The 288,358-nt window shown below is 37.9% G+C and overlaps 1 pseudogene; it reads left to right on the plus strand.

Annotated features, from left to right (window-relative positions):
- The first annotated feature begins 255,767 nt into the window (after positions 1 to 255,767).
- LOC133750630 (RNA-binding protein FXR1-like) lies at positions 255,768 to 256,654 on the plus strand (annotated as a pseudogene).
- Positions 256,655 to 288,358: the final 31,704 nt, after the last annotated feature.

A 288,358-nucleotide genomic window follows, 5' to 3' on the forward strand; every position in this document is an offset into this window, starting at 1 on the left:
GTGATATTGAATATTTTTTCAAATATATGTTGGCTATTTGCATATATTCGTTTTAGAGATTTCTATTCATATTATCCCATTTTTAAATCGGACTATTTGACTTTGTTTTGCTTTTATTTTGCTGTTGAATTGAGTTCCTTACATTTTTGATTTTCAATCCTTTGTTGTTTCAAATATATTTCCCATTATCTAGGTTGTCTCTTTGTTCTATTGCCTATTTCCTTCAATGTGCAGATATTATTTAGTTTTATTTAATACCATTTGTCTATTTTTAACTTTGTTGCTTTTGCCTTTGGGCCACTTCCAAAATATTTTTACCCAGATCAATATCCTGAACCATTTCTCTATTTCTCTTGTTTCTGGTTTTCTTCTAGTAGTTTCATAGTTTTGATTCTTACATTTAAATATTTAATCCGTGTGTGTGTGTGTGTGTGTATTTAGAGAGAGAGAAAAAAAAAGAGAGAGAGAGAAAGAAGCACCCAGGTTTATCCATCATAAGGACATAAGGACATCCAGTTTTCCAAGCAACATTTGTTGAAGAAATTCTGCTTTCCCCAAAAAATGTTCTGTATTCCTTGGTTAACAATAAGTTATCCCCAAATATATGCATTTATTTCTGGGTCCTCTACTCTGTTCCACTGAGCAATGAATTATTTATGTTAATACAATACTCTTTTGGTTAATACAGTTTTGTAGTATATTTTGAAGTCGGAAGTATGATGCCTCCAGCATTGTTACTTTGCTCAGGAATTCATTGGATATTCAGTGTCTATTATGATATCATGCCAACTTTAGCATTGCTTTTTCTATTTTTCGATTAATATCATGAGTATTTTGACAGTGATTGCATCAATTTGTAATTCACTTTGGTAATATAATTTCTCTTTTGTCCATGTCATACTCAGGATAAATCTATCTCTGTAAAAGTCCATTACTACATAACCTAATATTGGATATAGATTCATAATTTATATTTCTAATAATTCCATTAGCAAAACATGAACAATTCTTTTTTGCAAAGCTCTACAAATACAGTTTAGTTTTCCTTACTCCAGTGGTTTTAGAACAACTTCAGCACTATGATAAAATATTTTTCACCGAATCACTAAAGTAAAAGAACCTTATACCTCTATTCCAGGACACTGGAATTTCTAGATCTCACAGCCAGGAAAGTTAACTCCTCAAGGAAAAATTCCTAAAAATTCCAAATCAGAAGGCTTAAAATATAGCTCCACTGGAATCTGCCACATGTCAACTAGATAGGCCTGAATGCTTCATTTTCATGACTTTAACATAAAAACACTGAGCATGTGATTCTTGAGGTTTCTTCAAACACTCAAATATAACAACTCAATATAACTCAAATAAATTTCTATTTATTTCCATCATGACTTTCCTTACTTATGTATCTCTCCATAAACTCCCCACCTAATTTCTTGGCAGCATTCGCAGAGTAACCTCTTAATTAAAAATAAGCTCTTTTATGTTCTAAAACTTAAGACTTCTGTTCTCCTGCTTTGAACTACATGTTCAGAAATACTTCTAATTTCGACTTCATACAGATCATAAGTCAATGTTACCCTTTTCTCTTAGGTTATACTTCTGGACCATTTTTATATGCATCCCCTTTTCTGTCCATAGCCATGGTTAGCACTCTGAACACTACATTACAATTAATCTGTGAAGTCTAAATAGGAAACAAGAAGCATTATTTTCCCAGATGCATTACCAGGGAGCTGGATTGGAAGTGGAGCAGCCAAGACTGAAAGTAGCACATATATGGGATGCCAGCATTGCAGGCAGTGGCTTTATCCTCTACACAACAAACACCGACCCCCAAAACACAACTTTCATAAATGAACAGGTCAGCTTAACAAAAAATCAACAGAGAAACAACAGAGCTATTCTAAACTACTGACTAAATGGATCTAGTTGGTATCTATATAATATTTCAAACCACAGCTACAGAATATACTTTATTTACATCAGTGCCTGGAATCTTCAATAGGATAGAATATATCCTAGGCCATAAAACAAGTCTCAATAAATTCAAAAAACTTTAAAATTATACCATTATCTTTTATGGCCACAATGGATTGAAGATGGAAATTAATAACTTAAGAACCTCTAGAAAAGATACAAATACAGAGACTGTACAACATGCTCCAAAGGAACAGTGTGTCATAAAAGAAATCAAAAGGTAAATTTAAAAGTTCCTAGAAAGAAATGAAGATGTCAACACATCAAAACTTAATTAATCAAAAAGATAGGAGTGTCAAAGGGATTACATAAATAAGACCAGTGTCTGCAAATAATTTATAGAATTAGAAAGGAAGTTATGGGAGGGGGGAAGCCATTGTAACCCATAAGCTATACTTTGGAAATTTATATTCATTAAATAAAAGTTTAATAAAAAAATAAATAAATCTTTAAAAAAAAGATACAATGCAAAAAAAAAAAAAAGAAAGGAGAGAATGATCCTACATGGGAAGCAAGATACACAGCAGACTCATAGAATGGCAAAAGCCCTAAATAGCACTCCATCCTCAGAATCAGCCTTTAAGGCATTCAGATCTGGCTAAAAAGCCCATGAGAGTTTCTCAGGCATGGAAATCCAAGACACTGTGGCAAAAAAAAAAAAAGACCTAAATGAAAGATCTCTGTGAGTGAGATCCCAGCAGAAAGAACGGGCCATCAAAGACGACAGTACCTTTCTCTGAAGGGAGGAGAGAACTTCCACTTTGACTATGGCCTTGTCTAAATAAGATCAGAGTTGGTGAACTCAAAAGGCTTCCATGGCCTTGGCAGCTCATGACAAGAGCCTCAGGCGATTACTGACATCATCATAAATAAGAGTGTCAATTGTTAAATCAACAACAGGAGTCACTGTGCACCTGTTCCCCATGCAGGACTTCTGTCCTTAATGTGTTGTACTATGAGAATTACTGGTAAAACTAGTACTCAAACAGTACTCTATACTTTGTGTGTCTATGAGGGTGCAGTCTGTTGAAATCTTTATGTAGTATATACTAAGTTGATCTTCTGTATTTAAAGATAATTGAAAATGAATCATGATAAAGAATGGGATGGGAGAGGGAGTGGGAGATGGGAAGGTTGTGGGTGGGAGGGAGGTTATGGGGGGAAAAGCCGCTATAATCCAAAAGTTATACTTTGGAAATTTATATTTATTAAATAAAAGTTGAAAAGAAAAAAAGAACTTACAGGATGCAGCAAAAGCAATAGCAAGAAGGACATCTATATCAGTTAGTGACTACATTAAGAAATTGGAAAGCCATCAAATAAAACACCTAACAGTACATCTCAGGAACTAACAAAATGAAGAACAAACCAAAACCAAAATTAATAAGAGGAAAGGAAAAATAAAAATTAGACAAGAAACAAAATTGAAATTAAAAAATATACCTAAGATAAGTGAAATAAAGAGTTTTTTTGAAAAAAAATTAAAATTAATAAGCCATTGGCTCAAATTACAAGAACAGGGATAAATTCCAAACTAATGAAATCAGAACTAAGCAAAGAAATGTTATAACAGATATCACAGAAATAATAACAATCATCAGGAATTACCACAAACAGTTTTATGTCAAAAACTGGAAAATCTGGAAGAAATGGAGAGATTTCTGAACACATACAATTTACCAAAATTGAAGCATGAAGACATAGAAAACTTAAATAGATCAATAATCAAGAAAGAGACTGAAATAAGTAATAAAGATCCTCCCATCAAAGAAAAGTCCAGGACTAGATGGCTTCTTTGCTAAAGTCTACCATACCTTTAAAGAACTAATCCCAATTCTTCATAAATTATTCAAAAGAACTTAAATGAGGCAAGGTTCCCAGACTCCTTCTCAGAGTCCAGCATCACCCCCCCAAAAAAAAGATATAACAAAGAAAGACAACCATAGGCCAATATCTCTGATGAACATAGATGCAAAAATCCTCAGAAAAATACTAGCTAATTGAGTCCCACAATATATCAAAAAGTTCATTCACCTAGACCAAGAAGAATTTATACCTGTGATGCAGGCATTGTTCAACATACACAAGTCAATAAACATGACACATCACATTAACAAACGAATAATAAAACTGTATGATTATCTCAATAGATGTAGAGAAAATACTTGATAAAATACAACATTCTCCCATAATAATAAAAAAAAGAACCTTAAGCAAACTGTATGGAAGGAACATAGCTCAACACAATCAAGGCAATGTGAATGGGAAAAAGCTGGAAGCATCTCCAATGAGATATGAAATCAGACAGGGATACACACTCTTACCATTACTATTCGATACAGCTTTAGAAATTTTAGCCAGAATCCTTACACAAGAAAAATATATGAAATATATGAAAGGGATACAAATGGGAAAAGAGGAAGTCAAATTATCCCTGTGTACAGTTGATAAGATTCCATGCATAAGGGAGTCAAAAAGACTCCACTAAGAGATTATTACAACTCATAATAGAGTTTGGCAAAGTCACAGGATATATAATGAACACACCAAAGTCAATAGCATTGGTATACGCAGTGCCATGACAAAGAAAGAAATTCTAAGATTAGTACCATCCATAATAGATATAAAAAGTTTTAAAAGCCTTGGGGAAAAATTTAACCAATGATGTGAAAAATCTCTATAATCAGTAATATAATGCATTAAAGAAAGAAATATATGACAAAAAATGGAAAAATCTTCCATATACATGGATTGGAAGAATTAATATTAAAATGTCTACACTACCCAAAGCAATTCAAAGATTCATAGAAACCACAATCCAAATACCAATACATTCTTCATAGATCTAGGAAAAAAGAACCTAAAATTTACTGGAAATATAAGATACCATGAATAGCTAAAGCAATCTTAAACAATAAAAAGAAAGCCAGAGGTACCACAATACCACAATCCAAGACATACTGCAGGGTAGTTATAATCAAAACAATCTGGTACTGGCACACAAAAAAATAGACATATAGACCAATGGAACAGATTTGAAACCCCAGAAATTAATCCACACATCTACAACCAACTAATTAATCTTACATAAATGACCTAAAATCACTTTCTGGAGAAAGAACAGTTGCTTCAACCAATAGTTTTGGGGAAACTGGATCCCATAAGAAGTATCAAACAAGACCTTACACCCTATACAAAATCAAATCACAATGGATCAGAGATCTAAAACTACTGCCTGAAACAAACAAATAACTACAAGAAAAACACAGTGGTAATACTGCAATACTTTGGATTAGGTAAAGACTTCTTAGATGATTCCACAGAACCCAGACATACAAGCAAAAATAGACAAATGGGATTACATCAAGCTAAGAAGTTTTTTCACAGCAAAGGAAACACTCAACAAAGTGAACTGGCATCTGGCATAATGGGAGATAACATTTGCAAAGTATACATCTGATGAAGGATTAACACCCAGAATATACACGGAGATCAAGAAACTCAATGACAAAAAAAATAAACAATCCAGTTAAGAAATAGGCTAAGGATATGATCAGGCATTTTTCAAAGGATGAAATACAAATGGCCAATAGACATGTGAAAAGATGTTATGGATTTCTAGCCACCAGGAAAATGAAAATAAAAACTGCAATGAGGTTTTACCTCATCCCAGTTGGAATGGTTATCATCCAAGAATCAAAAAACAACAAACTCTGGTGAGGATGTGGAGAAAAAAATATCCTAGTGTACTGCTGGTGGGAATATAAACCAGTACAGCCATTAAGGAAGACAGTATGGAGATTGCTGAGAAACCTGCAAATGGGTCTACCATATGACCCAGTCATTCCACACCTGGGAATCTAACTAAAGGAAATGAAATCAGCATATGAATGAGTTATTGTACCCCCATATTTATAGCAGTTCAATTCACAAAAGCTAAGTTATAGAATCAACCCAGATATCCATCAACTGATGATCTGGTAAAGAAAATGTGCCATATTCTGTCTTTTGAAACTAAATTACTGAAATAATCCAGTCTCAAAAAGACAAATATCATATGATTTCCCTGATTTGTGGTGATTAATATATAGAACACAAAAAAGTGATGTGTATGAGTGAAATTGCCATCTTAAGATGTGATTACTGCTTATAGCCCTTATAATGTATACTCCTGAGGTACAGTGGTCTTCCTATTTACTAATTATTTAATTCTTTATTTAGTGGAAAATTAGCTTGTGATTATAAAGTAAATTGAAAGTATGTCATTGCAAAAATTGAAAGAAAAATAAGAAAGGAAGGAGGGAAAGTAGGAAAGAAGAAGGAAGGGTAGGATAAATTCTGTTCTTAAAACTATATATATATATATATGTATATATATAAAATACATAAATCTGTTCCCTTTAAATAAATAAATAAATTTAGTAAAGCTGAAAAGCGTTAAGATAAAATATGTAAGAATTTCAAACCCTGTGTTTTAGCTAAAAACATTTAAATGCACATTAATTCACCAGTATAATTCCTTGTGTCATTGACAGTAGGTCACCTCTGAAGTTCTCCCTGTTGTCTTTCATATGTAATCTATAATAACAGACACAACATAAATTTAAGATTTCAATTTTTAAAAAATAGAATGAAAACATAAAGACTCTGCATAAAGCCAAGTATAGAACAAAAGATAGAATTTTTTAAAGATTTATTTATTTGAGAGGCAGAATTACAGAGGCAGAGAGCGGTCTTCTGTCCTCTGGTTCACTCCCCAAATGGCCACAATGGCCATAACTAGCTCAATCTGAAGCCAGCATCCAGGAGCTTTTTCTGGGTTTCTAATGGGAGTGCAGGGGCCCAAGCCATTGAGCCATCTTCCACTGCTTTACCAGGCCATTAGAGGGGAGACAGATCAAAAGTGGAGCAGCTGAAAATAGAACCAGCGTTCATATGGGATGTGAGCTCTACTGGCAGCCTCAAGAATTAGAATTTTTCTTTTCTTTTTTTTTTTAAGGATTCTTGGTTAGAGATAATTTAAGAGACATTTTAAAATAACTTGCCTTATTGAGTTTTCCAAATTTAATTATTTTATAATAACTTCCTCTCCTTTAAAGCTCAAATCATTTTTACAATATGATTAATTAAATACATAATCATAAAAACTCATTTTTACTGCTTTTCTTCCCCTCTTAAAATATAGGTACCTCGAGGCACAAAATTCTTCAGTCTTATTCTTTAGTCTATTCTCAGAGGCGAGGGGAGTAGTTTTATATGAATGAACATGAACATTTACTGGCATAAATAGAACCGGAAACAAGCTTGGCTGACAATATATCGTATGTGTTTAGCTAATGACCAAGCAGACAGGAAGAGCCTTTGATTTGTGAGTTTTCAGTGTGCATCAGGCATCAGTCAATATGTAGCATGGAATGGAATTCTCACTTCATCTGGCAGGTAGTAAGAAATTCCTTAAATCAAAACATTTCCTAATATTTATCCCATCATAGTGTAGTACTCTGGAAAATTACACTGGTTAGCATGTTAGGACAAATGAGGCAACACAACAGTCCTAGGGACTCCAGATGTCAAATTCTCTTCCTGGCCATCCAAAAAGCTGAGGGAATCAATAAATCATCAGTAAACACTTGTTACTGGCTAGGAATCTCTGACTCAAACCTACTGCTTTTATGACAGTTAATAGAACAACCCGGATACCAACACCTGATGTATACCAGCTATGTCAATAGTGAAGCACTACTGTAGCTGATGAGATTTACATTACTTTCTTGCAACTGGTGCATTGCTTGTTAACTACTTCAAGAAAGGAGCAGCAGCATCACTACTTGCTGAAACTCTGGCCATCTAAGAATGTACAGACTACCTTCTCTGACTTTCCTCAGTTTTCCACTATTGGCATCCTTGATCATTCATGTAGGCCACCGTAATTCTCTAACATGCAGAAGATAAATGTCAGTGCGCGCACTCAGGGCTGTCCCTAAGAACAACCACATGAGCCCTCCGTGCTTTGGCTCTTTATTGTGAGACGTCTTCCCATGTACACACACTCTTCTCTCCAAGAAACACCCACTTCAGCCAGGTGATGGTATCTGGATGGTACAGTGCTCAGGGTCAGTGCTTTCCTCCAATGGCATGACACAGAGCCTGGGTTTAGTCTACCACGCCTTTCTCCAACTTCCCTTCACTAAAATTCTAGCCTTGGTTAGGGATATCTGAGTCAATCAGATGCATTTCTCTAGTTTTCAATCACAACAACAACTTAAAAGGAAACCAATATTCAATTATTCTGGTAATAACATGGTGTTGAACAGAACTACAATGGTGGTTACACAAATAGAAGTGGATGGGCAGGTCACAGAGATAGGTGGAAGACAGATTCAGTAAGACTTGTTGATTGGGTAGTTGTAGAGATGTGGGAGTCAGTATTTGGTTAGGACAACTCTGAGGTGCACATACCACTAAATGAGATAAAGGGAAGGAAAAATAGAAAGATAAATAGATTTAAAGGACATATAAATTTTCCTTAAATTGGGAATATCTGCATAAAGGTGTCATGTGAATCAAATCTCAGGAGAAAATTTTGCTTAATCTAAGGCACTGAGGTAGAGTTGGTAGCTGAAGCCATGAGAATATTACACCACTCAAGAAAGCTTAGTAAACTTGTAAAAAAGAAAAAAGGGTTTTGTACTTTACATCTAAATAATATCAAAAATTGTAGAATCATTAAAAAAGATATATTTTAAATACTCTGAAAAGAAAGGCAGGAAAAGTAAGAGGAACAATAAGCATTTCAACAGAAAAAAGCATTTTGAAGTCAGGAATGTTAGATACAAGTGAGTGTATCCACTGTAACCAATCATTTAGCAGATCAACAATCAGTGTTTTCAGATTCATGAGGTATAAGAATTGAAATAGCCTGAATTTCAGACACCACTGGGGGAAGCACCTTTAAATTAGGGACAATAAAAAAGAATTCAATTAAGAAACAGACTCATCCTTACCAGGACAGAGTATAATAAAGAGTGGCACAGTTTGGGAAGATGGGAGATTAAATCATAGGAGAATAAGGCAAAAAGGAGAACAGCACTGAGGGAGAATATTAATCCAGGGTTAAAATTTTCTGCAACGAAAGAATAACAGGAAAGATTGGCATGTTAGGTTGTCTACAAGTGAATAATCCATTTTTGGTTTCTATAACAAAATATCAATGAAAGCTAACATTATAAACAAAATAATCATGTTTGGGGGCAGGTGCTGTGTAGTGGTAAGGTGTAGCAGGTAAGGCTGCCACCTGCAGTGCTGGCATCCCATATGGGCACCGATTTGAGTCCTCTCTGCTCCACTTCGGATCCAGCTCTCTGCTGCGGTCTGGGAAAGCAGAGGAAGATGGTTCAAGTCCTTGGGGCCCTGCACCCACATGGGAGACCCGGAGGAGGCTCTTGGCTCCTGTCTTTGGACCTGCTCAGCTCCAGCCATTGTGGCCAACTGGGGAGTGAACCAGCGGATGGAAGACTTCTCTTCTCTCTCTCTCTCTCTGCCCCTCCTCCTCTTGTAACTCAGACTTTCAAATAGATAAATAAATCTTTTTTAAAAAAACCCTGTTTGACTCATAGTTTTTGAGATTGAAACTCTAAGATTGGGTGATCCTTTTGGTTCAGCCTCTATTGAGGGCCTAGGAGCATCAAGGCAGGAATATGTGTGGAAAGAAGACATCATGTCTCAAACCTGGAATGCAGAGAGTGACTGAGATTCCCTCAGTCCCTTTCAAGAGCTCCCATAACACTTAATATCTTCTTTATAGGCTCCTCCTCCCAAAAGTTCCATATTGCCCCCCACCCCAGAATTACCAACCTGTGGACCAAGTTCCCAACATATGAACTTTGGGTGGATAATATACCTCCAAATCATAACAACCAATTTTCCAAACAAATAATTAATTGGTGAATTTATATGGATGGGGGCATGGAAACAGGAAAATAAGGCATAGGAATTCTCTGGAGTTACAGAATGTCATAGTCCAGCTGTAAGTTCTGCTAAGAAGCTGGTCCTGGTAAACAAACTACTAGTAAAATTACTGTGTGCATGATTCTCAGTTATTTTGGAAAAATCAGCAGCCTTTTGGGGTACAGTTGATGCTGTATTGTGGAAGCACTCAGACAGGATCCTAATTATTTCCCCAAGATCTTGGGAAGAGGCTACAGTTGCCAGCTTTGACACAAAAACTCCTGAGTAACAGCAGGTGGTCTTTCCTGGTATCTTACAGTTGTTTCCTCAACTCTCTAGGTCATCCTTGTCTCATCCTCCACAACCCTTCCATTAGTCTTTCTAAAATGCATATAAGACTGTATCCATTATCCACTGCTGTGTCACAAACTACTCTAAAACCTAGTGCCTAGAACCTAACATGTATTTAACTCATGAAAACACAGGAAGCAATTGGAGCTGGGTTAAATCTGACAGCTCTTTTGCTGGTCTCAGCTGGGCTTACTCAGTTGGTTGCAGTTTGTCGGATATCGAGGGCCTCATTCATATGGCTGGCTAATGCCTGAGGCTGGCTGCTACTTGCTGGCCTGGCCTAGGATGAGTGACTTAACTGGAGTTTCTCTTCTTCCAGGTCTACTTATTGAACTCCTGTTGTACTCAGAAAATCAAGGTCAGAAATCACTCCATTATGAAGCTTTAACTGGCTCTGCTTAATAGTTATTCATGCCAGCACTCAGAGCTTCCACAAACTATTACATATACCTTTTTTTTCTTTTTTCTTTTTTTTTTTGACAAAGTTAGACAATGAGAGAGAGAGAGAGAGAGAGAGACACAGAGAGAAAGGTTTTCCTTTTCCGTTGGTTCACCCTTGCAAATGGTAACTACAGCCTGTGCGCTGCGTCAATCTAAAGCCGGGGGCCAGGTGCTTCCTCCTGGTCTCCCATGCGGGTGCAGGGCCCAAGCACTTGGGCCATCCTCCACTGCACTCCTGGGACACAGCAGAGAGCTGGACTGGTAGAAGAGCAACCGGGACTAGAACCTGGCGCCCCAACCGGGTCTAGAACCCGGGATGCCAGCGCCGTAAGCGGAGGATTAGCCAAGTGAGCCGTGGCACCGGCTACATATATCTTTTAACAGCAATTATTTAAATACATTATCGCTACTATTATAGCTCACACATCCTCAGCAATGTGTTGAGGACAGACTTCATCTTCACATTGTCTTTACAATGTGAAGTACAGTGTGTGCTCACATCATAATGACGCTTAATAAACATGGTCTAAGTAAAGCAACATATGACTACATACTTGTCTTTCATATTCTCCAGGATACAAAAGAACTGACAGGTGAGACCTGGGATAAGTGAATTTCTCCCCCAGAGTGGGACATCAAATTCACCTACAGAGTTGAAAACTTTTAGTGTTGAATAGACTACTTTGCTTGTTTATCACCACTTTGCAAAATAGCAATAGGATATTCAAAATTTATTGAGGATAATGGTAAATTTTCTTTATAAACATGAATATAAATCAACCAAATTACTTGAAGTCAATTTAAGTTGTAGTGTCAATAAGCAATCGATGGGGAAATAACTGGCCAGTGCACTAAAAGTGTATAAAGGGATTTCCAAAAGTTCACGCTAGATGTATATTATAAAAAAGCTGCACATAGATTTCCAAAATTTGGTGACCAAAATTAATATTTCTTATTCCATTTCTCATGATTTTTTGAAGTAATGATGCTCTCACCCCAAGAGAAAGAACATCCCATACCTGGGGTAGCCCCTGGGATAATCACCACCCCGGCAACTTAAAAAATCATGTGAGAAAGGTGACTGTAAGCTGACTACAGCTGTGACTTTTGTCATTGAGCTCGTAGCTTTGTTTTGTAGATCACTGGGGAACACCTATGCTGCTTTGGCCACATGTCAATTATGTTTGTTGTTTACTGCTTGCATTTTAACAGATGTATTCTGGCCAGGCAGTGCACATTGCTGACAGACTGGCCACCATTAGTCACTCCTGTTAGTACCATAAACTCTTGTCTCTCCCAATCTAACCTCTGGGTATTTCTTTGGAATAGGCAAACATTTTGCACAAGCCCCTCCTAGATCCTGGGATCTTGCAGTAAGATAGCCCTCATATTATGAAGAATCACATACTTATGAAAATAAAGGTGTAAAAAAATGTTATGCATGTATTATGATTAGTGTCTGATCTGCGCTATATGTCTGAAGGAAATAAAAAACAAGCTGCAAATTTGTAAAGATCAAGAAAACTCATGCAATAATTGGACTGACACCAGGTTACATAAAATAATAGGAAAGTTAGCTCTTTGCTAAGGAAAATCTATGCCATTAAGTAGTAGTGGAGCCCCACCCCACCACTGACATAATCTAGTTTCATCATTGGGATTGAACAAATAGAGGAAAATGGTAACTCCTGAGTAGATGCATAACTTCTTGATAAAGGTATAAATTAGTTGAAACATTAAATTGAAATATGAGGCCAGCTCCATGGCTCGCTTGGCTAATCCTCCACCTGAGGCGCCAGCACCCCGGGTTCTAGTCCTGGTTGGGGCGCCGGATTCTGTCCTGGTTGCTCTTCTTCCAGTCCAGCTCTCTGCTATGGCCCGGGAGGGCAGTGGAGGACGGCCCAAGTGCTTAGGTGCCTGCACCCACGTGGAGACCAGGAAGAAGCACCTGGCCCCTGGCTTCAGATTGGCGCATTGCACCGGCCGTAGTGGCCATTTGGGTAGTGAACCAATGGAAGGAAGACCTTTCTCTCGGTCTCTCTCTCTTTCACTGTCTAACTCTGCCTGTCCAAAAAAAAAAAAAAAGAATCCATCTTGTTAAAAAAATAAATAAATAAATAAATTGAAATATGATGGGCGGCACTGGGGTGTAGTGGGTAGGGCTGCCACCTGCAATGTTAGCATCCCTTTTGCACACTGGTTCCAGTCCTGGCTGCTGCACTTGGATTCAGCTCTCTGCTGTGGCCTAGGAAAGCAGTAAAAGATGATGACCTAAGCCCTTGGGCTCCTGCACTCATGTGGGAGACCCTGGAGAAGCTCTTACTCCTGGCTGTGGATATGCCCAACTCCACCTGTTCCAGCCATTTGGGGAATGAACCAGCAGGTGGAAGACACCCCCACCCCCGCCTCTGCCTTTCAAATAAATAAATCTTAAATACACACACACACACACACACACACATATATATATATATATATATATAAATCTGTTTCAGACCGCCTGCCTCCTTCTTCAGGTGATTTGGCTAGTATGAAAAGGACTACTGTCTTCAGTGTGATGGTCTCTTTTGACAAATAGGAATAACTTATCAGCAACTATAAAGGATTTCCAGGAATTCTTTGTGCCCTTTCACACCAATTCACTAAACTGGTGAATTTCTCATACATATAGGGTATGAGTGACAACTCAATACTTGCAGTTATTGCAATTCTAACATATTAAATTTCAATATCTTCTTAAATTGTCATTGTTATTTTTTAATTCTGAGGGAGAATTAGAAGTTTCTTGGGTGTTTCAGCAGAACCTATGGAGCAGGACAGGAGAATTATATTTGCAGAGTAACTGAGCAGACTTCTGTGGAAGAATCAATCCTAAAAGAAAAAAGGAAGGAAGGAAGGAAGGATAAGGGCAAGGGAAGATCAGGCAGTCAGGAAAAATGACTTTACCCTCAATAAGAAAAAAAAAATGAAAGCAAAAATCCTTCCCTGTTGGAAGAGAAACAGAATCTTGAGCACAATAAAACTTTGTTACTTGGAACTGTCTCATGTTCTGATGTGCTGTAGCTAATGATTTGTACTACAATGTGGGGAATTTTAAATTTTTCCAAATATTTTTGAGCAAACAACAATGCTTCCCCACCCCTACTCTGAAACATGTCATAAAAGGACAACCTATTTTTAGGAGTTGGCTGCTATGGCTCAGAGGGCTGAGTCATTCTCTCTCCATATGGCTTCCTCGAACCATGGCTGCCGGATGCCAAAAAGGTATATTCCAAGAGTCAAAAGAATAAATTACAGATCTTCTAAGGCCCAGCCTCACATGCTGTCCATCACCAATACCACTTCGGCTGCATCCCATTGTCACAAACACGTCACGGGGCCTACTCAGAATCAAGGGGAAGAAATGGTGAATCGCCACTGAGTGGAAAGTGTGGCAAAGAATTCATAGCCTTCTTCACTTCACAATGGGAATAATCCCAAGAGAAGGCTGGAAATACTTGAGAAGCACATGGTGAGGCCAGGACCTTGCATTAGAGAGCGGAAACACAGGGCAATGGAACTGATTACTGCTGTCCTTGTAAACCTATCTCTAGCTAGTGAAGCCTGGGAAAATTCAAATAATACTAAAGCCAATTCTAGTAGAGTTTTACAATCACTTGCTTTACCTATACTGTTCACAAAAAGTATAGCATCTCATGGTCTCATCTGCCTGTATCTCCGTGCCTATCCTCAGCACCATATTCCCAGTCCAGTACCTGTCAGCAAAGCACTTCATGATATTTGCTTTCCTTGCTGACTTTGCAGCTTTACCTACAGTCCTTACCTCCATATTTTCAGCACACTCTATGAGAAAGCACTAATTGCTGTCTTCCTTACCACTTGGGGAAACTATCTTGAGATATTGAATATCTTCTGTTCCTCTAGGTTTTTTAAAAAGACTTATCTGAATAGAGGTACAGAAAGAGAAGGAGAGAGAGAGAGACAGAGAGATATATAGAGAGATATCTTCCATTAGCTGTTTCATTTCTCAAATGGCTGCAACAGCTTGGGCTTGACCAAGCCAAAGCTGGGAGGCAGGAGCTTCACCAAGGTCTTCCATGTGGGTTGCAGGAGCCCTAGCACTTGTACCATCTTCCAATGCTTTCCCAGGTGCATTAGCAGAGGGCTGGATTGGACATGAACAGCCGGGGTTCAAATCAGTACTCTGATATGGGATGCCAATGTCACAGGCATCAGCTTCATCTCCTGCATCACAATGATGTCCCCTCACCTAGCCTTTTAATGCTGGGATATTGAGTCCCTTTCATCCACTCTCTTATGGGTTACCTAGAAAAGGGATGTTTATTTCACCTCCCTGCCTTCCTGCACTTCACCCCTTCTCTACCAGAATCTTTGTTGCTTGCAAAAGACATAAACTCTTGCTGACTTAAACAAAATAAATAAATAATAATTTATTTAAAACATACATCACATCCCTGAATATCTAGAATCATTTTCTGATTTCTAGAATGGTAAGGGCAAAGCAAGTTATGTAAAAATGACAACAATGAAATAAATGAAACAATAAGCAGGACCATAGCTTAAATCTTGCCAAAAATTAAGTCCCTTAAAATATTATATACACTTTAGAGATTTGATGTTGTTGCTACTGCTTTGGCAGTTCATTGCTACCACAATAAAATCTATATTCCTTATGATTACTTTAGCTATTAATGAAATATCATGGTAAACTATAGTCTAAGCCCACATCATATATTTCCATTCTAACTGGAGTAAAGGCTTTGCTATAAGTAGCTGATTTCTAGATTCTGCAGAGGAAATGATGCTCTGCATTCTACCACCACTCTTGAGATAGATAGTTCCCCAACATAAAATGGGGGTTGAGAGGACTTACAGAGGGAAAAATAATATATTATTTATCTACATGATATCCCAATGCTATCTGCTTCAAATTCTTAAGGTGTAAAAAAAGTGGCACATAATTATTATAAAACCTTTCACCTGTATGCTGAAAATACCCTCAGCTACCAAATTTATTCATCAAATTTTAATCATTCAAATTTTAATCATCTGCTATAATTCTTGGATCACTTATAGCTATAAGACTGCCATAATTCTATCTCACTCTGCAATATGTGAACTAAATGTATCACCAAAGTGCCTGATATATAATAGAGAAAGAAATGGGATAAAGGAGGAAACACATACACACACACAAATGCACACACATATAATTATATGGTAAAGATGAACATCTGAGGAAAAACTAAAGTATAATTTCTATAACTACTCATAAAGTTGCTTTTGGTTTTGTGACTCCTTTTCATTTATTACCTTTTTTCCATTAGCAGCTGGCTAGGGTGTTCCTAGGAGAGTGGCCAAATTTTAATTTATTAAGAATTCTGCCTGTAGAGGATTAACTTAGAGCACTTGACAAAGCAGTAATGGAGGCAGTAGAAGTATCACCAGGGTTCTACTCATATACTTCACATCCTATAATGTATTGCACTTGTCAAATCACCCTATTGTCAAGATCAGTCCTTACAATCAGCACAAAAACCCTCATTTTTGGCTGATAAATCAGTGGTTTGTGGAGTCCAAAATGGTTTGGTGTAAATCTCATCTTTTAATTCAATATAGAGCTTTACTGTAAAGAAAGATGGAATTATTTCTCTCTAGTAGAGCATAGCATTTTAGAGAATGAAAAGGAAATGTTCTGAAAGCCCACAGCTAGTACATCATAGAGCATAGGGCAAAATCAATTCATCTGATATGCAACTGCCAAGTAAAGTGAATTTCTGGATAAGAGTAAGGTTGTGTACAAACCCATGATAACATAAAAGGAAATCAGTAAATTCATTGATTGGCAAATTCATGCAGGAAAAAGGCAAGCAAACCTCAGTGTGAAATACTGTCTGCTGTCTACTGTACAGTATACTGCATATTGTTTAAAGTAATCAACCTGTGGTCATCTATATTTGAGAGTTATGTTTTCCACTTGCATGTAGAAAGTTTCCTCTAGAAGGGGCTTATTTTGATGAACTTTCATGTGGGAATCAAATAGTCTAATATCCAAACACACATTGTTTATGCCTTTTTATTTCCTTTTTCATTCTTCATTTGTTTCCTTATCTTTACCACCAATCTCTCAACCATGACCTGGGAAGCAATCCAGTCCCCGAGCTCAGGCTATTTCTCTGTCCGGGTCTCATAGACAACGAGGTCTGTTTTTCAAGGATTTCCCCAGTGGGAAGATTCTTTCTTCCTTCATAGCAAATCTTAACCTAAGCTAAAATGCTTTTAATGTTCCCAGTCGTATAAAGCCTGCTCATCCTAAGAAACTCTTCAAAAGGCTAAAGATGTAAGTTGAGGGGAGGATAGCATTGTGTAAAAATAGATACCACCTAAGCCCCTGATACAATTCATGCCTTTGATCTGTCCTGGCCTAAGATTTTTTTTTTATTATTTTTATTTTTTGACAGGCAGAGTGGACAGAGAGAGAGAGACAGAGAGAAAGGTCTTCCTTTGCCGTTGGTTCACCCTCCAATGGCCGCCACGGTAGGCGCGCTGCGGCCGGCGCACCGCGCTGATCCGATGGCAGGAGCCAGGTGCTTCTCCTGGTCTCCCATGGGGTGCAGGGCCCAAGGACTTGGGCCATCCTCCTCTGCACTCCCTGGCCACAGCAGAGAGCTGGCCTGGAAGAGGGGCAACTGGGACAGGATCGGTGCCCCGACCGGGACTAGAACCCAGTGTGCCGGCGCCGCAAGGCGGAGGATTAGCCTAGTGAGCCGCGGCGCCGGCTGGCCTAAGATTTTTAACATTAGATTGATTGGTTCTGTAATTTTATGAGATTTACCTTTACTGTCTATCATGCATGTTTCTCAAGTTGAAAACAGAATGCATTTTATGACCTCTGCTCATAAAAGAGAAAAAAAAAAAAAAAGGTTTAGCCACACTGCTTTCTGAATACTAGAAGCTTGGTGCTCTATTTGCTCCTATAAAGAGATCATATCTGGAAACTGTAGGCCTCATAGAAGCAATCATTTAATAAAGTGTCCAGCAATTTACTACTATCCTCAAAATTCGTATCCAAGCTCTGTAAACAATAGACCAACTGTGAGATTAAAAGGAAATGTGAATAGCTCATTTTCTGTTTCATTCAAGATGAAAATGGTATTCATATGTGTATTTCTCATAGATACACTAATCTGTAAGAATAGAGACATTAAATGAGTGAAGACAAGTTGAATCATATGTGAGTTAATTGTGAGGGTGTGTAATATATTCATATTAGTAATACATTTCTGAAACAGTCAGTTCCAACATAAATTGATTAAAGGTGATACCTATTTGGGTAGGGAGCATACTCAGACAAGTACCTAGAAATCCATGTTTTCATCCTGTACTGTTTAAATGGTGCTGGTTGCTTATTGACAATAAAAATATTATGTACTTGAAAAAAAATAGGGAGCTCCAGAGGCTTCCACTTTGTTTTTCTTCTAATATTAGCCCTGAATTACCAGGGCAGAAAATAAGAGTGGATTTGCCAAGAACATATATCCTTTCCTTCTGTACACTTAAGTGCAGGGATAACGACCATAAGTAGTAGTCAGGGTCACACAAGATTTGGAATATAGCAGATGAACTAAGACGCCTTTTGTGGTTGGACTTTCGGTAGTGTTCTGGGTCCCCATTAATTAGAATTAGCAGATCTAACAGCAACAAAAACCTTTGAAAGACCTTTGTATTTCCCATTTCCCTGGATATAGCCTACCTGGTAACTTACCAAGGATGCTCAAATATGACTAGACACCGCATACTAGGTTAGTATTTATTCTGTCGTCACAGCTTCCATCCTCACAGGTACTGTTTATTTTTCATTCAAGGGCTTTGAGTGTATGAACTGACTTAGGTCTGTAAATTGTATATATATCCATGACTGTAAAAGATAAATCCATTTGCCAGATTTGGGAATATTCCAGTCATACAAAGCAAATGAGAACTTTGTAGGCTTCTCAACAATTTCAGTCCTAGAAATCCATGATTAATTTTCCAAAGATCCTGGGGCCAGCATTGTGGCGCAGCAGGTTAAGCCACAGGCTGCCATGCTGACATCCATATGAGAGCCAGTTTAAATCCCAGCTGCATTTCCCATCCATCTCCCTGTAAGTGAGCCCTGGAAAGCAGCCAAAGATGGCCCGAATACGTGGGACCCTGCACCTACATGGGAGACCCAGAAGATGCTCCTGGGTCCTGGCTTTGGAATAGCCCAGCTCTGGTCACTGTGGCAATTTGGGGAGTGAACCAGCAGATGAAAGATCTCTCTCTCTCTCTCTCTCTCTCTCTCTCTCTCTCTCTCTCTCAATTTGGTCTTTCAAATAAATTAGTAAAATCTTCTTAATAAGCTTTTAAATACAAAGAATTTTACAAAGATCTTGTCAACTGGACTAATCATTGTGGTCATTGGATAGGCCCTGAAGGCTCTCCAATAATAATTATAACTGTGCCTTTTTTTTCTCCTAGAAGTTAGATATGGCTTGTTGGCAACTGCTACCTGGAATCCTGTTATCTCCTTTGGCATCAAAGAATCCATCTCAATGGCAATATTTCCAAACTCTAAATTAGAATGAATAGCCATGGAAGTGATATACAAGATCTTGAAAAAAGGAGTTAATTCCTAGAGAACATAATTTGGGGACAGGTGGGCAGGTAACACATAATTAGCTCACTTCAACATTTTATTAGCTTCTACATTAATTCTCACATTAGAATAATGTAACAATACATTTAATGTATCAGTATCTGATTTTCTACCTTGAACATATAATATGATTGATCTGTGTTGACTTGATATAATGGCATTTTCCCATTCTAATGTGAAACCAGAATTCAGAAACACTACTACCACTTCCCTGTGGTTGGTAGCCTGTGGAAATTCTTGACAGTAATTTCCAAACAATCAGAATTCTTAATTGCAAACAACAAAATCCAACTTTGACTGAATTAAGCAGACAAAGATATCTGGTGAAACTATTTTTGGTAAGCCACAAAACTGCAGGAAATACTAAAAACCTGGCTGGGAAAAAGGCACAAATAATAAGGTAGACATCAACCAGGATCTGATATGGACTTCACAGCTTCACTGTTCCTGACTTCTGGAGGTTGCCACTGGCCTGCTCCCCCTGTTGCTTTTGCTTGCTGGTATGCAGCTGTGACCACTAGTCTCTAGACTGCACTTCCCAAGGCCCTGATTCTTCATATCACTAGACTGTTATTTCTCATATGGAATAGCCATGACTAAGTCTATCTCATGAGACTATCCTAATTCCCAAGAAGAGCAGAAATATCTGCTTCCTATTGAAGATATTCTCTGAGTCTCACCCAGATTCAAAGTAACTCCACGAACATTAGAAGTGGGTTCAGCTCCTCGGCAGACAAAAGAAATGACAGAAACAGTCGGCCCTTCATATCCTAGGTTTTTCATGGATTCAAGCCAAACATGAAGTAGGAGGGTGAGAAATATTTAGGAAAAAGTTGTATCTGCAACGAATAAGTAGAGACTCTTTTTCCTTGTCATTATTCCCTAAATGATATACTATAACAGCTATTTACATAGCATTTAGATTATACTAATAAGAAATACATTTTAAGTAATCTAGAGTTGATATTAAGTAAATGGGAGAACATGCCTAGCAAATTTTATGATGCCATTTCATATAAGGGACTTGAACATCTATGAATATTGATACTCATGGGGGTCCGAGAACCAGTGATCTCATCAAGAGATGATTGTATTTCCCAAATGATGCCGTTACATTCTACTCAAACTCGACAATTATCTGGCACTACAGAAGAAAGAAACTCCATAAGTAGGAAATCTTGAAATATACTACTTTACATGAGATACACATTTAATGGTAACCTGTGTGGTTAGAGCTCTTTCTAAAATAGATTGCCCAATCTATTAGAGAAGATACAAAAACTAATTTAAATGTATGCTCCCAGAATGACTAGCAACAGTAATCAGTAAGTTGGGGAATAAATAGTAGCTACAGAGATACTGATAGCTTTCTACTACCACAGCTTAGGATGATAGCATTCTTTTTTTGTTTTTTCTACTATTCTTGGGTCAACCAGCCTTTTTCCCCCAAATAAACATTTTATTTATGGAATGCACACTTCATGCATTTCATAAATACAACCTTAGGAACACAGAGATTCTTTCCACCTTAACCACCCTCTGACCAACACATCTACCCCTCTTCCTCTTCCTTCTCCCGTTCCCAGTATTATTTTTAACTAAGATCTATTTTGAATTAACTTTATACACAGAAGATTAACTTTGCACTAAACAAAGAGTTCAACAAATTATATGAAAAAAAAAAAAAAACCTGTTCCTCAACAGTTGAGACAAGGGCTGTTCAAAGTCATTGCATCTTGAAATTAATTTCACTTCTTTTTTTCTAAGCATTCTCTCCTTTTTTGAGAAATTTAGTCAACTTTAAAGAAGAACCCAAGAATGATACATCTTTTGAGACCATTTAGACATAAATATAACTTATAAGACATAAGAATATCCTCCATTTAATACACTAAAACAAAGTAAATCTTTGAGAACAAGTTTTAGTATTAACTCTCATATACAACTTTTTGAGAACGGAGGTCCTGCATGGGAAGTTAGTACCCAGTGAATCCTGTTGTTAATTTAACAGTTAATACTCTCATGTATGACATCAGTGATTACCCAAAGCCCTTGACATGAACTGCCTAGGCTATGGAAGCATCTTGAATCCATACACTCCTTCAGTATTCAGACAAGGCCATATGCTAAGTGGAAGTTTTCTCCTCTCTTCAGAGAAAAGTACATCCTTCTTTGAGAACTACTTATTTCCAATAGGGTCTCACCCATGTAGGACACTTTTTGCCATAGTGTCTTGGCTTTCCATACCTGAAATATTCTCATGGGCTTTTCAGCCATACCAGAATGCCTTAAGGGCTGATTCTGAGGTCAGAGTACCTCATAAAGTGATTGTCATTCTATGAGTCAGGTGTATGGACTGCTTCCTATGTTGGAACATTCTCTCCTTTTTAATTCTATCTATTACTATTACCAAACACTTAATCCTATCCACATGATCACTTTAACACTTAAAAATGCTATTTTTACCACCCAGTTTAAGGGGATTTTGGGTCCCATTACAGTTTTTAAAGTGTACCCTTAGAAGTAAGTCCATAGGAATGTATGCTGAAGTATATAGCTTTACAAAGTTTACACACTTCATAAGTACAACTTTATGAACATAGTGATTCTTTTCACTGTACTCACCCTCCCACCCACACTTCCACCCCCTTCCTCCTCCCTCTCTTATTCTTACTTTTATTTCTTACTAAGATCTATTTTCAATTGACTTTATACACATATTATTAACTGTATGTTAAGTAAAGTGTTCAACAAATAATATGAGAAAAAAAAAAAACTGTTCCTCCACAGTCACAACAAAGGCTGTTCAAAGACATTGCTTTTCAAAGTGTCAATTTCACTCCTACAGATTGCCTTTAGATGCTCTATTAGTTACCACAGGTCAGGGAGAACATATGGTATTTGTCCCTTTGAGACTGGCTTATTTCAGTAAGTATGATGTTTCACAGTTTCATCCATTTTGTTGAAAATGACCAGATTTCATTTTTAACTAGTGTCATGAATATTACACCAATTCCCATAGCTTCTAGGTTTCTCACAGATGTCTCTTTATAGCAGTTTAGTTCTTGCTGGCCATACAATATATACAGTATATAGTATACTAAAACTCTTATGTGGTCCAGGCCTCAGGTATTTGCTGTGATTGAAGTGCATAAATTCCTTTAACCACTATTTTGAATGCTCAATGAGTGAGCAATTGTGCTTATCTGCTGTCATTGTACTATCCTGGTGTCACTGGGAAATACCATCTCCAGATGCTTGATAAAAAAGAGAGACATTTGTTTTGTCTTACTTTTGTAAGGATGTAATAAAGTCACTTTACAGACATTATATCATTGGACCTTCACAATAACTCTGTGGCAGTAATTTTGCAGAAAAGGAAAACAGTCTGGGAGGCATTGTGATAGATTAAGAAGTAGCATCTAATTCTGTTCATCTGGAAGCTTGGCTGGACTTTATGTCTCCCTTGATGAAAAGAATGTGATTGAAGGGATGTTCTGGAATTTCTAAGTCTCAGTCTCACAAAATTTTACAACTAAAACCAGGGTTCCTTGGGATGCTCACTCTGGGAAAAGCCAAAGTTCTATTCTTCTTGACTGTCATGCCAGAGACATTCTATTCCGCAGCCCAGCCTCCTCCTGCCCTTTTCACTCTGGTGCCAGGCATGCTAGTGAAGTCAGCCTGGCTACTTACAAAGTAGCCCATCCACCACCAGAATTCCACTGAGAAACAATGCCACAGGGAACTGAGGAATCACCAGATACACCCAGACGAATTCCCAACCCACAATAGAATGAGAGTTAATAAAATGTTGCTTATAGGAAATACATTAATTGCTTTCTTTAACTAACCCACATTGAATTCAAGAGTCAAACTCAGATTGTTTTAATGTCACATTTGACAGTACCTCCAGTGATAGACTAGCATATTTATACTTTAAAATATTTGTAAACAGATAAAGTGTTAAAACCTAATTATTTTAACATCTAACTTTTATATAAGCACTTATAATTTTAAAATGTCATAATTTCTCATTATTTCATCACTCTTATAACCATCCACTGAATTATATCTTATTGTTTCTATTTTAGTAGAAAAAAGCCTATAAACAATGAAACTGTTTCTTATATTTAGATTCACTGACTCTAAGTTGGATATTCATTAAATTAAAATGCTTTTCATCTATTCCATAGCTAGTCCTTTATAATGAAATTTTTAAAGACAAAATAATCTGTCTGTTGTTTGGATTCCAGTGAAGGGCTTAGTGTTATTGCTATTTTTATGCCAAAATAAAACTTCAGGATGAGAAAGCAGAAATGTATGCCAAGGAAATTGATACTGTTAGCTTCACTTCTAATTTTTACTTTAACTTTTATAGTATCCCATTTTTTTCTAAAGTTCTTGCTCCCTATATATTAAAGATTATTAGCTTGTGACTCAGCAGAGAAATTTGGAAAATATTTCTATCAGCAAAATCAAAATTTTCTTTTTATTTTGGGCCTTCTAATGTTCATTTTATGACTGATCCTACTTGCCTAAAAATTATGAAATCAATAAATGAGTTAGGCAATTATAAAGAATAGCAGATAGTTCTCTAGAGTTCATGTTATATATCATGCATTCTTTTAGTGAATTTTTTATTGTTTTTTAAGATGTATTTATTGGAAAGGTAGTATGTGTGTGTGTGTGCGTGTGTGTGTGTGAGAGAGAGACAGAGACAGAGACAGAGACAGAGAAAGTGAAGGAGAGGGAGAGAGAGAGATCTTCCATCTGCCAGTTCACTCACCAAATGATTTCAAGAGCTACAGCTGGGTCAGTCCAAAAAAATGAGCAGTGAGCCAGTTTCTTTGGCCATGACTGCCATGTGGGAGACAGGAGCCTAAGTACTTCCACTGCCTTCCCAGTTGTATTAGGAGAGAGAAGGATCAGAAGCAGAGCTTAACCCACTGTGCCACTACACTGCCCTAGTGAATTCTTTAAGCAGCCCATTTTAAGATATTATTAATCATTTTAAAGCTTTTTCAAAAATAAAGTGAAAGAGCAAATTTTGAATTAACAATAATAAAAGTAGACTTTAAATTTTGTATAGAGATGATGGAATAGATGCTGCTGACTACTCTTCCAAGTCCTGCCTTGTGATACCAATGTAGCTAACACACATGCTCAGTCTACTAATATAATTAAAATTCACCCAAAACTTATTAATATTCAGTGTGCAGTGTACTATGGCAACTCACTGAGAAGAGTAGATCTAGAAAATATTCAGGTAGAGACATAAGTCAGAATCTTGAGACAGTCAAAGGAGTTGTTGAACATCCCCTGGGTGGCTGACAGAGATAGTAGCCCAGAGGTTGTAAGAAATAATCTTCCTAGAATGGTAAATCTAGTTTGAAATGAAGTTCTACCCCAAGAGTACAGATACACAAAATGTAAGTTACAAAGCAGCTATACATTTCATATGCTACTGAGCTTATAATGAAACATTTCTTTGTCCTGGAAAGAGCAGCTTAATTGTACAACACTAATCAGTATTAATTCTTGAATCTGAGTAATCAACACTCATCTTTAATTGGAAATTTTCCTTGTTTTTATCTTTATTAAATTTTTGACCATTTCAATTCAATATATACTTTTCAAAATCAGTTTGGACCATGACCAGGCACACCTACATTTCATTTTAGAAACTATATATGGATTTCTTTCATTTTTCAGAGGGTGGCACATAATAATTTCATTAATGCTCTTTACCCTGGATAGAAAACTTTCCTAGGCACTTACAAGTACAGACAACAGCAGAAAAAAATAAACTGTGAAACTGTGGTAAATGAAAAGAGACTATGATATTGAAAATGTAGGTACTGGCTCTGGCTTTACTTATTTTTTTTTATTTTCAGTATTGGCATATTTTTAATTGCTTTATGATGGCATGCTTCAAAAATGTAAGTCAGAGATACTTTTAGATGATACAAAAAATATTCAAGTTTAGGTCTTGGAGTATCAAAGGGAAATCCCTGCACAGTTCTGAAATTTTTGGAAAACTGACTAAAGATTTAAGCATTTAGCTAGTGTGTAAGATCCCCATATCCCACAGTTAGGTTGCCCACATTCTACATTGGAGAACCTGGGTTCAACTCCCAGCTCTAACTCCTGCTTCTTGCTAAGGCAGGAATGGGAAACAGCAGTGAAGGGTCAAGTAGTTGGGTTCCTGTCATCCATGGGGAGACCTGGATTTAGTTCCCAACACCCAGTTCCAGTTCAGGTTCAGTCTACGACCACACCTCCCATCCCCACTCAGGCTGTTATGGATATTTGTTGATTGAACCAGCAGATGGGATCTCTTTCTGTCTTTCTCTATCCTTCCCTCTCTCTCCACTGCCTCTCACATAAAATTTTTAATAGCTTTTAAATTTAAAACTGACTAAAGGCTAGGGATAAGAAAATAGAAAAATGAATGGAGGAACACTATAGAGATCATAATTAAGAAAAACAAAAACAAAACTAGAATGAAGATTGTAGGGTTTTAAAAATACACCCAAAATGCACATCCATTTTTGTTCTGATATCTCAAATTACTGAATAGACTAAGTTTTTCAAACATTCATGGACTTATTTGAAGTTATTTAATTAGAGTGAAAATCTTAAGCCTACTATACCTGCATAAGATGAAGTTCTCTAGATAAAAGGATGTTATAAAATATGAGGGGTTTTCATAAAGAAAATCTTACTTTTAAAATTGCACATGGAGGGGCCGGCGCCGTGGTTTACTTGGCTAATCCTCCACCTGCGGCACTGGAATCCCATATGTGTGCCGGGTTCTAGTCCCGGTTGCTCCTCTTCCAGTCCAGCTCTCTGCTGTGGCCCAGGAGGGCAGTGGAGGATGGCCCAAGTGCTTGGGCCCTTGAACCTGCATGGGAGACCGGGAAGAAGCACCTGACTCCTGGCTTCAGATCGGCAGATGTCCTAAACAGCACTCTGTCCTTAGCATCAGCCCTTAAGGCATTTGGATCTGGCTGAGGAGCCCATGAGAGTATTTCAGGCATGGAAAGCCAACACACTCTGGCAAAACAAAAAATGACCTAAATGAAAGATCTCTGTGCATGAGATCCCAGTGGAAAGAAAGTGCCATCAAAGAAGGAGGTACCTTTCTCTGAAGGGAGGAGAGAACTTCCACTTTGACTATGGCCTTGTCTAAATAAGATCGGAGTTCTCAAACTCAAAAGGCTTCTATAGCCTTGGCAACTCATGGCAAGAGCCTCGGGTGATTATTGATGTCATAAGTAAGAGTGTCAATTGTTAAGTCAACAACAGGAGTCACTGTGCACTTACTCCACATGTAAGATCTCTGTCCTTAATGTGCTGTACTATGTGAATTAACGGTATAACTAGTACTCAAACAATACTTTATACTTTATGTTTCTGTGTGGGTGCAAACTGTTGAAATCTTTACTTGGTATATACTAAATTGATCTTGTGTATGTAAAGACAATTGAAAATGAATCTTGATGAAGAATGGGATGGGAGAGGGAGTGGGAGATGGGATGGTTGCAGGTGGGAGGGAAGTTATGAGGGGAAAAACTGCTATAATCCAAAAGTTGTACTTTGGAAATTTACATTTATTAAATAAAAGTTAAAAAAAAGAAACATAACAGCTAATTACTCTTTTCTGGCCTAATGTTCTATTAAGAATATACAAAAATAATTTATAGTTCTCAATTTCAGAACTAAGAAATAAAGAATGCTGTGAGTGGAATTTATGATTCCAAATTTAAATGAACTTATAAAATATCATTATAAATATGACAAAAATAATGCATCTCACAGTGTATTATAGACTTAAAGATTTTGCCTACAAAGTTAATTATTTTAAATTAATCTATCCAAGATAGAATATAGATAATTCGTTGTTGTATTTTTGTTAAGTTTCCATTCCTTCTCATGATAAAAAAAGAAAGCAAACCAACAAAAATTACTGTAATGAAACTTCTCCTTCAACTCTCTAAAAATATTTTAAATTTTTTTAAATTAACTCTTAAAATCTGACTTCTAAATGGCTTCATTATTTGAAATATTTTTCCTCAATTCTGAAAACATCCATTTTACTACTGACATATAAACTTTTTGCAGAATAAAACAATGTTTAAAAACAAACAACAAAAAAGGCATTATATAGGAGCCAGTGCTGTGGCTCAGTGGGTTAAGCCACTGTCTGCATTGACGGCATCCCATATAGGTTTCTATTCGAGTCCCAGCTGCTCCACTTAAAGTCCTGTTCTCTGCCAATGTGCCTAGGAAAGCAGTGGAAGATGGCCCAAGAGCTTGGGCCAAGGCACCCTATGTGGAAAACCAGGATGAAGTTCCTGGCTCCTGGCTTCAGCCTGGTCCTGCCCTGGTTGTTGTGGCCATTTGGGGAATGAACCAGCAGATGGAAGATCTCTCTGTCTTTCCCTCTCTCTCTGTTTGACTCTGACTTCCAAATAAATAAATAAATAAATGGTTTTTTTTAAATAAAACATTAGATAATTTATACCTCATTGCTATTCATTCGTTTTATTCTAGTTCTTCAAATATTCCTGAATCTCTAAATAATAAATCATAAGCCAGGAGCCAGGAGCATCATCTGCATGTCTCACATGGGTTGCAGGGGCCCAAGCACTTGGGCCATCTTTTCCCAGGCCATTATTGGGAACTGAATTGGAAGTGGACCAGCAGGGAGCAGAACTGGCACACATATGGGATGCAGGCTTTGCATTTGATTTTGATATTTTATTGGGTGAGTTTCTCTTTATTCTTCTTTTTGAAATTCCACAATGACATGACAGTTCTTTTTATTTTTCATTGTATCTGGAATTAACAAGGTCTTAAAAATAGAATTTATATTTATTTTAGTTATAAGAATTCTAATATAGACTATCTAATATGCTGTAACTTATATTATTTTTCCTGTAAATCATAATAGTAAGTATTGTAGACTCCTGCATTGACACTCTACATGTTTTATCTTCCTTCTGATGTGTTTTAACATATTTCCTCCCTCCATTTTATTTTAGAAAATCTTATGAATCTATTTGCACACTATTCTTATTTTAGAGATGTAAATCTTTCAATTGTTCTGAGGTTCTTAACTATAATTTTTTAAAAATTATTTTCTACTACCTGAAACATCTCTATTTCCCCCCAGGGGTGGTACTTTGGTTTGGGCACCTCAGGTTTTCTTTTTACAGTTCAGGCTTTTATCAATGCCTGAATGTTTTTAGTATCCTTGTGGGGTTTGTTGACTGGAAGGCTCTTTGCTACACTATAAATGGGCACCCTCAACACAAATCAATGTCTCCCAGGTGTACTAAAGCCATGTTATCTGCTCTAGTTGTCTCTCCCCTATTCCATTCTCCTCTTCTCTCCCTATTCCATTCATGTAGAAAAGTCTCTATTGGCTTGGGATTTTATTTTGTTTTGCTACTGTTTTTGTTTCATTGGTGTGAGGCTAGGGTAAAACACTAATCATTGTAGATGAAGTAAATTGTTACATTTATAGTCATAAAGGAGTTATAATTAGTCAGTATACATGGCTAGAATAATTGTTTGACATTTGATTGACCATCCTGACTCATTAACAGCTTCACTGTAATGTATTTTCATCATAAACACAGAAGAAATCTAGGACTCTGTCACTATCGCAATTCACTTATTTGGTAATCTCAACCTGAAACATACTTCCACCATAAAAATTTTCATGAATGTTTGCACTGAAATCTTACTTTACTTTGCATTAAGATAAATTCAGCCATCTGATTTTGCAAGAAATCCAGTGAAACATCTTTTCCATAATAGCTTTCCTCCTATTCTCTTCTGTGTTGTAAGTTTAAAAGTCTCTTATTCCTTTGTCATTTTAATGACATCTCAGAAGATAGGCATATGTACCACATGAGCTCAATCTGTAGTCTTGAAGCAGAAACTAAAAATTTGTCCATATATTCAACTAAATTGTTGTTTGGCAGAAAAGATATAAAGAACGCTATAAAATAAAATATGTACATCTGTTCATTTATAAGGTAAAACACACTATAGAAATCTATCTGATGTTTTCATATTTCAGATGCTGTGGCAAATAAAACTGGTTACAGAAAAGTTCACAATACTAATTATTCCCCAAGCATAATCTAAAGCAACATTGAATGTGACAAAAATACTCACTCACTTTCAAAAATATGAACAGAAGAGGAACTAAAATTTTGAAAAACTTTCAATGTTTATAAACAGCACAAGAAAATTATGAAGCTAAAGAAAATAAAGTTACCTGTATATTTTTAAATGACAGAAAGAAATGGAAAACTACAGAAATGAGAGAATAAGAGGGAAAAAAATTGCTGACAGTCAAAACAGGATTAACAAAAGAATCATAAAGAAAGCATGAACTCACCCACTAGCTGGAACCTGGACTACAGGGGGTTCTCGTGAGTAACAAGGTTGGGAAACCAAATTAGAACCCCTTGGGAAAGCCTGTGCTTCTCATGCTGGAGTGTGTGCAAAGCTACAGGAATAGGCAACAACTGGCTAGGAATACTGTCTGGAAAATTAAAATATCAAAGTATGAATTTAATGGAAAGCATTTAAAATAATATTATAATATAACTACATTATTTTTAAATTTTACTGAAGATATACAAATATCATGAATTTCCCAAATACAGATTTAGGAACACAGTAATACTTCCTATCCTACCCTCCCTCCCACGCACAATCCCATCCTCATTTCTCCTCCTCTCCTATTCCCACTATTAATTTTTACAAAGATCTGTTTTCAGATTACTTTATTATCATAAGATTAACCCTACACTAAGTAAAGATTTCAACAAATAGTATGAAGGAAAAAACACTCTTCCTCAATAGTAGAGTCAAGGGCTGTAAACAATCATCGAATCTCAAAATGACAATTTCATTCCAATGCATTTCATTTTAGATACTCTATTAGTAACCACAAATCAGGGAAAATATATGGTATCTATCTTTTTGAGACTAGCTTATTTCTGTAAGTATAATGGTTTCCAGGTGCATCCATTTTATTACAAATGATAGGATTTCATTTTTTTTTTACCACTGAGTAGTATTTCATAGTGTATGTATACCATAATTTCTTTATTCAGTCATCAGTTAATGGACATCTGGGTTGATCCCATATCTTCGCTATTGTGAATTGAGCTACAATGAACATGGAGGTATAGATCACTAGTTCATCTGCTGATTTCATTTTGCTTGGGTAAATTTCCATGAGTGGGATTGCAGAGTCATATGCTATATTTATTTTCAGATTTCTGAGGTATATCCATACTGTCTTTCACAATGGCAGCACCAGATTACATTCCCACCAACAGTCATTTTAATATGGGAGACCCAGAAGAATCCCCTGGCTACTGGCTTCAGATCTGGCATTATAGCCATTTGGGAAGTGAACCAGTGGATGGAACCTCTCTCTCTCTCTCTCTCTCTCTCTCTCTCTCTCTCTCTCTCTCTCTCTCTCTCTCTTCCCGCCCCCTCTGCCTCTCTGCCTCTGCCTCTCTGTAACTTTGCCTTTCAAATAAATAAATAAATATTTTGAAAGTACTAGGCATGGATGGATTTTGAACATTTTTGTACTAAAATAAACATCTTTGAGTTCTATTGTGGGCTGGGCGGGGGAGCAGTCTCTGGCTGAGCTCATTGCATGTTCTTCCGTCTATGTCTACGTGTGGAAGAATTCAAAAGCAGAGGCATAAAAATACACAGGAGACCAAAGTGCAAGCTCAAGAAACAAGTCATTGCATGAATAAATAGCCAAAAAAGGCAAAAAGTCCCCAGAGAAAAAAACCTCTCTACGAGGAAAAACATAAAACACTGAAAAAGTCATCCACTAAGGAAAAAGTCTCCAACAAAGGAAAAGGCCCCTGCAACAGGTTAGACCTTCCAGGAATGGGGAAAATTACATACACATACACATATACATACACACACATACACATATACACACACATACACTCACACACAGCCAAGGGGCATTTGGATATTTATAGCATCATTCCCTGGCCATACAAAATCATCAGCTTAGAAATTTTAGCCTGCTACAGATTATGGAATTTTGAATTTTTAGTCCTGCCTGCAGTTGTCTTGACAGGGTCAGACCACATGATTTCAATGAGCTTCATACAGTTCACAGGCCAGATGTTTCCCACCTCTGATATAGAAGCTATAACTAGCCTAAGTTAGAAATGATGAGAGCTCAATAGGAATAGTACAGTGTGAATGGAAACACAAATGCAAAAACAAATTCAGTATACATTATGACTCCACCAGCTTGCACAGGACTACATTTGAGGACTAAGGAAAAAGTCTGGATGATCCATGAGATGCTGTGGTGCCACTGACACGATGTCAAGAAAAAATTTGAAAAGTGAAATTTTGGTCTGGGCCTCAAATTGCATAGGAATTTAATTTTCTATCTCCTCGCATTTGTAAGATTTATAACATTAAAGGGAACAAACAAAAGTTGTATCCTTAGGAAAATGCTTTGTGTTTGCAGAAAGGAGTGGATCTTTTGTGCAAGATGATCCATCAGTTTTGCCAATCAACCTCAGAATGGGAAAACTGGAAATTGGGAGCAAAAGTAAATGGACACCTAAGCAAGTACAGTAGAGTCCAACAACAAATGAATTCAGAGTAAAGGTGATATTGAGGGCACAGTGAGGACCAGGAGCCTCTCCATGGACTTGTAGCAAGGAGCCGAGGAAGCACATCAAAGCTCTCAGGGAAACTGAGCTATGAGGAATAATAACACATGAAATTAGGTTATTGTTATATAATGAGATTATGCCTTTTTATAGAGATGCAGATATCTAATTTTTATATGAATGCATTTATTTAAATGCAGATATTTAAATCTCTCCCAAGAATTTGTTGTCTTTCTATATCTTATTTTATCTTGGCACTACACATATTAAGGATAGATTTACATTCATTCAATACCTGAAAGGTTTGAAATAAGAATCAGCAGATCTGGCTTTAATTCTAAACTTCTATAATTTAGCCATTATTTTTGACAAAGTTTAGTAAATAGTAAATTCATTTTGTAAATATTAACTGAACACCTACCTTGTTCTGAGCACTGTTCTAAGACTTTGTCATACATCAATAAAACAGTAAATATTCTTGTCCTTATGGAGCTTCTATGCTAACAGGATGATACAGTAATAAAACATGAACACAATAAGCAAGTAAATTTAGTCCATTCAATATGAAAAGTGCTATGTAAAAGCATAAAAGTGGGGCCGGTGCCATGGCTCAACAGGCTAATCCTCCGCCTTGCAGCGCCGGCACACCGGGTTCTAGTCCCGGTCGGAGCACCAGATTCTGTCCCGGTTGCCCCTCTTCCAGGCCAGCTCTATGCTATGGCCTGGGAGTGCAGTGGAGGATGGCCCAAGTGCTTGGGCCCTGCACCCCATGGGAGACCAGGATAAGCACCTGGCTATTGCCTTCGGATCAGTGTGGCAAAGGAAGACCTTTCTCTCTGTCTCTCTCTCTCACTGTTTACTGTGCCTGTCAAAAAAAAAAAGTGTGTGTTGGGGGGACATTTGGCTTAGCAGTTAAGATGCACTATGTTCTAAACTGGAGTGCCTGGATCCAGTTCCTGGCTCTGGTTCCTGACTCCAGCTTCCTAGTGATGCAAACCCCATCAGGCATTGGAGTCCTCAGCATCTAAGTAGAAGACATGGATTGCGTTTCCAGCTTCAGGCTTCCACTTTCTGCCTAGCCCAGTCCCAGCCATCGAAAGCCTCTGGGGTGTGAACTAGTGATAGGAACTCTGCATCTATCTATTTGTTTATCATCTAGTATCATTTACCTATTGTCTTTCTTTGTCCATATCTAAATAATTACAGCAATTTTTAAAATATTAAAAATGGAGGAAAGTAAAGGAGTGTTGAGTGTGAGTGCTGAAGTTGAAAATAGAGAAGTCACTGTTTAACGGAGTGATCAGTAAATGTCTCACTGCAAAAACACGAATGGCCTTTGACCAAAAACTTGAATGTTAACTTTGAGAATAGGGGAGATAGGGGAAAAGGAATTACCCACAGGACCTAGTGTGGTTTCACAGATATACTCAAGTTCTAATACATGATTGTTTAGTATATCTAAATGCAAATTATTTAAATAAGTTATGACTGTGCCTTTTGCCTATAAAATAAAGAAAGATACAGTTATCTAGGTAAAGGAAGCAAGGGTTTAGTGGTGGTAGTATTATAAGAGAATATGGGGGCCAGCATTTTGGCACAGTGGGTTAAGCTGTCTCTTGAAATAGCGACATCTCATATTTGAATGCTAAGACCCAGCTACTCTGCTTCCAATTCAGCTTCCTGCTAATATACCTGTGAAGGCAGCAGATGATGGCCCAAGTACTTTGGTCCTTGTCATTCATGACCAGGATGAATTTCCTGGCTCCTGTTTTCAGCCTAGGCCAGACATGTTTACTGCAGCCATTTGAGTAGTGAATTAGCTGATGGAATATCTATCTGTCCTTGTCTTTCCCTCTCTGTGTGTCTCTTTCAAGTAAATAAATAAATAGTCTAACAATAATAAAAGAGAATATGTATAACAGTGATACAGGAAGTACTTCAGCATTTAATCATAATACAAAGGAAAGTCTAGTTTTAACTTTACAAAGAACTTAGAATTATTTTGTAAAATAAGATCTCAGAGGAAATGAGGGCTTCGACTGGTATTTTACAACTCTAGTTAATTCTGAAATTAAATTATTAGATCAGGGCCTCCAAATTCTTTTTTTTTTTTTTTTTTTTTTTGACAGGCAGAGTGGATAGTGAGAGAGAGAGAAAGAGAGAAAGGTCTTCCTTTGCCGTTGGTTCACCCTCCAATGGCCGCTGCGGCCGGCGCACCACGCTGATCCGAAGCCAGGAGCCAGGTGCTTTTCCTGGTCTCCCATGGGGTGCAGGGCCCAAGGACTTAGGCCATTTTCCACTGCCTTCCCGGGCCATAGCAGAGAGCTGGCCTGGAAGAGGGGCAACCGGGATAGAATCCAGCACCCCAACCGGGACTAGAACCCAGTGTGCCGGCGCTGCAAGGCAGAGGATTAACCTGTTAAGCTACAGCGCCGGCCCAAATTCTTTTTTAAAAAGTATTGAGTATATTAGATAAAAAGATAAAATAATAGAAACTATAAAACTTAATGTTTCCTTTAGAATCTGTTTCACATATGTGTTTGTTTATGTGCATAAGTGGTTACCATATAAAAATTTATTTTGAGGATGCAATCAAAAAAGTTTGAAAGAGATCATGCAAGGCCCTAAAAATGATAATGTTAAAATTCTAGAAGGCATAACATGAAAGAAACGTTTAGGCCTCACTAAGTCACCTAGAGAATTCAGATCTTGCAGCTGTGCAGGAAAGAGCTTCCCCATAATTCTATCAGTTCTACCACATTAGAAGTTACATGGACTTCTGCCATAGATGCTGTACAAAGTCCCAGAAGCTACCTTTGTGCCATGTACCTTCATTTGCAAACTTTTCACCAGGGAATAATTCGAAGATTCATGGTAATATTTGTTACCCTCGGGAAACTTGCAATTAAATGTTTTCTTGAATCACAAATGGAAAATAATAAAAAACAAACAGCAGATTTCAGAAAAAGTTATACAGGTGGCAGAAATTCAAAGGTAAATGGGAGGGCTGGTGCCATGGTGCAGAGAGTTAAAGCCCTTGGCCTGCAGCACCAGCATTCTATATGGGCACTGGTTCAAGTCGCAGCTGCTCCACTTCCAATCCAGCTCCTTGCTAATGAACTTGGGAAAGCAACAGAGAATGGCCCAAGTGCTTGGACCCCTGCACCTACACTCCTGGCTCTTGGCTTAAGATCAGCTCAGCTCTGGCCTTTGTGGCTATTTGGGAAGTGAACCAGCAGATGGAAGACCTCTCTCTCTAACTCTCTCTGTAACTCTGTTTTTCAAATAAATAAAATATTTTAAAAAAAAAAAAGGTAAATGAGATAGCCATAGTCAGACTGCACCGAGCCAATCTTTGTAAGACAAAGGAGTTTTAGCTGAATATTAGGGGTTAAGTGTTCAAGTATAATTGGAAAAGAGAGTACCCATCAGGAGGAGGCAAATGCAAATCAGATGGGAAAAGCAGGTGCAACCCTATTTGGTGGTTGCAGATAAAGCATGTGGCAAACTCTACCAAGAACAGGATCTCACTGATGACTGGCAGATGATAAATTAGAAAGTAAAGCTGGGATAGATTTTGTTGAAACTTATCTTAAAATATTGGTCTGTTCTGAAAAGACAAACACCATATGTTTTCCTTGATCTGTGGTAACTAATAGACTACCTAAAAGGTAATCTGGAGGAATGAAATCGATGTTTTGAGACTCTATGATTGTTTACAGCCCTTGTGTTGATTGCTGAGGAACAGTGTTTGTTCTTCATACTATTTGTTGAACTCCTTACTTAATGTAGTGTTAATATTACCAGTATAAGCCAGTGCCGTGGCTCAACAGGCTAATACTCCGCCTTGCGGCGCCAGCACACCGGGTTCTAGTCCCGGTCGGGGCACCGATCCTGTCCCAGTTGCCCCTCTTCCAGGCCAGCTCTCTGCTGTGGCCAGGGAGTGCAGTGGAGGATGGCCCAAGTGCTTGGGTCCTGCACCCCATGGGAGACCAGGATAAGCACCTGGCTCCTGCCATCGGAATCAGCGCGGTGCGCCGGCCGCAGCGCGCCTACCGCGGCGGCCATTGGAGGGTGAACCAACGGCAAAAAGGAAGACCTTTCTCTTTGTCTCCCTCTACTGTCCACTCTGCCTGTCAAAAATTAAAAAAAATATATTACCAGTATAAAGTAGACTGAAAATAGATCTTTGTAAAAATTAAGAATTGGAATAGGATAGGGAGGAGGAAGAAGGGTGGGATGATCAGCAGGAGGAAGGGTAGGGTGGGAATGATCACTAGGTTCCTGAATCTGTATATAAGAAATACATGAAATTTATATACCTTAAATATAATTTAAAAAATACATTGGCCTGATTAACAAATTCACCCAGGGGAAAATTATTTGGACAGATATGCCCATTGGAGAGATTGTTAAAGAGAATATTACAAGGTTTCTCATTAATGCACATAGAAAATATGTTCATTAAGGTTTTGTCAGGAAAACAGAAAACTTTCCAGATATCTCCATGAAGAAGGAATCTGATACAATGAATTAGCTATTCATAAAGCTCCTGTTACAGCTAGAGGACAGAAAAAGAAAAAGAAAAAGATAGATTAAGGTCTCCTGTTAACTACCAGCTTTCAGAAGATCCAACACTTCAGAAATCAGAGGTTTTTGCTGATAGCAGCAAGAAGCATGGCTCACAAGGCGACATCCAAAGACCACTGTAAAATTCTCATCTGCCAAACCCCACACATGGGCCCACTTAGACAAGGGTAATCATATGATTTCTTTTTCATTTCTGCCTTAGAGATCATATATTAGTGACTCTCAGTAGTGAAATTGAAAGCTGAGCCTTGCTTGTAAGAGATGCTAAAAAAGATAGTCCCCAGACTTCTGTGAACCATGATACAGAGAAGAAAGTAGATACAAATTATTGTTAAAGATACAGATGTACACATATGTACACACACACACACATACACGTATGTATTCATATGTGTGTATAACTTTATAGGTAGCTATGCTTACACATGCACATGTTCATAATCACATAATATAAAATAAAGAGATTATAAATTTCCCAATTTCTACTGCAAAACAATTCACCAGAAATTGGAGTAAAATTTATTTAGGAAGTTAATGTAATTAATGCTTATTTTTAGTTGTGCAACCACTCATTTAACTCATTGGCAATGAAGAGTCATTTTGACTAGTTGTTGTTGCTCAGTAGCAAGTAGAAGCCATGCAGCTGAGCGATCTTGAGCACAAGCTCTGACTTAGGCTGCATGGGTGCAAATCCTAGGTCTGATCCATGTTACTTGACCTTAGGCAAGTTATTTAACATTTCTGAGCTTCCATTTCTTCTTTAGTTGTGAAAACTAATCACAAGACTAAATGAGAGTTAAATAACATCTAGAAAATTCCTAACATAGAGGGACATAAATTACAGCATAACAGCATTAAGCAAGTAATATGTAGTGAAGAAGAGGGGGAAAAGTATAGTGATTTGATGTTTTTGTTACGTGAATAAGGTGTTCTTTGAGAAATGCATAGTCCAATAGAAAATATGGATTAAAAATAAAAACCAAAATAATCTATCACAACAGAAATATTATGAATAATTCAAAAGTCCTCAAGTTTTTTCAATAACTGATAATATCTACTAAGTATAAATTATTTAATAAACAATATTCTAACCACTACACATGCATTAATTAATAAGGATTCTATAAAGAAGTATTATTTATCACCTCATCATTTTATAAATAAGGAATGCTATGTACAGAGAGGCCTTGCTGTTTGTAGGTAAATGGCAGAGGTCAGATTATAAGCCTGAATTGTCTGACTCCAGAATCCATGCTTATAATTGCATAACACAATGTAATTAGTCTTAAATATCTGCTCTTTTTTCCAAGCCATCCATTTTACATAGCATTTGGCAGAGGTCATCCCTGTAGGGGTGGCGGGAGAAAGATGACTGGAGATGATGGTTATGAAGGCTCTTTTAGTCCATTCAGGATGCTATAATATGTCACAGCCTGGGTAACTTATAAACAATAGAAATATATTTCTCATCATTCTGCAGGTTGGGAAATCTAAGACCAAGGCTCTCAATGTTTCTATAGGGCCTGTTTCTTGGACAGTCATTTTTTTGTCTATGTCCTCACATGGCAAAAGGGACAAAGCTGCTCTATTCATTTTTTATAAGAATATATAATCCCTTCCCAAAGACTTTGCTGCCTAATGCCATCACCTCAGAAGTTAGGATTTGAGCTTTTAAATTTTGCAGAGACACAAACATTTAGACCATAGCATTCTGCTCTTGGTGCCCAAAAAATCCTGCCCTTGCTATCTGCAGAATATATTCATTTTATCCTAATAGCTCCAAAAGTCAACTTCCTCCAACAAAAATCTAAAGTCAAAAGTCACATATAAATATCATACAAATCAGATATGAGTGATACTCAGATTCTCCTGAAGCAAAGTACACTACAGCTATAAATCTATGAAATCCAAGAAATTCCATGCTTCGAAAATACAATGGTGATACAGGCCCAGGAGAGACATTCCCATTTCCAAAGAGACAAATAGGAAAGGAGAAAGGAGTGACAGATTCCGAGCAAGTCCAAAAGCTCAGGGTTTGAGAATAATCTTCTTTGGCTAAATGCTCTACCCTCTGGGGCTGCTGAGGGAGGTGCCTCAACTTCTGAACACACCAGTTTTATCACTTGCAGATTTTCAGGGCCTCCATGTCTCCAGGCAGCCCTGTCCAGATAACCCTGGGTGGCTCTTCCCCATGGTAGCTCCGTGCCCAGGCCCAATACCCATATCCGTTCTCTGTAGTAGCCCTATGTCTGCAGCATTTCTGTGCCTCGGTCTAGAGTCTTCCACACCCCAGGGCTGGAATCTCATTTTGGTGGCACTATTAGTCTCGTGTCAGAGGGATGGCCCCACCCTCATGGCTCCACTAGGCATTGCCCTAGTGAGGACTCTAAATAGCAGCCCCACCCTCATTGGTATCTTGTGCTTTGGGGCCTATGATGGGATGAGGCTCCCTATTAATTTTTTTAAGATTTATTTATTTATTTGAAAGTCAGAGTTACACAGAGAGAGAAGGAGAGTCAAAGATAAAGGTCTTCCATCTGCTGGTTCACTCCTCAATTGGCCTCAATGGCCGGAGCTGTGCTGATCTGAAGCCAGAAGCCAGGAGCCAGGAGCTTCTTCTGGGTCTCCTACATGGGTGCAGGGGCCCAAAGACTTGGGCCATCTTCTACTGCTTTCCCAAGTCATAGCAGAGAGCTGGATCAGAAGTGGAGTAGCCAAGTCTCGAACCAGTGCCCATATGGCACTTCAGGCCAGGGTGTTAACCCGCTACGCCACAGCACCAGCCCCCATATTAACTTCTTAATTGACTTTGAAGGCATTTATCCATAGTTTTAGCAGGCCCTGACTTCTCTGTAGATAGTTGACTAATCCCCTAGTTAAACTATCATTTGGCCACACCTTTCATGTTGTCTCCCAGATTCTCTCATTCTTTTCAGCATATACAGTCTGAGAATGTTCCAACTCTTTTAAGTTCGGATTCCCTTATATTTTTGTCATTTCTCCCAAACATCTTAATTTAAGCAGTCAAAAGAAGCCAACTATGTTTTAACACTTTGTTTGGATGTTCTATCAGTGAGATATTTAATCTCATCATTCAAATTTCTACCAGTACACAACACTAGGACATGATCTTAACTAAGTTTATTGCAATTATATGATGAGATATCCTTTCTACCATTGCTCAATAATATCTTACTAATTTCCATCTGAGATCTAATCAGAAGGGACACTGCCACATTCTTACCAACATAACATTCAGGTGCATTCTAAGAGATCTGAGGTTCTCTCGATAGCTTTTACCTCTGCTCTGACGCTCCATCAGAATTACCTTTAAAAGTACATTCACGGCAATGTAGACTTAATTTAGCATTCACTTAGAAACTCTTCTGGCCTCTACCCATTACACAGTTTCAAATCCACTTCCAATTTCTGAAGAATTTGTTGTGACAGCATCTCCACTTTTCAGTATCAATTTCTTGACTTATTCTGTTCAAGCTGATATAGCAAAATACCAAAGATAAAGTGGCTTACAAATGGCAGTAATTTGTTTCTTATAGTTCTGGAATCTGGGAAATCCATGATCAAGGTGCTTACAGAACTGGTGTCTGGGGAGGGCCCACTCACTGGTTCAAGAACAGCCATCTTTTTACTATTTCCTTATGTGGTAGAGGGAGGAGAGATCTCTTGGAACCTCTTTTATAAGGACACTAATCATATACTTAAGGGTTCTGCTCCATGAACATAGCCTTGGAGATTATTGTTTCAGCATATGAATTTGGGGTGGGAGAACAAAAATTCCGTCCATCGCAAAGTCAGACATAGAGACCGTGAGCAGACAGTCACAAAATAGAAAGGGCCTGCCGGTAGGCAGAGGATAGAGATTACCAATGTGGGATACTTTATCAGCATCTTTATAATAGCAGCCACTGATTAAAAACCATGACCTTGTTTCCCATTTATTCTTACCACAAACTACAAAATACAAATAATAATCCATTTAAGAGAGAGAGAGAGAGAGAGTCTTCCATGCATTGGTTCACTCCTCAAATGGCTGCCACTATTGGAGCTGAGCTGATCTAAAGCCAGGAGCCAGGAGCTTCATCTGAGTCTTCCCATGTGGGCACAAGGACCCAAGGACTTGGGCCATCTTCCACTGCTTTCCCAGGCCATGGAAGAGAGCTACGCTGGAAAAGGAGCAGCCGGGACTCGAACCAGTGCTCAAATGGGATGCCGGCACTGCAGGTGGTGGCTTTACCAACCAAGCCACAGCACCAGCCCCCTAATTTTCTTTCCAGAAATACAGTACTGAAATATTTTTTGCCTAAAACTACAGATATGAGTACTGTGAGTCTTCAGACCTTTTCAAGGTATGATTCTCTGTAACTCATACTGAATCTTCTCAAAATTGCCATCAATCAAGAAAAACAGTGTATGGAAATAAGAGCATTATTGCATTCTATTACAGGGAACTGCTTGGTTAGAACTGGGGACTGAATTTCCTTCTTTCTCTTTGCAGGTGGTAGAAGTCATCATTTTCAGTTGGAAGTGAGTGAATATCAGCTCACAGATTCAGGTATGCAAGAAAGATATCTTAAGTTTTCAAACACAATACATTTATTGCCCTTTTCCTTTGTAGGTGGATCCTGCACAGACACCCCCCTTCACATTTGGTCTTTGGTCATTGGGTCAACTCTCCATTCTGTTGCTACAAGGCTCCTCAAGTCTCCCTCTTCTTAGTCACCACAATCAACGAGTTTTGTTGGACCGCTCAGTTGCAGAGATGCCCACTTGCTTGGGAGGACGCCCAAAGATCCAGACTCCAGATGAGTTGATGCAAAAAGCACAAGATTTTTATTGAACGTTTGCGCAAACGGGCCCCCACCTCAGGCAGTGAGGAGCCCTGAGCAGCAGTTTCACACAGGTTATATAGGCAACGAATTAGCATATTCCTAATGCGCATGCGTAGGATTGGTCAGTTCAGAGGGACCATTAGCATATGGGAGAATGCTGGCGAAGAATGCTGGTGGAGAGTGCTGGTGGAGAATGCAGAGGTGGCACGGGATTGGCTAGTTCGGAGGGACAATTAGCATACCGGAGAATGCTGAGGGAGAGTGCTGAGGGAGAGTGCTGAGGTGTTACAGGATTGGCCGGTCGCAGTGACATCATAAGTGCGTGCCTAGAAACTCTCCGAAGGGGAGGGGCAGCTCTGCTCTGGGCACGCCCAGAGGTTTCCCGGAGGGGAGGGGCAGTTCTGCTCTGGGCGTGCCTAGAGGTTCTCTGAAGGGGATTGACTTTTCCTTCCCAGAGAATGTCCTGCCCGCTAGACTCTGGGGAACATCTAACCTCTTAAGAAGCCCCTGATACTTGCCCAGGCCTAGTTTCTTGTCCCTCCCCCCATAAGAGTCCTTCAGTTTTAGTCAAAATTTTGAAAAGTTTATCATGCGGATTACCACATTCTTGTCCTCACCAGAAGTGGATTAATCTTTCTCTGCAATTTTTTGTTTCCTAGGCAGTTAACATAGAAAACAGTAAGAATACAACCAGGAAGCAAAAAAGTGAAACAGAAAATTTTGTGCGAAATTGTGGATATTTCAAAATGGGCATTTCACCACAAGTCAGGCATTTTCAGTTTTTCTTCCTCAAGAAACGGAATCTATTCGTTAAACATTTTTAAGCACAGGGAAAAATATAGTACACTCATTCATCTCTGTCTCATTCTTTATAGAAGCATCTCAAAATGCACGCTCTTATCTCACATACCTACTCTTTTGTTTTATAAAGAAACTTACATAAAGACTACATGAAAGTCCATACCAAACAGTAGCAAGTAATAATAGTCTGGCCTAGAAATTCTTAGTCTAAAGAGTGTTCCTATGCCAAAAAGATTACTGACTGTGTTATTAAATTTTGTATGGGTGGCAAGTGACTTGAATCTAAGTCAGAAGTTGTTTAGCAATTACTTCTTATTGTTTTAATAAACATGAACACAGCCTGTTAAATTTCTTTCCAGAGATGATTTCGTAAAGGCTGACTGGCAAAATGTGAGTTTTTCCCATCATTCAATCATTAGGAAAAGAGTAGCTGTTTTCTATAAAATCAATTCTGTCAGCCATTATGATGGTCAATAGCTCAGCAATTTGTTCAGAAGTAGTCAGATTCATTTGTCTCAGTCATTGAAATAATCAAATTATGCTTTCAACATTTCAGTTTGTACATCAACTTAATTCCATTTCTAAGCGATGTAAAATCAAAATTATAAGAAAACAAAATGAGCAAAATTTCATAAATTTCAACTCATTATCCTTTAAAAACTAAATTTAATAAATTAAGACTAAACTATATCTAATCTGAAAATAATGTGTAATATGTTACATCTATGGTTTTGTTAATCAAATAAAAATAACTAATCAATAATAAGCACTTTATATATTCAGGAGAGACTGGATTTGGGGGGAAACTAAGTAAAATATAACATTGGGTAAATCCGCATTTTTTTCATCGTTAGTCATTTTTTCTACTTAAAAGAAGGACTTAGGAAAAGAAAGAATTGAAATCTCCACATGAATATTGTATTCAGCTAAAAACATCAGTTGAAAAAATATTAGAACTCATGTAGTAAAACAGTAAAGCAAGTGAGAAAAAATAATTTTTCTGACTTAAGGTGAATAATTGAAAAAATTCATAGAATCATACTGAAAGTTTAAACCAATTTAGTGTAATGATTATATTTACAAAAAAAAGCTTCAGGCCTTGCCACACATAGCAAATGCAACAGATAGATGATACGATGGAAGATGACCCCAGTCCTTGTGCCCGTGTACAAATGTAGGAGACCTGGAAGAAGCTCCCAGCTCTGATCTTGCCCAGCATTACAGCCACTTGGGAGAGTGAGCCAGCATATAGAAGATGTCTGTCTCTCTGTCTTTCCCACTCTTTCTCTGTAACTCTGCCTTACAAATATGTAAAATAAATCTTCTTTAAAAAGTTTTTAAAAAATAGGCATTCAGAAAGGCTGTATTTGATGCATTTATCAAAGTATAATTTGAAACCAAACCAAAATATCATCAATTTCACTTGCTTTTCAGATTTTTCACTTTAATTTTACTTCAAAAACACTTAGGTTAGTCTGAACCCTATATTTCAGTTCAAAATAACTTGCATCTATTTCAAAATGTTTTCCATTGTAGCATATTAATAATAGATTTTTCATTATCAACACAGACCAAAGTCACTATAAATGAAATAAATGTCACAAGGATGCACTGAGATGGTTTGTAATAGTTCCTGTCCCCAAAGTATTGCTTATCTAAATGTTACTGCTGTGGAAGAGGTTATGCACTGATAACGATTTTTTCAAAGCTTAGTCATTCCATATCAAAGTACAGATTTTAATAATAAATGAGACACCAGAATACATGGATATGTTAACATTTTTCAAATGCTAATATAATAAACTCCAATATAACACAGTCCAAGATTTTGAAAAACAACACTTGTATATAGGTGTATTTGGTGTAAGAGGTTCTTCCTCAAGAGGTAGCAGCCCATGTCTCTGACATGCAGCAATTGGCAGTCCATCTGTCAAGGTTATGTTCACGTAACAATGTCACATCTGAATTGACAATAAAGATCATTTTATCTCATGCATGAATTTTCATTCTTTCCTGATTGTTTTTACCTTAAAAATATCTTTCTCTCTTAAGAAAATACATGCAGAATTATTACTATTCATATACAAAATTGGGACATTAATTCACAGCTTAATTTTGCTCTCATTGAAATAATTTACCACTACTAAAATTGCATGTTATGGAAATCCCTGCATTCCAAATAACTTTAAACATTCCTTCAACTCATTTTTGCTATAGAATTTCATAATACCCACCTCTAATCTGAAACCCTTGAACATGGTAATTTCAAATCTTAAAATATGAGAGGTAGGGTGACAGAGAACATCATCTGTGTAAAGCGGTGTGTTCTGAAAAATCTTTCTCACTATAATTTCAAATGAAAATTCTGAGTGGGTCTTCTATTGCTTATCACTAGTTGCACTGTTTCAAAAATTACATTTAATCCATAAGGAGACAGTCTAGTGCTCATATGAGATGCTGGTCTTGTAAATCATGGCTTAACCTACACCACAACATTAGAAATGTTAAAGTCTGTAAGTGGAGGAGGCATAGTGGGTTAAGCTGCCTCTAAAATGCTCACATCCCCTATTAGAGCACAGATATAATTCCCAGCTGCTCTGCTTACAATCCAGCTCCCTGCTAACACACCTGGGAAAGCAGCAGAAGATGTCCCAAGTTCTTGGGTCCCTGTCACCTTCTTGGGATACCCAGATGTAGTCACAGGCTCCTGGCCTCAGTCTGACTCAGCCCTGACTGTCATGGCCATTTGGGGAATGGACCAGTGCAAAATCTCCTTGTCTCTTCCTCTCACTCTGTTATCATGCCTTTCAAATAAATAAAATAGATCTTTTTTAGCCAGATCCAAATGCCTTAAGGGCTGATTCTGAGGCCAGAGTGCTATTTAGGACATCTGCCATTCTATGAGTCTGCTGTGTATCCTGCTTCCCATGTTGGATCGTTTTTTTCCCTTAATGATTCTATCAGTTAGTATTAGCAGACACTAGTCTTGTTTGTGTGATCCCTTTGACTCTTAGACCTATCAGTGTGATCAATTGTGAATGGAAATTGATACATTGGTACATGCCACCTTGATGGGATTGTATTGGAATCCCCTGGCACGTTTCTAACTCCACCATTTGGGGCAAGAGCCCAAGAGCCCATGAGAGCATTGTAGGCATGGAAAGCCAAGACACTCTGTCCAAAAAAAAAAAAAAAAAAAAAAAAAAAAGACCTAAATGAAAGATCTCTGCGAGTGAGATCCCAGTGGAAAGAACGGGGCCATCAAAGAAGGAGGTACCTTTCTCTGAAGGGAGGAGAGAACTTCCACTTTGACTATGACCCTATCGGAATAAGATCAAAGTCGGCGAACCCTAAAGGCTTCCATAGCCTTGGCAACTCATGACTAGAGCCTAGGGAGATTACTGACGCCATAAACAAGAGTGTCAAATTGTTAAGTCAACAACAGGAGTCACTGTGTACTTACTTCTCATATGGGATCTGTCCTTAATGTGTTGTCCAGTGTGAAGTGATGCTATAACTAGTACTGAAACAGTATTTTTACACTTTGTGTTTCTGTGTGGGTGCAAACTGATGAAATCTTTACTTAGTATATACTGAATCGATCTTCTGTATATAAAGATAATTGAAAATGAAAAAAAAAGAAAACCTGGTGTTAAATTGGAAATTGCATACAAAAGTAATCAATTTTTAAAAAATATCATGTAGCATCTCTGTCTTTAATGTGCTGTACACTGTTATTTAATGCTATAACTAGTACTCCAACAGTATTTTTTCACTTTGTGTTGCTATGTGGGGGCAAACTGTTGAAATCTTTACTTAATATATACTAAACTGATCTTCTGTATATAAAGCGAATTGAAAATGAATCTTGATGTGAATGGAAGGGGAGAGGGAGCGGGAAAGGGGAGGGTAGCAGGTGGGAGGGAAGTTATGGGGGGGGGGAGCCATTGTAATCCATAAGCTGTACTTTGGAAATTTATATTTATTAAATAAAAGTTTTTAAAAAATAAATAAATAAACCTTTTTTTAAAAAATTTTTTAAAAGTCTGTTAAGGCTGAATATTCAGCAATATAGTTTTGTAATTTAAGCTATTTTTGAAATACATTTAAACGTATTACTACATCATTCTGTGAAAACATGAAAAAACATTATTTTAAAAACTCATGGGGCTGGCACTGTGGCATAGTGGGTAATGCTGCTGTCTGCAATGCCGACATCCCATATTGATGGCCTGGGAAAGCAGTAGAAGATGGCCCAAGTTCTTGGGCCACTGCACCAGCATGGGAGATCCAGAAGAAGCTCCTGGCTCCTGGCTTCAGATCAGCACAGCTCTGGCAGTTGTAGCCAATTGTGGAGTGAACCAGGAGATAGAAGAACTATCTCTCTCTGCTTCTCCTTCTCTCTGTGTGTAACACTGACTTTCAAATAAATAAATAAATAAATCTTAAAAAAAAATGACAAGGGCCAGTATGGTGGTATAACAGATTAAGCCACCACTGTGGCACCAGCATCCCTTATGGGCTCTGATTTGAGTCCCAGTTGCTCCAGTTCCAATCCAGCACCCTGTTAATGTGCCTGGGAATCAGCTGAACATGGTTCAAGCACATGGGCCCCTGTACCCACTTGGGAGATCCGGAAGAAGCTCCTGCCTCTTGGCTTCTGATTGGCTCAGCTCCATTGTGTCCATTGGGGAATGAACCAGCAAAAAGAAGATTCTCTCTCTTTCTCTCTGTCTCTGTCTCTGTCTCTCTCTCTTTCTCTTTCTCTCTTTCCCCCCTCCCTCCCTCCTTCCATCTCCAAACCCCTCTGTAACTCTGCCTTTCAAATAAATTTTGCAGGGGCCAGGACCATGGCTTAATGGGTAAAGCCGACACCTGCAGTGCTGGCAATCCATGTGGGCACTGGTTCAAGTCCCAGCTGCTCCACTTCTGATGCAGCTCTCTGCTATAGCCTGGGCAAGCCACAGAAGATAGCCCAACAAATTGGACCCCTGCACCAGTGTGGGAGACCTGGATGAAGCTCCTGGCTCCTGGCTTCAGTTCAGCACAGCTCTGGCCATTGCAGCAATTGGGAAGTGAACCAGCAGACGGAAGCCTGCCTCTCTCTCTTTCTCTCTCTCTCTCTCTCTCTGCCTCTCTCTCTCTCTCTCTCTCTTTCTGTAACCCTGCCTTTCAAGTAAATAAATAAATTTTTAAAAATAAATAAATAAATCTTACAAAAAATGGCACAATTTTCACCATATGAAATCCATTAGAGTAGAAAGATAGAGACTAAAGTTACCCTGATATTAGAAGGTTGTGACATCTGCAATATGTAATAGTAAAGGTAAATTTTAACTTGGTGTTAAATTTTATATAAAATACAGACATGTAAGATTCATTACTAAATTAATTAGAAATGCATATTCAAAAGATAAGGTCTCTGTCAAATTTATACTAGGCTAGGGCATCCTACACATCTCAGAATTCACAGGAGAGAAGACAGTGTTAATGAAAGAGTGGGCTCTGAATTGTTTCAAGTCTTAAATACATGAGAAGTTTTTTTAGAAGAATTATTCAGGCAACCATGCAAAGGCTAGAACAGTAGGGATGACCATAGAAGCAGACACCAAAAGAGCAGCCATAGTTACAGTCTAGAGTAGGATGAGTATGAACAAAGAGATGGCAAGAGAAGATAGATTTGGAGGAAAGAGAAGAAAGAAATCATGATCATCCAACAACACCCATAAAGTTTTAATGCCATTTCAGAGAAGAATCCGCAAAGTTACTATTCTGGAATAACAAATATATATTGATACATTTACCAAACTGAGAAATTCAGGAAAGGAATATAACTGAACATAGCGAACAAAGCATGTGATTTTTCGACAAATCAACAAGTTTCCATGATTAGAGATGGGAGAGAAAGAGAGAGAGAGAGGGAGAGAGATGGAGGCATTGGGCTATAAACAATAGTTAAAGTCATCTAGTAGGAGCATGTAGAGGCATGGGAAAGCTCAATGACACACTTCTTTAGCTGGACGTCAGTTCTCTATGGATGGCACTGTGTTCCTATTCTTCAATACAACTCTAATTTGCTGGCATTTCCTGGGCCTTTTTGTGTTTCACCATTGAAAAAGGAGTTCAGAAAATGATGCAAATGTTGATCCTGTGGCCACTACTATTAGACATAAAAATTTTGTCTCTGAAAAATCTGGGAGTCATAAGAAACCATGGCAGATGAACTTGCAAATGAAGTAAAATCTCAGACACTTCACAATTCTCAACACTTGGAAAATCTCGATGTTTATGGTTAAAATAGAAGAAATTTCTTTATGATATCAGAAATGATTAGCCAACTAGGCAGAATATAATGTTTCAGACATAACCAAGAGGAAGGAGAATTTTCGAGGAAGAAATTTCCAACATTACATAGATTCAAATAAGATGAGGCTTTCAAAAGGTTAATTCAATTTGGTAAAATCAACAAGGACACTTTCAAGGTAAGAATAGGGTGTGAAAATTGAAAGCAGTTAGATTAAGAGGTAAAGCTTAGGAAAGTACATGATGAAAGTAATTTGAAACATCTATCTGAAGATGTTTAGTCTGAAAAAGAAGCAAATACTTAGGGCTATAGTTTTAAGGCAGGGTGAGATAAATGAAAAATGTTCACATTATTTTTAAAAACAAGAGTGAAAAAATCAAAAGAAGTAGAATACCCAGTATTCTGATGAAAATATAAAGATTAAAGACCAGGAGAAGGGATAAATAAAATAGAGAAAAAATAAAATTAAGTGAATGCTAAACTGTGCAATTTGTTTTAAACCTGCCCAGCAAGTCTTTCAGTGTAGAGAAATAATAACTGGGAGATCTATCATGAATTACTTCTCTGGAGAGAATGTTGGCTGACAATATGGCAGTTATATCCAAAGACAAGAGGAAAACTACTTGGAACAGCAATGGGAAATAATGTCCAAAGAACTTTACAGATAGAGATAACACACTGTTGCCAGTTGTGATTGAGACATCCTCATTTTCCAAGTGTGGATGAAAAAGAAGCCAAAGCAAATGTGCAGTTTTCCAGAGCTACTGTAACTATGGCTTAACCAATAGAAATTTATTGTCTCCGGTCCGGAGGCTGGAAGTCCATAGTCAAGGTATCATCAGGGTTGTTTCCTTCCAGTGACTGTGAGAGAGAAGTTGGCACATGTCTCTTTTCTGGTGGTTTGAAGGCGATCTTTGGTTTCCTTGACATGTCTAACATTACCCTAATCTCTGCCTTCATCTTCACAAGAATTCTTCCTATGTACATGTCTGTGTTTGAATTTCTACTTTATATAAGAACACCAGTTATTGATTAGGGCCCAGGCTAATGACCTCATCTTAACTACATGCACAAAGAATCTTTCTCCCCCATCTCTCCTTCTCCCTCTTTCCTCCCTCCACCTTTATCCTCCCTTTATCTGCCTCTCTCCTTCCCTCCTTTCCTTCCTCTCTGTCACTCTGTCTTTCAAATAAATAAGTAAAAAGAAATTGGGAGTCTGGAGGAAGAGACAATTCAGGCTATAACAGCCACATACATTATTCCTTCAAGAAAATGTGGTAGCAAAATGCCTAGCATATATTTAAATGAGTAATAGGAATGATTTAATTCTTCTGTATATATTATTTTCTCCATTCTTGTTCCAAAGTTTGTTCCAAACAGATGAAAACACTTACTCATTGAAAGAGTTTGCTCTCTCACCAGTCTCTAGTCATTTACAACTGCAGCATCATATAAGAAGAAACAACACTGAAAGAAAATATTCAAATGCGAATTAAACAACTATAAGACATTCCAATATTGTAGTTTGAAAATAAAACATCACCTGGTTTCCCACAAATATACAGTTTTTATGAAGCAGTCAAGAATAAACAAACTTCTAAAAATTAGATATAAAACCACACATGTGATTAATAAAAGAAAAATTACTGAAGAGTCTCCCTTAGACTCGGCACAACTTCTGGCTTGAAAAATCTCAGTTTATAGGAAAAGAAGTATTGCATATTTATGAAATAAGATTGGAAATCAAGTACATAATTTCTCAGCTTTTTAATAGCATGAAGTAAAGTGCATAACCTAATATTTCACTGAAACTGTAATTCAGTAGCATAAATAATAATGTAGGGGCAAGGAAAAAGAAATCCCAAGTTTCCAAGTAAATTTATCTCTAACTCAATCACAGAGTCAGCAATCAGTACCAAAATCCTATGACCTCTCTAGCATAATTTGCCAGTGAGGTATACATTGGCTGGGCATTGAGAGTTAACAAATACAAGTATTTGCCTTTCTAATTTTCTGATGAACTAGCTAAATTGGATTAAATTGCTTAAACTAAATAACAAAGAATCACTATCAGCTATGGGCTCCCTCCTTCTCAAATGTGCCATCACAGCATTTTGCTCGAAGTTGTAAAAACAAAACAAAGCAAAATAACAACATTTCTTAATAGTCTCAAACAATTAACCTAAACTTTATTCAAAATGTTCCAGCCAAGGAAGCCAAAAATTTCACAGCCTCTCATTTCTCTCTAGTACTGCATTTAATGTGTGCCCATGAATGATAAATGATCACTTGCTTTGCTAAAACACTAATGTTCTCTTCCTAAGCTTCTTAAAACTTTTATCTGTCTAGTTCTTTTCTCAGGCTTCATTAGCAACTTGATTGCAATCTCCAGGTGTGTAGTGTTTTGGTTAAAATCTTTCACTTCTTATTAAATACACTCTATTCTTGATGTTATTAGCAAAGAAATGACACCACTGGCAAAAATTTTAAGTACCCAAACACACATAGCATTCTGAATTCTCAAATTTCCTTTAGTGAACTATATGCATTGTATAGTAACCAGGAAGAAGCATATCTTGAATGCATCTCTTTCTTAACAGAATTCACTTTTTATCATATTTATATTGTATTGGCTCAATAACTCTATTAGAGTTTGGAGATAAAAGGTAAAAGAGATGGTCTGTCCATAGAAGAATTACAGTACCTGTATCTTGCCTATTCCAATGCAGGATTTTTATTTCTGGCTTGAATCAAAGAGTAGGTACAATTGATTACAAAAGGAGAATCTCTGTATGTCTGAGTACATATATGCATGTATGTGCCCTGTGTATTCAGAGAGCAAGTGCTGGTGAGAAAACCATGATGTCATTAGTGGGCCCTTTCCATGAAGTCTACCCATGAGAGCCATTTTTCAGTTGGTAGTGAGGAATTATCATTTTCAGAAGCATGAGGTATAACTGATTCACAAATGGCCTTTACTTGGACAACACGCAAAGATTGGATAATTGCTAATACCACTGACATAAATCATTTGGAGCCATGATTCCATTTATAGTAATAGCAATATTTTTGTTTACTCTATTTTTGCTTAATTGAATTATTATATTATTCAAGGCTCCCTGGAGAAACAGAAGCAAAAAATTGTATATATTTATTTATATGTATACAAAAAAAGATTTATTAAAAGGAATTGGCTCAGGCACCTCTGGAGACTAACTCCCAAGACCTGCAGTTGTCAAGCTAGAGATGCAGGAGGGCTAATAAGAGTATAGCTCCAGTTCAAGTTCAAAGGACTGAGTACCAGGAGAGCTGATGGTGCAAGTTCCAGTCTGAAAGTTGGCAGGCTCAAAAACCAACAAGAACCAATATTTGGCTCAAGTCTAAAGGCATAAAAGACCTATACCCCAGCCCAGAGCAGTCAGGCAGCATGAATAATTCCAACCTTTTAACAACAGAACTATAAACAATTACTGAGATATTAATGAGGCAGACAACCATTGAACATGCTTAACTTGGATTCATTTTTATCAATTTTGACAAAAAAAAATCTGATATTTAATTCTGAGTCTTCTGTTAGTCATTGAAAGCAAATTGCTAAGTAAAAACCAATCAAGTCTCTGCCTTCTTGGGGCTCTCATGGGGGAGATGGGGATTATTTACCTAGAACATAAATCAAAACAAATTATAATTTTGGATAGTGTGAAAGAAAATCATTTATAAGAAGCCCTGATCAAAAATAGGAGCCCAATGAAGTATTATTAGAAAAAAATGAAGATTGAACTACAATATCATAGAAGTATGAAGTGGAAGTGAGCTTGGGTATGAAGAGGGACTTCTTGTAGGAAAAGGAATAACCTTTATTGACAAGGGGTTTAATCACACTAAGAAACAGAGCTTAAAGAACAGAAAGTAGGATGAGAGATTGGGGCTGGGGAAGGGGATATAGAGGAGACTGTGGATATCAGGCTATGCATGGCTTTGAACGTCATGTTTAAAATGTTGGTCTCTATTCTAAGACAAGTGGAAATTTCTTAAGAATTTTTAAAATTATACTCTTTTCATAATACTTTGATTATGCATAAGAAATTTTTAGAAGGCCTACAAATTCCAAATCTCCAAGATATATTTTAACTCACTCTTCTTTAATCAAAAATTAAAATCTTCATAAAATTTTATTTAACCAACTAAAATAGAAAATTTTCCTTAATTTATTTGATAATTATTTGTTATTTTTCTTTTTGTTGCAAATAGCAAAGCACTCTGTGGGTTTCTTGCAAACAAACCTATTATTTATTCCAAGAACACATGATTGATTCCCTCCTAGATCATTTTTTTTTTCAGAGAAAAGACTGCATACAAATAGGGACAGTACACTTTAAATTAATTAATGTCATGCTGCTCCTCTACAATAGATCTTCAATAATAATGAAAGACAGTCACTAATGTCAGTATGTGACAGTATGCTTACTGAATCTTAATTATACAATTCATTCTCACATGGACACATCTGTCCAGTATTTCCAAATATTTTCTCTGCATTCTTCCCTGTGAACTTAGAGTCAACCAGCAGTTCTTTTGCTCTATTCCTTTGCTCTCCAGGTATTCAAAATGATAAACAAAGCTGGATTGTCAGCAAAGGTTTAATCTAGAAAAAAATCTATCTTTTTGTTTACAAATTCTCTTGGATATGTGCTAATAATCATCTTCAGTTATTTGAAATATTTTAATTCAGTCACGATTTATTTTAATATTCATCAAAACAGTCATTTTCTCCTGCTTCCTTACTTTCTTTGAATTTTCCTGAAGTTATAATTGTAATTTCCTTTGCCAAAGGATAGTTTTTTTTTTTTATTTATTTGACAGGTAGAGTTATAGACAATGAGAGAGAGAGATAGAGAGAAAGGTCTTCCTTCTATTGGTTCACTCCCCAAAAGGCCGCTATGGCTGGCGCTGCGTCGATCTGAAGCTAGGAGCCAGGTGCTTCTTCCTGGTCTCCCATGCGGGTGCAGGGGCCCAAGCACTTGGACCATCCTCCACTGCCCACCTGGGCCACAGCAGAGAGCTGGACTGGAAGAGGAGCAACTGGGACTAGAACCCGGCACCCATGTGGGATGCCGGTGCTGCAGGCGGAGGATTAACCAAGTGAGCCATAGCACCGGCTCCAGGATAGTATTTTTTTAAACCAGAAAAAGATATAACAGACAAAGAGAACTGTAGACCAATATCCCGGATGAACATGGATGCAAAAATCCTCAACAAAATGCTAGCTAATTAAATCCACCAACAAACCAGAAGGATCATTCAGCCAGACCAAGTGGGATTTATCCTTGCTATGCAGGAATGGTTCAACATTCGCAAATCTATAAATGTGATATATCATGTTAATAAACTGAAGCAAAAAATCATATGATTATCTCAACAGATGCAGAAAAAAACATTTAATAAAATTCAACATCCATTCTTGGAGAAAATATTAAGCAAATTCGGTATAGAAGGAAAATTCTTCAACACAATCAAAGCAATTTATGACAAACCATGGCCAGAATCTTATTGAATGGGAAAAAATTGGAAGCATTCCCACTATTATCCAAAATCAGACAAGAATGCCCACTCTCACCAATGCTATTAAATATAGTTCTGGAGGTTTTAGCCAGATATATTAAGAAAGAAAAAGAAATCAAAGGGTTACAAATTGGGAAGGAGGAAGTCAAACTATCCCTATTTGCAGATGACACGATACCATATATGGGGTATCTATAAGACTCCACTGGGAGATGATTTGAACTCATAAAGGAGTTTGGTAAAATGGGAGGATATAAAGTTAACACACAAAAATCAAGAGCCTTTGTATACACAGAAAATGTCATGGCTGGGAAAGAACTTCTAAGATCAATCCCATTCACGATAGCTGCAAAAAAAAAATTAAGTAACTTGGAATAAATTTAAGCAAGGAAATCAAAGATCTTCATGGTTAAAATCACAAATAAATTAAATAAACAGAAGAAGACATAAAAATGGAAAAATTTTCCAGGTTCATGGGTTGGGAGAATCAATAGCATCAAAATATCCATATGACAGATTCAATGTGATCCCAATCAAAATACAAATGGCATTCTTCTCAGATCTAGAAAAAATGATACTAAAACTCACATGGAAACACAAGAGACCTTGAATACCTAGAGCAATTTTAAACAATGAAAACAAAGCTGAGGCATTACAATATCAGATGTCAAGACATACTATGGGGCAATTATAAGCAAAACAGGCTGGTGTTGGCACAAAGACATGTGGACCAATGGAACAGAATAGTAATCCCAGAAATCAATCCAAGCATCTACAAAAAATTTATTCTTGGCAAAGGAGTTAAAATCATTACCTGGAACAAGGATAATCTCTTCAATAAATGGTATTAGGAAAATTGGATCTACACATGCAGAAGTTTGAAACAAGACCCCCGTCTTACACTTACACAAAAATGCACTCAAAATGGATCAGACCTAAATCTATAACCCTATACCATCAAATTACTAGAAAACATTGGAGAAACTGTGTAAGACATTGGCATAGAAAGGACTTCTTAGTAAAGACTCCAGAAGCACAAGTAATCAAAGAAAAATTGACAAATGGGATTACATCAAGCTGAGAAGCCTCTGCACTGCAAAATAAACACTTGAAAGGGAAGAGGCAATGGACAGAATGGGAGAAAATATTTGCAAACTATGTAATTGATAAAGGGTTAATATTCAGAATCTAAAGAGCTTAAGAAATTCAATAACAACAAAGCAAACAATTCATTTAAGAAATGGGTAAAAGATTTGAACAGAGATTTTGTAAAGAAGGAAATTAAAATGATCAACAAGACATTTGAAAAAATGCTCAGGATCACTAGCCACCAGGGAAATGCAAATCAAAATCACAATGAGGTTTCCTCTCACCCAAATCAGAATGGCTTTCATACTGAAATCAACAAACAACAAATGCTAGCAAGGATGTGGAGAAAGGATATCCTATCCTAATCCACAGTTGGTGGGAACGTAAACTGGTACAGCCACTGTGGAAGACAATCTGGAGGAGTCGGCACTGTGGTGTAGAAGGCAAAACTGCCACCTGTAGTGCCGGCACCCCATAGACATATAGACTAATGGAACAGGTTAGAAAGTCCAGAAAGTAACCCACGCAACTACAACCAATGAATATCTGACAAATGATCTTAGATCTCTTCCTGGAGAAAGGACCATCTCTTCAAAAAATGGTGCTGGGAAAATTGGATCACCATAAGCAAAAGTACAAATCAAGATCTGTATATTATAGCCTATACGAAACTCAACTAACAATAGATCAAGGATTTATTTTTTATAGAAAACATTTATTTAATAAATATAAACTTTGAATATACAACTTTTGGTCCACAGAAATTCTTCTGCCTATAACCATCCTCCCACCCACAAACCATCCCATCTCCCACTCCCTCTCCCATCTCAATCTTCAACAAGATTCATTTTTAATTATCTTTATATACAGAAGATCAACTCTACACCAAGTAAAGACTTCAACAGTTTGTACCCACACATACAAAGTACTGTTTGAAGAATAGTTTTACCATCAAGTCTCATAGTACAACACATTAAGGACAGAGGTCCTACATGGGGAGCAAGTGCACAGTGACTCATGTTGATTTAACAATTGACACTCTTATTTATGACATCAGTAATCACCCAAGGTTCTTGTCATGACCTGCCAAGGCTATGGAAGCCTCTTGAGTTCACCAACTCCGATCTTATATAGACAAGGCCATAGTCAAAGTGGAAGTTCTCTCTTCCCTTCAGAGGAAGGTAGCTCCTTCTTTGAAGGTGCATTCTTTCCGCTGGGATCTCGCTCACAGAGATCTTTCATTTATGTCATTCTTTAGATCAAGGATCTAACCCTAAGGCCTGAAATCTTCAAATTACCAGAGGAAAACAAAATATAGGGGAAACACTAAAAGATAGTAGTCTAGGTAAAGACTTCTTGGATAAGACCCCAGAAGCACAGGCAATTAAGGCAAAAAGTAAAAATGGGATTACATCAAGCTCAGAAGCTTCTGCATAGCAAAGGAAATAACTAAAAATTGAAGAGTCAACCGAAAGAATGGAAAGAATGGTATCACCTCACCCCGGTGAAAATGGCTCACATTCAGAAATCCACCACCAACAGATGCTGGCGAGGATGTGGGGAAAAAGGAAAACTAACCCACTGTTGGTGGGAATGCAAACTGGTTAAGCCACTATGGAAGTCAGTCTCGAGATTCCTCAGAAACCTGAATATAACGTACCATTCAACCCAGCCATCCCACTCCTTGAAATTTACCCAAAGGAAATTAAATCGGCAAACAAAAAAGCGGTCTGCACCTTAATGTTTATTGCAGCTCAATTCATAATAGCTAAGACCTGGAACCAACCAAAATGCCCATCAACAGTAGACTGCATAAAGAAATTATGGGATATGTACACTATAGAATACTATACAGCAGTAAAAAAACAATGAAATCCGGTCATTTGCAGAATATATAAGGTGCTCAAGAGACTCAACAACAGCAAAATAAACAATCTAATTAAGAAATGGGCAAAGGACTTAAACATTTTTCAAAGGAAGAAATTAAAATGGCCAACAGACACATGAAAAAATGCTCAAGATCACTAGCCATCAGGGAAATGCAAATCAAAACCACATGAGGTTTCAACTCACACCAGTTAGAATAGTTATCATCTAAAAGTCAACAAATAATAAATGCTGATGAAGATATGCGGAAAAAGGTACACTAAACCACTGTTGGTAATAATGTAAACTAGTACAATCACTATGAAAGCCAGTATGCAGATTCCTCAGAAATCTAAAAATAGATCTTCCATATGATTCAGTTATCCCACTCCTGGGAATTTCCCTAAAGGAAATCTACATATGAGAGAACTATCCACCCACTATATTTACAGCAGCTCAACTCACAATAGCTTAGATATGGAATCAACCCTGGATAAAGAAAATGTGGTTTAGGGGTGCAGCCAAGATGGCGGATAGTGAGGGCATGCACCAATAGTCTGGGAAAAGATAGTTTAATAAAAGTGGAGTTACTGTAGCCTCAGGAAAAGACTCAAGAAAAAAAAAGCAGAGGAAATGCTTCCCGAACCAGTGGATGTGACATAGAGGACCTACGGGGAGCCCACCACGTGGAAGCCCAGCCACAGAAGCCGAGCCACAGAATCTTGCCAGCACGGGAAGGGGAGGTAAGACAAAAACCTCAGAAACCCAAGACATTGGCAGGGGAAGGCAGAACGAGGCCTGAGGCCCCACAGGGGAAAGTTCACCAGGCTGACTGGAGCAGAGAAAAAAAAAATGAATAAATAAGGGGAACTGGCATGGACACTAGCCTCTCTCTCACCACTCACCTTACAAAGCCGAGCAAGACAAAGAGCAGGCGCCATTTTATGTATTTAAAGCAGCAACTATGAGTAGCCAAGAAGAAAAAACTTGACTTTGGTCGGGAGAAATAACAGGAGGTTAGAATCTAGTGAAAGTAGGTGGAGCTAACAATCAGACTGTGAAAATCCGAGGGGGGGGGGGCAAGAGAACTCACTGAGTACACAAACTCGGTAACCTTGGGACTGTGGAGAAATTTGAGAACATATTGAGGGCTGCATAAACTCTTTGTGTGGTCCCAGGGGTAGATCAAACGAATACACACAGAGGCCAGATTTCAACTACCCTCGATTCCACTCAGCTGTGCGGAATTACTTCCCAACTGAGTAAAAAAAAAAAAAAGTAAAAGAAAAAAAGAGAGAGCAAGCAAGGGAGAGAACAATCTAAGTGAGTCACTTTTGGCACACCCTTAAACCTGAAGAATCAAACAGAGCTATCTGGCCACACCAATCACAGCCCCTAAGGATCCAACAAAGCAGACAGCCCACTTAATCTACAGGCATAGTATAACGAGAAAAAACACCACAGCGAAGGAAACAAAGAACACCTCCAAGATGCTAAACAAACGTAGAAACCAAGTTAATAAGAGCAAGGAAGACACTATGATGCCCCCAAATGAACAAGACACCCCAATTCAAGATTATGAAGAGGATGAGATAGAAGAAATGCAAGAAGTGGATCTCAAAAAACTGATAAGAACATTAAGAAGTTCTCAAAAACAAATTCTTGAACTACAGAAATCCTTAATGGACAAGACAGAAAATCTCGCGCGCGAAAATTAAATATTAAGGAGGAATGAAAATGAAATGAAACAACTAGTAGAACATGAAACTGTGATAGTGACAAGAAAACATAATGAAATTAAGAATTCCATAGATCAAATGACAAACATATTAGAGATCCTTAAAAACAGAATGGGTGAAGCAGAAGAGAGAATATCAGATTTAGAAAACAGGGAATAGGAAAGGAAACAGTCAAACCAAAGAAAAGAAGAAGAAAACAGAAATCTAAAAAATATTGTCGGGAATCTACAGGATACTATTAAAAAGCCCAACATTCAGGTTCTAGGAGTTCCTGAAGGCATGGAGAGGGAGAAAGGATTAGAAGGCCTTTTTAGTGAGATACTAGCAGAAAATTTCCCAGGTTTGGAGAAGGACAGAGACATCCTAGTACAGGAAGCTCATAGAACCCCTAATAAACATGACCAAAAGAGATCCTCACCATGACACGTCGAAATCAAACTCACCACAGTGAAACATCAAGAAAAGATCCTAAAATGTGCAAGAGAGAAACACCAGATTACTCCAGTTAGACTCACAGTTGACTTCTCACCAGAAACCCAATAAGCTAGGAGGGAATGGCGAGATATAGCCCAGGTACTAAGAGAGAAAAACTGCCAGCCCAGAATATTATATCCTGCAAAGCTCTCATTTGTGAATGAAGGTGAAAGAAAGACCTTTCACAGCAAACAGAAATTGAAAGAATTTGTCGCCACTCGTCCAGCCCTGCAAAAGAAGCTTAAAGATATGTTACACACAGAAACACAGAAACACGGTCACCAATATGAAAGAAGGTAAAGGAAGGAAACCTCACAGCAAAAGATCACAGTAATCTCAAACCAGATATTAGAAAATATCTTTGGCAAATGTCAGGGCAAAGTTACTCCTTCTCAATAGTCACATTGAATGTTAATGGCCTGAACTGTCCAGTTAAATACACCGATTGGCTGATTGGGTTAAGGAACAAAACCCATCTTTTTTCTGCTTACAAGAAACACATCTTCCAACAATGATGCATACAGACTGAAAGTGAAAGCCTGAAAAAAGATATACCATGCCAACAGAAATGAAAAAAGAGCAGGCATAGCCATCTTAATATCGGACAACATAAACTTTACCACAAAAACTGTTAGGAGAGACAAAGAGGGGCACTATATAATGATTAAGGGATCCATTCAACAGGAAGATATAATGATTATCAATGTATATGCACCTAATTACAGGGCACCAGCTTATTTAAAAGACTTGTTAAGGGACTTCAAGGGAGACTTAGACCCCATACAATAGTACTGGAGGACATTAATACTCCACTCTCAGAGATAGACAGATCAACAGGACAGAAGATCAACAAGGAGACAGAAGATTTAAACGACACTATAGCCCAAATGGATCTAACAGATATCTACAGAACTTTTTATCCTACACAGAAAGACTTTACATTCTTCTCAGCAGTACATGGAACCTTCTCTAGGATTGACCACATACTAGGCCATAAAGCAAGTCTCAGCAAATTCAAAAGAATTAGAATCATACCATGCAGCTTCTCAGACCACAAATGAATGAAATTGGAAACTGGCAACTCAGGAATGCCTAGAGCACGTGCAAACACATGGAGATTGAACAACATGCTCCTGAATGAACAATGGGTCATAGAAGAAATTAAAAGAGAAATCAAAAATTTTTTGGAAGTAAATGAGGATAACAGCACAACATACCAAAACCTATGGGATACAACAAAAGCAGTGTTAAGAGGAAAGTTTATATCAATAGGTGCCTACATCAAGAAATTGGAAAGGCATCAAATAGATGAGCTTTCAAGTCATCTCAAGGATCTAGAAAATCTGCAGCAAACCAAACCCAAACACAGTAGGAGAAGAGAAATAATTAAAATCAGAGAAGAAATCAACAGAATTGAATCCAAAAAAAAAAATTACAAAAAATCAGCCAAACGAGGAGCTGGTTTTGAAAAAATAAACAAAATTGACATCCCATTGGACCAACTAACTAAAAATGAAGAGAAAAGACGAAATCAATAAAATCAGAGATGAAAAAGGAAATGTAATAACAGACACCACAGAAATTAAAAAAAATCAGAAATTACTACAAGGACTTGTATGCCAGCAAACAGGGAAATCTATCAGAAATGGACAGATTCCTGGACACATACAACCTACCAGAATTGAGCCAGGAAGATATAAAAAACCTAAACAGACCCATAACTGACACAGAAATTGAAATAGTAATAAAGGCCCTCCCAACAAAGAAAAGCCCAGGACCAAATGGATTCACTGCTGAGTTCTACCAGACATTTAGAGAAGAACTAACTCCAATTCTTCTCAAACTATTCAAAACAATCGAAAAAAGAGGGAATCCTCCCAAATTCTTTCTATGAAGCCACCATCACCTTAATTCCTAACCTGGAAAAAGATGCAGCATTGAAAGAGAATTACAAACCAATATCCTTGATGAACATAGATGCAAAAATCCTCAATAAAATTCTGGCCAATAGAATGCAACAACACATCAGAAAGATCATCCTCCCAGACCAATTGGGATTTATCCCTATGCAGGGATAGTTCAAGGTTCGCAAAACAATCAACGTGATACACCACATTAACAGACTGCAGAACAAAAACCATATGATTCTCTCAATAGATTCAGAGAAAGCATTTGATAAAATACAACACCCTTTCATGATGAAAACTCTAAGAAAACTGGGTATGGAAGGAACATTCCTCAACACAATCAAAGCCATTTATGAAAAACCCACGGCCAACATCCCATTGAATGCGGAAAAGTTGGAAGCATTTCTGCTGAGATCTGGTACCAGACAGGGATGCCCACTCTCACCACTGCTATTCAATATAGTTCTGGAAGTTGTAGCCAGAGCTATTAGGCAAGAAAAAGAAATTAAAGGGATACAAATTGGGAAGGAAGAACTCAAACTATCCCTCTTTGCAGATGATATGATTCTTTATTTAGGGGACCCAAAGAACTCTACTAAGAGACTACTGGAACTCATCGAAGAGTTTGGCAAAGTAACAGGATATAAAATCAATGCACAAAAATCAGCAACCTTTGTATACACAGGCAATGCCACAGGTGAGGAAGAACTTCTAGATCAATCCCATTCGCAATAGCTACAAAAACAATCAAATACCTTGGAAGAAACTTAACCAAGGAGGTTAAAGTTCTCTACGATGAAAACTACAAAACCTTAAAGAAAGAAATAGAAGAGGATACCAAAAAATGGAGAAATCTTCCATGCTCATGGACTGGAAGAATCAATATCATCAAAATGTCTATTCTCCCAAAAGCAATTTATACATTCAATGCAATACCAACCAAGATACCAAAGACATTCTTCTCAGGTCTGGAAAAAATGATGCTGAAATTCATATGGAGATACAGAAGACCTTGAATAGCCAAAGCAATCTTGTACAATAAAAACAAAGCCGGAGGCATCACAATACCAGATTTCAGGACATACTACAGGGCAGTTGTTATCAAAACAGCATGGTATTGGTACAGAAACAGATGGATAGACCAATGGAGCAGAATAGAAACACCAGAAATCAATCCAAACATCTACAGCCAACTTATATTTGATCAAAGATCCAAAACTAATCTCTGGAATAAGGATAGTCTCTTCAATAAATGGTGCTGGGAAAATTGGATTTCCACGTGCAGAAGCATGAAGCAAGACCCCTACCTTTCACCTTACACAAAAATTCTCTCAACATGGATTAAAGAATTAAATATACGAGCAGAAACCATTAAAATATTAGAGAGCATTGGAGAAACCCTGCAAGATATAGGTACAGGCAAAGACTTCTTGGAAAAGACCCCAGGAGCACAGGCAGTCAAATCCAAAATTAACATTTGGGATTGCATCAAATTGAGAAGTTTCTGTACTTGAAAAGAAACAGCCGGGAAAGTGAAGAGGCAACCGACAGATTGGGAAAAAATATTTGCAAACTATGCAACAGATAAAGGGTTGATAACCAGAATCTACAAAGAAATCAAGAAACTCCACAACATCAAAACAAACAACCCACTAAGAGATGGACCAAGGACCTCAATAGACATTTTTTCAAAGAGGAAATCCAAATGGCCAACAGACACATGAAAAAATGTTCAAGATTACTAGCAATCAGGGAAATGCAAATCAAAACCACAATGAGGTTTCACCTCACCCTTGTGAGAATGGCTCACATTCAGAAATCTACAAACAATAGATGCTGGCGAAGATGTGGGGAAAAAGGGACACTAACCCACTGTTGGTGGGAATGCAAACTGGTACAGCCACTATAGAAGTCAGTCTGGAGATTCCTCAGAAACCTGAACAGAACCCTACCATGCAACCCAACCACCCCACTCCTTGGAATTTACCCAAAGGAAATTAAATTCGAAAATAAAAAAGCCATCTGCACATTAATGTTTATTGCAGCTCAATTCACAATAGCTAAGACCTGGAAACAACCCAAATGCCCATCTACAGTAGACTGGATAAAGAAATTACAGGATATGTACTCTATAGAATACTATACGGCTGTAAAAAAAAAAGAAAAAAGACAAGTAAAAAAACAATGAAACCCAGTCATTTGCAACAAGATGGAGGAATCTGGAAAACATCATGCTGAGTGAATTAAGCCAGTCCCAAAGAGACAAATATCATTTGTTTTCCCTGATCGGTGACAACTAACTTAGCACTAAAGGGGAAACCTGTTGAAGTGAAATGGACACTATAAGAAACAATGACCTGATCAGCACTTGTCCTGACAGTTGATGTAGAATGTAATACTTTATCATTTTTAGTTTTTTGTTGTTGTTGTTGTTGTTGTTCTAGTACTAGTGGTTGTACTCTGTAATTAACACTCAATTATTCTTAGGGGTTTAAATTTTAACTGAAAAGTGATCCCTATTAAGAGTGGGAAAAAGAGAGGGAGGAGATGTACAATTTGGGACATGCTCAATCGGACTTGCCCCAAATGGTGGAGTTAGAAATGTGCCAGGGGATTCTAACACAATCCCATCAAGGTAGCACGTACCAATGCCATCTCACTAGTCCAAGTGATCAATTTCAGTTCACAATTGATCACACTGATAGGCCTAGGAGTCAAAGGGATCACACAAACAAGACTAGCGTCTGCTAATACTAACTGATAGAATCAAAAAGGGAAAAAATGATTCAACATGGGAAGCGGGATACACAGCAGACTCATAGAATGGCAGATGTCCTAAATAGCACTCTGGCCTCAAAATCAGCCCTTAAGGCATTCAGTTCTGGCTGAAGAGCCCATGAGAGTATCTTAGGCATGGAAAGCCAAGGCACTCTGTAAAAAAAAAAAAAAAACTAACTGAAAGATCTCTGCAAGTGAGATCCCAGTGGAAAGAACGGGGCCATCAAAGATGGAGGTACCTTTCTCTGAAGGGAGGAGAGAACTTCCACTTTGACTATGACCCTATCAGAATAAGATCAAAGTCTGCGAACCCTAAAGGCTTCCATAGCCTTGGGAACTCATGATTAGAGCCTAGAGTGATTACTATCGCCATAAACAAGAGTGTCAAATTGTTAAATCAACAACAGGAGTCACTGTGTACTTACTTCTCATGTGGGATCTGTCCTTAATGTGTTGTCCAATGTGAAGTGATGCTATAACTAGTACTGAAACAGTATTTTTACACTTTGTGTTTCTGTGTGGGTGCAAACTGATGAAATCTTTACTTAGTATATACTGAATCGATCTTCTGTATATAAAGATAATTGAAAATGAAAAAAAAAAAAACCTGGTGTTAAATTGGAAATTGCATAGAAAATTAATCAATTTTAAAAAAAGTATCATGTAGGATCTCTGTCCTTAATACACTGTTATTTAATGCTATGACTAGTACTCCAACAGTATTTTTTCACTTTGTGTTGCTATGTGAGGGAAAACTGTTGAAATCTTTACTTAATATATACTGAACTGCTCTTCTGTATATAAAGAGAATTGAAAATGAATCTTGATGTGAATGGAAGGGGAGAGAGAGGGGGAAAGGGGAGGATTGCGGGTGGGAGGGAAGTTATGGGGGGGAGCCATTGTAATCCATAAGCTGTACTTTGGAAATTTATATTCATTAAATAAAAGTTAAAAAAAAGAAAATGTGGTTTAAATACATAATGGAATATTATTCAACCCTAAAAAATAATAAAATCCTGTCTTTCACAACAAAATAAATGCTATTGGAGACCATTATACTTGTTGAAATAAGTCAGTCCCCAAAATAACAAATAATATGATTTGTGGTAAACAATATAGAGTTCAAAAACATGTGATGTATATGTGTGAAATTTACATCTTGAGATTTGATTTTATTTAGAGTCATTGTCTATATTCCTGAAGAACAGTGGTTTTGCTACTTACTACTTGCTGAAATTTTATTTAGTGGATGATTAAACTTGTGATTATAAAGTGATTTGTATATATCATCACAAAATTTAGAAGAAAAGTAAGAAAGGAAAAAGGAAGAGTGGGAAGTATCATTATTATCTTAAAACAAAATTAGAAATTACTTTTTTTAATCTATTTAAAGTTTGGCCTGAAGAATGCCATCTCTGACTCTATGGCCTTGTGTTGCAAAGCAGATCAGTGGCTGGGGTGCCTGCTGTGGGTGTGAGTGTGTGCAAGATTGATTTAAGCCAAATCTGTTGTCATGTTCATAAATGATTTGAAAATTGAATGTAATACTTGAGTAGATTTTTTACTTTGAAAATTTAGTTTGTCTTTTTGACCTTACTAATATTTCTTTCAACAAGTTGTTAAGCTCTGATTGTACTTGGAGATGTGACTACCAATCAGTTTGATACTCAAGGAAAGAGTGGGGATTATTTTAAAATTGAAAATTTCATCTTCGATCTGAGTGGATGTGTCAGGTGGACTGAAGACATTTGAACTGTTCTGTGGTTTCTCTTTTCCTCTTAAAATGAGAAACAAAAAAATTGCTAGTCTGTATTCTTTGCCTACCCCCAAAAACAAAATAACCAACCACTTACTGGATTGTATGTTTCTATCTACTTTGACCAGTCTAGTCAAATCAAATAACTGTTATACATTTCAGAATTCCATGTTGAAGTATTTTACTCTTCTGTTCACATATTTAGAATTTTAGGTTCTAGAGTGATAAGGGCAGATTGACCCTACAGTAATTTATTTGTGTTAGTGTTAAAGATGAAAGAAGCATTATAACTGACTTTTCAAAGTGTTAAATAGTGTAGTAGAAGAGAATTTTTTTAAAAGGCTTAATTTGCGGAAAACTTTTTTTCTATTTACACTCTATTTGCTACCTTCTTTCCCTCCCCCTAAAAAAAAAAAAAAAAAAAAAAAAAAAAAACACAGTTTGGAATTCACTCGGACAGAACATGCAAGTCATGAAATTTTTGAGTTAAGAAAGGTGGTTGAGCAAAATTAATGCATAATTCTCAGACAATAAAGTTGTAGCTCTCAGATAGGCAAGTTTACATGCTGGTATTTAGAAAATAGATAAAATATTAAAAACCATGTTGCATTAATCTGTTTTAAGTCACACCATGTTCAGAGTTCTATGTAAGATGGAATTTTCTTTTTCATTTTAGGGGATAGTTTGGAATAGTAGTAACTATCTCTTAGTGAGTTACATATGTACAAATGGAAACTGTAAATTGTGAACACTGGAAAGCACCATTGTGACATAGCGTAAACATCTTAGTAATATATTATGAATGTAAATTGAGGTTAAAATTACGTTACTGTGAAACTCATCTTCCAGCTCTTCGCTTTGGAGATGTGTATTAATGGGTAACTAACTGTTAAGAGCTTTGAAAACACTGCACATTTCTTTACAGGCTAGAATTTTTATTTCATTGTAACTTATTCAGCTTGGCAATTGCTTTTGATTTGGTGGGTTGATAACATGGTATAATATATTTACAAAGTTTGAAACTATTCATTTCTATACACTATTTGTTTTTAATCATCTACTAAATAAAACATACAATACTACCTGTGCTTAAATTTGGGGAAAGTTTAGGTCCTTTACAAATAAAAGCTATTATTAATCATTGACTACACCTATGAAAAAAGTGCTTATTTTGGTTTACTTAGATAATGCTGCGACTGGTGGAAATGATAAACATTAGAAGTGTTAACACCCTGTGAATGCATTGGACTTAAGAGAATAAACTTTTTTTAAACTTAAAAAAAAAACTATATACATAAAATACATGAAATCTCCAAATAAGACCAGTGTAAGCAAATAATGAAGGATAGAATTAAACGGGAGAGAATGATCCTGCGGGGGAAGCAGGACACACAGCAGACTCATAGAATGGCAAACACCCAAAACAGCACTCCTGCCTCAGAATCAACCCTTGGGACATTCGGATCTGGCTAAAAGGTCCATGAGAGTCTCACTGCATGGAAAGTCATGACACAGTGGCAAAAAACAATCTAAATGAAAGACCCTGGTGAACAAGACCCCAGCCGAAGGAACAGGCCATCAAGGAGAGAGGCGCCTTTCTCTGAAGGGAGGAAGGAACCTCCACTGTGATACCGCCTTGACTAAACAAGTTCAGAGTCGGTGAACTCAAGGGACTTCCATAGCCTAGACAGCTCATAGCAAGAGTCTCGGGTGATTGCTGACGTCACAAATAAGAGTGCCAATTGTTAAATCAACAACGGGAGTCACTGGGTACATGCTCCCCACGTAGGATCTCTGTCCTTAATGTGTTTTACTATGAAACTTAAAAACACTACTAGTCGAACAATACCCTATACCTTGTGCGGTTGTGTGAATGCAGCCTGTTGAAATCCTTGCTTAGTATATACTAAGTTGATCTTCAGTATATGAAGGTAATTGAAAATGAAACTCGATAAAGGGTGGGATGGGAGAGGGAGAGGGAAGGGCCATGGGAGGGAGGGAGGTTGGTGGGGGAAGCCACAACAATAGAAAAGTTGCACTTTGTAAATTCACATTTATGAAATAAAAAATAAAAATAAATACATGAAATCTCTTCCTCTTATATAAATAAATACATTTTAAGGATATATTTATTTATTTGAAAAATTTACAGAGAGAGACAGGGAGAGACAGAGAGAGCGATCTTCCATCTGCTGGTTCAATCTCCACATGGCCTCAATGGCAAGGGCTGGGCCAGGCAGCATCCAGGAGCCAGGAGCATCCTGCAGGCCTCCCACACTGGTGCAAGGACCCAAGCACGTGGGCCTTCTTCTGCTACTTTCCCAGGTGCATTATCAGAGAACTGGGTCAGAACTGGAGCAGCCAGGACTTGCACTGATACCCATATGGTATGCTGGTATGACAAGCAGCAGCTTTACCCAATATGACACAATGCTGGCCCTTATTTATTTATTTTAAAGAAGAGTAACCTCAATGTCAACTATAGATGTTAGGTGATAATGATGTGTCCATGTAGGTTCATTGACTATAGCAAAAACCACTTTAGTACAAGATGTGAGGTCAGGAAATACAAGGGAACTGTATACTTTTTACAGTATCTTCCTCTGAATGAAAAATTGATATAAAGAATATTTTTTTAAAAAGATGGAAAATAGCCACTTGAAAGTATAAACATGGAAATAGAGTATGGTATTTTGTGGAAAATTAAATATTTGTATGAATATTAAATGCTAAAGGCAGAAAACCTTAGCAGTCATTCCCTACCCTACTCCCAGAATTCCAGAGAACTTACTCTTACTCTCAAAGATGGGTTTAGAAGATAGTTTTCTAGAGATTGTACTTAGCTCAAGAAGAAAAGCACAAAGATCCTGACACAGGAGCTCCTAAATGTCTACCTCTTTCCAGTATTCCCACAGGAAAGCTCAACGTCAATGCCTTCCATATATATTTAGAACTTTCAATCTGTTTTTCTATTCTTTTCTTCTCATGAGCAAAAACACTGGACATCTGGGGAAAGCATTTAATATAAAAGGGAGAAAACAAAAGCAACCAAAAGTTGGGGGGCTGAGAACTTAGAGCAAAAAATGATTGAGAGAAAATGAAACTATACAGTAACTATCATTAATATTCCCAGAGAAATGAAAGAGATATTTCACTTTTGTAGCATGGTTTAAATTACAATAATAGAAAGGAAAACACAATAATAGAGAAAAGAGATGAAGTTTACAAATGTTCCCAATAAGGACAAGTAGCTAACAAGATGAAAACAAGGGAAAAAAATTAAAGGACAATCCAGGGTATTAACATGTGGAAAGAAAATTAAAGATGGGGCCGGATTTGTGGCATAGCGGGTAAAGACGCCTACGGTGCTAGAATCCCAGATGTTCACCAGTTCATGTCCCAATGTAGCTCCCAATTGCTCCACTCCCAATACAGCTCTCTGCTGATGCAGCTGGGGAAGCAATGGAAGATGACCCAAGAATATGGCCTTCTGCCATTCCCATAGGAGACCTGGATGAAGCTTCTGGCTCCTAGCTTAGGCCTGGCCCAGCCCTTGCTATTGCAGTCATCTGAGGACTGAACCAGCAGATGGAAGATATCTCTCCCTCTTTGTTTAATAAAATTTAAAAAGCTAAAAAAAATCTGAAAATATATAGTCCAATAAAAAAATCCAGAATTAAACAAGATGAATTTTTGGATTATAAGGTCTCATGGAGTAAAGCCCCAATCCCGACTAAAAATACAGATGAACATAGGCCTTTATCAAAATACATCATTGTAAAACTTCAGAACTCTAAAAACAAAGATTCTACAAATTTTATCTTTTTTAAAAAAAATGTCAGCAATCCACCAATTAATCAAGAAACCTACATAAACAATATTTGAAATGACAATAACAGCAACCACAGTGGGGAGTAGTGTTTGGCACAGCAAGTAAATCACTGCTTGGGATGCCCAAACATAGATCAGAGGGCCTGGGTTCAACCCCCCAATTCTACTTCTGATTCAAGAATTTTGTTAATGCACACCTGAGAGACAACAGATGATGGCTATATCGGTTGTTTTCTTACCACCCTAGTGGGAGACCTAGATTGAGTTCCAGGCTTGCAGATTTGGCCTGGCAAAATTCCAGCCATTGTGATATTTGGCAAGTGAACTTGTGGATAGAATATATCTCTGAGTCTCCTCTCTCTCTATGTCTGTCTGTCTCTGTGCATTACAAATAAACAAATGTATTTTTAAAAGTAGTAACACTAGAAGCAACAGACACTGAAGAGATTTGCCTTTAGAATTTCAGAGATTAATGATCTGGCAAACAGAGTTTTGTATCCCACCAAATGCTCAGTGAAGAATTATGAGTGAATAAAAATATTCAAGTATGAGAGTTCTCAAAAATTTTCTCTCATGCATCATTCATCAAGAAACAACCAAAAAATATCTAAGAGGAAAGAATGGAAATAAGGGCTTTAAAACATCTATGAAAGATGGAAGGAAGATTGTTGATAGACATCAGCTTCACATCCAGTAGAAGTTCATCATTCCATTTGGAGGAGTATGAAAAAGGAGACTGAAAGAGGGATGTCACTACATCACCATCATACTCTTTTTTTTTTAACCTAAAGAGAGAATGATCAGTTAACTCTGACCCAAGGTCTTTTCTGTACTTGGATGTCATGACCATGTTTTGTAACACTTCTACTCTTCCCCCATGTTTTGCTACTGTGGAACAGGTCAACACATTCATTTTATCTATCATTAGTAAGAAAGAGTTTTCAAAAAGCTCATGGAAATGCATATTATAAAAATAATGCGGGTGGGAGCCACAGCTCAATAGGCTAATCCTCCGCCTGAGGCGCCGGCACACCAGGTTCTAGTCCCGGTCGGGGCGTCGGATTCTGTCCCGGTTGCTCCTTTTCCAGGCCAGCTCTCTGCTATGGCCCGGGAAGGCAGTGGAGGATGGCCCAAGTGCTTGGGCCCCACACCCCATGGGAGACCAGAATAAGCACCTGGCTCCTGGCTTCAGATCAGCACAGTGCACCGGCCGCAGCGCGCCGGCCACGGCGGCCATTGGAGGGTGAACCAACAGCAAAAGGAAAACCTTTCTCTCTGTCTCTCTCTCTCACTGTCCACTCTGCCTGTCAAAAAATAATAATGCATTTTTTTTAAATGCAACAATATAAACATATTTTAACTTCATTTTTCCATGGACATGTTGAAATCCCCTCATATTAGACTTAACACTGAGGGTTGTAGATGGGCTGTTACAAGTTCAAAAGCAGAAAACACAGAGTAGCCTACTTCATGTGGCCACATTTGTTCCATAAATACAAAGCCCTGGTCCATATGAGAGCCCTGGCATCCAGCCTGGCTGTGTCTAAATACCCTATGTTTCTCATATTTTACTCATACCCTTGCCCACTAACTTCCCAATAAGAAGTTATCCTAATTCTCAAAGGAGTTGAAAAAATGAGACGCAGAACCAAAGACCCTTTTCAACACATCTTCTTATGGGAGGTGTCTTCTGATAGTAAAAAGTTGATCCATCCATATATAGGTTGATACTTGCTATTCATTTGTCATAACAGGTAAGGAAGTAACTATACAAAAAAAAATCACTCATTTCAGAATCATGGCAGAATGACAATGCAACTGAGGAAACAATCCAGTTAAGAAAGGGGCTAAGGATGTGAACTGACATTTTTCAAAGGGTGAAATAAAAATGGCCAACAGACACATGAAAAAAAAAAATGCTCAGGATCACTAGCTATCAGAGAAATGCAAATTAAAAAAAAAAAACACAATCACCTCACCCCAGTTAGAACATCTACCATACAAAACTCAAAAAATGTCAAATGTTGGCAATGATGTAGAGAAAAAGATACCCTTATACATTGTTGATGGGATTGTAAACCGGTACAACCATTCTGGAAGACAGTATACAGATTCCTCAAAAATCTAAAAACATAACACTTGACTCAGTTATCACACTCCTGGGAATATATCCGAAGTAGGTGAAATTAGCATATGAAACTGTAACCTGCATTCCCATGTTTACAGCAGTTGAATTATCTGTAGCTAAGCCAGGGAATCAATTTATATGTCCATCAACTGATGACTAGATAAAGAAAATGTTGTTTATATACACAAGGAATATTGCTCAGCCGTAAAAGAATTTCATTCTGACACTTGCGAAAATAAAATGGATGCAACTTCAGATAATTGTGCTAGGTTAAATAAGCAGACCCACGAAGATAAAACTGTATGGTTGTCAGATCATTTGGTATATAAACATATAGTTTCACTAACTCATATCATTTAAATGATAGTATACTGTTATTTCATACATTTAAAAAAATACAGGAATGTGCAGTTCTTGGGGTACTAGTAATGCTTTGTTCTTAATTTGGGTGTTGGTTATGAGTATGATTGGATGACAAAAAACTCACTGATCTGTATACTTCTGTGGATTTCTTGGTATGTAGAATGTATTTTAATAAATAAAGCCTTTCTTTGTCCAAAAGACTGGTGACACATTGAATTTCTGCACACTGAGCAGCTAAGCTACCATGTTTGGTAACAAGATGATATATGTGTTATTTTATATGTGATTTATCTATCTATCATAAAAGAATTTTATGTTGTATGTCATAGGTGATATACAACAATGTAGATAGATATGATGGTACTTTTAAAAACTGTGGAAAAGGTATAGTTGAAAGATAAGTTTAGGGCAGTTATTGTGGCATGGTGGGTTAAGCTGTGGCATGGGATGTCATCATCCCACCTCAGAGCACCTGATCTGAGTCCTGGGTATGCCATGTTTATGTTTCCAATCCAGCTTTCTATTAATGTGCCTGGGAAGCAGCATATTTGGGCCCAACTACTTGGGTTCCTGGCACCACATTGGAGATCTACTGGAGTTTTTGGCTCTCCTGGCTTCCATCTGGCCTAGCCCTGACTGTTGCAGGCATTTAGGAAGAGAACCAGTAAATGGAAGATTCTCTCTCTCTCTCTCTTTCTCTCTCTTACTCTCTCACTCTCTCCCATCCTTTCCCCTCCCTCTCCCTGCTTTTCAAGTAATATAAAACCTTAAAAGAACTATAAAACATGCTTATTTGATGGAAATACTTTTTAAATACATGCGTAGCTTTTTCATAATATGCATTTCCATAAACTTTTGAAGAATTTCTCACATGCATGAATTTCATTTATTTTACTAAATTAAACCGTTTCATTATGCTTTCCCACAAACTTCATAAAGTGTTCTCATACATACAGATAATTAATGATGAAAATGTGTAAATCAATATAGTTTACTGGTATGGGCTGATACGGACCTACTTACTCCTTTGTGTTTTGCAATCCTCAGAATTGCCAAATTTATGAAAAATCAATCCAGAGACTCCTGAATGTACAACCCCTTACTGGCTCTTTTTGCGTGTCACTGACGCCATTTCTTTCAAATGCAGGAGGTATTTAGTGGTTAAGATGCTCCTGTCCCACTTTTGACCACCTAGTTCACTTCCTGGCTCCACCTGATTCCAGCTTCTTGCCAATGCACACACCCTGAAGGGCAGTGGTGATGGCAAAATAATTGTGTTTCTTCCAGCCATATGGAGACCTGAATTGCATTCTGGGCTCCCAGCTTCAGCCCCAATTATTGTGAGCATTTGGGGAGTGAACCAAGAATTAGGAGCTCTCCTTGTCTCTCTGTTAAATAGATAGATACATAGATTTTTTTTTTTAAATGAAGCAGAAGAAAATTTTCCGAAAGTAAATGTTAGGAAATAGATAAAAATGGATGTCCTGGTTTTCTTCTAAAATATATCTCTGTTGATTTGCCTTTGCAAGAGTACATGAGAGCTTGAAATAGTCAACAGTCAAATGGAAGTCCCGTACTAAAATATTAATATCATTTGCAATGAAGTCACTGTAAAATTTTGATCCTTTCCAAACTGTTCGTCTCCCTTTCAGCCACAACAAATTAATCAGTGTCAGTCTAAGTCAATATTTTCATGGGAACCAAAAACTCTTGGCTACAACTGGCATTGGCAATTCTATAGGCTACAAAATGTCTTCTGAGGTTGTTGCAGAATGCTAGATAAGCATTTGAATAAATAGCACTTTAGGTTGGCAATACCAACAATGATGTCAAGATCCTATGGTTCTTTGGCAAGAAAACATATTTTTCCTATCCTACTTGCCAAATTTTACTTCATATTATTACATCTTTTCTCTTCAATATTTATTAGCCATCCATAATCATCTTTACTCCCTTTCCTAAACTTTTGAACAAATTGCTCTGATGTAGCTACCATATTTAACTGTTTCAGAATAGGTATCTTCCTATATTTACACATTTTACAGAGCATCTCTTAATATATTGACCAGCAATGTTTTCCTAATTACAGACTATGATGGCCAAAAGATGTCATATGAGAGACAAAAATGGCTGTGCTACACAGAAAGGACAAAGCTGTATTGGTCCAATATGATGTGTTGAGTGAAAGGACATGGAGACTCCATCCCTCATAAGCCTCAGGACATTTTGATAAAAACACCTCACAAAAACTAAGAGAGCTCTTATCCAGATAACACTTCTAACAAAGTACAAAGTTGGTAGTTTTCATAGAGGAACTGTCCAGGCTTTATTTTTATTTACCAAAAGAAGTGACTAGACTGTAAATCACAGCCTTGCAGAACTGAAAGTCACTAGCCTAGAAAACAGAATTCCTAGGCTCTTGTTCTGGAACTTCCAGTAATATTTTGATCTTGTTTCCTTGTCTGTAAAATCTTTAAAACTTAGAACAAATTTATAACTAAATTTTTTAATATCACCATACACAATTACTCATTATTTTTAGAAAACCAATACAAGGGCAGGTATTTGTTGCAGCAGTTAAAATGCAACTCAGGATAATGCATCTCGTATCAGAATATCTGTTTTGAGTCCAAGCTACTCTGCTTCCAATGCAGCTTCCTGCTATTGTGCATCCTGGGAGAGGGCAGGTGATGGCTCAAATCATTGAATATCTATAACATACATGGGAGACCTGGATTGAGTTATGGGCTCCTGGATTTTGCCTGGCCCAGCCCTGGCTGCTGTGGGCACTGGGGATTGAATTAAAGGGTAAAAGTCCTGTGTGTGGGGCTGGCACTGTGGCATAGCAGGTAAAGCTGCCCCCTGCAGTGCCGGCATCTCATGTGGGTGCCAGTTTGAGTCCCAGCTGCTTCACTTCTGATCAAGCTCTCTGCTATGGCCTGGGAAGGCAGTAGAAGATGGCCTAAGTCCTTGGGCACCCGCACCCATGGGGGAGACCCGGAATCTCCTGGCTCCTATCTTCGGATCTGTGCAGCTCTGGCCATTGCTGTTATCTGGTGAGTGAACCAGTGGATGGAAGACCTCTCTTTCTCTCTGCCTCTTCTCTCTCTGTGTAACTCTGACTTTCAAATAAATAAATAAATCTTAAAAAACGTCTTGTGTATGTTTGTCTTCCTTTCAAATAAAATAAAAAGTAAATGTAAAATCATTTTAACTATTAAATCTATATAGACTGATCTGTAAAATATTTTGAAACTCATATTCACAATCTTATACATATTAGACTAAATTCCTCTCCTTCTCACTCTTTCATGACAAACTATTTTTAAAAATAATTTTAAAACATTTAAAACTAAGAAAAAAGCCTTTTTAACTTAAAAATATAACAATTTTAAGGCTTCAATAGTGTGGGGTAAGTCAAACAATTTATTTTCTTCATCAACAGCAAGCTTTATGATCCTATCATTCTGCCTACAGCATTAAATATTTAAGAAACTGTTAACAGAGAGTCTTTACTAAATCACTAAACTCCCTAAATCATTAAAGCCCAAGGAGCCAAACATTTCTGAAAATTTCTGCCAGATTTACAATTTGCAAGCTTACATGCAAAGTATTTCGCATGGCACTTCCATTTAAGTTAAAAAATACTCTTCATTTTCACTTGTCTTTCAATTTCAAATAACTTCACATTGTTCTCCTAATACATATTTAATAATATGGTCAAATTAGTTAGAAACACAAATATGAAGCCCTTTAACCAAGTCTAGAATGCATTATTTATATAAATGTCCAACATCTACTATATGGGGGAAAAAAGAGAAAGTTATACCTAATCCTTCCATCAAAACTTCATTTAAAAACAAGACATTTAAGCATACAGTTTTAATTATATGCCTCTAGTGATTATTAGTAAAAGAATATATTTTTGTTTAAACTACACACACGGGTTTTTTGTGTGTTTTTTGTTGTGTTGTTGGCTTCCTAACATGTATATACTTGAATATCTTAGTCCAATTTGTGCTGTTTTAACAGAATACCCAAGACTGAATAATTTGTATAGAACAGAAATATACTGGCTCAAATTTCTGGAGGCTAGGAAGTCTAAGATCAAAGGAGCAGCATCTGGAAAGAGCCTTCTTATTGTGTTATCCCATGGTCAAAGGTGACAAGAAGAGAGAGAGAGGAAAAAAAAGGGACTGAACTCACCCTTTTATAAAAAACCCAGTTCCAAAATAATAACATTAAAACATTCATGAGGACAGGAATCTCATGGCCTAATCTCTCATTAGGCCCATCTTACAACAGAGTTGCATTGAGAATTAAGTTTCCATCACATGATTTTTGGAGATGAATTCAAACCATAGTACCGAACAGCATTATAAGTCTTTTAGGATAACCTAAAAAGCACCTAAAAGTCAAAGTGATCAAACCTAAACTTTCAGATCTCATTATTTGCTCTCAAAACTGTTCTCTATGTCAACTCTTTCCTCCCATTTCTTTCTTTTTTTTTTTTATTTTTGACAGGCAGAGTGGACAGTGAGAGAGAGACAGAGAAAGGTCTTCCTTTGCTGTTGGTTCATCCTCCAATGGCCGCCGTAGTTGGCGCGCTGCGGCCGGTGCACAGCACTGATCCAAAGGCAGGAGCCAGGTGCTTCTCCTGGTCTCCCATACGGGTGCAGGGCCCAAGCACTTGGGCCATCCTCCACTGAACTTCTGGGCCATAGCAGAGAGCTGGCCTGGAAGAGGGGCAACCAGGACAGAATCTGGCACCCTGACCGGGACTAGAACCCGGTGTGCCGGCGCCACTAGCTGGAGGATTAGCCTGTTGAGCCATGGCACCGGCCACCCATTTCTTTTAAAGTTTTTATTTAAGGTATACAAATTTCATATATTTCATATATATGGATTTAGTAACATAGTGCTACATCCCAGCTTACCTTCCCTCCCACCCGCACTCCAATGCTTCTTCCTCTTCCCTCTCCCATTCCTACTCTTAATTTTTACAAAGATCTGTTTTCAGTATACTTTATACTCATAAGGTTAACCCTACACTAAGTAAGGAGTTCAACAAATGCTATGAAAAAAAAAAAAAACACTGTTTCTCAACAGTAGAGACAAGGGCTATAAACAGTCATCAAAAGTCAAAATGTCCACTTCACTAAAATACATTACATCTTAGGTACTCTATTGATTACCCCAGATAAGGGAAAATATATATCTGTCTTTTGGGGACTGGCTTCTTTTACTAAGGTTAATAGTTTCTAATTTTGTCCATTTTGTTGTAAAAGAAAGAATTTAATTTTTTTACAGCTAAGTAGTACTTCATAGTGTATATATACCATATTTTTTTCTTATAGTCAACAGTTGATGGACCTCTGGATTGATTCCATACCTTAGCTATTGTGAACTGAGCTGCAATGAATATGGGAGTACAGATAACTCTTTCATATGCTGACTTCTTTTGGTTTGGGTAAATTCCCAGGAGTGGGATGGCTGGGTCATATGGTAGGTCTATATTTAGATTTCTGAGTTGTCTCTATATTGTCTTCCACAGTGGCTGTGCCAGTTTACATGCCCACCAATGGTGGATTAGGGAATTCTTTCTCCCACATCCTTGCCAGCATTTGTTGTTTGTTGGTTTCTGTATGAGAACCTGTCTAACTTGGGTAAGATGGAAACCTCATCATGGTTTTGATATCCGTTTCCCTGATGGCTAGTGACCCTGAACATTTTTCCAAGTGTCTGTTGGCCATTTGATTTTCCTTTCTTGAAAAATGCCTGTTCAAGTGCTTTGCCCATTTTTTAACTGGATTGTTTGTATTGTTGTTGTTGAATTTCTTGAGCTCTTTATAGATTCTGGATATTAATCCTTTATAAGTTACATAGTTTGAAAATATTTTCTCTTATTCTGTTGGTTTCCTCTTCATTTTGCCAAGTGTTTCCTTTGCAGGGTTGTCCTCCACACCAAAGGACAACAACATGAACTCAGATGTTCAAACCCAAGAGTTACCTTTGTTCTACGAAGCATAATTCTCCTTACTCTTCACAGCAAAGTTATCTGGAAGTCTTGTTACTTCTACCCTTAAAATATTTAATCCTTCTATTTCACTCTGCTGCTATGCTTTCAACCAATCCACCATCATGTCACCTATGTACTGAACTACTGCCACAGCTCTTTAAATGGTCTCCCTCTGTCTACTCTAGGCCTTCCAGTCTTTACCACAGCAACCAGGGTAAGTTTTTTAAAAACACAAATCTTTCCTGCTTAAACATAATCAATAACCTCATTTTGCAATTCATAATACCCAAACTACATTCCAAGGTCTACCAGGCTATTCAGAACCAAATATGTGATGTCCATCTGATGCATGTCATTTCACTCCCTCTTATCAACAATGCTCTAGCCATCCTGAACACCTTTCAATTTTTCAGGTGCAGCATCCTCTCACAACTTAAGGTAAATACTCCTCTGTGGAGTACTTCCCAAGGATCTCATGAAAAGAGGTTTCCTGGGCCTGGCACAGCAGCATAGCAGGTAAAGCCACTGCCTGCACAGCCGGCATCTGATATGGGTGCCAGTTCGAGTCCCAGCTGCTCCACTTCCAATCTAGCTCTCTGCTGTGGCCTAGGAAAGCAGCAGAAGATGTCCCAAGTCCTTGGGCCCCTGTACCTGTGCAGGAGACCCGAAAGAAGCTCCTGCCTCCTGGCTTCAGATCAGCGCAGCTCTGGCTGTTGTGGCTATCTGGGGAGTGAATCAGCAGATGGAAGACCTCTCTCTCTCTCTCTCTCTCTCTCTCTCTGCCTCTGCCTCCCTGTAATCTTCCTTTCAAATAAATAAATCTTTAAAAGAAGAAAGAAAAGAAGATTCCTACCATCTCCTCTCCTCATCTCATCCCCACCATCACTCCTTTGATCTTCATCACTTGTTCCTGTCATTTCCCCCATTCCTATCACTGTCCATAATTACGTAGTTGTTGTTTGTCTACTTAACTCTTAATTGAATTTATCCTTCAAAAGCTGTCAAGGAGTCAAGAACTCTACCTCCATTGCATTACATGTGGTAGCTTAGTGCTGATGCTTATAGAGAGGCTCAACAAATATGAAGAAATCTACAAACTGCATTGGTGTTGCAGTTATAATTATGCCCCCCCCCCCAAAAAAAAAAAAAACTCATGTGTTCAAGTCTTAACTTCCAGGATCTCAGAATGTAATCATATGTAAAGATAAATTCCTTAAAGGGTGATCAAGTCCAAAAGAAGGCTATTTGGGTAGGTATGAAGTCAATTTGACTTGCCTTCTTAGAGATTTTAACATGGCCAAAGAGGCACCAGGAATAAGTGAATTTCAGATCTGTTCATTAAATAATTACTTTGGCTAATAAAGACACATAAATTCCAAAATTTTTCACATTCATTGGCAAGCATTTTAATAAAATTTTCCAAATCAATTTACCAAACATTTATTTTGATCTGCATAAGTGACAAATTTGATGAATATGCTTCAATTACACATTCAGGTCAGCTTCATCCAGTTCATTGTTGATACAATTACTCAGATTTATGATCACCACCCATTACTCTAGCTAAAGCTTACAGTCTATGTTCTGTTTCACAGACAATAGAAGGACAATTTGGGCCATAAAACTTCTTTCCCAAACAGAAAGTATTTTACATAGTTCTCAACTTTCAAAATTAAGATGAGTAAGCCATACTACAGTATTCCTCAATATCATCTGAAAATCTGATGATAATCATAAATAAAAATTATATATTTTTTTTAAAATTTGGAAGTTCTGAACTTTAAAACTATCTGTGGAAAACATCCTTCTGCATGTTTAAAGTTAACTGTGCAAAGTGGATTGCATTCCGGCTTTCTAACTTCACTTCCTGAAGGAGGGATGTCAAACAGAGGCTTTATGCATAGTTGTCATAGAAACTACTGTGAACCCAAAATGGAACCTGAAATTGTCAGTATTCAGCATTATTGATATGTTTGAGTAGTTCTAGTGCTTATAGTCACTCATTATTTGAAAGCAGTATTCAGTCACTTGGCATGCCATTCATTTTGAAGTTCAAAGATTTTGTCATAGATTTAACTTGCATATATAAAAATCTTGCCAATTTTTTCAGGCCAATAAGGGCTTGATGGGTTTCAGAACATTTTTCTCTTTTTACCCTTGGCTGGTACATTTGTCCAGCTGTATTATTCGCATTATTAAGTTCATGCTTTCCTAAGTTCATGGATATGAAAACAATGATACAAATAATAAGTGACTATGAAAAGTCACAGATCTGTATACCTAGTCCTTCAAAAACATCTCACTTTTTCTCATTCTACACAAGTTACCTTCTCATTTTTGTAAAGAAAAATTATTTAAAACTTACAGAATCTTATACTATATTCACAAAAATTTCAGAGTTGGATAAATGTCAGGAAACATTTTCACATTCCTTCATATATTTCATTTGTCCTATCTGGGATTTCAAAAAAAAAAGGGGGGGGGTTCATTATTTTTGAAAAACAGATCATTATTCTCAGGAAGAAAGAGATTTTGAGTTTGGCTTCTTTTATTTGACTGACCAGCTACCTCCATAAACAGCTTCCATTTTATCAAATAAAACCAACTCAAATATTCCTCCCAAACAGGGAATACAAGCAGGCGTTCCACAAGTCCTAAATGGATTAAAGAAAAAGGTATATTGTTTTCTCACAGATTGCAGATATCCAGCTCTGCAATACAGAGTAAGGACACTGGATAAATTTGTAGTTATGGAAATTTTGCCTCTTTCTTTAAAAAAAAAATAAAATGACCTCACCATTCACACTGTAAGGCTTCACAAATTTTTGTCAGTCACCTTCCAGCAAGTGCTTCAGGTCAGACCAGGTGGTATAATGCCTTTCACGAAACCTAAGACACTTCTCTAAATCACTCTCTATGATACATCTGAATTTCCTGACAGGAGGTTAGCCACCCTGACTTTGCGTCCAGGTTTATAGTTGTTGATCTCAAACCAAATCAAAATGAGATTAGAAGGACCATTGTATGTGTAACTTTGACTTTTCCCAGTAGTGTTGGTTTTGCATTTACTGAAAAGGTGAATGTGGAAAGGGTCCTTGGTGTGCTCCTCCATACTTTAATCAGAGAGAAATATGGCTGCTATCTCCTGCCCATCCAGAAATAATTCAGGCAACCTAAAGTAACTAAATCTAAAGTATATAAAGTTAGAAGCCATTAAAAGGAATTGAACATGTATTAATGCTTGAAAAGATTCCATTTTTTAATATAAAAGTACCTCCCCAAATTCTGATAATGGAATGGGAGCATTACATTCAAAGCTGTGGTCTCGGGACCCTGTATCATTCATTTTACATCAAATCGTCTCTCTTGCACATGCACAATTATCTCTGCCAGCTCTCCTATACATCACCTATCACTGTGACATCAAAGTAGAACAGTTAATCCAATTAGGCAATATTCAATTATCCACGTTAGGGAAAGAAGATATACATTCTCTTCCTGCCAGAGTCATTATTGATTAAATGGAGAAAGGTTAGAAACAGCTTTTAGAAGCCAGGATTTTCAGCCTTCTTAAGCCAAAATTAAAGTAGAGTTTGAGCAAAAAGTTGATTCTTAACATTTTTTCTAGTTGGTGAGTTGAGCACTGAAGCAAATAACTGGATTCATGGAATTGCTTACATTGTGGAATTGCTTGCTAACTTATAATGCAAGTTAGCCCTAAACTTCCAATCACACTCTATGGATTGCTGGAGAAACATTAAAGCCTGGGGCCGGTGCTATGGCATAGGAGGTAAAGCCGCCACCTGCAGTGCTGGCATCAAATATGGGTGCCAGTTAGAGTCGTGGCTGCTCCACTTCTGTTCCAGCACTCTGCTATGGCTCAGGAAAGCAGTAGAAGATGGCCCAAGTCCTTGGGCCTCTGCACTCACATGGGAGACCCGGAGGAAGCTCCTGACTCCTGGCTTCGGATCGGTGCAGCTCCAGCCATTGGGGCCAATTAAGGCCAACTGGGGAGTGAACCAGAAGATGGAAGACCTCTCCCTCTCTCTGCCTCTCCTTCTCTCTCTGTGTAACTCTGACTTTCAAATAAATAAATTTTAAAAAGATTAAAGTTATAAAAATTATCTGACCTCTTTTGAAACTTTCAAAGAACATTAGTCTGCTATAATAATAATGAAGGTAACAACTAATTAGCTGCAGTGACAGCAACCTTAGGGCAATGTCCCCTGTAGACAGAACGGTTATCTTATGAGAACTGAACTAAGAAAATCAAATCCTCAGTAAATGTTACAGGACACAGTAATTTTCTTTTTTCTTTTTTTTTTTTACTTTCATTTAATGAATATAAATTTCCAAAGTACAGCTTATGGATTACAATGGCTTCCCCCACCCATAACTTCCCTCCCACCCACAACCTTCCCCTTTCCCGCTCCCTCTCCCCTTCCATTCACATCGATTCATTTTCAATTCTCTTTATATACAGAAGAGCAGTTCAGTATATATTAAGTAAAGATTTCAACAGTTTTCCCCCACATAGCAACACAAAGTGAAAAAATACTGTTTGAGTACTAGTATACGTGATACTTTTTTTAAAATTGATTAATTTTCTATGCAATTTCCAATTTAACACCAGAGTTTTTTTTTTCATTTTCAATTATCTTTATATACAGAAGATCAATTCAGTATATACTAAGTAAAGATTTCATCAGTTTGCACCCACACAGAAACACCAAGTGTAAAATACTGTTTTAGTACTAGTTATAGCATCACTTCACATTAGACAACACATTAAGGACAGATCCCACATGAGATGTAAGTACACAGCGACTCCTGTTGTTGACTTAACAATTTGACACTCTTGTTTATGGCGTCAGTAATCTCCCTAGGCTCTAGTCATGAGTTGCCAAGGCTATGGAAGCCTTTAGGGTTCGCCGACTTTGATCTTATTCCGATAGGGTCATAGTCAAAGTGGAAGTTCTCTCCTCCCTTCAGAGAAAGGTACCTCCATCTTTGATGGCCCCGTTCTTTCCACTGGGATCTCACTCGCAGAGACCTTTCATTTAGGTCTTTTTTTTTTTTTTTTGGACAGAGTGTCTTAGCTTTCCATGCCTACAATACTCTTATGGGCTCTTCAGCCAGATCTGAATGCCTTAAGGGCTGATTCTGAGGCCAGAGTGCTATTTAGCACATCTGCCATTCTATGAGTCTGCTGAGGACACAGTAATTTTCAAGCAATATAGATATGCAATTAATCATGCTTTTAGCACACATTAGCTCAACTAATGTTGCCTACTAGCATTTCTCCTTGGATTTTTAAATTTTAATTGCATTGTAATGGAATTCTTGATTCCTACCTTCAACAATGGGTACTTTTCCTCTACTAGTCATTGATGTTTCAGGAATTACTTTTACACATTTTTTCATTCTAAAAATCTCAGAAAGTCATCTGTGATTCCTCTCATATCCAATCTATTACCAAGTCCTGCAACTTCAGTTTCACTGTGGTAGTCCCTTCACTCTGGAACATCCAGAATGGTAAGTGTCGCCATCTTTGCTCAATCTATTACTATAGTCATACTTCAATGTTTCACTCTCTCTACCTGACAGCACATTCCATGAATTGTAGCTTAAATATATCCAAATTATACTCTAGCTTAATGCCACCCATAGCTTCACATGACTCTCATAATAAAATCTCAGCTTTTTCCCATCAGAATCTGGGTTCTGCCTGATCCTCTAGCCTCATCAGTTTCCTCTATCTTCTTCACTTTTTCTTACTTTCTTCAAAAAAAATGACATGTATTAATTAACTAATGGTGTCATAACATTATGACAAATTAAATGTCTTAACACATGAAAATACATTCTACCACAGTTTTGGAGGCCAAATACAAAATCAAGCTTCCCCCAGTGGCTCTTGGAGAGAAGTATTCCTTGCCTCTTCCTAGCTTCTGGTGGCTCCATAACTTCCGCAGCTTGTGGTAAATTAACTCCATTTTCTTCCTGTGCTACCGATGACTTTTTGTTGTGTCTATGTCTTCTCCTCTGCTGCCTGTTGTAGAGAGACTTTTCATTGAATGTAGGATCCACTTGGCTCATCCATGATGAATTCATCTAAAGATTCTTAATTTAGTTATATCTGAATAGGTTCACTTGCAAAATAAGGTAACACATGGGAATGTCTTTTTGGTAGCTACCATTTAAGCTACTACTCCATGGATTTTCATCTTTAAGCTTTTGTAATCCTTGTTGCCTCTGGAATATTCTCCTTCTAGAACTTCGACTTCTCACTCAGATTCCCAGATATTATACCCTGTCCTTACTCAGTTCCCTCCTTAGGGGTAATATTCAAAAGTTTCCCATTATTAACTTGTTTATTTTCTTCACAGCTCCATCTGAATATAACTTGTTCTCACCTGTCTCAGACACTAGAACGCAATTTCCAAGAGGGCTCAGAGCCTACACGTCTTACTGCTGAATACCTAGCATTTAGCATAGTACCCACTATCTAAATATTTACTGAATACACAAATTTAGTCTTCACAATAACTCCATGAAGTAGGATGGCATTAGCTATCTAAGGAATAAATTTGGAGATAGACAACCTCATCAATCAAATCAAAATCCAATCAAGAGGAATATGATACAATCTCAAGAAGACATGACTGATGTCTTAATAATATGATAAAAGATTATCTAATCAATTATATTGTGATTTATCTAAATGGAAAAATTCTTTCTTTCTTCACTCATCAACAGAAAGTAGATAATCTCTTTAACATCCAGAAAATTGAAGTCCTGAAACAGGAAAATAGCAGCATATCTTCAGAATGGTGCAGATCTCTCTCCCATAATCGACAATATGTCAGGACAGGGTCCATAATTTGTGGGGTTTGGTACAAAATGAAAATGAAAGGCCAATCATTCAAAGAGCAAGAAAATGTGCCACTGAAAGTATTTTAAAAATAAAGCATTGCTTTCTTCTGTGATCTCTCTTTTTAATCTAAGTTTCTGTGATCTCTCTTTTTAATCTAAGAGCCACAGATCTTATTGGCTCTAAGCTGAAAAGCCCCTCACTCAGCCCAACTTCCAAAGTGACCACTGCAGCTGAGGGGATGGTGAAGTAGGGTCAGCAACATTGCAGGCAGAACTGTAAATTTCTTGTTAGAGATGCCCCCTGCCTTTACCTGGCCAGCTCTCCTCCCAGGCCAGCCAAGTAATGAAAGTCAACAGAGTGCCTTCCCCTAGGAGGTTCACACCTCCCTTAGGATATACCCCATGTGAAGAGATAGATAGGTCTGGGCCTCTTAACTTACAAGGCCTAAAGCCCACCAGATTATTATCAAGCCCCTTCTATCAGGTTCTATTTGCCTCTCAATCAGAAAACTTACTTGTAGCTTAGACAGCACCTTTCTTAGCTCCTCTAATAATGACTCTGTCCTTTGTTCTAGACCCTTTCTAGCGTACTTGGGCCTCATCCCTTTGTAATCATAACCTCTACTCGACCACCAATGGCTCTACTCCCAACCTGTGTGTACTGATGGTCCTCTTCCCCACTTAATGCTGTATAATTGTTCAAACCTGGTGAATACCACTCTTAGGATCATTGGTTACTATCCTCACTCTGTCTTTTATGAACTTGTCTAAATATGATCAGATTCGGCAAACTTGGAAGGCTTCCATAGCCTTGGCACCTCATGACGACAGCCTAGGGTGGTTACTGGCGCCATAAACTAGAGTGTCAATTTGTTGTGTCAACAACAGGAGTCACTGTGCACTTGCTCCTCATGTGGGATCTCTGTCCTTAATGTGCTGTACATTGTGATTTAATGCTATAACTAGTACTCAAACAGTATGTTTCACTTGGTGTTTCTATGTGGGTGCAAACTGTTGAAATCTTTATACTAAATTGATCTTCTGTATATAAAGAGAATTGAAAATGAATCTTGATGCAAATGGAAGGGGAGAGGGAGCGGGAGAGGGGAGGGTAGTGGGTGGGAGGGAAGTTATGGGGGGGGGGGGAAGCCATTGTAATCCATAAGCTGTACACTGGAAATTTATATTCATTAAATAAAAGTTAAAAAAAAAGAAAAATTAAAACTTTTAAATATTAGGTTTTACTATTTATATTATACAGTATTAATTTTCTATTAAAGTATGAGATTATTCATATGCTAAACCATTGGAATCTACAATTCATATTTCATACCTCATACATGCTTATTTTTCATTTTTATTAAATTTATTTATTTATTTGAAAGGCAGAGTTACAGCAGGCAGAGGCAGAGAGAGAGAGATCTTCCATCTACTGGTTCACTCCCCAAATGGATGCAATGGCCAGAGATGGAGCAATCCAAAGCCAGGAGCCACTCCCACATGGGTATAGGGGCCCAAGCAATTGGGTCATTTTCTACAGCTTTCCCAGACCATAGTAGAGAACTGGATTAGAAGTGGAGCAGGCAGGACTTGAACCAGGTAGTTCAAGAAGGACCAAGCATGTGTGTTTATCACCATACCTCAGAGACATGAGGATGCCTATTAACCATCCTATGGGCCCAAGACAAGGCCATCCCAATCAAATACTGCATAAGAGTATTTTGGGAGGCACACGGCTAGAAGAGGGCCATTCATCCAAGACCTGACTAGTAAATATATATTAAAATATATGTCATACTTTGAAAGTATTTTTGGAAAGTAAATGATTCCCTCTGATAATTTTTTTAAATATTTAAATAGAAAATAATTCCAGAAGCTTTCAGATGAGATATTTTGTACTTTTTAACATATTTGTGGTAGGATTTTGAGGTATATGCTTTTCCAAAAGGACTTTAGGACACAGTTGATTGGTTCTTGTGAAAATATATTAAATATTTTGATCAAAAATTAGATGTAGCAATATTTTTCCACTTTTCCAAATTTTGCCCGAGTTTAAAAAACAAACAAAACCCTGCGCTTCCCATGTTACATCATTGAAAATTTGAACCATGAAAGGTAACACTTACTTACATGGTCATTGCTAATCTTTAGTGGATGAATTTGATATTGCTTCTTTTTTTTTTTTTTTTTTTTTGACAGACAGAGTGGACAATGAGAGAGAGAGACAGAGAAAAGTCTTCCTTTTTGCCGTTGGTTCACCCTCCAATGGCCACTGCAGCCGGCGCTTCATGCCGATCCAAAGCCAGGAGCCAGGTGCTTCTCCCGGTCTCCCATGCGGGTGCAGGGCCTGTTCTTTCCACTGGGATCTCACTCACAGAAATCTTTCATTTAGGTGTTTTGTTTTTGTTTTTGTTTTTTGCCAGAGTGTCTTGGTTTTCCATGCCTAAAATACTCTCATGGGCTCTTCAGCCAGATACGAATGCCTTAAGGGCTGAGTCTAAGGCTAGAGTGCTGTTTAGGACATCAGCCATTCTATGAGTCTGCTGTGTATACCTCTTCCTATGTTGGATCGTTCTCTCCTTAATTCTATCAGTTAGTATTAGCAGACACTAGTCTTGTTTATGTGATCTGTTTGACTCTTAGACCTATCATTATGATATATTGTGAACTGAAATTGATCACTTGGACTAGTGAGATGGCATTGGTACATTTTAATGAGCTTAACTATTAAATTATTCTAAAATTCTAGGAATCTATGGTTCTTACTTTGCATTTTCTGTCATTTTGGCTTTTTGATTAATGATTCAATATGACATCAGGCTTATACATTTATAATTACAAAACTGCATTGGCATGATTTATACCTGGATCCTAAATAAAATATAATAAACCAAGCATATTCTTGTAATATGTTCTAAGATAATGCTTTAAAAATGGTATTTTCTTTCTAAAATAAAATTGGCTATTATATATTCAGTTCCATACACTAAGTCACATATATTTTTAATACTCAAAATATATGTTGACATGGGTATAGTTTTCATTGCACAGTTCAGAAAACTGAGGCTTACAAAGGTTAACTAACTGACTCATGACTTCAATGCCTTGTCAAGAACCCTACATCTTTCCTCTGTCCCCACAGACCATCCTTTCAACTAAGTCCAGACTATGTCACCTTGTTGTGTGTCTATGACATGTAACAACAACACATGAACAAAATGATTTTGTAATCACAGATCAAACAAAATCAATGTGTGGATACAGATATTCACCTTGTAGAGGAACATTATAAAATTTTTAAAGTCCTTAGTAAGTATCTTTTTGACTTTATGGAAAACCATCACAGAAAGTGAAATAGCATTTGAAACTCAAATCTTATGGTAAAAGTGGATTGTAAAGTTTAGTTATTTGTTTTTCCTATTTTTAAATAGGCCTAAATCATATAACTCTGTTCAGCAGCCAACTTACTAGCAATATAATCAAGAAAAGTGGGGCATGCAGAAAAATCCTTCAATGAATGTGCTGTAATTAAAGTAGTTCATGTTCTTCTCTTACCACTAGCAATTAGACAAAAGAAGGCTGTATTTTAAATAAAAGGTTCTTTGGCTAACATTCAAAATATATTAAAATAAAATGGTCACAATTAATAAAGCAATATGAAATTTGATTGCCTATAACTATTTTATTCAAAAAAATCATAATAGACTGTATCTTTAGAGCAATAGTGTGAAATAACTGTAAACCATTAAGAAGTCTTTTGTTACAAAATTCCAAAACGCTGATGCAGTCCTGGTATCAGCAAATATACCATTTTATTGCAGAATCTATGGGCCCACAGGAATTCAACAGAAAATTAATTAGCATCAGCTCACCATAAATCTCAACAGTATTAGCTAAAATGCCAATTTTGTAATCACTTTTCATTAAAGCCAAAAATACTAATTAAAATTGATTTTTAACTGTGCTTTGGTAAACGGCTGCCAGTTAATGGCTTTCCGTTGTAATGCAGACCTTTCCTTAAATTAATTTTGTATGTTGTCTCCTTCTCTTTTGTAAAGATAATAAAGTGTGAAAGGATAAGAAATGTGGCTGCAGAAAAGGGAGTATACTTGCAGGAAGAATAGTGAAAATAAAGTATTCTGGTCCTTTTACTAAAGCTCTACAACCATACCTGTTTATTAGCTGTTTGTGAAGATTTTATTTCAGAAACAGAGACAAATAAGGCCCTTCAACAAATAAATTATGAGAATCAATTATTTTAAATGGTTTGAATGATTAAATAATACATTTCTTTTCAAAGAAATTTTTAAGTGAAGTCATCCTTTTAATGTGATGTGACCCACCTATAAAATTCTAGCCCATGAACTTAGTCCATGTCTAGAGGTTCATTAAAAATCAATAATGATTAATTTAAGTCTGAGTCTATGTTAAATGGGAGATGATAGCTATATAAATACCAAAGCCCTTTCATTGGAGGTAGATAGAAAAATGACAAATAATGAATATTTTACAGGGTAATCCTCAGAGGTTTTAATTTCATGTTGTTACTTAATTTTTTTTTAATAACCTGATACAGAGTTGATTTTTTGATGGCATCAGGATGGGATATATGAGGAGTAAGGGTTGGATTTTTCCAGTAATAAAAGGGGATAGCAAGTCACTTATAGTCAGGGTTTCTAAAGACCACAGATTAATACTAGAAACTACACTAACAAAGTCAGGTTCAGAGTTCTGGAGTTCAATGAGTGTAGAATGAGAAGCTGGCCAATATTTCTAGATTTATATTTAAGTATATATAAAAAGGTATAAAATAGATTCCAAGGGGCCAGTGCTGTGGCATAGTGGGTAAAGCCACTGTCTGGGGTGCCGGCATCCCTTATGGGTGCAAGTTTGAGACCTGGCTGCTCCACTTCCAATTCAGCTCTCTGCTAAGGATCTCTGCTTTGCAGTTAAAGATGGCCCAAGTGCTTGGGCCCCTGTGCCCATGTGGGAGATCTGGAAGAAGCTCCTGGCTCCTGGCTGTAGATCGGCCAAGTTCCGGCCATTTCAGCCATTTGGGGAATGAACCAGCAAATGGAAGACCTCTCTTTCTCTGTCACTGCCTCTCTGTAGCTCTGCCTTTCATATAAATAAATAAATTTTTAAGAAAAATAAAAGATTCCAAGAAGGTCAGACCCAACATTCTAAAGCCAAATAACAGAGAAGCAAAAATAGACAAAGAGCAGATTCCATACACGGTGTCAAAATTCAAAGAACTGCATGGAATCTCCATCATTTTCTTTTCTTCTTAAGATTATTATTGATTGATCTGAAATGCAGAGCATCAGAGAGAGAGAGGGAGAGATGGAGACAGAGTCAGGTAAAAGAGATAAATTCATAATGAGAGAGAGAATCTTCCATCTACTGATTCACTTCTCAAATGACCACAACAGCCTCCTCTGGGCCAGGCCAAATCCAGTTGAGAAGAATTCCATCCTGGTTTCCACAGGGGAGACAAGGGTACCCAGTATTTGGGCTATATTCTGTTGCTTTTCCAGGTACATTAACAGAATGCTGGATTGGGAGAAGAGCAGCTCAGAGCTGAACTGGCACTTAGCTTAACCCTATGCCACAAGCTCCTCCTTCATTTTCTATAGGAATCTGTGACCTTAAGACCTTCACTCCCTATCCTTAACTACTTAAACTTTCTATCCCAGTCTCATGCAAAATCAAAACACATTTCTTAAAAGTTTAGGATAGCAGTTTCAATAAACAAATATCCAAGAGTTAATAAATAATAGTTATAAATCTCTCAGATTTATTTGAAATGTGTTAACACATAGGAGTTATTTAGTACACCCTTGACATTGAGGCAGCATAAATCCTGACTATTCTCTAGATCAGAATTGTCACTATAACAAAAAGTTTCCATGGCAAAATGGTATAAAATGAGACTGAAAATTTCAATTTGAAAAATGAATTCATAATATGAAATGCATTTGGGGCTTCCTATGAACTTGTCTAGGTATTTCCATATATGTTTCAGCTAAAAATATTTTCCTTGTATTTCTGAGTTTATCATTTTCATTCTTATGTTTAAGTATCATTAATACAACAGTCAAAAATTCTATGTGCAAAAATTACATTAAGAAGGAATTTATTATCCTCAATTATTATTATTATTATCCTCAATACTCAAATTTCCAAAATCTTACATCATCAATTCATTTTCCATGAACTTTACTGATTCAGAAAGTAGTTGCTCACATACAGTGACAATTACATTGCTCCACAAACCTCTATGTGTTTAGAAATTTTCCAAGCTATGTCCCGGGGGGTGTAAGTAATTTAATAATGGTTGGTAAGTATTTTATAACTTATTTTTAGAGGTAACCAAAAATGAAAAAAGATTCTATCTAAACAAAGTTGAAGTAATGAAACATAAGAAACATGTTTCCCTGTCTTTGGAAATAAAGTGGAAGGAGAAAAAAATCAGTGAAGCATCACAGAAATAACTTTAATCTCCATTACATCAAATCCAATTAAATTAAAATGTTGAACCAGATTCCTGAATTTGTATCAAAATGACAATCAATTTCCTTTTATTTTAAACATTTATTTTATTTATTTGAAAGGCAGAGTTACAGAGAGACAAAGAGAGATCCTCCTTCCACTGGCCCACTCTCCAAATGGCCACACAAATGTGGCTGGGCCAGGCTGAAGCCAGGAGTCAGGAGCCAGGAGCTTCAACCAAATCTCCTACACAAGTGCAGGGGCCATGCACTTGGGCCATACTACACTGCTTTCCCAAGTGCATTAACAGGGAGTTGGATAGGAAGTGGAGCAGAGGGTGCCCATATGGGATTCAGGCATTGCAGGTGGTGACTTTATCCATTAAACACAGTGCCGTCCCCATCAGTCAACTTCTTTCACAATCACGAGTAGGGAAGGCAGAGAGAGCTGGTGCCCCAAAGGCGTGGAGCAACAAGGGCAACAAAGGTCAATAATGGCAAAAGAAAGTACAGGCCCACCATGTTTCAGACCTTTTATACACTTCCAAAGGGGAGTGGTTAATTAGTCTGATTGGCAGGTAAGCATACAGGTGTGGTCAGGTAGGGGCATGAGATCACACAGAGGCATGGTGAAGGCATGGTCTTCTAGCTCACAAACCTAATCAGTTTTATCCTATCTGCCTGCCTACATCACCTGGTGAGGAATCCTACTGTCCCAGACCAGCAGCTAAGTACAGATAGCTCCCTCATAAACTTGGGGCTCCCAGACTCCAGAGGGAGAACCCACATGATTCCATCTCCAACTTCTCAGAGAAGGCAATGTAGTGGGGAGGTGCCATCTTGAGAGGGGTGCTACTTGGAAAAAGTTCTTGCCTATCTTCTATCCAGGGATCCAAGAGACATTTCTGCATTTCCACAGGGCAGACTGAACTCTTTAAGGTCCAGTGGGCCCATCAGAGTAACAGAACACAGGCATACCCAGTGCTCTGTGCTGCAGCACAGATAGTAGGGGAAGGGAAACAAGGTAACCCCTAAAACTCTGAAAATAATGAGACAAACCCCATCAGAATGGACAGCCATCATCTTTCCCATTTCTTCCTCTCCCTCAACTTGAAAAAAATCACAAGGTATTGCTCGGTTCTGGTGTACCCACCCAGGCTGACTGCAGAGCTTCAGAGCTCTCTGCACACTAGGGACAGATCTCACATTGGGGAATGGGGAACACACGAAAGAGTGAGACTGAATAGTGCACTTACCTGGGTGGGTGAACTACGCTGATACCATGAGCTCAATCTAAGCTGTAAATCAGCTAGTTTACCCTGGCACAGCCCTTAAGGCATTCGAATGTGGCTGAGAAGCCCATGAGAGCATTTCAGGCATGGAAAGCCAAGACACTGTGGCAAAAAAAAAATATCCTACATGAAGGATCTCTGTGAGTGAGACCCCAGAGGAAAGAAGGGGCAATCAAAGTAGAATGTACTTTTCTCTGAAGAGAGGAGAGAATTTCCACTTTGCTTATGGCCATGTCTAAATACTGAAAGAGTTTGCGGTCACAAAAGGTTTCCATAGCCTTGGCAGCCCATGGCAAGAGCCTCAGGTGATCACTGACATCATAAATAAGAGTGTTAATTGTTAAATTAACAACAGAAGTCATTGTGCACTTACTCTCCATGTAAAACCTCTGTCCTTAATGAGTTCTGCTATGAGAATTAAGCACAAAACTTGTTCTCAAATAGTACTTTTTATACTGTGTGTGTGTGCAAACTGTTGAAACCTTTACTTAGTATAGAGTTGGTCTTCTGTATATAAAGTTAATTAAAAATGAATCTTAATGAAGAATGGGATGGGAGAGAGAGTAGGAGGTGGGATGGGAATGGGGGTGGGAGAGTGGGTTTGGGGGGATGAACCACTATATTCCTAAAGTTGTACCTATGAAATTTGCTTTCATTAAACAAAAGCTTTAAAAAAACCAAGCTGGAGGCATCACAATACCAGATTTCAAGATATAATACAAGGGCTGTTATAATCAATACAACCTGGTACTGGCACAAAAATAGACATGTAGACCAATGGAACAGCATAGAAACCCCAGAAATTAATCCATGTATCTACAAAAATACTAATCTTTGACAAGCAAGTCAAAATCAATCCCCGGAGAAAGGACTGTTTCTTCAACAAATGGTGTTAGGAAGATTGGATTTCCACATGCAGAAGTTTGAAATAACACCACTCTTTACCCTATTCAAAAACCAGTTCAAAGCGGATGACTGATCTAAACTTAAGACTGGAAACCATCAAACTGTTAGAAGAAAACATCAGGGAAATGTTGCAAGACAGTGGCCTAGGGAAAGACTTCTTGGATAAAACCCCAGAATCACAGGTAATACAAGCAAATATAAACAAAAGGATTCACACAAAACTAAGAAGCTTCTACGCAGCAAAGGAAACAGTTTTCAAGTTAAAGAGGCAACCAACAGAATGGGACAAAATATTTGCATCCAATAAATGACTCTGAAGAGCAAATGAGGCCTGTTCAGGGTCAAGTATTGTGAGTCCAGTGACTGTTTCTCTCATCCAAGATGGGTTACTGTGGCATAGCAGCTAGTTCTCTCTGTACAGCTTAAACAATCAGCCAGCTAATGATACCTTCTTGTCTCCATTCAAAGAGGGTACTCCTAAACTTAAATTGTCAAGTTATCAGTAGTTTTCTCCTCCTGGGAGAAGTGACTTCAACTTCCTCTGGATGGTTCCAAAGTACCTAGCTAATGGGCTCCAAAGTTTTCCAGACAATTTATGTAAAATGTTGTTCCAGACTTCCTGGTGTCCCACTGCTCTGTTTTGTGCCCACTGACGATGTTGTTCTCATATTTACTCCATAGGAAGAAGGCAGAGTGACTTGAGAATGAAGTCTCTCCATTCTAAGAAGGCAAATCTATTTCATTTCTCTTAACTCAAGCAGGTTTGGCATTATCTCCATGGGTTGAAGAGAATGCAGGCACTCCACACTTCCCGCCTTATTCATACTTGATTTGTAGGTTCCCCAGTAAATCCTTTTCTTTGGTCCAAACTATACAGCATCATGGAAGCCTTCCAAAGCTCTGATGCATAACAAGTGGTGATAACCATGAAGAGAACCAATATTACCACAATGTCTATGTCTTTATACTAAAGATTGTTAGCAGCGATGATATCATCCACAACCCATTTTAGGTCACTTCATGCACAGAGAGGAAAAACTCGTGTTTTTCAACAAAGACATTTCAAACTGCCAAGCAGAAAAAAGTTTGCATAGCATAGGTCAAAAAGTAAAATCTGAAACACATTTTATGTTTTTCTAAAGAATTCCATATTACAAATTATAGGAATCATAAGAATAGCATATCCTCATTCTGACTGTATTGTGCTTTCCCAATAACATTTTAAAAATTATACATTCCCAGAAGGCAGTACAGTCATACTGCAAATGAGAGGGGGAATACAGTAAAGAAACTTGTAGAGTCCCCTTTGGAAGAGCCACTGATAGGAGTTCTTAATTCAGAGACCTTATGGTTAGTGGAAATTCCTTTCAGATTCTTTTAACTCTCGACCTTATTTGGGGTATTAAGAGTTTTCCTCTTTATTTAGATGTTTTATAGGCATTTTGAAAGAATATGTGAGAAAATACTTCAGTAAACCTTAAATCACACATTTTTAAAGTTGTGTTTGTTTTTTATAAAGATCAAATGACACACAGAGAGAGAGAGAGAGAGAGAGAGAGAGAGATTGTCCAATCACTGGTTCACTCTCCAAATGCTTTCAAAAATCAAGGCTGTGTGAGGCCAAAATCAGGATCCAAGAACTCCATTTGATTGGATGGCAGGTACCCAAGCAGTTGAACCATCATCAGCTGCCTCCTTGGCACATTAGCAAGAGGCTAGATCAGAAACAGAGGCATTACTCAATCCCAGGCACTCCAATATGGAATGCTGGTAGTCTAAGCTGTGACTTAACCTACTGTACCACAACGCCCACCCTGCCATACATTATTTTAAATGAAAAGTATTTGAACAAATAATTCATGTGTGAATATTGATTCTCTTCTATTATCTTGAATTCTTTCCCATGATTTTTCATGCTGCTTCATGTAAATACATTCCAGATGGCTCTATCCTACCAGCTCTTTAGAAATGGAGAGTTACACTGATTCAAGGACATGGACTACCAACCATGTGAAAGAACTTTGATGCCCAGAAAATACAAATGGGTTGTCACTCCATTATTTCCACTACTGAGAGTAAATTACTATATTCTAATCATACCACAGACTACAGTGCTTTGGTCCTGGTAGTTGGAGGGTGCAAGTCTGTTGCCTAGTGGCATCATTTTTTTTAATTTTAATTTTTAATTTTAACAGATTGAATATGATTTGGAAATATAAGTCTAAGAACATAATGACATTCTCTTCTCTCCTCCTTTCTACCTTTTCTCTTTGGCATCTTACCATTAATAAATGAAACACTGACACTAAATACAGTTGCAATATTATTTTGTGGCAAGATGATACCAGAATATCAATCCTTGATGTTACTTGAGGAAAACAATAAAGTGAGTAATGCCTAAGAAATAGGAGATGGATTGGATGAGGTATGCCTGTGAAAAATGGTTATTTTCAAATCATTACTATTAACTAATCAGTGAATCATGAAATCAATGAGTTGTTTTTAATGAACATTATCTAAAAAGAATAAAGTAGGGCAGGATGGAATGGAATGGAATGGAATGGAATGGAATGGAATGGAATGGAATAGAATAGAATAGAATAGAATAGAACAGAACAGAAGAGAAGTAAAAAATCAAACTGCATTGCACATAAAGAGTAACCATGACTGTGTTTATATAGGGTGTTTATTGGTTCAATCTAATATTCATTTCTTTCTGTTCCTTTCTAATATTTATTTATAATTTATTTCTAATATTTACTTCTAATTTCTAATATTTATTTATTTTGTTTCTAATATTTATTTTAGTCAGTTCTGTGAAGTGGAATTTCAGTTTTGATTATTATTTTTCTACTTCTGATTTGAATACTGATATATTTACAAGTTTAGTTCACCTTATACACTTTTTTTTAAAGATGTATTTATTTATTTGAAAGTCAGAGTTACACAGAGAGAGAATGAGAGGCAGAGAGAGAGAGAGAGGCCTTCCATCCTCTGATTCACTCCCCAATTGACCACAACTGCCAGAGCTGCGCCAACCTGAAGCCAGGAGACTTCTTCCAGGTCTCCCACGTGGGTGCAACTTCCATAGCCCATATGGTTGTTGGTTCGTGTCCTGGATGCTCCACTTCTGATACAGCTCCCTTCTAATGGCCTGGGGAAAGTAGTGGAAGATGGCCCAAGTGCTTGGGTCCCCATCACTCACATGGGAAACCTGGCTCCTGATCCAATGCTGGCTGTCACAGCCATCTCACTAGTGAATCAGCATGTGATTGCTTCAGAAGTACATATGCTAAAAATGGAACGAGGAAATCAGCAGATGGGAGATATCGCTCTCCCTCCCTCTCTGCAACTCTGAATTTCAAAATAAATACATAAATCCTAAAAAAAGGTGTTGTCAATGAGGAAACAGCCCTCACCAGACAGTGGATCTACTGATTCCTTACTCTGGGACTTCTCAGCATCTAGAACTGTGGGAAATAAATCTTTGTAGGTTATAAACCATTTAGTCTAGGTATCTTGTTTTGGAAGCCCAAGCAGACGATTACCTCTGCTAGTCAAATTCTTGACTTAGTGAGATATCTCAGATTTCATTTATAAAGGACAAAAACCTCTTCTAGTCACCTTTTCTATGGTAATATCTCCCAAATTTCAGAAGTTTCCAAGAACAAACATTTATTCCTCCTTGAAGCTTCAAGTAAATTGCAAGTCAGCTGTGCATTGACTCTAATCTACACTTACGCTTTTTGTCTTTGAGAAATTCCTATCTTGACTCTAGATCCCTTTTTTTTTTTTAATTTTGACTTTTGAAGTGTCGTTTTCTTTTGTGGTTCCTCCAATCCAAAGAGTGCAAATCACTTCCTGCTTAGCTAATCTCAAGTCAAAAAACCTTGATTATTTTTTTCTTTCCTTTATACTATAAATCTAAGCCATCAGTAAAATTGTCTTGTTTGACTTAAAAAAGCATCCATATGTGCAGGCATTTGACCCAACAGTTAAGATTCTACTTAAGGCATCTACATACAGCATGGAGGTGCTGATTTGAGTCCCAGATCCTATGCTTCCAATCCAGCTTCCTGCTTATCCACAACCTGAGAGAAAGCAGGAAAAGTGTCAAGTGTTTGGGTTTATGCCAATTCCTTAAGAGACCAAGATTAAGTTCTAGGATTCTGGCTTCAGCCTGGCCCAGCCCTGACTATTGTGGGTATTTGGGGAATGAACAAGTGGGTAGAAGATCTCTTTCTCTATGATGTGATCTCTATCTTTCTGCCTTTCAAATAAAATGAAAATAATTAATTTTTTTAAAAAGAAAATAAATTTACACACACAACATATAACTTCTCACTACCTCCTATTCTTATCAAGCAGCTTCAAGATATCATCAACTTCTCTCATCTTAATCATTACAATTATAATCTCCTAATTGCATCCACTTTTCCACCTGGGGTGTTCATAATATATAAACCACAATGATCTTTTAAAAATACAAATCACATCATGTCACACTTCAGCACAAAATCATGCTTCTGTTTCCCAACCCTCTCAGAGATAACCAATTTACCCTATTTGATCTGTTGCCTTATCCTTATCCCCACTCACTCATTGTCTGTAAGTTACACTGATGAGTTTCAAATATAGGTCACTGCTTTTATACATTTTATATACCCTGTATTTGAAATTTTCTTCTTCATGGTCTTTCATTTTGTCTCCATCTCTTCCATATGGTCTCTATCAGTATATTATCTTTCAGTTTAGCCTCCTCTAATCTCCAACATTAGAGAACAGTGCCGTACCCACTGAGTTCCTGTATTCCTTTGATTCTACTTTTTTGTGTGGCATTCATCAGAATTTGCTATGTGACTTATTTACATACTTGTTTATTTATCATCAGTTTATCCTTTCCATGATGTTAGCTCTTGAGGAGAAAAACTCCCTTTTGTTCACAGCTACATTTTCAGGAGACTGACAGAAAGTAGCCACTTAATAACTATTTTTCACTGTTTCTAAACCTGTATACATGAAATACATGAATTTTGTTCACCTTATATGAATAAAAAAATAAAGAAAAGAATAAATGGCATGCAAATATCTCATCACTTTTATGATAACTCTTCCAGGGCTTATCAGCATGTTGCGATCAATGTAGTGTAATGACAAGATGATGGAATGCTAGGTCAAATTTTGACACAATCTGGATTTTAAAAGTTCTGTTATCTTCTGATCAGTAAAAAAAGGAAATTTTTAAAAACATTTTTTCCACATAAGTAATTGCATACTAGGGCTCAGAGTCCATTGATTTGCTCCAGCAAGGAGATCACACTTGAAAAAATTTCAACTTAAGTAACCACATGGAACTTTCCAGAACTCATCTATCCTCAGCACCAGCCATAGCAAAGACAAATGAGTACGGGATATAAATCAACTCCTCTGCACCTTTAAAATACTTCCTTATCATCCTACACTCTGCTGTCCCCTTAGTGATGAAACTTCACCTGGGTCAAAATTCTATTAATGCCAGTCACAGTAGTAAACTCCTACTATGACAGTGGCATTGTGAATCCTTGGAAAGTAATGTCCACTCACAGGGAATGTCAGATAGTCATAAAAATGGCACAGTTGGGACAAAGATTGAAAGAGTGGAAACATAATTTTTTAAAAGATTTTATTTATTTATTTGAGAGGTAGAGTTACAGACAGTGAGAGGGAGAGACAGAGAGAAAAATCTTCCATCTGCGGGTTCACTCCCCAAATGGCCACAACGGCTGAAGCTGCACTGATCCGAAGCCAGGAACCAGGTGTTTCTTCTCCGTCTCACATGTGGGTGCAGGGGCCCAAGAACTTGGGCCATCTTCTACTGCTTTCCTAGGCCACAGCAGAGAATTGGATTGGAAGAGGTGCAGCAAGGACTAGAATCAGCACCTATATTGGATGCTGCGGCCACAGGTGGAGGATTAACCTACTGCGCCACGGCACCGGCCCCCGAGGAAACATAATTTGAAGAATACTGGAATGAACATAGGTGTTTGTTTTTTTCTCCAAGCCACTTTAAACTCCCTTCATTCATAGATTCTGAGTTGGGTTAATTCACTTGGTAATTAGGAAAAGGGCTACAGAATTTGTAATAATGTAATTTGTTGGGCCTCAGCCCAATCAAATAGAATATTAGTGGACTAACCAGATACTTTATCTCCCCTACTATCTAATCTGTGATGTATATAAAGCATTCTGACTAGTGTGCTATGGTTTGGCCACTTTGTCAGTGAAGGCAAATGGCTGATCATTCACCTCTGTCTCACGGGATAAACCATCCCCACTGCAATCAAGAAACCACTTTCACCTCCAGCATCTCACAGAATAGCCAATTTTCTTAGTCCAGTTGTGTTAATATAACAAAATATCTGTGCTTCCAAAATTTATAATGAACAGAAAGTTATTTCTTACAGTTCTAGGAAATCAAAGATGAAGCTGCCAGCATTATTGTCTGGTGAAGGTCATTGTATTTCTAAATTGTGCCTTGTTGCTGTGTCCTCACCTAATAGAAGGAAGAAGGATAAGGGCCAAATGCTGTAGTAAGCCTGTTTTATAAAGGCCTTTTTTTTTTCTTTTTGACAGGCAGAGTTAGACAGTGAGAGAGAGAGAAAGAGAGACAGAGAGAAAGGTCTTCCTTTTGCCGCTGGTTCACCCTCCAATGGCCGCTGCAGCCGTTGCACCGCGCTGATCCAAAGGCAGGAGCCAGGTGCTTCTCCTGGTCTCCCATGGGGTGCAGGGCCCAAACACTTGGGCCATCCTCCACTGCCTTCCCGGGCCACAGCAGAGAGCTGGCCTGGAAGAGGGGCAACCGGGACAAAATCCGGTGCCCCAACCTGGACTAGAAGCCAGTGTGCTGGCGCCGCAAGGCAGAGGATTAGCCTATTGAGCCACGGCACTGGCCTTACAAAGGCCCTAATCCCATTCATCACTATGGCTTCAAAAGGATAGTCAATCTTTGGCAAAGTAATAAAAATCCATGTTTTGCATTCAGAATCTCAGAATGTACAACTAACACTCTCCTTCTGTCATCCATCTAGCACTGTTAGAAAAAGCTACTCCACCTCATCATGCTCAAATTCCTCACACCTCTGTTAGTCTTCGAAGGCACATTAGATATTGTCTATCCCAAGCTTTGCCTACAAGGAGTATTTTACTATAGTGGATCAGAGGTAAAAATTTAAATGACTGTTTTACTACTACATAAAATGGGTTTCCAGATGCTTTACTCAGAATCTTAAGAAAATATTCACAACATTCAGTCCCTGCTATAATAGGCATCATCTATTTCCAACTCTATTAACAATCACTATATTCTTGGTTGCAACCAATAGGATCATACTCTGGTTAATTAAGTAATCAGAAAATGGACTATTTGGAGGGAAATCGTGTTAGTGCGCAACTGACAACAACAGGCATTGCATGTCAGTTTCTACAGATGGTTGCTCACAAAATGTCACCTGGATTCCTCAAAAGCAAGCAAGCAGAAGAATTGAGAACAAGTACAATGAAGACAGAAGTCACTGTCTTCTTCTTTTTTTTTTAACTTTTATTTAATGAATATAAATTTCCAAAGTACAGCTTATGGATTACAATGGCTTCCCCCCCCATTACTTCCCTCCCACCTGCAACCCTCCCCTTTCCTGCTCCCTCTCCCATTCCATTCACATCAAGATGCATTTTCAATTCTCTTTATATACAGATCAGTTTAGTATATATTAAGTAAAGATTTCAACACTTTGTACCCACATAGAAACACAAAGTGAAAAATACTGTTTGAGTACTAGTTATAGCATTAAATCACAATGTACAGCAGATTAAGGACAGAGATCCTACATGGGGAGTAAGTGCACAGTGACTCCTGCTGTTGACTTAACAAATTGACACTCTTTTTTATGGCGTCAGTAATCACCCGAGGCTCTTGTCATGAGTTGCCAAGGCTATGGAAGCCTTTTCAGTTTGCCAACTCTGATCTTATTTAGACAAGGTCATAGTCAAAGTGGAAGTTCTCTCCTCCCTTCAGACAAAGGTACCTCCTTCTTTGATGGCCCCGTTCTTTCCACTGGGATCTCACTCACAGAGATCTTTCATTTAGGTCCTTTTTTTTTTTTTGCCACAGTGTCTTGGCTTTCCATGCCTAAAATATTCTCATGGACTTTTCAGCCAGATCTGAATGCCTTAAGGGCTGATTCTGAGGCCAGAGTGCTGTTTAGGACAGCCGCCCTTCTATGAGTCTGCTGTGTATCCCGCTTCCCATGATGGATCATTCTCTCCCCTTTTCATTCTATCTGTTAGTATTTTCAGACACTAGTCTTGTTTATGTGATCCCTTTGACTCTTCGTCCTATCATTATGATCAATTATGAACAGAAATTGATCACTTTGACTAGTGAGATGGCATTGGTACATGCCACCTTGATGGGATTGAATTGGAATTCCAAAGCAACATTCTATCACATTTGCCATATTCTGTTAGAGTCAAGTTATTATGTCCATCCCACACTTAATAAGAGAGGATTCCTCAAGGGGATAAAAATTACTGGGAGATTTTAGAAAGTGCCCATACATTGTCAGATGTGCAGCACTTTATGTAATTGACAAGAAAGCTAAAGAACCCAACCAGAAAGTCCCATGATCCAACAGAGGCTCAGTAAAGCACACGAGCAGGTGGCCCTGTCATCAGAATGGTATGGCTATAATGCCATAACTGAACCTGCCACTGTCCCCACAGGAGTAGCAAAATTTCTAAACTTTACTCCACTGTTAGCCCCAACCTAAAACTCCTTTAATTAATTACGTGGTTCAATGAATTGGGCTTGAAAGTCCATTTGCTTGAAATGAAGTCACTCACCTGAGCCCTGGCAGCCAAAGAGTTCATAGAAACTTATCTGTCCCCTGTGTCTCACTGTAGGAAGTGGAGTGTATTTAGGTTCCCCTCAAAGCAGAAAGGAATTTAGATTTTAGAAGGTAAAATGTAGTCAAACAGATAGAGATTAAACAAGATTTATAAATAAAATTTCCCTTATGCTTGCCTAATAATTGTTTCCTAAATTTTTGCTCTTTTGCAAATTAAAATAAGAAATGGTTATTACTTTGTTTGATGAAATTGTAGAATGTTTATGTTTTCATCCACTTATTTCTACCTTTAATGGAATTCCTTTTGGTGTTCTGTTTCTGAAAAAATGTTTAAAATACATACAGAATGGCTTCATCTAACATTTTCTTAAAGATTTGTTTATTTATTTGAAAGGCAGAGTTACAGAGAGTGAAGGAGAGACAGATAGAGATCTTCTATCCACTTGTTTACTCCCTAAATGACCACAATGTCTGGAGTTGGGCCAGGCTGAAGCCAGGAGCCAGGAGTTTCTTCCAGATCTCCCACATAGGTGCAGAGACCCAAGCAATTGGGCCATCCTCTGCTGCTCTCCCTGGCACATTAGCAGGGAGCTGGATTGGAAGTGGAATGGCCAGGATTCAAACTGGCACATATTTAGGATGCCAGCACTGTAGGTTGGGGATTTAATCCTCTGAGTCACAGTGCCCCAGCCCCTTCATCTAGCTTTATGATAGATTTAAGCCTGTGGTCAAAGTGTTTGGCTACAAGAATAGTATCATTTTTTTAAAATATTTATGTATTTATTTGAGAGGCAGAGTTACAAAAAGAGAGAGGGAGAAACAGAAAAGAGTGGTCTTCCATCCACTGGTTTACTCTTCAAATGGCTGCAATGGCTGGAGCTGGGCCAATCCAAAACCAGGAGCCAGGAGCTTCTGCCAGGTCTCCCGCATGGATGGCAGGGGCCCAGGAGCTTGGGCCATCTCTCACTGCTTTCCCAAGCCTCTAGCAGAGACCTAGATCAGAAAAGGAACAACTGGGACATAAACTGGTGCCTATATGGAATGCCAGCACTGCAGGCAGAGGCTTAACCTAATACTTACACTACAGCACCTTTCCCAAGTAGTATGATTTTAGTACCATAATTTCTTTAAAGATTTTATATATTTTATTTGAGAGCTAGAGTTACAGACAGTGACAGGGAGAGACAGAGAAAAGATCTTCCTTTCGTTGGTTCACTCTCCAAATGGCTGTGATGGCCAGAACTGCGCCAATCCAAAGTTAGGAGCCAGGTGCTTCTTTTGGAACGCCCACGTGGGTGCAGGGGCCCAAGGACTTAGGCCATCTTCTACTGCTCTCCCAGGCCATAGCAGGAGTTGTATTGGAAGTGAAGCAACTGGGACTAGAACTGGTGCCCATATGGGATGCCGGCGCCACAGGTGGGATTAACCTACTGCACCGTGGCGCTGGCCCTTAGTACCATAATTTATAGAAGGAATTTCTACAACTCCACCTCCCATAACTCTGCTGAATACATTAATAGAGTCTGACTTAATTACTAGTTATTATCACTAATTCTATTAAAAGCTTAGATTCCCATAAATACAGTTGTGTTCACTTATCTGCAAGGTAAACAGTCTAAGTCCTCAGTGGGTTCCTGAAACTGTGGATACCATTGATTCCTCTATATGGTATGTCTTTTCTCATACATACATATCTATAATAAAGTTAAATTTATAAGTTAAGCACAGGGAGAGATTAACAACAGTGAAATAGACCAATTATAAAAATATACTGTAATCAAAGGTATGTGAATTTAATCTCTCTCTCAAAATATCTTATTATACTATACTCATTCTCCTTGTGATGAGATAGTATAATACCTATGTGAAGAGATGATATGAGGTGAATGACCTCATGTATAATAAACTTATCATTATTAATAACTTGTAATTTAAATTGTTTTCAAATTTGTAATTAGGAGATATTTATTTAGATTTGTTTCTATATAACTTAATAATATCCATAGAAAAACTAATGAAAAATGTTTTTTCCAGACATAATTTTTTTAAGATATTAGTTGCTCTGGTAGTAAGTTATTTGTTAAACAAAAACAAAGCAAATTTTGATATTTGATTTTAAACTTCATGAACTTCAAAACTGTAATTCTGAAATATGTTCAAGAAAGTAAGGATCATGTAGGGATACTTTTTCTATAATTTCTTCTTGATTCATTGAAGTTAGGATTGTGTGACCCCTCTATCATGGTTCATATAGTCAGTACTCAATATATGCTTATTTAAGACTGGCTTAATCAAATGAATTCTATTTGTACTAAAATCCTCTAATTCTTTTTAATCAGTCTCACAACAAAGAAGAAGAAACTTCAGTGCATGTAGAAAGCAAAGGAGTGCATTTCTGAATGTTAATGCATATAATAGGGGGAAAGTCACATTTGTTATAACCCTGCTATAAAGTGGAGCTATAATCCCACCACGCATCTGTTCCATCTGCCATCAATTAGTTTGATGAAAACAGGCTAACATTGCGGGAGTGATTAGCAAGAAAGATTAAATTCACTTCAGTTTTAATTACAAATTGTTGCCCTTAAAGTTTTACTGGCTTGAAAGAAGCCCTACTGTTCCCTGTTCCTCCTCCACAGTTGATGTGCATTTCATTACTTACTTTGAAATTATTAATGCTTTGATTTGGTAGTTATTTCTAATTACAGACTTTATCCACAAATGTTACTGATATGCCCATATGCCAGAATAAGCATAACTAAGACTGTGCAAACCTTACTAATTCAAGTATAAATGATCTTTAGCAGCAAGTGAGGCATCTGTTAGACATAGCAAAATTTGAGATTTACATACTTGTCACTCAACTTATTTCTTTTATTCACCGACTGATTCATTCATTTATTCACTCAGCATTTATTAATTTAGTGTATATTATGTTCCAGGCCCTGCTATTTAGGCATTTAGGATATAAAAATAAACCAGAGAGAAAAAATCCTGGAGCTGGTGATAAACCAAGTGTTATGTCCTTGCCTGCTTCCGCCCAAATTCATACACTGAAGCCCTAATCCTCGAATGTCAGCACGTTAAGTTAAAATTAGATCACTATAGCCAACATTAGTCCAATATGACTAGTGTCCTTATTTTAAAAAAAATGAAATTTGGACACACAAGTGCCTCACTGAGGAAAAAACATGTGTAAGCAATGTGAGAAGGCAACCGTCTGCAAGCCAAGTAAAGAAGTCTCATAAGCAAACCAACCCTGCCCACACCTTCAACTTGTACCTACCTCTAACCCCTGAAGTTGTGAGATAATACTTTCCTATAGCTAAAGCCACTAGCCAGTGGTGTTTTGCTTTGGTGACCTTAGCAAACTAATATATCAATAAACAAAAAAATAAATAAATTATATCATATTTTATAAAATGATAAATGTTATAAAATAGAGCAGTTAAAAAGAATTGTGAAATGGGGGAGGGACATTCTTTTACTTTCATCTCTGAGGAAATCATTGTAAAGTATGGATACTCATTCACCAACCTCACAAATGCTATAAAAATTAAAGCATAGCCAGAGGGGTTCTTGATAAAGCAAAATGAATATTTTCATAAAGATTCTGCCCTAACAATCATTTTTCTCTATCATCATTAAGTGTGACCATTTATGGATATGTTTTACACCATTAAGATGTTCTTATGAGGAACAAGCATTGTGGCTGAGCAGAGTAAGCTGCCAATTTGGAAGCTCACATCCCTTACCACACTGCCTGGGATCAAGTCCTGCCTCCACTTCTGACCTAGCTGTAAATCTGCCTAGGAGACAGCAGATGATGGCCCAAGCACTTGGATTCCTGTCACACATGTGGGAGACCCTGATGGTGTTCCTGGCTCCTGGTTTCTATCTGGCCCATCCTCAGCTATTGCAGGCATTTGAGGAATAAACCAGAGAAGCATAAAGATTCTGTCTCTCTCCTTGTCAGTCTGCCTTTCAAATAAATAAATCAAGCTTTTGAAAAAAAGGGCAGAGGCTTTAAAAAAATGTTGCTAATGAATTTAATACATAAGATTAAGCTACAAAGTTACTAGTATTTAACCAGATTGTCTATTTTAGGAGTTTGACAAAAAAACAAAAATCTATTTTATAAGAATTATTATATTCTATTTTATTTGATAACAAATATCTATTTTAAAGGTTATTTATTTTAAAGGCAGAGTTGGAGGGAGGGAGAGAAAGAGATAAAGATCAATCATCCACCTTGGTTTACTCCCAGATAGCCATAACAGCTGGGGCTAGGCCAGGCTAGGTTGAAACCAGAAGCCAAGGGCATCTTCCAGTCTTCCATGCGATTGCAGGGGCCCAAGCACTTGTTCCATTCTCTGCTACTTTCTGAGGAATATTAGCAGAGAGATGGATCAGAAGTGAAGAAGCTGGGCATCAAACAAGAGTCCGTATGGGATGCCACCATTGCAGGTGGCGGCTAACCCCATAAATATCGATTTTTAAGTTTTTTTACTGTGTGGACATGTGTTTTGAGTCTGAAATACTACTACTGTATGTGATATTACAAGAATCAAAAACAACATATTTACTAAAAAAACTGAGAATTTTTTCACTTTAACAGTTGAAACAGAAGCTTTCTAGTCACCTTGATTCTGGGCTATATCACTTTGATTCATACATCTGTTCAAGCAGGTGTAAGTCCCATGTTCCTTGTTCTGGAGATTGGCTCAGATACTAGTTAAGTAATGCAAATTCAAATAGTTCAGCCTTGTGATGTGTTCAACTTAATAACATATAATTCCCTGGGTCAGCAAGTGATAAACAGAACAGAAGGTTTACTCATATTTCCACCTGAAGTATACAATCCAGCCACGCTCTAGGGGTTAGCCACATAAAACTCACATGTCATTACAGCTTGTGTGGAATTCTCAAGCAGACTGAAATACAATAATAAATGGCTCCCAAAGTCTAACAAAATGTTTCACGATATCCTCAAAGAACGAGGCAATGAGTGATTTGAAGGATTTGACCACTACTCACCAGCTCCTCCCCCACCATTTCAGGGGTGCACCCTGCCAGTTCCAAAACAGTGCCATTCATCCACGGCTGTCTTTGGAACTTCTTCCTTTCAATTAAGCATGAAAACAAACCAGCAAAACATCTCCAATGGAGACCTTCCTGGATTGGTTCACATATCAAGCAGAAAGTTCATTTTATTCAATTTTTATGTTTTCAAATGTAAATGGTCCTAAATAAACCAGCTTACCAATTTTATTTCATTTGAACCTGTAAGTCTCATAGATCAGAACCCATAAGCTATGCCTTGCCCTACTTTAAATGTATCACTGCTATGCTTACAGTTGTATCAGAATATAATATTCAGAAGCAAGGAATGAAAAGGTTACTTGAGCAAACAAACTAGATGAGTTCCTTATCATCATTGTGAGAGAGATTTCCAAAATATATTCTAAGCATTTAGGTTTTGAATCTTCTCACTAACAAGTATGTTAACTTAGAAAAAAAGATAGGGAGAAAGTTTTAAGTAGAAATGAAACAAAACCAATCACGTCAGAATCCCTGGCCAATAATCTCAGCATTGTCAGTTACATACTGAAAAGTTTATGGCAGTCCAAATTGTTCTCATGAGGGTACAGGGGCAACTGTCTGGACTTCTCTTTTACCATAACTAATCACTAGTTTTTCATGCTTTGAAAATCAAATATTCCGTGCCATTCCAGCTCCTTTCCAATGCATCTTTATATTACACAGCAATTCTTTCCAGGAAAGCCATTTGTATACTCTTTTATTGATCCTCACAACTTTTGTATGAGAAAGAGAGATGGAATGTGAAAATATTTACGTTTCAGGGAACAAAACCTTAAGGTCACATGAGGGTTAAAAGGTAACTGCAGCTTTAAAATCTGATCCATGACTCCCCTACCAATCAAATTAGTTAAAGGGAGACAAGTTAGAGCATTTCTACCAAAGATGATTAAGGAAAAAGGTCAGAACAGTGTGGGCACTCTACCTGCCCCATCAAGCTGCCTGTTTACGGACAAGAAGGAGTCAAACAGCCAATGACACCACAGTGTGAACCTCAGCTGCTCTTCATTCCCTGGGCTCATGACATCTTTGTGCTACCCAAGTTCAGTGCTGATCCCTGACCCAGGCTTTCCCAGCCCTGCCTCCCACCACTCCTGCAGGGTGGCCTCTGTCCTCTATGACTGCCAGCTGGAATAGGCTCCTGTGAATAACATCCCTCTGTCTGGTGCATTCCACAATAGCTGGCCACCCAGCTCACAGCAGCTTACCCCAAAGCCACCTCCTCTTGAGAGCAGCTCCAGCTGTGGAGTCTCTTTGTAGTACGCCAACCCCACCCCCTGCTCCCCAGCTGGTCGCAGCCAGTTGCTGCAGCTAAGCAGTCAGACCCACCTGTGTCCTGATGGAGGCCAAACCCAAAAATACAAGTGAAGGAGGTGCATAATTTCTCTTTAAGTGTTCCTAGCCACTCCTGGGCTGCCCACAGCCCATGCTAGCTCCAAAATAAATAGGAGATTATTCTATTAAATCATCAATTAGGCACTTAGGAAATAGCCATAAACAGTTTAACATATGCCTTCTCTCCACCTCTCCAAACCCTAGCCTTCCAGGCTTATACCTGTGAATGAATAGAGAAAGCATTGGACCTGGACTCAAGAGACTGAGTTCCGAGGGAAGTTGAGCAATTAACTTCTAAGTGCCTCTGGGTTGATTACAGAGCCTAGAACAATATGCCTTACCTAAGAATTTCTCATTATGAGTTAACTGAACTTTGAATGAATGTAGAAACGCATTCTACATCACAATGAGGCACTAAGAGTGAAATGATAGGCAATGATGATCTTGTGGAAGAGCCAACTATTCTGGTTATTCAAAATTAATCAGAAACTTGTGGCTTGTGGAATGGAAAAGTTAAGCTTCCTGACATGCAGGTTTTCACCTTAAAACTTACAATTTGATTCATTTCATGGTGTTCAAATCTGAAAGAACAACTTCTCAGAAAGACTGTGACAGGCCAGAAAATGCTCCCCCAAAGGCAGCCACAGTGACTCCCTACAGCCTTACAGCCTATGAATATTATCTTATTTGGAGAAAAAAATCTCTTTTCTAAATATAATTAAGGATTCTTAGATGAAATTATCCTCGATTATTCAGCTCCACCCTAAACCCAATGACAAATATTAGAAAGTCAGAAACAGAGGCAACATGATAAAGGAGGCAGAGAGTGGAGAGAGGAAGCCACATGCCCAGGAATGTCTACAGCTGTTAGACTGTGTAACAGGCAAAGGACAGATCCTCTTCTAGATACTCTGAAGGAAGCCTAGCCTTGCCAACACAATGATGTCAGATGTCTGGCCTCCAAAGCTGTGAGAGAATAATCAATTTCTGGTGTTTTACACCAATAAGTCTGGGGTAATCTGTTACAGCAACTACAGGAAAATAATACACTGACTTTGACAGAAGCACTCACTTTGCTAGGCACAGGCTGCTATAACAAAATACCATGGACCAGATGGCTTAAATAATAGATCTTTATTTCCCACGGTTCTGGAGGTTGGGAAGGTCAAAATCATAGTACCAGCAGATCTGGTGTCTGGTGAAGGCCCAATTCCTGGCCGTCTCCTGGTATCTTCATGTGGCTGGTAGAGAAAAGAAGCAAGCTCTCTGGGGTCTTCTCTTGTAATGGCAAGAGTCCCCTCATGGGGGCTCTACTCTTATGACCTCATCTAAACCTGATTACTTCCCAGTGGTCCCACAGACAAATACGACAGCTTTGGTGATTACTTTTCAAAGTATGAACTGGGTAAGGGTACACAAACATTCAGACAATAACACTCTTTGAATAATATTTGTGGACAGCAGGTTCCTCTCAGAGAAATGTCTTAGCCCTCTTTCTTCCAATATTGTGTATTCCCCCAACCTTTCCATCCAGGAAGGGATGTCTTTGTATCCTCCACTGTGCGGGAAAGCACAGAGACTTGACATACAACTTCTAAAAGTTTTTATTAATAACTATTTCTCTAGTTACTAATACTGTCTCTGAATTTCATGTATACACTTACTTGTCTAACCTACATAAAATATAACTTGAGCAACTTTTAATTGACATCATCAGGGCTCAAAGTGGAGGAATTAGATAGTTTTTCTTGAGAAAACAATCCAGAATGTGGTGGGGTTTAATCTATGGTGACTTGGTTTACCATAGATACTTGGAAAGGAGAACAAATCCAAATCTCATATCACCTTTTCTGGGTGCAGAAGGAAATGGTCCACTAGACAAAGCACACTAGAATTGGAACCAGAAGATCTGCAATCAGGAATATAATGACAGTAAGCTTCATTTGGCAATGCACATGCATGGGGTTTTCAAAGCAAAATGAGGAATCTTGTCACTTTGCTTCAAGGATAATGCAACTCTTTTTTGTTTTTTCTCACCTCCCTGGCTGCTGCTTGTCAGTCTCATTTGCTGGAATTTCTTTCTCTGGTTGACTTCTAAATATCCCTGGGTTCAGTACTTTCACTTTCTCGACTTACATTCAAATCTAACAAAAAATCCTCCCCTTCCATGATATTAAATACCTGCCCTATGCTGACAACTTTTAAATCTATATCTATAATCTGTCTCTCTACATTACACTAGGGGGTCTACGGTAGAGACCTCTGGACTTAAAATACTCCTCTACAATCTCTACCCCACAGCCCACTTTTTTTTCAATCTTTTTCATTTTGTTAAAAATGTACTTCCACTCATCCAGATGTTCAGCCCTGTAGTCTAGGAGTCATGCCTAACTCTTATCTCTCCTTGCCTATTAGCCAATCCACTCCTAGTTTTTATTAATTCTATCTTTAAAATTTTCCAAATCTGACTACATTCCATCACCCTCAGTACTGCCATCATAGGCCACATCATTATTTCATACCTGGACTGATTCAATAACACATAAGCTTGTCTGTTCCATACTTAAACTCTCAACTTCTCACAGTCTATTTTCCACAGAGTGAGCAGAAGGAGATTTTTTTTAAAACAAGCACTATATCAAATTTTTACTCAAAATTCTATGACAACTTCCCTTCACACATAAAATTCAGTACCCTTACAGCATCTTACAAAGCCGTTCATATTTTTAAGTTCTAGTATCCTTGACCAAACATTCGTACATTTAAGTTCAGGTATCCTTGAAAAACACATATTTTTAAGTTCTAGTACCCTTGCCTAAGCACTCTTATCTCAGATGTTTATATCATTCACTTCATTCAATTCTATGACCAAATATTACCTTAATACAGAGGCCTTCCTTGGTCACTATGTTTAAGCTTTCTTAACCACTATTTATCTTCCTTTATTATTTTGTTTGTTGAACCATGCTCTATACTTATCTGATATTTGTTTATGTTTCTACCATTAAAATCTAAACTTCATGAAGTCAATGACTTTGTCATATTTAAGCTGTAGTTTCAACATTTGAAACAGTGCCAGACACTCAACAAATATTTTCTGCTTGAAGGATGTATTAGTCAGCCACCATCAGCTAGAACAAAAATATCATAGACTAGGTGACTTAAGCAACAGAAATGCATTTGCTGACATAAATTAAAGCTAGAACAATATCAAGATTCCAGGAGTCAGGATCATGGTACATTGGGTTAAGTCACTACCTGCAATGCCAACATATCATATGAATACTGGTTTAAGTCCCAGATGCCCCACTTCCAATCCATCTGTGTCTGGGAAAACAATAGAAAATAGTCCAAGTATTTAGGTCCCATCACCCACATGGGAGACGGAGATGGAGCTCCAGTCTCCTGCCCTTGGCCTGACCCAGCTTTGGTTGTTGCAGCCATTTGGGGAGTGATCCAGCAGCTGGAAATTATCGCACTCTCTCTTACTCTCCTTCTTTTCCTCTTTCCTTATCTCCCCCTTTGTCTGTTAATTCTGCCTTTCAAAAAATAAAATAAATCTTTAAAAAGAAGATTCAAGCCAAGTCAATTTCTTATGAGGATTCTCTTCCCAGATTACAGAGTGTTACCTTTTTATCATATCTTCACATGGTTTATCCTTGACACACATGTTCTTACAGGTAAAACTCAAGCTTCCTGGCATCTGTTCTTATAAGGATGCTATTTCCATCATGTCAGGGCCCCAACATTATAATTTTACTTAAGCTTAATGACTTCCTTAGAGGATTCATCTCTAAATACAGATAGACTGTATTAGGACTTCAACATGAATTTGGAAAGTGACATATACTCTCAATACATAACAGATGAAGGAGAAAGAGACAGCTACAATTGAAGAAATAAATGTTCTAAGAGAAACTGAAGTGTTAAAAGAATTAAACATTCAAATTCATTTTGAAATAATAACCTAATCATTCAAAATAAAAAAATCCAAAAGAAAAAGGAGTGGCCATGCCTTACCACGCATTTCTTATCTAAATAATGGGTAATGATGAAAGATAATCATTCAGGTGGACTGTGATTAACCTCATTAGGGTTCAGTAGCATTTGTAACCATTTCTTTTTTTTTTTTTTAACTTTTACTTAGTAAATATAAATTTCCAAAGTACAGCTTATGGATTACAATGGCTTTTCCCTCCCATAACTTCCCTCCCACCTGCAACACTCCCATCTCCCACTCCCTCTCCCATTCCATTCACATCAAGATGCATTTTCAATTCTCTTTATATACAGAAGATCAATTTAGTATATATTAAATAAAGATTTCAACAGTTTGCACCCACACAGAAACACAAAGTGTAAAATACTGTTTCAGTACTAGTTATAGCATTAATTCACATTGAACAACACATTAAGGACAGAGATCCTACATGAGGAGTAAGTGCACAGTGACTCCTGTTGTTGACTTAACAAATTGACACTCTTGTTTATGGCGTCAGTAATCTCCCTAGGCTCTAGTCATGAGTTGCAAAGGCTATGGAAGCCTTTTGAGTTCGCTGACTCTGATCTTATTTCGACAAGGTCATAGTCAAAGTGGAAGTTCTCTCCTCCCTTCAGAGAAAGTTACCTCCTTCTTTGATGGCCTGATTTGTAACCATTTCAAAACACAAATAATTTGACTTGTGCTTGTGGCACATATAGGTATCATTTTGCCCCCTTTGTTTCCTTGACAGAGATTATAACTTTTCATATTTAATTTTACCAGAATGATGAGGACTAGTGTTCTAGAGGATCAGCCACCCACAATTATTTTTTAAATAATCCACGGAACTTCAACTGAGTACATGTTTGAGCCATCTAAATAATTTCAAAACTGTTTCTCAACAAATGTGTAACAGCAAAATATAGTAATGCCATCTTGAGTCTCACCTTTCCATTTTGACCAGAAGGACACTCAGACACTTGTCTGATGCTGCTCTCTCATCATGAACATGAAGTGCCATCATAAGTCTTCCTATAAGTTCAGATAGTTCAACACAATGCCTGAGAATTCCCTCCTAAAGCATACATAAAGCAATGTTCTAAAATCAGCCCCTATCTCATGTCCCTGTTAGATTTGAATGGATAGTTTTCCCTCTTCTGTTGCCCTGCATGGAAAAAAATGTGCTTCACTTTCTGCCCTGATCACCTATCCACACTGGATGGAAGTTGTTCTAATAAACTCTTTTATTCATACAGGAGCTTCTATTTTCCTTCTTCAGCCTCAGGATTCTTTCTCAGTTTTTGGGGGAGAGCAAGGAGTAGCATTACATGGTCTGCTGCCTTTCAAACAACTCGTGAGCCAGCCAGGAGACTCACGGTGAAGAAGGTTTAAGCAAAGGAAACATAATAGAGGAAACTCCATAGTCTGTGGGTGAAATTCCAGGTTGGCCCGCAACCTCAAGATGTGAAGATTTAGTTTGATTTTTTAGAACACTTCGAATTAAGCTAGATGTTTTTAGAATGTTTCACATCAGTGCATGAGTACAGAGATACTCCACAAACATCAAAAGGACTGTTAGGAGTCTTAACTAAAGCTGTAGAGAATATAAAAAGAAATAAAGAAAAGTAAAACTGTTATTGCTACTGTGGGTAGGCTTTGCTTTGTCCCCTAAGGAATGATAAAGATTGGGACCCAAGCTAAGGGAGAGCTAGAAAAAGCATTAAGAGGCACAGGCATTAGAACACTGTATAAAGAACACAGAATCCACCAATGGGAGGAACCATTAGAGGTAATGGGTTACAATGTTGTGCAGATGCACATAACAAAATTCCCCACTCCTGCCTGCAGGTCATAACACTTAGACATGACTGGGACTACCACATGTGCTGGGATCCATGCAAAAGTGATTCCTCCAATGAAGGGGACTGTATTCTTGTAGAAGGTAAAGAGGGACCAAATGAGAAAATTCTTTATTTAGTTACTAGACCATTTATTCAAAATATGATGCAAGCTACTAGAGAACCTCATGATGAAAGAAAGGAGATTCTAACAAGTCAAAAGACTATGATGAGAGAATATACATTTGCTGAACTGAGGGACTTGGTCAGCCACTTTGAAAAGCAAGCAGAGAGAGAATGTCTCCTTGTAGTGAGACACTGGAGATGATGAGATTATGCTATAAATAACACAGAAAAGTTAAAAAATGGCATCCACCACTATTCAATTACCCCTGTGTCAGCATTTATATGGCTCAGGCACAGGGCTGAATCATGGTCCTGTGGAATGAGTTCAGGAAGGCATATGTCTATTTCAGTCAAAAATGGGTGATACCCACTCTCCATACTAATGGTGAACATTATTGGGAAAGATACAAAATGTAGCACAGTGATTGGCAAAAAATCACACAATCTACTCTTCAAAGTTTCAAAAGCTTGATGAAGAACAGATTACCCTAGGAATAAAAGTATATACCTCATTCCACCCTGGGGGTGTGATATGGGACTTTAGTTGCAGTTTTAACCCTGAAAGTGAGCTGACCCATCTAAATGGTGGCAGCAACAACTGATGCACTTCATAGGATGGAGAAATCCTGACTCACGGGAAATAGGAAGACTGATATTCAAAGAAATGAGAAGTCTGGGAATGAGCCTATGTGAGTATCCCAAAAACAGAATCTTATGTTGCCTGGGTCCCCTAAGGAGAACACAAACTAATGCCATAACAATTTCATGAACAGCAGGAGGTAACCCAAAATAATATGATTGCAACAAAACAGGTACAGTCACTGGGAACTCTGATATGAGTCTAAGTTGTACACTAGATGTGACTAGCTATCCTGAGACACTTGGATGGGGTTGTGGTAGTGGTAGCAATTGCACCTCAACAACAGCTTTACAGATTGTGCTCAGGACATGTCCACTACTGGGCTCAAACTCATGATGTGTCATGGCACTTTCAGCTGCATTGAAACTTCAGATAGCTGTGTTAATGGAAAAAAATTTTAAAAAAATATATAAAAGTCTGTTAAAACAACATATCTGGGCCCTATTAAGTAAAAGCATCTTAGCTTATTGGGCTTAAGTCCCTAAAAAACCACTAATGAATTTCAATATACACATAACTGGCATACTTGCCTTTTATGAGCATCTGGGAGATTTGGTCCCAGCCCCAAATACCATCCATGTTCAAGATGTAGATCCAGATCTTTAGTTGCTACAGTCAACTTAGAGAGAGAATTGCTACTCCAAACAAATACTAAACACAAATACTAAAAACAACTAAAATCGAGTTTCAGATAAGGATTCAAGCTGTTTGTTCCCTCAGGGTGGGATGTATATTTCTTCCCATGCTGAAGGGAGTCTCCAGCCCACCTAAAATAGTCCCTGGACCTGTAGCCAGGCACATAATAGTGGGCTAAAAACAATATCTTGAGCCACTAAAGTTGGTCTATTGGTCTAAAATGCTGTTTAATCGTGAGTTTTGAAAATCACTGATGGAACCTATATCTGTGTCCACTCCACTGCACCAGCCCCCAGCTGCTGGTGCCAGGTTGTCTAACAGAGATGATGTTATCAGCTCTGTCTTACTAGATGGTACAGATTGCCCATTTCAAACCCCAACTAAACATTTGCTTGTCATCCATAGCTTTGTCCTGGTGCTGTTTTACTGCTCTTCCTGCCACAATCTGCTTTTGATTGCTATTGTCATTTACAAGATTATATTTTGTCTCTTTTATGCATATGCTTTGGGTGCTGCTGTGGACTCTGCATATAGGCTGGACAAATGGCCTCAAGACATGAACCTGGACAGCGTAAAAAAATCTCTTGCAGGCTCAGAGCACATGGCAGAGAGGGGAGAACATGAGATTATAGGAGTCAGTTATCAGGGTGAAATCAGAAATTCAGTGTGACAAGCTATCAGCCATGTAGATCATCTCACTTCCATGCATATTTTTCTCTTGGCTTCAATCTTTTCAAGGAAAATAGAGTACTATACTTCTTTCTACTGTTTTATTCCTAGCATAATTTCTTTTAACTTTTATTTAATGAATATAAATTTCCAAAGTACAGCTTATGGATTACAATGGCTTCCCCCCTCCCATAACTTCCCTCCCACCCGCAACCCTCCCCTTTCCCGCTCCCTCTCCCCTTCCAATCACATCAAGATTCATTTTCAATTCTCTTTATATACAGAAGATCAGTTTAGTATATATTAAGTAAAGATTTCAACAGTTGGCACCCACATAGTAACACAAAGTGAGAAATTCTGTTGGAGTACTAGTTATAGCATTAAATCACAATGTACAGCACATTAAGGACAGAGATCCTACACGATATTTTTTAAAAATTGATTAATTTTCTATGCAATTTCCAATTTAACACCAGGTTTTTTTTTTCATTTTCAATTATCTTTATACACAGAAAAATGCTAAGATTGCATTATGAATGCCATTTTAAATACCAGATATCTAATTAAAATCAGGGAAATGCAAATCAAAACCACAATGAGGTTTCACCTCACCCCGGTAGAATGGCTCACTTACAGAAATCTACCAAGAACATATGTGGGGAAAAAGGGACACTAATTCCCTGTTGGTGGGAATGCAAACTGGTAAAGCCACTATGGAAGACAGTGTGAAGAGTCCTCAGAAACCTGAATATAGCACTACCACAGGACCCAGCCATCCCACTCCTTGGAATTTACCCAAGTGGAATTAAAGGGGAGAAAAAAAGAGCCATTTGCACCTCGATATTTGTTGCAGCTCAATTCACAATAGCTAAGACATGGAATCAACCTAAATGTCCATCAACGGATGACTGGATAAAGAAACTATGGGATATGTACTCTATGGAACACTATACATCAGTAAAAAAACAATGAAATCTGGGCATTTACAAAAAAATGGAGGAAGCTGGAAAATATCATGCTGAGTGAAATAAGCCAGTCCAATAGGGACAAATATCATATGTTCTCCCTGATTGATGGCAACTAAATGAGCATCTAAAATGATACCCATTGAAGTGAAATGGACACTATGAGAGACAATGACAGGATCAGCCCTTGTCTAGACTGTTGAGGAACAACCTACTATTTTATTCCTTTTAGTATTTTTGTTGTTATGGTTGTTGTTGCTCTGTTTGTTCTACATAAGACCACTGGTTGAACTCTGTAATCAATGCACAATCATTCTTAGGTGTTTAAAATTAACAGAAAAGTGATCTCTGTTAATCATAGGAGTGGGAATAAGAGAGGGAGGAGATATATAGGTTGGCACATGCTCACTCGGACTTACCTCCAATGGTGGAACTAGAAATGTGCCAGGGGATTTCAACTCAATCTTACCAAGGAGGCAGGTACCAATGCCAGCGCACTTGGTAAAGTGATAAGTATAAATACACAACCGATCAAAAAGATAGAGTATGTGTCCAAGAGATTTCACAAATAAGACCAGTGTAAGCAAATAATGAAGGATAGAATTAAACGGGAGAGAATGATCCTGCGGGGGAAGCAGGACACACAGCAGACTCATAGAATGGCAAATGCCCAAAACAGCACTCCTGCCTCAGAATCAACCCTTGGGACATTCGGATCTGGCTAAAAGGTCCATGAGAGTCTCACAGGCATGGAAAGCCATGACACAGTGGCAAAAAACAATCTAAATGAAAGACCCTGCTGAACAAGACCCCAGTGGAAGGAACAGGCCATCAAGGAGAGAGGCGCCTTTCTCTGAAGGGAGGAAGGAACCTCCACTGTGATACAGCCTTGACTAAACAAGTTCAGAGTCGGTGAACTCAAGGGGCTTCCATAGCCTAGACAGCTCATAGCAAGAGTCTCAGGTGATTGCTGACGTCATAAATAAGAGTGCCAATTGTTAAATCAACAATGGGAGTCACTGGGTACATGCTCCCCATAGGATCTCTGTCCTTAATGTGTTTTACTATGAAACTTAAAAACACTACTAGTGGAACAATACCCTATACCTTGTGCGGTTGTGTGAGTGCAGCCTGTTGAAATCCTTGCTTAGTATATACTAAGTTGATCTTCAGTATATGAAGGTAATTGAAAATGAAACTCGATAAAGGGTGGGATGGGAGAGGGAGAGGGGAGGGCCACGGGAGGGAGGGAGGTTGGGGGGGGGAAGCCACAACAATAGAAAAGTTGCACTTTGTAAATTCACATTTATGAAATAAAAATAAATAAATAAATTTTTTAAAAAAAAGAAAACTAGAGGTAAAATTTTATGCTAAGTAATTTTCTTAATTTGGGTTCCTGCAAAGAAGACACTAAAATGTGGGTTTAAATGAAAGTAGTTAATTGAGAGCTGATCCCACAAAACACTGGTAAGAGAGTGAAAATATCAGACAGGAAGGAAAATGAGTCAATAAAATGTGCATCATTGATCAGGTTATCCATGTGGTCAAGTAACTGAAAATATTAAAAGACACATGGAATTTCAAAACTGAATATTCTCACATTAGTTGTTCCTGATTTATAGTTCCTGAACCTAACAATAGTTACTAGAACTTAAAACGAGCTTTTACGTATCCTAAATATCATGCTTAGCACATTGTTTTTCATTAATTCATCCATGTATTGAACAATAACAATCACACTCAAACCAAATTTTAGATATAATTAAGACTGAACAACAGATACATCAACTCAAGGGGAATTTTTCATTTACAAATACTTCAGCATGGGGTCTAGTTTACTGTAATTCTCTTCCATCTACCTTTTCAGAGCCATTGACCTTTAAGTGCTACTACATGGGAGCAGCAAACACTGAATTTAAGGCAAGATATTGCACAATAAGAGAGAGTACACATATCTGAAATTCAAGAGACCTCTGTGTCAATTACACTTTTTTGTTATAACTAATAAGCCAGGACCTCTCACTTAAGCTTCTTGGGCTTCAATGTTCTCAAATTTCCAATTATTTGTTCAATTGGAGTATCACAATAACGCTATCTTAAAATGATGTATCAAAAAAGGACATGTAGAATGCTTTTAAGATAATTTAGAGAAGCATTCTTTAAAATTGTTCATCAGATAAGAAGCATTGTCAAAGGAATGAGTTGGAAAGATTAATCTAGGTTATCCTGTAGGCAGCTGGAAAGTCAGAGGCTATTTCAGTAATTTCAGTAAAAGACATGGAGATTCTCAATAGAAATTTAAAGTAGAAGTCAGAGGTGATGATATGCTAAACAAGAACACCACTGATGACAAATGAGAACAAGGGAACAGAAGTAACAATGGCATTTAGGTTTTTGTCTGAGATCATATGCCACTGGCTGAATAGTCAGATAGTGAACCTCCAAATGCCCATCCACCAGTTTCTTAGTCATGTCAGTGTCCAGTCTTCACCATGTCAAAACAGGCACTGTAACACACATAATCCTCAAATACAGAGTTGCATATGCTTGTCAGGTTAAAAGACCTAGCTCCCCTTCAACCTAAAAATATTAAAGATGCACCTGGAACATATATTGGCACACAATATTTGTTGAGTGAACTAAGTTCATTTGCAACATTTTCTCAATAAGAAATGAGAATGACCTGAGAAATGTTGAACAATCTTGTATAATAAAATACATTGCAATGCTCAATTTGCTTTATTGAAATGTCATTGTGACTATTATCAACCATTTAAGTGAAATAAGAAAATAACAATCTTATATTTCTTCAGTTTCAAAACTTTCTGACCCATACTAACAGAGTAGATGATTCATTCATAGAAAAACTGAGAAGTGAAGGATTGAACCAGTATGGGAAAATGAAAACAAGATCCTGGCCAGCGCCATGGTGCAGGAGGTTAATACTCCGCCTGCGGCACTGGCATCCCATATGGGTGCCGGTTTTAGTCCCGGCTGCTCCTCTTCCAATCCAGCTCTCTGATATGCCCTGGGAAAGCAGTAAAGGATGGCCCAATGCCTTGGGCCCTTGCACCTGTGTGGGAGACCTAGAAGAGGCTCCTGGCTCCTGGCTTCGGATCGGTGCAGCTCCAGCAGTTGTGGCCATTTGGGGAGTGAACCAGAGTACGGAAGACCTTTCTCTGTCTCTCCCTCTCACTGTCTGTAACTCTACCTCTCAAATAAATAAATAAAATCTTTAAAAAAATAAAAATGGTGTCTTCTTGTAAGAATGGTGATTGAATTGTAACTATTTGGGACAAATTCTGCTTCTCTTTATCAGAGAAAGAGGAAATTTTTCAGTAAAAAAAAAAATTAATAGTTATGCCTAGTAATGCTTTATAGTCTTCTCCCTAAAAGCTAATGGGAGAAATTGCACTTTTCCATCACCTACATCTTCAGAAACTGAGTTCCAGATTTTGCTTTAAAATATGCATTTAGAGGTGGGCATTTAGTCAAACAATTACAACATCAATTAAGATGCCCACATCCCCTCTCAGAGAACCTGGCTTCAATATTCGGCACAAATCCCTTACTCCAGCTTCCTGTTAATGCAAATCTTGGGGAGAAAACAGTGATGGTTCAAGTGATTGGGTTCCTGCCACCCAAAGGGAGACCTGGGTTGAATTCCCAGCTCTCAGCTTCTGCAGGTATTTGGGATGTGAACCAGCAGGCAGGAACTCTCTATCTGTCTCTTGTTCTCTCTGCTTTTCAAATAAGTAATTTTTAAAAGAATTTACCTCCTATACATTTATTCTTTCCTTTCTTGCTTATCTACTCTGATTGAACCACTAGTGAAAACAACTACTTAATAAAATTTATTCCCGAAAGAAACATTTGGAGGCAAAACGAATCATTGTTTCACATTTTTAAAATCAAATTATCACCCCAAATTTTTTGGATTTACCACCCCATTAATACTAATCAATTAAATTTTGAGGCATATTTCTTCCAATGTACCTATCATTACTACCACAAACTTGCCCCAGTAGAGTATAAATATGGAAATACTATTATTACATGTAACATACATAATAAATCTGGAAAATTCCTATTAAATATTTTGCCATAACAAAAATCTTAATAATTTCAAAAAGCCATACTGTTGAAACATTGGGTAAATGTTGAGAGGTCACTATGTTTTCCAAGAATGCTAGAAAGTAGTCCTTGCTAATGCTTTTTCTTATATTGTTAAAGAAGAATCCTGATTCTTGAGAGACAGACTAAACTTATCATTATGCTTTTCATTCACCTTGCTTAAACGGAGTTGTCAAAATCTGATGGATCTTTCATAATGCCAATGCTGAAAAGCTAAAGTAGAAGCCTTTGAAAATCTCAAAACTTTCAGACTTCTCAAAAAAAATCAAGTTTGTTTTTATGTGTTTTTTTTATTTATTTCAGTAGCTGAGTTCTCAGTGCATCTTTTTTACAGTTATAACCTATGAATAATTCACATTATTAAGACAACATGTGGGTGAAAAATCATAAACAAACCATGTTTGTGAAAAAGTAAACACCTGATGAAGTAAAACATTTTTAAAAGGTTAAGATTTTAAGAAAGGAACAAAGAGATTATTATGAAGAGTTTAAATAAGGTACACAAGAAGCAGTAAGTTGTCATGATAATTTGTCAAGAGTTTTTGTTGTATATCTTCAACAGATGAAACGTATCAATTTACTTGTAAACATATTTAACTTACCAGGAGACTTCCTTGAGTTGAATCAATTTTCTTTTTAGTAATTCTTACTGTGGACAGCCCAAATTCATCAAATGAAAATTTCAATATGGCAGTGATTTCAAGACAGTATAGGAGTAGGCATTTAACCTAGCACTTAGTTTGTCATCTCCCTAAGAGTACCTGTGTTTGATACCTGACTCCTACTACTGATTTGAGCTTTGTCTTAAAGGAGACTCTGAGAGGTAGAAAAGATGACTCAAATAGTTGAGTTTCTGTCACCTATGTGGGAGAAATGGGTTGAGTGCCTACCCCCTTGCTCAAGCACATCCCAGGTCCAGCCATTGCAAGCATTTGGGAAGTGAACCAGGGGATGGAAATGCTGTATCCCTCCCTCCCTCCCTCCCTCCCTCCCTCCCTCCTCCTTCTCCTTTTCTCTCTTTCTTCCCCTTTCCCTCTCTCTCTCTCTCTCTCTCTCTCTCTCTCCTTCTCCTTCTTGAATAATTAAATTCATTGTTTATTTTTTTTAGAAAATAACAGTATGTACCATGTTCATACATCTGGCTTGACTCATTTGCCCTGTGTCAGTTCCCTCAGACTTCTTGATTGTGACCCAAATTGTGTTCTTTGGGAAACAAGACAGCCAAAAATTCTAATATATTATGAGTTTCAGTTAGATTATATAGTGGTTCAACTAAACTTGAAATTTTTAATTATAGTTCATTTTTATATTCTCCTCTTATGCTTCATTGTATAGCTGAATTACATATAGCATTTCCTAAATTAAAGGTGATTTATGTAATTTATACTTTGTACCTAATTAATTGTGCTCACTAGATATATATTATACAATACTCAATGGCTGAGTTTGTCTTTTAGAAAGAAATGCTTATTTCTTTGTTTTATTTTAAATTTAGTTTCTTTGGAAAAGAAATATCTGTTGAGAAAAATCTCTAAACAAAGGAGACCAGAGGAAAAATCATCACACATGTAATACAGCAACTATATTTTTATCTAAAATGTATGAACATCATTGAACCCAAGCTATTCAACTGTAAGGAAATGTATTCATGAAGAAAATCATCAGTAGAGTTTGGACTCAATTTTCTGTGATGACAAAAAAGATGAGAAGGCAGTCTTCGGTATGCAAAAATTAGAAAATCATTGTACCAAGTAGTTTGCTGATATCTTTCTCTTTTACCCATCATAGAATTCTACATGATGAGTGTCTGAAAACCAATATGGTGTTAAAGTGAATATGTCTGAATCCCAATATTGTTTTAAAGTGGGTTTGTTTATTTCAAAAACATTTCTGAGACATTTTATCTATTTTAATAGACCTTTTCAAAGTGTGACCAGATGAGACTAATTTTGAGCCATTTATCTGCCACCAATATGCCAACAAAAAACACAAAGTAACATAAAATAAAATATGATTTGTCCATCCCTATGATTATAAAAACTGAAATTATTTAGGCAGGGAAAATTATAAGACATAAAAAAATAACTCCAATTACTCATCCTTGAAAAGGAAGAAAATCTTGCCATTTACAACATTCATAACCCTACAGAACGCTTTACTAAGTGAAACAAGTCAATCACAGAAGGACAAATACTACACAAAACCATTTATATACAGTATCTAAAATAGGCAAGTCAGGGAAACAATCATTCTTCAGTGAATATAGTTTCTGTTACACAAGATAACTAAGTGCTAGAGATCTACTATACAACATAACATGTAAGTTAACAATAGTTAACTATTCTTACAAAATACACACACATGCACATGCACACACAGATGCACACAAACACAAGAGTACAAAGGAATTATTAGTAATGATAGGTTTGTTTAGTTACTTGGCTGTGATGTGGTATGTGTATGTCCAAACTCATTGAGATTGTGTGTGTTTGGTGTGTAACAGTAAATGTGTGTATTTGGTGTATCAATTATACCTTAATATAGAGAAGGAGGAAGGGGATGGGAGGAGGAGAGGGAAAATGTATAAATAAACCTACCATCATGCCCCAAAAATGTAAATGTTTCCTAACAACATTTTATAACACCTTTAGAAGGCAACCTTCACTGGGACAATAACTCCCTGTGCCTGCTTTTTGTTGTTACTGTTTTTGCTTTTCTTTAAGGCAAATGATCTACTTAAACATAGTGAAAATTGTGCCCATGCATATTTTACCTTAAAATTTCAAGAAAATATACTAATATCCTCTCAAAATGAGTTTTAAAGAAATAAAAAGTCCATATGAGAATTTTTTCCGAATCAAAATGTGTCCACAGTATGTATAAACATAATTCCTAGGTGGAAAATATAGAAACTCTATAGATTTAAACACTGTTGTTGAGTCCAATCTTTTATGCCTTCATATTTTTTATTTGAAAGGCGGAGAGGGAGAGGCAGAGGCAGAGGGAAGGAGGTGGGGGAAGGGGAGGGGGAGGGGGAGGGAGAGGGGGAGGGGGAGATTGATTCCATCCATTGGTTCATTTCCCAAATGCCTGCAATTGTCTATAGCTGGAACTAAAATTGGGATCCAGTAAGTCAGTCCAGGTCTCCTGCATGAGAGGCAAGAACCCAATAACTTGAGCCATCAACACTACCTCACATGATCTGCATTAACAAGAATCTAAAGTCAGTATTGAAGCCAAGTACTGAACCCAGGCACTCCAATATGGGACACAGTCATCCCAACTGGTATCTTAACCAAGAGGTCAAACGCATACCACCACCATATCTTTTCTATGAATGGAAAAACCTTCCTGGAAGTTTCTTTGTCAGTATAACCTCTGATATATGGGGTTTGTTTTTGCTATTCCTTAGTGTGAAAAGAAAAAACATTGTTTCAATTTAAGGTGTTCCTAGGTTCTCTTAGGATTACCTACTGCCTTAAATAATTCACACAAAATATACAATCAAAAAATGCCTATATTTTTTCACCAAATATTTTTGAAATATTAATTACAATAGATGTACCTAATCACAACTTGAAGATGCAATAATTTCAGATTTGAATCCAAAATGTTTATGAAAATCTGTGTAAATATCAGACTATCAGTTTAGTGAAGATCTTATGTCCTAGTCCCCTGCCTGGTTCAAAATAAAGTATACAGTAATTCTGCTCATTGGGAAACGTGTATATTTTCTATAACATGTGAAAGTTTGAATAGCAACTTATTAGAAAATTATTCAAAAGGAGTACAGTGAGCCCTTTGCCATGTCTAGATTAGCACTCTTCATCCTATTACATCTGACTGTGTCTGCTTGACTTGGATTTTTAGACACCTGAATCATATTTTTTAATTAATTTTTTATTTATTTCAATTTAATGAGTATTTTTTGAAAACCTAAACACACATTTGCTGCAGAAATCTCTTGAATGTTTTAATTTTTCAGTTTCTTTTATCAACACAAACTGTTTATGTTTAAGGATGCAATCGAATCCCAAATTAGAAAAAAAAATTGTTGTTGCTCACTTATATGCTCACAGTTATTCCTTAACATTAAGCCAAGAATTGTTAGCTGATGGCCACTTTAAAGTGTCAAGCTGAAGCAGTAGGCTGCTTAAGTGCATAATGAAGCTGCCAAATTGCAAAAGGGTGGCAGAGTAGACACAAAACAACATTATAATCCTGCCACCAATTTCCTGGTAGTGAAATTTTAAGTACTGGCCAGAATTAACAAGGATTGGTATGAAATATGTTGAGGAGATAAAAAGATAAATCTGGGTCACATGGTTTAGGGGTAATCTTCTCATTCTGACCCGAAATACCACTCATTTGGCTAACACGCTCATAACGCAAAAAATGTTTGGCACAAAAATAAAGATTTTAACACTTACAGTGATTAACACTAAGTCTCTGCACTGACTCTGAATAAAAGTATAAAAACAACTCAGTTCTCTCCTTTTGTTTGTATCTCAGTGCTCCAGTGCAGAAGGAAAAGGCATAACAAACAAGCCGCCAAAATACCATCAATATAAATAATTGAGCAGGACTCTGTTCGGTCCTACCTCGTATAGAGGAATGGGTGGGAAGAGGAGCTCCATGCTTTCTAGAATGTCTACAGATGCTAGCAGCTAAGAATGGATACCAGCTCCTCAAAATGGTGTCAAGTCTTTTCTGAGGTGCCTCAGTGAGATGGGACATGATTTACATATTAATTATATAGACATGGCTTACACAAAAGATGCTTAAGATCTAAGGACTCTCCGGTCATTTGTCCTCCCCTGAATCAAGTATTGCTTCCAAACAAGGTAAACATGAATCTTCTTACATATATATATATATATATATATATATATATATATATATAAAATAACATACAGAAGTCCTAAATGATGCTATTTCAAATCACCTTTAAAAACTTCATACCATTTAAATGTAATTTAAGTCTCTGTTATTTTTATTTTTTATTTATATAGGTGAACAAATTACATGTATCTCATATATCCAGCTTTAGAGGCATAGATATACTCCCCACCCTGCATTCCTTGCCACCCATACTCCCACCTTCCTTCTTCCCTTTTTTAAATATTTTTACAATGACATACTTTCAGTTTATTTTATAATCATAAGCTTAACCCTCCACTAAGTAAAGAATTATACAAATATTAAGAAGAAAAAGGGGTCGGTGCCATGGCTCACTTGGTGAATCCTTCACCTGCAGTGCCAGCCATATGGGTGCTGGGCTCTAGTCCTGGTTACTCCTCTTCCAGTCCAGCTCTCTGTTGTGGCCCCGGAGGGCAGTGGAGGATGACTGTTACACCTGCTTGGGAGACCAGGAAGAAGCACCTAGCTACTGGCTTTGAATCAGCACAGCGCTGGCCATGGCAGCCATTTGGGGAGTAATCCTACAGAAGTAAGACCTTTCTCTCTGTTTCTAACTCTACCTGTCAAAAAAAAAAAAGAGGAAGAAAAAAACACACACAGTTCTGCAACAAGGAGAGACAAGGGCTATAAATGATAATCAAATCTCAAAATGTTGATTTCACTTAAATACATTACTGTTTTTGTAGTCTGTCACCACAGATCAGGGAAAACATATTATACTTATCTTTAATAAATATGGGTGTACAATAACAGTTTCATATTCTGATTTCATTCTGCTTGGGTAAATTCCTAGGAGTGTGATGTCTGGTCGAACAGATCAATTTTCAGATTTCTGAGGAATCCCCATATTGTCTTCCACAATGGTTGTACTAGTTTGCATGACACCAACAGTGGATTAGACAATCTTTTTCCCCACATCCTCACCAGAAATTATTGTTTTTGGATTTTTGGATGATAACCATTCTGAGGTGAGGTGAAATTTTATTGTGGTTTTGATTTGCATTTCCCTGATGGCTAGTGATCCTGAGCAGTTTTTCATGTGTCTGTTGGCCATTTGAATTTCATCCTTTGAAAAATGCCTGTTCATGTTCTTTGCCCATTTTTTAACTGGCTTGTTTTTTGTGTATGTTTTTGTGTTTTGTTTTGTTTCTTTTTTGTTTTTTGCTGTTTCTTGAGCTCTTTATAAATTCTGGAAATTAATCCTTTATCAGTTGCATAGTTTTGCAAATACTTTCTCCAATAATATTGGTTGCTTCTTGACTTTGTTGAGTGCTTTCTTTTCAATGCAGAAGGTTCTTAGCTTGATTTAATTCCATTTGTCTGAAACCATCAAATTACTAAAGGAAACATCGTGGAACCTCTGCAAGACATCAGCATAGGCAAAAGTTTCTTTCCAGAAACACTAGCTATAAAAGCCTATTTGTTTTATTAAGCAAGAAATCTTATTGTTCTGCCTGTGTGCCATGATAACATGTTGCAAAAACAATCATCTATAAGATTGTAACAACTCTGTGAGGTAGGTATAATTATTCATAGATCACAAATCAAGAAACTGAATCAGCAGAGTGAAAATTCAATTTGCCCAAGTCATGTTGCAAGGAAGTGGCAAAGCTCAGGGTTAGAAACCAGAGAAACTGGTCCTAGTGCCCCAGTCCATAACTAATCTTATACCATAGAAGCAAATCCTTTATTAATAAATGACATCCACAACCATATTCTCTATTTACAAATTGTGCAACCTGTGCAGAATAAATGGACTGAGCTAAATTCAGCAGTGTTTGGCAGCTGCTACGCATAGAATTGGCTGTTGATGGTTTTATCATGCAATTTCAAATACTGATGTCAGGATGATATCATAAAAAATAATATCCACTTCTTATATACTTTTTATAACTTATTTCATGTAATCTTTGCAACAATGTTCCAGTGAAAACATGAATCTCATTTTGCATTATTAAAAATTTATAAGACTTCAGTTGGACATTTGACTGAACAATTAAGATGTAATTTGGGATGTCTACATCACACATAGGGGTGCCCCAATTCCAGCTTTCTGCTAATGCATACCCTAAGAGGCAGCAGTTGATGGCTCAAGTATTTAGATCCTTGCCACATTCATGGGAGAATCAGATTGAGTTTCCAATTCCTGTTTTTGTGTGTGTGTGTTGCTTTTTAGCCTGCCTTGCGTAACTCTGGCTGTTATGAGCATTTGGGGCGCTGAATGGGAACTCATTGTTTTGCCCTCTCATGCTTTTACTCTTGCTCTTGCTCTCTCATTCAGTCACTCACCCCCTCTCTCCAATATATATTTATGACATCAAAGTTGAGTACTATAAACTTCACATCTATAAAATAGTATATGTATATGTAAAGAGTTTATCTGATTTTTGAAATAGAGAAAAAAAGTAAGGTAGGAACAATGAGGGAGTAGCTACATTTAGGTATGTGAGTGAGTACTGAAAAAACAAATAAATACTGAAAGGTGTAAAAATTCAATTGTACTCATTTTACCTGACTCTCTTGCACCTAATTCAGATGATTATTTATTTCCTAAAAACCATGGCACATATTTTAGGTACATCAATAGGGATAATATCCATGTCCTTCTATTTTTATCTTGACAAGAAGACTTCCATTGAAACTGATTTGTTTTTATTTTTAATCCTAGAGGAAGATTTAATGTTGTATTAGCATGCTAATACATATTGATCTAGACCTTTGACACCACTCAGAGAGTAGAAGCCTTCTTTCTTTTAAAAACCAATTTACATATTATTTGTGATTTCAGGAGTATCTATTGCAGAATCTACTATAGATAATGTGTAATTAAGTATATAATCAAATTACTCATCAAAGTAGTACTAATACATGGAAATAGTAAAATTTTTTTAGTTTTTTTTATTTATTTATTTTTACTTCTATTTAATAAATATAAATTTCCAAAGTGCAACTTTTGGATCATAGCAGCTTTTCCCCCCATAGCCACCCTCCAACCCACAACCATGCCATCTCCCACTCCCTCTACCATCCCATTCACATCAAGATCCATTTTCAATTATCTTTATATACAGAAGATCAATTTAGTATATATTAAGTAAATATTTCAACAGTTTGCACTCACACAGAAACACAAAGTATAAAGTACTGCTTGAGTACTAGTTATACCGCTAATTCACATAGTAAAACACATTAAGGACAGAGATCCTACATGAGGAGTAAGTGCACAGTGACTCCTGTTGTTGAATTAACAATTGACACTCTTATTTATGATGTCAGTAATCACCCTAGGCTCTTGTCATGAGTTGCCAAGGCTATGGAAGCCTTTTGAGTTCGCCAACTGTGATCTTATTTAGACAAGGCCATAGTCAAAGTGAAAGTTCTCTCCTCCCTTCAGAGAAAGGTACCTCCTTCTTTGATGGCCCATTCTTTCCGCCGGGATCTCACTCAAAGAGATCTTTCATTTAGGTCATTTTTTTTCTGCCAAAGTATCTTGGCTTTCCATGCCTAAAATACTGTCATGGGCTCTTCAGCCAGATCCGAATGTCTTAAGGGCTGATTCTGAGGCCAGAGTGCTATTTAGGACATCTGCCATTCTATGAGTCTGCTGTGTATCCTGCTTCTCATGTTGGATTGTTCTCTCCTTTTTAATTCTATCAGTTAGTATTAGCAGACACTAGTCTTATTCATGTGATCCCTTTGACTCTTAGACCTATCAGTATGATCAATTATGAACTGAAACTGATCACTTTAACTACTGGTAAGATGGCATTGATACATGCCACCTTGATGCGATTGAATTGGAATTCCCTGGCACATTTCTAACTCTACCATTAGGGTTAAGTCTGATTGAGCATGTGCCGAACAGTACATCTCCTCCCTCTCTTATTCCCATTCTTATATTTAACAGGGATCACTTTTCAGTTAAATTTAAACATCTAAGAATAATTGTGTGTTAATTAAAGAGTTCAACCAATGTTATTAAGTAGAACAAGAAAATACTAAAAGGAATAAAGCAGTAAGTTTTTCCTCGACAGAAAATAGAATTTTTAATAACTTACCTTTTCTAAGGACAATAATTCTTTTATTAGATTTAGCTATTAAAAATCTTATTGTTTTATTATTTTTCTAAGAAAAAGGCAAACAAACAGAACATTTTTCTTACTCATCAAATTTTCTGTGTACTCCTCCACAAAGAAATTTGCCTCTGCATTTTGACCTGTATATAGAATAATTGATGATATTTTAATGCACTATTAAGTGAATGACCATGTATTATTAAATGAAGTGATACATATAAAATTCCCAACAGTCAGCCTATTTAGAAAATAATCAATCAGTACTGGCTTTCATTTTTAACCACATGCTTTAGATTGCTAATTTACAAGGGCATATCAAACAGTTTAGGAAAATATATTAAAGTATAATTTATTTGATTGTAAAAATGTTTTAAATTCATGCATATGACAGTCTTAATAGTTCATGAAAAATGTACATTATGAAATTATGCATAGATCTAATAAAACTTGCACCAAAATCAAACTTAGATTTTTCCATGAACTATTTGACATACCATTATATGATTTTCTGAAGTCTTATCTGCCAATGTAAACACAAGTGCTTAATTGAAGTGGAAAGGATCCATACTAAGGATTTGTCATTGTTACCACATTTTGGAGGGAAGTTGGTATGGACTAAGCAGCAATTCTTCTGCCAATGTTAAGACACAGAAAAGAAAGTTGTGATGAGCTAGAGAAAGCTGATGAAGGTGAGCACCCAGAGTTCCTCACTTTAACAATCTCTTCTTAGCTAAAGAGTGCACTCATCTAAAACTGGTATCTACAGAAGGCCTCTCTTTCCAGCAAGTCATATCTCCATGATCGAAATAAACAAGCAAAGAGTTCAAGAAAGTCCTTTTTGTCCATCTATGAGATAATGGGCTTCCCTAGGGACTGATCACTGAGCTGGGATCAAAGTGGAGATCTATTATCTTGGGGGTTTAAAGTCCCCACCATAGGTTCAAGAAGGATTCAGTCTAAGCCACTAATCAGTATGTCTCACTGCAATACATTCAAAGCAAGCATGAGACAAAAGGCTTAAAATTAAAAGCAAATATTTGTACAAATTAAAGAAAAAAGTATGAAATATAAAAATTATAACAAAGTTAACACAAAAAGAAAATAGAAGGACTTTAGAACCAAGATCCTCTTGATATCTTTTAATACTAGAATGCCATAATTTAGGAGGAATTTCTATTCTGGCTTCAGCAGCAGATTTCAAATATAATATTTTTAAGATTTATTTATTTGTTTGTTTATAAGGCAGAGAGACAGAGAAAAATGATAGAATAACAGAGAGAGCACGTGCAGACACATACAAGAGAAAATTTCTTCCCAATAGTTGGGGCTGGGCCAACCCAAGGCCAGGAGCCTGAAACTCCATCAGGGTCTCCCACATGGGTAGCAAGAATCCACATACTTAGGCCATTATCTGCTGCCTTCCCAGGAGTATTATCAGGAAACTGAATCAGAGTAGATTCAAATAGCACTGATATGAGATGTGGGCATTGCAAGCATCAGCTTAAAAAATTTGCTACATTGTCCACCTCAGAAATGTAATTTTTAGATGAGAATATATAACTAGGGTCAGCATTAAGTTTTCATCCTTTAATTGACATAACTTGGTACATCAAGAAAACAAATGGGTAGACTTATAAACTGATGTATTAACGTGGTACTCATGGAAAATAGACTATATCCAGATAATTTATTTAAAAGTGAATTATTTTATAATTGTTAGCCTTACCTTGATTTTTCTTTTATGAAGAGATAGATTGTGGTAATAAGCTTGTGGAAAACTTTTTAAAAAGAGGGTTTGGCCAACAGATGGCATGAATTCTCTCCCTTCCTAACCTAGGTAGGGCTTTCTAAGGACTCTTCAAGAAGCAACACATCATAATGCAGTGCAGTGTAGCAGGAGGACTAAATGTATTTGCTGGCAGCAGAGACTCATGTCTACTCAACAGTCCCTGAATAATCCTTAGCATGATGGATCTGAATAAGCCATTATGGCTTTAACTGGTAAATGAGTCATATCATTACACTGTGTTTAAAACAAAAAGAAAGGCATCCTTACAGACCATTTGCCTATAGCCTTGGGGGAATCTTTAAATATACCTTCAGGAAAGATCCCCATGAAGACAGCATGACCAATAAAACTGAAACCTGGCATACTATCAAATTGATATGAAAATTCCCTCAAGTGGGTGACCTTATTCCCTTATTCTTATACACTCGACCTCCATTAATTGACAATTTTCTCTGGTTTTCAATTCAACAAATCTAAAAGTCTTTTGGATTTCTCCTCTTTTCCTCTCTTCTTCTCTCCTCACCTCCTCACCTCTCCCCTCTCTTCCTCTTTTCTTCCTTTCTCCTCTCTTCTGTCCTCTCTTCCCCTCTCCTTCCCTCCCCTCTTTCTCTCTTTGTCTCTCTCTATCTCTTCCGTTTTACCCTGCCTACCTTACCTTGCATTTGTTCCATGGTTTCTAGTCTCAAGCTCTTTTTTCATCACCTACCTCCCATGTCAGAGGATGGCTATGGCCAGGATTTACAAATAGCCTCTTGTTTCATATCTAGCCAAATCAGGACATTGTCTATATCACACAGTGGATGAGTATGTGGCCAAATTAGGATATGGTCTCTATTATACAGTGGGTGATGACAGTGATGATGAAGATTATCAGCTCATTTATTCTTTTGTCTTTAAAAAACCAAACAAAAAGTAGAGTGTGCTAAACTAATCTTTAGGATCAGGTTGCAGCTCCTTTTTCAGGAAGTTTAATATGAAAAGTTGAAACTTATCTCAGAGGGGAAAAACAGAAATGGCTGTACTGGGAGCAAAGCTGGATTTGAACTTTTACCCTTGTTATTTTTAAAAATTAATATGAATATTTATTATAGTGTCAACAAATACACAATTTCCCCCTGTTGCCCATGGGGTCTGTTTTATAATTTATTATTGGTGTGGGGAAGCTAAGGAAACCCTTTCTACATGCAATGGGGAGTAACTCTATGGAAAATCAAGTGAACATTTTCTCAATCTCCAAGTAGGTTTTTAAAGTTCACAAGATAGGAAGAACTAATATGTTTCCCTTATTTATATAATAATATGGAAAAATACAGGTTAAAAAAGTAAGTTACTAGAACAAGACACAAAAATGGAAGGAGTACTAAGTAGCTAATTAGATATATCTGGCAGAGTTAAGCAACACAGAGAAATCAAAGTTCACACAGAGTCTCAAGAAATCATAGACGGCAAGGAACTCCCTAAATACCTGAAGACCATAAAGTTATTAAAGTTTCATTATGGTCACATATCTTCTGCAAGCCAGGGGAAAAGTTTAGGACATTGTTTTATGCATTTGGAAGTATAGGTTAGTCTCAGCTTCCTGGATTGTTTAGGATGATCCTAAAGCAGAAGACTGTTAAAATAGGACTCAGTCTCAATTATTATTGAGGAGACCCTAGGCAGAAATATAAATTTCTGTCTTGTTCCAAAATGGATTTGTTGAACCATCAAATTACAACAGTACTTGAAAAGAAGATAGCCAAACTCAATTTTGCAACTTTTATTTTAGCAGCCACCTCAAGAAGATGAAACTGGATATTTAAGAGAAATTCTTTGGGGGGGAGAGGACTTTTTGGAGATCAATAGCTATTTCTCTCAGAATTTATTATGGAAGAGAACAGAGACTGTATCTCACTTTACCTTAATCATGATGAAAAATGCTCCCTAAGGTCTATTCAATGAAATTAGCACATGTCCATTGACTTGACCAAAGTGGAAATTGACCATCCATGTACTACTGGTGAGAAGTGGACATTTAGTCAAATGGTTTAAGACACCTACATCGTATACTGGAGTGCTATTGTAGTCATTTCAGGGATTGAATTATCAGATGGGAGCTCTCTCTCTCTCTCTCTCTCTCTCTCTCTCTCTCTCTCTCATTCTGTACATTGTCAGAATGCAATATACAGAAAAGTAACACACACAAATTTTTTAAAATATTTTTAAAAGAAGAAATTGCAGATGACACATTTCCCAGTTGAGGGAAAAACTTCAAAGAACCTACAACATACCTCTTCACAACGCAATGTAAGAACCATTTTCACAACATCTGCCAAGCCCAGAGAATACTGATGTCCACTCTTGGCAGTATTAGCCATAAAAAGACCTTTTCTTGCCACCCTCTTTTGTACAACATTGGTGTCACAAGTAATACAGATAACAGAGTAGAGATTTTGCCATAGTGGGTTAGGCTTCCTCTTGGAAGGCTCACATCCCATATAGGAGTCTGCTTGGATCCAGCTTACTGCTAATGTACCTGAAAAGCAGAAGATGATGGTCAAAGTTCCTAGCTCCTCGCTATGGCCTGGCCCAGTCCTGGTAGGTCTCTCTCTCTCTCTCTCTCTCTCTCTCTCTCTCTCTCAAATAAATAAATAAATAAATAATCAATAAACAAATAAATATTTTAGAAAAAGAAATACAGATAACAAGAGGAAAGAAGAGAGGTAGAAGTCAAGGTGGAGAGAAAGAGAAGCTGACCAGGCCCTGGCTCTGGTTTTTGAGTGTAACAGACCTTGCTTGGAAAGGAGAAAAGCTTTGACCATCAGTCAAGACTAAAGTTTTGATTATTACATATATCCATAAATATTAATTATTAAAGTGAGATTATTTAGAAGTTGCATTTGACCTGGTATTTTATTCAGGAAAAGCAGAATAATTAGTTCTATGGCACACATTTAAATGGAAGGTAAGAAACAAAATCAAACTTGTTTTGTAAATGATGTTAATAGTTTCATTTGATCAATGAAGTCACAATGGTAATTTTTCAAGTTTCTCTCTCAAAATATATGCTTTCCTAGTAGCCAAAGAAATAATTAAGTTTATTTCTAAAATAATATGTACTTAACTAACAAAAACAATTTTAATATCCTACACTCCTTTGGATTTGGTTGTAGGAGTCACATAAATTCAGATTTTTAAGGGTTCTCAGAGATCTCATTGGAAAAGTACATGATTCCTCCATAAATTCTACAAAAGATAGTCAACTAGCTTCTAATTAAACACTTCTAGATCTGTAAATTCATGATATATTTAGTCTTTGTTGGAGACTTTATTATTAAAAAGCCCTTCCTCATATGAAAGATAAAATTTATAAACATTTAGTTCCAATGTCGCCTTGTCAACTTGGCAAGAATACATTCACCTTTCAAATCTCATGTCAAATCCCTCTGAGATGAGTCTCTGGTCACTAAGAATCTATTTTTTCTCATCTTCTTGTGTCCTCACCGAGATTCTCACTTAACATATAGGATGTCACTTAGCACAGTATGTTTACTGTCTTTAAGTGGTTGCCTCCTTCAATAAAATGAGCTGCTGCTAAGCACTGTACAGGATCCTGCACATGATTCAATCAGACATCCTGCCTTCCCTCACGGTGAGTTAAGTCAACAAGAAGGTTAAGGCACATCAATGGATAACCTTAACATAGCAAGAGGGAAGGAAGATGCAAATTCAATTTTTTAACCAATGCATAAAAATTGTGCATATTTATGGGGTACCATGTGATCTTTTGATACAGGTTTTCATTGTAAAATGTTCCAATCAGAGTAAAATAGTCTCCTCCTCAGACCTCATTTCTTTCTGGTGAAAACATTCAATAATATTTCTTCTGTTATTTAAAATATATATTGATAGTAAATTATCATTATCAATTGTTACCCTAATGTCCAAAAAAAAAGCTAGAACTTTGTGTTTTCTAACTATAACATGGTGAGAGGTACAGATCTCTAAAAAGGAAACAATGTGCCAGGGGATTCTAATACAATCCCATCAAGGTGGCATGTACCAATGCCATCTCACTAGTCCAAGTGATCAATTTCAGTTCACAATTGATCACACTGATAGGTCTAAGAGTCAAAGGGATCACACAAACAAGACTAGTGTCTGCGAATACTAACTGATAGAATCAAAAAGGGAGAGAACGATCCATCATGGGAAGCGGGATACACAGCAGACTCATAGAATGGCAGATGTCCTAAACAGCACTCTGACCTCAGAATCAGCACTTAAGGCACTCGGATCTGGCTGAAGAGCCCATGACAGTATTTTAGGCATGCAAAGCCAAGACATTCTGGAAAAAAAAAAAAAAAAAGAAGACCTAAACGAAAGATCTCTGTGAGTGAGATCCCAGTGGAAAGAACGGGGCCATCAAAGAAGGAGGTAGCTTTCTCTGAAGGAAGGAGAGAACTTCACTTTGACTATGACCTTGTCTAAATAAGATCGAAGTCTGCAAACTCAAAAGGCTTCCATAGCCTTGGCAACTCATGACTAGATCCTAGGGTAGTTACTGGCGCCATAAACTAGAGTGTCAATTTGTTGGGTCAACAACAGGAGTCACTGTGCACTTGCTCCTCATGTGGGATCTCTGTCCTTAATGTGCTGTTCATTGTGACTTAATGTTATAACTAGTACTCAAACAGTATGTTTCACTTTGTGTTTCTATGTGGGTGCAAACTGTTGAAATCTTTACTTAATATATACTAAATTGATCTTCTGTATATAAAGAGGATTGAAAATGAATCTTGTTGTGAATGGAATGGGAGAGGGAGCGGGAGAGGGAAGGGTTGGGGGTGGGAGGGAAGTTATGAGAGGGGGAAGCCATTGTAATCCATAAGCTGTACATTGGAAATTTATATTCATTAAATAAAAGTTTAAAAAAAAAGTATAAAAAAATGTGATTCTCTCAAGAACACTAAAAATTTTTAATTTTATAATTATTTTTTACCATCTGATATTTTATTTTATGTTAATCTATTCAACTGATATTTGTTAGATAGAAACTGTAATGAATGTAAAATTGTAATAGAAATGTCAGAATACAACATACAGAAATATAACTAAATCATCATACATTCAGCACATTGGCTAAAGGCAAACCTCTCATTTGCTATGCACAAAGAAAAGGTAGAGTTTGGGGCTGATACCATGATGTAGCTGGTGAAGCTACCGCTTGCCACACTGGTATCCCACATGGGCACCAGTTCAAGTCCTGACTGCTTGACTTCAAATCCAGCTCCTTGCTATTGTGCCATCAGAATATGGCCCAAGTGATCCTGTAAGATGCTCCTGGCTTGGACCTGGCCATTGTGGCAATTTGGGGAGTGAACCAACAGATGAAAACTTTTTCTCTCTCTCTCTGTAACTTTGCCTTTCTTTTTTAAAAAACTATTTATTTATTTATTTACTTACTTATTTATTTATTTATTTGAAAGTCAGAGGTACACAGAGAGAGAAGGAGAGGAAGAGAGTGAGAGAGGTCTTCCATCTGCTGGCTCACTCCCCAAATGGCCACAATGGCTGGAGCTGCGCCAATCCAAAGCCAGGAACCAGGAGCTTCTTCTGCATCTCCCATGCGAGTGCATAGGACCAAAGACTTGGACCATCTTCTACTGCTTCCCCAGACCACAATAGAGAGCTGGATAGAAAATGGAGCAGCTGGGTCTCTAACCAGTGCCCATATGAGATGCCAGCACTACAGGCAGCAGTTTTCCTGCTACACCACAGTGCTGGCCCCTCTGCCTTTCAAATAAATAAATAAATAGAACTTTAAAAAAAAAAAAGAAAAGGTAAAGTTCATTGGAAAATATCAGCAACTCTCAAGACACACAACTTGGCCGGCACCGTGGCTTAACAGGCTAATCCTCCGCCTTGCGGCACCGGCACACCAGGTTCTAGTCCCGGTTGGGGTGCCGGATTCTATCCCGGTTGCCCCTCTTCCAGGCCAGCTCTCTGCTATGGCCCGGGAAGGCAGTGGAGGATGGCCCAAGTCCTTGGGCCCTGCACCCGCATGGGAGACCAGGAGAAGCACCTGGCTGCTGGCTTCAGGTCAGCGAGATGTGCCAGCCGCAGCGGTCATTGGAGGGTGAACCAACGGCAAAAAGGAAGACCTTTCTCTCTGTCTCTCTCACTATCCACTCTGCCTGTCAAAAAGGGAAAAAAAAAAAGACACACAACTTGTAGTGATTCTCACTGTGGCTCTTCCCAAATATTACAGCTATTCACAGTCCTCTTTATCAAAATGTTTTCTTCAAGACCCCTTGGAAGGACCCAAAGAGAGCCAACCAAGACTCCAGGAAGCAATCTCCAAAAAGAGCTTCTCTGTCAAATACTTGTTTCGATCTTGTTCTGGTATACAGAATCAGAAACTTAAATGGTTTTAAAACTAAATAACATTTATAACAGCCATAGACTGAAAATTCCATTCATAGTATTTTATTTCCAGATTCCTCCTTTTCTCAATACGTATTCAGCCAATATTATTATTCTTCATGGAGGAACCTTTACATGGCAAGGGTGAAAACTTCCAAAAGGAAATAATGGCCAATAAACCAGTTGCATATGGTATAGCCTAGTACACTTGAAGACTACGTAGTCCATGGGGTTTGAATACCAGACTGTATCAACAAGAAAATAAGATCTATCACTTCCTGAATGTGAGTTATTTGATTTTAGTATTAATTTATTTACTTATGTATTTTGAAAGAGTTATAGAGAGAGGGAATGAGACAGACAGAGAGAGATCTTCCATCCGCTAGTTCACTCCCCAAATAGCTGCAATGACTCAGACTGTGCCAGGATGAAACCAGGAGCTAGGAACTTCATCCAGGTTCCCATGGTGGGTGGCAGGAGCCAAACATTTGTGCAACCCTCTGTTACTTTCCCAGACACATTAGCAGGGAGTGGCATTGGAAGTGGAGTAGATGGGACACAAACTGGTGCCCACATGGGATGCTGGCATCTCACAGGCACTTTATCCACTATACCACAGCACTGGCCCCTGAATGTAATCTATTTCTAAAAATACACCAAATGTTCTATTTTTCTCATGACTTCACACAACAAGAGGATTCGGATAAGGTAAAACTTAATGCATTTTGCAACTGTAGGAATGTTCTTCCATGTTAGGCCAATAATACTATTTCATAATTACATTTCACTTAATGTCTTTTTTCAGGAACATTTTAGGCAGAAAAATGACTTCCTTTGAGGCCAAAGCCTTGTACTCACATCAAAAGACTTATCCCAATGCACTCTCTCTCAGTTGTGTCTTTCTCAGAGCCATGAAACAGGGGATGGGTTTTAAGTACAATGTCAGATGGCTTACGATTTGTTTTAATAACCAGCAGTGGGATGCTTGTTATTCACATTACATACATAATAGACATAGCAGGTGGTGCCATTTTCATTCTTGATAGATCATAAGAGACTGAAATATAATGATATCATATTCTATAGTATGCTTCCCCTCAAGCTCTCTCACCAGAATCAAAGAAAATTTGTGTTACTATGATTTAAAATATTGTGTCGGTAGCTCTATGATTTTCTATTAAGTTTGTGTTAAAAGAAAACATCATGAATACGTATTACTTTTTTAAACATTCTCCTTTGGCAAGTGTCTTGATGGGTGCTCTGGTTACCTAGGAGATGAGGACAAAATGAAAATTGATTGACTTATCAAGTTGATTGTGAGATGAGCTTCAAGTGGCAGGTGTATGTGCTGCATATAAAATGTAGCTCCTTTGAAAGTGATTTTTTTTAATTTTAGTACTGATGCCACATATACTCATAGGTAGAATAAAGTGACTATATTTTACAAGAAAATGAGTATTGAATGATATCATAATAATTGTAGTTAGGAAAAAAGATATTTTAAAGAAGTAATTCTGGCTTGGGCTTTTTTTCAATGTGTCACTAAAAATGATTATACTGGTGACAGTAGAATTCTATCAAGGGTAGAAAACTGCACTTGGTTTGCTCTTTAGTAATAAAAACCCTGACTGCTGTTGGCTAAGATTGGACTAGTAGAGAGGAAACTTAATGGATATTATAAAAGCAGTTCTAACTTTCACCCCTTCTCTTCATGAAATTTTCCTATATAACCAGGCATGACAAACTATAGATGAAAAAATAAGTTTCATTTTTCTTAGCTTTCCAACTTCTTGCTAATGTTCCCTTTCTCTTCAAAACATCACACATCTTCCTCCAACTTTTTCATTTCATAATGTTCCCTCAACCATCATGGCTTTCTACAATGGTCTACCCTTCAAGGCATTTATTTATTTTGGAACCACTTTACTATTAAAACTTCCAAATCGAATACCTCATAATATTCAGAATTTTGCTGCAGGGAAACCATCAGAGTAATTAAAGTTGTAATAATTGTTATGAAGTGAAACTTCGTATTCCCTTACTCTTCAGAAATTCATGTGTTGAAATTCTAACCCATAGTGTTATGATAGTAAGAGGTTGGACATTTGGGAGGTGATTAGTTCATGGAAGTAGAGCTCTCATGAATGGAATTAGAGTCCTAATAAGAAGAGATAGGGAGCCAGTGCTGCAGCACAGCCGGTACAGCTACCGCCTGCAGTACCTGCATCCTATATGAGTGCCAGTTTAAGTCTCAGCTAATCTACTTCTGATCCAACTCCCTACTATGGCCTGGGAAAGCAGTAGAAGATTACCCAAGTCCTTCGATCCCTGTACCTGCATAGGAGACCCAGAAGAAGCTCTTGGCTCCTGGCTTAGGACAGGCTCAGCTCCGGCTGCTGCGGCCATTTGGGGAGTGAGCTAGCATATCAAAGCGCTCTCTCTCTCTCTCAAATAAAAAAATAAATCTTTAAAAAAAAAAAGGAGACAGGAGAGCCACTATCCACCATGACAAAGTACAGGGAGAAGGCACTGTCTGCAAAATGGAAATGAGCCCTCATCCAACACTGAACCCACTGGCACCTGATTATTGACTTCCCAGTGTCCAAACTGTGAGAAATAAAGTTTACTGCTTAAGCCACCCAATATGTGATAATTTGCTATAGGTTCCTGAGCTGAATAGTCTGAAGGGTTATTCCTACAGGAGGAATTTTCATCTTATTGGAGAAAGACCCTTAATAAGAAAAAAAAATGGATCTGTAATGGTAGAATAATGGTGGAAAGAAGTCATTCCTGGGAGACAAATTGGAAGTATATTTTAGGTCACAAGAATCTTCATTTTTATTCCTCAATACACACTATGTAGCCACCATAAAATCACAATATACAAGCCAGAAAAATTTATCTCAGGTACTTGAAAGATTGATCAAACAATAATAGTGATGATGATGAAAAGCAACTGGAAATTTTTTTCATTCACTGTGGAAATGCCATTATCCCATGACCATATGGCTCAATAGAAAATTCCAGCTAATGCAGGCATTGATAGATTTGCTACTAATTGAAGAAATTGAAGTAGGAAAATAGAAACCCCTGGGTGATGTATGGGACAGATGGAATTGAGGAATAGATAATGTTGGGTACTAGAATTGTCCATAAAGTAATACTCCTTACATAAAAAAGAATGATTGCTAAAAGGGCAATGAAGTAAAATGCTGAATAAATCATAAAAAAGTACAAACTTAAGGACATAAAAGAGCAGTTGGAAAAACATGAACTGGTAGTCATCTTTCTGGACCGGAAATATTAATATTATAAATGTCATTAGTCTATAAATGTAAAACATCCCCAATAAAGATACAAATGAGAATTATTTGGAACAAAACTATATGACTCAATTTTATCTGAAAATTTATGAAAACAAAAAAAAATGGAGAAATTTCCTTATTAAGATACATTATAAAGTTATATGAAAATAATGTATTATTATTTTTTATTAAAATTTATTTAATGAATATAAATTTCCAAAGTACAGCTTATGGGTTACAATGGCTTCCCCCTCCCAAAACTTCCCTCACACCCACAACCCTCCCCTTTCCCTCTCCCTCTCCCCTTCCAATCACATCATCATTCATTTTCAATTCTCTTTATATACAGAAGATCAGTTTAGTATATATTAGGTAATGATTTCAACAGTTTGCCCCCACATAGCAACACAAAGTGAAAAAAGATACTGTTGGAGTACTAGTTATAGCATTAAATAAGAGTGTACAGCACATTAAAGACAGAGATCCTGGGGCCATCAAAGAAAGAGGTACCTTTCTCTGAAGGGAGGAGAGAACTTCCACTTTGACTATGACCCTATCAGAATAAGATCAAAGTCAGTGAACTCTAAAGGCTTCCATAGCCCTGGCAACTCATGACTAGAGCCTAGGGAGATTACTGACACCATGAACAGGAGTGTCAAATTGTTAAGTCAGCAACAGAAGTCACTGTGTACTTACATCTCATGTGGGATCTGTCCTTAATGTGTTGTCTAATGTGCAGTGATGCTATAACTAGTACTGAAACAGTATTTTTACAATTTGTGTTTCTGCGTGGGTGCAAACTGATGAGATCTTTACTAATTATATACTGAATCGATCTTCTGAATATAAAGATAATTGGAAATGAAAAAAAAAACTGGTGTTAAATTTGAAATGGCATAGAAAATGTATTATTATTTTTTAACTTTTATTTAGTAAATATAAATTTCCAAAGTACAGTTTATGGATTACAATGGCTTCCCCACCCCCATAATTTCCCTCCCACTCACACCCCTCCCATCTCCTACTCCCTCTCCCATTCCATTCATATCAAGATTCATTTTCAATTATCTTTATATACAGAAGATCAATTTAGTATATATTAAGTAAAGATTGCATCAGTTTGCACCCACACAGAAACACAAAGTGTAAAATACTGTTTCAGTACTAGTTATAGCATTACTTCACATTGGACAACACATTAAGGACAGATCCCACATGAGAAGTAAGTACACAGTGACTCCTGTTGTTGACTTAACAAATTGACACTCTTGTTTATGGCGTCAGTAATCTCCCTAGGCTCTAGTCATGAGTTGCCAAGGCTATGGAAGCCACTAGGGTTTGCCGACTTTGATCTTATTCTGACAGGGTCATAGTCAAAGTGAATTACTCTCCTCCCTTCAGAGAAAGGTACCTCCTTCTTTGATGGCCCTGTTCTTTCCACTGGGATCTCACTCACAGAGATCTTTCGTTTAGATCTTCTTTTTTTTTCCAGATTGTCTTGGATTTCCATGCCTAAAATACTGTCATGGGCTCTTCAGCCAGATCCGAGTGCTTTAAGGGCTGATTCTGAGGCCAGAGTACTGTTTAGGACATCTGCCATTCTATGAGTCTGCTGTGTATCCCACTTCCCATGCTGGATCGTTCTCTCCCTTTTTGATTCTATCAGTTAGTATTCGCAGACACTAGTCTTGTTTGTGTGATCCCTTTGACTCTTAGACCTATCAGTGTGATCAATTGTGAGCTGAAATTGATCACTTGGACTAGTGAGATGGCATTGGTACATGCCACCTTGATGGGATTGAATTGGAATTCCCTGGCACGTTTCTAACTCCACCATTTGGGGCAAGTCCGATTGAGCATGTCCCAAATTGTACATCTCTTCCCTCTCTTATTCCCACTCTTATATTTAACAGTAGAAAATAATGTATTATTGCAACCAAACGTAACTCATCAATAGGAATTATAGTCAGAAACACACACACACACACACACCACACACACACACACACCTGTAAATCTAAAAATCCAGTAAGTAATAACAGAAATATTTTAAATTCCTGAAAAACATGATATAAGAGTAAATACGTTCAATTCTCTGACAAGAAGCATATTCACATCTCTAAACATATACTAATATACACTACAAATATACTACTAAAGTAGTATTTATACTACTAAAGTATAAATGAAGCAAACTATAATTAAAGTCTAAGGTGCTACTGATACAAAATTAACATATGGGGAATTCGGCAAGATGGCGGAATAGGCAGGGAGCACACTATTAGTCCGGGGGAAAGACAGTTTAATATAAGTGGAGATACTGCAGGGTCAAGGAAGTGTAGGGGAAGAAACAGCAGAGGAAACTCTTCCGAAACTAGTGATTCACAGTGTACCTGCGTGGAGAGCGTGGGAGCCCAAGTTCGGGACACCAGCGGCAGACTCAACACACCAGCGCTGGAACGCGAGGTGAGCCGAACCTCAATAGCCCGAGACACCAGCGGGCAAACGGAAAGAGGAGACTAGAGGGAACGAGGCTTGAAACACCGTGGGGAAAAATTCACCAGGCTAATTAGAAGAGAGAGAGGAAAAAAATAAAAAAAGTGACCAATACGGACACAAGTTTCTCTCTCTCTCTGCTCACCTCTCAAAGGCGAGCAAGACAGAGCAGGTGCCATTTTGGACATACGTCATAAGCAGGGCGACCTCAGGTCTGCACCAGCCCTGAGCCTAGCAGAAAAACCTGACTCTGGGGGGAGGGGTGAAAAAACAGGAGATTAGCATCTAACTTGGCAACCCAGTGGGAGACTGCAGGAGAATTGGAGCCCACACTGAGGGCAGCAGAGATTCCCTGTGTGGTCCTTGTAGAGCTTCCGATCTCTGGCTCCTGTGGGTATATCATTTGCCTGCTAACTACCTCCAATTACGTTCAGCTGTGCGGAATTACTTCCCTTTTGAATCAAAAAAAGAAAGAGAGATTTACCACACCTAACCTGGGAGTGTCATCTTTGACACACCCTCAACTCTGAGGAACCAAACACAGCTCTCAGTCCACACTCATCTCAAGCCTCTAAGGCTCCACCGAAAGCAGACAGTCCACTTAATATAGAGCAATAGTGTAACAAGAAAAAACAACACAGTGAAGAAACCAAATATCTCCAAACAACAAACGCAAAAACTGAGGTAACAAGAACAAGGAAGACACTAAGATGCCCCCAAATGAAAAAGACACCCCAATTCAAGATTATGAAGATGATGAGATCGAAGAAATGCAAGAAGCAGATCTCAAAAAATTGATAAGAACATTAAGAAGTTCTCAAAAACAAATTCTTGAACTACAGAAATCCTTAATGGACAAGATAGAAAATCTCCCTCGTGAAAATGAAATATTAAGGAGGAATCAAAATGAAATGAAACAACTAGTGGGACAAGAAACTGTGATAGTGGCGAGAAATCATAATGAAATGAAAAATTCAATAGATCAAATGACAAACACATTAGAGAGCCTTAAAAACAGAATGGGCGAAGCAGAAGAGAGAATATCAGACTTAGAAGACAGAGAACAGGAAAGGAAACAGGCAAACCAAAGAAAAGAAGAAGAAATTAGAAATCTAAAAAAAAAAAAAAAAACCTCCCAGGTACTAAGAGGGAAAAACTGCCAGCCCAGAATACTATATCCTGCAAAGCTCTCATTTGTGAATGAAGGTGAAATTAAGACTTTTCATAGCAAACAGAAACTGAAAGAATTTGTTGCCACTCATCCTGCCCTGCAAAAGATGCTTAAAGATGTGTTACACACAGAAACACAGAAACATGGTCACCAATATGAAAGAAGGTAAAGGAACGAAACCTCACAGCAAAAGATCACAGGAAGCTCAATTTCTCTTTGACATAGAATTAAACTCTGATGTTCTGTTAAAGCAATGTGTTAAAGTAATCTATTATGTTCTCTTGATGTCTGTTAAATTCTAATTGTTCAAAAACAGCTGCATTTTTATTAAGAGCTATGGGTTATGTAAATATGTGCTTATTTTCAAAGATTTGAATAATCACCTTGTAACAATGATCAAATTTGGTCTATGTTATGTCATGATTTTAAGGAATCTTATTTCAACCAGATATTTTGGATTTTGAGCCTTCTTGGCATTCTTGACAGGCATTCAAAAAATCAAAGTTTCAAACAATCTGGTCTCTAAAATTTCCAGTAAATCCTGGACTTTGGTTTTTCCAGTTTGGGCCCAACTGAAAAAATCGAAGGACCTATGTCTCTCATCTTATAGAGACACCAACTAATCAGTCTACTTGGATTATATTAGAAGGACTGTCAAGATGTGATGTGGTACCAGACTTTAAGTTTCTATAATGGAAAATGCTATTAATACAAATGTTTGAGAATTAAAAAGTCTAATGATCTTGTGTTACTAGACATGATAGTTATCTTAATGAGAAAGCCCCAGAGGCCTAAAGGGTTAAATACTTGTAAAATCCTGCAGGTGCTTTCAAAAATACTGTGAAGTAAGCAAGTGCCTCTTGTTGGTTGATGAGTTTATAATTTTAAACATGGCGACTTAAAGTCTTTTGTCATCCACAGTTTTATATGATTTGCTGCTCATAAAACTAAAGCGTTGTTGGTTCTGTGTTTAGCTGTCCTCCTATAGGTTCCTATGGACTTTTTCCAGCCACTTCTATTGTATTCAGTACTTTGGGATGGCTCTGTAAACAGATGAAGCCAATAATGTATTAACAGTACCAACTGAGAGAAAGTATGGTTAACTGAGGTTACTAAAAACAAAAAGCAATTCAAATCAATTGGCAATCTACAAAAAGAGTTAAAGATTTTAAAAGCTATTATTAAAATTGCTAGATTGGTCTATTATGCTATGTTATATGTGTGTACATATTGTATGTCCACATGGGGAAATTTTATTAGGAGTTTTATTTTAAATGGCTTATAGATAAGACTGTCCATAAATTTAAGCTGCTAAAATCAATCAAAGATACATTTTAATTTGTGGGACCTGAATCTGTGTATCATATGTTTTAAACGTGTTGGTAGAAAGAAACTAAAAACATTTTAGATGGTTGTGCTTAAGTTTACTGGCTAAACAAACTACACCATGTTAGATATTTAAGAGGTGTTTTCAAATACATGATTCTTAAAATTTATAGAAGGCATTGGACCTTCTGGTAAGTGTTTTCTTAAGTGGTTATCTAATGGTTGAAACAGTTTGCTAAGTATTCATGTGATATTGCTGTTGTCAGCAAGCCATCTAGGACTTGCTCCCTCATTTCTCTATTCTAAGCCCAACTTGTTCTTTCATTTCTCTATTCTCTTCAAGGTAGGAAACTAATTCTATTATGAAGGAATCTGTAGGACACACAACTTAATCTTTAGACCTTATAAAAGAGATGGCTAACATTTTTCTAAATAGCATAGCCAAAATAAGAACTTAAATAATAATCTCATAGCTAGATTCACTTCGCCATCAGCGAAGTATACAGTAAGTAGAAAAAACCTCCCTTTCAGACAAAGGGTAAGAAAGTTTTAAAGTGAGAATATAATTTTCCTCATGGGCATTGTCTACCTTAGAAAAACTACTACAGAACATGCCTGTGACTATAGACTTGTAGTTCAGGCCACAGAAGATTAGATATGGGACACGGGCACTCCCTTGACTTGCATCCTCTTGTCTGCTTCAACACAAACCAGGAAGAAAAGAAAGCTAGGCATCAGAAGCAATGGGTGGCAGGCCTATTAATGGCTGATCTGTACAGTGATCTGCCCTCAAGGAGACCCAACAGGCCAGTCCACTGCAGTGGCTTTCAATGTGGTAAGTCTGGGCTTCAGCAGAAGTCAGCTTGTGAAGAGCCCTGGCAGCTCTGCCAAGAGTTGGATCACTGGAAATGGACCTGCCCTGGAGTCGAAGGATGCCCAGGTCAGAGCCACAGATCTTATTGGCTCTAAGCTGAAAAGCCCTTCACTCAGCCCAGCTTCCAAAGTGACCACTGCAGCTGAGGGGATGGTCAAGTAGGGTCAGCAACATTGCAGGCAGAACTGTACATTTCTTGTTAGAGATGCCCCCTGCCTTTACCTGGCCAGCTCTCCTCCCAGGCCAGCCAAATAATGAAAGTCAACAGAGTGCCTTCCCCTAGGAGGTTCACACCTCCCTTAGGATATACCCCATGTGAAGAGATAGGTAGGTCTGGGCCTCTTAACTCACAAGGCCTAAAGCCCACCAGATTATTATCAAGCCCCTTCTATCAGGTTCTATTTGCCTCTCAATCAGGAAATTTACTTGTAGCTTAGACAGCACCTTTCTTAGCTCCTCTAATAATGACTCTGTCCTTTGTTCTAGGCCCTGTCTAGTGCAATTGGGCCTCATTCCTTTGTAATCATAACCTCTACTCTACCACCAATGGCTCTACTCCCAATCTGTGTGACCTGATGGTCCTCTTCCCCACTTAATGCTGTATAATTGTTCAGACCTGGTAAATGCCACTCTTAGGATCATTGGTTACTATCCTCACTCTGTCTTTTATGACCTTGTCTAAATATGATCAGAGTCGGCAAACTTGGAAGGCTTCCATAGCCTTGGCAACTCATGACGAGAGCCTAGGGTGGTTACTGGCACCATAAACTAGAGTGTCAATTTGTTGGGTCAACAACAAGAGCCCTGTGCACTTGCTCCTCATGTGGGATCTCTGTCCTTAATGTGCTGTACATTTTGATTTAATGCTATAACTAGTACTCCAACAGTATGTTTCACTTTGTGTTTCTATGTGGGTGCAAACTGTTGAAATCTTTATACTAAATTGATCTTCTGTATATAAAGAGAATTGAAAATGAATCTTGATGCAAATGGAAGGGGAGAGGGAGCGGGAGAGGGGAGGGTTGCAGGTGGGAGGGAAGTTATGGGTGGGGGAAGCCATTGTAATCCATAAGGTGTACACTGGAAATTTATATTCATTAAATAAAAGTTTAAAAAAAAAACAAAATTAACATATGGGAAGACTTTCTATGCACAACACAAAGGCAAAAATCTATAAAGAAAAAGACAAGTGTTTTTACATAAATTAATTTTAATTAAAATAACTATACATTATAATAAATGGAATATTTTAATTATATCTTTAATAAAGGATTAATGTCCTTTCTACTTACAGATTTATTTCTTTATTTGTTAGGCAGAGTTACAGAGAGGCAGAGGCACAGAAAGTTATCTATCTGCTGATTCACTCCCCAGATGGCCACAATGGCTGGAGCTACACTGATCTGAAGCCAAGAGCCAGGGCTTTTCTCCAGGTCTCCCATTCGGGTGCAGGGACCCATGGACTTGGGCCATCTTCCATTGGTTTCCTAAGCCATAGCAGAGAGCTGGATCAGAAGTGGAGCAGCTAGGACTCGAACCAGCACCCATATGGGATGCTGGCATTGCAGGCTGTGGCTCTACCTGCTATGCCATAGGGCCAGCCCCATTCTTTCTATTTAAAAAAATGATATAGCAACTGTAGAAATTATATGGATTTTCCTTGAAAATTAAAATTAAGCTAACATATGATCAAGTAATCCCACTTTTGAATATATATCCAAATCACTTAAAATTATTTTTTTTAAAATTTAACTATGTTTTATTTGAAAGGCAGAATTAGAGAAAGAGAGAGAGAGAAATCTTCCAACTGCTGGTTCACCCCCCAAATGACTATAGTGGTCAGGCCTGGGCCAGGCTATAGCCAGAAGCCAGTCACAGGAAGACAAATACACATCATTACACACATATGAGATATCAAAGATAGTCAAAACCATAAAGGCTGAAAGTAGAATGGTTACCAGGAGTTAGGGAGGGGGACATATGGGGAACTGCTCTTCATTGGATATCAAGCATATGTTATATAAGATGAATAAATTCTAGAAATCTACTGAACATGTTATAGATAGGAATAGAGCTTTCCATATTCAAAACCTGGTAAGACAATCAGTTTCATGTTATGTGTTCTTACACACACACACACACACACATACACACACAAGGGACACAATGGAAATTTTGGAAGGTATTATATGTGTCTATATGCTGGACTGTGATGATGGTATCAAAGGTGTTCAAACTCATCAAATTGTATATATTGAATATGCCCAATTCTTTACTTATGAATTATGTTTCCATAGACTTTAAAAAATATAAAAACAGCTGCCAGCAGTGTCAGCATCCTATATGGGTGCCAGTTCGAGTCCCAGCTGCTCCACTTCTGATCGAGCTTTCTGCTATGGCCTAGGAAAGCAGTAGAAGATGGCCCAAGTGCTTGGCCCCCTGCACCCATGCGTAAGACTTGAAAGAAGCTCCTGGCTCCTGGCTTTCGATTGGTGCAGTTCTGGCTGTTGTAGCCAATTGAGGACTGAACCAGGGGATAGAAGACCTCTCTCTCTCTGCCGCTCCTTCTCCCTGTGTATAACTCTGACTTTCAAATAAATAAACCCTTAAAAAGAAACACACAGAAAAGTTGGAAGCATTCCCACTGAGATCTGTAACTAGACAGGGATGCCCATTCTTACCATTGCTATTCAATATAATACTGGAAGTTTTAGCCAGATCCATTAGGCAAGAAAAACAAAGCAAAGGGATACAAATTGGGAAGGAAGAAGTCAAACTATCCCTTTTTGCAGATGATATGATTCTTTATTTAGGGGATCCAAAGAACTCTACTAAGAGACTATTGGAACTCTTAGAAGATATTGATAAAGTAGCAGGAAATAAAATCAATACACAAAATCAACAACCTTTGTTTGCACAGACAATACCACGGCTGAGAAAGAACTGCTAAAATCAATCCCATTCAAAATAGCTACCAAAAGAATCAGATACCTTGGGATAAACTCAACCAAGCATGTCAAAGATCTCTACGATGAGAATTACAAAACTTTAAAGAAAGAAATAGAAGATACCAAAACATGGAAAAATCTTCTTTGCTCATGGATTAGAAGCATTAATATCATCAAAATGTCCATTCTTACAAAAGCAATTTACAGAGTCAATGCGATACCAATCAAGATACCAAAGACATTCTTCTCAGATCTGGAAAAAATGATGCTGAAATTCATATTGAGGCACAGGAGACCTTGAATAGCTAAAGCAATCTTGTACAACAAAACAGAGCCAGAGGCATCACAATACCAGATTTCAGAACATACTACAGGGAAGTTATAATCAAAAGAGCATGGTACTGGTACAGAAACAGATGGATAGACCAATGGAACAGAACAGAAACACCAGAAATCAACCCAAACATCTATAATTAATTTATATTTGATCAAGGAGCTAAAACAATTCTTGGAGCAAGCACAGTCTTTTCAACAAATGGTGCTGGGAAACTGGATTTCCACATGCAGAAGCATGAAGCAAGACCCCTACCTTTCACCTTGCACAAAAATCCACTCAACATGAATTAAAGATCTAACTCTACAACCTGACACCATCAAATTATTAGAAAACATTGGAGAAACCCTGCAAGATATAGGAACAGGCAAAGAATTCTTGGAAAAGACCCTGGAAGCACAGACGGTCAAAGCCAAAATTAACAACTGGAATTACATCAAATTGAGAAGTTTCTGTACTGCAAAAGAAACAGTCAGGAAAGTAAAGAGGCAGCTGACAGAATGGGAAAAAGTATTTGCAAATTATGCAACTGATAAAGGATTAATAACCAAAATCTACAAAGAGATCAAGAAACTCCACAACAACAAAACAAACAACCCACTTAAAAGATGGGTCAAAGACCTAAACAGACATTTTTCAAAAGAGGAAATCCAAATGGCCGACAGACACATGAAAAAATGTTCAGGATCATTAGCAATTAGGGAAATGCAAATCAAACCCACAAGGAGGTTTCACCTCACCCCGGTTAAATGGCTTACATACAGAAACCTACCAACAACAGATGCTGGCAAGGATGTGGGGGAAAAGGCACACTAATCCACTTTCGGTGGGAATGCAAATTGATAAACTACTATGGAAGACAGTTTGAAGATACCTCATAAATCTGAATATAGCCCTACCACATGACCCCGCCATTCCACTCCTCAGAATTTACCCAAGCGAAATTAAGGTGGCAAATGAAAGAGCTATCTGCACCTCAATATTTTAAAGCTTAATTCACAATAGCTAAGACATGGAATCAACCTAAATGCCCATCAACAGAAGACTGGATAAAGAAATTATGGGATATGTACTCTATGGAATACTACACAGCAGAAAAAAATGAAATATGGTCATTTGCTACATAATGGAGGAATCTGGAAGATATCATGCTGAGTGAAAAAAGCCAGTCCCAAAGGGATAAATATCACATGTTCTCCCAGATCTGTGACAACTAACTGAGCACCTTAAAGATAAGCTTTAGAAGTGAAACTGACACTGTTAGAAGCAATGACAGTTAGAAATGTGCCAGGGGATTCCAATTCAATCCCATCAAGGTGGCATGTACCAATGCCATCCCACTAGTCCAAGTGATCAATTTCAGTTCACAGTTGATGACTCTGATAGGTCTAAGAGTCAAAGGGATCACACAAACAAGACTAGTGTCTGCAAATACTAACTGATAGAATTAAAAAGGAGAGAACGATCCAACATGGGAAGTGGGATACACAGCAGACTCATAGAATGTCAGATGTCCTAAACAGCACTCTGGCCTCAGAATCAGCCCTTAAGGCATTCAGATCTGGCTGAAGAGCCCATGAGAGTATTTTAGGCATGGAAAGCCAAGACACCCTGGGGGGAAAAAAAAAAAGAAGAAGAAGAAGACCTAAACGAAAGATCTCTGTGAGTGAGATCCCAGTGGAAAGAACAGGGCCATCAAAGAAGGAGGTACTTTTCTCTGAAGGGAGGAGAGAACTTCCACTTTGACTATGACCCTATCGGAATAAGATTGAAGTTGGCGAACCCTAAAGGCTTCCATAACCTTGGCAACTCATGACTAGAGCCTAGGGAGATTACTGACGCCATAAACAAGAGTGTCAAATTGTTAAGTCAGCAACAGGAGTCACTGTGTACTTACATCCCATGTGGGATCTGTCCTTAATGTGTTGTCCAATGTGAAGTGATGCTATAACTAGTACTGAAACAGTATTTTACACTTTGTGTGTCTGTGTGGGTGCAAACTGATGAAATCTTTACTTAGTATATACAGAATTGATCTTCTGTATATAAAGATAATTGAAAATGAAAAAAAAAAAAAACCTGGTGTTAAATTGGAAATGGCATACAAAAGTAATCAATTTTTAAAACATATCATGTAGCATCTCTGTCTTTAATGTGCTGTACACTGTTATTTAATGCTATAACTAGTACTCCAACAGTATTTTTTCACTTTGTGTTGCTATGTGGGGGCAAACTGTTGAAATCGTTACCTAATATATACTAAACTGATCTTCTGTATATAAAGAGCATTGAAAATGAATGATGATGTGATTGGAAGGGGAGAGGGAGTGGGAAAGGGGAGGGTTGTGGGTGGGAGGGAAGTTATGGGGGTGGGGAAGCCATTGTAACCCATAAGCTGTACTTTGGAAATTTATATTCATTAAATAAAAGTTAAAAAAAAAACAGTACTTCATACTTTGTGTGTCTGTGTGGGTGCAAACTGTTGAAGTCTTAGTATAGAGTTGATCTTCTGTATATAAAGGTAATTAAAAATTAATCTTGATGAAGAATGGGATGGGAGAGGGAGTAGTAGATGGGATGGTTTTCAGGTGTGAAGGTGGTTATGTGGGGAAGAATCGCTATAATCCAAACATTGTACTTTCAAAATTTATATTTATTAAATAAAAGCTTTCTATAATAAATAAAATGTAAAGAAAAAGCCTTGCTACATTAAAATTTCAATTGTAAGAAAAAATCACACAATCTTTCATATAATATGAGGAATAAATTAAATTAGCATTAAATAAATATAAATTAAGAAATAGTTCTGATATATTTTATCTATCTGATTAACAGAAAAATTCATGAAAAGAAGTAGTATGTGTGTAGATGTGAGTAAATGAGTTGCCTTGATCACTAAAAACGGGCTATGAACTGATATAAGATTCTGAAGAAAAAAAATTAATTTTCACCTAAAGCTTTAAATGACTGCATAAATCCTTACTAGAAAACACCAGTTTCAGAAATGTATCCCAAAGACAGAAACAGAAGAATTCATAAGATGTGTCAGGATTTTTATTAAAACATTTACAAATGATATAAAAGGAAAACAATGTGAAGAACCTAAAAACTGGGACTTTGTTAAATGACATGTAGTATATCCACACGATGAAGCATTAGAAAACCATTTCTAAAGTTAATATTAGAGGCCAGCCTTGTGGCATAGCAAATAAAGCTGCAGCCTGTAGTGCCGGCATCCCATATGAGCACCGGTTGAAGTCCCAGCTGCTCCATTTCTGATCCAGCTCTCTGCTATGGCCTGGAAAAGCAGTAGAAGATGGCCCAAGTACTTGGGCCCCTGCACCCAAATGGGAGACTCAGAGGAAGCTTCTGGGTGCTGGCTTCAGATATGGCCCAGTTCCAGCCCCATTCCAGCCATTGCAGCCACTTGGGGAGTGAACCAGCAGATAGAAGACACTCTCTCTCTGTCTCTCTCTCTCTCTCTGACTCTGCCTTTCAAATAAATAAATAAATCTTTAAAAACAAACAAAAAACACCTTAAAGTTAATACTGATTTTACAGTTATATTCATTGAAAGGTATTTATAACATACTTGAGATTAAAAATAAAACAAGTTAGAAAAATTGTGAACATTGTGTTTAAATTTAGGTCACTAATTCATGAAGTATGTACATAGATTATATATGTAAAAGGACATTATTGTCATATTTAAGTCAAACTTCATATTGGAATATACGTAGAGTATCTTATAGATGCATATTATACATATGAATGCTAACTAGAGAGTGAGATTGTAAGTGGCTTTTGTTTTGTTAATTATTTTGCTTGGTTTATAAAAGTTTTTTGAAAAGATATCCATATTTTCATAACCAGCAAAATAATTGATGAAATTTTCCTTTAATTAAAATAATTTCTTAGTGGGAACAAATAGAATTTACTAACTCATCTGAATATCATTTTGTAATATTATGCTTAAAAGTTTAGACAGCATATATTATTCATGCCACAAAGTGATCTCCATCATTAACTAAATCTTCTTTACCAAATCTTCAGTTATGAAAGCCCCTTTGGATATTTATGAAGAAACTTCATAAATACCTACAGGATGCCAATAAGATTTTCTGTAAAAAATCTAGTGGTCAGAGTGGCCTAGACTGTCTGATTCTTACCAGTCACAGGAAAATTCTGAGACACAGCTCTTCTGAAAAGTATATAACACACCAGTAAATATATATATACACTATATACTTGGAAAGGGGAAGGAGTGGGAAACATGGCTTATTGTCTTAGAGTAAATGTTAGGAACTCAAAAATGAAATTCTGATTTTCTCTGTCTGAAGTGAAGTGGAATCACTGGAAAGCTTTCTAAAGTAAGGCAGTAAAAATTACCTTCATTTCAACTAGCCAGTGAGGTTTATTAAACTATTGTTAAATATTATGAATCAGAAAACTCTCTGTAAACACTAATAATAAATCCTCCCAAAGAAATATTTAGATCTATGTCTTAATAAGTTTGACTTCCACAAATTTTCAATTTTTCTCCATTCACTATTAGTGCTCATGCTAGTAAATATTAGAATCATTATGTGATATTTGATTAATCTTAAACCTCCTTGGTTTTTCCAGCACCCTGTATTAGGTGAAACAAAAATACATGGTAAATAGGTAAGTTGCTTAGTCATTCAGAAAAGAGTGTTTAATATCAGGCAAGACCATATAAGATCCCAATTCATGGAATCATGAATTGTATCTGTGAGTCACTCTCTGCCTATCCAGCACACATGGTTTTCTCAAACTTATTTTGTAAATGTGTGATTTATTGTTCCTTACTTTTCCCTAAAGATCAGCGACTCTTATTCCTGTTGGCTCCTTTAGGTGCCTTGGGACAACTGAGATTTGCAAGACTTAACCTGAGCCCCACCAGTTACAAGAGCTTGGAGACCTCAACCGTCACTTCTGTTTCCATGGAAACAAATCAGATTGCCAAAAATGAGGTTAGTCATTTAGAAATCATATTTTATGAAAGAAAGAAGCAATGCCCACCACCAACATATTATTTGACACAGTGCTTTATTTAAAGCCATTTTCTTGTTTTTTAAGTATGAAATAAATACCTGTTTCCATGGTAGCAGATTAATAAACTGCAAAGATAGAGCTGAGCTCTGAAATTTCCTCTGGCAACACCTACATGCTATGCTCAGAGCCTACTATACTGGGGAAGCCACCGGGAGTATGTGGCTCTAAAGATGTTTTTTTAAAACCATAGTGAAGATTAATTACTTTGTTTCTGTTCTTATGTTTCTCAAAGATGGAATACATTAACTAATGACATGGTGGTTTTCATAATAATAGCAATAATAATAACTACTATTTATTAACTGTCTACAATGGGACCAAAAATATGCAGGGTATTTTTATCGTACTTATCTCCAGTCTTCAATATTAGTCACCATATTCCATAGAAACTGAAACTCCCTCCCTCTCTCTCTCTCTCTCTGCCTCTCCTCTCTCTGTGTAACTTTTTCAAATAAATAAATAAATCTTTAAAAAAAAAAAAGAAACTGAAACTCACTGAAGATCACATAAGTATTGACAAGAGAAATGATTTAAATCTCTGGCCTACTTTGGGGCTAAGGCTTTTCTCTCAGCATTTTCCAAAGAAAGAATATAACAGAGAAAGAATTTGTCTCCACCTGCATCTCAACAACATAAGCATGTGCACTGGTAGACATGTGTATACACAATGCAATTCAGGGATTCCTTCTACCTGGGGCAAAAGAAGTGAGAGGGAGTGACGCTTCTCAGAATTGTCTAAGATCTGTCAATTATTTCTCTGAATAGGAATATCTGAGCACCCCTGAAGTAAAAAAATGGAAGTTGATCTTGCAGTGTGGAAGTCTTCCACTGGTATTCAATGCAGCATTATTTTCCTCTTTCCACCTCACCATCAACCACAAACTGATAATACAAAAATATCTTGGAGTAAAGATTTTATAAAGTACAAAGTCTTGTTGATGTAAGAGAATTCATAATCAACTTTTAAATTCATAATCAACTAATGAAAATATCAGTCAAATCCTAAGACAGCAACAGAAATTGTCTTTACCCTGAAATGATACTTTTCTGTCATACTAGATGTTGTACATTTCTAATGTATAATTAAAGGCATAAGAGACCAAACATTCTTCAGAAAATTTGATAAAGACAACAATGGTCATTTACTTCTGTCTCCAAATTAATTTTGTCAGAGTTAAAAATAAACCCCCAAAAGCTCAAAGGACATACTTAGTAGAAATTGGATCCATGTCAACATTAAAACAGCTGTCTCCCACATTTTTTCTCAGGCAAAATGTTGATGGAAAACTGATATAACAGATTTTCTCTCCAGGCAAAATAAAATGGATGACTTTAATGTCAGTACAGGAAGAAAAGGAGGGGACAATTCCCAAGAGAGCAACTCAATGTTCACTTTTAATCTATGTCAATATTTTCCTGTTAAAGTAAGAAAAGAAACCATGGAGTAGAACATTTTTAGAGGAGCAAAACTGTGACACCTATGACATCATAATGACAGAATTTAACCTTGAGCTACCTGGATGCTGTGGAATAGGGTAAAGCTATTTATACTTAAAGAGCTTAGAAAATATGACAGACATAAAGACCTAAGTGGCATTTAATTTGAAGGTATAATCACTGTGTTTCCTAAAACAAAAATTCCTTTCCAAAGACCAAACACTTTGAGAAACAAAGCACAATTCCTCACAAAGAAATAATTTTCTAGACAAAATACAAATTATTATTTGTATGTTATTATTGCCAACCCTCTTCTTCAATTTTTAGATCTTTAAAAGTGAAACTTAGTCTCCGAATCTCTATCCTCAGCCATAATGTTATCACTACAATAACCCAAATAAAGCTATAATAAACCAAAATCACAAGTACTCAAGGAAAGTTCATCCCAAATGGAAAAGCAAAAAAATAAAAATTTATAGGCAATTATACTTGAAAAGTTATAATTAGAATTAAGAAAAATCATTAGAAAATTGAAAGATCCTAAACTTGGGTTCTGTATATTGATTTACTAACAAATTTCAATTAAGTAGGGAACCAATTATTAAATAAGGAATCCTGTACTTAAAGTATTAGCTAACAAGGTATCAAGAATTCCCTCAAATGTACTTATAAATTGGGGAAACCTCACTGTTTCATTCTTTTTCTGGGCTAAGCAGAATGTTCTCCCAAAGATGCCCATGACCTAAACTTAGAATTTAGGAATAAGTTCCACTACATGGAAAAAAGGAGATTTCACAAATGTAAGTAAGGTTTTATATCTTAAGTAAGAAGATAGGAGCTAGCATTTGGCCTAGTAGTTAATATGCCAGTTAAGATGCCTGTGTCTCATATCAGAGTAGCCCGGTTCAATACTCAGTTCCAATCCTGATTCTAGGCTCCTGCTAACTTGAACCATGGAGGAAGCAGAAATGGCTCCAGATAGGAAATCTGGATCAAACTCTGAGTTATCTCTTTAGGCCCCAGCTGGAGAGTGAAGCAGTGAATTTAGCAAACAGGAGCTCTGCTGTCAAAAATAATAATACTATTTAAAATATAACACAAAAATTAAGAAAGGTTATCCTGGATTATTCAGGAAGGCCCAGTCTTCATGATCCCTTAAAAGTACAGAATATTTCCCAGCTGGAACAAAGGAAGAAAAAGGGGATTCCAACCACGACAATGATTCACACAAAATAGCCGGTTATAAGATGCATGAACCCACTCACATGCATGTACCAGAAACAGACCTATTGTATCTAAAGGTAGCCTTCAGTCAATAACCATTAAGAAAAATGACTTCACTACAATTATTCTTAGGTGTTTAAATTTTAACTGAAAAGTGATCCCTGTTAAATCTAAGAGTGGAAAAAGAGAGGGAGGAGATGAACAATTTGGAACATGCTCAATCGGACTGGCCGCAAATGGTGGAGTTAGAAATGTGCCAGGGGATTCCAACACAATCCCATCAAGATGGCATGTACCAATGCCATCGCACTAGTCCAAGTGATCAATTTCAGCTCACAATTGATAGCTCTGATAGGTCTAAGAGTCAAAGAGATCACACAAACAAGACAAGTATCTGCTAATACTAACTGATAGAATCAAAAAGAGAGAGAAAGATCCAACATGGGAAGTGGGATACACAGCAGACTCATAGGATGGCAGATGTCCTAAACAACACTCTGGCCTCAGAATCAGCCCTCAAGGCATTCAGATCTGGCTGAAGAGCCCATGAGAGTATAGCAGGCATGGAAAGCCAAGATATCATGGAAAAAAAAAAAAAAGACCTAAATGAATGATCTCTGTGAGTGAGATCCCAGTGGAAAGAACGGGGCCATCAAAGAAGGAGGTACTTTTCTCTGAAGGGAGGAGAGAACTTCCACTTTGACTATGACCCTATCGGAATAAGATCAAAGTCAGCAAACTCTAAAGGCTTCCATAGCCCTGGCAACTCATGACTAGAGCCTAGGGAGATTACTGACGCCATGAACAGGAGTGTCAAATTGTTAAATCAGCAACAGGAGTCACTGTGTACTTACACCCCATGTGGGATCTGTCCCTAATGTGTCGTCTAAAGCCAAGTGATGCTATGACTGGTACTGAAACAGTATTTTTATACTTTGCGTTTCTGTGTGGGCACAAACTGATGAGGTCTTTACTAATTATATACTGAAGTGATCTTCTGTATATAAAGAGAATTGGAAATGAAAAAAAAAAAAACAACCTGGTGTTAAAATGGAAATGGCATAGAAAATTAATTAATTTGAAAAAAAAATTATGTAGGATCTCTGTCTTTAATGTGCTGTACATTGCTATTTAATGCTATAATTAGTAATCCAATGGTAGTTTTTTCACTTTGTGTTGCTATATGGGCAAAATGTTGAAATCTTTACCTAATATATACTAAACTGGTCTTCTGTATACAAAGAGAATTGAAAATGAATCTTTACATGAATGGAAGGGGAAAGGGAGCGGGAAAGGGGAGGGTTGCGGGCGGGAGGGAAGTTATGGGAGGGGGGAAGCCATTGTAACCCATAAGCTATACTTTGGAAATTTATATTCATTAAATAAAAGTTTAATAAAAAAATAAAAAATAAATAAAAAAAATAAAGAAAGAAAGCTCATTACATGCTTAACAAGCCAAAAAAAAAAAAAGAAAAAAAAAAGAAAAATGACTTCACTGATGTAAAATGCTACTTCAATCTTAATTCTCTCTTCCATTGTCTTTTTTTAACTTTTATTTAATAAATATAAATTTCCAAAGTATAACTTTTGAATTAAAGCGGCTTTTTCCCCCCTAAACCTCCCACCCAACCACAACCATCCCATCTCCTTCTCCCTCTCCAATCCCATTCACATCAAGATTCATTTTCAATTCTCTTTATATACAGAAGATCAATTTAGTATACGCTAAGTAAAGATTTCAACCATTTGCACACACACAGAAACACAAAGTATAAAGTACTGTTTGAGTACTAGTTATACCGTTACTTCACATAGTAAAACACATTAAGGACAGAGATCCTACATGCAGAGTAAGTGCACAGTGACTCCCATTGTTGATTTAACAATTGACACTCTTATTTACAGTGTCAGTAATCACCGGGGCTCTTGTCATGAGTTGCCAAGGCTATGGAAGCCTTTTGAGTTCGCCAACTGTGATCTTATTTAGACAAGGCCATAGTCAAAGTGTAAGTTCTCTCCTCCCTTCAGAGAAAGGTACCTCCTTCTTTGATGGCCCGTTCTTTCCACTGGGATCTCACAGAGATCTTTCATTTAGGTCATTTTTTTGCCACAGTGTCCTGGCTTTCCAAGCCTGAAATACTCTCATGGGCTTTTTAGCCAGTTCCAAATGCCTTAAGGGCTGATTCTGAGGCCAGAGTGCTGTTTAGGACATCTGCCATTCTATGAGTCTGCTGTGTATCCTGCTTCTCATGTTGGATTGTTCTCTCCTTTTTAATTCTATCAGTTAGTATTCGCAGACACTAGTCTTGTTTGTGTGATCCCTTTGACTCATAATTCCATCATTATGATCAATTATGAACTGAAACTGATCACTTGCACTAGTGAGATGGCATTGTACATGCCACCTTGATGGGATTGAATTGGAATCCTCTGGCACATTTCTAACTCTACCGTTTGGGGCAAGTCCAATTGAGCATGTACCGAACAGTACATCTCCTCCCTCTCTTATTCCCACTCTTATATTTAACAGGGATCACTTTTCAGTTAAATTTAAACACCTAAGAATAATTGTGTGTTAATTAAAGAGTTCAACCAATGTTATTAAGTAGAACAAAAAAATACTAAAATGGATAAAGTAATAAGTTGTTCCTCAACAATCAGGACAAGGGCTTATCAAGTCATTGTTTCTCATAGTGTCCATTTCACTTCAACAGGTTTCCTTTTAGGTGCTCAGTTAGTTGTCACTAATCAGGGAGAACATATGATATTTGTCCCTTTGGGACTGGCTTAATTCACTCAGCATAATGTTTTCTAGATTCTTCCATTTTATTGCAAATAACCAGATGGTCTTCTTTAAAGCTTTCTGAAGATTAGAACACCATGTACAAAAAACAGTTTCCATCACAGTACATATTGATGACTATACAAAGGATTCAAGGTTAATCTGACAAAACTGATGGCAATTATTTAAATCTGCCTGGACAACATTTTCAAGCACCTTTAAAAGTCAGGACTGATGTCACCCAACTGTGCTTACTAATGACTCAGATGGAAGAAGGTATTATTATTACCTCAGGTTTATACTGACTTGCTTACAACCTGAATTAAGAAAATAAAATTTGAAATGATCTTAACAAATTAGATAAAAAAATCCAAAATAAAAAGAAAACAAAACCCAGGATATAAAAGTTGAACAACAGTAGATAATCTTCCCAATTCTAATGTAGGCAATTATGGCATAGAATGTACAGTGAAAATTTCATAGATAAAGTGGTATTAGGAAAAATTATCTATATTCTTTTTTAACCTTTGTTTTATTTATTTGAAAGGCAGAATTTCATAGAGAGGGAGAGCCAGAGAGAGAGAGTCCTCCCATTCTCTGGTTCACTCCCCCAAATGGCTGCAACAAACAAGGCTGGGCCAGAATGAAACCAGGAGCCAGAAGCTTCTTCCAGGTCTCCTTAGTGGAAAGCAATAGACTAAGTACTTGGGCTATTTTCCTCTGCTTTTCTAGGCACAATAACAGGTAGCTGGATGAAAAGTGGAGCAGCCAGGACTTGAACCAGGAGATGCCAGTGTTGTAAGTAGTGGCTTTTCGCACCTTACCACAGCACTGATCCAAAGCCAGGAGCCAGGTGCCTCTCCTGGTCTCCCATGTGGGTGCAAGGCCCAAGGACTTGGGCCATCCTTCACTGCACTCCCGGGCCACAGCAGAGAGCTGGACTGGAAGAGGATCAACCAGGACAGAATCCTTTGCCCCAACTGGGACTAGAACCCGGTGTGCTGGTGCCACAGGCGGAGGATTAGCCTATTGAGCCACGGAGCCGGCCCAACTTAATTCTTAAATCAGAAAAAGATATAACAGAGAAAGAGAACTATCAACCAATTTCCCTGGAGAACATAGATGCAAAATTCATCAATAAAATACTAGCCAGTCATATCCAACAACACATCAGAAACTGGGACCAAGTGAGATTTATCCCTGTAATGCAGGGATGGTTCAACATTCACAAATCAAACAATGTGATGTATCACATTAACAAACTGAAAAATAAAAACCATATGATTATATCAACAGATGCAGAGAAAGCATTTGATAAAATGCAACACCCTTTCATAACAAAAACCTTAAGCAAATTGGGTATAGGAAGACCACTCCTCAACACAATCAGGGCAATTTTTGACAAACTCATGGCCAAAGTACTACTGAATGGGGAAAAATTGGAATCATTCCCCCTAACAACCAAAATCAGACAAGTATGGCCATGCTCACCATTGCTATTCAATATAGTCCTGGAAGTTTTAGCCAGAGCTATTAGGAAAGAAAAAGAGATCAAAGGGATACAAATTGGGAAAGAGGAATTCAAACTACCCCTATTTGGATAATGAGTCTACCTGCTCTGTCAATGAATTTGGTGGTGACATACGTTTCATGTTTACTTCTAGTGTATCACATCCTTCAGAATTTCTTGTATGGCTGGTCTTTCAGTGGTGAATTCTCTCAGTTGTTGCTTCTCTGGAAAATACTTTTTTCCTCACTTTTAAAAGATAGCTTCACTGGATATAATATTCTTGGTTGGAAGTTTTTTTCTTTAAAGGTCTTAAATATATCATCCCATTCTCTACTAGCCCGTAGGTTTTCTGCTGAAAAGTATGTTAATCAAATTGCTTTTCCTTTATATATAATTTGACACAATTCTCTTACTGTCTTTAAGATTCTTTCCTTGTCTTTAACTTTTGACAATTTGATAACAATATGTCTTGGAAACATTTTTGGTTGAGTCTGATTGGGCTTCTTTTAGCTTCTTGTATCTGGATGTCCATGTCTCTTTCAAAACCTGTTATCATCAAAACCTGTTATTATCATTAACAAGTTCTCAATGGCTTTTTCCTTCTCTTCTCCTTTTGAATACCTAGTATATGAATATTTGGTCATTTAATGATACCCCATATTTTGTGCAGACTTTCTTCATTCTTTGTACTGCTTTTCTCTTTGTTATTGTCTGATTGGGTTCTTTCAAAATTCTTACTATTGAGGTCATAAATTCTTCCCTCCACTTGGTCTAATCTGCTCTTCAATCATATTTTTGCTTTACTGATAGAAGCTTTCATCTCCAAATTTCTATTTGGCTTTTCTTAGTTCTCTCTCTTTAGTAATATTTCATTCACGCCAATCATTGATTTCCTCATCTCTTTAGTCTATCTGCATTCTTTTGCACTTCATTGGGTTTCCTTACAATCATTATTTTGAATTCCATATCTGTCATTTCTCTATTTCCTTCAGTTCAGGATATAATTCTGGAGGATTATTGTGCTCTTTTGGAGGCATCATGGTAACTTGCTTCTTCATTTCTCCCATGTCTCTATATTGATGTCTGCCCATCTGGTGTACTCATCTCTTCTTCTTTATGGAGTAGGTTTTATTGGAAAAAGAGTTTATGGCTTAGCTTAAATGCAGGGTAACGCTTGACTTGTTGCTTTGGCTTTGGTTCTAGGTGAGCCCAGGAGTTTAGTCTCTGAGTAATTTCTTTTGTCTTAATCAATGTGAGCTGTTTCTATAATTGACACAGTGGACTAATCTGCTGCAGTTCATAGGGATAGAACTGTGGCTTTGAAATGAATAAGGTTTTTTCTGGGTCTGTACCTATCACCCACAGAGAGATGGGTGTCAGTCTCCCTGGCAAATGTGATAGCCAGGGCTTTGTTATTCATGCCACAGGAGACAAGGGTGGCTGTTCTCTTGTCCTCTGGCAAGGCTGAATGGTGCTAGGGCTTGTGGAATCAACTGGTATGGCTCTAGTACTGTGTGATACAGATTTTGTTTCTTTTTAAAGATTTATTTTATTTATTTTAAAGAGTTATAGAGAGAGGTACATCCAGAGAGAGAGAAACCTTCCATCTTCTTGTTCATTCCCCAAATGACCTCAAAGGCTAGAGCAGAGCTGACCTGAAGGCAGGAGCCAGGAGCTTCTTCCCAGTCTTCATGCAGGTACAGGGGCTAAAGGACTTGGGCCATCTTCTTCTGCTTTCCCAGGCAATGGCAGAGAGCAAAATCAGAAGTGGGGGAGCTGGGATTCAAACTCATGCCCATATGGGATGCCAGCACCACAAGCCTGGATTTTAACCTGTTGCACCATAGTGCTGGCTGCATGATACAGATGGACCCTTCCTTGAGACCTGCTAGGAGAGTCTAACTGGTGCTGTGGCTTATAATACAAACATCCTTAGTCCTAAGATTATAGGAAGTGAAGTGAATCCTGTTCCAGTCCTACATGGTAACTACAAGGAATACAGATTTTATTGTGGAAGATATGAGTCCAGGGAAGTGCAATGCAGGCAAGTTCATCGCAATGTTCGCCAAGTAGATTCCAGTGTGACTGAGAAATTTAGAATGAATTGTTACAGTCCTTGCTTTGCAGGTTATAGTGGGGTCATTACCTGGATCTCCCAGGATGGTAGTGGAACTTTTTATGGGCTGCTTCTGGTGTTAGCCTCCCACAGCTTAGGTGAATCCCCCAGATCAAATGGAGTGCACAAGCATAGTTCTGGGGATAATGTTCAAAGACTCCCACAGTTTCAGTATGAAGCAGATCCTTCCTGTGTCCACACATTGCCTTGACTCTGATTATGTGCTGATAACAGCAGGATAGAGGCACGCAGCATGGCTTTTCACTGCTGAGCAGGGCACTCTGTATGAGTAGGGGAGTCGGAGGAAAGGAAAGCAATGTGGTGGTTTCACAATACCTGACTGCAAAGCATGTTACAAAGCAATAGTAATTTAACAGCATGGTACAAGCATAAAAACCAATACATAGATCAATGGAACAGAATAGAGAGCCCAGAAATTAATCCACATGCATACAACCAAATGATTTTTGACAAAAGCGCTCATCCCATACAGTGGAGTAAGGATAGTCTCTACAGCAAATGGTGCTGGCAAAACTGGATTTATATATGCAGAAGAATGAAATTACATCCATACCTCTCACTCTATACAAAAGCCAACTCAAGATGGATCAAAGACCTAAATTTAAGACCTGAGACTATGAAGGAGCTGGAAGAAAAAGTAGTAGAAAGACTATAAGATATTGATATAGGGCACATTTTTGAATAAGACCCCCAAAACACAGGCAACAAAAGCAAAACTAAATAATGGGACTATATCAAACTCAGAAACTCTTGAACAGCAAAGGAAATGACATATACAGTGAAGACACATCCAAATGAATGGGAGAAAATATTTGAAAACCACCTGTCTGATAAAGAATTAATATCCCAAATAAATCAACAACAAAAAAATACAACAAAAATAACCAATCCAGTTAAGAAATGGGCAAAGGACTTCAACAGTTCTCAAAAGAAAAAATACAAATGACCAACAAAAATATGAAAAAATTCTCAACATCACTAACCATCAAGTAAACGCTAATCCAAACCACAATGAGATATCACCTCACCCCTATCAGAATGTATAAAATCCAAAACACAAAGAAAGAGTAACAAATACTGGCAAGGATGTGGACAAAGGAGAACACTTATATATTGTTGGTGGGAATGTAAAGTAATACAGCCACTGTGGGAAACAGTGTAAAGATTTCTTTAAAAACTGGAAATAGACTTACCATATGATCCAGAAATCTCACTACTGGATATATACCCAAAAGAATTGAACACAATGTATAAGAGATATCTGTACTACTATGCTCACAGCAGCACTGTTCACAATAGCCAAAATTTGAAATCAACCAATGTGTGCATCATCAGAAGAATGGTTAAAGAAAATGTGGTACATATACACAATGGAATATTATTCAGCTGTAGGAAAGAAACAAATTCTACCATTTGCAGCAATATGGACAAAACTGGAGGACATGTTTTTGAGTGAAATAAGCCAGACCCAGGAAGACAGATACCATACGTTCTCCCTAACATGTGGGAGCTAAAATTCAAAAAAATAAAATAAAATAAAATAAACCAAAAAAGATAGAGAAAGTAAGAAATGTCTGTTTATCAGTATTGCAGCAAATATAGTTTTTGCAAAACTTTGTTTTATACCTTTATCAAACTAATAGTTAAGAATGTTATACTACTATAGTTTTAATGATCTGCAATTACTTTAAAATATACTATGTATGGGTGAAATGGTCATTTTTCCACACAATTATTGTTTATGGCCATTGCCTATATTCTCACTAACAAGGGCTTTTTACTTGTTAAACTTCTTATTTGGTGAAGTATTAAGCCTTTTTACTGTAATGTAAATTTAAAATATTTTAGTTCAAAAGCTAAAAAAGAAAGAAAGGGAGAAGGAAGGAAGGTTGGGTGGGGATGGGGAGTGAATCGAATATTATTATGTTCTTAGAATAATATCTAAAAAGGACATTTAACTTGTTAAAAACTGATTAAAAATTAAAATAAAATTTTAGATCTACCATATGAGCAAGCTCTCCCAATTCTGAGTATATATATTTAAGGAATTGAAATCAGCTGATGAAAGAGATTCCTAAACTACATATTCATTGTAGCACCTTCCACAAAAGTCAAGAAGTAGAATCAACCAAGGTGTCCATTAGCAAATGAAGGGATGAAGAAAATAGTAACTACACATTGGGAATGTTATTTTTCCATTAAAACAAATAAAACCATTTGCAGCAAAATGGATAGAGTGAAGATCGTTAGGTTAAGTCAAATAATCCAGACACAGAAATACAAACACTATATGTTCTCCTTCATATGTGGATATTGGAAAATAATTGATCTGAACTTAGAATAGTGATAACTGCTGGTTGGAAAGAGTTGGGGGAGGAGAGATAGGGAAGTTCAGATAATTTGGGTAGAATTATAGTAATAATTAGATAGAAGTAAGAAGTTTTAGTATTCTAATGTACAGGTTGACCATCATTCACAATAAAGTACTGTATACTGTATAGTGAACTGGATTAGAGGATCTAATAGTCTCCACACAAAAGGAAAGATAAAATACTGGAATGGCTGACTGCCTGACTTGATTGTTTTGCTGTGTATATATATTGAAGTATTGCATTATACTCATAAAATGTGCAAATATTACATGTTAATTAAAAATTTAAATAGTGATTCATAGAAAAAAATAAGTAGTTAGACTTTTCTCTCCTAAGTGTAATGGAAAAATCTGGTTTTGGATATATAATTTCTTCTAAAGTTTTCTTTAGTTTACACTTCTATTCTAATGACCTTATTGCTTCTTTTTAAAATAGTTGAGTATAGGGCCAGCACTGTGGCGCAGCAGGTTAACGCCCTGGCCTGAAGCACCGACATCCCATATGGGTGCTGGTTCGAGTCCTGGCTGCTCCATTTCTGATCCAGCTCTGTGCTGTGGCCTGGGAAAGCAGTAGAAGATGGCCCAAGCCCTTGGGTCCCTGCACCCATGTGCATGACCTGGATGAAGCTCCTGGCTCCTTACTTTGCATCAGTTCAGCTCCGGCTGTTGCAGCCAGTTGGGGAATGATCCAACGGATGGAAGACCTTCCTCTCTCTCTCTCTCTCTCTCTCTCTCTCTCTCTCTCTCTCTCTCTCCCTCTGCCTCTCCTCTCTCTGTGTAACTCTGACTTTCAAATAAATAAATAAAACTTTAAAAAGAGTATAAATATTTAAAAGAATAATAGCATCTATAGTCATTTATCATATACAGTATATTAGCCAACAACTTTAAAAAAATCACTGGTCTTAAAATGAAACCTCAAAGCTTTCTTAAAAAATTAAAGAATAGATCAAATAGACAGATTAATTGTTAAAAGGATATTTTTACAGGAGCCAGCGCTGTAGCCTAGAGAAGTAAAGCTGCCGCCTGCAGTGCCAGCATCCCATATGGGCACATTTTCAAGTCCTGTTGCTCCCACTTCTGATCTAGCTTCCTGCTAATGTGCTTGGGAAAGCAGTGGCAGATGACCTGAGTGCTTGGCCTTTGCACCCACAGAGGAGACCTAAAAGAAGCTCCAGGCTCCTAGCTTCAGATCAGCCCAGCTCCAGCCATTGCAGCCATCTAGGGAGTGAAGCAGCGGATGGAAGACCTCTCTCTCTCTCTCTCTCTTTCTCTCTCTCTCTGCCTCTGCCTTCATGTAACTCTGCCTTTCAAACAAATAAAATAAATCTATTTTGACTGCCTGAGAGGTATTAAATTTTTCCCATAAAATAATTTGAAATTTTGAAATCTCTGTTCTCCTGACTGTAATTCATTTTCAACATTTATTGGCTCATTAATGAGCATTTCACTAGCAGTACCAGATGTTTTGTTTTGTAAGGAATTACTGCTTTTATTGTGTTTTACTAAATCATTTTCAAAAGTCTGCCATATAATTCAAATCTGCAGATTTTATAACCAAGTTTCATAAAACAACTTAGAAAAAAGTATTTGCACCTTGATTCATTTGTTTAATTTTCTAGTGGATGGCCCAAGTTACAATACATTGATTATTTTTTTAAGATTTATTTATTTTCTTGAAAGGTTGAGTTACAAAGAGGCCGTGGCAGAGAGAAAGAGAGAGGTCTTCCATCTGCTAGTTCACTCCCCAGATGGCTGCAAGGGCCGCTGCTGTGATGATCCAAAGGCAGGAGCCAGGAGCTTCTTCCAGGTCTCCCACGTGGGTGCAGGGGCCCAAGGACTTGGGCTATCTTCTACTGCTTTCCCAGGCCATAGCAAAGAGCTAGATCGGAAGTGCAGTAGTTGGGACTCGAACCGGTGTCCAAATGGGATGCTGGCACTGCTGGCAGCAGCTTTACTTGCTGTATCAAAGTGCTGGCCCCTACATTGGTATCTTTAAATGAATAAACTGCATTTAAATTAACAATTCTAAACACCAAAGATGCATTCACTATTCAACACACTTGATTGCCTAGAAACCATGTTAGTTATAATAAATGTTACTTTGGTTCATCATACCTATATTGTTCGCTTATATCTATATTGTTGTTTCATATCTATATATTATTGTTTCATATCTATATATCAGTATGTTGTTGTATCATATCTATATTGTTATTTTGCTGCAATTTTGCAACCATTACTTACCTTTCAAAGACATCATGAGAATTCAGATTAGATATTGATGAGAAATCATAAGGCTTCCAGAATAAACATGGGAAAAAGATACCTCCATTATTAGAGGCATCTCACTCTAGCATAGAAAAGCAAGTGGACTACTGTAATTCCTCATTAAATTCATTAAACCTGGATTTAATCTCTATATGTATTTCCCCAAATCATCCCCTAATTTATTCTGTCCATACATACAGGTTGACAAGAAGAAAAAGCAAAGAGTTAGGAGGAGGAGGAGAGGGTAGAAATAAAGATAAGACTGTTGGGGCCGGCGCTGTGACACAGTGGGAAAAGCAGCTGCCTGCAGTGCCCACATCTCATACAGGCACCACTTTGAGTCCTGGCTGTTCCACTTCCGATCCACCTCTCTGCTATAGCCTAAGAAAGGAGTAGAATATGGCCCAAGCGCTTGGAATCCTGCACCACATGGGAGACCCAGAGGAAGCTCCTGGCTCTGGCTTTGAACTGGCACAGCTCCGGCCATTATGGCCAATGGGGAAGTGAACTAACAGATGGAAGACCTCATTCTCTCTCTCTCTCCTATCTCTCTCTGCCTCTCCTTCTCTTTCTGTGAAATTCTGACTTTCAAGTAAAATAAATAAATCTTAAAAAAAAAAAAAACATAACACTGTCGCTGATGCATAGGTATACTTTCCCCTGGGTGTATTTTCTGATAGATATTAACTTAACAAAGGAACCTAGTGTGAAACCTGTGAGTTTTTTGGCTCAAAATTTTTAAAAGATGTCCAGTAATAAAATCTTTTTTTCACTTTTATTTAATAAATATAAATCTCCAAAGTACAGCTTATGCATTATAATGGCTTTCCCACCCCATAACTTCCCTCCCACCCGCACCCCTCCCTTTTCCCGCTCCCTCTCCCATTCCATTCACATCAAGATTCATTTTCAATTCTCTTTATATACGGGAGATCAATTTAGTAAATATTAAGTAGAGATTTCAACAGTTTGCACACACACAGAAACACAAAGTATAAAGTACTGTTTGAGTACTAGTTATAGCATTAATTCACATTGAACAACACATTAAGGACAGAGATCCTACATGGGGAGTAAATGCACAGTGACTCCTGTTATTGACTTAACAAATTGACACTCTTGTTTATGGCATCAGTAATCTCCCTAGGCTCTTGTCATGAGTTGCCAAGACTATGGAAGACTTTTGAGTTTGCTGACTTCGATCTTATTTAGACAAGGTCCTAGTCAAAGTGGAAGTTCACTCCTCCCTTCAGAGAAAGGTACCTCCTTCTTTGATGGCCCATTCTTTCTACTGGGATCTCACTCACAGAGATCTTTCATTTAGGGTTTTTTGTTTGTTTGTTTGTGTTTGGTTTTTTTTTGTTTTTTGCTTTTGTTTTTGTTTTGTTTTGTTTTTTGCCAAAGTGTCTTGGCTTTCCATGCCTGAAATACTCTCATGGGTTGTTCATCCAGATCTGAATGCTTAAGGGCTGATTCTGACGCAAGAGTCCTGTTTACAACATCTGCCATTCTATGAGTCTGCTGTGTATCCCACTTCCCATGTTGGATTGTTCTCTCCCTTTTTGATTCTATCAGTTAGTATTAGCGACACTAGTCTTGTTTGTGTTATCCCTTTGAATCTTAGACCTATAAGGATGATCAGTTGTGAACTGAAACTGATCACTTGGACTAGTGAGATGGCATTGGTACATGCCACCTTGATGGGATTGTATTGGAATCCCCTGGCTCATTGCTAACTCTAACATTTGGGGCAAGTCTAATTGAGCATGTCCCAAATTGTACATCTCCTCCTTCTCTTATTCCCACTCTTATTTTAACAGGGATCACTTTTCAGTTAAATTTCAACACCTAAGAATAATTGTGTGTTAATTACAGAGTTCAACCAGTAGTATTAACTAGAACAAAAAAAAAATACTAAAAGGGATAAAGTATTAAATTGTACATCAACAGTCAGTACAAGGGCTGATCAAGTCACTGTTTCTCATAGTGTCTATTTCACTTCAACAGGTTTCCTTTTTTGTGGTTGGTTAGTTGTCACCGATCAGGGAGAACATATGATATTTCTCTTTGGGACTGGCTTAATTCACTCAGCATGATGTTTTCCAGATTCCTCCATCTTGTTGCAAATGTCCAGATTTCATTATTTTTGACTGCTATATAGTATTCTATGGAATACATGTCCCATAATTTCTTTATTCAGTCTACTGTTGATGGGCATTTGGGTTGTTTCCAGGTCTTAGCTATTGTGAATTGAGCTGCAATAAACATTGAGGTGCAGAAGGCTTTTTTGTTTGCCAATTTAATTTCCTTTGGGTAAATTCCAATGAGTAGGATGGCTGGGTTGTATGGTAAGGTTATGTTCAGGTTTCTGAAGAATCTCCAGACTGAGTTCCATACTGGCTTAACCAGTTTGCATTCCCACCAACAGTGGGTTAGTGTCCCTTTTTCCCCACATCCTTGCCAGCATCTGTTCTTGGTAGATTTTGTATGTGAGCCATTCTACTGGGGTGAAGTGAAACCTCATTGTGGTTTTGATTTGCATTTCCCTGATTGCTAGTGATCCTGACCATTTTTTCATGTGTCTGTTGGCCATTTGGATTTCCTCTTTTGAAAATGTCTATTGAGGTCCTTGGCCCATCTCTTAAGTGGGTTGTTTGTTTTGATGTTGTGGAGTATCTTGATCTCTTTGTAGATTATGGTTATTAATCCTTTATCAGTTGCATAGTTTGCAAATATTTTTTCCCATTCCATCAGTTGCCTCTTCACTTTCCTGTTTCTTTTGCAGTACAGAAACTTCTCAATTTGATGCAATCCCAAGTGTTAATTTTGGCTTTGACCATCTGTGCTTCCAGGGTCTTTTCCAAGAATTCTTTGCCTGTGCCAATATCTTGCAGGGTTTCTCCAATGTTCTCTAATAATTTGATGGTGTCAGGTCATAGATTTAGGTCGTTTATCCATGTTGAGTGGATTTTTGTGTAAGGTGAAAGGTAGGGGTCTTGCTTCATGCTTCTGCACATGGAAATCCAGTTTTCCCAGCACCATTTGTTAAATAATAAAATCTTAATCTTCTAGATAAATATCAAAAATGTCATTGAGCATATATCTTGATCCAAGCATAGTAAAATTCTAGAAAAGTTGTTCCTTAGATATTGTATCATTTACTACATCATTCATGAAACAGGTGGTAGTAACCCACACATTTACTTTTTACAGTAGATGCTGAGATTTGTTAGAATTCAGGATATAATATTCCTTTTTTCCCTGTCAATTTTGGGATAAAATGGGTAATAACATGAAGAAGACAAATAGAAGTAAGCATTTTGAATTCATTTTTATAAGATGATTGAAGGGGGGGTGGTGTGGTTTAATGGGTTAACACCTTAGTCTGAAGTGTCCATATCCCATATGAGCACCCATGCGAGACCTGGCTGCTCCACTTCCTATCCAGCTCTCTGCTGTGACCTGGGAAAGCAGTAGAAGATGGCCCAAGTCCTCGGGCCCCTGCACCGTGTAGGAGACCCCAAAGGAGGTCCCAGTTCCTGGCTTTGGATCAGCACAGCTCCGGCCATTGTGGCCAACTGGGGAGTGAACCATCAGATGGAAGACCTTTCTCTCTCTCTCTCTCTCTCTCTCTCTCTCTCTGCCTCTCCTCTTTCCATGTAACTCTGGCTTTCAAATAAATAAATAAATCTTTAAAAAAAAAGATGATTGAAAATGTGGAATTAGTTCTATAGTCACAGGATTTACTACCTCCCTTGCCCCTATAACACTATCACTACTCCACACACATATATGCTTTATATTTCAGTAAGTACACCAAGAAAAATTTGTATTCACAGAATAGATAGACATAAACACACTAAGAATGGCCCAAGGCAATATGAGAAAGAAAAGAGGATAAATCCCAGGGTCCGATAGATAAACTTGATTCAATGTCATCCATCAATCAGGGAAATTCAATTCTTGTGATTTTCAATGAGTAATGGATAAGGGAAGAGGCCAATAAGGTTTCTCTAGCATATGACCTCTCACATGGAAACCTGAAGCCAACAGAAATATGGTTAACCCTTGTTAAACTTTGGATAGTAATCTGGGTTTCTACCAAAGGCCCAATACATCAGAGGCTTGGTCCCTAAAGTCTTGTTAATGGTTAATGGATTAGGGGTGGAGACAAGATAGGATATTGAGGAAGTGGGTCTAGTGGATGGTCTTTAGGCCACTGAAAGATTTCCCTTAAAGTGTAGCTCTCACAAGAGGATTATATAAACTCAGTGTAGCCCACCTGTCTCTACCACCCTCAGCTTCAGTAGATGCTAGAATCAATGGGGGGGGGGGGGGGGGGACGGTGCCATTGCTCACTTGGTTAATCCTCCACTGCCAGTGCTAGCATCCCATAGGGGCGCCAGGTTCTAGTCCAGGTTGCTACTCTTCCAGTCCAGCTCTCTGTTGTGGCCCAGGAGAGCAGTGGAGGATGGCCCAAGTGCTTGGGCCCCTGCACCCTCATGGGAGACAAGGAAGAAGCACCTGGCTCCTGGCTTCGGATCAGCGTAGCGCCGGCCATAGCAGCCATTTGGAGAGTGAACCAATGGAAGGAAGACCTTTCTCTCTGTCTCTCTCTCTCTCACTGTCTATAACTCTGTCAAATAAAAAAAAATGAATGAGGCCATCTGATCTTGGACTACGTAAAAAACTGTAAGCTGAAATATACCTTCCTTTCTAAGTTGCTCCTCTCAGGTATTTTAGTTATAGAGACAAAAAATCTAATCTATGGCCATATTACCCTAAACATGCCTGATGTAGTCTAATCTCAGAAGCTAAGCAGGGTTGTGACTGATTAGTACTTGGATGGGAGACAAAAAACTAACCAACACAACCCTATCAGTAAGTTTACTATCTGAGGTCCAAAGAGTAGAGCCCAAAAATTATTGAGATAAAAAATATTAGGAAGTTTTAAAGTTTCATCCATCTTTCTGACATCAAAATTCATAAACTAGATTTAATACCACATTAATGTTGTAACATACTCTCCTAGGTATAATATAGTATTGTTTCACATACTGTATTTCTAAGACTTAGAAAAACTTAGGAAAATCCACTTTTGTACTTATTCGAAAATGCTCACAAATGATTTATTTAAATACCTTTTGTTTCCTTATAAAAATTTGATACACCATCACTAAGATAAAAAATAGGACTTTTTCAAATTATAATATGCTGTTTTTCTTCAAGGTTTATTTTATTTATTTGAAAGGTAGCTACAGAAAGGAGGAGTGTGGAAGGAGAGAAAGATCTTCTATCTGCTAGTAGATTCCCAAAATGGCTGGCAATGGCCAAAGATGGGCCAATCCAAAGACTGGAGCCAAGAATTCCACGTGGGTGAAAGCGGCCTAAGCACCTGGTCCATCCTATGCTGCCTTCCTAGGCACATTAACAGAGAGCTGGATTGGGTGGAGCATCCAGGACTACTGGTGCTCTGATAAGGGATGCCAGCATTTCAGGGAGTGGCTTAACCCTCTGTGCCACGATGCCAGCCTGCAAAATGTAATATAACCCAGCATTCATTTCATAATGAAAACTTAAGTCAGCTTGTAGACTGAAAAATCGCTAGTTGTTAGTTTCTTGCAAATTTATTTCGCATACATTTTAATTAGATATCTGGTATTTAAAATGGCATTCATAATGCAATCTTAGCATTTTTCTTCTCCCTTACACTTCACATCTCTTATTTTTCATTCAATAAATTACTTATGTCAAAAGCATAAACTCATAAAATTTAAGATATCAATATATGTGTTTATCATTTAATTTCTATATGACCAGAAGTTGCTTGATGGCTATTACTTGTGCAATGGAATCAATGATTTTATCATTTGATTATAATTTAAGAAGGTCTCAAATGAATATTTAGGATAAAGTAAATACTAGATGATAATTATTCAAGATTTTGGCATTTGAAAGAACTTATTTATGCTCTCCACCCATTAAGTTACAAAAGATTCAGGGAAGCAATTCTCCATTTAGTCATGTTGAACAAAAGAATAAATTGATATTCTTAAAAGGAACAACTAAAGCAGATGCCCCCAGGTATCTACGCTCCTGAAATATAACATTTCCTCAAAAGTAACAAAAAAACCCATTGATGGTACTTTGCAAGCTCCTAACTCTGAAGCATAAAGAAACCCTTATTCCCAAAGGCCCTTTGATTTCTAGAGTTGAAAGACATTCAATAACACCGCCACTGAGTTCTGAAATGGCAAAATTTCCAAGTGTAAGAGAATAAACAGTAAGAATTAGAGAAAGATTTCTTTTTCCAGTGAAAACAAATGTCCTATATGGTGAGAAATTTCAAATGAATTCTGCATTGTCTCATTGGTTAGCATTTGGCAAACACTTACAAGGTATCCACCATTTGTTTGACACTATGCTAGACATAGGAAAGAGAAATAAAGGAGAATACAATACTAAAGAGGCATGGATCTTCCTTCATAACGTTTATACTTCTGTTGATGTGTAAGATATAAATATAAATAACAATTTCACACAATAGCATTTGACAATAGCTATCAATAATATGCTATGAGTTGTATCTTTGATTTTTTTCTTCTTTATTCACTGATTTATATCTTACCACACAGTAAGAAATACCACATATATTAAATGCCACTTAATACATGCCATTTTATTGAATAGATCAATAGAATTGTCAAATAAATAATTGGGCTCCCTTACAGAGAAAGCATTTCTTGCCACTTAAGAGGTCCTGGGTGGGAGGGGGAGAGGAATAGGGATCAGATAAGAGATTCAAGCTGCAATTGAAACATTCCTGATAGCAAAAAAAGTTGTGAAAATATTGTGGTTCACAGAGGTTGCTGTTGTTACTAAGTTTCCTCAGTAAACATGAGCATTAGTTTTCTTTTTTATAGCATTTTTAAATCAATATAGTATTGTCATCTGTAGTCGCCATATTGTTCAATAGAATATCAGAAATGCTTTCTCCTCTCTAATGACATAGTACTGTTACTCAGTCTTCCCTCTTCCCTCCCTCTCTCCAATCTCTCTAGGCTCTGGTGATCACCATTCTGCTCTGAACATCTATGAGGTCATTTTTTTTTGTTTATATATGTAAGGCTGTGTGGTACTTATCTTTCTCTTCCAGGTTAATTTCATTTAATATAATGACCTTATAATGTTGCAAATTTCAAATTTTATATTTTTATTATTTAATCATATTTCACTGCATATATATGGTGTATCATATTTTATTTATCCATTCATCAGTTTCCATTTCAACAAGTTCTGATAATATATTCTCACTTCTTGGCTATTATGAATAATGGTACAGTAAGCATGGGAGTGTGCAGATGTCTCTTCAACAGACTGACTTCATTTTCTTTGGTTATAAACCCCAAAATGAGATTGCTGGATTGTATGTATAGTACTTCTACTTTTAATTTTTTGAGGAATCTTCATAAATTATCCACAATAGATGTATTAATTTACATTCTCATCAACATTATGCAATGGTTCCCTTATAATAAGATAACTGTTATTATCTTCTGTGTTTTTAATAACAGCCATTATAACTAGAATCAGGTGATACCTTATTGTGGCTTTTGCTTACATTTTCCTGATGATTAGTGATGTTGAAAATTTTGTCATGTATGTATTGTCCATTTGCACATCTTTCTTTGAAAAATATTTATTCAAGTCCATTGCCAATTTTCTAATTGGGCTTTTGCTCTTGTGCTATTACATTGAGTTTCTTAGATATCAGGCTATTAACTCCTTGTTAAATGGACAATTAACAAATATTTTCTTATATTCTGTAGGTTTTTGCCTTATTTTGTTGATTGTTTCATTTGATGTACAGAATTTTCCTTATATGATAAAATCCCATATGTTTAGTTTTGTTTTTCTTTCCCATGCAATAAAATCTTTGGCTACTCCAATGCTTTGATGTATTTCCTCTATGTTTTCTTCTAATAATTTCATAATGTCATATTTTAAACATAAGACTTTGGTCATTTGGGGCTAATTTTTGTATAAGGTGGAAGATGAAGTATAATTTCGTTCTTCTGCCGTGTGGGTATTAATCCTCCCATCACCATTTTTGAAGAGACTCTCCTTTCTTATGTTCTTAGGACCTTTGCAGAAAATCAGCTGGCTGTAGATGCTTGGGTTTCACTCTAGGCTAAAACTCTCTAGCCAGTGAGTTTTCTACTTTCTGATATTTTCTTTTTACTTATTTGTGTCTTTCAGTTTAAAGAACTCTTTTTTATATATCTTGTAGGACAGACATAGTGATGTTAATTTTCTCAGATTATGTTCAGAAATTTCTGTCTCCCCTTCCTAACTAAATGATAGCTTTTCTGGATATGGTATTCTTGATTGGCAACTTTTTTTTTCCTATAGTACTTTGAAAATCTCATACCATTTTCTCTAGAGCTATAAAATTTCTGTCAAGAAATCTGCAATCAGGTGAATTGAGACACCCTATGCTTTTTTAATTTTTTTTTATTTATTTGAAAGTCATAGCTACAGACAGACAGGGAGACACAGGGAGAGAGAGATCTTCCATCTGCTGGCTCCCTCCCCAGATGGCCACAATAGCCAGTGCTAGGCCAGGCAGAAGCCAGTAGCCAGGAGTTTCATCCAGGTCTCCCAAGTGAGTAGCAGCATCCCAAGATTTTGGCCCATTTTCCAGTGAATTTCATACGCCATTAGCTGGATTGGATGTGGATCAGGGAGACCTGAACCTGCACCCCTATGGAATGCTGGAACCTCACACAGCAGCTTTATCCACTACACCACAATGCTCGCCTGTGTGCATTATTTGTTTTCTTCTCTTACAGGTTTGAGAATATTCTCTTTAAACTTGGAGAGTTTACTTGTAATATGCCTTGGAGTAGACTTGGTTGAGTTGAATCTGATAGTCTTTGACCTGCCTGAATCTAGATAATTGTATCTTTTTCTACATTTCGAGAGTTTCCCATTTCTCTCTGAATATGTTTTTCATTCCTTAGTCTTTCATAAGTCTCTCTTGAACTTGAACAACTCAAATACTTGCTCTTTTAATACTATTCCAAAATTCCCATAAGCTTTCTTGATTCCTGTTCATTCGTTTTTCATTTATCCTCTTCTGTGTATTTTCAAATAGCCTGTCTTTGAGTTAATTCTCTCTTTTTTTATGTCATCTGCCATTGACTCCTTTGTCATGATTTTAATGTTGCTTAGTGTACTTTTCAGCTCAAGCATTTGTTGGATTTTCTTATATTACTTTCATCTCTCTATTAAGTTTCTTTGTTAGGGTAATGAATCACTCCTCTGTTTTTCTGAATACCATTCAGTTCCTTAAAATAGCTATTTTGGATTTTTCATATGAGCATTTTCATGTGTCAGTTGATATCTGATTGGTTTATGATACCTTATTTTGTTTCTTAGGTGCAATGTTCCCTAGAAAATTCTTGATGATTATTGGTATACGACATCATCTTACATTTGCAAATGTGGAATTGTTTCCTATATTTTGTTATCTGACTTTGTGCGTGTGTGTGCCTATCTTCTAGAAATTTTTAATGTATATTTTAATTCCATTTTTTCACAATGTTAAGGATTTATTTATTTATTTGAAAGGAGGAGTGACAGACAAAAAGGGAGAGTCATAAAGAAAGAGAGATTCTTCCATCTTCTAGTTCACTGCCCGATGCTTTCAACAACCAGGGTTAAGGCCAGGATGATGCCAGGAACCCAGAATGCCACCTGGGTCTCCAACTTGAGTGTCAAGGACATAAGTACTTCAGGCCATCTTCTGCTGTCTTCCCAGTAGCATTCTTAAGAAGCTGGATTGCAAATGGAATAGTGGGTGCTCAAACTGTTACTCGAATGTGGAATGAAGGTGTCCCAAGTGGCAGCTTAATCCACTCTACCATGCCTTCCTGAAATTCTAAACAGAACACTCATTTTTCTCTGAGCCTGTGAAAACTTTTGCTATTTCAGCACTAGATGGAACCCTAAGCCAAGGACTGCCATATGTCTACTGTTGTTATGTCATTATTTCATCAATAGAGAGCACCCATATCCCAGGTACATCAAAAATCTGCATCTAGTGTGTTGTTCAAAATGAACTTCTAGTATTTTATTTTCAAGCAAGGTTTAAACATACACTTTGCTATGGAGAAGAAGTTGTGACTCACAAGTGACTCACTATCCTATAAAATGGGAAAAGATAGGTAGAAGCTGGCTAGCCAAAGAGATTATAATAAAAGTAAGATACAAGATCCAGGGTCTGGTGTGGTGGTGCAGAAAATTAAGCCACTGCCTATAATGCTAGCATCCGATAAGAGCACTAGTTCTAGTCCCAGCTGCTCTATTTCCAATACAGCTCCCTAATAGGCCTGGGAAATTAGGGGAAGATGGCCCATGTGCTTGGGCCCCTGCTATCAATTTAGGAAACTTGGCTGGAGTTCCAGGTTTCTGGATATGGTCTGGCCCAGGTCCAGCTGTTGTTGTCATTTGGGGAGTGAACCAGCAGACGGGAGATCTCTGTCTTTCCTTCTCACTATGTAACTCTTTTCTACTATATATGGGTGAAATGGTCATTTTTCCATTCAACTATTATTTATAGCCATTATCTATATTCTGATAAACTAGAGTCTTTTTGCTTTTTACTTGTTAAACTTCTCATTTGGTAAAGCATTAAGCCTCTTTACTGTAATGTAAATTTAAAATATGTTATCTCAAAATCTAAAAAAATGAAAGAAAAGGGAGAGGAGAGGAAGGAAAGAGGTAGAGGGAGTGAGGGAGGAAGGGAATATCATTCTATTCTTAAAGCTGAATCTATGAACTATATTGGATTTGTTAAAAACTGAAAATTTAAAAACAAAAAAATTAAGGGAAAAAATAAATAGGATCCAAATGTGATCACTGATACATGGAGCTGACACTAGTGATCCAAGAAGCAGAAGGGAGTCCTGGCAAATGAACGAGGAAGTCCAAACAATAACAAGGGATATAGGAGAAAAACTAGACAGTGCAATGAAACAGACCAGGAGCATGAGGGTCAGTGGACATCCCTCAGCGCTGAGATCCTAACACACGTGTGGGCCTCAAGAGCACCTAGTCTCACCTCAAGTACAAGTAACAGGGAGGCAAGTTGCAGTGCTTAAAAGCTGGCCTTGCTTGTACGGCCAGGTTCCTGAAACAACACTAGCACTGGGACTAGAGCTTCAGAGACTGCAGTACACTGTGCTAGTGAGAGAAGACTTCTGGTACACAGCAGGAGTTAGTCTAAAGAAGAAATAATTAGGGGAAATCCAGTTAAAAGGGGGAAGTTTAAGGTCAAATAATTTTCTGCCTCTCAGAGTTCAGGATAAGCTCATCAATTCCAGGCACTTTCCTGCAAAAGATGAAGAACCCAGGTGCCAAGAAAAGACTCTGTGCTGTGTGTCTGAATTCTAAACAATGTAGCAGAGGAAGGGGACACCAGCTATTGGGAAAAGACATACTAAGCATAAGACAAAGCATGATGACTGGGAACATGGAAAAGCCCCTGGCTGTTAGTAGCAGAGGAAACTGACGGGACAAAACTGTGGATAGTTGACAGGAGTTTAGAGGAGGAGCCTCTATCACCTCCCCTAACTGAGGACACAAAATCACCAAAGCTTTATAGAGTCCCCATAGACCTAAGCGAAAAGCAGAGTGGCCTCGTGAAGCAGGAATAGAGCAATGAATGGTTCTTAATATTGCACTGGAGTAAGTGGAAACTTCCCACACAATTCCTACAATCATGCAGGATAAAACACTGTTTTTAATACAGAAAAGCATCCACTCATGGGTTCTGGAGGGCCCTGTATATTAAGATACATGATTAAGTGACTAATATGTGTCTAGCAACAAAGTAGGTATTGGTTCTGCTGTAATGATATTGTCTTTTAGGGAAAGGGACATTTTGGGGCATATAATAAGCACATAACAAATATGTCTTGAGTATATGGATTGACGATAATGCACCAATAGAAATATGCCAGAAACTGCTTGGGGCAAGACTTTAGCTACAGAAAGTGTGTACACTATCTTGGTAATTCTTTATTCTTAACCTTTCCTCAAGTTCCAACTATGTATCTACTGTGAAGAGAAGAGATATATTCACAGTTAGCAGGAAAAGCCTTTACTTAGGTAGTAGGCATTTTGAAGAACACAGTGGAACTTACTGGGGTCATTCATTTCAGGAAATTTTACAACCTGGGGTAAATGCTAGAGTCCCTGTTTACATAAGAAAAACCAAGCTTCTAGAAAAAAAGTGAAATTAGAAACACTGAATCCATGATTAAGATTCCTCAGAAAGGAGAAAATATTATAGGGTTTCTAGAAAACAGAGGCTTTTTAAGTGCATGATTTTCCTGGAATAGATTTGAGTCACTGACTCACTTGCATGACACTAATAATTTCTTAGCTCAATTCCTTAGCCTAAATATGCAAATAGTCAGAGAAAGAAAACTACCTTAACCAAAATAAGGTATAAATATCTGTGGATCACAAAGAAGCTCAGAGGAAAATAAGTCCTACCATGATTGAAAGCAAAAGTTTGGGGGGGAGACTTTTTATATCAACAGAGGCCCAGACAAGAGGTGTTAAAAAGGACCCTAGTGCCTAAGGAACAGCCCTACTTGAGCTTCTTCCCCTCTTTCCATAAAGTGAATTATCTTGACTCTACAAAAGATGATGGAGAAACCTGGGAGGCAATTCTGGTGCTGTGGATGCATGAAAAAAACAAGCAATGGGCAAAGCAACCAGTTCCGAGGTTACACTCTGCTCTGTATTTCTGGATTTTAAATCATGTGTTTCATACTTTTTGCTGTGGTCAAAGTGACCAGAGAAATAAAAGCTAAACAAGGAAGAACTCAATCAGTTGCCATCAAGACAGGACAACTGAGAACCATTTATACCCGAAGGAATATTAGGAGATATATTTTTTCTTTCTTCCTGTTCCTCATAACTTATCTTTTGCATAACCCTTTCTTTTTTCTCAGTGATACCTACTGCACCAACAATTTTTAACTCTGTTTTTATAATCATCACCAAGATTAAAGAAAACCTTCATCGAGACTTCCTAAATTTTATTCAATATTAGACTCAAGAGTTCAAGTCCTAACTATATTTGCCTGAGACCATGAGTGCCATCTCTCCATTTATCAAGTTTGAGACTGAAATATGACCCTGGATATATAGAAATGAATTATAGAAAATATTCAGGTATTTACAAAATTATATTTAATAGTGGTACACATAAGAACATAGTAATTTCCATATTGCATTAGAATGATAATTCATTCAGCTCAGTTTTCTATTATCAAAACAAGTCTCATTTTTTTTTTAAATTTAGCTTCTCTTGATAGCCATTAATAGATCTGTCACTCAATAAGATAATTTTGTAATTTTAAATTTGAGATATCTTGGTCATATAATTCAATTTTTTTTTTCTTTTTGTAACAAGGTGACCCTGGGTCATCCATGCATTCAGCCTTTTTTTTTTTTTTTTAACTAAAATTTACTGTGTTCTTCCTGGTACAGACTCACTAAGGTAGGTATTTGTGATACAATGGTCAATGAGATGTGGACCCTGTGCTCAAAACCCTCACAACCAAACAAAAGAAAGTGATGTGAAACCATCCAGGACAATAATTAAAACAAACACATTATAAGAGTATGGACAAGGTGCTGCAGTTTCTCAAAGTAGCAATGTATTGTAATGGAAAAGAACAGCAAAGGTGGTATTTAAAGACTGAATACTCCATCAGAAAAATCAAAATAACAGGAGAACGAGGAAGAGGGAGAAGGTGTAGAGAGAGCAAAAACAGCAAAAGCATTATTAATAGTAATATTGGAAAGATATGACTAGAGTATACATTGTGTGAAGACAGGAGTCAGAGGTGTAGCCAGATGGATTCCAGCATATGGTGAATGTTGAATTAGAAATCATTGAGCTTGTTTCTTTTTTTTTTTCTGAACACACCACTGGCATCCTTTGGAGATTTGCGGAGAGTGACAGTATTCTCCATCCCAAGTTTTAGGAAGAAAAGTTTTATGACAGGAGACCAGATGTGTATGTTTTGAGGATGGGAGGAGGGCTCTGTGCAATTATTGCCAAATTACAACAAGGATGAAGTAAATGAGAAATTAATGGTTTTAGAGATAACAAGTAGATGAATTTTCCAGATGAAATTAAAATGTCAATTTAATTATTCTGTCAATAGTTTTTTCTAAAGCATGTTAAGTCTAAACGAAGCAGAAATTTCCAAACTGCTGTTTACTGATCGTTTCCAGATGTTCTTGGCTTCTACTTTGTTTCCATATAACAGTGGAAGGGGTTATGCAGGATAAGGGGAAACAGCAATTGCTGCCCTAACACATCTGTAGTGCCCATGGCTCATATGAAAAAAGGCTGGGAAACTATCTGGTTAACTTGATCAAAACAGACCAAGAAAATAAAAAAAAAAAAAGATCAAGCAAACCAGAAGTTATCTAAGATATAGAAATTGATAGTCAACAGTGATTACTTTAGTCAGATCACAAAGTGAAGTGATAATCAGGTGTTGTTTATGGACATTCATTAATCAAACCAAGAATTCTTTATTTGAAAGGTAAACCTCAATCTATTGGGGGAAAAAATTCTAAACAAGTCTTTTTAAAATAAACATTAAAATAGACTAAAACCAATTCGTACACAAAAGACAACACTATCCACAAATAGATGTACTGACGTATTCTGAAGAAAGAAAAGCATTCCTTTTAACAGCACAGCCACATGTGACACCACTGAAGTCTTTCCCTAACCTAAATTGTTGACTTCCTTGTTTTTTAAACAAAAATAAATTAACTCTCTCATTTGGGCATTTTCATGTGTGGTGTATATATATTTATGTATGTGTGTGTGTGTGTGTACACTTGCATCTATGTCCAACTGTGTGCATGGATTCATTTTATGTATGCTTTCTGTATTTTAATTTTCTTCTGTTCTGTTAAAGTAGGTTTAATGTCTTTTTTCAAGTCTTCCATGTGTAAATGTGAAACACATATATGAAGCATTCTCTGAGTGAGATGGATTTGCTACATAAAGACAATATTTTCATCTCACTTCAGCCTCTGAGGTAGTTTTTCTGTTGAAGGAATTTCAAAACATGAATGTTATGCTAATTTATATAATCTCTGATTTAACAAGTTCCTTGATTAAATACTTTCACAGTCAAAGGCATATACTACGGTGTGATTATGCACTTTGAATACATTTTCCCATAACTATGCATGTTTATGATTTTTTGGCAAGTTGTTTCTATTGATGGGAGAATAAAAGCCATTAACAGATTAAATACAAAGTGATTTCATTTCAACCAAATTACTTTCTTTTTCTTGTGCTTTCCTCAGAACATCAAAGCAGAGTCATAAGCAGGTGAAATGACAGCAGGGACATAGGAAAGACAGAGCAGAAGGTCAGCCTACCTTCCACTGGATGAAAGGAAGAGGGAGAGAGGGAGGGAGGGAAAGAGAATCTTCCACCTGCTAGCTCACTTCCTAAATACCCACAACAGCCAATGCTGTGCCAGGCCAAAGTCAGAAGCCAAGATTTTTTCTACATGAATGCCAGAAAATTCTATCTGACAAGAAGATTAGCAGATTAGGAGGGTTTTAACTACCTTAAATCTGGGACATGATATGTTTAGCAAATAGCCCAGGATGCCTGGAATGGAGACTCTACTACATGCAACTTGAATAAAAGAATGAATGAGAAAAAAAATATTTTCAATCAATTTTGGGGAGAAATGGTTGATCCCCTTTCTGTGAAAGTTGTTACTTCACAATTATTCTCATTAAATGTATTAACTACTCACTATATTTGTGATTCCATAATTTATTTTCTCAGAGCTTTTTGTATTCCAGGGCAAAGACTGTCACTTCATCAGCTAGCTGGCTTCTCATCAGTTTTTCTGAGAGTTTCTTTTTATGGTCACATCTGGCAATAAACTAGCTCCCCATTCCCAGGTATTGATATTACACATAATTACTCACAGATGGCCAGAGAGCCACCCGCCCAGATAGCACAGACACATCCTCAGGGTCAGCTTGCCCATCTGCACCAGATGCCTGGAAGAGAACCCAAGAGAATCTGCATTCCAGAACCACTGCCCAAAGCTGCCTTCAGCTCATGATAAAATTGTCTTTCTGATCAAGACTGTAAGTGCATTAAGACCTGTTCTCTCATCTGGCAAAATGAAGTAGAATTGATTACAACTATAATTCTTCACATTAGAGAATGGAAGTTCCATATGTAAGGGAAAAAGCCTATTTATGTACTTATTTGCTCTAAATGCAAATACCAGAACTTAAAGTTACAGAGAGAAAAAATGTTCTCGATTCCACATTGTTGAGGAAAATATAGAGAAAATATAATTTTGCTTTCTCACACCCTTGAAAATATGTTTCTGGATATTCACTCATTGACATCTGGATTTATCCAACCCCAAGTTTGGAAGACCCTGAATTTTATTTGTGTGGTTTGATCTACCCAGGACCAGAAGATTTCCTAGAAACTTCTGTTCATGAAATTGAATTTGTCTTATTTCCAGTTCTTTATAACATCCCAAGTTCTTTTGATGTGGTCACATTAAAGACTGAAGAAGAAACAATAAAAACCTTAGGGAAGTAAAAAATAGACCCTTTCTTTTCCTAATAAGTCCATTCACTGTTGTCCATTCTTTTTAGGACCTCTCATATACTGAGCATTTATCCTTCAAGGTTTGTTTATATTTGAGAACAACTCTGTTTCATCCACTAGTCTTTCTTTCACAAAACCATATTAACAATATAATCCCAGCTCTGAGAAATATTTTAAAGGCTTTATTAAAGAGATTAGTCTACAGCCTGCTCATGGGAAATGGCACTTAAGGATTAACAACCAGAGTTTAGAACTGCAGTGAGTCAGTAAATCAGACGTCTCTTCCTCAGAAGCAGCAAAAATATCAGCTGGGGATAGGTAAGTTAAGTGATAGCCTTCCCCTAGCCACTGCTTTCCTTACTGAACTTGTTTGAATGCCTGCCGACAATATTTTCCCAGGACACCCTGAAAAGATTTTTAAATAAGGATGCTTTTCTGTGAACCATCTGGCGGCTTCCTGGAAAGCAACAGTGCAAGATGTCCCTACTCACAGAGATTGATTACATTCCCAGTGGAACCTTTCAAAGCTGGTCATTTACAACAAGATGCTCACTGCAAACCAAACTTGGTTTTAGGTAGCACTGGTTGAACTGATAGGCCTACAAGCAACTGGCACTTCAAAAATTATGAGCTTTATTTACTCTTTATTTAGTGGAAGGTTTAGCTTGTGATTATAAAGTAAATTGAAAGTATGCCACTGCAAAAATTAAAAGAAAAATAAGAATGGAAGGAGGAGGGAAAGTGGGAGCAAGGGAAGGAAGGAGGATGGGTAGGTTGGGAAGTATCATTATGTTCTTAAAACTGTATATATATATATATATATATATATATGTATATATATATATATTACCCACTATGCCACAGCGTAGTGGGTAAAGCTGCCACCTGCAATGCCTGCATCCCAATTGGGTGCCGTTTCGAGTCCCGGCTGCTCCACTTCTGATCCAGCTCTCTGCTATGGCCTGGGAAAGCAGTAGAAGATGGCCTAAGTCCTTGGGGCCCTGCACCCACCTGGGAGATCTAGAAGACCTCTTGGCTCCTGGCTTCAGATTGGTCAGCTCTGGCCATTGTGGCCATTTGGGGAGTGAACTAGTGAATCGAAGACCTCTCTCTCCCTCTCTCTGCGTAACTCTGACTTTTAAACAAATACATAAATCTTTTAAAAAAGTATATATGAAATAAATGAAATTTCCATTTATATAAATTTTAAAAATTTAAGAAGCAGTTAAGAGAACAGAGTACAGTAACACTGAAGTCTAATACAAAGGCACAGAGGCAAAAGGATTTCCAAGATGGAAAACATAAAACCAATACATCATATCGTTTGATCAACAAGCATTTTTGGAGCCCCTACTATGTGAAGTACTAAGAATATGAGGATAACACAGCCATAGCCTTTGCATGCCAGAAGCTCACTGTCTTATAAAGGAGAGAGAAATAAGCAAATATATTGTAGTCTACTTTGAAGATTATTGAAAAAATAAAAGAAAGGAAACATGAAAGATGAATACTTGAACTAATCCCAGTGAGAAGCCCAGCAGGGGAAAAAAAAGAATATACAGGGAGGGCTTATATAGTGTCAATGATATTTAGAAATAAAGTATTTCCATAAGTGATAAAAACATCATTATTTCTTGAAGACTAACTGGATGTGAGGGATATGGAAAGAAACTCCTTCACATTTGGGAAACTGAATAGGGAATGAGGAAAATACAGAAGAAGATAACCCAGAAAGATAAGATGGGATAGAGGTTAGGGAGTCATCAGTATGTATATATGGGCTAAAGTTATGGAAAAAGAAAAAGTTCATTATCCCGTAAGGAAAGGAAAAGACTAAGAAGGGATTCTGACAAACACCAAGATTGAAGAGATCACAGAATAGGAGGAAGAAGATTGAGAAAAATCAGATGGCAAAGGAAACCAAAACATGGTGGATCCTGGGATGCCAAGGAAAGTTTCAGAACAGTAAGCAGTCAGGAGTATCAAACTCTCTCAGAAAAGTTAAGAAGAGAACTGAAAGCATCTTCCCGGGATTTTAAAATGATTTTTTAAGTTGGCCAGAGAGGCACTAGAGTTTTAAGCATTGCTGGCTGGGCATATTGGTGTTTGAAGAGCTATTTAATCCATCATCTAATCTATCAACCTTAAATGAAAAACAAAACAAGTCACACTGAGAAACTAAAATATTTTGCAACAATTAGGTTCAACTTTTTTTTTTTTTAAATTTTTGACAGGCAGAGTGGACAGTGAGAGAGAGACAGAGAGAAAGGTCTTCCTTTTGCCGTTGGTTCACCCTCCAATGGCCGCCACGGTAGCGCGCTGCGGCCGGCGCACCGCGCTGTTCTGATGGCAGGAGCCAGGTGCTTATCCTGGTCTCCCATGGGGTGCAGAGCCCAAACACTTGGGCCATCCTCCACTGCACTCCCTGGCCACAGCAGAGAGCTGGCCTGGAAGAGGGGCAACCAGGACAGGATCAGTGCCCCGACCGGGACTAGAACCCGGTGTGCCGGCGCCGCAAGGCGGAGGATTAGCCTGTTGAGCCACGGCGCCGGCCAGGTTCAACTTTTATTCAGAAAAATTCAGGCATTTGTCACTTCGTCCAAAACATTCTGAATCCAGTAAGCTTAGACACCAGTGGAGCTTGATGAGCAAGGTCTTGGCAAGACCCTGTTGCCAGGCACTAAACCTTCGTTTGCTTTAAACAATGAGAGGTCTGGGGTATGCCTTGGGGAAAGGCAAGGGGCCTTGGTTGGAAGCTTTCTACCAATAGAATAGAAATACATAAATATTTTCCCAACCATAAGGTTGTACAGAATGACTATAAGATCTTGGGTAAGCAAAATTGATGGCAGATAATTTCAATTTAAAGTAATTACCTTTTTAAATTTTAGAGTAGTAAGACACATTTTTTCAATTTGCTTGTGTAGCTTTTATTTGATATGTTCCATCTGAATACATTTTGCATTGTTTCAAAATCTAACATTGTCCAGATATTCTGGAAATTGCATACTCTTTTGATTAAAATTATGGCAGGTCTAAAGCAGATACAAGGCCCACACATTTTTGACGCTAGATTCAAGAAAATAAATTATGCATATTGACAATACCTGATAATAATTAACATTAACCAATATTACTACTAATAATTGGTTGATAATGATAATACTGCATGTGGTTATTAATATATTACATGAAATAATTATTAATATTAACAGGGCCAGCATTTTGGCATAGCAAGTTAAGCAGCTGCTGCAACACTGGCATCTAACATGGGTACTGGTTCGAGACCCAGTTATTCCACTTCCCATCCAACTTCATGCCAATGTCCTGGGAAAGAAGCAGATGGCAGCGTAAATGCTTGGGCCCCTGGCAACCCATTTGAAAGACCTTGATGTTGTTCCAGGCTCCTAGATTTGGCCTGGGTCAGCCCCAGCTTTTGCAGTCACTTGGGGAGTGAACCACCAGATGGAAGATATCTTCCTCTCTGTTTGTCCCTCTCTCTCTCTGTAACTCTGCCTTTCAAATAAATAAACAAATCTTAAAATAAATAAAAATAAAAAACATAATAGTTACTAACATTAAGCAATATTGTAGTATTACAAGGGGGAAAAAGACTAAATTTCATGTAAATCTTGGCAGAGCCACACTCTAGGGAGTGATCATTATGGTGAAATGCAATATAAAAAAGACTCTCAGAGGTGAGATTTATGTTGAAAACTCAGTTGCCAATGCAAATCCTGTATTATTCAATATTATTGACATTACATTCATTCTCCATGCACATTTTTGTCACAACATAAACAGGAGTGTAACATTTGTGATAGGTGGTACAGGAAAGTTAACCACTGACTAGATATCAACAGATTAGATATCAGTAGACCAGTTTCATTCCTAGCTCTCTACTGTTTTATTGTGGAACCTTAAAAAATAATTTGCCTTCTTTTGTTTTTATTTTTAACTGCCCTTATATATAAAAGAACCATTTGAATTAGCTACTTTCTTTTTTTTTTATTTTTTTAACTTTTATTTAATGAATATAAATTTCCAAAGTACAGCTTATGGGTTACAATGGCTTCCCCCACCAAAACTTCCCTCCCACCCGCAACCCTCCCCTTTCCCGCTCCCTCTCCCCTTCCATTCACATCAAGATTCATTTTCAATTCTCTTTATATACAGAAGATCAGTTCAGTATATATTAAGCAAAGATTTCAACAGTTTGCCCCCACATAGCAACACAAAGTGAAAAATACTGGTGGAGTACTAGTTATAGCATTAAATAACAGTGTACAACACATTAAAGACAGAAATCCTACATGATATTTTTAAAAATTAATTTTCTATGCAATTTCAAATTTAACACCAGGTTTTTTTTTTTTCATTTCCAATTATCTTTATATACAGAAGATCAATTCAGCATATACTAAGTTAGGATTTCATCAGTTTGCACCCACACAGAAACACAAAGTGTAAAAATACTGTTTTAGTACTAGTTATAGCATCACTTCACATTGGACAACACATTAAGGACAGATCCCACATGAGATGTAAGTACACAGTGACTCCTGTTGTTGACTTAACAATTTGACACTCTTGTTTATGGCGTCAGTAATCTCCCTAGGCTCTAGTCATGAGTTGCCAAGGCTACGGAAGCCTTTAGGGTTCGCCAACTTCGATCTTATTCCGATAGGTTCATAGTCAAAGTGGAAGTTCTCTCCTCCCTTCAGAGAAAGGTACCTCCTTCTTTGATGGTCCCATTCTTTCCACTGGGATCTCACTTGCAGAGATCTTTCATTTAGGTCTTCCCCCCCCCCCCCCCGGGTGTCTTGGCTTTCCATGCCTACACTATTCTCATGGGCTCTTCAGCCAGATCTGAATGCTTTAAGGGCTGATTCTGAGGCCAGAGTGCTGTTTAGGACATCTGCCATTCTATGAGTCTGCTGTGTCTCCTGCTTCCCATGTTGGATTGTTCTCTCACTTTTTGATTATATCAGTTAGTATTAGCAAATACTAGTCTTGTTTGTGTGATCCCTTTGACTCTTAGACCTATAAGGGTGATCAGTTGTGAACTGAAACTGATCACTTGGACTAGTGAGATGGCATTGGTACATGCCACCTTGATGGGATTGTATTGGAATCCCCTGGCACATTTCTAACTCCACCATTTGGGGCAAGTCTGATTGAGCATGTCCCAAATTGTACATCTCCTCCCTCTCTTATTCCCACTCTTATATTTAACAGGGATCACTTTTCAGTTAAAATTTAAACACCTAAGAATAATTGTGTGTTAATTACAGAGTTCAACCACTAGTACTAGAACAGCAATAACAACAACAACAAAAAATACTAAAAAGGATAAAGTATTACATTGTACATCTAAAGTCAGGACAAGAGCTGATCAGGTCATTGTTTCTTATAGTGTCCTTTTCACTTCATCTAGTTTCCCCTTTGGTGCTCAGTTAGTTGTCACTGATCAGGCAGGCAGTCAAAACCAAAATTAAGATTTGGGATTGCATCAAATTGAGAAGTTTCTGTACTTCAAAAGAAACAGTCAGGAAAGTGAATAGGCAACCAACAGAATGGGAAAAAATATCTGCAAACTATGCTACAGATAAAGGGTTGATAACCAGAATCTACAAAGAGATCAAGAAAATCCACAACAACAAAACAAACAACTCACTTAAGAGATGGGCCAAGGACCTCAATAGACATTTTCAAAAGAGGAAATCCAAATGGCCAACAAACACATGAAAAAATGTTCAAGATCACTAGCAATCAGAGAAATGCAAATCAAAACCACAATGAGGTTTCACTTTACCCCGGTTAGAATGAATTAGCTACTTTCTAATGTCTCCTTCAGTTTCAGCATCTCTTCACCAGTTACAAGATGGTAAAATTTCTCTGCCTTAAGAAGGCCAGTATAACCACAGAGCATTTTGTATATCTGAGCACAAGAGTAAATGATGAATTACCTACAAGGCTCTATCAAAATCATCTTGAAGGTCAGAGTTGTACTTTCACTCTTCCCACATAGCTGAACACAGGACAAGCTTCCCCATCAATGACATCATAATAATCCATTCTCCTGTCATCTCCTCAATGTTCACCAAAGATGGTATCAGGGCCAATACTGCTGAAGTTTTAAATTACACTTTATAGCAGAGACACTAATCTTTCTTAAAGGGCAGCAATTATATTTTAATTTCCTGAAAATTCTAAATATAATTGCAATGAGATATTTGCTAAAACATTAAATCTCCTTTTTAATTTAAGCTACCATTTTAAAATAACATCCAAACTGTCCTATGTATGGAAATGTAGGAATATCATTTTCTAAATGTAAATATAAATGTCAATTGACTCAGTCTGTTAATATTTGGAAAACAAAAGGAAAAATAACTTCCTATTAGTGAGTTATTTATAACAGGCTTTCTATTGTCATAAGTTTTATAGTCTTTATTCCTTGCTCATTTCTCTTTTAAAATTATCTCATCCTTATTTGGTAAATGAGAATTATCTCAGGTAAATACTCAAAATTACAATCTATAATTTCAATCAAAAGTCAGAACATACAATTTTCAGAAGATCTTATCTGAACCCCAAATGACCCACTAATTTTGGAAAAGGGAGTTTCCAAAATGATGTCTTTACAGTATCAAAGATCAGAATAGAGATTGAGAAATGCTAAGAAAATAAGACAAAAAACGTAATGAACAGAGTAAATTTGATTGGATTTATCACAGACTCATGTACAGATTTTCACTTGGCCCTAGAATTCACCGTTGCTTTAATTTTATTACATGACCTGGCCTTGACTACTTTTAAGAGTACTGTTAGAAATATTCAAGAGTTTAGAATCCCTGATACCAGGAAGAGAAGCTGAGGCTAAACATATTTTCTAGTACATACTTGTCATCTCCATGGCCACTTTTTGTAAACTACATCCCTTTCTCACCTTTTTAAAAAATCTTCCCATTTCCTTTCAATAAAGGTGACTATATCCTAGAACAGAGGGAGCTTGTATTTTTGTCTTTAGAAACAAAAAAGAAAAGAGCAAGCTGATGAGACTTGAAGGAAAGAAAAATATCCATGGACTAGGGTAGTGTCACCCAGAGGAAAGGAAATCAAGCCTCAACAAAATCTTGCAATAAAACAGAAGGAGTACATTGAGCCACTCTGAACCACACAAGACTCTTCAAGTTTAGCACTGACAAATCTATGTGCATTTCATCTATTCACAATGAATTGACTGATTTTTCCTGTTTATAACCAAAGACTTGCTGCTAAATAAAACTTTCTTTGATGTACTGCTCTGTTCTTACATTTATTTCCAGCAAGTTTAGATATAAACAGCCTCTCAGACTCCTACTCTCCAACTTTCACTGAGAAAATCTTAATGTTGAGTTCACAGTCCTCCAAGTTTAGATCCTTCTGGCTCCCAACACTATTTGCCAATCCCTACCAAGTATCTGGTGGTAGCAGATGAGCATTTGAGTTTTTTATTTTATTATTTTGCAAGCTGGCCCTGCACATAGACACTAAACAAATGCTCCTGAAGATAATGTTGTTGGAGGAAGGGTGAGGGTAGTAGGATACCAGTATTTATTAACAGTAGACCAATGTGAAGAGTCAGGAAGCAACCTTCCACTTTCTTTTTTGGCAATGGTATGACCCAATAGAATATTATGTCCAGTGTTCGTAGTCTAAAATGATTATGAAGTAATCTGAGAGGGACAAGTCAAGAACAACAAAAACAAAGGATAATACAATGAGAAAAAAAACTTATTTGGAGAATATGTAAAGGCACTGGGAAAGTTTGGTCCGAAAAGAAAAACCTATGGGGAAATTTTATGACAAGAATCATAGTGAATAAAAATTCAACCAACTTGTTCTTCATCTTGAACAAAGAAATAATGAAAGGAAATATGCTAAAATTAAAAGAAAGGGGGAGAGAGAGCTTTGTTAAGCATAAGAAACTCTTGGCCTTGATGTTGAAACTTTGTACTATACTGCCCAAAAATGTTGCGAAATTTCTTGGAAACATCAATCACAATCTGTACTAATTCATTAAGTCATTTCTCCACTATAAGAAATAATTTAATTCAGATAAGCTCTTTTAAGTTCTAAGCAGTACTTATAAGAATTTAGCTTCCTAAAAGGTCAGACAGAAATTCCTAAGCCCAGAATATTTTTTCATAAATAATATGCAGGTCACTGATACCTCTGTTTTGATTAGATCAGTATTGTTAGTGATTTTATGATGTGACTCTGTCTCTATAATTTGAAACACCAATTCTGTGTAGAGTTCTATAGAGACAGAATATGTATATAGGTATATATATATATATATATGTGTGTGTGTGTGTATGTATGTATGTATATATATGTATACCTATATACATGTATATAGATATATGTATATAGATACATGAAACAGGATTTATTAGAGTATTATTCTCATGTGATTGAGCAAGTATGGCAGCTGAGGGGTCCCATGAGAGGCCATCTGCAGACTGGCAACCCTGAAATGCTGGTATCATGATTTAATCCAAGTTCAAAGGCCTCTAAATCAGAGAATCTGAGGATGTAACAGTTTGAAGCTGAAAGGCAGGGTGCAAACAAGGTGGCCACTAGTGGAAATCTCGGAGTCCAAAGGCCAGCAAGTCAGGGATTCTGAAGTCCTAGGCAGGAGACAAGCAAATCCCAGATCTCAGAAAGCAGCCAACCTGCCTTCTATGTTTCTTCTCTCCAAACTCCCAAATTACTGTGGCCACCCACATTGCAGCCAGGTCTTCCTATCCAATCCACTCTGACTCAAATGTTCATCTCATTTGGAGATACCCTCACAGATACACCCCAAATTATGCTTTCCCAGGTTTCAAGATATTTCTTAGTCAAATAGACACCAAATATTTACCATCAAAGACTCTTTTATGTACCATAGACCAGTTAGGGCTCTAGTGTTACTGAAAAAATAAAAGATACAGATATTCTGATCTATAGAACATGTAACATCTAAATTGACTGTCTAAGCAAGGCTTATTAAAAAAAGTAAAATATTCTCCCACTTCTATAATTCATGATCCCTTCCTAGATAAGTTTCCCTCACAACACTATAATTACCTGCCCCATGTAGTATCCTAATGAAAAAAAAAAAAAAAAAAAGCGGAGGAAAATAAAGACAAAGAAAACCAGAAGGAAGCAAGAACCAGATCAGGAACAAGAAAAGAGGAAGAATGAGAAGCGTAAATTTTGTCTTGGTGGGATGCTCAATTTTTGAAAGATATAAAGTAAAAAGTTACATAAACCAAAGGTTTTTTTTTTACTAAAACCACCCTGAAAATGTGTAGAATGAAATAGAGTAATGTGGGACTGAATGTGAGACATGATTGTGACTTCAACATGGCAGTGGAAGTCAAGATGGAGCATGTCAAATGGATTCCAGAGATGTTTAAGAGGCACAGTTGATGAGGTGCCGTGATGGTATAGAGGACAGGGCAGGTGAACGATACAGGAAAACCCAGGACAATTCTTAAGTGTCTGATCGCCATAGAGTGATTATTTTTGCTTTGCCCTCAACTCCTAAATAAATATGTTGAAACCCAGTCCCCAGTGTCATAGTACTTGGGGTTCAGGCCTTGGGAGGTAATTAAGTCATAAATACACAGCACTCATGAGGTGATTGGAATCCTCATAAAGAGCACTCACAAGTTCCATGGCCTGTTACAACATGAGCGAGCACAGCAGGAAGGAATACAGCCATCTATGAACCAAGAAGTGAGCCCTTACCAGGCACTGAATCTGCTGGCAGTTGGACTTGGTCTCCAGAGGCATGAAAATTGAATTTATGTTGTTTACAAGCCATTCTGTGGTATGTTTATTGTGCCAGTCTGAACAGACTAGGGAACTGATACAAGCAAACACTGGAAGGATGAAAGGGCTTCCTTTTGGACTGTTCCTCCTAGCCCACAAGCTGCGAGAACACACATGGAAAGACTCCCTGGAAGTTTATGAACTCTTCAAAATCTTTTTTCTTCCTGGGACACTCAAATAGTTGAATGCAAATAGTTAGATTGCTTCTAACATGAAGCTTTTTTCTAAGATATCCTTGCTTAATCTCCAAAGCATTCCCATAAATTATTTAACAAATAAAGAACTGGGAACACCCAACCATAGCATTAGCTAAGTGAGCACACAAGGCCTAGAATTCAAATCCCTTGATTTACTTCACATTTTTGGTTTTTATAAGATCCTATTTCAAAAACTCAAGAAGTTTTTTTTTTCCTTCCTCAAAACCACATCATTTCCAAGGGCAAATCAAAATCCCAGCTACTCTGAACTTTATTTTTAATGTCAAAACCACTCATTATATGATTTTCAAGTTTATTTGGCAACTCTCAGATAAGCTGCTTTGGTGGTACCTGAATTAGCACTCCCCTGGTGACTATCTAAATAACTGTCAGGCACAGTTTTAATTGAATCTGCCTAACATTCTCCTGGAGATTAAAGGTAAGTGTTTCCAAGAGGAAAGAAAATTAATAGAACAGAAGAGCTTAAAATCATGTTGTTCAATTTCAAGAGAAAGCAATAGAACAATCTTATAACATTTACATCATTGACAATAATAGTCCAAAGCCTACCAAAAAATACTTAAATCAGGATTTTTTTCACAAGCAAATCTTTTCAGAGATGGACAACAGATCAAGAGTAAACATTTACTCATTTACTGAATGCAACCTACAGTCATAAAATGAATCACCAGGCTGGTATTGTTTAATCCCATGACTTCAGGCAGCTAAAACTATTTAAGGGTAAAAAAAAAGATTGTATTTAAACTGGTTGAACTTTGACTCAACTGGCAAAGGTAATAGGCTAAAAATTGCTTAGAAGAAAATTGCTCTTTTTGTTTAGAGTACCTGAATGGATATGTTTAGTTGTGAAAGAGAATGTCAAGTGAACACAGGGAATATTGGAAGAATTTAAAGGAAAAATAATTAAGATCTTTAACATAATAGATTAAAAAAAATGTTAACATTTTTTACCTTGGCAGACAAGGTGGAATGGAGATTTCTTGCATATGTTATTAGTTTTCTACTCTAGTTACTCCTCCCTTTTTCACATTAACCAAAAATATGTCATATATCCTTAATCTTTCAGAATATTCTACATTTATACATCTTTGTTCTTTTCCATTTCTGCGATTATATCCTGACCATGAAAATTTCAGCCACATAAATTTTATTTTTTAGTTGCTTCTAAATGTAGCTTTCATCTCTATAATCTGCCTTTGTGTTTGAGGAGATTTAATTTAAGACAATAAAAAGCATCACATTTCCATATAGAGATTGAAGTTTAATCAATAATATTCAGTAATGTAACTGTCATACAATTGAAGAAATAGAACCACTTCATCTCCTCTCATAATTCCCTTATCCAGGGCCCATGCTGTAGCGCAGTGGGTTAATCCTCTGCCTGCGGTGCTGGCATCCCATATGGGCGCTGGTTCGAGTCCTGGCTGCTCCTCTTCCAATCCAGCTCCCTGCTGTGGCCTGGCAAAGCAGTAGAAGATGGCCTAAGTCCTTGGGCCCCTGCACCCACATGGGAGACAAGGAAGAAGCTCCTGGCTCCTGGCTTTGGATGGACGCCACTCCAGCCATTGCGGCCATTTGGGGAGTGAACCAACGGAAGGAAGACCTTTCTGTCTCTCCTTCTCACTGTCTGTAACTCTACCTCTCAAATAAATAAATAAAATCTTTAAAAAAAAATTCCCTTATCCCACATGTCATGGTACTGTGGGATATAACTTCACAATTCATATATATATATATATATATATATATATATATATATATATGAATATATGTGTCTGTGTGTATAAACGTATTTTAACTGCAGTTTTCCATGAAATTTTATTTATTTTAAAGGCACAGTACAGAGAGAAGTAGGGAGAGAGAGAGATCTTCCATCCACTGGTTCATTCCCCAAATGGCCGCAACAGCTAGGGTTGAGCTGGGCTGAAACCAGGAGCCAGGAGTTTCATCAGGACTCCCACCTCGGTGCAGGGCCAAAGAACTTGGGCCATCTTCAGCTGATTTTCCTAGGCCATTAGCAAGGAACTAGATAGGAAGTGGAGCAGCTGGAACTTGAACTGGAGCCTTTATGTGATGCCCAACCCGCTACGCCACAGCTCCAACCGCCTTCACAATTATTTGATTCCCTTTTAGACGAGTCTACCAAAATATTGCTGAGATTTTAACAAAATGTCATAGAGTCACACATCTCTTTACTCTGAAACCATTTCTTCTTCTTTTTTTTTTAAGATTTATTTATTTGAAAGGCAGAGTAACAGAGAAGCAGAGGCAGAGAGAGAGAGACCCCCAGATGGCCATAATGCCTGGAGATGCACCAATCCGAAGCCAGGAGCCAGGAGCCCAAGCACTTGGACCATCCTCTGCTGCTTTCCCAACACATAGCAGAGAGCTGGATAAGAAGCAGAGCAGCTAGGACTCGAATGGGCACCCATATGGGATGCCAGCACTGCAGGCGGTGGCTTTACCCACTACACCACAGTGCTGACCCTGAGACCATTTCTTATCCTGAAGCTTTTCACTTCTTATTTTCTCTAAATTATACTAGCAAACAGGACATTCCCATTTTCATTTCCTCTGTCTCTTCCCATTTTCCATGTGTAACTAAACAAAGACAATTGATAATCTCAAAATTTTGCCGGGTAGTCACCTGAATCAGAATCATACATTCATTTGGCATATTCCCTATTTTGTAACTTACCTCAAGAAAGAACTTTGCCAATATCTTAATACATAAAACAAGTCACTATTTTCCAAACCTCTAATCATCCATTCACTATTTTCATATCCTGTCATTTTTTTGGTTACCAATTAATGATCAGTAATAAAACCAATATACATAGTTTAGGTTTTTTTTTTTTGTTTTTTTTTTGTTTTGTTTTTTTTTTTTTGGCTTCAACTTCTTTAGCTTTCACAATTAAAGGGAAATTTAGAGTCCCATAAATATCCATAAAATGTATAAAATATATTACCTGGAAGTGGTGAATGATTACCCCAGTCTAAGGTCTCTCTGAGAAACTGTGTACTTGAATGTTGCCAGGACAACTTATAGAACTTTAAGGAAGCTGTTGACCTCACAATGTAAAACCCAAGCAAGATGGCCTCCATTTCACTAGGCAAATACTGACTGAAACTCGGATATTATATATATATAGGTGGTAGGTAGAAAGTCAAAGAACAAAAATTTCAAATGTACTGCAAATATGAGTTGAAAAGCAATGTGCTATCATTACTGTGAGAAGGAATGAGTACTTTGTTAGAAACAATACTAATGATAGGAGATAAGAGAAAAAATAGCCCATCAAATTACATTAAATCTGTATAGGTAGTTAAATATTCAAAGACTTCAACAAAACATAAAGGTTGCATATGTTTTAAAATAAAATATGGTAATTATCATGTGAAGAAATGATTCATTTTGTAGGAAAATCTGATTTAAAATGAAAAAGCATTATATATTTTCTGTACATTCAGAATTTCATTTTTCTAGTAATTAATTTACATTTTACTTTATTTTACAAAATATCAGTCTACAATATAGTGGGGAAAATGCTGGTCCTTTCCTACAGGCATTTTTATCATAGATCTTTAATAGATAATGAACAATTACACAACTGTACAAACACACATGTCACTTGTATATTGATCTACATTTGAACAATATCTTTGAAAGTAAACAATACTGTTTACAATATTTGCATTTGAGACACTGATTAAATACAGATTTCAAAACTAAATGCTCTGTTAAATATAACATTGTCAGTCCCTATTTTTGTCTACAAAGTAGATTATGTTCCCACTTACAATATCTCTAAAATAAAGAGATTCATATCTGGACATCAAAACATGAGTCCAAAGTAATGTATTTTAATATTTGATTTTAGAAAGATGTGAAAAATAATAAATGAGGATATGCCTGGTATTTATTCATGGAACATTAAAGGGTTTATATTATTTAACCAATCCAGTCAATCAAATCATCTGTGCTCTGTCCCCTCTGTCTGTCTTGGTTATTAACAAGATAATGTAACTTCCAGCAAAAATAGGTATGTATTTTACATTGTTATTAGAACATCTTTTAAAATTAATTATATTTTATTTAATCTCTGCCCTTTTTAAATTTTATTTGATAAATATAAATTTCAAAAGTACAATTTTTGGATTATAGCGGTTTTTCACCCCATAACCTCCCTCCCACCTGCAACCATCCCAACTCCCACTCCCTCACCCATCCCATTCTTCATAAAGATTCATTTTCAATTATCTTTATATACAGAAAATCAACTTAGTATATACTAAGCAAAGATTTCAACAGTTTGCACCCACACAGATACACAAAGTATAAAATACTGTTTGAGTACTAGGTTTACCATTAATTCACATGTTTGTTTTTGTTCCTTCTTTTTCTCTTCATAATAATTGGTGAACTCTCTACTTGGCATGGGGTTAATCTTATGAGTATAAAAATTAACTGAAAATTGATCTCTGTAAGTACTCTATAGAATACTATACAGCAGTAAAAAAAAAATGAAATCCGGTCATTTACAACAAAATGGAGAGATCTGGAAAACATCATGCTGAGTGAAATAAGCCAGTCCCAAAGGGACAAATATCATATGTTCTCCCAGATCTGTGACAACTAACTGAGCACCTAAAAGGAAACCTGTTGAAGTGAAAGGGACACTATGAGAAACAATGACTTGATCAGCCCTTGTCCTGACTGTTGAGGAACAATTTACTACTTTATCCCTTTTAGTATTTTTTTGTTCTACTTAATAACATTGGTTGAACTCTTTAATTAACACACAATTATTCTTAGGTGTTTAAATTTAACTGAAAAGTGATCCCTGTTAAATATAAGAGTGGGAATAAGAGAGAGAGGAGATGTACAGTTCAGCACATGCTCACTCGGACTTACCCCTAATGGTAGAGCTAGAAATGTGCCAGGGGATTCCAATTCAATCCCATCAAGGTGGCATGTACCAATGCCATCTCACTAGTCCAATTGAGCAGTTTAGACTAGTCTTATGACCTTGAATAATGGTCTGTTTTGGTGAGCACTGCAGGGTCATATGTCAAGAATATATATTCTGTAGTTATTGGGTTTAGGTGTCTATAAACATCAGCTAGATCGAATTGGTTTGTAGCGATATTGAAATACTGTCTATATGTATTAATATTTTGTCTCATTCTATAAGTTATTCAGAAAAGAAATGGACTGATCAGAATTCTCCAAAGAAACAGAAACATTAGAATACATGCATATAGATACACACACATAAAGATGCTCCACAAGTTATAATGGGGTTATATCCCAATAAATCTATCATAAGTTGAAAATATTTCTGGATACAAGATAGTTGAATACTGAGAAGCTATACTGACTTCAGCCACTGAAAGAAAACAGAAAATTAAAGGAAGTTACCAGGGGACTGGTTGAGAGAAATTTTTAGTGGATAATGGACAGAAAAGAACACAGAATTGATGAAGTGAGAAGAGAAGACAGGTACATCACTGTCAGCCACTCCTATATCTGCACAGCCAGCTACAGGCTGAGAAGCACCATCTTGCCAGGGCAAGGTGAGAAGAGGCTATCGTGACTCCAGCCACTGGCAGCTGTGACTGAAGGAGAATTCCACAGTCTCCACTGGCTTTGAATCCAGCCTGGGAAATTGGCAGGGGGTTGGGCGATTACTCTGCTCCATGAAGAGAGGCCATATTGCTTCTCTTATCTCTCCCAACTGAAGCACCAGACTCCATTTGCTGAGGTGGAGCTGCAGCCAAGTACTATCCTGAGTCAGGGAACAGTGGACAGTTCATGCCAGGGCAAGGACAGCTCACAGGCAGAAGAGAAGAGACACCTGCACTCTGTGTGCAGTTCTGGGTGGAAAGTGGGAGTCCTGGGGTTAGGCCACAGAGAGGGTCATGCATAGTGATTGGATTCCTATGCACCTACCCAGTCTGGCTACAGAAACTCAGAGCTCCCTACACGATGCAGAGAGAGCACACAGAAGGCTTGAGGGAGACACTACAGAGTGGGTCAATATTATGCCCAAGCCTAGGTGTATGAGGTGCACAGTCACCATGGGCTCAGATTCACTGTGAAGCAGCTGATTCATCCTGACAGAGAAGGGTTGGGCCTGTGAACACACTAGCCAGCTCCAACTTTCCCTCTCCCTACTGACTGTAACCAGAGGGGTCAGTACCACACCCAACTTGGTTGTCACGTTGGATACTTGCCCAACCCAAAAATGGTAATCAGAGCTCTCCAGCCTCACCCAGCACCTGACCCTGGAAATCCAGGGTAAGCCTTAGGCTCTCCACTAGCCTCAGAGACAGATTTCCAGGGATAAAGTCTTCAATCAATTAACAACAACAACAACAAAAAATCCATAGGAAATGGAAACGAATGATATCCAGGTACATGAAAATCAATGTATCAACACAAAAGAAACATAAACAAGGAAAGCAATATGACGCCTCAAAAAGAACACAATAATACATTAATATCAGACAATGAAGAAGAACAAGGATGAAAACCTGTAAAGGAATCAAAAGAATGGTTTAAGGTCACACAAAATCACAGTGAAACAGTCAAATGAAATTAGGAAATCAGTACATGACATGGACAAGAAATTCACCAGAGATATTGAAGAAAACCAAACAGAAATATAGAAATGAAGTATTCAATAAGTTAAAAAAAGACAGAATAAAACCTTTACAATAGACAGTGAGGCAGAATAAAGAACATCTGATCTAGAAGACAGGTCTGTTGAAATATTTGTCAGATACACACACATACACACACAAACACACACATACACACAAAAGAAGAAAAATTAGAAAGACCAAAAACAGTGTTTAGATTTATGGGATACCATCAAGTGACCAAATTTATGAGTCTTAGGAGCTCCTGAAGATATGGAAAAAAAAGAATCACTTAGAAAACCTATTTGGTGAAATAATGCAGAGAACTTCCCCAACTTGGAGAAAGATATGTATATCCAAATACAGGAAGCATATATAACTACAAATGGGCATGGTCAGAAAAAATTTTCACCCCGACACATTACAGTAAAACTTTCAAAATAAAACAAAAAGAAAATATCCTAAAATTTATGAGAGAAATGCCAGATCAACTTATAGTATCTCCCATCAGATTAATAGCAGAATTCTCAGCAGAAACCCCACAGGCCAGGAGATACTAGAGAAAAATAGTCTAAGACCTAGAAGAAAACAAAAACTGCCAACCCAGAATACTTTACCCAATGAAGCTCTAATTCATAATGAAGGTGAAATAAAGACCTTCCAAGACAAGCTAAAATTAAAAGAATTTGTCACTACCCGACCAGTCTTACTAATGATACTTAAGGATATGCTACACACATAAACAAAGACAATCAGCATCAAGAAAGAATATGAAGGTAGAAAATTCCCAATAAAAGAACAAAAGAGAATTTAAAACAAACAATAGGAATATTTATAGGAAAATGGCAGGACCAAGTTATTACTTATCAATGAAAACCTTGAATGTACATTGGTGAAGTTCTCCAATTGAAAGATAAATTCCAGTTGAATGGATAAAAAAAAAAAACCTATCCAAATGCCACCTACAAGAAACACTTCACTAAGATTAAAACTGTTAACAAAAGACAAAGACAATATGTAAATATTAAGGGATCAATTCAACAAGAAGCTGTGAATACAGTAAATATATATACATACCCAGTGCCAGGACACCTAGTTTTATAATGCATATTAAGGGATTTAAAGGGATGTATAAGCTCCAATACAATAATAATGGGAAAATTCAACACCCCACTTTTATCAATTTACACATAAACCAGACAAAACATCAACAAAGAAACAACAGAGCTATTCTATAATAAAGACCAAATGGACCTAATCAATATCTACACAACATTTCATCCAACAGCTACAGAGTTCATGTTCTTTTCTTCAGTGCATGGAATATTCTCTAGGATAAACCATATATCAGGCCATAAATCAACTCTCAACAAATTTAAAAAATTTGAAACTATATCACATATCTTTTCTGACACAATGGGAGCTGTAAATTAACAAGAAAAGAATCTCTGGAGGGCCAGTGCCGTGGCTCACTTGTCTAATCCTCCGCCTGCGGTGCTGGCACCCCGGGTTCTAGTCTTGGTCCGGGTGCCAGATTCTGTCCCAGTTGCTCCTCTTCCAGTCCAGCTCTCTGCTGTGGCCCAGGAGTACAGTGGAGGATGGCCCAAGTGCTTGGGTCCTGCATCTGCATGGGAGACCAGGAGAAGCACCTGGCGCCTGGCTTCGGATCAGCGCAGTGCGCCAGCCACAGCGGCCATGGGGGAGTGAACCAACGGCAAAGGAAGACCTTTCTCTCTGTCTGTCTCTCTCTCAATGTCCACTCTGCCTGTCAAAAAAAAAGAATCTCTGGAAAATATGCAAGCACATGGAGACCGAACAACATTCTCCTGAATGAACAGTGTGTCATAAAAAAATCTAAAGAGAAATAAAAATATTCCTCGAAATCAGTGCAAAACCTATGGAACACAACAAAATCAGCATTGAGGAAAGTATATATCAATTCTACGTCAAAAAATTAGAAAGATAGTAAATAAACAACCAAACCATACATTTCAAGGACCTAAAAAAAAATGACAAACCAAACCCAAAACTAGCAGGAGGAAATAAATAATAAAAATTAGAGAAGAGATAAACAAAATAGAAGTCAGAAAAACTATATAAAAGGTCAGTGAAAATAAGAGTACATTTTTGAAAAAAAATACAAAGTTTATAAACCACTGGCCCAAGAAGACACTAGTAAGTAAAATCAGAGATGAAAAGAGATAATGCAATTGATTCGACAGAAATGCAAAAGATAACTAGAAATTATTACAAAAGCTACATACCATCAAATTGAAAAATCTACAAGACATAGATAGATTTCCAGACACATATAATATCAATATTAGGAAGCAAAGATAGAAAACCTGAAAAGACCAAAAACCTTGTCTAAGATTTAATCAGTAAAAAATAACTTGGCAATAACAACAATAAAAGCCCAGGATAAGATGGCTTTACTATCACTGCTGAACTCTACCAAACTTTTAAGAAAGACCTAATCCCAACTTTTCCTAAACTATTCAAAACAATTTAAAGGGAGTGGATCCTTCCAAATTCATTTTGTGAGGCCAAGATTACCTTAATTCCAAAATCAGAAAAAGACAACAATAAAACAGAATAGATCAATATCCCTAATGAACACAGATACAAAAATCCTCAAGAAAATAATAGCAAATCTAATCCAACAGTACAAATAAACAATCATCCACCAGAATCATGTGGAATTTATCCCAGGGATGCATGGATGGTTCAACAAATGCAAATCTATTAATGTGACACATCACAGAAACAAAATGAAGATTAAAAACCATATGATATCTCAATCAACAAAGAGAAAACATTTGATAAAATACAACATTCTTTATAACAAAAACCTTTTTAAAAAATGGGTATAGAAGGATCATATCTCAGCATGATCGAAAAAAAGCACATCTTTCTGAAAATTTTTTAGACATGTGGCCACTATTTTTTAAAATATTGTTCTGTCCTTTTTTCTATTAGAACATTAGACTACTCGTAATTATCCCACAGGTCACTGAGATGCTCTTCCTTTTGTCAGGTTTTTTTTTTTTTAGATGTATTTATTTGTTTAAAAGGTAGAGTTACAGAGAGGCAGAGGCAGAGGCAGAGAGAGAGGTTTTCTATCTGCTGGTTCACTCCCAAATGGCCACCATGACCAGAGCTTAGCTGATCTGTAGCCAGGAGTCTCCTCCAGGTCTCCCACAAGGGTGCAGGAGCCCAAGCACTGGGGCCATCCTCTGTTGCTTTCCCAGGCTCATTAGCAGAGAGCTGGAATGGAAGAGGATCAGCAGGGACACGAAGCAGCACCCATATGCGATGCCAGCACCACAGGTCTGGACTTTAACACGCTGTGCCACAGTGCCAGCCCTGTCAGGGCTTTTTACTTCTCTCTGATTTATGTTGAGTGTATAGTGTCTTTTTTTAATGCTGACAAATGCAGTTTTATTTTGTTTGGATTATAATGGTGTATAAGTATTTTGGGCCCCAATATGCCAATAATGAGAGCTCCATTTGGAGCTGTGATCTAGATGGCTGAAATTGCTACTGTCATCATATCCTTCAAATATACTTCCAGAGGGGTGCAGGGCATCTTGCTGTTTCTAGAGCCAGAGGATCTAATACAGCCTGCATTTAAGGGGAAAGATGTTAAACACAGTCAACATGTAATAAAAGTAAATGGCCCTGCTAAAATAACAAACAAACAAAAAAGCTAGTACTAAGCTAATAGAAAAAAATATGACAAGAATAAAAGTGCTGAGTGCTTTTCATAAATTACTCATCAGTTCTATGTTCTGACTAGTGAGCACATCTGGGAGAACAGTACAAAAAGGAAAACTTGTTGTTCAGACTCTTTGGAGCTGATTTTACACTCCTGTCCTCTCCGCTTTTCTCTGTTGAAACATTTGAGTGCTCACATTACCCTCAGCACTTCACTTGTTCCAGCTGAAGCAGCGTTTTTTACTTAGTTGCCTTTATCATGCACCACTGGGATCTTGGCAGCAATAAGACAACACAAGATACTACCGTTTCTAAGATTCCCTTGGATTTGCTGCTCTTCTCATTGTTCATACTTGGAGGTGATGTGACACAGGACTGACAGGAGTTTTGGTTTCTAACAAACTGTGTTTGGGTTCTGTTTTTGCCATGACCACATGAGTAATCTTGTACAGCCAACTCAAACTCTTTCTAATTACTTGTATAATGGACAACATGAGAGCACTTCAAAAAGTTCATGGGAAATATGTATTATGAAAAAAGCAGGCATGCATTTCAAATTTTCTGCACTAAAATAGCTTATATTTTGATTCCATTTTTCCAAAACTTTTTTATGTACTTTCATATTTAACCCCAATGGAATAGTTGTGAGGATTGAATATGAGAACAGAAAGAACATCTGGCCCGTAGTAGGTATTCAGATAATAGTAAACTGCTCTTCCTCATTTCCTGCAAGTCAAGCAAATTCCTTTGAATTATTTGTTTTAAAATGACCTGCAGTGTCACAAAAATTTTCCCCAGGTTTATTCTATCATATTTATTTTTAATAACTTAAAGCAAATTTCTTGCTGTCTCTTTTTATGTCTGCTAATCTGTGCATGAATTTGTCTTAACATTTGCAGGGATTAAAAACAGATACATATTTTTGTGGAGCTGCAAAGTGACAACGTACTGGTAGAAATATTGGTCTAATATCAGAGATTATGACAAAAAGACAGTTTAAGATCATTTTCTATATTCCAAGTCAATTAATAAAGTGGTTTATTTATAAAGTTGTTTATATTATATATAAAACTTACATATTTATGTATATATATGTTAGATACATAACTTTTTGTTTACTGAACATAAGCCAGTGTGTTAGATTCTAGGGATAGAAACACAAATCAGGTAGAAAATCAACTCTAAAGAATCTTACAGTTTGGGGCCAACGCTGTGGCACAGTAGGTTAGTCCTCCACCTGCAGCACCAGCATCCCATATGGGCACTGGTTCTAGTCCCGGCTGCTCCTCTTCCCATCCCATCTGGCTCTCTGCTGTGGCCTGGGAAAGCAGTAGAAGATGGCCCAAGTGCTTGGGCCCCTGTGCCCACATGGGAGACCAGGAAGAAGCACCTGGCTCCTGGCTTTGGATTGGTGTGGCTCCGGCCATTGCAGCCACTTGAGGAGTGAACCAATGAAGGTCAGACCTTTCTCTCTCTCTCTCTGTAACTCTACCCATCAAATAAATAAATAAAATCTTTAAATAAAAAAAGAATCTTACAGTTTAGAAGAGATTTTGAACATAAAAGAGCTGCCAAAGCCATTTGACTTTTAAGAGATGATGTTGATAATTATGAAATTAATGATCTTATATAGTTAGATGTAATTTATCATATGGCAGCTACCATTCGTAAAGCTTTGCATTTATTAACTCATTTAATCCTCAAGAGAAACATACCATATAAGGACTGCTAGTAGATGACAAATGATTTCCACCTAGTAATTGAGACTTATTATTATTTCTTTAGAATAATCCAATTAGCAAACTGATCTTACATTTTTAAACTGCATCCTTTATTTACCTCTTAACATCTTCCATTTTTTCCTACTCAAATATTTTAGCAATTTATTTATTTATATAAAGCATCCACTTGAATATTCATCAGTATCTTTAATTAGCAGAGAATAGAGGAATACGAGGGCAAAAATTTTTAAATTTTGTTCATTCAATTCATGTCACATTTTATCAACTCTCATTGCTGCTGTGACTGTCTACTTATATCAATAACTAATTCTGTATGTCTATTCAATTTCTGCTATAGGAATAAAATAAATAAATAAAAATCTACAAAAGGAGAATCTGTCCAGCCCTCTATTGCCTCCCTCCAACAATACATTTGCAATTTTGTTTATTATTTCATAATTTTTGTAAAGCAAGGAAAAAAGCAAAGCAGGTGCTTCCTCACGTCCTTCAGCACTATTCCTCTTCTGCCTGATCGTGTCCCCTGGATCTAGGCTGTCATCTGTACAAAGAATACCAAACTGGCTCCAGTGAGTAGATAGTGTCTTTTAACCTGTTAATTCTACCAATAATTTTTTTTGCAGTCTCCAAGTTAATGTAAACTCATCATTTTTTATTCTGAGTGAATTTTATTTTCACTTATAAACTAGATGGTAATATTAAAATGTTCAATTGTCTCCTGAAATTTTCTATCTCATTACTTTATGAATTCTTTAATATATTTATAAGGGTTATTTTAAAATCTACCTGCTAAGTCCATTATATGGATTACATATATGTATATGTAGTGTTTTGCTATTTAAAATATTGAAATCATACTGTCTTACAGTCTTAAAGCTTTGAAACATCATGGTCTCTGAGTATGAAAAACTACCAGTATTGAAGTTTGGTAGTGCCCCATCCCCAAAGGGAGAAGGCCTTGCACGACTCATCTTTAAAGTTCTTAATGACACACTGAACTGAGTCCATCCACAAATGGAACCAACCTATTCTAATTCACATATCTTCAAATAAAAGTATCAGCCCTGTAGCAGCATAAGAAATTGGAGTCTACACGGAAAGAAAATAGAGGTCTATGGGGCCGACGCTGTGGCGCAGCGGGTTAAAGCCCTGGCCTGAAGCACTGGCATCCCATATGGGCGCTGGTTCTAGTCCCAGCTGCTCCTCTCCAATCCAGCTCTCTGCTATCGCGTGGGAAACCAGTGGAAGATGGTCCAAGTCCTTGGGCCCCTGCACCCATGGGGAGACCCGGAAGAAGCTCCTGGCTCCTGGCTTTGGATCGGCACAGCTCCAGCAGTTGTGACCATCTAGGGAGTGAACCAGTGGAGGGAAGACCTCTCTCTCTGTCTAGCTCTCTCTGTAACTCTTTCAAATAAATAAAACAAATCTTTAAAAAAACAAAAAAGAAAATAGAAGTCTACTTATATTGCTGATAACTTAAACCCTAAGGTCTGACAGAGGGATTCAAGATGTAATCATGGCCCAGGCAAACTAACTTCGGACTGAAACCAATAATATGTCATCATGGAGCTTTGCTTTTGCTTCAGGAATGTGTGTACATGCTTTTTTGTATCTTAGGACTGGCAGAAAGCTAGACTAGCGTCTGGAAAAAGAAAGACCAACAAACAATAATTTAAAATGTTAGGCCACAGCAATCTGTAACAGTGAGGTTTGCAAGAACAGGAGAAAGTCAGTGAGATCTCAAAACTGTGATATTTCAAGATTGTAAATATGTTTCTCTTCTTCAGACTTTTTCCAAGTCTGTACTTGCTCCAAAAAAATTCCCATGTGAAAGAAATACTGGCCAGAGAAGATTGTTTTGTGATTTGGGCTCTTCTATTTTCAAGAATGGCATGTTACACCTATGGTGCATCAAAAACCTAACTGGTTTCTTTCCAACCCATAAGCCTCTGCCTACTCAGCCCCAATTACTGCAACTGGTTCACGGTATAGAAGCATTCTCCAGTTACGTGGGAACACAGAAAGAGCTCATCCCTCTGAAATACTTAGACTTCTTTAGACCCCTTTTGCTTTCTTTGCATCCACAGCTTTTACATGTTTTTAAAGGAGAAACCATGTGTGTGTGTGTGTGTGTGTGTGTCCCCATACAAAATATCTTGGATTTCCTGTTATGAGAGGACTATCAGCCTTTTATCTCCTACATCAAAACAAAAGGCAATAATTTCATCTTTTCAGTTTATTTTTCTCTTCCATTTACCTCAAGTTCTATCAGTTTGCTTTTTGTGTCCATCTATCTTTTACAACTTCTTGAAATACTATATCCCTTTTTTAACCTTTCCAAGAGCTCTTTTTTTGTAATTACTTAAAATATAAAAAACTATTTTCCTTAACTAATCTGATTTTCCTTGAGTTTTTCTTCTTATCATGTATATCATGTATCCACTCTGTAAAAATGCCTCTTAAATTGGTCCATACCTTCAATAGATTATCTTTATATATCTAACTTTATTAGGATTTTATTTATTTATTTGGAACTCAGCAATACAGAGAAATAAAGTGAAAAACAGAGAGAGATGCTTTATCTGCTAGTTCACTCCCCAGATGGCCACAATGGCCAGGGCTGAACCAGGAGCTTCTTAGTCTCCCACATGGGTGGCAGGGGCCTAAACACATGGGCCATCTTCCGCTGCTTTTCTCAGGCCATTAGCAGGGAGCTGGATCAGAAGTGGAGCAGCCAGGACACAAACATGTGCCCGTATAGAATGCCAGCATCACAGGTGGCAGCTCTACCCACTATGCCACAATGCCAGCCCCATAACATTTTTTGTTTAAGAATATTGTTGGGGGGGGGGGGGGTTGACAGAGACTGTTAGGCAAAGCACTTCAGAATTTAGATTAGACTATTACAGAATTTAGATTAGAGTATTACACTAATCACTCTTTTACAAAAAAAAAAAAAATACTGAGAAGTTCTCTGTTCTCTTTTAAGAAGCCAATATCCCTACATCTACATGCTCTCTAGGCCTGGAAATATGCCACTTTCACTTTTCTTCTCCCCCCAGCATTTTCCCCTAAGTAGGTACTAGGTCTCAGATATGAGAAACTGTTTGCCATCATGATTCCCCCTTGAACTTCAGATCTTTATTTTATTCTCTGGTTACTCATCATCTCTCTGGCTCATATCACTTTAATTAAATCATAGTTGGATAGTCCTTTCAAGACTGTAACATTTACTTTTACAATTTCCTGCTAAAGATCAGAGGATATAGGTCAGCACTAAGGATGATCTCTCTTATTTCAGTCCACACTCCATAATTTGGCAAGTTTATGACAAATCCAGGATATGGGGATTCAACCATTTCCTTAATCATTAAAATTGAATAGAAACCTCACCCCTTTTCCAGTTTCCTACCTCCTCTAACATGCATGCAGCTTTTGATTGGATTTGTTTCTTTGGCAGTTTCTGAGTGAATAAGATGTGGACAAAAGTCTTTTCTCCACAATCTCCAGGTAGAAGTTCATTCTTCAAATTTCATGTAGTATATAATTTGCAACTGAAAAGCCAAGGATGTTGCACATCCAGAATATATATGCTCTTACACTTCTCACCCAAATAATTTGACCTGTAAAACTTCTTGAGACCAAACAATTTAATATGGAAAATTCCTTGAGGCTGATGCATTACCTAACATTATTCTGCAGGTAAATTACAACTGAGAACTAGGACTTGAAGGAACAAATACTGGGTACTTTCATGTTCCCAGCATGTCACCACTGAAACCACCATTAGTGCTACTTTCAGGTTCATAAAATCAGTGAAATCAGTTCCCAATCAAAGATGTTCAACTGAACATAATCAGTGTGACGTCACTAGGCATTCCAAATTCATACCCAAATTAGCATCCTCAGAGCTATATGTATCCCATGAGTTATTTTTAAATCATGTAATAATCTAATAGAGCTATGAGTGATTTCTCCACATTCGCATCCAGTAATACATCCCCAAACTGAGAAATTCTTTCAACAATATTTACAATCTATGTTAAGCACCTTCTACTTGTGAGTCCAAGTTAAGGGCACCAAGAAGAAAACAATTGACCCTCATTACATATTTCTAATTTAGCAATTATTATATTCTCATGTCATGCCTTCAATTTAGCAGGCAAAGAACATTTTCTGGTCTGCAACAAAGTGGGTAAAACTATGTATTTTTAGTTAAGGAGAAATATTCTTAGAGAAAACAGAAGTTTCTGAAACAGTATAAAATCCTTTTCCATATTCAGCCTTTGCCAGTACAGGTCAATGAATTAACTTTCAATTAGTCCATCTCATATAAAATAATGTCAATAATAATTCATTAAACTTCTATGTCTACAAAGTTTTTGTGTCCACCACATTCACACCCACTAGGCACAGTCATATTGTGTCAGCAAAGAAAGAAATGTGTGTTAGCAAGAATGTACTGGGGGGAAGGGGTGTGACAACAGACTATGTAATGATTGTATAAACAACCTCTAAACTTTTGTTTTTTAAAAGCTTGGAAAGCTATTGCCTCCTTGTAACTCAAAAGAAAACTATAGGAAGAATATAACTCTTAAGAGTATGCTATTCTATGTCAATTAGTCACTTTTATCAAAACTAATTTCCATACCAGAACAAATAAACCTACATATGTAAGAGCAACTCCACAGTTCTCACATGGGAATTTATGGTTTCAACTGGACAGTTCAATTCACATTTGTAAGGAAGTGTGCTTTTAAAATAGTCACTTCAAAAAGATTCTGAAATATGATGGTAACTCTCAATTCTTCCACCTCGTATCAAGCAGCATTAGGCCTTTAAACACAATATATCCCTACAGCTTAGAGTTTTATAAACTCATTTTCATATCATTGTGCAACTTGTTCACACTAAACATAGAGAAATGAAAATTTGTCCTCTACTTACCTGGTCACTGCCCAGTTTCTCGGATATTTATAAACAGTATCTGCACTAGAGAATGGTCCTGCTTCGGCTACTTTTAGAATCCATAATCATTACTGTTTATGTGCTCCTGTCAAGCTATAGACTTTTCCCAGAGCCACTTTCAGGATCTAGTACTTTAAAAAATACCTCAAAAGTCAGCTTCTCCTTTCCAATTCTTACCTAATAGTAGAGGGCCTTGCTACACTGAACTTCAACGCTGCCATGTTCTCTAAGCAACAGCCAAACACAGCTGCAGTCGTTTCTTCTCTTTTATACCATTTGAACTATCTGCCCCTCATCCTTTACCTCTCTAGAACCAGCTTTCATTCCCCAGAGAATGGTGCCATATAGCAGGTCAGGTTCATGGTGGAAAACCTAAGGTTATTCTCCGCGGATGCAGGAAGGACAAACTCTTCTAATTGTATCCAATCTGTCCTGTTGCACTGCCCTAAGCATTTCTGCCCTCGTTTGTTTCCAGCAAAGTCTATACTGACATGTTATATGTCTATACTGACACGTTATATGTCTGTTTATTGCTTGGATGCCACAGAATTGGGTACACATTGTACCATTAGACGAAGTTTTTTTTTTTTTTTCCAAATTAAAAGTAACATCCTTTGTATAGATTATTGCCAAATGTAAAGCAACAAAGAAAAAAAGCATTATTCCTTTTTCCTTAAAATGTCCAGAAAGTTTAATGTACCAGGAACATAAGGCATAGCAACAGAACTAGACCCCAACTTGTGGCCTCAGACTGCTTACCATTTTTACAAGTGTGGCATAGTCTCAAGAAGTCTGACATCCAGTTCTCAGAATGCAGCTCACAAAATGGAGTTAAGTGCCTAGTGCTCTGATTGTGAGTAATATGCTTTTCTTCCTAATGACCCCTTAAATCACAATATTCTTGTATGTATCTAATGGATACTTTTGGCAAAATTATAATGCTAGCATCAAATCACCTCAGATATATCTTTAATGGTCAAACTAAACTTTCATGAAATTGTTCTTTCCTTTGGTAGCTTATGCAGAGAGAGTAGAGAAATCTGTGATTGACTTAATGATAAGCAACAAAAAGTATGAGTCAGCTGTTTCTTTGTTTCAGCTTTGAGATAAGAAGAGCAAGCAAAGGCAAGCAGTTTAGATTACTGAAGAAGGAAAGTGTTTTGTCTCTCTGTGTATATTTACCTATATGTATATTTTTAATGACAAGTTAAATTATGGCTATACTTTAAAGCTTAAAAACATTTCAAGGCTGGCGCCGTGGCTTAACAGGCTAATCCTCCGCTTGCGGCGCCAGCACACTGGGTTCTAGTCCCGGTCGGGGCACCGATCCTGTCCCGGTTGCCCCTCTTCCAGGCCAGCTCTCTGCTGTGGCCAGGGAGTGCAGTGGAGGATGGCCCAAGTGCTTGGGCCCTGCACCCCATGGGAGACCAGGATAAGCACCTGGCTCCTGCCATCGGAACAGCGCAGTGCGCCGGCCGCAGCGTGCCTACTGCGGCGGCCATTGGAAGGTGAACCAATGGCAAAAAGGAAGACCTTTCTCTCTGTCTCCCTCTACTGTCCACTCTGCCTGTCAAAAAATTAAAAAAAAAAAAAACATTTCAGAAAAGATCTTCTTTGATTATACATTCCCCTTGTCCCATCTCATTTCTCCCCAAGGATAACGTCTATCATTGCAGCCTCTACTCTCACCCTCTTACAATCCCATCAACTCCATGCTATATAGAAGCCTAGTCCAACCTACCAGAGGAAGACAGACCGTGCACAACAGGACAGCCAGCACCAGCCTCACAGCTAACTTGGAACATCTTAGACCTGCAGCCACGGAGGGGTCTGGAGATTATTGCAGCTTGGAAAGTCCCAGATGGAAACAGGATAAGACTCCCAGATTGCCAACCTATATAGATAATGAGAAATAATAAATTATTCGGGAATTGTTTGGTTTATCAACAGGGCACACAACAGACAATCATACATGATACAACTATTTGGAGAGCCTTGGGAATCACAGTGCGCTCACAAAGGGAATGAAGAGCATTCTTTAATGCAATGAGTCATTTAATCAGAGATTGCTCAACAGAACTTCTACTGTGCTCACAATAGATCACACTCCCAATTCCCTTGATAACAACACCATACTGTATGCTAATTTTGTTCAATTGTTTGATATATAAGACACGTACAGAAAAATGCAGAAAACACAAATGCACAGCTTTAAAAATTGGCACACGTATAACCAGCCACAGGTCAAGAAAGAACATAAGCAGAACTCCACAGGCCTCCATCATGTTTCCTCCCATTTACCGTAACCCTCTCCTTCCAAATGTTAAACACCATACTTTCTTCTCTCTGTACAATATATAATTTAGAATTTTGCCTGTTGTCAAACTTTACATAAATGGAAACAACCTATTATTTTGCTGGTGGGTCTGATGCCCATGTCCCATATCGGAATGCCTTGATTCGAGTCCCAGTTCTAGTTCCTGACTCTAGCTCCATGCTAAGGCACACCCTGGGAGGCAGTGATAATGGCTCAAATAATTTGGTCCCTGCCACCTATGTCAGAGACCTATATTGAGTTCCAAGCTTCTGGCTTTGGCTTGGTGCAGTCCTGGCCACTGCAGGCATTTGGGTCATAAATCTGTGGATGGGAACTCTCTCACTGTCTGTCTCTGACTCTGTCTCCCCCACATTTTGCCTTTCAAATAATATAAGTCTTATTTTCTCTAGTATTATGCTATGTTCATTAGGTCAATTCACATAATTTATAACAGTACATCATTAATTTTCTCTGCTGTACAGTATTTCTTCATATGACTGTAACTCAATTTATCCATTCATTGGTGATTGAAATAGTGTTGTTTCCAACTTTTTGGCTATTATGAATAATGCTGAGATAAATATTTCTATAACATCTCTTAGTGAGCATGCATTTAAAATTCCATTAGAATTTTGCTTAAAAGTAAAATCTGGCACACTGGGCCTACTCAGCTCTGGTACATAATGCCCAACTGCACGACTTTCTGTTTGAGCAAATGAAACGGAAAAACAGAGTGTCTATTGTTCAAAATTTGTTAGACTTTCAAAACAGCAACATTAAAATGTAAGGAAGCCTTCAAAGTAGCAACCTCTATACACACACCTATGAACCTGGACCTTCCAAGCTGTCTCCCAAAGTAGCTTAATCAACTTGTTCTCCCTAGAGTTTGATGCGTGTGTCATTTGGAGTCATGTAATAGTTTTGAACATTTTATGAAATTAAGAGTTGTCACTGTAATTCTACTTTGGGAAAAAAAACTGCTTGGTAAACCACCTTGTTTGATAATGCTTATAGAGTAAAGAATGCAAGAGGAGCTGGCACTGGGGCCTAGAGGATAAAGCCACCGCCTGTAGTGCTGGCACTCCATATGGGTGCCGGTTCCAGTCTTGGCTGCTCCACTTCTGATCCAGCTCTCTGCCATAACCTGGGAAAGCAGTACAAGATGGCCCAAGTCCTTGGGGCCCTGCACCCATGTGAGAGACCCAGAAGAAGCTCCAGGCTTTAGCCATTGTGGGCATTTGGAGAGTGAACCAGCAGATGGAAGATTCTCTCTCTCTCTCTCTCTCTCTCTCTCTCTCTCTCTCTCTCATCTATCTTTCCTCTCTATAACTCTGCCTGTCAAATAAATAAATCTTTTAAAAATTATTAAACTAAGGGGCCAGCATTGTGGCATAGCGGGTAAAGCTACTGCCTGTAGTGCCAGCATCCCATATGGTTGCCGGCTTGAGTCCTGGCTGCTCCACTTCCAATCCAGCTCTCTTCTATGGCCTGGGAAAGCAGTGGAGGATGGCCCAAATCCTTGGGCCCCTACATCCATGTGAAAGACCAAGAAGAAAGTCCTGGCTTCAGATAGGTGCAGCTCCAGCCATTGTGGTCAAGTGGGGAGTAAATCAGTGGATGGAAGACCTCTCTCTCTCTCTCTCTCTCTCTCTCTTTCTCTCTGCCTCTCCTTCTCTCTGTGTAATTCTGACTTCCAAATGAGTAAATAAATCTTTAAAAATTTATTTATTTAAATAAATAAATGAAAAGAGATTCTGAAGGGAAGACTCACAGCAATCAAAACTAATACTGAATTTCATTCATGTGACAATGTTAACAATGCCATAGTTCAATTCAAAAAGTTTGTGGAAATGAAATTAAAATATATGTTTATTGTGGTACAAAATATTTTGAAATCATGCATAGCTTTTTTAAATATGCATTTTCCCTGCACTTTTTGAAGACCTCAAGTATTTCCTTCTGAATGGAATAGCGGAATCAGAGGTGCTCACATGTCTGTATGCCCCTGGAAATTTGTAGAAAGGTGGAATACCTTAGGCTTTCATGAGGCATAGAGTGTGAGCATCAGTTGATGTAAAACTAATATCTATAATCACTATATGAGTGTATAAATGTCACTGTTTTCATATCAATTGATAGTCATTTTATGCATTACATTGGTTCTATTCCAAATAAATGTAACCAGAAATAGGAGAACAAAACGTTGCTTTCTTGTCAAAATAGAACAACACTCACATTTAACATTCAAGGTTCCAGTACAATAGTCATTGAGAGAGAGCCTGTAGAAATGCTAGCATTTTTGCACAAACATGACAAAATCTAGTGAAGACTTCTTGGGGTAAGATAGCATCTGCCATTAGCCTCAGTTTCAGCAGTGGTCGATTACATGTAGTAATTAACCAATTGGGTGAAAAGTAATCCATTAATACGGAAGGGACAGGGAGGAACTTTTTCAGAAAGCTGGGTTCCTCAATAGCACAGGCCAGATTGAGATCAAAAGCCACTGAAACACAAGTTATACAAATCTGAGGAGCTTAAGAAACTTCAGGTTATACTTTTCTGGTGTTGCAAGTTGGTTCCATTCATAATCTCTGGCTGAAGATTGAACTCTATAAGCACATCAAGAAAAGGTGGGTTGTTTCATTTATTTTCATGTTCTTAAACCTTAGCATAGCACCTGGCACATATCAGGAACTTAATAACAATTGTTAATTACCTGATTGGTGGACTAAATGAGATGACAAATTTTTGCAAAGAACTGTAGAAAAATAATATATGAAAGTTTACTTGAAAAGACTATCAAGCTGAAAAAAATGAGAAGGTAGAAAAAATATCCAAAACCAAAAATCCTGGCTTAAAAAGAGCCAAGTGTAAAAAAAAGAAATCTAGGCTCCAATGGTTAGAGATGAATTTCAAGCCAGTGTGAAGTTAATCAAAACCACAGGAATATAAAATAGGTCTGTGGGGAGATATTGTATTTTTACGCAGAAACAATGAAAAAGGATTAGAAAGAACAGTTAAGTAGGAACTTGAGCAAATAATTTAATCCTTAACAGTCACAAACCTGGATCACCCTCCACTGTGAGCTTTTTCTGCCATTCCTGGGACATCCAACACGACTGAGAAAAGACAAAGCACTCTTCAGACTTGGCACATTACAAATTCATGCAGTCTAACTTCAAATGAGTCCACTGTGTTCAGCAATCCTCTAACTAGAGCCAGGTTTTCTTCCCTCAGTGGATATTTCAAAACTTCTCTTTTCTCACCTTTCACCTGCTCCTCTCCCTCTGTCCCTTTAGCAGATGAATCCATCAACTTTAGTAGAAAATTAAGGCACTGGGGCCATCCAGCTCTTGTCCTTCCACCAACTCCTGTCCTCATCTCAATGTATGTCTCTTTATGTCTATACTTCCTTTCTAAAATTTCAATGTGAGGTATTTGATTCCCCTTTCTTCATAATACTGCATGTATACACAAGAAGGTCCTCGGTCACGCCTCTTCCTAATTCCTGGGACCTTTAGTCCCATACTTACCATCCATCTCCTCCAACATCTTTTTTAAAGATTTTATTTATTTACTTGAGAGGTAAAGTTACAGACAGTGAGAGGGAGAGACAGAGAGAAAGGTCTTCCATCTGCTGGTTCACTTCCCAAATGGCTGCAACGGCTAGAGCTATGCTAATCCGAAGCCAGGAACCAGGAGCTTCTTCCTGGTCTCCCACGCAGGTGCAGGGATCCAAGCACCTGGGCCACCTTCCACTGCTTTCGCAGGCCACAGCAGAAAGCTGGATTGAAAGAGGAGCAGTCGGGACTAGAACCGTTGCCCACATGCAATTCCGGCACCGCAGGCAGAGGATTAACCCGGTGCACTCCAACCAGCATTCCCCACTTCACCAAAGTTGGACACTCTCATAAGATATGTGTAGTTCCTTGTGCACACCAAGACAGTTTAAGTCTGTCTCCACCAGTTTATTTGCTACATTCTTTAAAAATGTAATATATCAGTATACCATGCTAGTGTAGATCTAATTTCTCCAAATATATTGAATATATTTTGTGACAGTAAAGACAATTCCTGACAGTTGACACTTAAATTATTGCTTTTTTTCTATTTCAAAACAATTTTGAATGTCTCAGTCATGATGAAATTTATCATTTGTGGCACACAGTAAGATAGTCATCTCCAAATGAGAGTGAGCTTATGGACAATGGAGAGGAAATAATACAGTAATGAAAGGTAAACATGGTTAAGATACCACTTGGGATGCCTTACTGGCATCCCTGTTTGTGAATCCTGGCTCTCCTTCTAATTTCTGCTTCCTGCTAATGTATACCCTGGGAGGCAGCAGGTGGTATCTCAAGTACTTATTTCCTTGCCATTGAGTTCTAGGCCACTGGCTTAAGCCTAGCCCAGTTCTGGCTGTTGTGGGCATTTGGGGAGTCAACCATCTCATGGAAGATCTCTCTCTCTCTCTAACTATAAAATAAACTTTAAAAATTTTTTTTAAAGTTTATTTTCCTATTTTCATGATTTTGTGATATGTTTCATATTTTCTATAGTTCACTCTTAATACTTCTGTGATAAAATTTCAAATATGTCATTAAATTGGTAAATTTGCATCTTTAAGTGAACTCTAGTTCAGTATTGATGGATTAGTGAAAATATTCACATCAGGAAAGTATACAACAGCAAGCTGGCAAAGACATTAATTTGATACATAAACATACTCCCTGTTTCTGCAATATATATTCATTTCAATAAAGTAAAAAGCAAATGGAAAAAAAGCTATACTGTTTCTGTGGTAGATTTCCATTTGAAACAAGTAAAATGTTTTTAAATGCATATATTGGCTTTCTACTAAAGGACATATTTCCAACAAACCAATACTTTATCAGTGTCTGATGTTAGAAATTGCTTCTTGGAGGGCCAGCACTGTGGCGCAGTAGGTTAATCCTCCAACTGCAGCACCAGCATTTCATATGGGCACCGATTACAGTCCTGGCTGCTCCTCTTCCAATCCAGCTCTCTGGTATGGCCTGGGAAAGCAATAGAAGATGGCTCAAGTCCTTGGGCCCCTGTACCCACAAGAGAGACCAGAAGAAGCTCCTAGCTCCTGGCTTCAGATTGTGGCCATTTGGGAAGTGAACCAGCGCATGGAAGACCTTTCTCTCTGTCTCTCCCTCTCACTGTCTGTAACTCCAACTGTCAAATAAATAAATAAAATCTTAAAAAACAAAAGAAAAAGAAAGAAATAGCTTCTTGATGAAAAATAATACTGTACCTTCACTGCATCTCACCTTTTATTTTAGGTGGATTTCCAATGACTGTGATATATATTGAGATCTAGTACTAATACACTATTGGGGTGGAAATTGAGAACAAATTATTTCTAAGCCTATTTTACTTTCTTCAAATATATCACTGTATAGGTTTGAAAATATAATTCAGCTCAATAGTTGTAATATTCACAGTACAAAAGTAAGAAGATCAGCACTGGTTTGGTTGTGGTTTGTTCCCCAGGATCCATGTGTTGGAAACTTGGTCTCCAGCACTCCAGCGTTGGAAAGTATGGAGTCTTTAAGAAGTGGAGCCTAGTGCAGAGTAATTGGGCTGTTGAGGGTATTGCCCTTAGAAAGAATCAATGTAGTTCTCATAAGACCCTGGTTAGTTCTCAGAAGATGGTAGTTATAAAAGCAAGACTGGCCCCTCTCTAGTCTCTGACTTCTTGTCACTCTGGGCAACTTTTCCCTCTTTCCCATGCTCCTTCTGTGATACCCCCTACAACGATGTGACAAAACCAAAGCCATGAGCTAAGCAGACTTTTCTGTAGAACGTATCCAGCCTCAAGCTTTTTGTTTTACCAAGTAAGAATCAATAAAAGGTTCCTCATCTTTTGCCCTCCCCACACAATCCTTCTCTTACTGTTAGTCCATGTGCTTTTCCTGTTTCCCATAGCAATAGAAGTAAAAGGAAGTTAAAATTTAAACACCTAAGAATAATTGTGTGCTAATTACAGAGTTCAACCACTAGTACAAGAACAAAAAAAAATACTAAAATGGATAAAGTATTACATTGTACATCAACAGTCAGGACAAGAGCTGATCAAGTCACTGGTTCTCATAGTGTCCCTTTCACTTCAACAGGTTTCCCCTTTGGTGCTCAGTTAGTTGTCGCCAATCAGGGAAAACAAATGATATTTGTCTCTTTGGGACTGGCTTAATTCACTCAGCATGATGTTTTCCAGATTCCTCCATCTTGTTGCAAATGACCAGATTTCATTGTTTTTGACTGCTGTATAGTATTCTATAGAGTACATGTCCCATAATTTCTTTATCCAGTCTACTGTTGATGGGCATTTGGGTTGGTTCCAGGTCTTAGCTATTATGAATTGAGCTGCAATAAACATTAATGTGCAGATGGCTTTTTTGTTTGCCAAATTAATTTCCTTTGGGTAAATTCCAAGGAGTGGGATGGCTGGGTTGTATGGTGGAGTTATATTCAGATTTCTGAGGACTCTCCAGACTGACTTCCATAGTGGCTTAACCAGTTTGCATTCCCACCAACAGTGGGTTAGTGTCCCTTTTTCCCCACATCCTTGCCAGCATCTATTGTTGGTAGATTTCTGAATGTGAGCCATTCTACCGGGGTGAGGTGAAACCTCATTGTGGTTTTGATTTGCATTTCCCTGTGATCTTGAACATTTTTTCATGTGTCTATTGGCCATTTGGATTTCCTCTTTCGAAAAATGTCTATTGAGGTCCTTGGCCCATCTCTTAAGTGGGTTGTTTGTTTTGATGTTGTGGAGTTTCTTGATCTCTTTGTAGATTCTAGTTATCAACCCTTTATCTGTTGCATAGTTTGCAAATATTTTTCCCATTCTGTTGGTTGCCTATTCACTTTCCTGACTGTTTCTTTTGAAGTACAGAAACTTCTCAATTTGATACAATCCCAAATGTTAATTTTGGCTTTGACTGCCTGTGCTTCTGGGGTATTTTCCAGGAAGTCTTTGACAGTACCTATATCTTGCAGGGTTTCTCCAATGCTCTCTAATAATTTGATGGTGTCGGGTATAGATTTAAGTCTTTAATCCATGTTGAGTGAATTTTTGTGTAAGGTGAAAGGTAGGGGTCTTGCTTCATGCTTCTGCACGTGGAGACACAGCAGACTCATAGAATAGCAGATGTCCTAAATAGCACTCTGGCCTCAGAATCAGCCCTTAAGGCATTCAGATCTGGCTCAAGAGCCCATGAGAATATTTTAGGTATGGAAAGCCAAAACACTCTGGGGAAAAAAAAGAAGAAGAAGAAGACCTAAATGAAAGATCTTTATGAGTGAGATCCCAGTGGAAAGAATGGGGCCATCAAAGAAGGAGGTACCTTTCTCTGAAGGGAGGAGAGAACTTCCACTTTGACTATGACCCTGTCAGAATAAGATCGAAGTCAGAGAACTCTAAAGGCTTCCATAGCCTTGGCAACTCACGACTATAGCCTTGGGAGATTACTGACGCCATAAACAAGAGTGTCAAATTGTTAAGTCAGCAACAGGAGTCACTGTGTACTTACACTCCATGTGGGATCTGTCCCTAATGTGTTGTCCAATGTGAAGTAATGCTATAACTAGTACTGAAACAGTATTTTTACACTTTGTGTTTCTGTGTGGGTGCAAACTGATGAAATCTTTACTTAATATATACTGAATCGATCTTCTGTATATAAAGATAATTGAAAATGAAAAAAAAACTTGGTTTTAAATTGGAAATTGCATAGAAAATTAATCAATTTTAAAAAAAATATCATGTAGGATCTCTGTCCTTAATGTGCTGTACATTGTGATTTAATGCTATAGCTAGTACTCCAACAGTATTTTTCACTTTGTATTGCTATGTGGGGGCAAACTGTTGAAATCTTTACTTAATATATACTAAACTGATCTTCTGTATATAAAGAGAATTGAAAATGAATCTTGATGTGAATGGAAGGGGAGAGGGAGCGGGAAAGGGGACGGTTGGGGGTGGGAGGGTAGTTATGGGGGGGGAGGAAGCCATTGTAATCCATAAGCTGTACTTTGGAAATTTATATTCATTAAATAAAAGTTTAAAAAAAAACACAAGAAAAAAAAAGAAGTAAAAGGAAGTTAATCTTTTGTAAATATGGCTATCCTTTCATTATTCTCCTACTCAACAATGCTAAATACTTTATCTTTTCTTGTAGCTTCAACTCTCAAAACTACATTACTTTCCCAAAAATAGTATTCACTACTAGCCAACTTTAGTCATGCTCTAGTGCATTTTCTTAGATGGACCATGCTCATCACCTCTATGTCTTCTTACATGCTACTTTTACAGGACACCTTCACTTTCTTTCTGTGCCCAACCTGCCCCTTAGTAGTCAGTTTAAGGTCCCCTTTCTGTGTGCAGCTTTCCCTCAGGCTCTCTACCTTTTATTGATCTCTCCTTCAGAGCCCTTTTAACCCTGGGACATGCCACTCAGTCCTTTGCATTAGTGATCTACACCTTCTATGATAACCAACGTTTCCTGTGCAAGTCTTGGGACTCCAAGGAGATTATAAATGTGTTGATGACAGGGGCACAGTTTTAGTCTTTTTATATTGTGCCATAAATTTCAATACATGAATAACTGGAATTTGCAAAGAATAAATGTTTGATAAATATAATGTTAATATTTATAAGATGTTTAACAAGTTGAAAGAGGGGAGCAGTATCACAAATCTGAGCTTGAAGTTTGTTCCTGGTGATCACATGTCATTGAATCCTTTTTAATCCATAGTCAAACCCATTGAATATGATTCTTTGTTACATTATATTGAGTAGGTTTGACTAGGAGTTAAAACAGGTTCAATAATATGTGGTCACCAGGACAGATTCAATCATATGTGACCACCAGGAACAAATTTAAAGCCAAACCATCAAATACTTCTGGCTTATCTACCTGTACTCTTTCTGTTTTTTTCTTTTTTTTTAACTTTTATTTAATAAATATAAATTTCCAAAGTACAGCTTTTGAATTACAGTGGCTTTTTCGCCCCCATAACTTCCCTCCCACCTGCAACCCTCCCATCTCCCGTTCCCTCTCCCATCCCATTCACATCAAGATTCATTTTCAATTCTCTTTATATACAGAAGATCAATTTAGTATATATTAAGTAAAGATTTCAACAGTTTGCACCCACACAGAAACACAAAGTATAATGTACTGTTTGAGTACTAGTTATACCAATAATTCACATACTATAACACATTAAGGACAGAGATCCTACATGGGAAGTAAGTGTACAGTGACTCTTGTTGTTGACTTAACAATCGACACTCTTGTTTATGGTGTCAGTAATCACCCTAGGCTCTTGTCATGAGTTCCCAAGGCTATGGAAGCCTTTTGAGTTTGCCAACTCCAATCTTATTTAGACAAGGTCATAGTCAAAGTGTAAGTTCTCTCCTCCCTTCAGAGAAAGGTACCTCCTTCTTTGATGGCCCATTCTTTGTTCTATTCCACTGGGATCTCACTCACAGAAATCTTTCATTTAGGTTTTTTTTTTTTCCACAGTGCCTTGGCTTTCCATTCCTGTACTCTTTCTAATAAAAATAACCTAAGTTTTCTTCCATCAAAGTTAGTCTCACAAAAAAGAAAAAGAAAAAGAAAATGGTTATCCTGTACTATGTTCAGGTGGAAGAGTAACCACTCTTTCATTTACCTTTTTAAGTCTTCATTCACTTTATGATGATTTAGTGAAACCTACTACATACAAAAGATAAACCTGCTAGGAACCAGATTGCTACCACTAGCAAGCTATTCCTTTAAGCACTGAAAATTATCCATTCTTTTTTTTGTTTTTTTTTTTTGTTTTTTTTTTTAACTTTTATTTAATGAATATAAATTTCCAGTGTACAGCTTATGGATTACAATGGCTTCCCCCCCCCCATAACTTCCCTCCCACCCGCAACCCTCCCCTCTCCCGCTCAATCTCCCCTTACATTTGCATCAAGATTCATTTTCAATTCTCTTTCTATACAGAAGATCAATTTAGTATAAAGATTTCAACAGTTTGCACCCACATAGAAACACAAAGTGAAACATACTGTTTGAGTACTAGTTATAAATGTACAGCACATTAAGGACAGAGATCCCACATGAGGAGCAAGTGCACAGTGGCTCCTGTTGTTGACCCAACAAATTGACACTCTAGTTTATGGCGCCAGTAACCATCCTAGGCTGTCGTCATGAGTTGCCAAGGCTATGGAAGCCTTCCAAGTTTGCCGACTCTGATCATATTTAGACAAGTTCATAAAAGACAGAGTGAGGATAGTAACCAATGATCCTAAGAGTGGCATTTACCAGGTTTGAACAATTATACAGCATTAAGTGGGGAAGAGGACCATCAGTACACACATGTTGGAAGTAGAGCCATTGGTAGTAGAGTAGAGGTTATGATTACAAAGGAATGAGGCCCAAGTGCACTAGACAGGGCCTAGAACAAAGGACAGAGTCATTATTAGAGGGGCTAAGAAAGGTGCTGTCTAAGCTACAATTAAGTTTTCTGATTGAGAGGCAAATGGAACCTGACAGAAGGGGCTTGATAATAACCTGGTGGGCTTTAGGCCTTGTAAATTCAAGGCCCAGACCTATCTATCTCTTCACATGGGGTATATCCTAAGGGAGGTGCGAACCTCCTAGGGGAAGGCACTCTGTTGACTTTCATTACTTGGCTGGCCTGGGAGGAGAGCTGGCCAGGTAAAGGCAGGGGGCATCTCTAACAAGAAATTTACAGTTCTGCCTGCAATGTTGCTGACCCTACTTGACCATCCCCTCAGCTGCAGTGGTCACTTTGGAAGTTGGGCTGAGTGAAGGGCTTTTCAGCTTAGAGCCAATAAGATCTGTGGCTCTGACCTGGGCATCCTTCGACTCCAGGGCAGGTCCATTTCCAGTGATCCAACTCTTGGCAGAGCTGCCAGGGCTCTTCACAAGCTGACTTCTGCTGAAGCCCAGGCTTACCACATTGAAAGCCACTGCAGTGGACTGGCCTGTTGGGTCTCCTTGAGGGCAGATCACTGTACAGATCAGCCATTAATAGGCCTGCCACCCATTGCTTCTGATGCCGAGCTTTCTTTTCCTCCTGGTTTGTGTTAAAGCAGACCAGAGGATGCAAGTCAAGGGAGTGCCCATGTCCCATCTCTAATCTTCGGTGGCCTGAACTACAAGTCTATAGTCACAGGCATGTTCTGTAGTAGTTTTTCTAAGGTAGACAATGCCCATGAGGAAAATTATATTCTCACTTTAAAACTTTCTTTCCCTTTGGTCTGAAAGGGAGGTTTTTTCTACTTACTGTATACTTCGCTGATGGCGAAGTGAATCTAGCTATGAGATTATTATTTGAGTTCTTATTTTGGCTATGCTATTACAGAAAAATGTTAGCCATCTCTTTTATAAGGTCTAAAGATTAAATTGTGCATCCTACAGATTCCTTCATAATAGAATTAGTTTCCTACCTTGAAGAGAATAGAGAAATGAAAGAACAAGTTGGGCTTAGAATAGAGAAATGAGGGAGCAAGTCCTAGATCGCTTGCTGACAATAGCAATATCACATGAATACTTAGCAAACCGTTTCAACCATTAGATAACAACTTAAGAAAACATTTACCAGAAGGTCCAATGCCTTCTATAAATTTTAAGAATCATGTATTTGAAAACACCTCTTAAATATCTAACATGGTGTAGTTTGTTTAGCCAGTAAACTTAAGCACAACCATCTAAAATGTTTTTAGTTTCTTTCTACCAACAAGTCTAAGACATATGATACACAGATTCAGGTCCCACAAATTAAAATGTATCTTTGATTGATTTTAGCAGCTTAAATTTATGGACAATCTTATCTATAAGTCATTTAAAATAAAACTCTTAATAAAATTTCCCCATGTGGACATACAATATGTACACACATATAATATAGCATAATAGACCAATCTAGCAATTTTAATAATAGCTTTTAAAATCTTTAACTCTTTTTGTAGATTGCCAATTGATTTGAATTGCTTTTTCTTTTTAGTAACCTCAGTTAACCATACTTTCTCTCAGTTGGTACTGTTAATACATTATTGGCTTCATCTGTTTACAGAGCCATCCCAAAGTACTGAATACAATAAAAGTGGCTGGAAAAAGTCCATAGGAACCTATAGGAGGACAGCTAAACACAGAACCAACAACGCTTTAGTTTTATGAGCAGCAGATCATATATAACTGTGGATGACAAAAGACTTTAAGTCGCCATGTTTAAAATTATAAACTCATCAACCAACAAGAGGCACTTGCTTACTTCACAGTATTTTTGAAAGCACCTGTAGGATTTTACAAGTATTTAACCCTTTAAGCCTCTGGGGCTTTCTCATTAAGATAACTATCATGTCTAGTAACACAAGATCATTAGACTTTTTAATTCTCAAACATTTGTATTAATAGCATTTTCCATTATAGAAACTTAAAGTCTGGTACCACATCACATCTTGACAGTCCTTCTAATATACTCCAAATAGCCTGATTAGTTGGTGTCTCTATTAGATGAGAGACATAGGTCCTTCGATTTTTTCAGTTGGGCCCAAACTGGAAAAACCAAAGTCCAGGATTTACTGGAAATTTTAGAGACCAGATTGTTTGAACCAGATATTTTGGATTTTGAGCCTTCTTGGCATTCTTGACAGGCATTCAAAAAATCAAAGTTTCAAACAATCTGGTCTCTAAAATTTCCAGAAAATTATCCATTCTAAGAGATTTTGATATCTCTTTTCCAGGAAAAATCTAGAAATATGGCTAGAACCATGAGACTTCAGAACTACAAGTACATGAGGCCATCTAAATCACATTTTTCATGGTACAGTTGAGATAAAGTGAGTTGGCCTGGGTCTCTTATTTTCAGTGGAGTCAGATTCAGTACTAGACCCTAGGCACCTCATTTTCTACTATCCTTCGTGCTTACATACCCATTTACATGTATAGCATATTCTATAATTTTCCTTATAAGCAGTGGTCATTAAGGGACTAAAAGTATTCCCTTAACAGAGTAACTCAAAATTTCTGATAACCTGTGGCTCAATTTCCTCAACTTTACGAAAAGGATATAACTAATATCTACCTTAGTGGGTTATTGTGTAATTGTGAGGATTAAGTGACATAATTTGTGTGTAAAGCACTTTAAAAAATGCCTCGCACACAGTAGGTGCTATGTGTATAAACTACTAATGTTGTTAAAACTCTAATGAACTAACCTATAATGTGGACTGAGATATTTGTGGATTATCATTGAAATACTGCTTGCAATCATGCACTTTCCAGAAAAGTGCACAATTGCTGATGCCTTATGGCATATCCATGTAACAATATTATGTAGACATTAAAATTTCATTTGATAAAATAAGTTTAATCACGTAAGAAAAATGGTGGTGGTGTTAAGTGAAGGCATGGTAAATAACTGTCCATATGGAGTAAACGCAAATATGTAAAAATAAATGCATTGTGAGACAAAAGAAATTTTCCATTCTTCACAAGTCCTCTATTAAATGCAAACACAGCAGAAAAAAATATCCTTTGAACCTTCATTGTGTAACACATATACTTGGGTTGTTTGGCCACTGTCTGAGTGCAAGAATGGCACCCAAAAAGTCAGGAACAGAGAGGGCATGGAAAATCAATGTAGTAAATGTTATATTTACTACATACCACAAAGATAAATCTTACTTATAATGTGCCTAAGAAATGTCCAAATTCCCTTCCATATATGTGGGCAGAGATATATTCAGCTTTCGCTTTCCTATGTTCCTAGTGCCAATCTTGCTGGTTTCTTCAATTGTGAGATACAAATTTTTGGAGGTCTTTCCACCTTCACTTATAAAAAGGAAAAAATTCATCATGGCCCAAATAAATTCAAAGCAACCCTTCTTTACTTACATATTCAATAATTCCAGGGTTGTATGGGGAACCTCCGAATTCATTGTTACTCATAGTAGCTTACTCAAATATTTATCTTAAATTTTAATAATGCATTTTCAGACCCAAGCAAATAGAATTCTTTTTTTAATTTCACACGCGAAGACTAAAATTCCGTAAAATTCCAATATAAATATCAACATTTATTATATGTGATTAGTTGGACTACTGTGAATAATCAAATCTGGTGAATGTTTGTGAACAAGCTTTTTAAGATTTTCATTCTGAATTCTAAGTCCTGAGCTGCGCAGTTTTGCTGCCCTCTTGAGGAGTCACAAGTTGTTACACCTACTAATTGGATACTTTTTGATGTTCTCATCAGGCATTATTGAAACTGATTAAATTACTGACTATATTAATCAAGCCACAATTTTTTTTTTGACAGGCAGAGTGGACAGTGAGAGAGAGAGAGACAGAGAGAAAGGTCTTCCTTTTTGCCGTTGGTTCACCCTCCAATGGCTGCTGCGGCCGGCGCATCTCGCTGATCCGAAGCCAGGAGCCAGGTGCTTCTCCTGGTCTCCCATGCGGGTGCAGGGCCCAGGGCCATCCTCCACTGCCTTCCCAGGCCATAGCAGAGAGCTGGCCTGGAAGAGGGGCAACCGGGACAGAATCTGGCGCCCCGACCAGGACTAGAACCCGGTGTGCCGGCGCCGCAAAGCGGAGGATTAGCCTGTTAAGCCACGGCGCCGGCCACTCTCAAGCCACAATTGAAATAGTTACTGCAATACATCTTCTAAAAATTTCAAATATCTGTTATTATCATTACATTATTAAGCTTCCAAATTAACCCAAAATACTGAATATATTATTTGCCTTCTACGGACAACTAACAAGGAATAAGCATTTATTCAGGAATGCAGAAAATGTGTGACTTACAGTTCTGGATACCCTGGATGAATCGCAAAGAATAATATTACTCAAATAGAGAAATCAGTCAAATTATTTATAAGTAAATTTATTTCTTTATTTGTATATTAATTTAAAATTTTGTGATGTAATATATTGATGTTTCTATCATTTAAATATTTCTTCTAATCTATGACTGTAAAGAAGATCACACAAGGATAAGTCTTCATTTATTTATCCAATAAGCACATATTCAGAGCCTTCTATGTGCTTTTCCTGTGTGCCAAAGGTCAATTGAGAAAACTATGAATTATTTCATTTTCTTCTGTTTGCCATTTGATACTTCAAGTGTCTGACAAAATTTACACTCAGCATGAAAGTAAGCTCTCAGGAAACTGGCCAAAGTACACTCATCCTCACCCATTCTCCACTTAACCAATCAAACCATTAAAATGCATTAAGAACGTCCTGCCTGCAAAGTTGAAAAGTCCTAAATTTTACACTAGAGGGAATATTGGGAGTCAGCTTCCAGATAATGTGCCACTCACTGCTCTGGGGATACACATTGAATTATTATAGTACCAAAGTGGCCAGCAGAGGTCGCAGCAGCTGGAAGTCACCGAGGCTGCCCACCTGTAGGATGGATAAGCAGGAGTATTTGAGCTGTTCTCAGTTCTGTTCCTTTCTTTCCTCCACCAACAGGTACCAATGCCTTTTCCCCTCAGCATGGTGGCACAGACTGCCCAGTAATTCACTATGCACCCCAAACTTTTTTTTTAATTTCTACTCCTGCAGTGTCTTAATCTTGATTGCCACATTAATTAATTCAAGCCACAGATTTTAAAAGTGATCATTGATTAATGACTTCCTCCTCTCATTTAGCCTTCTTAAAAACAGAGGCAAATATCAGAGAGGTTAAGAATGTAACTTGCTGATTTTACAGGATGTATAAGATGATACAAAAAAAGAAAAACAGCCTTTTAGCCTGTTCTGTGAATTCATTAATTTCCACCCTGAGAGAAATATCAAGCAAGTATTAATTGCTCTTCTTCTTTTTTCTTAGCTTTTATTTCCTTTTATTTTCTCTCCTTTTCTTTTCTCCTGAGGTCATGTTCAGCTACAAAGTCTGCCGGTATCTTTTGATTGATAAAATTCCCAGTTCACTTCTGTCCAGACTAGTTGCACAACTGCAATCTTCATTTCAAGTTAAAACTTCTCACCTCTCCCAGTTCCATCATGCTTCAGGCTCAGAAGCCTACAACAGGCAACTACAGTACAATGCATTGGGTTTCCTTTCTCTTCTTTGCTCACTGCCTCACTTAGAGGTCAGACCAAGAGAAGAGGAGTAGGCAAGGAAGCACACAGCCCTCATGTACTGGTACTGTGTTGATCTTGTAGCCATGCCCTCTCATGTCCAAGACTGATTCTCCTTCAAAGTGATTCAGCGGTAGGCCCTCAAAGACCCTTATCAGGGTACATCAATGGCCTCCTCCAACAGGCCACTCATTACTCTTCCCTCTCAGGCACCTAGACCATGGCCTTGATCTCTCCAAGCCCCTGCACCATAGTCAGTGTTCCAAGGTAGGATTCAGGAGAGTCACTGAAATGCCTCCTCTGTTTTCTGCATCATATAAATGCCCTGCTCTCACACAATCCTCTACTCTGCTACCATGCATTGGCACCTCCAGCCACAGCCTCGCACCTTTAGCCTCCTCAAACATGAGTCAATGTGTCCCTAGAGCTTCCAGACTCCAAAAGACCCACATGATCCTTGACATCCTTGTCCTCTGCCAAAGACTGGGGTAGAGGAAGAATAGCACACCAGCACTCTCTGTGTTTTCACCTTCAACCTGCTTTGAAGCATAAATAGGTAGTTGTCTAAATGACCTGTGTCACTATCTTTCAAGTTCCATCTGGGTTGAGATCATTTCATAATTCTATTAAATTTAAGAGTTATTAGGACTCAGTATTTTGTTTCCAGTTTTTGAGACTTTTGATAAATTTCAATAAGGGAACAGATTGAACATAATGTCAAGGTGACCTTGAGAAAGATATTTTATCTTTTTAAAATTTACTTTACAAATCTATAAAAAATTATTTCACAAATCTGTAAAAAATTAAATTATAAAACTATAGATTTACACTAATATCCACTTCATAAGATTATTATAAGAATTAAGTGAAATCCAGGGCCGGTGCTGTGGAATGCCAGGTAAAACTGCAGCCTGCAATGTCAGTATCCCATATGGGTGCTGTCCATATTGTCCATTCATGTCCTAGCTGCTCCACTTCTGATCCAGCTCCCTGCTGGTGGCCTGAGAAAAGCAGTGGATGATGGCCCAAATGTTTGGGCCACAGCAACCCACGTTAGAGTCCTCAATAAAGCTTCTGGCATTAGCTTGGTTGAGCCCTGGCCATAGTGGGAATGAACTAGCAGATGGAAGATCTCTCTGTCTCTCCCATGCTCTCTCAAATAAATAAATAAATAAATCTTTTCTAAAAAGAACTAAGTGAAATAATGCAGATTTCAGCAGAGAAGAAAGTTGGGATACATCAAATTTTCTTTATATCATGAAAAACCTTCAAGAGTTACAACTTAGTACATTCAATAAAGGAATAAACTTAAAGCTAAAGAATAAGAAATGCCACCCAATTGAGCAAGTATGTGTGGTGCAGTGGTTAAGAAACCACTTGAGATACTACTCCAATTCTACGTCAGAGTGCCTACATTTGAGTCCTGGCTCTGCTCTCCAATTCAGTTTCTTGCTAATGCACACCCTATGAGACAGCAAGTGATGGCCCAAGTATTTGGGTCCTTCTCACACACATGGGAGACCTAGATTAAATTTGTGGCTCCTGGTTTCAACCTGGTGCATTGCCTGCTGCTGCTAGCATTTCCGAAAAGAACCAGTGGATGTTATCTGGAAGTTGATTCTTAGCCTCCTTTTTCTCCATTTCTCTTGTCCATCACTCTAGCTACACTAGATGTACCTCCTAACTGAGCAATATCACTTCATATTTGCCTAAGACTTTTATTTTTAAAAAATAAAATATCATATAAGAAACCAGAAATAGCATCATATTTCATGCTTTCTTTTATTGTAGAATGAATCTAACCAATCAATTTCCATTAAGGAGGAATTGAAATTTGGAATTTGCACTGAGAAAATTTAGTAAATGTTTATGACTAATCACAAAATGATTAAGTTAGATATACATGCCAATATAGTTTAGGTCAACATTATCTCTTGCCTAAACTTGTATCACAAATTCCTAACTGGTCTACTTGACTCTAGCTTGTGCCTGCTTCAACACATTCTCTTCACGGCAGCCAGAATGATTGCATCCTTTGGGATACACTAACTGCAGTGGTAAACAACCCCCTCAAATCCTGTACCTTAACACAAAGGACACTTACTTCTCACACGTATCTCAGTTCAACATGAGATGGAGGTGGGGTGAAGGCTGTGACCCACTCAGCTTCCTTCCAGTTAGTGGCTCCTTCATCCCCTTGAGTTTAAAGTTCTATCCTAGATCCTCTTCCTCCCACCTGACAAAAAAAACAAAATCATGGATGATTTTGCACAAGAAAGTTCAGACGCCCAGACTGTAGAGGGCACCCTCTGAGGATAATTAATTTTATGCTTCAATGTGAGGGCTATTTGGGATGAGGTCAACATTTAAACTGGTGACCTCTGAGTAGTGGCAGATTGCTGGGCTTCCTGAAATCAGTTGAAGGCCTGAATAGAACAGACATTGACTTCCTCAAGCAAGAGGGAATTCTCTAGAAAATTGCCTTCAGACTTCATCTGCATCATTGGCTCTCCTGGGCATCCCATGTACCAGGCTACATTTTGGATTCACCAACCTCGACAATCCACATGAGCCAATTCCTTTTTTTTTTTTTTTTTTTTTTTTGACAGGCAGAGTGGACAGTGAGAGAGAGAGAGACAGAGATAAAGGTCTTCCTTTTTCCATTGGTTTACCCCCCAATAACCGCTGCGGCCGGCGCACCGTGCTGATCCGAAGCCAGGAGCCAGGTACTTCCCCCTGGTCTCCCATGTGGGTGCAGGGCCCAAGCACTTGGGCCATCCTCCACTGAACTCCTGGGCCACAGCAGAGAGCTGGACTGGAAGAGGAACAACCGGGACAGAATCCAGCACCCCGACCGGGACTAGAACCTCGTGTACCAGCGCCACAGGCGGAGGATTAGCCTATTGAGCTGCGGTGCCAGCCACCAATTCCTTACAACAAATACATATACTAAAAGGCCAGAAGTCAGGCATATGATCTGTAATTTCAAGAAAGCTTAGACAGTCATCTTGGTAGTATGCCCAGAGAGAAGAGAAGGATATGAATAGTAGACACCAATACCTCCTGAAACAGACATCAGCTCATATCATTTCCCTGGGTTGAATCACTCAGGGACCTCCCCATTGTCCTTGAAATTAGGTCCAAATTTATTATCAAGCCATAGGCATTCCAAATTCTTTTGTCTACATCTCCATTTAGGCCTCGCCCTGACCCTCTCACACTAGCATTATATATTCTGATGAATTTCTTATGCTTGATATTACTTTTTATTGACTCCAGGTCTTCTTAAACATTGTTAATACTAACAATAATAATAGCTAGAAATTATTGAGCAGTTAGTATCTGCTAAGTACAGTCCCAAAAACAAATTAATTTATTCATTTTATCCTTACAATAATGTTGGAAGTAAGCATTAAAACAACTTTGGAAAAAATTGTGGCATAAAGAAACTAGGTAATTTAACCAAAGTCAGACAGCAAGTAAAGATTTAAACCACTAATCTAACTTGAAAACCCCCTTCACCCCAGTTTCCACTTGTCAAACTCCACCACTATCATCAACCTTCTTTATCTTCAGAAGATCATTGTAAGCTTCTGCCTTCCAAGAGCCATTTACGACTATATAGACCTCAGTTCTACCTACTAATGTATTCATGAAACTATTTGTTTCCACTCTAATAATATATGTGTTGTAACTACTGATTTTCCATCATCTCCCTTAAAGTTCAGGTTCATGAATGGTAGAACTACACACACACACACACACACAAATAATGGCAGAGGATTCCATTTACAATTTTAACAAAAAGAGAAGGCCCAGTGTGCTAAATACCACTCTCCAGATCCACTCTTACTCCTCTCCTCTCCACTCTGTGCTTCAGGAGGCAGACATCTGTGGACCACATCACTGGTCTTTTCTGCCCTCTGGCTTCTGTGTTTGGCCATTGAGAGGAACTGGTAGGTAATCAAATCGCAAGACAAGAGCAGATCAGAGAATTTCCTCCACCAAGATGTCTGTATTCTTCTACAAATATCCCCAGTTCTTGTACACAGCCTCTCCTTTAAGTGTTCCCTCCAGTGTCTGCAGCCATTCCCTCCACCTTCATGCTGACACTAATGCCAGGATATTCTGATGTCTCTTGCTGAGTTTTCTTAATGTTTTCCCATGTTTAAAACTAGCCCTTTTCAACAAACTTTCCTCCACTACCCAATTTGAATATTTGCTTTCTCTTTCTTGTTGATACTCTACTTACACAAATACAAAGAGGTTCAGGAAGAGACTTAACTGGAGATGTAGACTAAAATAAGAACTTGGAACATGTATGGCTTGATAACAAATTTGGGCATTATGTCAAGGGAAATGGGATGAATTTAATACAGGAAACAATAAGATCATGCAAATTCTATAGAAGAAATTACAACACTAGTAATGGGGACCTGCACTGTGGCATAGCACGTTAAGCCGCCCCCTGCAGCGCTGGCATCCCATGTAGATACCATTCAACTCCCAGCTGCTTCACTTCTGATCTAGCTCTCTATTAATGTGCCTGGGAAGGCAGCAGAGGATGGTCGAAGTGCTTGGGACATTGCACCCATGTGAGAGACCCTGATGAAGCTCCTGGCTCTTGGCTCCAGCCTGGCGCAGCCCATCCCCAACCCTGGCTGTTACAGCCATTTGAGGAGTGAAACAGTAGATGGAAGATTTCTCTCTTTGCATTTGTCTCTCCCTCTCTGTAACTCCACCTTTCAAAAAATAAATCTTAAAAAAAACACCAGTAATTGATACAAAAATAGGTATGAACAGTGGCTGGCACCATGGCTCTGTAGGTTAATCCTCCGCTTGCAGTGCTGGCATCCCATATGGGCACCGGTTCTAGTCCTGGCTGCTCCACTTCCATTCCAGCTCTCTGCTATGGCCTGGGACAGCAGTGGAAGATGGCCCAAGCCCTTGAGCCCCTGCACTCACATGGGAAGACCCAGAGGAAGCTCCTGGCTCCTGGCTTCAGATCAGCCCAGCTCCAACTGTTGCAGCCAACTGGGGAGTGAACAAACAGAAGGAAGATCTCTCTCTGTCTCTCCCTCTCACTGTCTATAACTCTATCTCTCAGATAATATTGTGTACCTAGAATCTTAGAAACTCTCTAAGAGATGGTCGAAGGAGGGGCCATTATCATTGTAGGCTCTTAGGAAGTCCAAACCAAGGGACTATTTCAGAAATTAGCACCTTTACTATTTCAATGGCCTTCTCAGTTCTACAAGGTAAGGTTTCCACCCAATTAGTGAAATATTGGGTATTTCTTGTTTTAGGCATGCAAGTAAAATCAAGTTGCCAGTACTCCCCCAGGATATCTTCCTTTTCTTTGCACTCTAGAGAGAAGCCTTTGATTTAAAGAGACATGCCTGAGATAAAGATCACAAGCCCCTACAACCTGTTTTATAGTCCTGAGGAAATCCTTTCCCATAAATAGCCTATGGACCTATTGAGAAGTCTTATCCTCCCAATGTGAAAAGCTTGATGGCGAGTTCAAGTGCCTTCTACTGGCAGGAGAAAGGAAGATAGATCCTCCCTTCTTTATACTGAAGCCATCCATTGTGCTGGAGGCTATAATCTCTACAAAGTGCCCATTTTGTCTCTTCAGAGGAGTATTGTGACCTGATCTCTTGTAGGGTAGTTTTCCTAAATCAAGGGTCCTCTAAAGACTCAAGGGCAGCAGTCTCCTTGTCGGCTGTTCTGGACACCAAATCTGCCATTTCCTCTCGGTTATTTCATTGGTCCCAATGACTGTATAACTGCCACTTCCCTGAGAAGAAACACTGAAGATAACAATCAATTTATTTCCTGATGGTATTTGCAGTGAGGAAGTGCTTTTCTTTCCAAATAGCCACATAAGTATGGAGAACTAGGTAGGCATACTTAGAATCAGTGTAAATATTTACCCTTTTATGTTTGTTCAGCTTGAGCACTCTTGTCAGACCTACTAACTCTGCCAATTGAGCACTTGTGCCAGGAGGAAGATGACAGGTCTTGATGATCTCATTTAAGGTGACTATGCCATATCCAGCCCAGCGGGTTCCTTGTTCAGCAAAGGAACTCCCATAAGTAAACAACACAAACCAGGTCCTTAAAGGGAGTCTATTTGAGGTCCTCTCTAGCAAAACGTATCTGTAGAACTACCTGTTCACACTCATGTTCTGGGCTTTCCATCTCCTCTGGGACAAAAGTAATGGGATTAAAGGAAGAGCAAATCTTGAGCTGAATTGTAGAGTCTTACAGTAATGACTGGTATTTTAAAAGGCAACTGTCAGAGCCAGGATAGTGGCATAGTGGGCTAAGCTACCACCTATGATGCCAGTATCCTATAACAGCACCAGTTCAAGGCCCAGTTTCTCTACTCCTGATCCAGCTCCCTGAGTCTAGTACTTGTGCCACTACTATCCATGTGGGAGACCTGGATGAATTTCCTGGTTCCTGGCTTTGGTGTGGCCCATCCCTGGCCATTGAAATCATCTGAAGAATGAAAGAGATGAAAGATAGCGTGTGCATGCTCCCCCCCCCCACTTATCTCCACCTTTCAAATAAATAAATAACATATTTAAGAGGCAAGTGTCTGTTATCTAGAGACTTCCTTTTGAGGCTAGAAACCTGTCATACTATGGGATATGCACACCATTAGATCTTGTCCCAGGGTCAGTTTAGTGGCATCAGAGATTAGGAGGGTGATAGCTACCACCACTTGGAGGCAGACAGGCTATACTTTGGCCACCAGGTCATGTTATTTGCAGAGATACCCTACAGGCTGCTGAGCTGGTCCCTTAAGCTGGGTCAATAACTCTAAAGCCATTCCTTTTCATTCTGTTATATATAAATTGAAGACACTGGTAGGCAGAAACCCAGGTCTACTTTATAGACTTGAAAAACATTTGGCTTATCTCAATAGGGCAAAAAATGTTTGGACATAAGTGATCTCTAACCATTTCCCAGCTCTGCAACAGAGGAGGTCTAATTAGAGGGTGGTGTATAGTCAATACTTCCATCTAGGGACAAAGTCTCTCCATCATCTAGCTTGTATCTTGCCCATACAGAAAGAGATCAGGAATTCTTTCTTCAAGATTTGAGGTTTAAAACAATCCCAGTAACTGAAGATATACGCCAAAGGAGTGCCATGCAAAATAAAAGGACAAGAAAAAAAGCATGCCTCTGCCTGCCTATTTGAGACAACCCTGGGCTGTGGGATCACAGTGTCCTAGAAAGCACAACAAAGAGAGATTGGAGAACAGTTGACAGTCGTACCTGCTACTCCATCCCTGCCCTTGATTCCCTAGGATCTTGACCTCTAAGTCCTTCCTGTGTCTGATATGCCTATATTTGAAACCTAGCCTCCCTAGTCACCATCTATACTAGGCTTTTAAAAACTAGGGTCTGTAAGGATGGGATGAATTTCAATATCCATGGCCCCATAGAGAGAATGCAGGGATGAATCCATTCTGTAACCATATGTTATTGACCCCAGAGCATAAAACATAATACCTTTATATAAACACAACATATGTTTGGCACCATTTTATAAACTTATAATATATTTTATAATCCATTTAACATGAGCATTTTAATCAAAGCTGTGAGTCAAATCTAATCAGAATTACAGTAAACATTTATTATTATTATTTTTTTAATATTTTATTTATTTATTTGAGGGGCAGAGTTACAGACAGAGAGAGGGAGAGACAGAAAGAAAGGTCTTCCATCCACTGGTTCACTCCCCAAATGGCCACAACAGCCAGGGCTCAGCCGATCTGGAGACAGGAGCCAGGAGCTTCTTCTGGGTCTCCATGTGGGTACAGGGACCCAAGCACCCGGGCCATTTTTCACTGCATTCCCACACTACAGCAGAGAGCTGGATCAGAAGTGGAGTAGCTGGGACACAAACTGGCGCCCATATAAGATGCTGGTGCTGCAGGCAGAAGCTTAGCCTACTATGCCATGGTGCCAGTGCTACTTTTTTTTTTTCTTTTTTTTTACTTTCCTCCCCTAAGATTTAGAGGCATCTGGCCAGTAAATTTTTCCATCATTTCAGACTGGAGCAGTTCCATATCCTTTTATTTACTTTCAAGAGCAAGGAATGTACTATATTTCAATTTATTTTTCTTCTGTGGTATTCCAGATTTCTGCTCCATATTCACTAGAGAGCTGGTGGTCATGATATTGATACACCCAAAGTAACAATGGCATCCTTTCCTCCCCAGAGGCATCACTATTTTTTAATGTTGATTTTGAGACCATGTGTGTCGAGCCACAGATTCATTCTCAGGTAACTGTCACATCATAGCCTCAGCAAAGGTGAAGTAGGCAAAAGAGGGAGGGAGAACAGCTGTGCTTCCTGGGACCCAGAGGAGCTTCTCATGGTATCCTGGGTAAGGCATCCCAGGGTAAGGAGAATTCAAGGTGACCTCAGAGGTCTCGGGAAAAAATTGGGTACATTATTTCTCTCTTTTCTCAGCTTTTAGGAATCAAAATATTTCCTTCTCTCCCATCTTCCCTCTCTTTCTCTCTTGTATCTCCTTTCTGGAAATACTTCTTGTTTTTTTCAAGTACTATTGCAACTAATCTCCAAGATGATCTCCAATGATCCTTATCCATATTCACATCTTTTGCACACTCACTGAATCTGAGATAGCCCTGTAGAAACCATAGTATGTCGTAGAAGAGATGATGTCTGGCTTCTGACGCTCTTATAAAGACCATTCCCATCTGCCTTGAATCATTTCCTATGGGGTAAACCTCCCTGCTGCAAGGACACTCAGGAAACCCTGGGAGACCTGAGAGAAGTTCCTGGTTCCCATCTGTTCCAGTTCCAGCTGTTGCTGCCATCTGGGGAGTGAACCAATTGATGGAAGATCTCTCTATCTCTCTCTAAATAAATCTGTCTATGTTCAATGCTAATGTCTGCACCATCTCTCGTGTATCCATGAATTCAGCAAGTCTTGCAGCATCAGTTTGAACCTTGCTGTCGATTCTGATCAAGCACTGCATACATATCTTTACCTCCTCTCCAGTCAGTACACTTGAGTCTATTTCTCAGGAAGATGAGGAGAGGGAGACATCCCTTAGGTAGCAGGGACCTGATGATGCACAAGGTGCCACAGCAAAGTGCAGAGAAAGCAAAGACCACCAATTCATTTTTGAGCATTTATACTTAGAGTGCCTAAAAAACAATGTTGTTTCCAGACAATAATCCTGCTCCTGACGCTCACCGCTTCAATTTGCCACAGCTGAGTGCTGGCCAGAGGAAAGGCCGTATTTCCAGAAGGCAGCTGCAGTCCTGGGAAAGTAAGTCCTCCCAACCCAAAGAAGCCTTTTGCTACCAAACCACGTAGCACAGAGCCTACAGTAAGCATTTAAATCACTAAAAATAGGCATATAGAAGATGAAGAAGGCCGAATAGGGTATAGCCACACCGACTTAAGCTGCTTGGGATATGAAAAGAACAAAGGAAGGACTACATTTCCAGGAGTCTGACTGATGGAAATCTTTAAAGCAAAGAAGTGATAAAAAAAAAATGAAGAATCCATGTGACAAGAGAAAAGAGACATCGCTGCAGCCAGCTGTGCAACACTGCCAGCTACCCGTTGTGAGTCACCATCTTACCATGTCAATGCAGGAAGAAATTGCTGCACGCCCCTCTAATCACTGACAGGGAATTCCACAGTCAGCCTCTGACTTTTACTTCAGCCTGGAGAGCTGACTGGGGTCTCAGCAACTACTGGGCTTGGAACAAAGAAGCTGCATTGCTTTTTTCCCCACCTCTACCCACACAGTGCACTATACTCTGCAGCAAAAAGGCACAACACACCTCTGTTCTGCTCCTACCAGCATCATTGCTAAGTCATGGCAACATGTGGGCAAAGAACAGATCCCTTACATCCTGCAACTATTAGAGTTTGGGGGCATTAGCCCAGAGCTACACTTACACACTCATATGAGCCATTGGGATTCACCTTAGCTTCTGGTGAAAAGCAGCCCATAAAAAAAATCTGCTCCCACTCTGGAAGATCTGAGTAATGACCCAACTATGTCCTGCAACACTAGGACTGCAACAATTCATTCTAAATTTTTCAGTGCCGCTGGAATCTAGCCAGGGACATAGGGAAAAAGCTACCTGCATTCCATCACTCTGAACTCATAATCTCCAGAGAAAAATCTCCTGTATACCTTGGAATAACCCTGTAGGGTAGGAACAGGGTCCAGTTCACACCCCCTTAGTCTTAGGACTAAGGCTCTTGGTATTATATGCCATAGCATCAATTGGACTCTCCTAGCAGGATCTGAGGAAGGGTCCATCCATATCACACAGTCCTAGAACCACAACAATTGGTGCCATAAGCCATGAAATTACTGAAGCTTGCCAGTAGGACAAGGGGGCAGCCACTCTTGTCTCAGAAGTCCTTCACAAATCTGGTTACTTGACTTTTTTCAGGTCCTCCAAGATTCATCTCCAAATTGTGGGGAGGAGCCCCTGGTTCCTGTTTATCTAGCAAGGAGTCAGTCTCTCTATCAGTGTTGTGGCCCAACACACAGTTATGATGACTCTAAATGCCTAGATAGTAGGGCCTACAAAGTGGCAGAATGGGTTAAGCAGCTGCTTATAATGCCAGAATCCTACACTGGAGGGCTGGTTTGAGTTCCAGCTGCTCTGCTTCTGTTCCAGCTCCCGGCTAATGCACCTGGTAAAGCAGCAGTAAATGGTGCACATACTTGTGCCCCTACCTGCTATGTGGGAGACCTGGATGGAATTCATGGTTCCTGGCTTTGAGCTGATCTAGCCCCAGATGTGGCAGCCATTTAGGGAGTGAACTAGTAGATGGAAGATCTCTCTCTGTGCCTCTATCTCTTTTTCTGTCACTCTGCATTTCAAATAAATAATTTTTTAAAAAAAAGAAGTAAAGCAATAGGATAGAAGAGAAAGTCTAACTTAAATATATAAAATAATTTATGTCATAAAGATATTATTTCAAATTGCTCAGAAAAAAATGAATTTTTCAATAATATAGACAATCTGTGTATAAATTTCAAAAACTGCAAGACTCTTTTTATCTCAGCAAGGTTGGGTTCCATTAATGCTTTTTCCTGAGACTGTGTGTAAATTCTGGGATTACTGTAGTACCTAAGAATCAAAAGGAGATCATCCAGTCCTGTGTATCATCCATTCATAGTAGGATTTACTAGCTACCTATTTCCTCTTTCTTGTCATTGGTCAAGGAAGAGGATATGGAGACATGCCTCATCCCTGTTTGCATGGCTTTTTCAATCTTTGCTGCTTTTGTGAGACACTTGAAAGGTTAAGACTTATTCTCAAGTGCCTGGTAATAATAATAGACGATTAAAAAGGAGGGAATGTCCAACATGGGAAGCAGGACACACAGCAGACTCATAGAATTACAAACACTCTAAACAGCAGTCTGACCTCAGAATCAGCCCTTAAGGCATTTGGATATGGCTGAAAAGCCCATGAGAGCAATTCAGGCATGAAAAGACAATACACTGCAGCAAAAAATATCCTACATGATGGATCCCTGTGAATGAGACCCCAGTGGAAAGAAGGGGCCATCAAAAAAAGATGTACTCACAAACTCCAAATTAATGGTAAAACTACTACTCAAACAGTACTCTATACTTTGTCTGTCTATGAGGGTGCAGTCTGTTGAAATCTTTACTTAGTATATACTAAATTTATCTGTATTTAAAGATAATTGAAAATGAATCTTGATGAAGAATGGGATGGGAGAGGAAGTGGGAGATGGGATAGTTGCAGGTGGGAGGGAAGTTATGGGGGGAAAAGCCCCTATAATTCAAAAGTTGTACTTTGGAAATTTATATTTATTAAAGTTGAAAAAAAGAAATATAATGTAAGCCAAAAAAAAAAAGATGTACTTTTCTCTGAAGGGAGGAAAGAACTTTCACTTTGTTTATGGTCTTGTCTAAATACTAACAGAATTTATGGTCACAAAAGGCTTCCATACCCTTAGCAGCTCATTGCAGGAGCCTCGAGTGATCATTGATGTCATAAATAAGAGTGTTAACTGTTAAATTAACAACAGAAGTCACTGTGCACTTACTCCCCATGTAGGACCTCTGTTTTTAGTGAGTTGTACTATGAGATGAGAATTAACTGCAAAACTTGTTCTCAAATAGTCCTTGTACTTTTTACGTTGTGTGTAGGGGGGGAGTGCAAACTGTTGAAATCTTTACTTAGTATAGAGTTGGTCTTCTATATATAAAGTTAATTAAAAATGAATCTGAATGAAGAGTGGGATGGGAGAGGGAGTAGGAGGTGGGATGGGAGTGGGGGTAGGAGGGTGGGTATGGGGGGAAAAAAACACTATATTCCTAAATTTGTACCTATGAAAATTGCATTCAATAAATAAAAGCTTTAAAAAAAGATTTATTCTATATCCATACCACACTGGAGTCGTTTGTGTAATTATCTTTCACGCCATGTCCCAAGGCATGCCAGCAGGCATTTTTTTTTCCAAAACAAAGCACTTTAAGAGATCAGATTAATAGGTGTTCTTATTGCTCCTATATATGTATACTGTTAAAGGTTAAAATATTATTAGATGATATACTTATAAATCAAAATTGGGTAGCAAAGTTTATAATTCAGCATCCAATCATAAAATGATATCCATACTGAATATTTAAGCCATATGGAATCTAGTGTGGGAAATTGATAATGCAAGTGAGTTGAGAGAAATCATTGTTGGTAAGGAAGCCAGGTTGACAGTCAGCAGTGTTGAGAAGCCAAGGGAGAGAATGGAGTTACAGGAGCTGGGGGCTGGACCACACAGAAAAACCTAAAACCTTGGCAAGGCTCACCATGGATGACAGGAGTCACAGAGAAGTAGCAATACCCAACCTTCAACATTTTCCTCTTAAACTCTTTGTCTTCACAGTACTTCTGAAACCAAATGTGCAGAGGATATTCTTCCTCTGACTCCAAAAACATGTGATCTTTGCCAGCCCCAATTCTTCAAATTTGCTAAACCAACTGGGGGTCTGACTGATGTTTTAAATTGTTTTAGAGACAATAGATTTGAATTTTGTTCTGGGTAACTACAGTCTGATTTTCTTTTCTACACATGAATGAATATGTTTTATGCTCTTACCAACATTAAATTCTAGTATGCTGGGATCGGTGTTTTTTTCCAAACCCTTGAGATATTCAAAAACACCACCTCTTCACTCAGACAAGCAATGATCTTGCTTTTCCACAGAACAAAGACTGGGACTGGGGTCAAAATTAAGATCCACAATTAAAGGAAGCTTGGAACAGCCACAACAGGAAGTGAAAACAAGAATCAGTGTATGAAGCAAGGATATTCCCATAAATGAATAGGGTAGCAGCAAATAGGGAATTTGCCAAAAATTCTTAAGGTTCTATCGGAGGGAGCATTGCCTAGATGTTCAAGGGCTCATATCAGATTTCTGACTCAGTTAGTTATCAATTATAAGACCTGAAGAAACACATTCCATGACTCTGAACCTGTTGCTTTGTCTCTAAAATAGGAGTAATAACAATAACTACTTGGAGAATTCTTATAGAACTATGATAAAATATGTTAAGTGCTTGATTAATTGTAAAGGTGCATGGTTACAGCAATATATTCATTTTTACAAAATTCCACAGTAAAACAATTCGAATGTTTACCACATTTATTTTGTTGATACTTTACTGTGGAAACTCCCCAGAATCCAGCATTGTATTATTATCCAGAAACTGTTCCCTTGTGCATACCATTATGCTGCCTATTTTCCGGTACTAAAAGAAAGAAGCAATTATAACTTAAGCGATTCCATCTAAAACAAATTATGTAATATTCATTTGTGTCAATAAAAATACAGTATAAAAACATTTTCAATTGCTTTGAGGGCAAACTCTAACCCACGTTTTTAAAAAGCCACAGAGGTACTCAAGCACCACATATATAGAAGACATAGGAAGAGAATTTTTATATTCTGCTGCCTGTGTCTTTGCTCTCATGTGTCAGATCTTCAGCAAAGCTGCTAAAGTAACCTTTCATAAGAAAGCTCCACATCTTACAAACACAGTAGAGAGGTCACAGAGCAATCAATTAGGAGTCAGGAACTGATTCTCAAAAACCTTTTTCTTAACCTGTGCTAATTCTGAATGGTGAGTGTACCGTACTCCATGGATTCTGATGCACAATTTCCTAGAATAATGGTTGGAAAAATATGTTAATGCTCCAGGCAATCCACCGTTGATGCATAAGCTCTCACCTAGGAGTGCTGCCCAGGACAGGTACAAATGCATTCATCCCATTCCCCTCACCCCAGCCCCTTTTCTATCCTCTTAGTTCTTTTCCACTTCAAAATGAATACTACTCCCTTCCATCCCCAAATATTCTTTCCAGGAAGTTTCTGAAATTTTTACAGAATATTTAGAATTTCATGTGTTGCAAGAATTCACTGCCATTAAAAATCACTCCCAATTATTTACCTTAATAATGAAAAGCATAAACTGGAAGAAACAATACTCCCTTAATTAGAAAAAAAACTCCTTCATTAATCAACCAACAAATGCTACTCCATTCCCTGCTAAATCAGAATCAGTCAACATGAGGCTGGCACTGTGATGCAGCAGTAAAGCTGCCACCTGGGCGATGGCATCCAGTATAGACATGCTTTCATGTCCCAGCTGCTCCACTTCTGATCCAGCTCCCTGCCAATGTGCCTGGGAAAGCAACGGAGGATGGCCCAAGTACTTGGGATCCTGAACCTACATAGGAGATCTGGATGAAGCTCCTAGCTCCTGGCTTCAGCCTAGCCCAGTCCTGACAATTACAGCCATCCTAGGGAGTGAACCAGGGAATGGAAGATCTCTCTCTCCCCCTCATGGTGGGGTGTGTGTTTCCCCATCTTTCTCTATAACTCTGCCTTTCATGCCTTTCAAATAAAATAAACAAATCTTTAAAGAATCATTCAACAAGTGCTACTTCATAATCCTACCCTGTTATGTTTTACTTACTCCTTCACTTCTCTCCTCAGCATTATCAACTTCTGCTGACTCAACTTACCACATAGAACTTCCCCAACAACTTCTATAGATTCCTCTCTAGACGCTCCCATTGCTCTATTGCACCACTGGTCAATTCTTTCTTAATGATTATCCCAATATAACTTTTAGAGATGCATAGTTACTTTTAGTGTTTTTGTTTATAATCCTGTAAGTTATTGTGGATCTCTCTGCCTTACTCACCTCTGTGTCCCAGTGCCTAGCCCAGTGCCCGGGACATAATAATTTGAGAGCTGGAGAGGCTGTAAAATTTTGCCCTGATTGCAGCCAAAAAGTTAACCTGCTTCACTGATGCTGGTAGAAGTCATAAGACTCTGGATCAGAAGGGCCAGCACTGTGGCGTAGTAAGCTAAGCCTCCACCTGTGGTGTCAGCATCCCACATGGGTGTCAGTTCATGTCCCAACTATACCTTCCTATCCATCTCTCTGCCACTGGCTTGGTAAACCAATGGAAGACAGGCCAAGTGCTTGGGTCCCTTCACTCACATGAGAGGCCAGAAAAAGCTCCTGAATCCTGGCTTCGGGCTGGCCCAGCTCCACCCCCACAGCATTTGGGGAGTGAATGAGCAGATGAAAGACTCTCTCTGTCTCTCCCTCTCTCTGTAACTCTGCCTCTCAAAAATAAATCTTTAAAAAACAAAAAGACTGTGGATCAGAGATGAAGGATATTTTATTAACCACAGCCATAGCAATAGCCAGAGAGTTGGCATCTTTGCTTCAGTTTTCTAAGCCCCAGGTTTTCAGGGCAACACAAAGAGGGGCCAGAGGCCACCTGGATCTACAGTGAGTTGTGGTACCCAAGAGGAGCCCTGAGTATAAGAAATCCAAAAACTCGACAGTGGCAGAAAACTTCCCTGCCTTTTGCTCCTGATGGAGATACAATTACTATTTTCCAAGGCCATTTGCTATATTAACACCTCTGAAAGAAAGAATATTCTGGGACAATGGGCAGATGTCTGTGTAAAATACACAGAAACACAAGAGATCCATGGGAAATTGTCTTTCAACAAGGTAAAAGATATTTCCTGATTTAATAAATGGATTAGAGCACCATTCCAGGGTAACAGTAGAATTAATTTGGAAGAAAGGTACTTTTTCCAAAGAGACTTCCTTATCCAATGGAATGCTGGCAAATGTTTAACAATCAGCTCTTAGCGAAGAGCCTTGGCTCCTGCATTTCCAATCTCCTTGGTCAAAGTATCTCCGTGGTGACCTACAATAACTGATATCTCAGTATGCACAGCTGGGGGCAGATGCACAGCAGCACACCATTTCCACCACACAAACACAAAAGCAGTAAGTCATCTCAATTGATGACTTCACTGAATAATAAAATGTAGTAGAATAATTAACAAATCATAATTTGAGTGTGTATCTTAGTCCTAAGGACAATTTATTTTGTTGAAAGTTTTTACAATTAAATTTTTAATCATGTTTCACAACTAACTTCAAAAATTACTGAAAATTAACCAACTGGATCTTGCAAAATGGTTCAAGTCAGCTCCAACACAGTTCTCAGCATTGTTCTTCTCTATCCCTTCCCTGTCTTTGTTATCACTTCTGTCCTTCCAATCCCATTATGTATCTTATTTCCAGATCGCCAGTTTCTCTCAAATTCAGCTACTTATCTTGCTCCTCAAGTTTGAGCTCTACTGAACATCCCTTTAAGACTCTCCCTCTCATCTCCTCCCCTCCCCCCAGTGCATTCCTGGAAAGTATTTGGTTCTGTATTCCCTAGCTCCCAAAATGCACACTCCCAGCCCACAGAAGCACCCCAGGGACAAGATCCAAGGAATTCCATGCAGCCCTCCTCTGGAATCAAGGCTACAGCAGTGTAGATGGCCTCTAAAGTACCAAATGATAACTGTCAATGCATTTTCCTCTTCATGCAATTATATCCACAACTTCTACTAGGCTCTATTTCTTATGGCACTGTATTTTAAGTATTTCACGTATTATAATGGAGATTTACATTCAAATCTGAAATGCTAATAGTTCACTATGTGACATATTCATTTATAGTTCCAAATATTGAAAGGAACTTTGGGAACATACCCAAAAAGAAGACTGCTTAATATACAGAACTTGACAATGCATTCATACATTTTTCTTTTGTTAATTTATGTCCACCAGAGGGCAGCAAAAAATTTTACATTAGCAATACATCTACTCTAGAAAAATTAAGAATAAATCTATATCATTGTCAAACAGGAAACCACTAGCATATATTATTTGAACTTTTTACATATTCATAACATTGTGCTAGTAATGACCACTTTGAGGCATGACTTGAGGAATACAAAAATTACTGCCTATCTATCACTGCATCAGTCAGAACTCTCCAGAAAAAGAGAGGCAATGAGATAGGTATGTATGAACAGTCTTCTCTTGTTATCTATATGGATGAACAGTCATCTCTCAGTATCTGCAGAAGACTGGTTCCAGGAGACACCCCCACACACACAAAGATATCAAAATCCAGAGATGCTCAAATCTCTTACATAAAATCTTATAGTATTTGCATAACCTATGCACAGCTTCCTGTATACTTTAAAATTATCTCTCAATTACTTGTAATACCTAATATAATGTAAATGCTATGTAAATAGTTGTTATACTGTATAGTTTAAAGAATAATAGAGTGAAAATATCTGAGTATATTCAGTATAGACACAATTTTTTTCCTAGTATTTTAGATTTATGGTTGGTTAAAGCTGTCAGTATAAGGGTGTGTGTGTGTGTGTGTAAAAAGATGTATTTTAAGAAATTGGCTCTTGGGGCCAGTGCTGTGGCACAGTGGGTTAATGCCATAGCCTGAAGCATTGGCATCCCATATGGGTGCCTGTTCTAGTCCCAGCTGCTCCACTTCCAATCCAGCTCTCTGCTATGGCCTGGGAAAGCAATAGAAGATGGCCCAAGTCCTTAGATCCCTGCACCCGCGTGGGAGATGAGGAAGAAGCACCTGGCTCCTGGCTTCAGTTCAGAGCAGCTCCGGCTGTTGCAGCCATCTGGGGAGTGAACCATCAGATGGAAGACCTCTCTCTCTCTCTCTGCCTGTCCTCTCTCTGTGTAACACTGACTTTCAAATAAATTAATTAATTAAAAAAAAGAAATTGTCTCATGTAAATAATGTAAATATGGGGGGTGGAAACTGTGAAACTTGTGGGGCATAGTAGCAGGCTGGAAATCCAGGCAAGAGTTGTTATTGCAGTCTTGAGGCAGAATTTCTTCTTCCCTAAGAAGTGTTTTTGTTTTTGAGGCCTTTGACTAATTAGATGAGACCCACTCTTTATCAAAGTTAATACACTTTACCTAAAATTAACTAATTATAGACATTAACCGCATTTACAAAACTCCAAATTACTTCCACAATCACATCTAGATTAGTGTTGGATTAAATAATTTGGTACAATTGGCTGGCCCAACTGTCACATACAACTAACCATTGCTGCCTCAAAGTCTTTCCTGTGTCTGGGTACCATATGCCAGAAATGCCACCTCTATAAAACTATGCTTTGAGTCATGGATTGCTCTTTCTAGACATCATCTTCTAAATTGTACACACCCTTGGTAGGTTAATGCTCCTATTCAGACACTAATACATGAGTTGCAGATTATAACATAGATTTAACAAAACAAAAGAGAATCTGCTGCATTCAGACAATGCTGAGTAGTAGGAGCCCTGAAAGGCTGAAAGGGAAGTTGTGCTTCACCATCAAAAAATTACTAGTTTCCTAATTTTACATACTATTTCCCTTCTCCAAAAATATGGTATTTTGGGCTTGTTGCAAGACTACATCGTTGTCACTGTGATTTGCGGGAACTGCATCTACCTTGTAACCCAGCAACTAAACAATCACAACATGACACCTCCAACCCTGTTCAATGTGACATTGAAAGTTTGGTTCAAAAATGTTATGCTTATTGTACTTTAATAAAAATATCTTCTAAACAAATGTTTAAGCTGACTGTAACAGGGAGGAATTTTGCGGTAAATCCAAAATGCAAAAACATCCTATTAAAGAAGTAACACTGTATTATTATAAAAATGGAAATATCAAGAAAAAAATCAGAGGCAAAAACAAAGGCTAAAGAAGACTAAAATTACACCAACAATTAAAACCAGTACTCACTCATACACTGGACACTGAATTAGGAAAAAGTGTAATGAAAAGCAATGTGGCTTGAAGCCCCATGGGGGAAAGTTCACCAGGCTAACTAGAGGAGAGAGGAAAGAAAGAAAAAGGGACTGGTACAGACACGAGTTCTCTCTCTCCATTCACCTCTCAAAGGTGAGCAAGACAAAGAGCAAGCGCTATGTTGGACATACGTAAAAGCTACGTGACCTCAGGGCTGCGCCCACCCTCAGCCAAGCAGAAAAACCTGACTCTGGGAGGGGGGTGAAATAACAGGAGGTTAGGACCTAGTGAATGTGTGGAGCTAATGAACTGAGACTGTGAAAAAAGAGACGGTGGGTGAGAGAACTCATGGAGATCATGTGAGTACTCTCCAGAAATGCTACAATTCAGTAACCTTGGCAACCCAGTGAGAGACTGCAGGAGAATTTGAGCCTACACTGAGGGCAGCACAGATTCCCTGTGTGGTCCTTGGGAAAGAGCAGGCGAATGTTATACCCACAGGAGCCAGAGATTGGAAGCGGACAACCTTCAATTCCGCTCAGCTGTGCGGAATTACTTCCCTTCTGAATTAAAAAAAAAAAAAAAAAAAAAAAAAAAAAAAAAAGACAGAGAGAGATTTTCCAGGCCTAACCTGGGAGTGTCACCTTTGGCATACCCTTGACCCTGAGGAACCAAACAGAGCTCTCAGGCCACACCCATCTCAAGCCTCTAAGGCTCCATCAAAAGCAGACAGTCCACTTAATACAGTCACAGTACAACAAGAAAAAACACCACAGTGAGGGAAGAAGAATCCAAAGAATATCTACACAATGCCAAGCAACAAACGCAGAAACCAAGCAAACAAGAACAAGGAAGACATTATGACACCTCCAAATGAACAAAACACCCCAAGACAAGATTATGAAGATGATGAGATAGAAGAAATGCAAGATACAGATTTCAAAAAATTTTTGAAAGAACATTTAGAATTTTTCAAAACAAATTCTTGAACTACAGAAATCCTTACTGGACAGGATAGAAAATCTCCTTCGAGAAAATGAAATCCTAAGGAGGAATCAAAATGAAATGCAGAAACTAGTAGAACAGGAAAGTGTGATAGTGAAAAAAAATCATACAAAATTTTCTAGTAGGCAGCAAATAGATGGGTTTTGTTCCTTAATCCATTCAGCAAGTCTATGCATTTGAACTGGTGAGTTGAGTCCATTGTTCAACGTGACTATTGATAAGTAGTGACTTTGCCCTGCCATTTTCCCAAAGATATTTTCTAGTACATGCTTTGTGCTTCCTATGATCTTTTACTGGTAGATTTTCTTCCTTCACCTCTTTCATACTGATGGCTGTGTTTCTGTGTGTAACACATCTTTAAGCATCTTTTGCAGGGCTGGAGGAATGGTGACAAATTCTTTCAATTTCTGTTTGCTGTGAAAGGTCTTTATTTCACCTTCATTCACAAATGTGAGCTTTGCAGGATATAATATTCTGGGCTGGCAGTTTTTCTCTTAGTACCTGGGCTATATCTAGCCATTCCCTTCTAGCCTGTAGGGTTTCTGATGAGAAGTCTGCTGTGAGTCTAATTGGAGATCCTCTGAGAGTAATCTGACATTTCTCTCTTGCATATTTTAGAATCTCTTCTTTCTGTTTCACTGTGGTGAGTTTGATTACAACGTGTCATGGTGAGGATCTCTTTTGGTCATGTTTATTAGGGGTTCTATGAGCTTCCTGTACTAGGATGTCTCTGTCCTTCTCCAAACCCAGGAAGTTCTCTGCTAGTATCTCACTAAAAAGGCCTTCTAATCCTTTCTCCCTCTCCATGCCTTCAGGAACTCCTAGAACCCGAATGTTAGTTTTTTAATAGTATCCTGTAGATTCCCAGCAATATTTTTTAGATTTCTAATTTCCTCTTCTTTTCTTTGGTTTGCCTGTTTCCTTTCCTGTTCTCTGTCTTCCAAGTCCGATATTCTCTCTTCTGCTTCACTCATTCTGTTTTCAAGGCTCTCTAATGTGTTTGTCATTTCATCTATTGAATTCTTCATTTCATCCACTGAATTCTTCATTTCATTTTGATTCCTCCTTAATATTTCATTTTCACAAGAGAGATTTTCTATCTTGTCCATTAAGGATTTCTGTAGTTCAAGAATTTGTTTTTGAGAACTTCTTAATGTTCTTATCAATTGTTTGAGATCCGCTTCTTGCATTTCTTCTATCTCATCATCTTCATAATCTTGAATTGGGGTGTCTTTTTCATTTAGGGGCATCATAGTGTCTTCCTTGTTCTTGTTACCTCGGTTTCTGCATTTGTTGTTTGGCATTGTGGAGATATTCTTTGGTTTCTTCACTGTGGTGTTTTTTCTTGTTACACTATGGCTCTATATTAAGTGGACTGTCTGCTTTCGGTGGAGCCTTAGAGGCTTGAGATGAGTGTGGCCTGAGAGCTCTGTTTGGTTCTTCAGGGTTAAGGGTGTGCCAAAGGTCACTCACCCAGGTTGTTCTCTCGCTTGCTCACTCTCTCTCTCTCTCTTTTTTTTTTTTTTTTTTTGATTCAAAAGGGAAGTAATTCCACACAGCTGAGTGGAATTGAGGGTAGTTGATGTATGAAATCTGGCCCCTGTGGGTATTATTCTGCTCTACCCCAAGGACCCCACAAAGGGTCTATGCAGCACTCAGTGTAGTCTCAAATTTCTCTGCAGTCTCTCACAGGGTTGCCAAGGTTTCCGAGTTAGTGTACTCAGTGAGATCTATTGCCTACCCTTAGATTTTCACAATCTCAGTTGAATTGAAAAAATAGTCTTTTTAATAAACAGTGCTGGGAAAACTTGAAATTCACATGCAGAAGAATAAAACTAGACCTAATTTTTCACCATGTAAAAAGATTAACTCAAAAATGATAAAGAGGTTGGCAATGTGGCATAGTGGGAAAAGCCACCACCTCCATTGCTGACATCCATTTGGGTACCAGTTCAAGTCCTGGATGCTCCACTTCTGATCCAGCTCCCTGGTAATACCCTGGGAAAAGCATCAGAAGATGACTCAAGTGCTTGGGCTCCTGCCACCCATGTTGAAGACCTGTATGAAGTTTCTGGCTCCTGTCTTTGGCCTGGCTCAACTCTGGCTGTTGTGGTCACTTGGGTAGTGAACCAGCCAATGGAAAATCTCTTTGTCTCTCTCTGTCTCTCCATTTCCCCATAACTCTTTCAAAAAAACAAATAAATATTTTAAAAATGAATTAAAGACCTAAATGTGAGGCCTGAAACTTTGAAAAATTAGAAGAAAGCAGAGAAAACCCTTCAAGGTATTGAAATGAGCAAAGGTTTTCTAGATCACAATCCCAAAACACAGGAAATAAAAATAAAAATAGACAGAAGAAATTTCATCAAACTAAAGAGCTTTTGCACAGCAAAACAAACAATCAACAAAACTAAGAGATAATGCACAGAATGAGAGACAGTACACAATCAACAAAACTAAGAGATAATGCACAGAATGAGAGACAGTACTTGCAAGCTTTACATACAATAAGGAGTTCATAGCCACAATGTATAAGGAATCCAATTCAGTAGCAAAAATAACAAATAATCCTGTTTTTTAAAAGGACAGTAGATCTAAACAGACATTTCTCAAAGGAAGACATATAAATGGCCAAGAGGTATATGAAAAAATGCTGACTATAATTAATCATACGGGAAGTGCAAGTCAAAACCACAATGACATATGAATTTACTATTGAAAGACAACAAATCTGGTGTGGTTTGGGTGAGAATTGAAGAAGACAATGAAAATAAACTACCTAGAGAAGATAGAATGGTTCCATTTGTATCTATTGATACAAAAGAAAGCATCAGAATTGTGCTGGTTCTTTTAGAATATCATATTGTTTATCTAAATGAAGTAGAATAGTTAAGAATGGAATGCCTACAGATTGATGAACAACTAAGACAGATGAGTTCTAGGTCTCATAGTGGAAGAGGCAGACATTGTCGGACCCTAACCCTAATTACACCTCCAGGTGTGGTACACATCCTGAACATAAAAACAAGCTGAGTTGTCATTAGCCAGAGAAGATGACTGAGAAAGCCAACAACAGTGTGACAGCAGGAGACAGGAAGAAGACCATGTGTTGGCAAATTCTCCATCGGTTCTGTGCTCAATGCTCAACAATCCAGACAGCAATCCATACAGCTTACTTAATAACACAGAATCAGATCAGATTGCAGACACAGATCCCAGTGAATCTCATCACAGTACTAACAATCCTAGGCTGTCTCACACATTAAGGACTGATGAAGATGCTATTCTGATGTATGAAATGAATGAACCTGATAGAGCTTCAGTGGTTACTCACAGTTGCAGATTGTATTTCTGGAGCTCAGTCTCAGAGCAGACAAAGAAACTTCCCAAGGGAAACTTTAGCTAAAAACAAGAAAGAAACAGCAAAAGAGGTGATTAAAGAGAAAAGTCCTTCAGAAAAAAGTAATAAATGACCCAACTAGTGCTCCTGGTGATGATATTCCTAAGCTACAGCATACCCCAGGAGAAAAAAGATTAATACCTTAAAAGACAAAAACACTCAAGAAGCAGCAGTCCTGAATGATATTTAACAAACTAAAGAATATCCTAGTTTACAGTTCTTTTACATTACATTTACAAGAGTGCTTATACAAACTTTCTTTTTTTTTTAATTTTTTGACAGTCAGAGTGGACAGTGAGAGAGAGAGACAGAGAAAGGTCTTCCTTTGCCGTTGGTTCACCCTCCAATGGCCGCTGCGGCTGACGCGCTGTGGCCGGCGCACCGCGCTGATCCGAAGGCAGGAGCCAGGTGCTTCTCCTGGTCTCCCATGGGGTGCAGGGCCCAAGCACTTGGGCCATCCTCCACTGCACTCCCTGGCCACAGCAGAGAGCTGGCCTGGAAGAGGGGCAACCAGGACAGAATCCGGCGCCCCAACCGGGACTAGAACCCGGTGTGCCGGCGCCGCAAGGCGGAGGATTAGCCTAGTGAGCCACGGTGCCGGCTACAAACTTTCTAAAAAGAGTATGGATCACCCAACTTTACATCACACTTCTAGTTCCTCCATTTGGAATTCAGGAAGGGGAAGGACACTGAAAAAATCACATGTTAAATATACTTTGACGGTTACTGTGTCATAAAATATATCAACAGATATGCTTTGAGAATAGCATCTGTAACATTAAAAAAAGTTGTTGGCAATAAGAAATGTTATTTTGTTTTCAAAATATGGCAGAGAATGGAGGAAAACTATAATGAAATACAGTCTAAAATATTTTGCACTGAATTACAATGTTTCACTAGTTTAATCTGGAATCTGGTCTGTTTTAATGTATTTTTAAATGCTATTTATTGAAGAAAATATGCAGACCACTGGAATACATTTGTTAAACTCTCAACTTCTGGGACACAGTGATATTGACAGTGACTGTTCTACATTGGAAGATCATATGGAAGATCTTTATGTCTCTGTGTCTTTCTGTCTTGAAAATAAAGTGAAAAAATGTTTAAATATCTTTAAGAAGAACTTTTATCTTGATCAGTCCTTCTACACATTCATGTCAAGGATCACAGGTGAAATCAGACAAGATATTCATCAAGAGAATTTGAAAACTAACTCCAAATGCATGCCCTGATTTGGGTCAAAAGCATTAATTTCTGCAGGAAAATGGTATGTCTTATCTGGTTTACAAATCTTAGAAGCAGCAATGAAAAATAGAGCCTTCCTTATGTCACTTATAATATCATGAATTTTCAGAAGACATATGGACTTTTGACTATGGTAAATGAGCTTAGCCTACAATTTAAAGAATATATTTCATTATGAAAAGCAAGCTATGTTATATGCTGTAATTATAATTCATCATTCATAAATAGCAATTCAGCTCATTTGACACCTACTCCAAATCAATACTGAATTTTTCATTGTCTTTATTTCCATTTATATCAAAATCACCAAGTGGAATAGTACATGTAGTTAAGAATCTAGTAAATGTGTAGTTAAGTCCTCAGAGTAATTGATTTTAAGTTTCATGAATTATTTTCATCAAGGAACACTGCTTCTAAGAGTCTACTTTACATTTTTAATCCAAGTACGGATTGCCATGTGCTATGGATAGTGTGAAATGAATTTCAAAGACAAGATGTATTATATTAGCCAGAGTTCATCAGAGAAACAGAATCCACAGGTTGGAGATCCTTACGTGAGTGTGGATGCATGCATCTCTCTCTCTCTCTCCCCCTCCCTCCCTCCCTCTCTTTCTGTTTTTCTGTGTGTGTGTGTAATTTATTGATTGAATGAGGTCTAGTCACATTAGGAGGGGCAATCATATTTACTCAGTTTACCGATTCAAATGTTAATCTCACTCAGAAGCACCATCACAGACACTACGTAATAATATATGGACATGTGGTGGCCCACTTACAAAAAACTAACCACATTCTTACATATACAAAGAGCCTATCATTTAGGGAAGATGTAAGATAAACATAATAAATGATGGCAAACAAAATGGCAGAGAATTAAGTGCTAAATTGAGTGATGCTGCCTGCAATTCTGATAGGAAAGGGAACAGAGAACTTCTGACTAATTGCATAACAAATATGCTACCACAAAGAAGCAAAAAGAGAAAATGCTTTAGGGCCTGTGTTGTGGCTCATCAGGTTAAGCCACCGCTTTTAATGCCAGCATCCCACATGGGTGCCAGTTCAAGTCCGATCCAGCTCCCTGTTAATGTGCCTGGGAAAGTAGTAGAGGGCAGCAAGTATTTGGACCCCTAATACCCATGTGGGAGACCTTGATGGAATCCCAGGCTTCTAGCTTTGGCCTAGTCCATCCCTGGCCATTCTAGCCATTCGGTGAGTGAACCAATGGAGAAAGGATCAATCTCTCTCTCTCTCTCTCTCTCTGTGTGTGTGTGTCTGTCTCCTTCTCTCTCCATAACCCTGCCATTCAAATAAGTAAAATAAATATTTTAGAAAGAGAAAAATGTTTAAAATGATTTTAAAATGAGGGTGAGAATCGGTGCAGCAATTAAGACATCTACTAAGATGCTCATATCTCATATCAGAATGCCTGGCTTCAAGTCCTGCTCTGCTCCTAATTTCAGTTTCATTGTAATGCATATCCAGGAAGGCCACTGGTGATGGCTCAAGTATTTCAGTCTCTTTCTCCCATATGGGAGACTTGGACTGTGTCCTCAGCTCCTGGCTTTGGCCTGGTTTAGGCCCAGATGTTGCAGGCATTTAGGGACTGAAATCAGTGGATGAGAGCCCTCTCTCTCTCTTTCTCTCTCTCTCTCTCCCTCTGTGTCTGTGTGCGTGTGTGTGTATCTCTGCCTTTCAAATAAAATGAATAAAAATGAGAAAAAACAGAGTGATGGGGTGAAAAATAACAGACTGCTTCATAATTTTTCCTGTCTGAATCTTGATATCATTTTGTACCTGCCTGTGAAAGATTGTTTTAGCTGAGAGAAAAATGGCTTTTGATGCCACATATTCCCAAAACACCTGCTGATCCTGAGTGTCTCAGTAAACAACTCAGCCTACTATGAATTCTTATAGTTTTTATATTCAGAGCTTCTGGAAAATGTTTAGATATTTTCAGCAGAAGTGGAAAAGCAAATGATGTAAAGCTAAATGATCTTTAAGATTAACAAATGTTATTCACCGTTTTTAGTTTGCTATCTACCATTCAGCAGACTCTACGCTTTTACAGCCAGAGTTTTAATGGTAGAAGTGCAAGGACTGATGCAACATTCATTTATTTCCCAAAGGATTAAGCAATGGCATGTAAGCAATCCCACTAACCAATCTTTACAGTTTTTACAGAAAACTAACAATAGAAATTATTATGAAAGAGTTTGATAATACTTCTCTAAGCTTTTTTGAAGGCATCAATCCCAGATAGTCTCGGAGTCATTAAAGTGTCTATAGCTGAAAATCTGTCACCTTTTTCAGTTTATGTTTCTTCAGTAGATCTAGACCAACTTCCTGACCTGACAAAGCCACAATTTTCTAGAAAATATTGATGGCCCAACAAGGGCCCACCGAATGTTGACTTTCCATCAACATAAATAGCAAAATGTACTCCGTTTTTATTGATTCTCCCAGGTGCCTTATGACAGTGACTTTCTGACTAGTCACTCCCTTTACTGTGATCAGACAGACTGAAGCTATTCTGCCTCTGAAAATTTTACGATTTTCTAGTGTAGGCTTCCTTAACCAGAGTTCTGAGAAATAATTCAACCAATGCAATAAGACAACAACTACATGTAAAATAAATGGAATGCTTCCCCATGCACCTAGAATGACAGAAGCAAGTAAATGCTAAACATTTATTTTCCATAGAGTTTAATTTTCTTAATGAAGCCAAACCAAGCAACACTGTTAGAGCCAAGTGGCTAAACAGTATGAAGTATCTGAGATATAGGTTCTAGTCAGCACCTCTCCAAAATTATTTTCCTTTTAACATTTAATTTTTGAAAACACTATTATAACATTCAGTGGTTAATCAAAAATTAATAAATGTCAAAAAATAGAACAAAGGACCAAAATTTAGAGGAAAAATAAAGAAAAAAACAGACAAAATACATTAAAATATAATTATATTTTTAAAATTTGGATATATATATATTTGTTTTCAATACATTGGCTAAGAAGTTCCAGTAGAAATTCAATAATAGACAAAAGAAAATATTCCCTGCTGAGAGAGTGGCAAGATGGCGGAATAGGAAGGGAGCACACTATTAGTCCGGAGGAGAGACAGGTTAATAAAAGTGGAGATACTGCAGGGTCAAGGAAGAGTAGGGGAAGAAACAGCAGAGGAAACTCTTCTGGAACTAGTGATTCACAGTGGACCTGCGTGGAGAGCGTGGGAGCCCAAGTTCGGGACACCAGCGGCAGACTCAACGCACCAGCGCTGGAACGCGAGGTGAGCTGAACCTCAATAGCCTGAGACACCAGCGGGCAAGCAGAAAGAGGAGACTAGAGGGAATGAGGCTTGAAACTCCATGGGGAAAAGTTCACCAGGCTAACTAGAAGAGAGAGAGGAAAAAAAAAGTGACCAATACGGACACGAGTTTCTCTCTCTCTGCTCACCTCTCAAAGGCGAGCAAGACAAAGAGCAGGCGCCATTTTGGACATACGTCATAAGCAGGGCGACCTCAGGTCTGCACCGGCCCTGAGCCTAACAGAAAAACCTGACTCTGGGGGGAGGGGTGAAATGACAGGAGATTAGCATCTAACTTGGCAACCCAGTGGGAGACTGCTGGAGAATTGGAGCCCACACTGAGGGCAGCACAGATTCCCTGTGTGGTCCTTGGGAAAGAGCTTCCGATCTCTGGCTCCTGTGCGTATATCATTCGCCTGCTAACTACCTCCAATTACGTTCAGCTGTGCGGAATTACTTCCCTTTTGAATCAGAAAAAGAAAGAAAGAGAGAGAGATTTACCGCACCTAACCTGGGAGTGTCATCTTTGACACACCCTCAACCCTGAGGAACCAAACACAGCTCTCAGGCCACACTTATCTCAAGCCTCTAAGGCTCCACCGAAAGCAGACAGTCCACTTAATATAGAGCCATAGTGTAACAAGAAAAAACACCACAGTGAAGAAACCAAATATCTCCAACATGCCATACAACAAATGCAAAAACCGAGGTAACAAGAACATGGAAGACACTATGATGCCCCCAATGAAAAAGACACCCCAATTCAAGATTATGAAGATGATGAGATAGAAGCAATGCAAGAAGCGGATCTCAAAAAATTAATAAGAACATTAAGAAGTTCTCAAAAACAAATTCTTGAACTACAGAAATCCTTAATGGACAAGATAGAAAATCTCTCTCGCGAAAATGAAATATTAAGGAGGAATCAAAATGAAATGAAACAACTAGTAGAACAAGAAACTGTGATAGTGACGAGAAATCATAATGAAATGAAGAATTCAATAGAGCAAATGACAAACACATTAGAGAGCCTTAAAAACAGAATGGCTGAAGCAGAAGAGAGAATATCAGACTTAGAAGACAGAGAACAGGAAAGGAAACAGGCAAACCAAAGAAAAGAAGAAGAAATTAGAAATCTAAAAAATATTGTCGGGAATCTACAGGATACTATTAAAAAACCCAACATTCGGGTTCTAGGAGTTCCGGAAGGCATGGAGAGGGAAAAAGGATTAGAAGGCATTTTCAGTGAGATACTAGCAGAAAATTTCCCAGGTTTGGAGAAGGACAGAGGCATCTTAGTACAGGAAGCTTATAGAACCCCTAATAAACATGACCAAAAGAGATCTTCACCACGACATGTTGTAATCAAACTCACCACAGTGAAACATAATGAAAAGATCCTAAAAGATGCAAGAGAGAAACGTCAGATTACTCTTAGAGGATCTCCAATTAGACTCACAGCAGACTTCTCATCAGAAACCCTACAAGCTAGAAGGGAATGGCGAGACATAGCCCAGGTACTAAGAGAGAAAAACTGCCAGCCCAGAATATTATATCCTGCAAAGCTCTCATTTGTGAATGAAGGTGAAATTAAGACTTTTCATAGCAAACAGAAACTGAAAGAATTTGTTGCCACTCATCCTGCCCTGCAAAAGATGCTTAAAGATGTGTTACACACAGAAACACAGAAACATGGTCACCAATATGAAAGAAGGTAAAGGAACGAAACCTCACAGCAAAAGATCACAGGAAGCTCAATTTCTCTTTGACATAGAATTAAACTCTGATGCTCTGTTAAAGCAATGCGTTAAAGTAATCTATTATGTTCTCTTGATGTCTGTTAAATTCTAATTGTTCAAAAACAGCTGCATTTTTATTAAGAGCTATGGGTTATTTAAATATGTGCTTATTTTCAAAGATTTGAATAATCACCTTGTAACAATGATCAAATTTGGTCTATGTTGTGTCATGATTTTAAGGAATATTATTTCAACCAGATTTTTGGATTTTGAGCCTTCTTGGCATTCTTGACAGGCATTCAAAAAATCAGTTTCAAACAATCTAGTCTCTAAAATTTCCAGTAAATCCTGGACTTTGGTTTTTCCAGTTTGGGCCCAACTGAAAAAATCGAAGGACCTAAGTCTCTCATCTTATAGAGACACCAACTAATCAGGCTATTTGGATTATATTAGAAGGACTGTCAAGATGTGATGTGGTACCAGACTTTAAGTTTCTATAATGGAAAATGCTATTAATACAAATGTTTGAGAATTAAAAAGTCTAATGATCTTGTGTTACTAGACATGATAGTTATCTTAATGAGAAAGCCCCAGAGGCCTAAAGGGTTAAACACTTGTAAAATCCTACAGCTGCTTTCAAAAATAATGTGAAGTAAGCAAGTGCCTCTTGTTGGTTGATGAGTTTATAATTTTAAACATGGCAACTTAAAGTCTTTTGTCATCCACAGTTTTATATGATTTGCTGCTCATAAAACTAAAGCGTTTTTGGTTCTGTGTGTAGCTGTCCTCCTATAGGTTCCTATGGACTTCTTCCAGCCACTTCTATTGTATTCAGTACTTTGGGATAGCTCTGTAAACAGATGAAGCCAATAATGTATTAACACTACCAGCTGAGAGAAAGTATGGTTCACTGAGGTTACTAAAAACAAAAAGCAATTCAAATCAATTGGCAATCTACAAAAAGAGTTAAAGATTTTAAAAGCTATTATTAAAATTGCTATATTGGTCTACTATGCTATGTTATATGTGTGTACATATTGTATGTCCACATGGGGAAATTTTATTAAGAGTTTTATTTTAAATGACTTATAGATAAGATTGTCCATAAATTTAAGCTGCTAAAATCAATCAAAGATACATTTTAATTTGTGTCACCTGAATCTGTGTATCATATGTTTTAAACTTGTTGGTAGAAAGAAACTAAAAACATTTTAGATGGTTGTGCTTAAGTTTACTGGTTAAACAAACTACACCATCTTAGATATTTAAGAGGTGTTTTCAAATACATGATTCTTAAAATTTATAGAAGGCATTGGACCTTCTGGTAAATGTTTTCTTAAGTTGTTATCTAATGGTTGAAACTGTTTGCTAAGTATTCGTGTGATATTGCTATTGTCAGCAAGCGATCTAGGACTTGCTCCCTCATTTCTCTATTCTAAGCCCAACTTGTTCTTTCATTTCTCTATTCTCTTCAAGGTAGGAAACTAATTCTATTATGAAGGAATCTGTAGGACACACAATTTAATCTTTAGACCTTATAAAAGAGATGGCTAACATTTTTCTGTAATAGCATAGCCAAAATAAGAGCTTAGATAATAATCTCATAGCTAGATTCTCTTCACCATCAGTGAAGTAAACAGTAAGTAGAAAAAAACCTCCCTTTCAGACCAAAGGGAAAGAAAGTTTTTAAGTGAGAATATAATTTTCCTCATGGGCATTGTCTACCTTAGAAAAACTACTACAGAACATGCCTGTGACTATAGACTTGTAGTTCAGGCCACCGAAGATTAAAGATGGGACACGGGCACTCCCTTGACTGGCATCCTCTGGTCTGCTTTAACACAAACCAGGAGGAAAAGAAAGCTAGGCATCAGAAGCAATGGGTGGCAGGCCTATTAATGGCTGATCTGTACAGTGATCTGCCCTCAAGGAGACCCAACAGGCCAGTCCACTGCAGTGGCTTTCAATGTGGTAAGCCTGGGCTTCAGCAGAAGTCAGCTTGTGAAGAGCCCTGGCAGCTCTGCCAAGAGTTGGATCACTGGAAATGGACCTGCCCTGGAGTCGAAGGATGCCCAGGTCAGAGCCACAGATCTTATTGGCTCCAAGCTGAAAAGCCCTTCACTCAGCCCAGCTTCCAAAGTGACCACTGCAGCTGAGGGGATGGTCAAGTAGGGTCAGCAACATTGCAGGCAGAACTGTAAATTTCTTGTTAGAGATGCCACCTGCCTTTACCTGGCCAGCTCTCCTCCCAGGCCAGCCAAGTAATGAAAGTCAACAGAGTGCCTTCCCCTAGGAGGTTCACACCTCCCTTAGGATATACCCCATGTGAAGAGATAGATAGGTCTGGGCCTCTTAACTTACAAGGCCTAAAGCCCACCAGATTATTATCAAGCCCCTTCTATCAGGTTCTGTTTGCCCCTCAATCAGAAAACTTCATTGTAGCTTAGACAGCACCTTTCTTAGCTCCTCTAATAATGACTCTGTCCTTTGTTCTAGACCCTGTCTAGCGCACTTGGGCCTCATTCCTTTGTAATCATAACCTCTACTCTACCACCAATGGCTCTACTCCCAACCTGTGTGTACTGATGGTCCTCTTCCCCACTTAATGCTGTATAATTGTTCAAACCTGGTAAATGCCACTCTTAGGATCATTGGTTACTATCCTCACTCTGTCTTTTATGAACTTGTCTAAATATGATCAGAGTCGGCAAACTTGGAAGGCTTCCATAGCCTTGGCAACTCATGACGACAGCCTAGGGTGGTTACTGGTGCCATAAACTAGAGTGTCAATTTATTGGGTCAACAACAGGAGCCACTGTGCACTTGCTCCTCATGTGGGATCTCTGTCCTTAATGTGCTGTACATTTTGATTTAATGCTATAACTAGTACTCAAACAGTATGTTTCACTTTGTGTTTCTATGTGGGTGCAAACTGTTGAAATCTTTATACTAAATTGATCTTCTGTATATAAAGAGAATTGAAAATGAATCTTGATGCAAATAGAAGGGGAGAGGCAGCGGGAGAGGGGAGGGTTGCGGGTGGGAGGGAAGTTATGGGAGGGGGAAGCCATTGTAATCCATAAGCTGTACACTGGAAATTTATATTCATTAAATAAAAGTTAAAAAAAAGAAATTCAATAATAAATCCAGTACAAAAAAAGAGATGAACCTAAACAAACGTTTTGAGATATCTGTAATCCAATATAATAAAGTCTATGAGTCTGTAAGTGACAAAGAGGTACATCAAATGCTCTTCAGTTTAAAGACTACATCCACAGATAAGGAGATATGAAATTCCAATTAAATGTTGGTGCATAATAAATGAAACTCACAAGTTCATCTAGTGAATCTGTCAACCAGCAAGGATCTCTTGTCCTTCTGTTAGTGAATTCTCTTCCTGTAGCCAACTGATGAACTCTGAGAAAGAGTGTGGAGGATTACAAAAGACATGTCAGTGGGCAGGTGTGGAAGTAGTGTACAAATTTGCACCCACATTCCTTGGCCAGAACTCAGGGACATAGCCCTCACTATCTGTTTAGAGCTAGAAATTTTAATTTATCTCTAAACACAAAAAAAAATGAATGACAAAGAATTATCTTTTCTGCAGGACTGAGAAAAATCAGTATGATTAAAAATGAAGGGTTAATATGGTGTAATTGTATGGGTCCAAATACAGCAGAACCATGAAGTCTATAGATAGTCAGAAAAGGAGAAAGTCAGGTAAAACAAAAACCTATGTCAATTTTTTGATATTGATAATCAAAAGCTCAACTGTCTCTTTCATATAATACCAACTGTATTAATTGTACATCAATGTACAAATACAAGAAGGAATAATATAGATAATATTCAGCTTTTGATTACCAAAAAATAAATTTTGAGCACACAGTGGGACATTAGTCCTGTAAGCCAGGCTACTTTGATTCAGAAAGGTTGTCTCAAAATTGTAAAAGTTCCATTCTCATATCAGAAGACAAATCTGAATGACTTGGCTTGGACCACAGAATTTTATTAAAAGGTTTAGGGTAGAGTGTAGAGGGAAATCACATAATTCAGTTAAAAAGTGAGTATTTAGAAGAGATTACAGTAGGACAAGAAATATAATCTAGATATCTGAGAAATCCAGTGTCCCAAAGTCAAGCAAAGAATAAAAAGTGTCAGAATCCCTGAAATAGACCCTAGTTTATTTGAGGGAAAACACAGAGTGTTGTTCTCCATTCCACCACTTAGCCAGCATGAAGTGGGTATGGAAGATAAAACACAAGCAGATGATCTTCAGCACTCGTACACCCCATGAGCAACACTTGGATCATGGGGTATAAGGGTAGACCTTAAAGTTTCCACAGTCCAAGATGAGGATCTTAGGATACTTGATTTTGAGAGATTTGAAGAATTTAGTACTGAGAGAGTAAAACCACAGAACACAAGACCCTGAAAAACTCACACGAGAAGGATATATAGACATTCAGAGGTCCAGCAGGAACCTCAAGGAGACTATCTGGGATTACCTGTATTTCAGTGGGCACCAACTCAAGAAAATCAGACACTGAGGAGGCTGATTGCTTGTCAATCCATAGTTGAGAAGCCATCCCCAACCCAAAAGACTATACCATACTGAATTCAACAGTTCAATCTTTTCTTGGAACAAACATGTCTTCTTGGGAGAAACCATAACAAAAAGACACCTCATGAGAGGACGGGAGAAAGAGACTTGATAGGAAGGTTTAACTTAAAAAAAATGATTTATTTTATTTATTTGGAAGAGTTACAGAGAGAATTAGAGACAGAGACAGAGACAGAGAGAGAGAGAGAGGAACTCTATCCACTCGTCCACTCCCCAAATGGCCACAATGGCCAGAGCTGAACCAATCTGAAGCAAGGAGCCAGGAGCTTTTTCCAGGTCCCCTATATGGGTGCATGAGCCCAAGGACTTGGGCCATTCTCCTCTACTTTCCCAGGAGCACCAGCAGGGAGCTGGATCGGAAATGGAGCGGCCAGGACCCAAACTGGTACCGATATGGGATGCTGGCACTGCAGGCTGGGGCTTTAACCTCCTGTGCCACAGAGCTGGCCTCGGGAGATTTAACTTTGAACTGGCATTTTATTTCACCATCACCCAGGAGACTATAATAATCCCCCTTCACTGATGGGGATATATTCTAAGACCTCCAGTGGATACCTGAAATTGCAGTTGGAATCAAACCTTAATATAAAAATTTTGTACACATATATACCTATGACAAAGTTCCATTTACAAATTAGGTGCAGTAAGAGATAACAACTAATAAAACAGAACAATAATAACAATTTCATTTAATTATATCAATGTTCTCTATCATAAATTCTCCTTGCACTATAGTAATATTTTCAGATCTCTGTTGACCACAGCAACAAAATAATGGATATGGGAAGACTGTTATAATGCCAAAGGCTAAATCAATCACAAGGAACTTTCATTATACCAAAAGAGGCTGAGTTATCACTGATAGGCAAGTTAAGTGTTTTCTACACCAACTAATGCTCTAACCACCTGCAGAACTAGGGTATGTGGAGCTGGAAAAGATCAAATATAGCAAATGAAAGAAGCAGCACATTTTTGGAGATCTCTACTTCAGTGTAACTTTAAAAAAAAAAAGATTTAATTATTTATTTGAAAGGCAGAGTTATAGATATAAAGGGAAAGAAAGACGACTTTTCATCCCCTGGTTTACTCCCCAGATGGCCTTAACACCTGGGACTGCACCACGAGCCAAGAACAGGGAGCTTCTTACATGTCTCCCACATGGGTGCAAGAGCCCAGAGACTTGGGCCATCCTTTGACGCTTTCCTATGCACATTATCAGGGAGCTGGATCAGAAGTGGAGCAGCTGGGATTCAAATCAGTGCTCATATGTGATATCGACATCATAGGTGGCAGCTTAACCTACCGTGCCACAACACTGGTGCTACAGTGTAACTTCAACTCCAAAAGACAAAAATAAATATGTTGTAGCTCATATCTCCCTTCAACAAACTCTACCTATGGAGAGAATATCCCTTAGGAACATAGTGTCATAGCCAGGAAAACAGAAATAAATATAAGATCAAAGGTATAACACAGCAGATTAATGAAATATGTGTAAAACCAAGAAGGGGACAAGAAGACTCTTCTTTGAAAACTACACCATGTTGGGTTTTAGAGTATGAATAAGAGTTCATTTTCTTTGGGGGAAGATAAACATAACAATAAGCCAGACAGAGAAGAGTGGATGGGTTAAGAGTGTTCAATCTAGTCTGATCAAGGATAATAAAGAAGTCTAATCTCCAAACAGAATTCAATTCTCTGGTAACTATTGTTAAAGCTTGGAGGATAAAATCTAATTTTGTTTCAAAATGTCAAAGTGCTATTTTTAAAGAGAAAAAATACTTTATAGTTTTTAGTATAGGAATAGTTTAATATAATGAGGAGGAGGGAAGCTTTAGTATTGTTCACCAGCAAAAGTTAGAACTAGAATTTAAAATATAAATTTCTGAGATAAATGCTCTTGTACTCTATCCAGAAAATAGATTCCAGATGGTTCCAAATATTTATTTCTCATATGTAGAAAATGAGATGTCTTCATTCTATCCATTCTCAGGGTCTTTAGCAATTTCCACCTTCAGAAAATTATAAGGATTTGCTTCATGTCACTAATAAGCTTTGTTTTGATGATTTCACAATTAACAATGTTTATCTACATTACTTTGTGTCATATTGACAGTAATGTGCATTTTGAAGGGTATCATCTTACATATTGTTTAAAACTCTTACTCAAAGAATTATGTACTATTCTCTGTAAGTGGTAGTTAAAATGATAGTTTTAAATTATCTAAATTGTATTTTATTGATTAGTTTATTCAGATAGAATAAGTCTTGATTTCATAGAAAGAAATAGAGACTTCGAACAAGACTGGAGGGAGAGGGAAGCAGCTAATCTTATAAAAATCCACTTGTCAGGGCACCAAGGATGTCCAAATGCTCTATTATAAATTCATACCTTTCAGTTTTAAAGATCTGTTGATCATTATTAATCCTATGCTAAAGTGTCAATATCCATGTGAGAGATCTTTTAATGTTTATATTAAATAAGAGATTATTGGAGTTGGGCATTTGGTGCTGCAGTTGAGATATTGCATGAGACTCCCACATTCTATGTCAAAATGCCTGGTTCAATTCCTGACTCCACTTCCAAATCCAGCTTCCTGATAATATTCACCCTGAAAGACAGTGGATGATGCCTCAAGTATTTGGGCCCCTGCTACCCACATGGGAGACTTGGATTGAGTTCCTATCTCTTGGCTACAGACTGGATCAGCTTTTGATTATTGCAGGCATTTGCAGAGTGAATGGAACATTTCTCTCTCTCTCTTTCTCTCCTTCTCTCTTTCTCTTTCCCTTTCTCTCCCCCCAACACATATACACACACTACCCCTTCAAATAAAATAAAAATAGATTATAAATGATAAATAAATTTTAAAAATGAAAAATACGATGATCAAAGAATAAACTTCAGAGCCAGCACTATGGCAAAGCAGGCTAAACCACTGCCTGCAATGCCAACATCCAATATAGGCACCAGCTCATGTCTTGGCTGCTCCATTTCCAATCCAGCTCCCTGCCAATGTGCTTGGGAAAGCACAGGAAGATAGCCAAGTCCTTGGGCTCATGCAACCATGTGGAAGACCTGGAATAAGCTCCTGGATCCTGTCTTAAGCCTGACTCAGACCCCTGTTGCAGCCATCTGGATAGTGAACCAGCAGATGGAAGATATCTCTCTCTATGTGTATTTATTTGAAAGATGGAATTAGAAAGAGAGGTAGAGATAGAAACAGAGAGATGTCTTCCATCCACTGGTGCACTCCCCTAATGGCCAAAATGCCTGGAGCTGAGCCAATCTGAAGTCAGGAACCAGGAGCTTCTTCCAGGTCTCCCATATGGGTGCAGGGGCCCAAGGACTTGAGCCATATTCTACTGCTTTCCCAGGCCTTAGCAGAGAGTTGTATCAGAAGAGGAGCAGCCGGGATGCGAACAGGCACCTATATGGGATGCCAGCACTTCAGGCAAGGGCTTTTACCTGCTGTGCCACAGTGCTAGCCCCTTAAACTTTTTAAAAATTTTAAAATTCAGCAAATCCAAAACTCAGTTGACACTTATAACCTTTTTTTATGTTAATTTTTTAAATTTACTTATATATTTTGTTTGTGATATAAATAGATGAGAGAATTTCATCCACTAGTTCACCTTCTCAATGCCTAAAAGGCCAGCCCTTGGTCAGTCCAAAACCAAGAACCAGAAACTCAATCTAGATAACTCAAGTGGATGGCAGGGATCCAACTACTGGATCCATTACTGATGTCTCCTAGGATCTGCATTAGCAAGGAGCTGGAATTAGGACGATAGCTTGGAGTTTAATCCAGGTCTTCAATATGGGATGCAAATGTCTCAAGAGCCATTTGAAACTTCCCTAGTGATATTAAATCTTTATACAAATAGCTAAAAATAAAGATTTAGAGGAGATCTAAGATGGCTGAATAGTGAGAAGCTGCATAGATCTCAGGGACAAAAAGATACCAGAAAAAAATAAAATAAAATAAGGAAGAATCACATTCCCAGGGTAGTGATTTTATTAACAGCTACCTGGAGTAAAATACTACAAATTAAATAAACAAAAAGAGACAACTATATTGAGGTCAGGATGAAGCCCTAGAATAACTAAAACAGGGAAAAACTGAATAGATTCAACTCTTTTCCTTGATCCTAGGTATAATCAAGACCGTCAGGTAGATAGAATTCATTTGGTTTAGAGTTTTCACTTCATCAAAGGTGGATCTTTACATAGTCACGTCCTTTGAGATATGCTTTAAGAATGCATCACTTGGCCAGTGTTGTGGCATAGCAAGTAAAAGTCATTGCCTGCAGTGTTGGCATTTCATATGGGTGCCTGTTTGAGACCCAGCTACACTACTTCTGATCCAGCTCTCTGCTATGACCTGGGAAAGCATCGGAAGATGGCCGATGTGCTTGGGCTCCTTCACCCATGTGGGAGACCCAGAGGAAGCTCCTGGCTCCTGGACTTTGGGTCAGTGCAGCCCTGGCCATTGTGGACAATTGGGGAGTAAACCAGTGGATGGAAGGCCTCTCTCTCTCTCTGCCTCTCTTTCTCTCTCTGTGTAACTCTTTCACATAAATAAATAAATCTTAAAAAAAAAAAAAGAATGCATCACTGCATCACTACTATGTAAAGACACAAGGAACAGTCATATGAAAGCCATTCTGGCTCTTGTTGTATAGAGGAACTGAAGAATATTATTTATTATTAAGTGCCCCTTATATCAAGTACCACATTGAAAATACTTTTCAAACCTTAGTGCTAAAAACAAACAGTATTGCTTTCCCTAAGGACCTTAGATACTTCAAACTTTTTAAAAGGATCAATAGACTTTACTTGCTTTGACTGCCAGGAAACCTGACAAACAACCACATAGGCTTTTTTGGACTTTTATAGCCTTGACGCTTGTCCTTGACTCCCTACTCATTACTACCTCCTCCGATAATGACTCTGGATTTCTCATTCCCCTTTAATTTAATGGGTATGCTTGTTAGAAATCACCACAAACCCAGGATGTGAGAGGAAAAAGGTGAGGTGATAGAAAAATAAATAAATACAAGCAGTAATAATTGCTCCTACAAGAGCTGTATGGAACAGTATAGTAAACCCTATTTATCTGCAGTTCTACTTTCCATGGCTTTAGCTACTTGCAGACCTAAATATCCATTGGAAGATTCCAGAAATAAACAATTCATAAGTTTTAAGTTATAAAACATTGTGAGTCCTGCCTAGGTCAGTCATCTCTTTGTCCAAAGTATTTACATTGTTTCTACCATTCACCTCTTGGTCACTTGGTAGCTGTTTCAGTTACTGGATGACTACCACGGTATTATTGTACTTGTCTTCAAGTAAGTCTTACACAGTAGCCTAACTATATTGCAATATCTGTGTCACTGATCTCATCACACAGGCATTGTATTATATCATCACAAGAAGAGTAATTTCAGCTCAAAACGATATTTTGAGAGAGAGAGATGACATTCACATAACCTTTCTTACAATATTTTGTTATAATTGTCCTATTTTGATGCCAGCTATATTTGTCAAATAATTTCGCTGCCTAATTTATAAAGTAAGCTTTATTATAGAGTTGTATATATAGGACAAAATGGCATAAAAAGAGTTTAGTATTACTCATGGTTCAGGCACCCACTGGGGGTCTTAGAACATACCTCTCCCCAAATATAGGCAGACAACTACACTTAACATGAGGCTTGGAATGTCACTGATGCCTAATAATTTTTAATATTACTAAGTGAAGATATATTCCTAGATATTATTTACCCCCATCAAGATCTGCAGAAAGATGTGTTTCTTACTGAGAGGTCTGTGAGCAATACTGAGCACAGTTTAAGACTGCCAGCTTCCAGCATTAGTTGTGTTGATGGGATTATATTATGAACAGATTTAGGAATAACACTAGAGTAGTGAGTAAGGACAAACCAGGAATAGGCCAGAGAACCAAGAAGGAAACATCCAAGTGAGACTCCTTTATTATCTACATAGGGCTAACAGATGCTTCTGCTGAAAATATGTTGGCCTATTAATGAGGGGGATTTAGCATGAACAACAGGACAGTAGACACTCAGACACACACACACACACACACACACAGAGAGAGAGAGAGAGAGAACATTCTTTTGAAGTGAATTTGGAAAGAAACCCCATATTATCTATTCAGAATACATTTTACATTGAAAACAAACCAGAGAACAACTACTTGTGATACAAAGGGCTTAAAGACATGTAAATACATAGTTTATTAAATGCATTATATTGCCAATAGTATTACCTAATAGTAAACTGAACCTTCAGTATTTTATGACTTGGAGCTAGAGAGACTAAAAGGCAGAAAGGGGGGCCAGCACTGTGGCATAGTGGGTAAAGCCACTGCCTGCACTGCCGGCATCCCATATGGGCATCAGTTCATAGACCAGCTGCTCCATTTCCAATCCAGCTCTTTTCTGTGGCCTGGGAAAGCAGTAGAAGATGGCCCAAGACCTTGGGCCCTTGTACCTGCGTGGAAGAACTGGAGGAAGCTCCTGGCTCCTCGCTTCGGATCAGTGCAGCTCTGGCTATAACAGCCAATTGGAGAGTGAACCAACAGACGGAAGAACTCTCTCTCTGGGTAACTCTGACTTTCAAATAAATAAATAAATCTTTAAAATAAATAAATAGGGGCCAGCGCCATGGCTAACTTGGTTAATCCTCTGCCTGCGGCGCCACATCCCATATGGGCGCCAGTTCTAGTCCCGGTTGCTCCTCTTCCAGTCCAGCTCTCTGCTGTGGCCTGGGAGGGCAGTGGAGGATGGCCCAAGTGCTTGGGCCTCTGCACCCACATGGGAGACCAGGAAGAAGCACCTGGCTCCTGGCTTCAGATCGGCGCAGCGCCAGCCATACCGCCCATTTGGGGAGTGTACCAATGGAAGGAAGACCTTTCTCTCTGTCTCTCTATCTCACTGTCTATAACTCTTCCTGTCAAATAAATTAAAAAATAAAATGAAATAAATAAATAAATAAAAATAAAAAGCAGAAAGGAAGAATACTAGAAGCAACAGAATCAGAAAAACTCTAACAGGTATATTAAGTCTGGTTATGGTTTTATAAAGGCACAGTGATTCCTGTACACCTAGGCTGCTCCATGTTATGGGTTCAGGAGGGCTTGTCTCCCTAAAGATCATGCAGGTGTTTAAGCTCTGATATATTTTAGTTTTTCTTGTATTTAAAGAATACAAAGTTCATGCGTTTCATAAACAAATTTAGAATATAGTGATTTTTCTCACTCTATCTCCCTCCTGCCCATACTCTCACCCTTCTTCCTCCTCCCTCTCCCATTCCCAATCTTATTTTCACAAAGATCTATTTTTTGTTAACTTCATACTTGCAAGATTAACCCTACACTAAGTAGAGAGTTCAACAAATAGTATGAACAAAAAAACAAAAACAAGCAAAAAGCATTATTCCTCAACAGGAGCTGTTCAAAATCATCACGTCATAAAGTGTCAGTTTCACTATCACATATTACCTTTTAGGTACTCTATTAGTTACCACAAATCAGAGAGAACATACAGTAGTTGTCTTTTGGGGACTGACTTATTTCACTAAGTATAATGGTTTCTAGTTGCAAATGTCAGGATTTCATTTTTTCTTACTACTGTGTAGTATCCCATAGTTTATAAATACTATAATGTCTTTATACAATCTTCAGTTGATGCACATCTGGGTTGTTTCCATATCATAGCTACTGTGAATCGGGCTGCAATAAACATTGGGATAAAGATCATTCTTTCATATGCTGATTTCCTTTCCTTTGTGTAAAATTCCCAGGAATGGGATGGCTGGGTAATATGGTAGGTCTATATTCAGATTTCTGAGGTATCTCCATACTGTCTTCCACAGTGGCTGTACCAGTTTACATTCCCACTAACAGTGGATTATTGTACCCTTTTCCTCACATCCTCATCAGCATTTTTTGTTAGTTGATTTTTGTATGAAAGCCATTCTGACTGTGGTGAGGTGGAACCTCATTGTGGTTTTGATTTGCATTTCCCCGATAGCTAGTGACTCTGAGCATTTTTTCATGTGTCTGTTGGCTATTTGAATTTCCTCTTTTGCAAAATATCTGTTCAGGTCCTTTGCCCATATATTAACTGGATTTTTTGTTTTGTGGTTGTTGAGTTTCTTGAGCTCTTTATAGATTCTGGATGTTAACCCTTTATCAATTGCATAGTTTGCAAATAATTTCTCCCATTCTATGGGTTGCCTCTTCACTTTGCTGAGTGTTTCTTGTGTGGTACAGATGCATCTCAGTTTGATGTAATCCCATTTGTCAATTATGCCTTTGACTGTCTGTGCCTCTGGGGTCTTTTCCAAGAAGTCTTTGCCTATGCCAATGTCTTGCAGAGTTTCCCCAATGTTTTCTAGTACTGCTTCCACAGGATCTCCCACTGCAGTTTTCCCAGCAACTTTCCCCTAAGAGTACACTTTCTCCACTTTTTTCTACTATTTTCTCCTGGCCTAGAGCAGACCGCCCTGTCGCTATTCCATCATCTTTGAACCCACTAAACCCTGATATCTTAATACTAATGTTTGCTAAATTAATGTTCAATCTAATTATGGTATCTGAGAGGTAGGTCTGATGGGAGGTATTTAGGTCATTGGGGATCTGCCTTCAGAGGGTGGCTCTTGTGAGAGACTTGAGTATTATTTAATTCAAGTTCTTCCTAGCTGCTTTCTTTTTCCTGGCTCACCATGTGATCATTCCACCACACCTACCATGGACAAGTTCCACAGATGCTGGACTATGGGGCTGACTGATCCTGAACTGTAACTTCCAAACTGAACTGAAGTAAACTCTTTCCCAAGAAGTTTCTCTCAGGTATTTTAGTTAAAGTAACAGTAAAGTTAATACAGTAGACCAGTTCTAAAGATTTGTACTAAGAAGTGGGGTTGTTACTATTAACGATGCCTAAAGATATAGAGGAGACTTTGGAATTGTTTTACTAAGAAAGGTTGGAGGAATTTGGCAGAGCAGCCTAGAGAAAGCTTAAAATGTTGCAAACTAGGCATTAAGGACATAAAAATTCACTACCAACCATTAATGCTAACAAATTAGAAAACTTCAAAGAAATGTATATATTTCTGAATACATATAACCTACCAAGATTATTTGAAAGGCAGAGTGAGAGAGGAAGAGAGAAAGACATCTTCCAGCCTCAGTTTCATACCCCAAATGGCCACAACAGTCAGGGCTGGACCAGTATAAAGCCAGGAGCCAGGAACTCCATCTTCATTTCCTACATAGGTGGCAGGCATCCAGGTACTTGGGACATTCTCTGCTGCCTCAGGCATATTAGCAGGGAGATAGCTCATAAGCAGAGCAGTTGGGTCATAAACCAGCATTCTGATTTGGAATGCTACTGCACAATGCTGGCCCCAAAAGGGCTAAATGTTAAGGCAGCCTTAGGTGTCATCCCTCATCCTAGGGAGGGCAACAAGCAATAGCCATGATAATAATAGCCATGAATCTGCGGTCTCTTGGAAAATTTTAACCAGAATCCTTTTAATACAATTGATCATCCTTTTAAACCTTACTTGAAGATTAAGGTCTCCAACAGGCATAGCAGCATGGAGATGGAAAAAAAAATCCTAAAACAGTAATCTGCTGGCTTACTTTAGAAACAATAGAGGGTCTATCATCACTATGGAGTAATTTGGGAAGCACAAAATGTGAAATTATTTCCTTTAACAGGACATAAACTTATTTTGATTTTTCTATTTGGATTGGAAAAACCTTTATGCATCCTATATAAGTACTAATGAAGACTAACAGGCATCTGTAACCATTTGCTAGGGGCATGTAAGTAAAATCTACCTGCCAGTCTTCCCTGGGTAGGTTTCTCTCTCTGTAGTAGTAAAGGAGGCAGTCTGGTGTGACTACCAGGGATATTCTATAGATAGAGCTGGCATGATTGAGTTACTCAGCTTAAAACAGTACGTAGTCCTTCCCCTCTAAATACACAGGAGGCTATCTTTATTACAGCACCTTTTCCCACAGGAATATAATTAAGCATTTCTTTAACAATGTTCCAATGGCCTCCATTGAGGCCATTAAGAGCATGACCTTATGATTTAAGTATACCACCCACTGGTATTTACTGTAACCTTATTGCTGGGCCCATTCTATGTCAGGCACGTTGAAAAAAGGATTTCCGGTTGCCTGAGGTATTACGGCCATTTCTAACATCTTCTGAGTAGCAACCTTCTTTGCTGTTCTATCTACAAGTGCATTTCCTTTGATGATGTGGCTATTCCACTCTTGTTGTCCTCTGCAGTAGACAACTGTCACTTCCAGAGGCTCCAAAACTGCCTAGAAGAGGGCTCAAATTTCTTTCTCATGTTTGATGGAAGAGTTCTTTGCAGTCAGTATGCACCTTTCTGGACAAATTGCTGCATGCCCATGTAACACAAGGAAAACATACTTGGAGTCTGTATAAATATGAACTCTTTAGCTTTTTTCCAATGGTAAGGCTCTAGTCAAAGCAATAAGTTCAGCCTGTTGTGCTTTGTCAGGTGGCTAAGTCTGAACTTTTTCCACTTAAGATCAACTGTGGCATATCCTGCCTTTCTAACTCCTTCCTTCATGAAACTACTGCCATCTGTGAACCATTCAACATCTTGGTTTTCTGTGGGTTTATCTAATAAATCAGGCCTGCTGGAGTAGACTGGCTTTCTGGTCGCTACACCTGAGTGAGCTGGTTTTTCAGTGCCTTCAGATGGCAGGAGAATACCTGGAATGAGGACTTGACATACTATTAGAGTTACCACAAGTGAGTCCAATAGCAGGTGCTTAATTAAGCTATTGTTATGATTATGTTTTCACAAACAAAATAAAGAATATATAACTGTGTGGTTAAAAATGAATTGATATATTGAATTATGTCTTTCAATAATACATAAACATTTTAATTATTGTTATAAACTACCTTTTTAATACTGCTTTTGTTGTATCACACAGATTTTGATATGTTATTTTAATTTTTGTTTCTTCAAAAAAAATTTTATTTCCCCTTTAATTCCTTTAATGAAAAGTTGGTCCTTCAAGAACATATTGTTTGAGGAGACTAAGATGGCTGAATAGAGAAAAGGTGTGTTGATTTTGACCAGGGGAAGACAACAGAAGAAAAGCAGACTAACTGCATTCCAAAGGGAGAGTTAGATAGAAGTTTGCAGTGGAAATTCTACAGAAAGAAGGGAGACATTGAAAACAGTGTTTAATATTTGTGGGATACTATCAAATGATCAAAGCTATCTGAGGAGCTGCTGAAGACACTGAAAGAGAGAATGGATTAGAAGGCCTATTCAGGGAAATAATAGCAGAAAACCTCCCTAATTTGGAAAGTGATAGGGACATCCAAGTACAGGAAACACATAGAATTCCTAATAGACATGACTAGAAAAGACCTTTACCGTGATACATTATAATCAAGTTTCATAATTGTCGGGGTCTCAAGCCCGATGCTGGCCTCTGACCAGCAGGGGCAGTGCAAGCACTCCCCAACAAGGCGAACGGGAGAGGTAAGCTCAACGGTGGTAGCTTTGGGATCCGCAAGGAGGAAGGATTCCACTTCCTGGAATGGAGAAGTCCCTACCTGTATTTCCGGGGAAGAAAAGTCTTTGTCAAGGTCCCCGTGGGTGCCTAAATGTCAACCAATGAGGATCAGACCTGCCTCAACCTTTAACCCCCATGCCCTGAATCTATAAAAGCAACCCTCCCAGCCTCTGACGTGCAACTTCCCCAGCCCCCGCTCTGTTGGGACCAGGGAACCTTGCCCAGGAGCAGAATCCCAATAAAAGCCTGTGAATTAATTGATTCGTCTGCCTGGGAAGATTTCTTACGCACCAGACACCTTGCAGATGGGTGATGAACACACCACAAGCACCCACGAGTTCTGTCGAAGCAGGAACCACTTTATTGAAGCAGTGTGCAGGCTTATAAAGCTTACGAAAGACATGCGCAGTAGGGGAGCCAATCAGCAAAAAGGTCACGCAGTTACGGGTGGACCACACACAGGAGCATCTTAAGCAAAATATAGGGATCACGCACTGACCACGTGTCCAGAACTAAAACTGACCTATCCCTGCCAGTGGTCTGATTTTATGTAGCTTAACCACAGCAGCTGCAGACACACCCCTCGAACATCCGTCAGGCGCCATATTGTAAAGGAGATTTTAGGTAATGCCCAACACATAATAAAACATAAAGAAAAAATTCTACAATGTGAACAAGAGAAACACCAAATTACTTTCAGAGGATCTCCGAATAGACTCACAGATAGTTTCTCATCAGAAACCCTACAGCTAGGAAAGAATGGAGAAAAAAAAAAAATGGAAAGAATGGAGAGACATAGTCCAAGTCCTAAAAATAAAAAATTACCAACCCAGAATACTGTACCCTGCAAAGCTCTCACTTATAAATGAATGTGAAATAAAACAGAAATTGAAAGAACTTGTCATTCCTTGTCCAGCTTTACAAGTGATACTTAAGGATGTACTCTACACAGAAACAGAGGAAGATAGTATAGTCATAACCATGAAAGAATGTGAATGTAGAAAATCTCTTAGCGGGGCCAGTGCTGTGTGTCAGCATCCCATATGGGCACCAGTTCAAGTTCCAGCTGCTCCACTTCCAATCCAGCTCTCTGCTATGGTCTGGGAAACCAGTAGAAGATAAAACCCAAGTCCTTGGGCCCCTGCGCCCACATGGGAGACCCAGAAGAAACTCCTGGCTCCTGGCTTTTGGCTTCAGATCAGCATAGCTCTGGCCATTGCAGCCATCTGGGGAGTGAACCAGCAAATGGAAGATCTCTTGCTCTCTCTCTTTCTTTTTCTGCCTCTGCTTCTCTGTAACTCTGCCTTCCAAATAAATAAATAAATCTTAAAAAAAAAAAAAGGAAAGAAAATATCTTAGCAAAAATACAGAGGACAGCCAAAGCAAACAATAGGAATACTAATGGGAAAATGGCAGGACCAAGTCATTACTTATCAATAATAACCTTGAAAGTAGTTCCAGGCTCCTGTGTCAACCTGGCCTAAACCCAGCTGTTGTGGCCATTTGAGGAGTGCACCAGTGATGGAAGATCTCTTTCTCTCTCTGTCTCTCCCTTTCTCTATGTCACTCTGTTTTTCAAATACATATAAATATTTCTTTAAAAACAGAAGCTTTTGAATCAATAGCCTTACTAAAGAAGGTCTACCCTCACCAATATGAGTGGGCATCACCCAAGCTTCGAAGAGTCTGAAACAAAAAGACAGAGGAAGGGAGAATGTGTTCTCTCTATGCTCGGACATCCATCTTCTCCTGCCATTGGACATCAGTGCTCTTGGTTCTACAGGCCCTGGGACTCAGATCAGGACCATACACCATTGCTCTGCCCTGCACTATTATTCGACCTTTTTTTAAGAAAATTTATTTATTTATGTTGATAGAGTTACAGAGAGAGAGAGAGAGAGAGAGAGAGGGAGGGAGAGAAGGGAGGGAGAGAAGGGAGGAGGAGAGAGAGAGAGAGACTTTTCATCTTCTGGTTCACTCCCAAGATAGCCACAACAGCCAGCACTGAGCCAGGCTGAAGCCAGGAGCCAGGAACTTCATCCTGGTCTTCCATGTGGATGACTAGGGCCCAAGCACTTGGCTCATCTTCTGCTGCTTTTCCCAGACCATTAACAGGGAGCTGGATTGGGAGTGGAACAGCTGGGACACAAAATGGCACTGATGCCAGAATCACATGCAGTAGCTTTATCCACTACGCCACAATGCTGATCCCCATTCTTAGACCTTTAGACTCAGATGAGGCCTTACATCATAGATGTCCTGGTTCTGGGGACTTGGGACTCAGCCTGAATCACACCTCTGGCTTCCTTGGTTCTCCAGCTTGCAGATAGCAGGTCATTAGATTCCTTGACTTCCATAATCCTTGAGCTAATTCCCATATAAAATCTTATATGTTTGTGCATGCGTGTGTGTGTGTGTGTATACTATTGGCTCTATTTCTTGATTATAAGCTTTGGATTTTTATATCGAATTGCCTAATATAAGTATTTATAACCGGATGTTATACAGACAGTTCAAACTCAGCATGTTTCAACTGAGCTCATCTTTTCCCCACTCTTCCAACCCCACCCTCACCTGGTCCTCCTACTCTTACATTTACAATTTCAATTAGTGATGCCATCATCTACTTAGTTACAAGCATGAATCTTGTAGTCATTCTAAATTCTTTTCCCCCTTTCCGCCCACATCTTTTCATTACTAACTAATTATTCCTCCTACATGGTTCTATAATCTGTTTTCCTCTCCCTACTACTACTGCATAATCAGGCTTCATCTCTTTCTTACCTTGACTACCTTGAAATAGCATCCTAATGGCTCTTACCTCAATTTTTCCCTCTTTTGAATCTTCCTCCATATAGCCAGAATAACATATCCAAAATCCAATTTAACTATGGAGTTTCCATATGTAAACCCATTTCCAGCTTTCCATTGTTACAAAGTTAACACAGTTACTCATCTATAGCCTGACTCCTTATTTACTTATTTATTTCTACCTTCAATTTTACCTTTTAATGATCCCTAACTGCTTGAAATTCCCATGAAACAATATTTCCCCCATCCTTCATTTTGTGATGTTCCCCAAACCTGTAATGTCACCCATCCAACCCAAGGTTAGGGTCTGGGAATAGAATAGCTCTTCCAGGAATCCCAGACGTCTGGGTCAAACCAAGTTTTCCACTGCTGAGTTTCCCGCAACCACCACTACTGCCCAGACAACCCTCTCATTATTACCATATAACTTGAGCTAAATTATTTGAAACTTGTATCCTCCAATAATGAGTTTGCTCTCCAGGAACTGGCCCAATACCATATTTGTCTTTGTACCCCAGTCTGTATTAGATAGATAACACATATTAGGTATCCAAAAATAGTTTATGGCTCTGAAATATTTGACATCATTTTGAACCTCTGTGACAGAACCCAATAAATGTTTTGGCCTTTCTTGCAAATTTTTCTCATTAACTGAATTCACACATATTCCAGGTGATGATATTCCTCTCTCAATGACTGTATTTCTCACCCTCCTTCACTATAATAGAAGACCAGTAAAATAAGGATTCACTGCTGGCTTTCTGGAGTTTAAAAAACACTGACTCAACAGGAGGAAAATGCTCTGTTATCATTTATTCCTCCCTTCTTTCTGCCTTAGACATAGTTAAATGAAAGGGATTCTAGATGACATCATATGTACTTGAAGATGTAAAGCCATCCTCTAAAGAAGCATAGGAGACTGGGTTCCTAACAACCATGAAGCTTTCATTTAAGCCCAAGACATAATTCATTTAGCCTTTTGTTAACACCAGAGAATATGGCCTCTACTTGGTTTAGCCTAGCTGGGTCTTTGTTACCAGCACCTCAATGTATAGTGGCTCCCTGCTCTACATAGTTTCTTAAATGATTCAATTACAAAATAAAATTGGTCATAAATAAATGCCTTGTTGGGATCATCCAGGGTGGACACTATATTTCTAAATAGATGGCTCTATTCAACTGTGCTCAGGAACTAGAAGGCTGAATGATTTTTAATATGACAGTGAGATACTTCTGTTTTTTCATTTTTTATTTAACGCTTATGACTTGTCACTTTAAGTACAGTTCAAGTTTGAGAGGCAATTACTTGAGTAACTTTTACAACACTCTTATTCACAGCTAGTAGCTATTATGGGGGTTTCATATTGCCTAATTAAGAAATAAGTACAGAGTAATTAGAGTTCTTCCAAGGATTTATAACCAAGAATCATTAATAAATCATCTTCATATACTCTAAATTAAATGTATCTATATCCATGCATAGTTATAAATCTTTATGCAGATAGCAAACATGCATTAATAATTTAGTTATTCTTATTTATAAAGCATAAAATTGAACAAAGACAACAATCCACACACCTATGAATTTCAAGAATATATTGGACTCTGGGTCTCTGCTTTATCATGTATCACATTTGTAGCTACTGACTTGTTTACATTGTTTCTTCCTCAGGGATATCATAAGCTTACTTTCATTACTATATTCAGTTCACACTCTATTCAGTGGATACCTAGATACTGACACCACTTGACATTTTTAGTTATTTAGTTATTTAGTTATTTTTTTTTTGAGAGGCAGAGTTACAGAGAAGGAGAAAGGTCTTCTATTCACTGGTTCACTCTACAAATGGCCCTAATGGCCAGAGGTGGGCCAATGCGAAGTCAGGAGCCAGGAGTTTCTTCAGGTCTCCCAAATAGGTGCAGGGGACCAAGCACTTGTGCCATCTTCCACTGTCATCCCAGGCTGCAAGAAGAGAGCTGGATCAGAAGAGGAGCAGCCGGGGTACAAATCAGTGCTTATATGGGATGCTGGTGCCACATGCAGAGGTCTAGCCTACTACGCCACAGCACCAGCTCCAACACCACTTGACTTCTTATCCAAGTCTTTAAGGTTAAATTTCTTGACATAATCAGTGCCCATTTTGTGAGTGGCTCTGAAATGCTTGGGGTCTGTGGTACTAAATGTTTCTATGTAAGTTTCCTTAGGCTTTCCCCTCCCTTCTAGTGATTGGTATTTATCCCTTAATGAGCCATTTAAAAATCCATATACGATAAAGCCTAGATCAATAGGGGAAAAATCCTTAAATATGTCCTTAAAATATCAGAGCACAGTTTTAGACTCTACATGCTGTCTCTTGAGACTGGTGTAGAACAGTAGTGCTTGCTGCTGTTAACAATAACAACATGAATGCCCAAGTTTCTTTAATTCATTGGTTCAGTAAATATTATGTATTTTCTATAGGTTTAGAACTGCGCTAGATTATAGATACTATAGTGAGCAATGACAGGTATGGTATCTAGTTTTATCACCTGGGAAAGATAGGCATTAACAAACAATCAAAGAAATTAATTTATAATTGTAAACTGGGATAAGCAAGATTAAGGAAAGGAAAATGGCACTCTGAGTTTGCTAACAGACAAGACTGTTTGAGGCTAACCACACTATTGAGAAAAATAAAAACTTGAAATTAAAAAAATAATCTGTTTCAATGTATCATCAAGCTACCAAGACTATGAGAACTTGATGATCCAAAATCTAAAAGAGGAAAGGTCAGGGGGAAACTTAACACTCAGAAGATTAGCAGAGCTTGCTTTAGTCTCATGAGCCTGGAGAACAAAAGTTGACGTTTAGAACCCATGAAGAAAGAGAGGCCTTGATAAACTCAAAGCTTTCTGTTGAGAAAGAAAAGTACTCACTATTTATCTTCTCTATGACCAGCTCTATGTGTTCTTTGTTTTCATCCAGTACTCCAGACTATCATGGCTCTTCTTCAACCAGTATGCGAATCAAAATTTCAAATGCAATGTACCTAAGCCACTGATTATTCTATACATAGTTGGTTTAACCTCTTATTAAACTGTACCATGAGCATAGCAGTATGGCAAGTAAATCTAGATATGCTTCTCTCTGGATCCACAATGTAGAGAAATACTTGAGAGGTTTAATCAGGCAGCATCCATAACTTCATTTTGCCAACTTACTCTGTGGAATAAAGAACTTTAAATGGCTAAAAGACATTCTAAGCCTCAGACTTAAAGGAAACTTTGCTGTATCCCAAGTAGAAACATTCCATTCTTCAATACTAAAATCCTCAGGGATGGATGTTTAGCACATCAGTTAAGATGCCACTGAGGATACACACATCACATATCAGAGTACCTGGTTCAAGTCATGACTCTTCTGCTTCTGAACCAGCTTGCTGATAATGCTTACCCTGGGAAGCAGCAGATGTCTCAAATGCTTAAGTCCCCGCTACTCACGTAGAAGATTAGGATTGAATTCTGGTTCCTGGCTTGAGTCTGGCCCAGATGTTGCAGGCATTTAGGGACTTAACCAACAGATGGAAGATCTTCTATTTCTCTCTCTCTCTCTCTCTCTCTCTCTCTCTCTATATATATATATATATATATATACACACACACACATGTATAAAGATATGTATTTTATTTTATCTCAGATAAAATTAAAATATAGAAAAAATTACTAAAATCATCAAAGTCCATAAAAGTAGGGACAGAGGGAAAATGTGCACATAGATCCCTATGTACTCTTGGGTAAATTCTGCTTTTACTTCTATCACCAAGAAATTCATATTTTTAATATTTTAAAATCTATGAGAGATATAATATTACAAATTGACCCTTTCCTAAAAGGATACTATAAAACAGTCTTCTGACAAAGTGTTGTATCCTAGCTGTACGGTATGTGACACTCTGGTAGAGCACAGTAGTTTCAGGGCCATGGTATTTTAGGCCTGCCAATAATCCTTTGCTTCACTTCTTTCTGTGTAAAATAAACTTATTTGATCAGAGGAACTCTTCATAAAAATGTACATTTCTATATCCTCATAATCTTGATTGTTCCAAATTTATTCCCCTTACCCAGTTCATAGATGGTGGCACTGAAAGAAGAAAAAAATGCAGAAGAAAAGCAGATTAAAAATCCTAAGTGTCATAGCCTTCTCCTTGATGGAAGGGGTCTAGTCGGCCTCCCTAGGCTACAATACTTTATCTCAAGCTCAGGGTTGTTAACTCCTGCTGGCAAGGGCAGCAAGGTCATATTCTTGAGAAAAATTCATTGTTTAATGTCTGCCACCTTTTCCACTTTGATCAGTCACTACAGAGGCTTGGGAAAGAAGCGGGCTGACATAACTAGGTTGAGTCATCTTGTCTACCTGACCAAAGCCTCATTCACAGTGACTTTGTTGGTTATTCATATAGAATATATTTAGTCATACTTTGAAACCCAATTCATTGAGGTTCCCCTAATACATTGTGATCAGTCTTATAATTCAGTTTAGGTCTCCAACAATCTGATTATACCATTAGCCACTGCCCATCAATCAGTGTACATACTGTAGGCTCTCTAGTAACAGACAAAATGAACAATAAGATAAATTGTTTCAATTTCTGTCCACAGGAAGAGTTCCCTTTCTTGGCTGTCTTTCATGGCCACTTCTGAGGATAGAAGTAAAGCCTTAGCAATCTTCTGGTTGCTACAAACATGTACAAAACCATATTTAACCAGAATCAAGGGAAGGAATTCCTCCATGATGATGGAGGAATGCAAGATGATGCAAGGTGGGAGCTAGTGAAATTACTTATGCAACTTATTTCTGCTTTCATGATTGCCTTGGACCTGATTTTAGATTAACGACCTCCATTTGCTGAAGGAGGACATCTGGCCATGTCTAAATTCAGTGTTGGTTTCTTATCCTCACTACTCATAATATAATCCTCTATCGTTCATCTGAGGAAACATATAACCCAATATAGCTCTGCTCTGTCTCTGACCCCTTCTCCCACCATTATCACCTCAGATCACTATAATACATCAGGCCAGTCATATTCCTGATGTTTGCTCTCTGTGTTCTTTCTATCTAGAGTACTCTTCCCCTAGAGGTGCACCGGCTACTTCAATATCTTCTTTAGGCCATTGCTCAATGTGATATTCTCAGTGACACCACTTCTGACAACGCTTTTTAAGAATGTCCCCTGGGTGCCTGCATTGCAGTGTAACAGGTAAAGTCACCACCTGTGACACTGGCATCCCAAATAGGCATTGGCTCATGTCATGGCTGCTCTATTTCCAATCCAGCTCCCTAGTAGTGGCCTGGTTAAAGCATCAAAAGATGCCCCAAGTGCTTGGGCACCCGGCACCCATGTGAGAGACCTGGATGGAGCTCCTGGCTCCTGTCTTCGCCCTTGTCCAGCCTAGCCATTGTGGCCACTTGGGGACTGAATCAGAGGGTGAGAGACTCTCTTTCTCTCTCTCTCTCTCTCTCTCTCTCTCTCTCTCCCCCCCCCCACTCTTTAACTCTGATATTCAAATAAATAAATAAATATCATATAAAAGATAAAAGAATATACCCTGGAAATCTTGATTTATCCAGCTTTATTTTTCCACTTGCTGAGATCAGCTTCTGATATACTGTATACTTTAATTCATGTATTTATTCTTTGTCATTCTCCACCAGAATACAAGCTACATGAAGGAAGTTTTATCTGCTAGTCTACTGATCCACCTGCAGTACTAGAGTACTGTATGTGAATATAGTAGATATTCAATAAATATTTGAATGAATGAATTTTCCCCTTTAGTTCCTATAAGATTCAAAGTTTGTTTCAGAGTATTCTAGTAGGTAAAAAAAAAAAAAAAAAAGTACACTCATGAATTGAATGCTTGACAGTGTTCACCTACATTGACAAACACCCCAACTTTTATTTTCTCCTTTTGTTCTACATCTTTCAAATGTTCAAGTATATGAAATTTTGAGTAAGAAGAAATCAGTTCAATTTGCTCTTCTTTGCCAGCATCTGCTGGGTTTTAGAATAACAGTGTCACTGGTTGTTTCAGATTCAAACACAATGTGAGGCTTTGTTCCTTAGATAAGTCAACCAAACAAACAATTATAATTATTCCCAGTGTGAAGAGGCACATTGAATCCAGAATCTCAGTGAGTTGTCTCCATCATGCAAAAATCAGCCTGATCTAAAATCAGCAGTTCCCTTTTGGCTTACTCACAATACACACACACACACACACACATCTAATATAAATGAACAATGTTTTGTAAAATTCTGTGGATATTCTTTCATCTTACAGATTTGTTATGAAACTGTTCTTTGAACATGTTGAGATCTGGTAACAATTAAAGTCCTGGAAATAAACAAGAGGATGAAAGAGACAGAAGACCAACTGGCTTCCCCTGGCCAGGTAAATCTCTTTAATGAGCCTGTTAAAGGGCTTGTCTTTATGTAAAGTGGAAAAAGAAGAATGAAATTCTGTCTTTTGCCACAAAATGGATGCAACTGAAAACCATTAAGCTTAGTTAAATAA

The sequence above is a fragment of the Lepus europaeus genome, chromosome 2, assembly GCF_033115175.1.
Source record: "Lepus europaeus isolate LE1 chromosome 2, mLepTim1.pri, whole genome shotgun sequence".
Taxonomy (NCBI): Eukaryota; Metazoa; Chordata; class Mammalia; order Lagomorpha; family Leporidae; genus Lepus; species Lepus europaeus.